Source organism: Buteo buteo, chromosome 17 (genome assembly GCF_964188355.1).
Source record: "Buteo buteo chromosome 17, bButBut1.hap1.1, whole genome shotgun sequence".
NCBI classification, from domain to species: domain Eukaryota; kingdom Metazoa; phylum Chordata; class Aves; order Accipitriformes; family Accipitridae; genus Buteo; species Buteo buteo.
Window position 1 is genome coordinate 10040572 of NC_134187.1, and position 288358 is coordinate 10328929.

Here is a 288358-nt window from a genome sequence, read left to right on the forward strand (position 1 = left end):
CGCTGATAGAAAAATTGGATATGTTGAAATATTTCATTTGTCTTTTGATCATCCAGAGTATTTTTCCAAGTCCTATACATAGCTTGAAAAGCAATTTTATGCTAAACACTGCTGCTTTTTTAATGCAGAGGTAAAACAGAAAACCTGCAAACAGTTTCCTTTCCCCAAAAAATGGTGAAATGGTGTGTTGTCAGAAAATTGCTATTCAGTTGCATTAGGATCTTAGTCATGGAGTTTTATCACTTGAAGACTCATCTCATGGGAAGCACAAGACCCATGTTAGCTGGTGGAACAGAGTATGCTGAGCAGAAACTAGTAATAACATGTCTGTTGATAGGGCAAGTTGCCACCTTGGCCCCTCCAATACTGTTGTGATAAGTGGCAAAAGAAACAAGGTTTGTTTTTTTTCCAGGTTTCTGACTCAACCATGTCCCTCTCCCCTCTGCGTGGACCTGGAGCCTGCAGCCAAATCCATGGTCCCAGGCATTTCAAACACACACAGTTTAGTTTCTACAAAATTATCTGGAGCTACTATTTCATATTGTAAAACACATTTCTTTTTATAACACCATACCTATCACATGGCATGGTCCTAACTACAGTCCTTGTCCTGGCCTAACGCTTATGTATCAGCAAAGTTACATTTTGCTCGATAAGCCTTATTCTGGTGTATCTCACTTGTAATTTTGTTTGCAACACAAAACTCACAACTCCAGTGCTCTACTTATCTGTATTAAGTTACTTGTCCCATTGCTACACAATAAGGAAGTTTGGTATCAGTCAAGTTTAAATGGATTGCTCTACAATTGTAGCAGACCACAAAAAGATTTCTGAATGCTCTGTTTAGAATAACAAACAAGAGTTTTGTTTCCACCCAATATTTTCCATGATGTCTACAAAACACTTAATGCTAGTGAGAATGCTGGAGTGCTGAGATCACTGTCATGATGACCAAAATTATTTTACAGTTTCTCTGTGCTCCCCACTCCCCTATAGCTATCTGTTGTGTCTTGTCTAATAACCAGACTGTAAATTCCTCCAGGTATTTTTTCTTTGTTTTTACAACAGGATCACAAGGATCTCAAAAGTTTCAGTAATACTGTAACTAACAATGAAATCTTTGGTGTTCACTCCAGTGTGTTTTAGTTGCAAATCTGTAAAGATAGGGAAAGAAAAGAATTATCTTTACAGTTCATCTTTTCCACCTCCTTTCAATACTGTTCACACAGTTCACATTACTAGGGTTGTGTTGACTGTGTGGTCAGTTCAGCAGTACAGTTTTCTCAGCACAAAGCTGAGATCAATGGGCATTATTATCAGGAACAACATGGGCTATGGCATCCCCTGCCTCCCTAGTTATGTTTGTACAAAATTTCTTTTTATTTACTTAGTTGAGAATACCCATTCATAATAAATCAACTCAAAGTCATTCCTAAAGATCCTCTTCAATACCAGAAGTGGGAGATTACACCACCTGACCAACAAGAAAGCATCCACTAACCAGAAGCAGATTTCTACATGGCATAGCCACAAGAGAAATTAAATGACTCCCTCTCTTCTACTACAGAGGAAACACCTCACTTCCGAGACATCAAGTGGCCAATGCTTGAGAACAGAGAATCTAGAAAAGTCCTAGGTCACACCCAAGGCATGGATAGCATTTGTGCAATATAACGATGCCACTCCCACTCTCTCACTGTTCATATTAGGCAAAAAAATCACTGGGAAATGTATTTGGCGTGGCTGCTGTGAAGGAAAAGGAGAAGAAAGCAGGGCTGATATAATATTTTGGCAATTGGATGAGGAGGTAAGAATGGATTTTGAAGTCACAACAGAGAAAGAAATGACAATAATCAGAAGATAATTAAACAAATAAAAATAACATCCATTGTGTGAATATAGACATCGGTGAGCAGGTGCTATTGCAGGTGCTGACAGGTGGGAAGGAAAGCAAGTGGTTATGCTTTGGTTGATTCTGCTGTAAGGACGAAATGTTTCCCTGCATGTGTAAAGATCCAAAGTGGGTCAAAGAGAGGGAGATAGCCAAGGAAGAAGGCTCTGCAGTGCCAACCGGAGAGCTAGCAGGCAGAACAAGGGAAGGAAGAGGAGAAGGGGAAAGGGAAAAGGAGAAGACGGGAAGGGAAGGGAAGGGAAGGGAAGGGAAGGGAAGGGAAGGGAAGGGAAGGGAAGGGAAGGGAAGGGAAGGGAAGGGAAGGGAAGGGAAGGGAAGGGAAGGGAAGGGAAGGGAAGGGAAGGAGAAATGCAGAAATCAGAGAGAGAGAGATGGTCAAGCAGCACACCAATCAGTAATATCAGCAGCCTCAGGAACTTGCTATTAAAAATCACTCCTGTAGATGGAAAGAACTGAAGAAAAAGCTCAAAAAGCTTTTCATTTTAGGTTTGCTTCCCTATATTTAAGTCAGATTTTTTTGCTATATTTTTTCCATATGCCCAAAGTGAGTTTCTTAAATTAGGCTGTTTAGAAATAAACACATGGAAACAATAAACATCTAGAACATTAGCTTGCATATTTCCTTAATGTATGCATATTTCCCTCCAATTTTCCACATGAAATGAGGCTAATTCACTTAAATTTCTTGGGATCCACCCTCTGTCAAAGTTTCCATGATTTCAGGGTTAGCTCAGTAGTTGATTAATACCTTTGAGAGGCAATACGTAGAGTTGTGGACTTAAAAATTTTAAGCCAGCTGCTCAGCTTGTGCATAGCAGAGTATTTACAATGAATTCAAGTGACCTCTGTCAATTTACACAGATAAGAAATGGCCTATTATTTCTTTTTCTTATAATGAAAAAATAAGGAGAATATTATGCATATAGAAGTCACTCCTTTTAAAGGAAAACAATCAAGGTTTCTTCAAAGGTTTTTCTACTTTGGGATATTTTGTGCCACATTTTTTATATATTCTTTGAAATTTTGATGTGCTGGTCTGTATGCCACAGTTATTTGCAAATGTAAAATTATTTCACCTCCGTTCATGTTTACAGTCTTCCTCTGAATTAATACTGAAAGCAGTATTTTGTTCAATATGAGCATTCCCTCACTATTTTTTTCTTGCATTCCTGGAGCAAAGAACTTGTCCTCAGACCATCTAACCCTGCTGTCCCCAGCAGTGGCAAAAGGAGATGCACATCACAGCACATGATCATGGCTACATTTTGTAGTACATACTCTTTAAAAACTCCCATATCCCATAGCCATCATATGAGGGATGCCAGAGAATACATACCTGTCTGGTCCTTCTAGTATCTGTTAATGGATTGCTGTCCATTTGACTAATCCTGTTTTGAACCTGCTGACACTGCCTCCACAACATCCTGGGGCAGCACATTTCAGAATTTCATTACCTCTTTTATAAAGAATAACTTTTTCTGGTCTGTTTTCCCTTTTTTTTTTCATTTTTATGCCCTGTGACAGTTCAGATTCTGTATAGATTACTTATGTCAAGTCCTCACTGACTATTGTTATGAATTATCCAACCCAATTCAACCAAGAGAGACTATGGCTTATTTTGCTTTTAATTTTGTAGTGACAACAAATTCCCTGGCTGGAAGGAGAGCCTGGCCCAATCTGCAGGAATAGGTGAAAGGGAGAGGATATAAGCACAGCAGCATGCACTCCAGGCATGATGAACTAAGAGAGCAAGCAGGTCATGGGCAGCTGAGGAGATCTCTTGATGTATTCAATTATTCTCAAGGGCTAGTTTAACGTATGGTTGGGATCAAGAAAAGACAAAAAAATCCTCCTGAATTTGAGAGTCCTTCCCCTGTCACATATATTTTCATAGCGTTCTTGATGTTACCACTAAAGATTTTATGCTGTTCTAACCCAGTGGTCCCCAACCATTACCAGCTCATACGCCCTAACACTGGTGAGAAACAACCTGTGTGTACATCCTCTTTCGGACTTTCTGTCTGATTGATTTCAAATGTCTTAATGTCCTGCAAGCATGAACAATATCAAAAGACAAAGAATCCAAAGCATGGTATTAAGATTTCGTCTGTTGAATAGCACAGGCCAAATACCTTATACCAAGCATTATGGAGCATCAGAGCTTGTTTACCAAGCCCTATAGTTTATCAACTGACAGCTAGAGTTTATTTGTTAGAAAGACTTCCATTACTTATTTATTTTACATGATGTTAAACCCATTACAGCCCTCACTGCATAACACTCACTGTGAATTGCATCACTGTGAAAATCAAGCTGTATACTTCTATTTTTTAACTTGTCTTCAAATTCTGTGGTATTTTATTCTTTCACCCCTATTCTTTGTTACACTGAAGAATGTTGGAATATTAAATATTTTGTTCTCTGTACACAAAATGTGTTTTAATAAATCTGTTAATTTGTATATATCATTGAACTCCTTTATGCTTTGTTTTCCAAATCCTGAACCATTCTTTTGCTTCTTCTTAAATCTTGTAGTTTTATAAAATATGGACATGGGGAATGGACAGAGCATGCCTGAAGTGGCTGTATTAAGTGCAGAAGTTACATAAGTGATAGAAAGACAGAATACTATCCTCACTTCTGCCCACTATTTGCCAGTCTCCATGTCACCTAAGGGTGTGCAACTCTGTACTTGAGTTGTCCCTGGGATAGCTTACTGCTTGTTGCTACGGATTCATCATTATATATATACAACTACTTTAGCACTAATTTTTCATGTAGGAGATTCCCATTGATGTTTATTTTTAGGCATCCAGTTTATTTTCTTATGCTCCGTTTAAACAAGCATTATCTTCATATGATACCTTCTTTTTCTGTGATCAACTGCCAGTGGTCCTCCCGTAGAATCTTATCTCTCTACTCCACCATACCCTTAAAGGTTGTTTCATGTAAAGGCTATAAAAATGTCAACATGGATTACCTACATTCATATTTTTAATTATCCAATCATTTGTGTAGGACCCGCTTTCAACTGAATGGCTCTGCAATTGCTTCATTCCCTTCACTCATTGCTTTTATTAAAACCGACACACTATACAGCCTCTTTGACAGCCACACAGGAATCACACAAACAGAAGACAAGGAGCTGACAGAGTTTCACCCAGGTGTTTTGACATCACCCCATCATATGCACCTCTCTGGAATATAGACTTATGACTTTCAGGCCTACTGCAGCATAATCAAGTCTGTCAGATGATGCTCTTTTTCCTGCTGCTGCTTTTACTCTCATAAATGGAAAAGGGATTTGCTCTATTTGAGATTTACTAAGTGAATTTTAATTTGGGCAGATAATAATTTTCTATAACTGAGCTACAGCTGAACTTATGAGAATGATCCCACTATATTTTTATGAGTTGTATAACTTTTATTTTATATTATTGTTAATATCTCAAAAATTTGTATTTCAAAAGTAGCCAAGTCCCAAAGTCAAAAAGGAACACTTGAAACTTTTAATAGGCAAGCTCTTGTTTGACAACATACCTACCTACACATAAGTATAAACATAAGGCAGAAAATTCAAAGTTAGGAAAAAGTACTCATTTTCAAAAGTATTTACTGGAACAAATTACACAGAAATATGATATCTTTTTTTCCTCTTCGTATCTTTAGATCAAGACTCCCTGCAACTGCAGGTTAGCCTACCACAAGGTATCATACGCAAGAAGGAGTACGTGTTTGAAATTTGCCATATATATATACTGCATAATAAAATTATATTGAATAATATACCATTATTCCAGCCATGAACTCCATGAACTTTACAGGATGTACTTATTGCAGTCTACGATAATAACGATTAATTTATTTTGAAATTCACATGTCATTCTGATGTAGTAAAATGTATTTTAGAAAGGCAAGACCAGTAAATTTTGATCTTCAATTTTTGGGGAAAAAAACCCTTCTACACAAAAATTTGAACTTCTTGACACAGTCCAACGATGTTCTGCCAAGATGTTAAGGTAAAAAACATATTCCAGCTGGGCAGAAGTGCATGAAGCATTCTCAGGAGAAAACTTGCTTCTGTGACAGTAAAAGAATTCATCAGTTCCACATTTTGACCCTTCTATAAAAACAAAACTTTCCCTTTTTTTCCCTAAACTTTCAAAAAGCTACTGAATATAGACTTTTTTTTTTCCCAATCAGATTTATCTATCTGCCCATTTTCCATCCAGCACACTTCTCTGCTCAGGTTGATTAACTAACTGCTCGACTGTTCCTCCAAGAAGCAGGAATGGGAAACCTCAGCTTTCCCTATGGCCTCCAGTGATGTAGTGAGCTGATGGTGTCGTGGTTTAACCCCAGCCAGCAACTAAGCACCAGGCAGCTGCTCACTCAATTCCCCTGGTGGGATGGGGGAGAGAATCAGAAGGGTAAAAGCACTGCTCAGCAACCACTAAAACATCCGTGTGCTATCAACATTATTCTCATCCTAAATCAAAACCACAGTACTATACCAGCTACTTGGAAGAAAAATAACTCTATCCCAGCTGAAATCAGGGCAGATGGATAGGATGTAGGTGGATGTAGAGGGACGGTAAAGGTAGGTCTACTTTACTGGATGGTCAGATGGAAAACAGAACTTCTTTTACTCTTGCAGCATTCATGTTTCTCCTCTTTGCAGGAATAGGTCCTGTTTGCACTCAACAGGTGTGGTGACACAGAAATAGCAATCCCCTCCTGACCTATTAGTGAAGAATTGTGTTCCCAACTCTCATCACATTTTAAGCTCTGCAGACCCCAGGCTGCAGTGAGGTAAGAGACTCATTGCAATTGCTCCTCCTAGGAGCTTTGTTTTCTTTTGTGAGATGCAGCATTTATTTTGTGGATGTCAAGAAGCTGGAGGGGATGTATTGTTAACAGAGACTTACTCTGAGATACGCAAGTTGAATCTCAGCTGAGGAGGAGTGAAGGCTGGAGGCAATAAGGGCTGCATTCTTATGTATGTCTCAAGGGAACTGCAAACAATACTCACAAAGGTCTGATAAATTTCAGAGCAGAGGATCCAGGGCACACACAATGAACGATTTTTTACCACCTTCCTCCAAATGTAAGTATGTCCTGTTCCACAATTACAGACTTGAAACCAAGCCAGACCAGTGGCTGTGAAGGTACATGCAGTAAGACTTGGTCAACTCATATTGTGTGAAAGGTGTATGTGATGTGCCATTATCTTCCCCTCTCAATTCTTGCTGGATGCTTCCTTAATTGTTAGCACATCACTTTTTGTTTTGTTTCTCTTTTGACTATGTTTATTGGGAAAATATTCAGCTATTTCCCCTAAATGGAAGCTAGAAATCAACTTGAGATATGGTGAGGTGAGTGTCTGTTAGCAGATGATCCCTCCCAGCCCTTTCACATACTCAAAGTAAACGCTGGAGTTGGAGTGGAACACTTCAGTACCACAGGTTCAACACAAACCAGATTTTAATCTACAGTTTGTATTTTTGCTGGTAACACAAATTAAGATACTTGATATCTTAATGAGTTGCCATATTCAAAGTACAGAATCAGGAAAAATAGATTTCAGATGGAAGCTAAGCCCCCTCTAAGCATCCTGAAGCACAACAGCTATTCAGACTGTATGTTTTCCCTTTCAGAGAGGCACACATGCAAACAGATCATTTAGGGCCTCCTTCAAGGCAGTACATACCTCAGGAACTTCAGCTGTTCCTCTCTACGGAAAGCATCTTAATGGCCCCATTTACAGCAGTAATGAAAATGAACCATGACTTATTCTCTGCCCAGCTGACACGGCAGGGCTTTCATCCATACAACTGAACTGCCTTACCCTCCAAACCAGGTGGTACCTCCAAACTGTTTTCTGGCAATCACCTCTGGTATATGCCACCCTTCAGTCTCTGTTCAAGTACCACCTGGAAGACAGCTTCTTGGCACAAGTGAAAAACACTCCTGAGACTGTGTGCTGACAAACAATATGGACGATGACGTGGCAATGCCCGGACCTGTGCCAGCACTGATTATTTTATTAGTAGAGATGGACCCAGTGTATCTAGCTCTAATTATTTAATGTCAAATCGTTCAGTAGCCATGAGATCCCAGACTGGGATACCTTCAGTGCTGCTTTTGGGTGCCTTATCTTCTAAGCCTCCGAACAGAGAAACTGCAATGAACACATAAGCAATGTCTAGGACGATGCTCATTTACCAGGATGAATGCCTGGGGCAGCTGCGCTTCCAGGAGTTTTTGTTGTCATAAATTAACTCGGTGGAGCTGTATTGGTCAAACTAACAGACCATCTATCCAGTCTGCTGTAGAGAAAAGAGACTGAGATATCTTTTGTCCCTGGCAGTAATTCTTCCATAGTAATACAATGCAGTTGAACGGGTGCTTTCCAAACACAGTCTACACTATTCTCGCAAGCCTGAAGAGCTTTTATTTATCTGTGTACAATGTTTGTTTTTTAATTGGACATTATGGAAACTCTGACAGTAATGTAAAAGATGATTAGCAATAAAACAAAATATAAACCAATGGCTTCTAAATTTAATAATAGGCTAAATGTCTACATTCAGACATGGTTAATCAAAACCAGTTTGTAAACTTCATTTTATTCAGGTCAGCCAGTCAACAGTACATGTAATGCATACTATAAAACTGATTTAGGGCTTTTGGACACCCAAGCATCTACATAAACCAAGCAAGGATTAACTAGGTCTGTCTACTCATAAATTACAGCACATTGTTTTTAAGTGAACAGGATAAAAAGCAACATGCCGTGAACCATCTACATCATGCTTTTTTCTCCTTTGACCAATTTCCCAGTTACTCTCTCAAATTATCACTCCAGTTCCTTCTTTGTTCATCCCTGTATTGTTTCCATATAACTGTCCAAATCCGCCTGCAAGGCAACTAATCAAAAAAGGCTGAAGCACAAGAACATTGACCACTTGATAGTTTGCCCAGCTTATTAAAAATATGAGTTTGACATCCTGCAGCATGTTTTAACAATTGGTTCGCAAATTACAGCATGGCTAAATACAATTAAATTCATTCCATTGTACACAATAACTATTTAACATATGCTGTGAATCTTGCACAGAGATCAGGACTCTGCAGTGTTAGTCAAGTCTTGTTGCCTTGTGCTACAGACCCATCAGATCTTGTAACATAAACAGGCTTGGGCTGGGTCATAGCTTGGTTGGGATTTTAACAAAACAAAACAAAACAAAAACCCCTCAAAACCCCATTCAGATGGTTTTTAGAAGCAGTGATGGCCTTCCATAAGTGAAGTTCTTCACTTCTCTATACTCACAGAAAATAAGTACTAGGTTCAGTCACTGCTGTGCTTGTAGAGGTGAACTATCCCTAACCACTGGACCAGTGCCTTGACTCCTTATCGCAAATACCTGAACACATGCAGAGCTATAAGCGCCTACTGCTTATTCCAACAGCAGATTTTGCCTAACTTTATAGTACTTTTCCTCCCCTTTCAGAGGTTGAACCTGCAGAGTACGTATTTTATCTAGTACAAGATATATGATAATATATTGGCTCACATGAACTAACATGATATAGTATCTGTACCACAGATATTACATGCCACTCCATATGCACCAGATCTGAGAACCACGTGATACACAACTCTCAGGGGATATGAAACACATGTGGGTCTGATTCGCCACTTTGTTATTCCAACTGTACACTGTTGCAACTCTAACGAAGTTACACCAGTGTAAAACTGTTGTACTGAAGTGGAGGATTAAACCCATATGTCTTTCTATATGAGCCAAATTTATGGGACAAAGTTATTCAAATAAATTCAGTAAACATTCAGACTTCTTCAGAGTCCTATACCTGTTTAGTCCACAGACTGTACTTTTCCTGCTTCAGGAAAAGCTTTACCTTAAAGACAGCAACTGTTATTTGTTAAAAGGACGTCAGTAACAATCTGAGTTATTAAAAAAAAAAACCACAACAAAAAGATTGAGATCTGTGACCTACGAAACATTTAAAACAAGATGGCATTTCCTCAAACTCAGTCAGCCATGATTAAAACCCCTTTTGCCTGCTTATATGCATACCTCTTTGTATAATTAAAAGCACAACCCATCACCATTTGCAAATTCTTATCATTTCACTGTGCAACTTTTCAAGTGTTTTTTCTGGCCTCTTTCCAGACAGTACACCTGTGTATTAATTTAGCAACGTTTTACTGTAATTGAAAATTAACTAATTCTGTTTGATTTGGATTTGTATAAAATCCTGAAACCTTATAAGCTGTATGTTTACATACTAAGTCAAATACACTTATCCACCGAAGATAAAAAGACATTTATAAAACAAATATCAGGCTGATTCTCATAAAGTGTCATTTAGAAACAGGGATCTGTGCTGGTGCTCTGAGGGTACATGATTAATTAATTTAGTTCAATGGACAAACCAAAAAATTCAGATTAACTCCACATATATTTCTTCAGAACATTTCACTGTATTCAAAAAGTTGAAATTTCCTTCTGGCTGAAGAAAAAATATTCAAACAGCCTAAACAATCAGGCTTTCATTTCCTTTTGCAATTTTGATTGCTGCTTTTAATGTTACACAAAAATACTGAGGTAAAACAATACACAAATATTTTTTAAATAATGGTGGTGGTGGTGGTAGTAGTAGTAGTAGTAGCAGTAGTAGTAGTAGTAGTAGTAATACTAGTAAGGCTTTCTTTGGAAGACTTGATAAAAAGAGTAGTAATTTTTTCTACTTTAAAGTTATTTCTAAAATTCACCAAAAATACACTTCCAAGAAGTTTCAGTCACTTAAATTCCACATTTGGAGAAAGAAAAAGCTTTTTCTAAAAAAAATTAAAAAAAAAAAAAAAATCCAGCTCCAGTCCCACTATGTTCAACTCCAGTGCTACTGAACTGAATTTGCTTACTTAATGAGCAATTTTTATGTGATATATGTGGTGACTGCAAGATCAGTTTTTTATATCATCTTCTGGGAAATTCTACTATGAAAAACATTCAGTAATATTGTTCCAGTGTCAACCAAAATCATTCTAAAATAATGATGAAAAAAATTCCTTATGTATTTTAATTTCAAACAATTATAGCTCAATTCTGACTATATGCTATGAGGTCTTTTCCTCCTGGAAGTGTGTTTGATAAAGGCATCAGTTTATTTGTTTTGTGAAGTATTTAAAAACTATTCTATACCTCCTTAGTTATACCTGTAATGTGATTAGATATGGCAATCAATAAATAAACTCTGTGACCACTTTTATATTTAGTTATTATAGTATTATATATTAATATAGTTATTAACATGGTAACCAAGAAACAGTAATGACCTCAGTTATTGAGGACCATAAATAATATCTCATAGAAATACTATTCATTAAGTACGTTAGAACTAGAAGGGCATCTCTAAATACCAAAATTTCTATGATATAAGTATCTTTCTCTTTTTAAAGAATTATGCTTTGACACTTATTTAGGGTGTGATTCCTCTCACCTAATTCTAATACTAATGAACGTTAGGGAGTTGATTCAGTCACTTAACTTTAGGTGTACTTAGGTGAAGGTGCTGAACACCTAGGGTACAGTAGGAGACCCAACGCACCCACAGAGCTGGCAGCTCTGATGTACCATTAACACTCTTCTGGAGCAGCAGCTGGAGGTCAGTCAGGAAACAATTATATTCCCATTATCATCTGAATTTCCAGTTTATGAAGTACAGTCAACTGAAACAGCAATTCAACTCACCTGCAACACTTGGTATGATTCAGTTACTTAAACATAGGCATCTGCTGCCATTGGGAAGCATGAGGGTCCTCTGAGAGTAACATCTATTCATCCCATCCTAATAGATGTGTAAAATAGGACAGAGGAAGTATCCATTCCTCTTCATTGAAAATAGACTTTCATAAAGCTGAATTAGATGATGCCGGGGGTTCCATTCATTTGCCTACATGTAGGTGTCTAGTGTCATTTTGGATTCCCTATTGTGTCTAAGATGACCACATGGTGATGGGCATTCTGCAGCCTTCTTCAGGCTTTCTGCAGCAGCAGCTAGGATGCAACTGAATCAAGGTCTTATGGTGGGATCCAGGCATTAGAAGCCATCTTAGATGCCATTTTAGATATCTGAAACTTCTGCATGGTGCTGACAGGTATTAAACAGGACCTACAGAAAAGCCACATCTTTCACCAACTGAAAGCCAGGTGGGATCTCACATATGATGTCTCATGAATCCCATCATACAGTCTAACACCATTGTTCCATCCCCACTCAGGATTTGATCCGACATCCACTAGCAGGTAGAAATACTTGGACTGTTGGTAGGAGCTCTGCTATATGGGAATTTACTTAACATAATTGCCCAGTGAATCTGTTTCACCTCCTCCTTAGTCTCCCTTATACTCTGTCTGGGATCATTCCTGTTTCTAGCACAGCTCTCCCACAGCTCTCCGGAGGATGACTGGTCACTTCACATGTGCTGCTGTTTCCCAGAACATCAGTCTCACTAGATGACATTTTGCAGCATTGTGTTCTCATGGACAAGATCTTACAACTAATGCTGCTAGTAATACATGAATTTTGTGTAGTTTCACCTCTAAATACTGCAGATAGTGAGTGCAGGATTTGAGGGTTTTTTTCCCTACATTTCTGAGGCTTCAACATTTTTACATGAGATGATTAAGCACCATTCCAAGCCTAAAATATTACAGAAATGGGTAAAGATGCCAAACCTTTGGGCTAAGCCCAGCTAGGAAAACAGAAGGAATTATAATGACACATTTCTCGTATATCTGAATATGTATCTAACATCTGAATTGAAATATTTTCTACTTAAAGGAGAATTACATTACAGGTACTTTTAATAATACTGCATACAGCATGAGACATCACAAAATACAAAAGCCTTTATGATGCTTTGGAAAAGCAACCAGAATTTAGATTATATAAAAACCAGGCATCTTTTAATCTTCTTCAAGTTTTGTCCCTTCTTTTCTTCCTGTTCACATGACTCAGAGGGGCAGATTCTCACCTGATATAAAACAGTCAGTCCAGCTTTATCAAAGTCAAAGAAGCTACAGCAACACCAAATGAAAATCTGGCATGGTGCATCTAAACTGCAGATATAACATTAACTGTGACTAATTGTGAATGTTGTAGATGTTTCCTTCCTATGCATAGTCATGTCTTTACTTGAATATCTTTCAGCTTTTTATTATTAGGCCTAAATAGGACATCAAAGTTTATTTTTTTAAAATCTGCATGGAAAAAATGTCTCTCATTTCCATACGACTCTCTAAACTTCTCCTTCTTACTTTAATTTGCTTCTGAGGACTTCAAAACTTCTTATTGTCCGCAGCAGAAACATCTGTTGAAGTCATACATAGTTTATTGGCTGGAATCAGTGATAAAAGACAGCATAGAGACTCACTAAAATATATCATTGCTATCAACGTAAAACAAAATATTACAAAAAGCAAGCTTTTTTTTTTTTTTTTTTAAATAAGAGAAACATGGGGAAAATTTTGCAAGCCAAATAGACAAGAAAAACTGTGACTTCAATTCATCAAGCCTCACATGACTGGATTTTGTATCCCAGCCAGCTAAGGCCTAACCGCACTACAAAAAATGTGTTTTAATTAGCTAAGAAAGAAACAATTTATGAACAATGGTACTTCTCTCCACAGGATTTCCTGTTTAGAGGAATTGCTTTCCACACTAGAATTATTTTTGCTCTTTCTACCTACTGATCTGTTTTACCACTTGCTTAGTGCAGCATGGTATTAATTACTACCTTTTTTTTTTTTTTTTTGCATAAAACACCAACAAGGCCCCAACACTGCATTTCAGATCTAAGCCAGCCTCCTAAGAGGTGAGGTGGGAAGTATATGCAGTGAAATTAGCACCAGCATATTTTTTCCCTTTTTTATAAGTCTTCTCCAATTCAGCACCTCTCTCCATTAGGCACAGAGAATCTGAGAATGAAGGCCACCTGGCAAGCTTACTGAAACCTGACTGTTACTGGCATGACAATACGCAGGCAAATAATTTGGATAAAGCCTCTGGTAATGAGGAGGAAGAATTGCAAGGTGGTACCTCTGAAACTTAATTTCACAAGTTACACTTCTTGTGTGGGAGCAAGGATGACTGCATCATCAGAAAGGACTGATACTTAGCAAGTGTGGTCCCCTTCAGATATTTTGGCAATTTGATACACTATATTCAATTTCCATCTACTTGCAGGTCTTCAAGTAGGTTCTAGTTCTAGTGCTGTTGCTCAGTTATTCTTTACTCTTGTATTTTGGTATTCCATTTCCTTTTCAATGGTACTCTACCTACTTTTTGCTTTATGTCTTGGGGTTTTTTCTCCCTTGCACCCTAGAAAATTAAAATCTGCTCATTTTCTCATTATCTAGTTTCATCTTTTCTTTTGCAGGTTCCTTCTACTTTCCACCATCTTCCTTACCCTTATGCACAATTCTGTGTCATTTGCCTTCTCTCCCTCCTGATTTCTACTTTTCTTCATTTCCTATTAGCATTATCTATTCCATTTTCTTTTCCTTCATGTTCGTTTTTGTCTAGTTTCTTTTATTTCCCACTTCCTTTTCTGTCTTTTTTTTTTTTTGAGGCTTTCCGTTGTACCTCACTCTCCACTGTACACACACATTAGCATTAGAGAGCATGGAATAAGGCAATAAATGAAATGAAGCCTAATGGTCAAAGCCCTGGGGATCTGGTTGTCTCTTATGCATTTCTTTTCCACATTTCTCTCCAGCTTGATGATCATTTTATTCCTCAATGTCCTTCACACTTTTCCAATTGCATCAGTTGTTTTTTTGCTTGAGGTAAGCACTGTTTACTTAACAAGAAGTGTTTTGCTTCTGCATATACAATTGTGAAAAAGGCGCAACTATTAACTATGGATGAATAGATAGGTTTTGCCTTTTTGTGCCAGATTTCTTAATTCCAAGGTTCAGAGGTTTATGACTTGTTTCTTGTAGTTCCAGATCTGCGGTCAGGATGCCCTAGCATTCAGTTGGAAGGATCTATGTCTTCTTTAAATATTTGTTTTTATTTTGCTATTTCAGACAACTCTAACATTTATGTCAAGCATCAATATTTTAATAAACCCACAGTAGCCATGAGGGTAGTCTTATCTTCTTTATAACCTTTTTTCTAAAGCAGGTAAGCATTCTGTCTCCTCCAAGGAAGCTTCAGAATATCAGAAGGATATTAAATATATTAGGATAAGTCAATGTCAATGATTCAGAGCAGAATCTTTACAAAATGTAGTTTAACAAGGTAAGAAGTAATGTGTTACAGATAACTACGAAGTAAAAAGCAGAATCTGTAGTAAAGAGTCATTGCTACTTGCTCCTACTCAGAAAAGTTTGTTTCTGCACTTGGCTGCTTCTAGAGATGCTAGAAACAGCACAGAGCTGCTCTGTTTCTATACCTGAGTTTCTAATCTCTTCCCAAAGTTATGGAAAAGAAAAAAAAGTCTTAGGATACTACTGGTTTAAACATAACAAGATTATGTTCCTCTGCAAAGATGCACATTTTAATGGATTTGGGTTTTAAGATGCTTATATATACTTCTGGATTATGTGATGAGCAGAAGCTAAGAGATACTATCAAGATTCATGGAGTCAGAGAATGTAGCTGTACTGTAACTTTACAGTGAGATTTTTAATTAGCAGTATACCATATTTTCCAGTGCAACACCTTGTTGAATTTCTGTAGATGAACAACATAGAGCTGTACTAACCAAAATGAGCAGCCATACAATCTTGTTTCTATAACCTTAATCTTGTATATTGTAAGTTCCTGAGAATACAGACCTACTATATTTATGTCTATTATGGTGATTATCAAGCACATAATGAGTAACAGCAAATAGATTTATTGTTATTACAGAATGATGGAGGTGAACTCTCATGGAATTTTCAGTGGGATATACTGCAAATAAAATCATTCAAAAAAAGTAAGATATAACTTCCAGAATTTTCAGACCATTCATCTAACAAGCTCCATACGTATGTCAAAATATGATGAGAAGGTTGGCAAATCATAATACAGCAAGGCACTCTGTTATGTTTTGTTGCATCACACAATGCTTGTTCAGAGAATTAATAGTAACAGTTGCTGTGTTTGATCCAGAGCTGGTAGCCAAAAGGAAGATTTGCTTATGTTATGCTCTTAAGCTAAAGTCTCACCATATTTAAATTGTTTAAATTATTTAAATTATTTAAATTCATAAAACATTGACTCTGCTGGTGTCAGAATTATGTCTTTGTTCATGAGGCTATATTATTGGTGTTTCCTTGATTACTGATGGTTGCTTGCAACAACTGAACCATCACAGGTAGAGTAGTTATTTCTGCATTTAAACAAGTTAACAATTCCAGTGCTTTATACAATACTGCACAACAAATTACCAATATTTGGTTTTTCCGGTAACCACTGAATTCAGAGAAGTCAAAGAATTATAGATATTTTAATTATTTTTGGCTTCTCAGTGGACATATACTTCAAGTTCACATAAGGTACACTAAGTGATAGAGGCTTATCTATCTAAGTGCCTCAATATTCATTAACCTCACAAGTAATCCCTGCAATATTCAGAGCTGAGTAAATGCAGGGCAATACAGGATACATACAATCCACTGAGTTTACCTCTCTGCTTTGGTCAGTCTGGATCGGCTTTAAAGATTACCCTGGACTGATCAGTCATGTTATCAGGATTATTTGCTTTCTGGTAATGTCAAAGAGATCTATGAGGACTGAAACCCGGTTGTGGCAGGCACTGTGCCTCCTTTCCTTTAACAGTTGATCTCTGCAGTAGTGCTTCGAGACTTCAAAGGCAAGATCATCTAACTGTTCTTGTAAAATAGGCCAAAGTCTACCCAGAGAGTGCAAAAACATGTAAAATTGGACACAAACTGACAAGGTCTTCAGATGTACTATATGTAGTGAAAGAACTCTGAAAACATGAAATACCTTACTGAGGCTGGAGCCTGTAAAATTGCTGTGGTTTTGCCAACATAACATTCTCCTACAGACTTGGAAACACACAGAAATTTAAATATTATAGAAAAAAGCTGGGATAAAATGAACCCAAAAATTTAGGATTTTATGCACTTTATGGTGAATTATATTTTTAGGATCAATCCAACTGACAAATTTCCAAGATTTCACAATGAAAGGTTTCCTACTTAATTCAAGTACTTAATTAGCCAATGTGGTGGGTTGACCCTGGCCAGCAGCCAAACACCCACCCACCCACTCACTCACTCCCCTCTCCAGTGGAATGGGGAGAAAGTAGAAGGAAGGTGAGAAGACTTGTGGACTGAGGTAATGGCGTTTTACCAGGGAAAACAAAAGTTACACATGCAAGCAAAGCAAAATAAGGAATTAATTCACTACTTCCCATTGGCCAGCAGATGTCCAGCCTTTTCCTGGGAAGTAAGGCCCCTGCACACATAATGGTTACATGGGAAGACAAACACCATAACTCTGAACATCCCACCTTCCTCCTTATTTCCCCCAGATTTTATTGCTGAGCCGAATGTCATATGGTATGGGATATCCCTTTGGTCAGTGGGGGTCAGCTGTCCCAGCTGTGTCGCCCTGCAACCTCTTGCCCTCCCCCAGCCTACTCACTGGTGGTAAGGAAGGGGGGAGAAAGCCTTGACGCTGTGCAAGGACCGTTCGTCAAGTGTCATCAACACTGTTTCAGCCACAAATCCAAAGTACAGCACCGCACAAGCTGCTGTGATGAAAATTAACTCCATCCCAAGCAGACCCAGTACAGCCAAACCAAGGAGAAGTTAGAACTTCTCTGAGTGACTGGATAGTAAATACATAATAAAGTCTAATTCAAGTATAATATATGGGTTGATGAATTGTGGAAGGAAGAAGAGTCTAGAAGAGTCACCAACTACCAGTAAATAGTCCCATTGTCCAACAAACCACATGCTGCGAGAGCTTCAGTGATGCCACAAGAAGGGAGGGGAGGAGAAAGTAAAGTGTTTCATGAAGGTGAAGGATCTCATCATCATGCAATAATACAGAATTGGAAATTACACCCATTTTATGGGGAGAAAAGAAGGGGGCTGTAATGCAGGAAGGGTAATTAGAAGAAGTCTAATAAACATTTTCTTGAAAACATTACAATGTGAACAGTATGTGTAAATTTTTCCTTCCAATGAAGAGGAATTATCAAGCCAGCAAGTCAGGCACATTATTTCGAAGTTCTTCCAGTTTTGAGCAGTTCCCATAGATCTAGGCACACTCCCTGCTTTTTACACTGTTTTATGAGAGAAAGTGGCGATTTTCTTTACATTAGCATTTCCCACAGACCCAACCACAAGTGAGCTCACTCACCCGCTTGTGCAAATGGAAGTGGGTTTTGAAGCCTGGTGTTTTACGCAAAACAGTTCTGGAACCCTCCCTTGGCCTGGAATCCATTCAAGTGTCACAGAGGACAAAAATTTTGCCATTAAAAAAAAAGAGACAAAAAAAATCATCTTTTCTTTGACGCTCTGTACCTCAGATCGTTCTCTTCAAGAACTTGGTTTACCCTGTTGTCAATGCAGATTAAGTTTGGTCACTGTTTTGGATTTCTTGCTATGCACAAGAAGTTTTCTCACTATTTTTTGTAAACTCTTCCAAGAATTAATCTGGCAGGGTGCTGACCATTCTGGCCTGATCCAGAAAAACACTTAAGCCTGTCTTTAAGCACCAGAGTAGTTCTAACCAGATTGAGCTCATAATACTATTGTTTTACAAGATGGTGAAATATTTGTTTACTCATTAAAGTCTGAATATTAAGATTCAAGATTGCTTGTTATATCCATTACAGATGTTTTCTCCTCATAAATGACAATCAAAATTTCATTTGTTTGATGTTTATATCTTTGTTCAGTTCTCTACTCTACTGGATAACTTGCAGTGAAAAATTCCAGGCTCTTCTTGAACAATTTATTGTTCTTTTCTCTTTCTTCATTATTATTAATGGGAAATTCCAAACTTTTCAGATAAGATTTATATAGTCTTTCAAATGGGTCAGAACAAGAGAATATCAGAAATGTTTAAAAAGCCTGTTTTGCAATTTATAGCTTTATTAAAAAAAACCCCAAAAACAAACAAAAAACAAACCCAAAAGCTTCAACTGCTTTAAAAAGTATAAAATTGCCAAAACCTCTGAGACTGATGCACCACAAAGGAATCTGTCTTGCAAACATTTATGTGCCCAATTAATTTTAAGCACATGAGTAGCACACCACATTGTATACTTTCATTAATGACCTGGATAATAGGAGACAGAACATGACTATTATGCTTTCAGATGACACCATGACAGGAGAATTAACAATGTCATGTCATAAAAAAAAGTTGGGCTTTATATTTGCAGCATAATAATAGATATATTTCAGTTTTTAAAGGGATTTTTCTGCTTTTACTTTTAAAACAAATGTAATTAAATTAGGGACCATAGTGATCTTTCAACATGAAAAACCTCAGATTGAATATTTTTTAAGAGCTCAGCACTGCATTTAGCACAAATCTATTAACCTGAAAAATCTTGTCCAGCTTTAATCTTCAATGACTATCATTACTTGCAGCAAAACAGTTACCTCTACATCCTTATTCACTCTCAGGATCAAAGCCTGTAGGGTTCTGACTGATGCAAGAAATGACAGCAATAAAGTCTTTCTGCCTTTTACAAGACTTTTCTGACAATTTCTCTGAATTCAGGATTATTCCTGTTTATTCATAATTTCTCATCCAGAAATTAAATTGCTGTTTCTTACCGGAAGAACACTTTCAAGTTCAAGTTCCGTGTCATGAAGTCATCTCACACCTTTTCAGGCTTCAGGGCTAGAAGAACACGCTGAGTAACCCCATCTAGTCACTTGGTGACACAGGTTGCATATCACAAATTCCTTCCGTAAACTTTTTAAAATCCATAACAGAAGGGTTAAATTTATTTGCCCCAACTACCTGAAACCTTGCAGGCTGCTCTCTATTTTTGACTCTTGCAAAGGCCATGGGTCTCTTTCTAATGCCCAACATAAGTTAGTTGTGGCTTGTTTCTATCCGTTTGTCCTTACGCTATTCTTTAGTTTAATTAGCTCTTTTCCCTCTTCGGTAGTCACTCTCTTGATACAGCTAGAGATAGAAATTATGTCCTTTTCCAAACAATCTATTTAGATGCTCCTGTAATTGATCATCTTCTCATCTTATTACCATGACTGTGTTCCAGATTGTGCTTATTTTTCCTAAACACATATGACTCAAAACTGCATAGTGTTTCAAGCAAGTCAAGCTTTTTTTCTTGTATAACATTCTGATTCTCCTTGTCTTGGGGATACTTCTCAGCTTTGTGTCAGTGAAATTATTGGAAATGTCCACTTATTTCTTTTGTACTCATGAATATTTTTTGCCTTGGAAAGTCCATTTAATCAAGCGAAAACTCATTCAATCATTTATTTTTTCTGGTTCCTCACTTTTATTTTTGTCTCTAGAAGGAACTGAAGCTCGTAGCTTCTGGATACAAAACCACTGTGACTTTGGTCATTTAAAACTGAGAGATTACCTCTCTTTATTAAGCATTATAACAGTCCATCTTACTTGCATGGGTTGACATTAGAGCATACAGATTAAAACACTAAAGTCTATCAATAGTATGGTATCTTCAGTGATATTTTCCATTCCAGGATTATCTTTTTTTACTCACTTTTGGGACAAGGTATGACTTTTCGTAAGACTTTGCTCAAGATTTTTCCCAAGCTTTTGGCTGTGCCTTTTTGAAAAGATGAGTGTTTGTATTTGAGCAGAAATACAATAATTTTTAATAAGCTTAGTATGTAGAAGTGTGCTGTACAGCTTATAATACTAAAAGCTTACATTCATTAGCTCAAAGAGTTCAAATGGGAAGGAGTGAAAAAGATGGAGCCAGACTCTTCTCAGTGTAACTCAGTGACAGGATGAGAAGCATTGAAACACAAGAAATTCCATTTAAAAAAAAGAAAAAATCTTTTTTTTTTTTACTGTGAAGGTGATCAAACACTGGAACAGGTTGTCCAGAAAACTTGTGGAGTCTCCATCCTTGGAGATGTTCAAAATCCAACAGGGCACAAAGCCCTTTGCAAGTGTGTCTAATTGACCCTACTTTGAGCAGGTGGGTTGGACTAAGCAATCTCCAGAGATCTCTGACAACCTCACCTGCGAGTTGGTGACTCCATGAAACCTGACTCTTCACTGCCAATGTTGAAATACCCAAATAGGGTGTGGACAACTGTCTTCAAAACTACAGCAGTAGAACATTTGGTCATCTTACAAATTGTAGCTGCTCTAACAAGAAAGACTGATAGGAAACCCAACAGCAAAGAGAAAGGAGCATTCTGCTGGGATAGTCGATGCTGACCCTAGGATTGTTTATATGTTTATGTTAGGCAGTCACTGGATAACATAAAACCAGTTTCCATATTACTTAGCAGTGAATACTGAGTAAACTGCTAAGTCAGGCTTCCTCATGCTTCCTCTCCTTCCAGCCACCATAACATCCTCATCCGTAGGTGCACAATGTTTTAGCTTCACCAAGAGGGGTAAGGTATGAACCATCTTACTTCTTCCTTCTCCCTTCAGCTGCCAGACTGCTTGGTGGTTAGCTTACTTTCTTAGACTACAAGACAACTTTCCAGTCCCTTCAATCCTATTCATTAGGTAAACACCTTAACTGTGAAACTGTGAAACTTCTATACAAAAGACATTGCCGCTGCTCCATTGGTTGATGCATAGGGGCTTAAGATACTAAAATCTGAGTGCTGACTGAGGAAGTCTTAATTTGACCATGACTAGATGTTTAATATCATAGCCAAGTGCTCTTGAGCTTTGTTCTGATAAGCATAAAAGCTTATAAATCAGTTAAGTCTGGTTTTTTTTAATTATTCTTTACTAAATGTATATAACACAGCAAAGAAACTAAGAGTTCAAGTACCAGTCATAAGTAAATTATATAGGAAATACGTGTGTATATAATTATAGTTTGTGCCCTGTAAAGATAATCTTTGTTATGGAACAGTGAAAGCAAACACAGAATCAAAACCACAAAAATGGGAAAAAACAGGCAGAGAGGAAAAGATAACAAGTAAGATTAATGTAATCTGCAGTATATTAGTCTGCTATCTGATACTCAACCTGAGAGTGTGTTCTGTAACACTGAACTATGACTCGACTGATCTGACTGGAATAAATGGGTCAGTCAGTCAGTTAGTTTGCAATAACCAAAAAGTGCAGCCATAACTGGTCTTATATATTCAACTTATTTACACTGAGCGGGTATTCTTCTGTACAAAGCTTCTCACTTCTGATAGAAAATGTTAACATTACATCATAAAATAGTTCTTAATAATAATAAAAGGTATTATTTTGATCATATTTGCATCATACGCTTAATATTCTTTACAAATATGAAAGTAAAATAAAAAGAATAATCAATTTCCCAATTTCTATTTTGTAGGTATCACTAATCTTCTTGTAGCATAACATTTCACAGAAAATAATTATCTTTTTCAGTCATTAACTTTTCCTTACTCAAGAATATTTGTCAAAATGTGTCTGGCTAAAGTCACAAGACTTACAAGGATATCAGTTTTCAACAGTGCTGTGCTGTACAGCCCTGTCAGCTTATTTGGAAACAACACAAGAATCTCTAATAGGGCACTGTATAACAACAACAAAAACCTTAACTTAAAAGTGCTATGTCACCTTTGAAAATAGGACTAAACTCACTCGGCTGGTACCACTAGAGCCTCTAGTGGATTTTTTTTTACATTGCAAAACTATAGTGCAGATACCGAATTCTGTGGTTGATAGACCTGTTATTTGACTGGAGAAACACTGAAATTTCATGGCTTCCAAAATAACAGCCTCAATCTAAATAGTATCATCACGACATGCTCTCCTGAGGACCTGAAATATTCTTCTCTGTATGCAAGACTCTTCACCACTTACTTAGAAGTAACCTTTCACACTATGGTCAGGTTTTGACGGAAGACTATGCCTTTGTCTGGAAACTGGAAGTGCTTTGATGACAAAAATATGCATCTTTATTATAAATATAAGGATCTGGATTCAGCTGTGCACACATAAGCTGCTCTTGACAGTTTAGATGAAGCAGGACTTACTGTCTAGCATGTAGATGCTGCTTCAGTAAGGCACTTTTTTCCCCTACACTCTATGTCTCACCTGCCAGCCTAATGTAGATGTCTCAGATATTGTAAAGCATCTCAAATAGCTGTGTATACATCTGTATGACAACTGTATACAGCTGAATGGAGCCCAAGCAATGGGATTCAGATTCAGACAGCTGAACTTAGATGTCTACCATATAAAGTATCTACAAGTGAGCTAGATGTCTAAGCTTCTATTACAGCCAGAGGAGATCTACCCAATATGACTGCAGCCTAGAGTAGTCTCACCTTACAGTAGACACCTAGGTCAGTTGTTTATGTACAGGCTGCATTTACGGTGCCCAGGGTATTCCACCTGGCTCCAGCCACCTCCCCAGAAGGCCAAGGAGATCCCACAGATCCTGCATCACATCTGCCAGTCAGAAGCAGTTGTCTCAAGTGCCCAAGGGCATCTCAAGCGGCAGCTGACACTTAAGTGCGGACAACTGAATTTTGTTTACTTGCCTAGGTCATACATAGATACCTATACTGTAGACATTTCAATTTAGATGCCTGCATCTGAATCTGAATCTAAATCCCGACAGGAATTTTGACTTAACATCTAATATTAAGCACAAATTTCCATAACTGGAAGGAAAGTCTTTTCCAAGCCAGCATATTAACGAGAACTCTGTTACAAAAAGCTTAAAGGAAGTCAGTGGTAAAACCCCTAGATTTTTACTATATACCTAGAACTAGATACTTAGAAGCTTTGCAAAATCCAGTGCTGCATATCTATGCACTTTGGTCCTTCAGTATATTAAGTGATGACATCAAATGACCTAGTATGTGAGAGTCTGCAAGCATAGGACTCAAAAAAATCTGCATTCTTCTGAATAAAATGAATTTTACAGTGAAGTAAATACATTGGCAGGAGTAGATGATTTTGATTTTTTCTGAAATACTTCAGAATTTATAAGCAAGAATATTGACATGATGATTGCACAATATCATTATGATACAGTGCAATTACATGCAAAAGGGCTTTTGTGCATCTCGGTCATTATGTTAAATTGGCACATTTTCTCTTAGACTGATTTAATATATTTTTAAAAATTTGTTAATGCTTTCTTATAGTACATCAAATTATCCCAGAAAATGCATGGTCACATTTGGAAGCATCAAATTTCTTTTGCAAAATTGCTTTCACATTTTAAGAAAAGATTTCATTTTACTTATTGTGTTTTAGAGTAATTAATCGCAATAAGAAGAAAACTGGGATTCTTCTTCACATGTCAGTGGCTGGCCACACTTAGTTTTCAAAGCAGAAAAGCTCTAATCAAGAAACAACTGTGCACTTATAAATGACAGATAAAAGCTAGCAAGAAAACTGAAAAGGCAGCCTAGTGGGTTTTTTTGATTTTTCTCAGCAGATTTCTTTGAGGATTTTTCATTTTGGGAGTTCATCACTTAATCTTTTTTTCATCGTACATACTTTGAGCAAAATCACTATGATTTTCAACAGTCTATTTATTGTGCTACACATCACAATTAGTAATTCAGAAAAATTAACAGTTTCTCTAGAACACATTATCAAAGAGCACATATAATTCTTATTTACCAGAAGGATTTTTTCTCCCACAAAATCCACTGATGCACATCCAAGAAACCCCTGGATAGAGCCTGCTGAAGATCTTTTGCACTTCATGTATAAGACTGCTCAATTCAAATAATGTGTGCAATGCTGAACCTAAAAGGCATTAATGCCAGAAACAACAACTGCACTATATCAAGCCCAGGAAAAAGTAATGGGACTAGAAAGGGAGATTTTCCAAAAATCAGAGTTTTTATTTCATCTGTAATATCGTTGATAAATGGAAACGCTACCATGCAAAATCTCAGCACTTTTTTGGCCGGAAAGGCACTCATGCTAATATAATGAGTCTGGATTACAGAGGTTTGCCAAGCTTAGATCATGTATAGATTAATAATGATGTCTTTTAATGTCTTAATGATCTCTTAATGAAATACATTTATAATGCTACGATTTGGTGAGGACTCACTAAACATTTTTCATATCAGAACATGATGTTCAAAGCTAGGTTCTTAATAATAATTAACACATGTACTGCGCTTTTTCTCTTCAAAGTGCTCTAGGAACATTAGCAATTAGTTAAAAACCCGTGTGCTGAGTGTACGCTATCTGTTTAGGCTCTGAGAGGCCCACAACAATCAAACTGGAGCTAGCCAGGAAAGTCCAAGCAGAAAATAGTAATTTATTCTGTGTTCTGAAGAATTTTAGATCAAGGCAGGAAAGACATGTCACAAGATAAATTAAATGCAGGTGGCGGCCACTTCATACAAATACTATTAGACAAATAATATAAATATAGACTATACTTTAAAAAATTTATCCAGAATATTAAAGCTTAATTAATTTTTTCTAAAAAGAAGTAAAAGAAAAGGCAGCCTCTGAAACAGAAGACTCCCCCAAACCATCTGAAACCTCTTATTTTGCTAATATTTGTTCTCAGCATCCAAAGTGAGGATTTTAGCATAAGCAATCAGAGGCCTGTGGTGCTGATTCAAAACTTGCTAATACTCAGTATCTGCAAGCTATAACAAAACCCTACATAAATCATACTAATTTGCTTCCGTGGCTGATACCTGGCAGCACAGGGGTTAACTGAACAAATAAGAGATTGCAGCTGGCTAAGTTGCTAGGGCTTATCATCTGCCAGACAAGTACAGATAGGAAAAGAAATTAGAGATCAGTTGTAGCCAAGCAAGACTCAGCTTGAGTACCCAGAGAACATGGTAGTTTGGAAAGAGAGGTTTTCCTTCTCAGATTTACAATAATATGTCCCCCAAACCAGGGGAAACCTTATTCTGAGAAATTCCCTTCAGTGCTAGAATAAAAGAATTGTTTCACAGCATTGTAGTGGTTTGGATGGAAGAATTAACTAACTCATGATAACGGGAGTTCAGAGACTTTGTTCTATATCTGGGAATATTACAGTATTTTGATTTTCACAAATAATTCAAATAAATATTTGAAAAACCATGCAAGAAGCTAGCTGTATACAAAAATCTGGGCTTTCTAGTCAGGCTAGATTTTAAGGTTGTTTCAATACCTAATGCAACCAATGTCCTTGTTTTCTAAGTAGAGACAACAGCAATTCCTACATTCACAGGGATACTGTGAAGATAAACATATAAAAGATTCATCAGTAATAGGCTTATGTGCTTAAAATAAATCTGTAGCTAGATTTAGTCAGTTGAAGATGTGAAAGATTTGGTTGCCTGCTCATGATCTCAGTTTCAAAGAGAAAAAAAAAATCCTAAATGTTTATATTTAGTTGAATTTGAATTTCAGCAGTCAAAAAAAGTGTTAATTTTTATCACTTCTAGATTTCTTTGCAATTTTTCAGCAATCTCAGATTTAAAATAAAAAAGAGATACTGCAAGCTTAATTAATATGAAGCCCTATAAAAATATTCTAATATTAAACCCAGTATGTTTTATCAAAACATACATTGTTTTCTATTTTATTTAAGAAAGGAAGAAGTTAGGGGACATGGAGAATTTGGTGATCGAAAGAATGGCATGAGATATTCAAATAATAAAGAACTGGTTGTAAAAAAGGAAACACCTTTAATAAAGGGCAGAAGCTGAAAGTCTGATTGTTTACACATTGCACTCAGTTGGACTTCTTCCAGCCATATACTGGAATATCACTTTATCTTATGTTAATTTTTTGGCAAATGGCAGCATGATGCTTGTGAGGTCTTCAGAAATAAGAACTAGAAAAAGTTGATAGCAAATTCTTGAACACACTTGACGGCACAAGAGAAATACAAGGGAAGGGGAGAATGTTTAAAACTGCAGAGCGAGGCTATGGGATCTCAAGCTGCTGACTTCTGAGTCTGAGGAAAGAAGTGACCAATTTCCATTCTTTTTCTTGGAAGCCACAGCAAGGCCAAGTTTCATGGAGCAAGCCTTGCCCTATAGTAACCACCTCCCTCCTGCCTGCTGAAGCATCAGTCTACCCAGTAAGGCAAGCAATTCCAATAGACCTCTGAAATTTAAGGCAGGAAATTCCTTTCAGCACAGCTTTCAGCAATGAAACGGACTGTCAAAACATCTTCCCAGAGGATTGCAGGGCTCCTGCCCAAGAATTAGCAGAGAAAGTTCGGCACTTGCATTAGTACAATGCCCCCAGCTCCACTTACAGGCGTAAGAAGGGCAGCTTTAACACACATTTATGCTGAGGCTAGTTAACACTTCCAAACTCAGTGCAAGAATGTCACTTTTCTAATATAGGCTATTAAGAACTAATAAAAATACATCAAATATAAGAAAATGCTTCTTGTTGTCTAAAGCACAATCTAGTGCGTGTCCGTCCCAGCTTGTAAATGGAATATGCAGTCTTTTTTATTTCTGTCCCATATCTTACCTAATTTTATTAAAGACCTCTTTATAGCCTTCCCAAAAATCCCAACCCAATGCATATGCAATCACATTCTGCATGTACAGGTGTCAGTGGGCAGAGGAGGTATGCATGTATGCGTCTTCTGCCCTCTTTCAGCCATAGTAGCTTGGTGAACTTATTGGCCAATTTGGAAATGTTGTTAATTCTAGAGGCTTTTTTAATTCCACTGATAACGTGGTGCTCCTCACTGGAATTCACTTAATGATGGCTGACTGCCAGGATAGGATTCAGCTGCATAAACATATGTGAAAGTGCTACCCAAGATGTCCTAGTGTATGTTGCTGTGTCCTGAGATGTTCGGACACCAGCTGCCAGACCAGAAAGTGCCTGATAGGTCCCATCTCATCTGTGCCAGACACCTGCAGATGTCTTAGATGCACAAGAACATCTCACATGGCACTAGATGCCTAAGTTTAGGCAGCTGAATCCAGTTTCCAATGACTTTGCAAGTAGAATGAACAACAGCCACAACAGCAAAAAAGCTGAGCTCAGTAGCTGCAGTAACAGCTGAACCCCACCTCTGTGCTACTTCAAAAAATCATCGTCTTGAGAATAGCAACTACTTGAAATGTACTCCCCCCAAAAAAACCCAACAGGTTCCCCAAGACTGTAATAGAAAATAACCGTAGAACATTACAGAGTATTGCTGAAATGGAATTGTCTGGTTTTATTATCTCAGTATACCTTGCAACTCAACAGGAGTTTGTTGACAGTCATGTGCCAGCAAGCCATAGACTAACATTTGTATCATTGCTGTATTTTTTGTATTTTTAAATAGGTAAGTATCCCAGAGTAACAAGCAAACAAAGACCACAACCACTGGCCTCGTCCCCTCCCATTCTCCAAATTAGATAGTAAATGCACCTGCCTTGGGGATGGCTTCTGTGAGAAGCTCCTAGAAGCTTCCCCCATGTCCAACAGAGCCAATGTCAGTCGGCTACAAGATGGACCCGCTGCTGGCCAAGGCCGAGATCATCAGCAATGGTGGTAGTGCCTCTGGGATAACAGATTTAAGAAGGGGGAAAAAAACCTGCACAACTCCAGCAATTGCAGCCGAAGAAAGGAGTGAGAACATGTGAGAGAAACAACCCCCAGGTCAGTGCAGAAGGAGGGGAGGAGATGCTCCAGGCACCGGAGCAGACATTCCCCTGTAGCCCGTGGGGAAGACCCTGGTGAGGCAGGCTGTCCCCCTGCAGCCCAGGGAGCTCCACGGGGGAGCAGATCTCCACCTGCAGCCCGGGGAGGACCCCACACTGGAGCAGGTGGGTGCCCGAAGGAGGCTGTGACCCTGTAGGAAGCCCACGCTGGAGCAGGTTTTCTGGTAGGACTTGTGACCCCACGGGGGACCCACGCTGGAGCAGTCTGTGCCTGAGGGACTGCAGCCCGTTTAAGGGACCCACACTGGAGCAGTTCATGAAGAACTGCAGCCCATGGGAAGGACTCACATTGGAGAAGTTTGTGGAGACCTGCCTCCTGCGGGAGGGACCCTATGCTGGAGCAGGGGCAGAGTGTGAGGAGTCCTGTCCCTGAAGAGGAAGGAGTGGCAGATACAATGTGTGATAAACTGATCATAACCCCCATTCCCTGTTCCCCTGCGCTGCTTGTGGGGGAGGAGGTAGAGAAAATCAGGAGTGAAGTTGAGCTGGGGAAGAATGGAGGGGTGGGGGGAAGGTGTTTTAAGATTTGGTTTTATTTCTCATTATCCTACTCTGATTTGATTGGTAATAAATTAAACTGATTTCCCGAAGTCAAGTCTGTTTTGCCTGTGACGGTAATTGGTGAGTGATCTCTCCCTGTCCTTATCTTAACCCACGAGCCTTTTTGTTATATTTTCTCTCCCTTGTCCTGCTGAGGACATGAGTGATAGAGCGGCTTTGGTGGACACCTGGCGTCCAGCCAGGGTCAACCCACCACAGCAAGCAAGAGCCACAACTAGCCAGTGGACCAGCTTCTTTCTGAGAACCGGCTGGGAAGTTAAGGAGGACAACTTCGTGATCTCTGCAGAAGAGAGATTCAAATTCAAGGAGCTTTGCTTTAGGAAGGAGAGTCAGATAAGAGATCGCAGACAGGGATCAGAGGGGAGATCAACACAGCAGACATCATAGCAGGAATCTGCCACAGGCTCCCTTGTCGAGAGGACTTCTGTAAAGCTTTTGACACTGTCTCCCATAACATCCTCATAGACAAATTGAAGTACAGGCTAGCTAAAGAGGCAGTAGACTGAAAGCTGGCTGAACTGCTGGGTTCAAAGGGCTGTCATCAGTGGCACGAAGTTCAGTTGAAGGCCAGTCACTAACAGTACAGCCAGGGGTCGATAATGGGACCAATACAGTTTAACCTCAGCATTCACGACCTGGATGACAGGGCAGGCTGCGCCCTCAGCAAAACTGGGACGAGTGGAGGTAGAGGTACTGCCATTCAGAGGAACCTCAATGGGTTGCAGAGATGGACATAGAGGAACCTCATGCAGTTCCACAAAGGCAAGTATGAAGTCCTGCACCAGGAAAAGGAATAACCCCCCACACCCGTGCAGGCTGGGAACCAACTAGCTGGAACGCAGCTTTGCAGAGAAGGACCTGGGAGTCCTAGTGGACAACAAGTTGACTGTAAGCCAGTAACGTGCCCTTGCAGCAAGGAAGGCCAACAGTATCCTGGGGGTGGGTTAGGAAAAGCATCACCAGCAGGTTGAGAGTGGTGATGCTTCTCTTCCATTCAGCAGCAGTGAGGTCAAATCTGGAGTGCTGTGTCCAGTGATGGCCTCCCCAGTGCAAAAGAGACATGGACTTACTTGGGCAAGTCTAGCAAAGGGCCACAAAGATGATTGAGGGATAGAAGCATCTGACCTACAAGGGAAGGCTGAGAGAGCTGGGACTGTTCAGCCTGGAGAAAAGAAATCTCTGGGGGATCTTATCAACAGATGTAACTATCTGATGTGGGGGAGTAAAGAAGATGGAGACAGATTCTTCCCAGTGGTGCCCACTGACATGGCAAGAGGAAATGGGCACAAACAGAAGTACAGGAAATTCAATTTAAAAAACCCAAACCAACTTTTTTACTGTGAGACTGGTCAAACACTGGAAGAGTTTGCCCAGAAAACTTGTGGAGTCTCCATTCTTGGAGAGATTAAAAACCTAACTGGTCACAAAGCCCTGAGCAACCTGCTGCAGCTGACCCTGCTTTAAGCAGCGGGTTTGGTCTAGATGATCTTCAGAGGTCCCTTCCAACATCATCCATCCAGTGAGTCTGTGAATCTGTAAGTGTAGTTTAAAAGTGCAAATGAAAAAGGTGAAAAATAAACATTTTGTTTTGTCCGTCCCATGATTTACTTCAAGAGTAAAATTACATCTATCTACCTACCTAAACTTGTCCATGTACTCTATTCACAATTTGTGCAAGACTCAGGAGCAGGCAGGTTGACCTCTCTTTCTTTTGATGTCTAAACTTCATGTTTGCTTTGGAACTACATCTCTCTCCAAAATTACACAACGAAATAGAAAATCAAAGTCACCTGCTTTGCCATGTAAAGTACTGCACCAATATAATGGTGGCAGGGAAGGGAGAATGAGGATTTGAAAATGTTAAAACTTTCTTTCATGTAACACTGATGTACATTAAGTGAAAATTATAAGACACTACTAAATTAAAAGGCAGTGGTCACAGTATTAGATTGTATTTCACCAAACAGAATACAGTTCTAGAATATGAAAAAATACTGCATTATTATCAAAGATAGAGACACAACATACATAGCTTTTCAGGGGATTTAATGAAGCTGAACTTGTGCAAAAGCTGTTGTAAAAGAGAACAATTTCATACTTTTAAAATGGCTGAAGCAGAAAGAATTTTAATTTACTATCTGCTGAGGGACTAAAAGCAAAACATTACCACAGCAGATCTTTGCTGCATATTGACCTCAAGGGAAAATTAGTTGGTTGCATCAATAACAAGAATGAAAAAGTGTAGAAAGGTATTTGGAAAGTTCACGACTTTCTAGTGGTTTAGATTTCACTGTCTCCCTCTAACTCTGCGTATGGGTCTATGATTGCTTAGTGGGAGACCATGTACAGGTAATCATAAATAACAGTTCAGAATAAAATCCACTATTCTGCAACGGCTAAGCAGAAAAGTGATTCATGGGACTTAGGCAATGGTTAGGCCTAGAGCTGACTTTTTGCAACAGACTAAATGCTATACCTGAGCTGAAACTTGCACCCTCTGAAAGACCAGAAAATCTCTGATGAAGACTCTTGGCCAAACCCTGGTGTGATTTACGACTTACAGTTCTCATGGTCAGTTTTAGATAGCAACAGGGGAAGGCAAAGGAAAAAAAATAATCAAATTATTTGACTGGTTCTCAAATGTACTTATAAATGGAATTTACTTTCATGAAATTCAATGTTTTATTTCATATTACAGTTTGCAGCTATTAAATATGAGGCAGTTGCTGTGTGAGTTGTTCCAGTACACACAGCTGCATTAACAGCTAACTACAAATACATTTTACACTAGTGGGTACTTTCAAGAACCAAATGTCTCTTCAGGAAGTTTTACCAGCAACTTTTTTCATGTATTTATGCAGTTCCAGCTAATTCTGTATGTTACTTTCCACATATATGAGCTTTTTTTCTGTCTCTTCTGCCTGAAAACTAATTTCCACTCATCTGTGGGGCAAGATTAACAAAGACACTACCATCTGTTCCTGGACAGGATTTGCTATCATGTAACTGTTGACATGTAAAAGGTTTTTTATATTTTGATTGGACATTAATTGTGCTTTCTTTGGATTAAGTATTTTAAACTGCTATGAAAATAGCCTTAAATATATAAGTCATAGCAATTATTGTGTTATTTACATTACTAAACAAGTACGCAGCAGATGGCCTCCAGGGCCCTGGCCAGAAGAACCTATCTCTTGCAGATTTATTTGGTGCTTGGAGATACTACCAACTAACTTCTCAAACCCGTTTGAATGCCATTGTGCCTCTCGTTTGTTGCCAGCAAAAATATTCCAGGCTTGTTTGTTTCAACACCAGTATTTCTCAAGGCCTTCCTGGTACCTGGCTATATAAAACGTTCATACTTGGGGCTTGTCAGAGGCCATGCCCCTGCAGTTAAATGAAATAGTACCAGGGACCCTTAACTAGACAAGGGGCCACAGTCTGGCCACATCTACACTTCTTAGTACTTGGCCCGAGTCTCCTTTTGGACCTGGGTGTTACCACTGTGGCCATTAGGCATAATTCTTATATTGAGTAGGATTTTTTTAATTTGTAAGTAAGTGCCTGAAAAATACAAAGACTGTATTGCAGCCCTCCACTGTGATTTCTCCGTTGCACGAAACCTAGGTTGTATGCAGCGTGAGAGAGTATGTGATGGTTGAGAACACAAAGCCTGCTAGGACAGCCTTGGAAGACCATGCGAGGTGGAGAACACCACATTTGGTGCAGTCTTGTCCATCCTGCCTCCTGAGCATGGCTTCTGGTGCAAGCCCATACCCTGAACTGTGCCCAGGATTGTTCACAAGTGTTCATGGGCCCAGAACAGGTTAACACTTAATCAGTCTGGACAATCAGTGGTCCGGCACTGAAGGACACTCACTGGTCCTGGTTTCTGTAGCAGTAAAAACATAACCAGGGAAGTCATGCAAAATACTCAGGAAGATCTGACCTTATAAAGCACTAGCCCAAGCTTTCACGACATAAATTCTTTTTTTTTTTCCTATCCCTGAATTAAACTGGCCCTTAAATGTACTTACTCAATCCCACCCTGATCTAGCAAAATTTTTATGCATGTGAGCCACTTTAAGCTCACTGTTTTCAAGGGGGCTGTTTGTATAAGCAAAGTCTGTGCATGCTCAGAAGCTCTGGGACCACTGCTTTATGTGAGACCATTCACACGCTCAAAGTTTTGTGTTTGCTGTACTCCAACTTTATATACTTAAAAAAAGAATCACATGAGAGCAATACTATATATACGATATATGAAAACATACAACCTCCAATTAACTTCCATTTCCAAATGCTTGCAGTTAGCTTTTTTAGTCTTACAATACAGGAATTCATACTAAAATATTATTGCTGCCATTTATGACATGAACATACTCAAATGCGTACCACAAGGTCTGCATGTGCCCACACATAAGGGCACAATGAGCCAATCAACACTATGTCAAGTCCATTTTTTCTATAGAAACGTGGCATAATAACCTTTTCCTACTTAAAGTTTCCCTTTCTTACATTAACTACCTGTAAAGACAGCTTAGTCCTTGGAAGAACTTTAGTCATTTGCAATCTCTGTTTCAGTTGTTTTGGGAACTGATGATGCAACCACTTTTTGAAACATTTCACTGTCTCTAGGACATCACTTCTAACTCATAATTTTAAAATACATGCATTTCCAACTGCTCTGTAATAAAAAAAAAATGTAATTTGAAAACCACAAATAATTTATTTTACATACTTCTGAAAAATTATCCTCAGACAAAATGAGTATACACACAATAGTTGAATTGTTCAGTGTAAAATCTACTTCCCTGATCAATCTAAATACTTATATGAACCATGTATATTTTTAAATTCTTAATTTTAAGATCTCAGTTATATAGAGGTTTGAAATATTTAATTCTGAGGGAGTGAATAGGTCTACCAAAATTCTATTCAGAATTCAAAGATTGCAATGTATTGGTTGCCTTTCCAGTGCAGTCAAACGTCTCCATTTAGCTAGTGTAGTGTGTGTTCACAGAATAGGAAACATAATTTAAAAAAAACAACCCCAAAACAGGATTATATATAAATAATTGTCATGGAAGCTGGACATAAAGATGCAGAGAAACCCTTTCTTTCTCCCATTAATTAAACAAGTAATTTAAAATATTAGCAACACTGCAGACATATGGACTTCAAATAGAATTATATCAGTGTCCTGTGACAGATCCTATTTATCGTTATTGTAACTCTACATTTAGTAAACTGTCTCAAAAAATACCATGCTTTAGCAACATGAAGACTAATGTTTTAACTGTAAACGCATCACTGAACTCTTTTGTCTTGACTGTAGGCTACCCTTTTGGCATCACCTTTCCTTCTATCACCTTTAATTTATTACATTTATTTCTGTGAGTCCATCAAAGAGGAGCCACACAAACCAGAAACACCTTTCCATTGAATTCAAAGCACCAGAGAACAGAAGAAACAAAGAGCTAGACAGTAAAGGCATTTATATAATTTGGTGAATATTAAAGATCATATTTACAGATAATCTACTGAAAATAATAAATCATTAGGTGTGTCTGGTAGATACATATGTATGTATTCATATATACTGTCCCACTTTACTATTAAACTTATAAATTATACAAAGAGAAATTGGGAACAATTTGTGATTTCCTGAAAATACATTCTCCAGACTGAATGATAATGAATCTTTGAAGAAATCTTTGAACACTGCAAAGATTCAAAATCTTTGATTCCTACATCATACATAGAAATTTAGCTTAAGGACAGTTCAGAAATTGGAGAACTGATGATTTTAAGGGGTTAAGGAGATTTTCCCCCTTATGTGAGGATATAATTGATGAAAACACATATCTAAATATCAGTTATGGAGATGAAAGGAATGACTGCCTAATGTCATAGTCGAGTACACAGTGGCTACACAAGTGATGAGCTCAAATGATGGGATATTAAACAAAACATGTTGCTCTCAAAACACCTGCTTCACATGCTTTATTGACTTACATTCTGCCACTATATTACTGATGCTTTAGCTCAGACACTGGTTTGATTAACCTGTATTTTCATTATTTGTTTACTACATTAAAACACCCAGATTAACTACAGGTCTGTAATCCATAAAGTTAGTTGTTAATTCACAAAGAATACCTACCAAAAAAAGCACATTACAAATATCAAGACAGAAAACAAATCAACAAAGCTTATACTAAACTATTACTGTTATTATTACTACTACTAAAATACTAGTGCATATGAGCAATGTCTTAAGCAATGCAAATGCATCACAGAACCCTGGATCAAAACACACACGAGATGGTTTAAGCCACCCCTCTGTGGTTCATGCCAAGTGAAAGAGTTGTTCATGCAGTCCCTTCCCCAAGGGAAACCACTATGAAAATTCATGCTAATCAGCAATTTTATGGTCTCATTCAAGAAATTAAAAGTCACTGAGAACCTGCCCTCTAAAAAACACATACCAACCACATATAAAAATATGGCTTATACTTCTCCTGTGAGGACAACTAACAATTTTCTCAACTATTAAAGTAAATGTAAGAAAATAAGCCCAGCCAAGTTACATCACAGCCACTGATAAACCGAATGTTGGCATGATCATGCTGGGGTGACCATTCAAACCCCCTCCTCTCACTTTCTGTCATCTGCCCTCATCACAACTAGCAATCAAGTCACAAATGGCTGAGCAAAAGGCTAAGGTTGATCCTCTTGCAGGGAAGGAGGCAGTGCCAGCAACCTTGAAATTTGCATGTAACCATTATGTTTTAGGCTGTTTTTATAAACATTTTTAAGTGGGGAACCTGAATGTCAAAACACTGAAATGATTTCTTCAAGAACAGAAATTAACGTGTAAAATCCAGGACAGAGCTGAGGAATTCTGATTCCTTTGAACGTCCATTAAGAACAGACCAGGGCAAACCGCCTCACTCTTCTACACAGCAAAAGAAAGTATTTTTTGGCCTTCACTGCAGGATATTACCAACTCTAGTTCATATCAAATGTAATACATGTAGTCATTATTTTAATATTCACCCATGAGCCTAACTGCTGCTGACAATCAAGTTTTATAAACAGTTTAATAAAATGGTGTACTCTGATCAACAGTACCTCAAGAACCTAGATGGCCCTTTGATATTTTAAATGCACATTAGATAAACTGAGTTCTGGAATAAGAAATGAACTGCAGGACCTGACATCAACTTCAGAAAAAAGCAATGTTAGTTGCAAATAGCAACATGAAAACTGTATCAGATCAGGCCAACAGTCTGTTCTGTCTTTGACAGCATCCAACAGTAGGTGCCAAGGAAAGGGCAAGCACACTGGGCTACTTCCCTGGTACAACCTCCAGAAGACTGATGGCTCTCGTGGCTTCCTGAACCTTTAAACAGCATCTTCATGTTTAATAGGCCCTGATGGATTTCCCTTCCACAAATCTACCTTATCTTTTTGCAAACCCCTGTAAACTTTTAGGAATATGAGATGTTTCCAGTGAAGTTTAATACTACATTAAAATATTTTTTGTTTTGAAATCGCTGCCTATTAGCTTAATTTGCTTTCCACAGGTTTTGCATTAGAAATTACAATGAGGAATCACTGTCCATCCAACTCAGTTTCACAAACCGTTGTATAGGTGTTTGTCATTATTTCTCCCATCAGCTTGTCTTCGAACTTCCATTTTATTTAGTGCTGTGTGAAAGAATTTCAGACTTGTGAAAAACTTTGTCACACCTTTGTGTATCTTTTGTAGCTTTACTGTGGCCTTTCTGAGAGGTGGGAATTGCTAGACCTGCAGACCCCATCCCAGCAGTGAGCACATCACCATCACAGAGTGAGAATTATGGCATCCATTTCCAAATGGTTACTAAATCTTACTTGATTTTGACCACTGGAAGCACAAAGCACTGAGATTTCATAGAGCATCTGTTGTGACTCCAAGGTCTTGCTCGTGAACAGCAATCATTTGTTAAGAGCCTTTTATTCCATCTAAACACTCAGTTTTATCTCACATGTCAACATGTGTCTATCATTTTACTGTTCTCAGTAGGACTTCAAAGGTCCTTCTGCAACCTGACAATGATTTTTACTGAGTACAACAATATACTGAACAACAGATTTTACTACTCTGCTATCTGACCCCTTTTCCAGACTATTTACGAGTATGTTGAACTGTACTGATCTTCACGCAAATTCCTGTACAACCCTACCTGTTACACCAATCCATTGAAAAAGATGGTAATTGATTCCTACCTTTTCTTTACTATCTTCTCACTGGGTATCCGTCCATCTGAAGGCTGTAACCTTTATCTCATGACCGCTGAGTCTTCTAAGAACTTTTGACAAAAGCTCTTGCCCAAATGCCTTTTGGAAATCCAAGTTCATGGACCCAGCTTGCCTTGGCCAGGTGTGGTCACTCGACTCCTCCAAAGAGTCCAACAGATTTCCGAGGCACGACGTCCCTCCATAGAAAACGATGCTGATGGTTCTCCAGTGCATCGTATTTATTCCTGTTCCACTCACTTGTCTTTGTTATTCTTCCCACTGATTTGATCAACATGCGCATGGACCTAAGGGGCTCCTCTTGGAGCCTTTCAGGTTTCGGCTACAGGCAGCAGTCCCTGGTCCTCCAATGCCGTCTGTAGCATGTGGTTACACGGCACGGTCAGCTGTCCCACTGTTTCATGCCCAAATCCCTCTGTAAGTCCTGGATAAACATCATCCGACCTTGCCAATTTCCTATTATTCAATTTATTTTCTTTCTACCTTCTACCATGACTTCCAACGGGAAACTGCTCCTCCAACACTTTTCTCTAAAAAGGCAGCACTTCAGCATGAAAACCTCCCAAAGGTCCTCTTTGACAAGCATGGGGTTTAGTTTTTTTGTTACAGCCTTATCTTCCCTGAGCTCCTTTCACACCTTATTTAGCGGACATGCAGACTCTGTGGTAGGACCCCGGTGGGCCGAGAAAGGATTTACTGCTACTTTTTAAGTCTTTTGCAAGTCGGTCCCCAAAATCTTTTTTCTGGGGGGCCTGCTGTACTGTGGTGTAACGCTCCAGGTGCCCAGGTCGTTTCCTCATTTAGATGCAACTTCAACCATGTTGGAGGACGAGCCTGTGCTTCTGCTACCCCTTTCCCTGCCTTTTTCTAAGCACCCCAGCTCATCTTCCTCTTTCAAAACTACCTGTTTTTTATTTCTCCCTTGGCCAGAATTCCCAAAGAAACCGTGAGGTTCGGGCAAGCGCGAGTGACAGAACCTGAGGGAAACCCCCGAGACGCGCGTCTCGGGGGAACTGAGCTCTTGCTCCCGCCTTTTCCCAGCGGCAGACAGACGCTGGCCCTCGCCCGGCGCCTCGCCTGGGGCTGGGGCGGCCCCGCCGCCCACCGCCCGCCGCTCCGGCGGCACAAGCCGCCCTCTCGCCGCAGGGGCCACGCCGCCAGGCAGGGGAGGCGCTGCTCAGGACGGCTGCCTCGTCAGGGGCCGCCCTCTTCCCTCAGGGGGCTCGCAGGGCCGCCGCCCTCACGGAGCGGGAGGCGGCGCCGCGCTGCCCTCAGCCCACCCCGCGCGGCCCAGGCGGAAGGAGCGGCCCCGCCGCGCCCGCCCCCTCCCTCCCTGCGCGGCCTCGCCGGCTGCTTCCGCCCGGTTTCGGCAGACGTCGCGGGCGCCGGCCGCTGCCTCGCCGTCCGCCGCCGCTATGCTGGGTATCGGGGAGCCTGCGAAGGGGGAAGGTACGTGCCTCAGCGGCGCGGCGGTCTCTCCGCGGCCCGCCGCCTCGGGGCGCCGTGTGGGGCGGGGGCAGCGCGGAGGGGCTGCGCCCCCGCCGAGGGCGGGCGGTGGGCCGGGGCGGCGGGGCCGGCCGGGCCCTTCCTTCCATCCCTTCCCTCCCTTCCCTCCCCTGGCCCGGCGGGCGGTGTCGGGTCCGAGAGTCGCGCAGCGAGCGGCCCTGCGCCGAGGGCCTCGCCGAGCCGGTTGCCAGACAGCGAACGCTGGTGTGTGGTGCGGCGGGCGGTGACCCGGCGGCGGGAGTGAGGCGGTGCCTGGGTGAGCACTGAAGTGTCCCCGAGCCCTCTTGTAATGGCCGTGCAGAAGTCCGGTTCATAGAACCGTGCTCCGCTAAATGACGCTGGTGATTTCGAGGCGTAAGGTTCAGGATGGAGTAGCACATCGCATGCAGCGAGAGATGCTTTGTAGGCGCTCCCTTGGTTCTTCTTTCCTTGGATGGGGAGGAGACTTCAAGAAATAAGTCCTAAGCAGTGTCTCCTTTTCCAGAAAATAACTGCGGGGATGCTACTTGCGGTGGTTTTTCCTATATGTCAGTACTTGCTCCTGTGAAGCATCTCTTGGAGCTGACTGACGCTTGTTACCTAAGCGGCAAGTTATAAAACGGGTAGGAAGAAAAAGTCTGTGGCCTGAAGGGCCTGTAAGTGAGGAAAATCAGATCATAAATTCTTAGAAATTAAAAGTGAGATGAGATTTTTAAGTGGAAAGACGTGTCTTTTAATAGAAGAAATAATTGGTTTGGAAAAGCAGAGAGTCTAGTGGGTGTACACACCCTCCTTCAGGAACCCTCTGTCTGTCAGCTTTGTTCTTAGTGCTGGTCCCAGAGCATCGTCATTGTTAGTAAATACAGGCTTGAAGGTAGCTGCTACAAAGGAGAAGAAATGCCTGCTCCAGACAGGAGGTGAGCAGCGAGTTCAGGAAGCGGTGTAAATGCTGGCATGGAAATGTACGGTTAGAGAAATTAAGATAATGATGAAGCACTGTTGAGGTATGACAGTTGTCGAGGGCTTTCTCACTGGTAACTTTTTTGTTGTGTTTGCAAAAATGATGAAATGGCTTCTTTTCTTGCAATTTAAGTATAATATTAAAGCCTTATCATCAGAAGACTTGAATGATGCAGACCCTTATTTTTTTAAGGTATAATATACTCCTGGCCCTCTGGGACTTTTATGATGTCCAGTTAAGTTCTAAGAGTACATCCGCATGGACCTGTTGCAGAATCAGGATATGAATTTGTATTCTGTGTGTCTCAGAGACTAGAAGCCTTCAATTATTAATCAGGATTATTGCAGTTCCCTATTTTCTTGTGGCGCTTTCTTATGATGTCAGTGAGGGAAGTGGTCACATTTACAGAACTAGCATTTAATATTTCCTGTCATGAAATTACTGCAAGGATTGTATACAAGCAATTGAAGTCAGTGATTTTTCAAGAATCTTTGACGGTACCCTAAGCAGATGCTTGTGAAAAAGGCAAACACGTATGATTTCTTCTTTTACCTTGTCCAACTCAGTAAGTATCAACTCAGCCTGCAACAAAGTGCAGCCCAGGAACTTTCTGGAACAGATGTACTGAAGACTTGAAGTTCCGCAGTGGATTTCTTCTCTACCAACTAATCCTTGCCTTCAACCCATGTGGAGCTCTAGTGCTCTCAATATCCAGCCTCAAGTGGTTCTGTGGGTCAAATACCCACTAACTCAGGAGGCACCTCTTGGTTTTGAACACGCTTTCTGCTACTTCTGTTTGATATTTCCTCCTTTTTAAATTAGAAGAGAACACTGATGGGTTATTACCTATTTATCTGCTTTGTGTGATTCACAAAGGCAATTACAATAAATTGTATAAGGGTAATGGTAAAACAAAATTTCCAGTATGACTGCCAAGCCAAAGAACTTAACAGTAAATTTGACAAGATTTACTCTAAAGCTTCCTAATAGCACTGATCTTACTGGGGTTTTTCATATTGATAGCTTTGATTTCCTTTAAATTACATTTTTTCTATTAGTGTGATTTATTATCATGTGGGCACCTTGTCTGCAGAAAGGGGTGGCCCTCATTTTGAATAATGTCTAGGTTATATTTACCAAGTATTTGGAGCAGAATTTCAGTGTTTAAGCTTCAGTGGTGTTGTGCATGCATTTGTGCAGACAACATGCATGCAGGATATGAAGGACAGGTAGTTCTTGGGTATTTAAATGGGGCATGCTCTTAACAGTGGTATAACTATGTTTTTTCTGCTCTTGACAAACCACTGTGTAATACTGTGAATTTTCAGTAAAGTCCTTTACTAAATTTGATTCCAGCCTACACTTTGAATTATAATACTTAGATGTCCAGTAAGGTTTGTAAACAGGTTAACTGGGGGAAGTCAGTCATTCTGATAAAAGAATATTCATATTAGGAAACAAATGTGTAATATGAAAGGTCTGAACTTAACAGAGTCTTAAGCTTGAAACAAATCTGGGATTTCACACCAAAATACTAGCTTGAGTACATAGTTGACTAGTAAAATGAATGAGAGAACTGCTTATTTACCTAGCTAGGATTGCACAGCCACCTAATGCAGCTGTGCATTGTGTGGTAAGTGCCTTGTTACCATATGTTAGGTAGTCCTGATGTGTCAGAACGATGTCTAACCAGAGATGCTGCAACTCCAAGTATAGCAGGATTTTTTCCCTCAGTATTCTCCCTTCTTCCTCATGCTGCCAGTAACCATGCTGTTCTTTTGGTTCTCTCCTTTTTCTGCCTCATCTCCTGCTTCTGTTTAGATCCTGTTCCCGTTGTCCTTTGTTTAGACATGTCCTTTACTCAAGTTTCTCATTTAAAAAAAAGTAACTGATACAAACTTTTTGTGGAAATCTGACCCGCCAAATTTTACCTCTCAAAAGAAATGGTAGCACTAACTAAATGTTAGTACTAACTAAAATGGGTATCAGGTGATAACTGGATTATTATTTGCACCTGGGATGAACACAGGCTTTGTTTAGGTATTTGTACCTAGCTATGTGTTGTCAGGGTTTGGCAGGATTGTTTTGATGGGAGGAGCTGGGTCCCTTTGCAAAATAGTGATACTTCAAGGGATACTCTCGATTTGAGGAACAAGCTAGCAGTGTTTCCAGCATGGTGAATTGACTTGGATCCTCTTGTTACTAGAACTGTAGGCCTATATGTCAGAGCACTGGCATGTGCAGGCCTTCCTGCAGCACTGGTTCTGGGAGAAACTTTTTGGCTAATGCACCACTTTCTCCAGCCTGACTGTTCAACTCCCCGTCCCATCCACCTGATCAGCAGAATGGTGAACATCACCGTTGTTTCTTATTGGGAAGGACTTGGACTCCAGGCCTCATGTTAGTAGTATAGACAATTATATTACTGTAGTGACTCAGAAAGGGATCTAATGCTATCTGATATTATTCTTTGTAGTCTCTCCTTTATGTCTCCTGTTCATTGATTCTCCTGTTTGATTTCCCTTGTCATTTGCACAGAGCTGCATACAGCCTATTTGTTTTCATGTCTCTGCTTGCAGTGCCTTTCTAGCCTGTTTAGGTTAGTAAATGAGTATAAGAATGTACAGCTTCTGCAGCAACCGTAAGAAGGAGGTGGTAAGCAGCAAACACAGGTTAAGAGATTACTGGAGAATTCTGTTGTGACTAGTAAGTTGGTCCACTGTAAGTAGACAGTATTTTGACTAATTCTTTTATGTCCTTGTTAGAAAGCAAGAAAACCATCAGTAGCTGGAGAGCTAAGTTGAAGGTGAGATAAACAGTTGATGTAAGAACACATATAAGTTGAAATAATAAAATGAGAAGAAAAGAAAAAAAGTGTTTTGAATTCAGAGCATATGTTAGGCTAAGGAAGAACAACTAACATGGAAATATGGAAGAGACATAAAGAAATAAGGGATAGTTCCATAGGGAGATTCATGCTGAACAGCATGGCGAAGGATGGGGGAAGCCAAATGAAGGACAGCTTGATGCTAATTGGATTGGTTTAAATTTTTTTTTTTATTTGATATCTGCTTCTTGCTAGTATTCATTATGGTCTTTGAGCTTTGCCTTACATAACAACAGTAAAGAAAGAATAGTGCTCTCCATTGAGTAGTGAATCTTATCCTGATAGGAGGTGGAAAAGGAGTTATTTAACAAAAGATGAAATAGCAATTGATTTTTACTGCTTTTGGCTGTCATTACTGCTGCTGAAAGATGGAAGTTTCTTCAAACACTTAACTTCTGGCTGCTGTCGTTTGAATGCATATATAGGTTACCGTTACTTTAAATTCTTGCATTTTTGTGTTTCATTAACTGTTGTCCAGATTACCTGTGTGACTTGAATGGCTGTGCAACAGAAATGTCGGACTTGGTTGGTTTTTTTATGTAGGAGAAAAAATAAGAGTATAGAACATACTGTTGCAGAGCCAAATAGTTCTTTGACTTTTTTTCTTTTGAAAAGGTGCAAAGTTCTTGTTTTCCCTAGAGATAGTAGGAACCAAATGGCAAAGAAGCATCATCTTTGTTTAGCGAGCAAGCATTTTTTCCAAACCCCTTAGGCCTCAAGCAAACCTATTTGCATGTGCATGTTTTCTCTTAATACCATTTTCAGTTTCTTCTTGTGCATGTGTCATTGATTATCTGTTCTTTCACTTTTTTGTAGTATATTCTGCTACTTCTCTCTCTCCTATTGAAGCAATACCCTGTGAAAGGCCGTGCCAACTCTTCTCCCACATAATTCACATACCTGTTCAATTTTGAACGTGCTTCGTTTTGGGTGGTGATATGTGCTGAAGTTTGAAGGCCACTAATGTTTCTTTTCTCTGTATCCAAACATAAGCATGATGGGTTCTCGTTCATGAAGCATAACATTCCCACCTCTAACTTCAGCAAGATTTTAACCCAGTCTGTAATCATGGTGTTATATTTCAGTTTTGCCCAGTGGCTCCCAAAATACTGATGTTCAACATAATCCACATTCAAATAAACAATTGAACAAATTGTGTACTTTGCAGACTTTACTGTATTTGTGACAATTTTCTCATGCTGTCCATTCCAAACTGTGATTTATTTCCCTTTCATTTTCTAATGTAGAATTTTTGCTTTTTGCTTGGTTTTCCTGCAGGCAGCTGGGAAAGTTCATTTATAAGATTCTCTTGACATGAGTCTGCTGTTTCTGTGTAATTTTCTGGTCAGAGGAGACCTGGCATATTTTTCTCCCTAGAAACCTTCTTTACCATGAAGACATTGTACTTCAGCAGCAGCTTTTTACATTCTCTCACATAGAAATTCTATCTTTACTTGAATGAGGTTTTGCTAACATTGCAGTCTAATCTCAGAACATATATTTAAATTATATTTATTATACCTACCTGTTATTCATGCCCACCACCCTCTGTTTATTCTTCTGTGAGATTTCAGTTTTAAACTCCCCAAGATTTTCCTCTGGGTCCAATACTTCAATGCAGTATGTAGAGGAAAAGCTGTCTTTGAAAGTTACTTCATTTGTCCAGTAGATCTCAGTATTTTGTGCAAATGAACAGCTCTTTCTGCCTTTGGGACCAAAAAGTTTCTCATAATCCCATTTTCTGTTCTGGAAAATACCCCATATTACACCAAATCAAATCATCCTATTTGTTTTCATGGAAATGTAGCCATCGTTACTATTCTGAGTGCACTTGTTTCTTTAAGCAATTAATTTCTTGCTCATTTCTCTTTAGGTCATCAATGTTACTAGCTTTATGATCAGGCTTGCATATTAACTGGGAAATCGGGGAGTTGCTAGGAGTATAGCTACCGCTTTCTTGTAATCTGTGGGATTCCGTGCCTTAATTATGCTTGTGAAGTTACTTTAAGAAAAACCGAAACAAAACAAACGTGCACTGTTTTGGGGTCATTTTTATGCTGGTAGCTCTGAACAGTTCACAAACAGTTTGTGATGCTTTAGCCCTTTTGAAGAAGTGAAAGTTACCACCTGGGTATGATTAAATAGTTTGACAGGATATAATATGTAGGACTTCTTCCACTGTATGCTGAAATGTGCTTGATAAAATATATTCCACTTTTAGAATGTCATGTCTCTCTTCTTTTGGGTACATTTATAGTTGCTGGTATTGTATGAAGCCTCAGGGGACTCTCAGCCACACCAAATCCTTCTCAGGATTTGCTTATGCTTGCTATGACTCCAGTGCTACATGTTTCTGAGTGTTAAAAGTTGCAATGGCAAACGGAGGACCTTTTGATCTACCTAGTAACAAGGGACATAGACTCTGCTATTTGAGCACTGGGCAAGCATAACTGGGTTTTTGAGACCTTTGTTAAAGGAGTGTCAGCACAAACAAAAACTGAGGTCTGTGATTGCCAAAGGAGAAAAAGAGACCAGACATAAAACTTAGTGTCTTCATGCCAGAACTGCAATGAAAGGTCAGATCCCCTTGCTGACTGTGTTGAGTGCTGTAGACCAATAGTTGATGCTTTCAAGCTTGTGACTACTTTCATAAAGGTTGCCATTGTGCCTCATTCCCTTGGAAGTCTTTCATTTGCTGTTTCATCTTCTTGAGAATAGTGTGGAAGTCAAGACCGAGAGTGCTGTAATAGTTCTATTATGATGATTAACAAGAGCTCCATTTTTTTGTTGTAGTCATTAGTACATGCTGAACTGTTTAAAGCCAAAACTCTCAGTGAGATGTAAAGATTGGTTAAAAGTTATGGTGGGCCTTCCTAATCCATTTCCCCAGGGTTTTCACCACCCTCTCTGTTGAATAATTTTGCACCAGACCAGTGTAGACCTGTATTATTGTGGGATCTGAAAATGTTTTCTGATTTCTTGATTCCTTACCCCCAAAACGCTTTCAAATTGCTCGTACCAGAGCAAAGCACCTTGTCGGAACAAGGTTGGTGGGGGATCCATCTATGCCTGATTTGAATTCGCAAAATCTGGACCTTTCCAAGCTAACACTTTTTCGATTTGTGAGTCCTACACTGCTTTGCTGAAAGTCTTTCTCAATAACTGGCTTTATAATGTTTGGCACTGACAAGGGACCACTAGTCTGGTATAAAATTGATACCCAGAAGTTATTTTCCCTGCTTCCCTTCCACCAGGACAGTATATACTTTCTTGGTGATTGCTACAAGTTTATTAGCGGTAATGAAATCCAAATTTTGTGATGATACTGGAGGTCCACTTCTTAAAAACAGGTTTCTCCCTACTTAGGTCTCTACACAGTCCCCTTTATGGTGTCTCTGTACAAGGTTCAGAAATGAAAACTGATGCCAGTTTTCATTCTGCACTTCAGCTTTTTATAGTTACAGCTCTAAGCACAAGTAAGGTGTACCCCATTTTCATGCATTTCACAGATATTTTTGCACAGTCATCAGTGAAATTCTCCTGGCTGTTTTACTGCTTGAGGGTGGGGCATGGGGGGAATGACATAGGAACAAAACAAATTGAAGGCATCAGATTGCTAGGTCATGGAGTGATCCCTGAAAATAAGGTCGCCTAGTTACTTCACTCGTTTTAGACAAAAACAGCTTACTGCTCTGAACTGCCTGTATAGATGTTTGGGTTTTATTGAGTTATTTCATATAGCTACATTGCTTCATTTGGTGTGTCTGTAGTGTTAGCTTGTTAGCTTTGCTCGTTTTTACAAGTAACACCTAACTGGTTTTATTCACTAATTCAGAACTAGTGTGAAAGGGACTAGCAGGTCCTTGCCATCATGCGACTTTGACAGAGAATTGTACTGTAAAGTACAAAGAAGAAATGTTTCAGTTTTATGTGGTACAGGCTGCTGCTGCTGCTTTTCTTATACAGAATTGGTCAAGATTTGTGACTGATGTCACAACAGCTTGTAAAGTCTTTGGTCTACGCTTGCTGCTTTTCTGTAGAAAGTTTGTCATCCACTGTTTGTCTGTAGTTTGTCCATAGAAATCGTTGATGAGATCTAGGCATCCTGTGTTCCACTCTCCTCCTCTTTTTCATCTTTGCAGGTTTTCTACTAGATCAGTCAGTCTGTCCCTTCTGCTTCTAGTTCTTGGCTATGAGCATGTTAGTTCCAGTCCGCAAATCAAGGAGCTTACGTCAGGTCTGGGTGATTCGCTTCTGGGGATAATGTTGCAGAATTTTTAGAGCCTTAGCATAGCAGGCAGCTGAAGGAATCTCCCTTTCAATTTTTCCAGGGTTTTTTTTTGCACTGTGATACTGAATTCAATCACATAAGCTCACCAATTAGGGCAGTGTTTCTTTTTTTATTTAAGCTGGTACCACTAATCCATGGAACACATCTACTTCAGTTTCCTATGTTTTTTGGGGGCTGATTTAGTTTAGGTTCCTTTTCTCTAACCTATAGATGTAGTTACTGTCATCTGTATTCATGAAGCCCTCTGCATTTGCTAAGATACTAGAAAAATTGGCTGATGCCCTTGTTGCACCTCACCCTTTGTCTCTTTCTGGTGTTTTAGGGCCATAAGAATTGTAAACTGTTCATTTATAGGAAACTCTGGAGAAAATCTAGTCCATCCTTCTGTTCAGACCATAATTATTTTTTTGTCCAGCTGAGTCTTAAAAACCTCCAACAAAAGAAGTTCCACTGCCTTCCTAGCAATCTTCCTTTGCCTTCCTAGCAAAGGATTTTTTTGTAATGTCTTAAACTGTCAAGACAGAACTTGTGGCTCTTGCCTCTTGTTTTATGATCTGCCATTGCAAAGAAAACTTTGGCTATGCTATCTTTGCAAGTCTTTTTCACATAGCTCTAGGTTGCTATTTAATGACAGCTTATCCTTTTGGCAGACTAAAACAGCACAGTTCATAAAGCTTTTCTTTAGAGATCGTGCGCTCTAGGCTGCTACCCTCTGGGTAGTCATCTACTTGACCCTCCCAAGTTTCCCTACGTCCATCTTGACCTGGTGGGGTGAGCAAAACTGGGCTCAGTGTTGCAGGTATGTCCTCACGACTGTTGAATAGAAGGCAAGAGTAACTTCCCTCAAACTGCTGACCATGCTTCTTGGATTTGAGTCTGATACATGGTTTGTCTTACTGTGTTGAGTGCACGTCGTTGTCTTTCAGTCTGGCATCCATCATGGCAGGCATCTTTTTCAGCAGGGCTGCTACTCAGCCAATTACCTCTGAGCTGCTTCTGAAGCATGGTGTTCTGCTTCAGGTGCAGATCTTTGTGCTTCCCACTGTTGAGCGTGATAAGGGATTTGTTGGCCCAGTCCTTAAGGTTCTGAAGGAAGCAACCCTCTGAATTGAAGCTCTGCTCTGGCTGTATCCACTATCCCAGATGATTTAGCATTGTTTGCATTTTTTGTCTCATCATCCAGGTTTCTGATGAAAATGCTGAGCCTTATAGGCTCCAGTATTGCCCCAAGATTACTTGACTTGTTTGACATTCAGCTGACAGTCAGTAGTTCGCTATCTTTTAAGCTTGTTCAGCTAGTTTTCAAACTATGTGAGTCAGTTTATTCAGCCTGTGTTTCTTTAGCCTGGAAAGGAGAATGCAGTGGGAGATGGTGCCAAAAGTCTTAATAAGGCAATGTGCATTACATCTATGTCTTTCCTCTCATTCTTGTAGCCAGGTATTTTATCATTGAAGGCAATTGCATTGCTGGAGCATGATTTGCCACTGGGAAATTGTTTTCCTATTCTGGATTAATGTCTTTTCCTTTATGTTATTAGAAGAATACATGCTCCTGTGATTTTTCTGAGGACTCAGCTGCGCCAGGTCACCAGATCAGCCTATAGTGCCTTAGGTGCTCCTCCTTACCTTTATTGATTGAAAATGGCTATGATTTTAGATTTTTTTTTTTCTCCTGGCTTCCCCCCCACCCCCAGCCATCAAGAGCTCCTGTGAATTACCATGATTCTTTGATAAGCAGCAGCCTTGCAGTTGCATCAACCAATTATTTTGGCACTTACAGTTGTAGCTAGTCCAGTCTCATGAATTTACATACATCCAACTTCTATAGGTCATCCCTAAGCTGTAGTCCAGGCCCTTTCTCAAGAAGGGCAAAGTAGGTCAGGTTGCTGAAAGCGTTGTCCAGTCAAGCATTGAATATCACCGGGGTTGGAGATTGCACAGCCTCCCTGGGCAACTTCTTCCATTATATAATAATCTTCATTGTGAGTGTGGAGAAACCTCTTTGTCATTGGAATTTCCTTTGTTGCGACTTTTGACTGTTGGTCCTTGTCCTTTGGACATACATCACATGCTTCAGCATCCATATCATCTAATTGAATCTCTACAATGCATTGATGTCTTGCTTGTACTGAGGAGTCCAAAACTGGACGCAGTACTCCAGATGCAGTCTCTCCAGTGCCAAGCAGAGGAAGATAATCATGTCCCAAAATTTGCTGGCTACTCCTGCTAATGCAGCCTTGTATACATTTGGCCTTCATGGTTGTAAGGCCACACTACTGACTGATTTTCAACTTGTTATCCACTAGTGTCTTGCAAAGCCACTTCCTAGCCTTTGAGCCCCCAGCCTGTGGTGCTGCACTGCATTACTGAACTCTAGGTGCAGGACTTTCCATTTGCCCTTGGATTTCATGTGGTTCCTGTTTTTCCAGCCTGTCAAGATCCAGTTGGATAGCAGCCCTCCCCCACAGTGTTTCAGTTGGTGTGTCTTCCTCCCCTCTCAATCTGGTATTGTGCACAAACCTGCTGAGAGTGCATACTGTCCCATTGTCCAGGTATCTAATGAAGACATGGAACGGTATGGGACAAATATTGATCCTTGAAGGATGTTGCTGGTAAGTTAATGGGGTTTTTTTGTGTTGTAGGTTTTTCCTGTGTTTGTTTTGTTTTTTCTTTTTTTGTCATCTTTTTTTCCCCAAGAGCACCTTACAGTTCACTTACTCCACATCTCACTGGTTTAGCTGTAATAATACTATGGGAGGCATTGTAGAAAGCCTTGCTCAAGTTAAGCTGAACAGCAGCTAGTGTTCTCCACTCATCCACTGAGCCATTCATCTCATCATAGAAGGCAATGAGGTTATTCGAGCATGATGTGCCCTCGCCAAGTCTATGCAGGGTGTTCTCCCAGTTGCTTTCATGTGCGTGGGTACAACTTTGGGGGGGATTTCCTTTGACAGCTTTCTGAGAACTGAGATGAGACTGACTTGCCTATAGCTCCATGCACACTCCAGCTGGAACACGTGCATGGTGGTTGCCTTTTTGCAGTTTTCAGGCACCTCCCCCAGTCATTGTGGCATATCAAAAAGGATAGAAAGTGGCCTCATAGTAACCCTGGCCATGGGCACCATGGGATGTTATCTTATGGCTTTGTGGAATTTCATATGTCAAATCTGCTTCAGTGGTTGCTTCTCCTTTACTTTGGTTCCACCACTGTTTTATGAAACTTATCTTTGCCCTTGTGATTACCATTGCATCTCTCACTTCAGCGTCATTCTTCAGATCAGGTGCACCAACCTGTTTGTCCTGTCCTGTGACTGGATAGTTTCTAGGCAAATCTCAATCGATTTACTCTGGTTACATTTTGTGGTGCTAGACTGAGTCTGTGACAATTCTTTCATTAAACACTATTTTGGATGCAGATCACAAATGCTACTACTCCCAAGTTATCTTTCAAATAAAATGTCAAGTCCAAGTAATAGTGTAGGATGGAGCAGTTAATATGTTATCAGGACAGTTGCGTAAATAATTAAGCACAACGTGTCCAAAGGAAACTTAGTTTTACTATTAGCATTTTACTTTGGAGTCAGTTGAACCAAAGATAAATATGAAGAGACTTAGTCATATGGCAGAAGTAATCTGCTCCTTGTAGATAACTCTGTTTCCAGATATTCTTATCTGAAACAATGATAGTAGGTGGAGTCCAGATCAGTAGTAAGACACCTAAATATACGTGTTGGTTTGTAAGTGCAAGTGTGCGTCTAAGTTCTCATTATAGGCTTTCCTAACTAGGGGATGATTTGTCTCAGCCTGAGGTAGAAACCTAGTGGCTGGTCCCATGGTTATTCACTGATTAGTTCATATACTGTCACCCAGATCTTTCTATCCTGTAATAGGAATTTGCTTTCAGGTAGACACCTACGTTAAGGGTGTGTTAATCTAGTGCTAAAGCCCTACCCTGTAATTCAAAGCCCATGTTTATGTGTTCTAGCAGAAGTTTTGTTACTAGATTAAGTACCGTTGACAGAAGCTGCCCTTCTTGTAACGTTTTTCCATTTATCTTTAGAGTTTATGGGCAGGGGTTGGAGAGAAGGAACAAAGTATTGCATGGTATGTAATAAGGCCTGATTTCCTACATAGTTGCCTCTCCTCTTGCTCTGTTACTTTCCTTTGTGATGACTCATGAAACTCCCACCAATGAAGTTTGTGGTTCTGTCTCCTCTTTAGCTTTCTTAGAGCTGCGGTGCAAACTGTGCCCTCTCCACTAGCTGACTGAGCTGGTGGGATTCTCATCTCTTGAGACTGCTGCCCATTAAATGTGTTTGGAAATTGATAGGCCATCTTAAGGTATTTCTAGGGGAAACACAGGCAATTCATGCCAAAGATAGATGCCTATAATGGAAACACTGTTCTTCAAAGCTTCATTTATGAAGAGGGAGGGAGATCCAGAGGTATTTTGGGGTATTACTGATTTCATCTTAAAACAGGTCTGAGTAGTATCCTGGGAGTATATCCACTGTCTTTTCTCTGTTTTTCTCTTTACGTCTGTTTCTATTACTAAAGGCCATAAAGTTACAAATTAAAAACCCAACAATAAATAAATAAAAATCCCTCAGATATTACATCAAGTTAGTATTAGAAAACCTTTTGGGGTTGTCTGAGATGGGCAGTTTTTCAGAAAACCTTTTCTTTTCTAGTGTGCATTCTTGCTTTCAGGTACTGTAATGCTATGCATATTAGAAATTAGAAGTAAATAAGTTAAAAACTGGACCAAAGCTACTACAAGAGTCTGTGTGAACCTGAAAAGCCTACCACTCCAGTCCAAATTGCATTGCTGAGCTACCTTTTTTCATTGCTTAATTTATGACCTTATGGTGCAAATGCTATTTGTGAATGAAGAATTGTCTATGGGAGTTTTTCAGTGAAATCAATTCAAAATGAAACTTTACAACTGATTTTATTGGTTCATGATCAGAAACTTTGTATAAAACCTACTTTCTTGGGTAAGGACTTGTTACTTTTGCTTGTTGGATTGTAAACACCTCAGAAAAGGGATGACAAGCTTAATGTTTACTTTGGTTGTTGATGTAACTGGGTTTCTTTGTCATTTGAACAATAAAGATATGAAAGCAGGAATAATGCATTGAAAAATATACCTTATTACAGTTTGACAAAATTTGCCTCAATTACTTATGTTCCAGTCATTGTAAGTTAAAGACAATAACATGGCGAATAATGAAGTGGTAAAGGTGTCTCCTTTGGCATTAAATGAACTTCTGTTTTTTTTTTTGGGGGGGGGGGAGAAGTAGAGAGGCAGGAAAAAAGTTTTATCTAGAGAATTGTGCTGTAATTGAAAGCTTTAAAACACACTTCCCCCTTCCCTCCAGAAGCATTTTCTGTTTGTATTTTACTCAATTTTTTGAAAGTGGTATTTGTTAATTCAAAATAAAACATTATCTGTCTCTTTTGCATTGCCTGTTTTTTAACTTAAACCTTTCAAAACTTCAGATTAAAGCTGGGGGAAGTAAGGAAATGTTGTTTCTACAAGTGTACTTTTTAAATATAGTCAAGTGTCGTTACTTACAGTTTCATTCAGATCTGTTCCTTTCAAGTTGTGTAGCACTGAGAATTTTCCAGTGACTATTTGTGAAAGTGGTGTCCCCCACCCCATGGTCCTGGAAACTTTGTAGATCTTAGGCTTCAGTTTACATGTGTAAAACTCCACAAACTGACTAGGAAATAGAATTTGGATCCTTGTACTCAAAAATGAATGGTCCTTTTTCCCTAAGCAAAAACACTTGAAAGCCCTAATGTTATTCTTAACTAGATGTTTTTGATGTTTTAAAGACCATGATGGTATGCAACAATATCCAGATTTATTGTAATATTTTTTTTTTGTTGCATCTTATTTGATCATATTCTCACTTTGTTTATTTATCCTAATTCCATGTGCTGATGGATTGATGCTATATAAGTTACACGTGAAATAGTGGCTTTTGAACTCGGAAAAGATCACCTTCTTGAATAACGTGAAAGGTGATTGCACTTTTGTCCGTTAATTTCAAGATGAGACTTACCAAAAAGTTTTAATGCAGTGGTTGTATGTGAAGTCCTTGAGAGTTCCTTTAGAGAATTGCTGGCCTATAATCTTGGGATTTTTGGCTTCTAACTCATTGCACTTTTTTCTTTCTATAACATATTTCAATCATAACATATTTCAGGGTGTACTAGGTAGAGACACTAAAGGCTAATCTTTTAGATTAGTCATTAGACTAAAATATTTTTTTTCATTTGTGTGTGACTTGAATTACAATTTAATTAAATTGAAAACAGTAAAGTTGGACAGCCTTTTCCGTTATAGATGGTCTTGAATAAAGAATGCATAGTCATTCCTGTAATAATTTAACCAAGTTTTTCAAGTCTGTTTAAGCCAGATCTGTTGCTTCAGAAGCCTGAAATGTGGTCCTTATAAGATTGGAAATACTCTGTAGAGCTTAAATAGCCCTTGAAGTTGATACAAACAGCTCTGTGGACTTACCAAGTACTGGTGTGTGTTCCAAGTGATGCACGTGTGTGATCATACTCCAACAAGGGCAGGCTTCTGACTCTGCATTTGGTAACTGCACCTGTAGTTGCAAATGGTAAATGGTTATTTTGGCAGATGCTTGTGTATGTTCTAGTTCGTCTTGATGATCTTTTAATTCATAAGTAGTAATTTGATGAAGTAGCTTTTTTACTGACGGAGAGGTACGGGAGTTTGGTCAATCAGCCAGTTCCAAAGTGGCAGCCTAATAATTTCCTATACGATAAATATATGAACTCATGAACATGCATTGTTTATTTGGCAGCATAGTGTTTTATTTCGCATCCCTGAGTTGAGATAACCAAGTAACTTAAGAAAAGTTATGAAGGTGAGCATAAATGTTTGCCTGAATTGATCAAATCTTGATTAGCTTTAACTGACAAAGATGCCTCCTTTAATCCTTTGAAAATTTGTAGAGAAGTTAGTTATGCTGCACTTAAAATGAGGAGCCCACCTAATACTGGAAGGCAATCTAGTAGTTAGCATGTTCCTTTTGGCCTCTGGTATTTTCTTTTGGGTTTTATTATGGTTGTTTTTTGTTGAGGGATTTTTTGGTGGTTGTTTTTAAGTGATGCTGTGCTCCCGTAGTTGAGGCACACAGAACTTGTGAAGACATTCATACAGTAGTTCTGTTTGTTTGGTATTTTTTCTTTTGTTTGCCTTGGAATACATTTCAGCTGAATCTTTTCAGTGGACAGTGTGAATAAGAAGTTTAAAATTATTTGCCTTTAAGGTAGAATAGATCTTATTGTCCAGTTCATCACCATATATTTCTGTGACAAAAACTAAAAGATGTTTTCTCTCATACAGTATTAACATGTGTCAACTTCTATGACCTATTCAAACATCAAATACTGAATTGAGCCTCTGTTTAGTGGAGATGACAGCTGTTTGGGGAGGGTTGTTTGGGTTTTTTTGCAATTATTCTGTGAGAAGGTATAATAGCAAAGAGCCAGCTATGTAAATATTTGCTGATCTGTTATAACAGTATCTTATTCTGTCTAACAGCAAACATGAGGTCGGTGTCAGAAGAGCCAGTCCCATTACATGAAGAATTTATCTACTGTTGTGGAGCTGCTACCCATGTCTTGAAGTGTGGACCCTGGAAAGACCTCTCAAAAGATGAAAGTAAAAATCTACCCAGGCTCCTATTCATGATTATTCCTGGTAAGGGTCTTTTTTTGTTTAAGTTTAGAAGTGTGATGATTGAAAAGGATATGTTCAATTTCAATTTCAAAAATCTCACTAGATAAGCAGTAGAATTTGGCCTGTGCGTATGGCCAAAAAATCAATAGTATGGCCATGGTGAAATTTCTTTGTTATATTTGATTACTACTGTTATCTGTATTTGTAATGGTGCTGTAAGGTAAAACTGAGAAATTAGGATGTCTCACTCATTTATTTTGTGGTGGTGGTTTCCTGACAGCATTGCAGTTTTTTTTGTTTTGTGTTTGGTTTTTTTTTTTTCCATTGCTCTCCTTCCGTTTATTTCTTGCACATTGAAGTGATACTGCATTGTCAGCTGTGTGCCAGCCAAAAGATGAAAGTTACAATATTTGAGGGACACTTCTGGATCCAGTAGTTTTTTAAAGGTGGTTTTTTTAGTAGTAAATGGTTTTTAACTTAGATTTTTCAACATGCATTTTTATGGTAAGCCTCTTGAACTCAATGAGCATTGTATAGTTCTGAGTTATATTTAAATCTGATCACCTTAAAATGAAAGCTCTAAACTTTCATTTAGCATATGTTAAAATTAATGGAGAAGTCCTAAATTCATTAGTCTGCCAATGAACTGTAGGAGTTCTGCCATTAGCAAAAGTAGAGCTTGAGCCTGCCTGCTCAAGCACAGATGTTGTGACTCTTTCACTGCCTTAGAGTTTGCAGATTTCTGATGCTTCCTGTAGTTTATTTGAAGGTATTGGATACTGTTGTTACATCCCCAAGAATTAGTGGTGCAAATAATGACTCTTCTGATTATCCACATCTTTGGTATACTCTGTTCCTGTTTATGGGCTGGTGCACGGTTTGGTCCTTACTTAGGGGTGAAAGAGAGCACAGGGTCCATTTTTCAGGTTTTTTTGCAAGGTTTTGGAAGCCTTGTGGAATATTTTATGTTAGTTTCTTTGGGCACAATGTTTTTATGCCCTTGCCTCCTGGAGTTGAATAATAGCGTAACTTTTAACCCAGTGACAGTGAAGTTTAAATTCTTTCCTTAACTGAAAAGAAGAAATAAGCCTCCTATGATTACATCTTGCTACTGTTTCGTGGGAACAGCTTTTTAAGCCAGATACTGCATAGTGTAACTCTTTAGTAAAAGACTATCAGTGCGGATCCAAATTGTCAGTTTTCTGTAGGTACAAGCCTGATTTGATACTTTTCAATTGCTGCTTTCTTCCAGTTAAGGCATTTCTGGAAGTCTTAAATAAACAGCTAAGTTAAGTGTTTCTTTTTCCCCCAAGTTCTGGAGCTTTCACCTGTGTTAGGTTGTGATACCCATGTGTTTGGGTTGGTAGTAGAGCCTGTAACTAGGGTAAATCTGTAAAGCTAACATATTGGTAGCATCATTTGTAGGGGAAGAGGGCCAAAGTCAGACGTTAGCTTCCAAGGCAAGGTACCTCTGCAAGGCACCTAAGTTATTCTTTTGAAAATATACCGAGCCACACAGACTTTATGGGCTCTGCATTCATCACAGGAAACTTTTCATGCAAGAAAATGTAGTGGCAGGGCTACATGGAGCTTATTTCCTGCAGAACAATTCTGCGAAGACCCCTTAATAACATCTTACATTAACAAGATAGATATACAGAAATAGACGTCAGTAAAATATTCAGAGTGCTTCTGTTATGGTCTGCAGGCTTTAGCAAGTAGCTGATTTATGGTTTTGCTCTTATTTCAGAATTATGTTGGTAACAAACTAGAAGTTCTGTCACTGAGAAAACAATTAAAAAGCACAGCAACCACAATAATGCTATCTTCATTTGAAATATCCAAATTCAGTAGTGAATCAAGTTACCCAAGCTCCTTGCTGTGGCTGGCAGGGAGCTGACTAGGACCTGGCATAACAATGCTGTTTTGCTTCTCATAAATCAGATGTTTTTTTCCTACTGGTCTATGCCTCATTTCTAGCCTTCAAGGGAAATTCTATCTGCCAACACAAAAAACACAGCCTTAGAAGAGATCCGGACATTTGGGTCATCTGGCAACATGTTCGTGTACCTAAACAGTTAGGATTAGATAGCATTCCCCTTGTGGTTTTGTAACTTCCAAGCATGAAATGTGGAGCCCTTCTGGAGTCCAGCAATTTTCACACTTGAAAAGCATGTATCCCTAGCTGAGATTCTTTATGGAATGAAATAGAGGGGCAAAAGCATAGCTTGGTACAGGTCAAGGAAAGAAATATCCAGACAAGGGCAACTCTCACTCAAAAAGGAGTGTATGCACAGCCAAGTGTTAAGTGATCTGAACTGAACATGGTTAGTCCTACTGCATGTGATACGTTGTTCTGCGTATTAAACTGCTCTGGTACATACTTTTCCAGTCTTAATGAAATTCATGCGTATGATTTGTTTATATGTAATCAAACAAAATGGGGTTGAGGCTGGTTATAGAACAGAAAGATGATAGAATTCTCAGCTTCTGCTAGAATTGAATTGTTGCAAGAGATTTGAGAATAAATCCTGTATGCTTATTTTCTGTTGGTGTTTTAGTCAAATTTCTTCATAATGGGAAGGATTTCTCTTTGGTCTGACTTTTTTTTTTTTTTTTTTTTTAAAAAGGGGAGGAAGGGAGAAAGCTGACTCCAAAACATTTTTCTACTCTGAAATGAATGGCAAAATTCCCATTGACTTTCAATGAGGCAGGATTCTGCCTCCTTAGTACTGATAGCTCACTCTGCTTGAAGCAGTTGGAATACGGAATGTGCAGTGGAGCTCAATCTCATTTAATTACAACAAGCTAATGTTTTTGTTAATGGCAGGCTGTGTAAACTTACAATTTTAGTAAAGTTTTACTATATTAGTTGAAATGTTTAATGTGCACTTTTTTGTTCCGTAATGTTTTTTTCCTTGTGTAAGCAAAACCTCTGTATAGGAGTAATAATGTGCTTACTGAAGTAATTACTGTGTAAAAGGACCAATTTTTCCTCAGTCCAGAATATATGCGTATACTTGTTTGCCTTTCTTAATATGAATTCTTTTCTGTTAAAACCGATGAGATTTACTCATGAGAGTAAAATTAAATGTGTACAGTTGAAGGATCAGGTCCATGGTTTTCTGGAAATGTAGGCGTTATGGAAAGGACAGGAATTACTTTTTTCCTCTTGTGTCATAAAGGTCTGTTTTCCCTTCTCCAGTGTTTGTTTAGTGTAAAATTAGCAGTGAAGTATAAAATCTACTGCAGCAATATTTAACGTTACTTGGGTTCATTGAAAACCAGGATCCGCAAGGTGTAATGGAATATTTTTTTACTGTTTTAAGAGTATCTGTCTATTTGTGTCTGTGTATTTTTGAAACATTTAACTTTGTAAATAAATACAGTACAAATTTTAAAACCACCAGGCTGTTTAGCTCATGAAGTTTTGCTGTTCATCAAGTTTTTCTTGCATTTCATTGCAGGAGTGCATTTTGCAATACCTTCATTCCAGGCTTCATAATTTTTGTTACCATTGCTGTAAACTAGGCAATTTTGTTATTTAGAGTCTTGTACTTGGGAAGCTTAGTTCACGGTTGATAATGTATAATATAAATAACATTTTTTGTGGTAAAGCATGCTATACAAGTTTCGTTCATTAATATACAGAAGTAATTTCAGAATTCAGTTCTTTGGCATGCATGCAGAGTACTCCCTATGCTTGCTAAGTTTCTTGTTCTGCCTGCATGCAGTTGGATTGCTGCTGGGTTATTGGATCATCTTACTGTTTTACCAACTCATGCAGTGACTTGGTGATGTTTAAAGCCTATGAGGACTTAACCAGACACTTTTTTTTTAAAGTATGAAGATTTAATCTCCTGAGCTAATCCTCTGAGTCAGGAGTTGCTTATGGTTTTCTGCACAACAGAAAATGAGGGCTTGGATTCTGATCTTCTCCTAGAAGTACTTACATCAACAAGACTGTTGTCACTTGAAGACTACTTTAACTATTTTTAAGGAGTGAAAACAGTGCAAACAATTTGCCTGGATTATGACAAGTCTTTAATGTGTTCTCCCTTGAAACGAGACTTCCTGTTAGTTTCAAAGTCTTTGAAGTTCTATTTTTGACTGTAATGTAGGGATTCTGAAAAGTTTTCGATATATTATCTGGCTTTGTCTTCACCTGCTGTTTTGATATTTAACAATCATCACCCTCAACATTTACATAAGAAAAGTTATAATAGGAATCACTGTATAATAATACTTTGCACTAAATCTAATTGTATAGCCCTGAAGCTTAGTTCATTCGTATTTTGGTTTTTTTGGCTCCCACTAAACCAGCTTTTTTTTAGGTTGTTAATCATTCACTCTGCTCAGCAGTCACTGGAATGAATAGCTCTCCAGAGGTCTACTGTCACCACTGAGACCAAGGGGTTTACTTAATAATAAAATAATCTATTTCCTCATTCTACAAACTGTGTAAAGCATGTTTACTCCAATTCTCTTCAGTTTGGTTTTAGAATGTGCTTTGATTTATACAAAACTTATGTGATTAAATGTGCTTGTTGGTACGTAATCTGCATGTTAACCATTCATCTACAAGAACCGCATTGGATCTCGTAAGGACTCATAGTATCAACAGATTAGGTTGCAGTGTGTAGCTTCTGGTAACCTTGGCCAGAATGTAAACCAGAATCCTGTATATGAATCTTGGTACTTAATGTTTGGTTAAATAAGTAAAAAGAAGATAGAACTGTTTATGTGAAGCAGAATCTGGTTTTGGAGTAGAGACCTCTGAGTTACTCAAGGAAGGTACTTACATCCTCTCAGATGCTACTTTTTAAGTCAGCCGCCAGTGTCTCCTCTCCCAGTGCACGGTAGTGTTCACCATTTGCCTTTGAAATACAACTGGAAGAAAGGGGAATGCTGCTGGCAATGGACAGCCAGTTTAAGAGGGAAGATGATTTTTTTTCCTCCTGGGCAAGAGGACTTCTGGGTTCTGGGTCATGTTCTGCTCCATATGTTTTGTGCTCACAGTCACTGAATGATCTCCAGCAACAATTCTATGAACAAAGTTGAGAACCTGTTCTCTCTGAATGCATTAGGCAGTAAAAGCTGCTTTTTTCTTCTTTCTGGTTTTGTGGTTTGTTTGGGGTTTTTTTTGACTGAATAATGCCAGAGCATCAGCAGTAGGAAAAATGTGTGTCCAGCCTCACCTCGTCTTCTACCTCTGCAGTTTTGTCACTATCAGCTTGGTTATGGGAGCTCTCCTGTGGTTTGGTTTGGGGCGTGGGGTGTTTGGTTTTGGGGGGTTTTTTTGTTTTGTTTTGTTTGGGGTTTTTTGTTTGTTTTCTTAGTTTTTCTTTGGTTTTCTTGCAGGATCAAGCTGGGTCCGTGTCACCTAGTTCAGAAAGGGACTCTAAGGCCCAATTTCATCCAGCCTAATATTAAACACCTAGTTAAGATGCTAAAGTAAGGAGCATAAATTCCTAGGTACCTTGTATAATCAGTAGCTAGGGATAGGCACTGCCATGAGCATTTCTGCCTCCTGAGAGGTTAGGTTGCCCTGAGATGTTGTGACGTCTCCAGCTGCGGACATAATCAAAACTTGACTGGGTGCATACCTGGGCAACCTACTCTACCTGAGCCTGCATGAGCAGGAGGTGGGTTAGCAGATCTCGGGTGATCCCTTCCAATTTCAGTGATCCTGTAAATGTGACCCAGGGACTTGCCATCCAGGCTCCTTGTCAGGGTGTGGATTCTGATCTGGATTGATTTTGGGGTACCTTCAAAAGATAGTAAAGATAAGTATATGGATAATCTTAGATAAATACTTGATTAGAATTAGCCACTCTTTCAAAAGCAGTAATTTAAGGTACCTTCTCCTTGCCTTCACAGCCATACTGTGTTGTAAGTGCCTTAACACTGAAATTGGGTTTGTTGAGTGTTAGGAACCATACAGAATTAAAAACTGGTAAGGAATAAAGTATGGTACTTAAACATAGTATAGAAAGAGTATGCCAGAAGAGGGAGCTGTTTTAAAGATTAGAAAAAAATATAGTGTTTTTTGGAAAGCTTACTGCTGTAATAGCCAGCTATACCATTTACTAGGAGGTTTCAGGCTCTTATTGGAATGCATAGGTAAGCACTGACTGTTTCTCTACTGTATGTATATCACAAAAAAAATTAGTGATTAATCGGTTATGTTGTTTGCTGAGGATCATAAAAATGCCTTTTACTTGCATTAGGAATGAAATAAAGGAGGTTCAGTTAGAGAGTATAAAGATTGAAGTGCTGGGGTTTCTGTTCCCAGCCTTTCCACTGGGTTGCTTTTCAATAGGTGGCCAGCCATTCTCACAATTTGTGTACCAAACCACCAAACAAATCTTCGTTCACATTTGCAAAATTTATATAATCTATCATCCAAGTCTCTAAGCTAGCATTCAGTTACAATCAGCTAACACTGAGTAAATAAATTAACAATAAAAGCACAGCTGCATAGAGTGAGACAACAAATACTTCCTCTCCTGGAATGTTTAAATCATTGACCAACTCCATGGGCAGCTCTGCTCTTACTGATTGTGTGAAATTCTTGTGCCAGGACGTATATCATCTTCTGATGCACAGCAGTAAATACCCAAAGGACATTAAGGAAAATAACTAATCACACTTAAGTACTTCAGGTCTTTATTAAAGGAATCATTCATTTAACTTTGGATTTTGGTGGTTTAAATTAAGTAATGCTTTTAGATGCAATGAGAATTTTTCAATGAAAGTCAGAGTGTAACTGCACTGGTGCTAATGTTGAAATAAGCTACATAGGACTCCTGTTTACACATTAACTTGCACTTTATTTTGCTTAATCCTGTATCACATAGTTTTGATGACCTAAAGCTGGGGCTGAAAATGTTTCCTGTGGATGTGTATTTTCCATCATATTAATACTGTGCTTTGTGTGTTTATCTTCACTTACCTCTGCTAGTGTAAGATGCAGAAAGTTGCATGGGTTCTATTACCTTTGCTTATTTTGACCATACTTTACCAAGCAGAGCAGTGTTGCTATTGTCCATCCTAAGCCGAAGCAACAGAGTAGAGAAGGCAAATTTAGGTGCTCACAAATGAAGATGATGTTATTTAACACACTTGGTTCAGGGAATCAGCTTAAGAATCTTGTTTGGCTGGAGTCTTGGCTCCCTTGACAAGGCATGTGGAGGATTACACAGCTCAGAATGGCATCTAGTCCAGCTGGCAAACTTGAGTCACATGTGGCTAATCAGCAGGAACCAAAAAAGTCTCAATTTTGCATCTAAAATTCTGTCCTGAGGTAGATGTTTATATCCAAGCAGCTGAGCAGGATCCCCTCTCTGTATGTACACAGATATTCACTCTGTTTATTTAAGAAAGGTTCCTCTTTTATATATTGTCTTAGCAGCAGCATTCATCTCTTCTGTGGTATTTGCAGTGCTTGAAATTAAACTTAGTCCTGAAGATATTATACTTGAAGCAGAGCATTCACTGTAGAACATCATGTCTGACTGTGAGTTAGCCAGGAGAGAATGGCAGTGCATCTGCAGCGCTTTCACGGAGAGAGGAAGAGGAATGCTATGTTCTTTTATCACAGCTTCTCCCGCACAACTACAGCATGGGACGTGAAGCAACCACTTGATGCTTTGAATGTGTTCTTTGCCTGCTGGGGCTGCTCTTCAGACTGGCTCTGGGAAAGCTAGCTGGTGTTCCTAAAATTTTCAAGAGCATCTTTCCCTGTATCTCACCTGTGTTATGACCTTATGTGATCAACATTATGTAATTGGAGTCTTCCTGGAAAGACTCTACCATTCCCTGCTTTATTAGCAGGTGAGACCTACATAATTGAAACTATGTTTGGATTTGGGCAGCCCATAAGGGGACTGGGTAGCAGGACTGGGCTAGAGCTCTTGCCTGCAGGTAGCTTTTAGAACCATCAAGTAAGGTATAAAGCAGACGTTGCTGAGTCTAAAGTACCGTGGAAGTTAGAAACTGTTTGCAGTGTATATTCCCAGGCACTGGAAATCTAAGAGCTTGGTGCTTGGAGCACTTAGAAAACTTCCTAAGGCCGTTATTTCCCAATCCAAAATGTTTGTCAACAATACTGGCATAAGGTATTCCTGTTCCCACCACACTGTGCCACTCCACCCCTCGGTTATGCCAGAACAATAGTTTGAGAGATCATGCTGTGAATTAAATACATACATACATTTATTTCTGGGGTCTTCTTAAAGCTGGAACGGTTCCCTCTTTGGGTTCACAGCACGGCCCCACAGAGTTATGCCAGTGTAATTCAGGGGCTGGTGAGCCATGGTGGGGGGGTGGGAATGACAGTCAAGGGAGAAGGTGGGGGTTCCTTCAGCTGGACTTGCTGCAGAACTTTCTGTTGTTAAATTATGGTGTCAGTCCACAACATGCAGCACATATATGTGGGTTCACACGCTTAGTCTTGAGACTTCTCTGGAGGGAGTTGGTACTCCACCAGTCACACCAGGTGGTAGTGATTTGCTGAGAATGCCTCACCCTTGAGGCTTCTGCTTTTGTTTGCACTGCCACTCCAGATGCAGCTGCCAACTCTTTGCGTTTGACCCCAAGTTCTCAGTTTTTGACATGGAGAATTTGTATTTTACACTGCTTTGAATTTTTTTTTTTTTGCCTGAATAAAAAAATTGACAGTGGAGAAGGAGTTTTCTTGCTCCCCAGTAACTGGTACACGTGATGCAAAAGCAGTCAATGAGGACAAACTATACTGTAGAGTTAAAAGTTTGTGTAGCATAGCAGTCCAGGTAGATGGGTCTACATAGAGCAAGCTAACATGTTTTTTCCTTTCCCTATGACTATAGGTCTTCTTATCAGCGGATGAGGTAGTAAGAGCACAGCTTTCTATTTCAGTGAGACATAAACACAGCAAACCACTTTTGATTCACATGCTTGCATGGGATGTGTATTATACATGACTATATTTTGTAAATTTGCACTTGAACAGGAGTGAAAGTACACAAAAAACCCCCCAACTTAACCCTATCTTCTTGATACTTCCAAAGCCACTTCTTCCAACTTTTCTAGCCATATCTTTATCTCTAGCGTGAATGTTCATGGCTTAATTATGAGATCAGTCTTATTTTCAGCTGACCATGTATTTTCTTAGATGGCCGTGAATGTAAGGTACTGTTAACTGGTGGAGTTCTTAGTGGCTAGTAATGCTTTAATTTTCATGTATAGATTATTTGGTCTGTTTATTTCTCATTTATAAAATGGGAATAATGAAATCTGTCTCAGTCAAGTGCTTGAGGACTTGGCAATGGTATGTGCTGTCTTCACTCACATCAAAGTTCTCTGAGGGCTCTCCCCTTTATTTCACTGAGCTAGTTTGACTTCCTGAGAACATCATTATTCTTGGGAGATAACACTGATTTGTCTGCATCTATTTGTTTTCTACTTTTAACCCCCATAAAACTGTGAATACATTGGTCAATTTTCCCTAAATTCTTCTGAGAGATAGAGGACTCAAAATGATACTAAAAAAAAAAAAAAAAAGAGTTTGGCTAGAAGACATATATGCTGGTAAAGTACCCCCTAAAGGCAAGGTGTAAGTGTGTTCTAACCCATATTATATATCAGAAAATTCAGTTCTCAGGACACTGTTCTCCATTATTTTTGCTGCTTATGGACTACTTGTTTGTGACTAATATTTTAAAATATGATGACAGTTGTGCTTTGTTTACTGGGTCAGCCCACCAGCTTCTATTGTCTTCAGAAAAGAAAAAAAAATATCTTTCATTAAAAATAAAAACTTCCTCATGCAAAGAGGAGCCTGTATGTCAGATCTAGGCTTGAAATATGCCACTTTTGTTGAATTTCCCAGTGCTCCAGAAGTACCTCTGATGGGGGCTTGGCACATTTGAGCTTGTTAAGTTTGAGGAGGCAGAGTAATGACAGGATGGTTGAACATCCAACTGTGCTTGACAGTATTTCCCGCCACTAAATCTGGGTGGCAGATGTGACTTACTGAAGAGACTTACTGAAATTTCTCAATCCGCAGTCTTCTCTTGGTGTCCTCTCCCTGCTAATGAGGCGTTGTTTTCAGCATGGATCCTTCCTGCCTGGCTCCGTGCAGCGTAATCAGGGGAGGAAGCGATCCCTCTCCTGCAGCATGCAGAGGCTTGAGTTGGCCAGAGTTATGGAAAAGTTGTGTTCTAGGGTACTTTTCTTGATTTGACCATTTAAAAAATGATCTGTTTTTCTTTATGTGATGTCTGAGGCAGGAGGGAAGAAGAATTACTTACTAAAGGACCTACCTATGAAGGAAATACAGTGTTTCCATGTGCATCATGTACAAATAATGCAATTAAAATGTTAAAAGCTACAGCACCAGTGTATAATATACTTCTTCCTTCCTGGCAGCTGCTACCAGAAGTACCTGAGCTGATACGGATTTGCCTTGATATTAAATATTTTGATCTAGTTATCTCTGAAAATAATAAAAGATGAATATCTGCTTTCTGATTCTAGTTAACACATCGCCTCATTTTATCCCGATAGTAACTCCTATGGATCACTGAAGCTATATTAGAAATGAATTTGACGCCTTATGTTCAATATCTAGATTATGGAAAACCGTAGAGCCAAAAATTCAGCAAGTCATAGCTCTTGCTCTTTTTTCCCTGTTACGAAAATGATGGAAGATTTTGATCATTGTTCTGATTTCCATTTTTGAAAACAATCCTTGGTTATTCTTGAGGGATTTAAAAACTCCCATAAGAATAAATAAATATGTAGTAATACATACTTACTTACGTACTTTTATACCGCCTTCCACCTTTACATTTTGGATCTTTTATATCTGTTTTCGCAGCCTTGCCTTAAGATGCAGAAGCTCTTCACAATAGGTCTTAAATGGCTAGACATCTGTGCTTGTGAAGCGACTTATGTTTTCAGGAAAGTGTTTGCCTGAATGAAGTGTTTTGGGTGAAGTCTTCATGGAACATCTACTTAGGACCAGTACTAATATCCTAACTATGAAGCCTTTTTCCTCAGAGATACAGTGGTGTCAATGCAAAGAATTTTTTCCTAAAGTTGTGGATTGGTATGCAGAATGGTTTGGTTTTTTGTCTTGCGTTTCTGAAGACTGATAACAAATATAAATGCAAAATTCTTTTGCAAAATCACCTTAAACTGTTTGTTTCAAATATTACATTCTCTTGACAGTCTTGATACACAAAAATTGCAGAAACACGTTTTCAGGCTTTTTTCTGAAATTAACTGTCTTCATGTTTTCCATTGCTATTTGTTTCCCATCTGTCACTTTATTCTAAAAACTGTCTTGAAAACCAAAAACAAACCCCAAAACCTAATAACCCCAAACCCTCCAAAGCTATGCTTTTCTTTTGTGTAACTCTGACCAATGGTACAGCATAGGGAAATCTCTCATACAGATCTGAAAATGTACTTTCTGGTGCCTTTTGAATGTATTGTTTGCTTCTTCCTTGCATATTATTCAAAAGTGATCAAATCTGCAGAGCTGTTTATCTGTACAAAACAAATAATTTGTGGTTATCTTGGTTCTGAATTGTTTATTTTTCTTGTCTTTGTCTTTTTCCTGCTGATGATGTCTCATCAGGGTTGTGTTGTTATTCAGATATTTCATAGGCTTTCTTGTGAACCCATTTGACATTAAGTCTCATGTTGCTCTTTGTGTACTTCCTTTGTTCTCCCCCCTTTATTTCAGAAGGGGGTTTGTTTTCTGCTGGTCCGATTCTGCTTCAAGCCCTGAAGCCATCTGAAAAATTCCCACTGGGAATTCTAGACCCAGTGCAGAGCTCACTGCAGCTTCTCTGCCAGCATCAGCTGTAGGATGGATTGGATCAGACCAACCAACCACATCTAGAGTGTTAAAAGTAGCTGAACCTGTCTTCATCTGCCTAAGCAGATGCTTAAGAGGCTGTGTATGTGTAGGTGTGTACTAGGAGATCTAATTAAATGTGTTAATTTTTCATTTGCTATGGAGAAAATGGAACAAAAATGGAACAAAAATTATTTGTCAGTGCTAGAAAATCCTGGTTTCTACCTTTAAAAAATGTAAAAAATTTGTTATTCCATTATGAACTCAGTATTTTCAGTTTTATATCTCAATCTTCACTCCCTTCCAAGAACCATTAGTTTAGAAACATATTAAAAAAAACCCCGAATAATAAAATCAAGGCTTTTTTTTTATTTACGTACCTATTTGACATGGTTGAGACATTAAAGGTAACTACTGAAATACATCTGTGGAATTTATAACCCTTGCAATCACTCAATCACAAAGTCCAGTAGGTTTGCAGTGGGCAAAATCAGGATTTTGGATTTTGTATCTTATCTGCCTGGATGGCTGTTGTTAATCATTCATATGAGAAAACAGGCGTGTACTGTCATAATTTCTAGCTGGGAATTTTTATTCACAGGCTTCAGGCACAATTGTCACTGGGGCAAAACCGGCTGTGTTAGTTTAATTCAGGTTTATCAGACTGTCCATGGGATTTCTTTAGAGGTAAATGAAACCCACATTTGTCCTAAAGGTGGAAAAGTGTTCAACAACAGCAGACAAGCTTATTTGCTTTGCAAAATGTGTGTAAAGAATGTGTATTATAAAATCCTATATGTAAGTTTTATAGCTGTATCAAACTAAAAACTGTGTGTGTATGTATCTGTATATAGGGAAAAAATGTGAAATGTTCTTGAAAAACCTCTCTAATAAGCTGTGTTACAGGCACCTGGCTGAATCCTTCTGAGATTCCCCATTTTCACAACCCAAGCAAATATATTAAGGTGCTTTCCAGCCAAATTCATGATTCCAGAGTGAGAGAAGATCAGAGTTTTCACATGTGTTTCTGTATAACGTCCTTGTAATTGTTTGCTCTTTGGCTGATGCTGCTCCCCTAGTGTATGGACTATAAACAGAATAGAGGACAAAAAATGCTGGTCCCCTAGACATGCAAACAGGTGAAAGCTTAATTGACATGAGTTTATGATGATCATTCAAATGTTATTTGACATGGTTTATTTGAAATCCCTTGACCCTGCATGTCAGAGAAACCTGTGTGTGTCCTTTTAAGGCCTGATCATCAGCCGCGGTGTCAGTTTCTGCAGTTTTCTCCCAAGTGTGAGAACATCATTGTGTTTTTTACATGCTCCATTTAAATCCTTCTGACATCTGCGTGGGCTGCTTTCCATTCATTAACATAGGGGAGTTGCATCTTCTTCCATGGTGGCTGGTCAGACGCCAAAGGCAGATTAAGTTTCCTTGAGTGAGGAACTTGTCATTTAGGCTCTTTGAGCTGGAGCTGGGAGCTTTGGCAGCTCTGCGAAGAGGCAGTGAGAATCATTGCCACAAAAATGATTTTTGTGTGGTCCTGCTGTGTGCCCCTGGATTTCAAATTTGATTTATGGCTGCTCATTTAAAAAAAAAAAAAAAAAAGGTCTGCATTTGATTTTGTTGCAGGAGATTATCATGTAAATACTGTGGCATACATACTTAATTCTGAAACTGTGGATTATTTCTAAAATTAAACTCATGGTAATTGCTGGCATATTTTCCAGTTCCTCAAAGTTCTCTGTAAACCCACTGTTGGCTGTGTATTTCCCTTCTTCTATTCGTGTAGCTGCCTTTATTCTTTATGGTCCTGCTGAGGTCCCAGAGCAGGCAGAAAGCAACTGCTAGAGAAATTCGTGAAGCACCACAGCTGAATGCCAGCTACTGCTCCCACAGATGGTCAGACTTCTGGAGACAGGACTGAAAACGCTGGGGAACGTCTCACAGGACAGTGCACAGAACCCAAAAGCTTGTTACGGAACAAGGTGCAAGGAACCTTGTCGCTGTTTGGGATGATTTAGCTACATATAAATTTCCTCTCCTTCACTCCCCACCACTCTTGGCATTTACTATAGACTGTTTAAATAAATCCTTTTCAATTTAGATATCCCTTCCAGAACTGCTAAGAATTATTTTCATTTTATGTTTTAGTCTCAATTTCATTTGAGTAAGCTGTATATATTTTCGACATACCCCTTTCTGGTCAGAAGGCTTTTCCTATACGTTTTGGTGTATATCTTTGTTTTTAACCTGAAACATTTTGCTGTTGCGGTTTACATTGTACATGCCTCAGTATGTCTGGGAATTATTTTTGCACAGGGTTATCTAATGCTAGTGTTCTTATAATTATAGTTTACATTTTACATTAATATTTTCTGTTGCAAAAGAATTCAAAATGCTTGACAATTTGTAAGCCACAAAAGCTGTCATTGCTTGTATGGAGTAGTAGCTATGGTCTCTGACTTTTTAAATGAGTGTTATATGTTTGTGTTTTGCATTCAGAATTAAGCTGATTGAATTGCACTGATGGCATACTGTATATAAGTTTAAACTTCCCAAGTCTGAATAACTTCTTTTTGTAAGTGAAGCATCTCAAATATTAGTTTGTATTTCATTTTAAGACAGGCCAAGTTTGACTTTTGACATGTATAGGAAATCATGATAAAAGTTATTTAGCAGTGATATCCTGGGGCAGATATTTAGTTTGTACAAATTGTTCTCTCTCCACTGCTAGCTGTCTCCATAAGAAGGAAGCCAGTTGGCATTTAAAGATCTTGATTTGATGGAAAAAAGCATTAACAAGAACATGTTTGAAAGGCAGGCAAATGCATGTTTATAAGTAATTTTTATGTTTTTAACTATGTGGATAATTAAAGAGTAGTAGTTCCAGTTCTTGAAAGCCTCTATCTGCAGTATATAGAAGTGGAGAATATTTACCTTCTAAGATAGCTCAAAGTGACACCTCTGCACATTCAGTTGTTCTGTACTGTTTTGCTTTAGCTGTGGGTGGAACACATCGGAAAAGTAAGAAGTGGATTCCCGTCTTCAAATTAAAAATGGAAAGACTTTGAGCTTAATGTAGAATAGCTGGATAAAATGTCGTGTATTATGGGGAAGAGGGAAGGTAGCAGGAGTCCTTTGGTTATTGAAACTTAGGAATACACCAAATAAAGTGTCCCCGTGGTGTTCTAATGCACTGTGCAAATTGTCCATTTGACATATTCCTCCCATGAAATGCTTAGAAACCTTTTGCAAATTAAGCTAATATGCAGTTTTGTGTCTCTTTCTGTTACGGTCACCATTTATAGCTATTGTTTACAAGACTTCCTAAACAACATAAACACTGTAGAAAATTAAGCACAGTTGAGAGTAACTGCTTAAGATGTGCTTCTTGGTTCAGATGACTGCAACTTGAGATTTGCTGGCACACATGAATGATTCAGGTGCCCTGAGGTGTTTGAGGATTGATGTGGCACTCACGTAACTGGAGTAACCTTCAAATCATGGAGGTTAACACTGCATTTACTTATGGTTTCCATTTTTTGACACTTAGTTGCTGAGTGAAAGAACATAGGCAGTTTTGGTTTGATGTACTGGGAAATCCTTAAAATGCACAAATGAGCACTGCATTGCCTGGGTGCCTTTGTGGTAAACCTGGTAGTTCTTTTTCTATAAAATAAAATAGTTTAATTGAACAACATTTCAACCGCAGTAGATGAGCCCAAAATATTGTTGGTCACAGACTGCTGTGCATATTAAGCCACAGTTATTTCCATTAGCTGTTACTGTAACTCTATCATATGAAAGAAAAAAAATCTTTATCTGTTCAGGTTTTTTTGTTTGCTCCTCTTAGAGTGTTGTGACAGCAGCTGAAGTAAAAGCACATAACATAACTGACTTTGCAGAGATGTGAGTTTGAGCTATGTTAGGAGATAAACATTCTCTGCTTATAAATATTGTAGATGCAAGCTTTCAAGAGCAGGGACTATTAGTCTGCATTTACTTAAGTCAGTGCAAATCTGGAATGACTTCATTGAAATTGAAAGTTCAATAAGAATAAATTTATAGCTGCTTTACATGTGGTGATTTCTCTATAGAAATCTTGGCTGTTAAAATCTTTGTTGATTTTTCCTTTCCATTTGTGCCAGTGGTTCTCATTCATACCCCTTCAAGGCATTTTGAAGTATCAGTAGCAGTTCTAACAGCTGACCCCTCAGAATGTCTTTTACCATGAGCAGATGCTTATGAAGAGTGGGGAAAGGGGGTTTCTTTTGCATTTATGGATTTTCTCTTTTACCAGCCTAAAATACACATCACACTTATCACAGGATAAAAATCCCCTTTCCCTCAAAAAAGTATTAGAGTGCCTTGAGCTTTGTACAGTATTTGATGCAAAGCATCATTGTTCTTACTTCACTGCTCTTCAGTTGATGACCGAATCCTGAGAATATTTACATCTTGGGTTCACCTGGCTGATGATAGGAAAGAGCACTGAAATGTCTAAGACAGCTGTTGCCATTTCTCTCCCTTTCCTTGTTTTGCATTATTAAAGGAGAGAAAAATGTAAAGAAAAAAGGCTGCTTTTGAGATTAATGTTGTCATTCCTTGATCTCAAAGTCCCTAATTGCATTATATTCCAGGACTAAGCATAGTGCCAAATCGTGATCATTTGTACTACAAAAGATACATTTTCTTTTGGATTGCTGCTACTTTCGTCTTTGACCTTGCTGTAAGACAAGTTTCCTCTATGTAACATCAATCCAAGGAGCTTGACAGATGATGTCTAGATTTGATTTTATTTCTCTGAGCCCTCTATATAATATAATTTTTGGCGTATGAAAATCTGGTGCAATTGTATGGATGTGTGACCCCTGTGAATTTTAAATTGTTTTTCTGGAAATCAGTTTGAAAAAATTTGATCATGCATTCTGGAGTTTTGGTTTTTGTTTTTTTCCAAATCTGTGTACTCCAGTAAAAATAATGTTGTTTTAAGATCAGTCATTTTATTAAGGTTTAAAAACTCTCAGAGACACTTTTTACATGTAAGTGAGGGATGAAGTATGTGTGATGCATTTCCTAGAGTGGAACGCTTCCTTACTTTGCCCATATACCATCAGTGGTGTGAGCCATGGCATCAACTCCTACGCACGTGTCTGTGCTGGAGGTGGCTTCGGGTGCCTGGTGCACTGCTGCTCTGCGGCAAGTAGTTCTGGAAGTCCTGGACTGAGGGAATGCCTCTTGGGAGAGCAATGAACTTACTGTGTGTTACCTGAAGAGCAAAAGGGTTGAAGTAAAAGAAGACAAAATGAAAATGCCCACTATAGAAAGGCAAGAAGTGGAATAAACCTAGTTTTTATCTCCATGCACCGTTTCTGAAAGTACTAATTTGGTTACAGCTCTGATTCTTCTTCTCTGTCACTATCAATACTTATACAGCTCAGCCTCTGTAAGTCCAATCAGAATGATATAAAGCAGTTTACGCGATTTTAGTGAGGTTTGGGGTTTTTTTCTCTCTTATACCCTTTCAGTAATACGTTTGTGTTATTTTGGAATGTCTTTGTCTTAAAAAGTGAATGCCTTTTTACGCAACACTGCTCTTGCCGCCTTTTGCTGTTGATGATATCCAAACTAAGAATTGCCTAGTATGCGAGTGAAAAACATGTAACTGAGCAATCCTAACCATGACAGTGGGCTTTTCTGGAGTCTAAATAATAATAAGAAATCAGTGGGACTACTCTGCAAAATTAATAAACAAATAGAGAGAAATTTTATGTTTTTATGTCTGTGTGGAATTTTTATGCATCCTATGGGAATTGGGGAAAAAAAGTCTGCTTTGTCTTTATACGGATTTACTCTCCAACTTAAGTCACTACTGAAATCCGAAAGAGAAGGAAAAAAAGGAGGAATAGAGATTAGAGTTTTGTTTGGAAATCCTGAAATCCCTACCAGATATGTATTTATCTTTGGGACAGTATTCCAGTTTCCACTTCAGCAGTGGTACCTGACTCTTGATGTTCTCACTGTTAAACAATAGATTTAGAGCAAGGTAGTCTGCTCTCTCAGGGCAAGCTGGATTTGTTCAGATGCCAGCCTCTTCTGGGAAGTTCTCTCTAAAGCTGGTGGGATGCAGGAGGTAGGACAGATTCTCCCCTGGTTCTAGAGCACAACAGTTGAAAAGGAAAGAGCTTCTCAAGCGGCGGGGAAGAGGACAGAGAGGATATGAAGTTACAAGCAGAAAAGGTTAATTTAGTCCAATGAGTTTAAAATGAAATCATCCTCTCTTTTAGGGTTGGTACAGACCTTTGTATTGTCAGGATACCATGTACCAATTTTGAAGTGGTAACACCGAGGTATTTGGATGGCAGATATCTGGATCAAGTGATATCCGCTGTAGTCTTTGTGATATTTTTATAAGATCTGGGGGTTTCTTTGCACAATTTTCACATATCTGTAACTTGATGGGATAGATAAGCAAACAGGTTGACCTCTGATGGAGAAGGAGATTTTCTCTTATGTTGGGCTTCAGTTTTAGGTTCTGCAATTTTAAAGTAATTCTGTAAAATGTTTCTCATGGGTGCCACTGATCAATGGAATTAAACCAGTTCAATAGTGTAGCCCCTGAAATTGGGAAAATAAAAATTGGAAAGGTACTAGAGAAAATAAATTAACAAATTGCTGTATAATGCTGTTTAGTTTGCTTTGAAGCAGATTGCTTGCTGGTGGAAGGTTAATATTGACTGTGCTTGTATGTTTTGTTTTTTGGCAGGTAACCCTGGACTGGCAGGTTATTACAGGACCTTTATACAGGCCTTATATTGTGGACTAAATCAGCAGTATCCTGTTTGGGTTGTGAGCCATGCCGGACATTGTAAGCCTCCTAGTGGTATGGAAATGATAGAAGGTACAATACCGTAACTTGTACATACAAATATTTGTAACCTCCCCAGTTCCTCCAGCAGACTTGCGCCTACTAAAAACAGCATGACATGTTTTTTAAATGTCTCCATTATATTTCCTCAGAGCAGTTACTGAGGAAAAGGGTATTTTTAAGTGAATTAGATTTGCCAGTCAAATAAGTGCTATTAAGAGAATTTGCTGATTGCTGTCTTTAGAGACAAGTTATAGAGAAGAAGATCTAGAATGTGGTTATGTTAAGAGGAGTAGATTAGGAAAGTACATATTTTAATGAAATGTCCACTTCAGAGATTGAGTACTTGAAGAGAGACTTAATTATCTCTGAATTTAAAAACAGTTGTATTAAATTAGTGAATTTCAGGAAGCAAGTAAATCTTTCTGAGGCTGGGGTGTGGGGCGTTTGCGGGGTCAAGGTTGCTTTTTTATCTGTTAAAAGTCTTTTGATATGCAAATTTCCAGCAAGACATGGTAGCCAACTTGAAGTGGATATTGTTAATGTACAGCATTGTAAGATGGGGGAGCCAATAGCAAATCCTGTCCTGAAAGCTGCTTAGTGTCAGAAGACCTCTGGACTTGGTCAAGCTGCAGTGATGTAGTGGTAAATCAGTATGATTCCTTAGGACCACAAGGTTCAGCAATGTAAAGCAACCGGAAAATTTTGAAGAAGAAACTGTTTTAGCTGTTTAGCATAACTTTCTCTCACTAACCTTTGCACCTGAGCTTTTAAGGCTTTTTATTGGTTTTTAATGTCAAGTTTGAAACTGAAACATGAAACCTGTATTTCTTTGGTAAAATTCCTGCCAGTCATTGTGTTCAAGTGTCAAACTACCAAATGCTAGCACTTTTTCCTGATAGGTGAGAAATTCCTAGGTTTATAATTACTGGTATAATGTTAACCATGGGATCCAGGTAGAAGTCTGGCAACTGAATGGAGCTGAGTTTATTGCAGAGAACATTTGCAGGTCTGATAACCTGCCCTGGGGTCATGTCTGTAAGTGTGTAGTTAGTGAGAAGAGCCTTTGATGGTGAGAGATGTGTTCAGTCACTTGAGATGGCTGAGCTAGTTGAAATGGAGAGGTTTTTAAATGGAGCGAGCAGGGATGTTGTACAACTGTCCCACTTCCACTGTGACAGTCCCTGTGCTGCTAAGGACAGTGTAAATCTGGGGGAAGGAGAGCATCCAGTAGGAAAAAGGGAGCTGGTATCTAAGTTGAAACCAAACCTCCAACTGACTTCATTGTGTCCTTTTGCACTGACAATGCTCCTATGAGAGAGGGGTTTTCAGGAATGTGGCAGTGTGTTAGGATGGACAGGTCAGAAATGAAGTACCATAAGGACTGGTGCTGTGTCAAGTTTTATTCAATATATTCACCTGTAACCTGCAGAATGAGAGTAAACAGTGAAACTTCTCAGTTCGTGGATGGTACTTCATAGCGTTTAATTAGTGGGAAGATAGTAGATGTCAGGCAACTACAGAAACATCTTAAAAAATGTAATTAGTGGGCAAAAAGATGGTAGACGAGTGTCAAGGTAGATAAATATGAGTTAATGCATCTGACGAAAAAGATCTCCTTTAGCTGTGCCTGGGCGACCCTGAACTTGGAATTCTTTTGTAAAACTCGGGAAAGATACTGGCGTCATCAGCGACAGTTCTCTAATACCGTCTCTCATTGCACAGCAGCAGACAAAATTTAAGTCAACAAAACATTGGACATAACCAGTGTTACAGACAAGGCAGGAGGCGTTGTTTTATTACTATATATAACTATAGTGGACCTGCATCTTGAGTATTAGTGTGCAGTTCTGTTGGGCATCTCAAAGACAACATTTCAAGTGAAGCTGGTGAGTGTATGGGGAAAGGCAACTAAAACAACAGTTGAGGAAGCAGCTTCCTTGTTATGGGAGATTAAATGGTTCTTTGGTTTGGGGAGCAGAATGCTTCTGAGGAGCACGACTGAGGTTTCCAAAATCGTGATGGTAAATAAGGTAAATGCAAGACCAAATACACCAGATTCAGTAATGGAACTAATAGTCACTTAATAGTACTAGCTGGTTTAAAACAGATAAAAGAAAGTATTTATTTATGCAACAGGTAAAAGATTTAGGGAACTAGTAGCTGAAGCACTGTACTGTGGGCAGATTATATTAGCAGACTTAAAGTGATAAAACAACCTAATGGCCAACTGGTCTGTAAACAGCTGCTGAAGGAGCCAGGTTCTTTGCTGTGCAGGTGTGCTGCCATCCTTGCTTTGGACACTGACCACCTCCGCAGTTCTGTGCTGCTCCTGGTCCCAATGCCATCTTGTGGCAGGGTTGTGAGCCTGAGAGATTCACCGCAAAGGAAAGGGATGCAGAAAGTGGCCAGGCTTGGTTTCTCTCACTAAATAGCATCTACTCTTGCCACAGCTAAGCTTGGAGGTCTTGCTTGCCAGACCCATTAAGGTGTTTTGTGTGTTCTCAATATCATGTACCAGGTCTGTACTTAGTGGTGCACTTACTGTAGCACCATGGAGCTAAGAAAAGCATAGAAAGCCACTGATGGATAGTTTAAAAAATAATGAAAAGACATTTATGAGATGGTTTTCATTTTTTATTTTATTAGGAGCACAGGAGCAGGAAGCTCACGTCCTGTCACTAGTATACATTTAGACAGTATTCCAGAATATTCCATAAGGAGTCTTTTTCAAGCTAGTCATCTAAGGGAACCCTGAAAAGCTTAGTGACCTTTGGAAATAATTATGTTAGTACAGTTGCCATAGGTAATACACTGTGCTTTACAGTAGTTTTGAATGTAACAAAAGGAATATGGTTTATTTTATACAAACTCAAGGGAAGGCACAGAGTGTCTAGAAGGCCTTATATTTTACCATTTTATGACAATGTAGGTTGCCTGCAGTGAGAGAAGAGATTTGGGGTAATTCTCTCTCATCCTTATGACGCAAAAGAAATGAAAAGCAACTTTTGGATATTAGAAGATAGCTATCCCTATCTTTTACTTATTTATTGCCAAAAGTGTAACTTTCACGAATTGACTATAAAGGTGCGATCAAAACCACTAAACTAAAAATTTATCATCTTTGTAGTTTCCCGGGTGACTGAAAGGAATAGGGAATCATGGACTCATTGCTCATGTTCTGCTCCTGCATCCTACAGGAGTTCTTAATTGACATTTTGTGACATTATAGCAAAAAAACCCCAGAACCCCAAGAACCAACAGAAGTACATGTATAGGGACAGATAATTCTGTTCTCTGCAGCTCTTTGTTGCTTTCTAGGTTCTGGATTTCTCAGGCAAAGTTCCCGTAACAAGGACCGCTATGTAGGGTTGTGAAAACCACAGCAGTTATTAATATGCTGCATAAAACCAGAAGGTGATATTTTGGCAAAGAACCAGGCACAAAACTGTTATTGTAAAAATTCCATGTATTCCTTCATGCTTCTGATGGGCATTTCATAATGCTTTATTTAAAATAGCCTCATGCAAATCCTCTGAGAGTGTTCAGTATCTCTTGATAAGAAGGATGGGGGGCATAAATTGACGAAGACAATGTTTGAATCTCTGACACCATTGATTCTTGAAGTTTTTCAGATTGGAATCTAGTAAAACAAAAATGGAAAAAAAAAAGGCGGGGGAGAGGGGAAGCTACTAGGAAAGAAGAATTTGTACTGATGTATTTAGAACAGTGATCTACAAACTTTTTGATCATGCACTAGTATCAGTAAAGAATTTCAGTCAGTAAAAGATTTTTTTGAGCATGCACCCCCAATACGTTTTTTTTAGTATACTATTATATACATGTACTACTGCATTTCTAATATTTTCTTCCAGCACCCTATTGTGCATGCCCCCGACTTTGGAGACCGCTGATTTAGAGTGTGCAAGTGTTTAAATAGTATACTTAACATATAAATGATGCTGCCTGTAAAGTAAGAAAGGGTTTAAAATGAAGCAAATTGTGTTGGAATAATGTGCCTGGTTATATTTAGATCAAATAGTCTTTCTGAGACTTTCAAAATCTAATGCAAGTTTTCCAACAGCGGCCATCAATCACAGACTACTTCCTAATTTACTGGGGGCATGTCACATAGCGATTTGAAAACCGAACAAAGCTACACCCTTCATTTTTACTTCTGTATGATATCCTTCTATTCAGAGAGCTCTTGCAAGCTATGCTCCACAGAGACACACAACATTAATTGAACATTTCATTGCCGAAATTCTGCTCCTAGCAATCAATGCACTGCACAAAAAGATTTGAAACCAATTTTTGCTCAGTGAGTGCAATAAAAAAGTTATGCCTCAATTTCAGCTTATCCTCCTCAGCTTTTATAAAAGCAGTTGTTTTGAACACTGCTGTGACTGTAAAACAGGACAACATCAATCCATAGGTGTAGGCAAAATTACAAAAAGAGCAGCAGTTTTCTAGCTCTCTCTTGTTTAAAACTGGCGTAATCTGTATTGCTTTATAAATGTTCATATAATCTTAAAAGTGTTGCCTTTTTTCATTGCCTGATATTGAGACCTTGACTCATAGTTTTGCTAATGTTTAAGATATTCGTGCCTCTTGAACAGATGCTACCTAGGAACAAGTTCTTTTATAATACCAAAACTCCTGCCTAGTTAGTTACTCCAATTGTTTACCATGCCAAATGTATTATGTTTGTATTGTAAGTCTTTTTAAGGTGCAGGTATTTGCACATCATTTGGTTAATTTCTACCTTATAAAGACACGTTTATAAGAAAGGAAATATGTATACAAATAGATCATAATTAAGATATGGCAAACTTTTCCTTAAAAGTAAAAAAAAAAAAAATAGGCAGGTATACCCACAGTTGATTTATTTTTTTTAAGTTCTGAAGCTTCTTTTTTTGTGTCACTCCATTAAAGAATTTGCAGTACACCTCTTTTGAGATTTCTGAGCTGGTAAGATATTCTGCTACATCCAACCAAGTAACGTATTAGATGTTGTGAGGGTTTATTTAAGCTGCAAGTTATTGTTTCCTATATGAATATGTTAGAAGTACACTATAGCTCAGTGTCAACACTGTCAACACAGGCTACTGCCTGAATGCTAGTATCAGTACGTTAGTATTTTCCTAGAGATTAAATGTGTGGTCTTTTGCCTTAGTTTCAAGACTAAAGGCAGGTCATATTTTCATGGTGTATAGCCATCAATGAATGTTTCATTTTATAGGTAGTGAAATCAGAAGAAAATAAATTGTGTTGAATTTCTCTCTTTTAAACGTATGATTTCCCTTAAACAGGAACAGAAAACAGTTTAAGGAAAGAATGAAAAAGTACTTTGGTGCTTTTTAAAGAAATTAAATCACTAAACAATGTTACTCGTAAATACTTTGTAAACTTGATTTTTAAAAAAAAAGGGGTAAAACTGAAAATTAAGACAAAAAATACTCCATATTTATTCACACTCAAATTATTCTGTCAAAGTGCTGGTATAGCTGCTCAGCTTGTGAGGGTGGGCATTACAATACGTTATGAATTGTGGAGACTGAAGCTCTGAACTTTATATTACAAAATCTAGTTGAACAGAAATGCTGGAGTGCTGCGGAAGGACTAAAGATCCATGTTTAGGAGTAGATCCTCTGGTGGCAATGAATCGTAGCCAGCTGGAAGCTTTTCAACAGCCTTCCAACTTCTTTTGATAGGAAACAAACTGCTAGTTAAAACTAACACATATCAATGAACAAATCCTGAAATTATTCATTGCTAATTTTGTACACATTGCTAATTCAAGTACTGTGTTATGAATATCTCACTTTAAGGACTAAAAGACTCACTCTCGCCCAAAATTTCTTTAAAAGCTGTGGAAAATTGGAGGTTAGATAGGAAACCCTTGACACTCAGTCTCTCCAACACATCCTTCACCCCCCTTTTTTAGCACTCTGGTTGGCTTTTGCCAGTAAAGGCTGTATAGAAAGCAGGTGTACATACATAGCCATGTCTTAAAATGGTCTAATTCTATGGACATCTGCTGTGGTTTGATAAGAAATAAGAAATACAACGTCTCAGACAGAAATTAGAATGGAAGAACAAAGGTTGGTTTTGTTTTTCCTTAGGACCACCAAGATAGTTTTTTTGTAGTGAAGTAAGATTGAGAAATAATGAAAAATGAAGTCGGAAGTAAATGATTTATTGATTTTTGGTAATATTCTGTGTATGCCAAGTGCTATAGAAATACGGAATAGTGTGATTCATATCTTAATTGATTAAAGAGGCACAACTGATGCATTAAAATATCATATACCTAATAAATGGGTAGTCATCAGTCATGTCTTAATGATACAATATTTGGTCACATGATAAATTATATTAAAGATAAATCTCTAGAACTTTCTAAACTGTACAGATGAGTATTGAGCTATACACAATCGCAATACAAATACTTTTTATTGTTTTAGCAAGGCGTGTTTATCCTTTGGAACAGATTGTCTACTAAACTTTCTGTTGTTTTGTTTCTGAATCGGTATTAGGTAGCTTCTGAATGACAGGGAAGTTTAAGTGGCATTCTTAATAGTCAAGTTACAAGATAAAATTCTAGTTTGACCTTTTATGTCCCATGGACTGTAGAAGATAATAGCGTGTCCTTGAAATCTGTTAAACTATCCTTAGTTCATTTTCCATGATAAAAAGAGGCAGGTAAGGATTGATTTGTAGTCCACCGAAAGAGTGTTTCTGTTGCTTTCTCTTTATGCAGGGAAGAGTAGTGCCTTCACACCATTTTGAAAATGAATTATATCCTTAAGAAGCAATATGGGGAAAGAGCATGGAAGTGGTGGAGGGATAATAAATTATCTGTGAAGATATTGATTATGTGATCCCAAAATATTAATGTACCATCAGTGTGAAGTTTTGAAGTGAAATGGAAGTTTTGTATCAAAAAAATAAATTGTAGTGTTACAGGAAATTTTGGAAGCCATGTGCAGCTTGAATTTATTTGAGATATTGCTTCTTAGCTGTTGTTAGAATTCATCTGAATAGAGTTTGCTTTTCCAGCCCTCTGACTTCTGATGAAACTGCAGGATTGACTATTAGTGAGATTCTGCCTCTAGCTGAAAGGATATAAATCTAAAAAAAAAAAAAAAAAAGACTGAAATAATTTGGGTAAAACTGAATTTACACTTCAGGAAGTTAATCATCTCATTGATTGCTAGATAGTTGTCCACCAAATGACAATAAAAGTGTGGGCATGATTAGCAGATATGAGCCTTGAGTTTCTACCATCATGATATGCTGTGCTAGCAGGAAAAAAACTAAAATAGTAGCCTGAGCAAGACAAGGAACATGGTGTTCTATAATAAGAGGGTTATGAGTTATTTAGGACAGTGATTCCCAAACTGTGGTCTGTGGGCCACTGGTGGTTCCCAGGACACTTGCTTGTGGTCCAAGAAGAGCTGGCTGATCAGATGTAGTTGGCTCTCTCACTAGTTTCCGCTTGCTAAGTGGAATTAATGGTAGCTAAGAATACTTTTCCAATAACACTTTTTTTGTGTAACCATTTGCTGCGGTGGCCTTGGAGATGATGGCCACCATGAATGTGTGGTGATGGTGGGGAGTGGGATTGTGGTCTGCACTGCTGCAAACAGGAGAGGAGATCGTGAAAGCTAGGTGTTCCGAGAACTGGGCTCCTAAAAACAGGGACTCATCCTTAGCTAACAGCCTTTGTCCTTGTTGTTGTGTATAACCCCAAAGGAAAGAAGTTACGCAGGCACAGGGAGTCAGTATGCATTTGGTAATTTATCTAGCTTGTGACTCTCATTTATTTTAAGTAGTACAGATGTTTCTAATGATTGCTCATGTTGGAGAATACCTACACTGCTGAATCAGGTGAATCAGAGCTATTGGCAATCTGTTCAGTCAGTACAAAAACACTTCAGAATTAGTGTCTGTAGTGCTTAGAAGGTTTTTGACCAGCAAATCCTTATCTGGGCTTCAGCACTGTTTGGTTAGTAGTAATGGTAGGTATCTGGCCCCACTGAAGTACACAGTGATAGCTGTGTTTAAAAGGCATTTACATCTTGTATTACACAAGTAAAGGGAGAAAAGCAGTAGAAAGGCAGCTGAGCTGTCATCTCACATGCATACTTTAAGCTTATACATACACACATTTAATTCACATTGCAGACATTTAATTCACATTCATTTCTATTTCAACAATATTTTCTGCTTCCTAGGAGTATGAATTAAAATATCTGAGAATCATTGAAAGATGGGTTATCTTTAATGTAAGTTCTTTTGAGATTCAGTCAGTTATGTTTAAATATTATAGAGCTAGAGATCTCTGTAGTCATGTTTGCGTCCCAGAGCACATAGGTACGCAAATAAAATTCTGCTTAATTTTAGTGCAGAATTACATGGCAAGATGTCTCCCAGTCCAATGGTATCACACTGTAGATGCACTAAAAAGAACCACGTTGTAAGTGTGCCATCCAGGTAGAATTAAGCTAGTTTCATAACTAAGTGTTTCATACCGAAGTGTCATTTTTTTGATGTATAGAGAGGAGAAGCTTCCTGTTTACGAAGCTGGTCTCAGCACTGATTAATCGCATTGAGCTCTTCACATGGTATTCATCAACAGCAAGGGATCCTACATCAGGGTGTACACAGAGGAACTGGTTGTTTTCACAGGATGGGACAGGAACTGTCAGCTCAGTGCTGTCCCGCTGCCCCTCCTGATACAGTAATTGCTGCTGCACAGAAAGTTATTCCTTCCTTGTCTTGGAAAAGGCAGCTTAAGGAAGTGTGTGTGCATATGTAAAAGTTACTATGAGGCACTTAAATGTTGAAGTTTTTGTCTTTGCCTGGTAAGATCTGCATTTTACTGTTTGGTTTTAGTGCTAGGTGTCTATTTTAAGGAAACAAATGATCATTTCGTGTTATGAACCCACTGGAATGTTTTAAATCTAAATGTGTGAAACGTAAGCAGCCGTAGGCATGCTGCACTACTCCATTTACTTCCTTCCTTTGAGCCACATTCAGTTAATTATTCATAGAGGTCCCGTAATCATGCCCACAATTATGCAAATAGATCCTTTGAGTGAAATCTTGACATTTGGTGTTGACTTTATCAGTTCTGCTTCATTTTAAGCATGCATTTAAAAATCTTGTTCCATTCAAAACCAAAACTAAGAAAATAAAATTTTGCCATATGTGAGGTATTTCTAAGTTCCTCTATTGTTTTCTTTTCTGGCCAACCAAAATGATAACAATTTTAACTGCTAATAGCATCATACCTTAACAGCCATGTATTTATTTGTAATGATCATGTAAACACTATTAAGCTGATTCTGGTACCACTTAATGCATAGCTCTATATTCCATTGACTTTGATGGAGTAGTGACCAATTTTTGTTGGATGTTATTAAGATGACGACTTTACATTTCTTATAGCTATATGAAAAATAGGTTCTCTATATTCTCTCTTTCTTTCAAGGTTTTCCACTGGGTCTGTCAACATAATACTTGTAGGCATATTATTTAAAAATGGTCATGAATAACTTTCTAATCCATTCTAGTACTTTATTCAAATAATTCCCCTGTTAAAAGAACCAGAATTTTACATCCATATCTACAAATAAGGGTAGTGTAATTCTATTTTTAAAGATATGTTTTAAAGTAACAACTTTTGAAACCTGATACAGTCTTCTGGATCCTTTTCCAGAAAACAAGACTTTAAAAAAAAATAAAAAAATTTGACATTCATGCATTGGAGAGTATAATGTCTTTACTGCATTCCAGGAAACTTTGGATGTAGGTTTTGAGATTGTTTATGGATCATTTTCCGCCTTTCACCCCATGACATAGGTATGTTCTCCAGCTGATACCATCACTTCTAATTAGATGCAGATGGCTGTTAGTGGGGGAAAAAAAAAGTGTTCAAGAATGTGAACCCTATGAAAAGGTAACATTTATATCTTTTCGTGTCTTGACTTTAGAAGGCATGTCACAGTTCACTGAGATGAGGACTGCTGTGATGTTTCAGAGTAACTTGTTTAAATGTTTACCATACTATTGCAGTGAAAGTAAAAAAGTAAAATAATTTAATAAACAAAAAATTGAGATGATTCAGATTATTATCCCCAGGGAGAATGCTTAGGAATCTTTTAATCCAAGTCAGTTTCAAAGATGTATTTGCATCTGCTAACAGAATGAAAACGAACTATCCCCATAACAGAGAATAATCCTTTCTGTCTGAAGGTATAACAGGTCTGGATTTGTTTTGATAGTTGAGTCAAAAAGTTTGTTCACTATATAGGTTAACTGCAGGAAGAAAACTGATCAATACTTTCATTTATTAATAAGAATTTCTACTTTATGATACAGACCTTTGATTTAATTTTGATACCCACAAAGCTTGCAACAAACACTGCAGATCTTGATGGGATCAGTCCATTGTTTAATGGAAGTTTTGTTTTTAATTCACAGTGACCTACATTTGTAATACTGAGGAACCATAAGCAATGCAAAACATAATTCCAGATTCTAAAAATAATCAGGTTTGGAACATGGAGTCTTTCTGTTTGCTTTGGTTTTAGGAGTTTCCCTTTCTTTAAGGAGCAATGTAGGCATTTCAGGGAAATGCAGGAAACTGTAAGGCAGACTACACAGGAAGAAGTAACTGCAAATGGCCTCATTCTTAGATAATGAGCTTCATTAATGAATTACTTTTACCTCCAGTGTATCTACTTAAATCTCTCAGCAAGATCCGAGTAGGGGCTGTGTGCTTAGAGAAATAATAAAGAACAAAATGATACAGTCCTGTGGACTCAGGCTGAATGAGGGGGTCTCATTGCTGCTTGCAGGATGAAGGCGTTTTTCTTTTTTCCTCCTTTTGATACTGCATGGGACTATTCTTCTTCTTTAAGCTAGACATATTCTTACCTTTCTAAATGTTGAATTTTATGGCTTGTGCATTAATACATTTATTAAAATAATCTAATTTACTACAGCTGTCAAATTACTGGTGTGGTCAGATGACTGCTTAGTTGCCAGATTAATCCCTGTTGTGTTAAATGTTATAGCAGACTAGTACAAATCTCTGGGATTGCCATTGTAGTAACATTTTTTTTCAGAACAAAACTGTAGTTTTGAACATACTACCACTGAGTCTTTGCTGTCAGAGACTCCACTGACTTCCGTACTAGTGTTTACATGATTTGGAGGAAGAAATTTTATCCTGCAATTAATCATGAAGAGACCAGTATTTCTGAATGCGCTTTAGTATATATTAAACTCTACATGATCATATTTGGATCTGTTTATGTGTAGAGTGCAGGTCAAATTCAGTTGCTGTCTTTTTATATAAATTATACTGTAAAGCTGCAGGCAGTTTCAAAGAGTTTGTAATGAGCTATGGCTTCGATGTCTGCTAATGTAAATGAATGAGAAGATCAGCCTTTGCCCGACTGTGACCCTAGTGCTGCTTGTGGGTCACAGGTGAATGGGTTTGCTTTCTATGTAGCACATCTCACCTGTGCAAAACAAAGACCAAAAAAAAAATAAAAATCCCTTATTCATCTATAATGACAGATCAGTTTTGTAGTGGTGGCACTTTAATCTCTATTTCAGCTATAAGGTAAAACTCCAAGAAAAATAAAGCCATCACAGTATCTTTCGCCTGTTGCCATACTCGCTATGCTAGGCAGTTCAGCTAGGTGACTAAGAATGAAACCTTCAGCATTTTCTTCAGGAAGGTTAAAAAGGAAACTGTTTCCTTGGTAATAGAGAATAAATCTGGTAATAGAGAATACATAGAGAATTAATTTTTCAGTAGCGTAACAGAACACTAGAGAAGAGAAGATATAAATCAGAATTTAAAGTGGTCAGTTTGACAAAAATGTGTTTTGTCCCCAAAGACTTAAAATTCTCATTGTACAGCACATGCAGATGGTTATTTAAAACATCAGCAATTGATAAAGAAACCTGCTATATTTAAAGAAAGTACAAGGTGAAATTCTATTTCCCCTCCTCAGTTTTGCCACCGATTTTAATAAACTCAAGCTTCTACATATGCTGTTTTGTCCAATTCTCTTTTGCCTTATGCTGTGCAAAGTAATGAACGACAGAGCATGGAGTGCTCCTCGTTCAAAATCGTGGCCTTTTCCGATGATGGCAGAAAGCATAACTCAGTGGAGAGCGTTAGACCAGAGAACTAGATTCTTCCAGCTGCTGGATTCACTTCATGTCGTGCCAGCCAGCAGCAGCCCCCTGTTGCTCTGACATCCAGTGGGGATCAATGCTGGGAGTTACTGAGCCACAGCTGGTTTCCCTTGCCGTCAGCTTGCACTCCTTGTGCAAAGAGGAGCCCAAGCAGAGACTTACAAGGCTTTTCAAGACAGGTAGCAATTAGAAGCATTGATTGAGCACTGTGAGATAGCACTGCATTGCAAAATATTTTGCATATGTTTTGTGCTACGGCCCACAGCACTGGTAGCATGGGGTCACGTTCTCTGCTGGAATAAACTGACATAGCTCTTTGCAGTCAGTGGCGTGGCACTGGTTTACAGCACCAGGGAAACTAAGAAAATAATTCTGAAAACTTATTATAATCCATCAATTTTGAAGGATAGAGATGAAAGATGGAAAAATGTTACGTTTGCCTAAGTGGGTTGTTCACTCCTTAAAATAAAAAGGATGCTGGACAGTGTTGTTAAATAATTTGGATCTGTTTATTACAGGTAGTTATTCTAGATATTAAATTTAACATTTCCATGGACGAATGGAGATAGAAACCTACGTTTTCCTTTATACTTCTGTTAAAATAGTATCATTCAAAATGAATATACACAAGAGTAAAGAAAAAGGACTAAGTTATACTGTATGCCATCCTAATGCCATTATAGTAGTTAGTGAAATAGGAATCCATTAGGTAATTTTAGTTTTACTCTATAAAGTTAAGTGTTATTTTAGTATTATTCTGAAGCGTCATACTTATTTGAACATTTCAGTCTTGGTCTATATCACAGTTCTAAATAAAATACTGGGATGGATTTTCAAAAGAAATCAGGACTGGCCTAACAGGTTAAAAGTTTTAGCTTGGATTCAGTAGGAGGATCGAGCACTTGAGAAAATGTCACCCAGTGATCTGTCCAGTTGCTGTGAAGTACAAATTCTGTATTGTTACTTGTTGCTACTGTATAACTGCCCCTCCAGTTATACTGTCAGCTGCTTGCATTTTCCCCTTTCCCCCTCTTAACATTGTAATGTGCTCCTTGTCATTTTCTCCTACTTTTAAAATAATTCTTTTTATTACCTTTCTGTGGAATAACATGGTTGTCTTCCTTGGCCAGCTGCCTTGCTTTGCTCCAAACTTCAGCTCTCCCTTGGTTGCTCTCAGTCCCTCTTTCTCTATTTGTACCTGTTTAAACTTCCCAAAGTTTTGAAGTGCTGTTTTCAATAGGTGTGACTGTTCAATAGGCTGACTTGCCTACTGCGGCGCAGCACTCATTTATCATGCACCAACTGAATCAATTCCTGTGAAGCGATAGTCAGCCATTTTTGTTCTCTTCAACACTCACACAATTGCCACTGTTCTCTCTTTACCTCCTATGCTATATCTACCCAGTCTTGATGATGTGCAGAACATCATTATTTTGTTTTTCTTTCATTGCTAAACTGTACAAATGCAAGTTGTTAAAGTATGCTATTTGCTGAAATTGCTTTTAGTTGTTTCATTCAGTTCTATGCCTCAGTTTCAATTGGAAGATGTTAGATCTGGCCAAACATGAAAAGGTCTTGATACTGATATGCTTTTCAGTAAAGAATTACCTTAAGAAACAATATACTCTGTGTGCATTATTCCTGGAGAGACTCATATGTTGCATGTCTCAGGCTGATGGTGCAAGATAATTCAAATACCAGTGAAGCACATTTGCCCTTGCAAAACTGAGTGATGCTATTTCAGATCATAGGTGAAATGAGTATTCATAAGGGAAACATGCAAGGTAGACATTTGCAGGCTTTGCCTGCTAGTCAGGCAAAGCAAGGAAAATAGACTTTTTGGAGAGTCAAAGTAGGTTTTGGGGGGGCCTAGACTGATTTTTGCAACCTAGCCTTTTTTTTGTGGTGTAAGCTCAGCAAATCAGCAAGATAATGGAAATTGCAAGATTTTCTGTACGTTGCTTGGACAGACGTTATTGGTACAGTGATCCCATCCAGAGGCTCAGACTGAATGTGGAGTCCTTTCAGGTAGACGTGCGCACCTAGGTGCATGCTTTTTCCTGAAGGTCTTGGGACTTCATTTTCTCAACCACCAGATCTTCGAGTAGAATCATAGAATCATTTAGGTTGGCAAAGACCTTTTAAGATCATTGAGTCCAACCGTTAATTTAACACCACCAAGTCCACCATTAAACCATGTCCCCAAGCACCATGTCTACATGTCTTTTAAATACCTCCAGGGATGGTGACTTAACCACTCCCCTGGGCAGCCTGTTCCAATGCTTGACAACCCTTTTGGTGAAGAAATTTTTCCCAATATCCAGTATAAACCTCCCCTGGTGCAACTTGAAGCCATTTCCTCTCATCTTTATCACTTGTTACTTGGGAGAAGACACTGACACCCACCTCGCTACAACCTCCTTTCAGGTAGTTGAAGAATACATGAACTCTGTTTCCTCTCATTGTTTATGAAGTCTCTGCCAATGCAAGGTTACTTCATTGCTTTCTTCCTAATCCCTCTTTTTATCATTTTTTTTTCCTGCAATGCCAGAGAGGTGTGCACCTGGTATGGGAAGGCTGAGCCTGGTTATGTTGACAACTGCTCTGGTGGCCTGTCTTTGTTGTTACTCTGGAATGACCAGAGACCTCAGCAGCCCAGGAAAGTAACGTGTTCAGGGGTTCCCACTACACTGGTGTTACGGGTTTTGTTTGGTACCTGTTTGCTTGTATGTAGTCTAACTATTTCAGGCTATGTTTAGTGATTCTTCCTTAATAAGCTGTGGTAGAGCTGATTCATTTTGAGGTTACTGGAAGAGGGGAGAATTGCTGGAAGATTTTGAAAGGCTGCCAGTACCAAAATTACTTGTTATTTTGCAAGTGTAGATGTGCACACCTAGGCATGAAATTACTTCGAAACTGGGGAAAAAAAATGGGTAAAGCCTAGATAAAAGCCTAACTTCTGGTAAAGTAAGGGCATACCATTGTTTTCTTCTGCTCTGTGGTTACTTGTCTCATACAGAGTATTCTGCAAAGTAAAACGGTGTGCTGACTGGGATACCTGGTGTGTTAGAATGACCTTACTTGAGTTTTACAACCAACTGAGCTACATAAGCATGGTGTTACAGGTCTTTTTTTTCTTTTTTAGTTTTATACTTTTTATACTCATTCCTGAATTAGTTCTCTTTTGAGTTTTATACTTGTTCCTGTATCAAGATATATTTTATATAGCAGTCAGCCTTAGCAAGGAAGTCCCTTCTAGTTTTGTTTGTGTGGGCAAGTGAAGAAGGAAATTCACAGAGCCTTTCACTTGGCTTCAGCATGTCCAGAAAACAAGAAACATAATAGGAACAATCAGCTTCCCATAGGCTCAGATGTCTGCATCTGCTCCTTGAGGTCACTTTACGATGGAAATTTAGATCTGCTCCTATACAGTGATGGTTCTCTAACCTCTACCTTGCCAAGTTGGGTTTTTTAATTTTGTTTTACTTTTTTTTTAATAATATGATATTGAAAATTCTTATAAATTGCACTTTCTGTGGTTATTCAACTTACTGACTGTAAAACGCAGTCATTCAAATACAGAAAACTTTTCTGTCTATGTTATGTAGAATACCCATATAAGATTTGCATGTTAAAGTGATTCTGGATGCATATGTTGGTGTAGAACTGCATAACAAAACACTGTTTAATGGTGTTTGCCTTGCCAAAATTGGAGACAACCAAAACATTATACTTCAAAGTTTGTACTGTTATCTCATCATACCTTGGTAATAGTTACTTTAATCAGTTAGAGGGAAGCAAGACTGGGAATGCAAAATAAAAAGAAGTGTCTCACAGATATCTTATTTAAGAAGTTCAGTGTGCTTCTGTATGCTTTTAATAAAAATTTGGGGTTTAGTATTTTTCCTGTTTATTAGTTCATTCTGTCAGACTATGCTTCTACTAATTTAATCATAATACAGCTTCCTTTGAAAAACAGATTAAGTGTTAAACAAGTGTCCCAGCAATAGGTATGTAGATAGCAAAGGGAATCAGTAGTTCAATTTGTAAATTAAGGTCTTGTTATTTCTCTAATAAAGAAAATAATACATATGACCACTTCAGTATCTTGAGTAAATGGTAATTTATTTGTGGAGGATACCTTTACAAAAAGTAATTGCTCCAATAAACACTAATGAGTGGTGTGTTTATCTTAAAAGTTGCATGAACAGTTCCTGAGGGTACTAGGGCCAGATTAAGGTCTAAGGGTTAATCTAAACCACAATGCTTTAAGACCTGGTTCCTGGTGTCAGGAGGAGTTCTTCAGTATTTATTGAACATTCTTTCACGGTTTCCATCCCATTTCTTTGGCATTTTATCGCTTGCTGATACAAATTATCCAGGGTTCAATAATCAAATGAAAGATTGGGTGAAGCATTCAGGCTTTAAGCAATGTATCTTTAGGGGATGTATTTTCTAACACTTTTGCCCATACTAGACCCACAAACCTGAAATCTCAGGTTTTAAGCTTACAGTTGTATTCAAACTTTTTCAGATGGCATCAGTCAATTGTAAGGAATTATTGTGTTTTGCTATAAGAACAAAAACAATCAAATGATTATTTAATTTCCAGATTAGACTTCTGACTATGGATGCCAGTTTAACAAGTAATCCTTCTAAGTAATTTAGTTCTGGGGTTGCTTTCTGTCTGTCACTACATGAAGGCAAAGATAAAACTTTCTCCAGATTGCCCCATCTGAACAGTAGTTACTCAGCCACAACTGCTGCTGCTCCTTCCACCAGTGTTTGTATGTATTTGTAGTGGAAAAAGGAGGTGGGGCATAAAGTCTAAAACACTTGGCCCTATATGTTCGCTGCGCTTATGGTATTTGATGGAGATGCAGTGGACTTAATGTGACCCTGACCTAGCTCTCCTGAACTATTTGGTTGGCTGTACTTGATGCTTTGTGCCTTCTCTTTTCATACGCTTTGATATCATCACTGACCTTTCAGTATCTTCTCTCTCTTTGCTTTTCTTTCTCTTGCTACTTTCTGTTACAATAGTGCATTTTCATGTGTTTAAACTTGTTATTTCTCCTCACTGTTAACATTAAGCTGTATGGCAATTTCTCATGCAGCTGAAATGAGCAGCATCTTCAGAGGAAGAGGTGAATCTTTTTCTAGTCCCCTGGTTCAGTCTCCAGATACTTACTTGTACTTATCCTGTAAAAGGTCCAGTTCTGAAAATTCTTGACAAGAGTTTATACAGGTGGTTCATTAGAGTTTGTCCTTAGATATCCTGGTGCTACCTCCTGGAGTAAATGACCCAGGGAAGAAGAAAATACAGTGCAGGTAGGGCAGTGGTTTCTACCTCCCTTTCTTTCATAGCATATGATTACAAGTCACCTTTTTACTCAGTTCCTTACTTGTTCATCATTAATTTGGAGGCCTTGTGTATGAGCAGATGCAGGGACAGACTTTAAAGTCACTCCATGACAAGTGGACAGGAGTCCATATGTACGTACTGAGCTCAAATGTACAGTCATCTGTTGTGACCAGAGTACTTGGGATTTTGGACACGCAAGCATTCCCTTGTGAAATTAGGGAAGTACAAAGGCACGCAGAAATTACATGCACAAATTTGAGGGTAGTGTTGGAAATTCTAGCCTCCAGTATCTTTTTGAATCATCCAGTAAAAAGGAGTCTATGATTTTTGGAGACTTTAATGAAAGGCTAAATTTTATGAATCTCCAGTCTAAAGTCTGTTCATATAACTGATATGCTTTTTTTTTTTCTGCCCAAGAATTTCCCTTGCATACACAGCAGAAAAACAAAACAAACAATTCTCTGTTATTTCCCTGAAAACCAAAGTCCTCTTTCCTAGCAAGATTAACTTGTCAACTAATCTCACAGCAAACACTTTATTTTAATCTATCATTGTTTTCTGACTGTGGGTTTAACAGAGGTCAGAAAAAGAGATTCATTAAAGTGATGGTGCATTTGTTTTTCTGAAAGCACATCAGAAGATGAGTGCTTTGCCAAAGAAAATAAAGAAATACAGTATTTCTTTTAATACACTTCAGCTAAATAAAGTCTTAAAATCACATGCTTTGTCCCAGCTGGGGTGTTCGCAGCATAGTGTACAAGTCGTATAATTTCTACTATCTGAAAACTGCTTAAATGAGCTCTCCTTCAGCCATGCCATTTATTCCACACCTGAAGTGAAGTGACTCTGGTCCCTTCCCTGATGTAGAGCCATTGGAGAGCTGACTGCCAGTGTGTTTGTGCAAGTCTTTCTGCTTATACAAAAAACCCATTTAAGCTTCTCCACCCAAGAAATTAATGTTGATTTTGGATAATCCTGGGCAATTTTATTCTTTAAAATAAATAAATAAATCTTCTAAACCTGTGACGCAGTCCAGCTCTCACATATTTTGGACTATTAGAAATGTAGCATTTGTGTTGGGGAAACGTGAACTGACACGAGGCATGGACAATTTTATATTCGTCTAGAAGTAAAATAGTATGCATATCTCAATATAGGGTTACATGACGTTGGAGTTTCACCTGACAAGAGTGCAGGGTCAGATGGTGATGAGGAGAGTTTTGTGTGTGGATTGCCAGACCCCACACTGCATGCTCATCCTCCAGTGTGGCTTCTCTAGGAGTAGTGCCAATGTGATTTGGTTTGGCAACAAACCAGTATTTCAGAAGAAAAGGAAAAGTTGTATTAAACAGCTGAAACGATTCTCTGGGGTCAGCATTGGCTGTCAGGACTCACTTTCAGTCTAAGAGAGATTGTATGTGTATGTAACATAAGCCAGTAGATGTAGAATCTGAGCATCCTTGCTGTAAGTGGTGCTGAGCAGGGCTGCTCTGAGGATGCTTTGGCCCAGTGCAGCAGAATGCATCTCTACAATCATCATCAATCATAACTAACCCATCTAATTAAAAATTGCTTCTGCAAGCTCTGTTCTCCCCTGCTTCCTTAAGGAAACACTAGTGCACAAGCTTGAGTTGAGTATGCTCAAGCCCTAAACTCAAGTATGGGCAAATGCGAGGAGGAAAAAGCCCTTATTTTCACTCTGCTCTTAATTCCCACCCATATACTTCCTCGGGGTTCTTGCTTTGGCAACAAAACTGGTTCTGAATAGGCACATCTCTGCTGAAATCAATAATAGCTATGAATATGTTGCACTGAATCTCTATGCTGTTATTTACTAGGTAACTAAATATTAAATTAGATATCTAATGTCTTAATAACTAAAATAATTAACTGTATTTGTCTAACATAGTTATCTACCTTAACTTGGAAAATGTTGACACTGGGCTAGACTGTCTTTGCTGTATTGTTTAATTACATTGCAGCAATGTTCAGCATCTCTTGTAGCAGATATTGAATTTGTGTAGTGAAAAGCACCCGTTAACCTCATGAGATTGAACAATATAAATAAAAATTTGTTTTGTTTCCTGCTTGGTTTCTGGGGTCTTGTGAACCATGAGAAGTTCTCTAGAAGATTTATACACCTACTTTATCTCCTTTTCCCTTGCTCTAACCTGGAAATAAGCTGAAATTCTTGTAAAACCACTTATTTTCAAGAATTAAAGCTACAAATGGAATGTCAAACATTAAAGGACAAGCTGATAAATCACTGGAGATGGCAATGCCTGAGTAAAACAGTATGAAAATGATAGCAAATGTTTCCAAGGGAAAACTGACCTGCTTAACCCAACACACAGTAATATACGTATACTCAACATACTCTTTCACTTGGTGTATCCAGTGGGCCGTCATGTTTCTTGTATTCTGGTTTTTCTGTGTGTTATATATATACTTAATTAGACTTGCGACGTAGACAACCCACTCCTGCATGAATTTAAGCTGCTATGTAAATAAATAAAAAGTAGGAAAGGCAGCTTTTGCTAAAAATAGAAACTAAGTTTAAAAACAATGTTTTGGCCTTAGGCCTTTATTTAGGGTTTTGGAAAATAGAACAAGCTCTTTGTTTTCCATCACTTGTAGAAAGCCTGATAAGCAAAATATTACTTCTCTAATTTAATTCCTATCTAATAATTCCTATCTAATTTTGCATTCCTTGAGTGTGTTTTAGTAAACCCCTTTTTCATTTAGAGTAAACTACTATAAATTACAATGGGATATGATCATTAGTAGTTTTAGTAGAAATACTAGTTTAACTAAAGAACTTCTTTGTTGTGACCTCTGTGGTAATAGTTTAAGCTCAGAAAAAAGCCATCAGAACACATTCTTGAACAATTATTTTGCTTTGAAAGGCTATGTTTCATACAGATGATCAAAAAGGCGATATAGTGCCAGCCCACTTAGGCTACCAATTAATACTATCACTGTCAAACCTCCAGTAACTTCACTACTGTAGTGTTAGTAATTTTTAGTATTTGAGGTTACTGACCAATTGCCATCAAATTTACTACATGTGGATTAAAAGACCAATCAGCCTTCATAATTTGATAAGCTATGTTCATGGGTTTTCAATGCATTTCAGTCTTTTTAATCTATGTGTCTTTACAATATCTCTGCCTGCCAGATACTTTGTTTCACATCTATTTTTCACATAGGGAACTGATGCAGAGGACATAAAAGAAACCAAGTGGGAAGTTAAACACCTAATACTTGGTGGGCTGGTTAGGGCTGTGTGTGCACTACCTCTGTTCGCTGCTCCTGAATTGTTAGAGGTGGGTGGCTTTTGCCAGTAACCTATATGCTGTCTGTAGGACCATGGCTCAGTAATGAGCCAGTCCTCATCCTGTATCTGAACCTTGCTGCTGGGAGATTTAGCTTATTTCAGACTAAAGCTGCATTGCAAGTCAACATGTAAGGAGCGTAAAAGATCAGAGTTTTAAACTGGAGTATGAAATTGAGCCCTGAGGTAATAGCGTGGTTTTAAGAGATATTAGTACCAGTACATCTCTTTTAGATAAGCTATAGGCATATGTTCCTTCGTGCTTTCTGCCTCTTTTCTGTCATTCTTTCTTGCAGTATTTCTTCCTACAGCCTTTTCCATGGAGTAGTCCAGCTTCATCGGGAGTGGTGTATCCTTAACATAGCTTTTAGTTTAGTGGAAAGAGCACTTTTCTAGCAGATGAAAGAGCTGTGAATCCCCTTAGATTGGGGAACTTGAGAGCCATATCACCCACCTCATGAGCAGCAGTTAAAGATACCCAAATTGCTGTAAATTCTTACAGGTGCCAGATCATCCTTGTCTTGTTGACTGGCCAGGAAGCAAGTAGCAAAGTCCTCATCTTAAGTGATTGCCCAGGCTCCTTTAGGAGGTCCCTGGCAAAACAGGAATGAAATTGCACAATAGCCTAGAACCATGAAGCTCTAACTTGATCTCACTTTTTGTGGCTGGATCGACAATGATAAGAACCTGCATAAATAGGGGTAGTTTTTTGTAAGTGCTAATGCTCCATGTTGATGCATACGTATTTCATTTTCCTCATTTCATGGGACTTTTTTGTGCATCTTTATCTTAAGACAGGAGCTTTTGAATATCTGAAGGTTCTTAGTGCGTGATAACCTGTGTGATAGTTTGTCTTGAGTGAAGACGAAGTATTGCTATTGTAGGTCCCGATCTCTCAATGTAAAGTTGGATTGATTTATGTGATCCAATGCCTTGAGTTCAGTCTTGTTCTGAATGAACGGCATCACAATGCTAGATGATGCACCGTAAAGCTCCATGTGTTTCCGCATCCTTCCCTGATTCCCCAGCTACACATGAGGCTTCACATTCTGTACATGTGATTAATCAGTCTATATTTACCAGTGGTGGTAACTTAAAATTAAATTTTTTAGTTTGGTGGGTTGGTTGGGGTTTTTTTAATTAATAAGTTTATTTATTTCAGAGTTTTCCAAAGAAGTGAAAAAAAAAAGAAAGATACTTGAAATTTCTATCATTAAAACAAAGGACTTCTTTTCTTTTATGTTTCAGACACAGATATTAAGGAGCTAGAGGATGTTTTTGGACTTAACGGACAAGTAGAGCATAAGCTGAACTTCCTCAAAAAGAATGTATCAAAAGACATAAAGCTGGTACTGATTGCTCATTCTATTGGTTGCTACATCACACTGGAGATGATGAAGCGAGCATCAGAACTTCAGGTACATTAACCTTATAGAATGGGAGTTATATTATTAGCAAAACAGTGCACATGCTTAGCCTATGAGTAATGCCATGTCTTTCCTGTGGAAGCTCTATTCTGCTGTACAAAACCTTTCAATTAAAATGAAATAAAAACATCAACGACTAATCCTAATAACATATGATAAAGCAGTTTGATGTAAAATAAAGTTCTGACTCTGAATTTGGACCTTTAAATGCCCTTGAAATATAAATAATTCATAATGGTGAAAATATATTTAAGACTTTCTTCTTGTCTTCTCATCTTTAATTTATAAACAGATCACTAGATATTTGGCAATTACATTATGTTACTACACTAAATATTAAGACTTATGATTTTCATAGCAGCCTCTTATCTCAAGGCAAGCAGATTGCTGGCTGTACATGGGGAAATGTATGGAAAAGAATAATAATATAAATTGTGATGAGTATTACTGTAAAGGATGTTGGTTTTAAAATTTAATACATTTGCATATGTCATTGCTTCTGCAACTCAGTCGTTGTTTGTGTAACTCAATGAGAGCGAGAGGTGTTGCTGCATGTTCTTGTGTATCTGAACATTTTTCTTTGTCACTGTGAAGCAATAAGAAAGCTGAGGCAGGACCATGTCCTTGCAACTCTGGAAATGGCAAACTGTTAGTGTTCAGTAATAACTCACTCTACTAGCAGATGATGAATGAAGAATACTGAATTTTTATTCTTAAACACTCACTCTTGCTAAATCATTGCCTCTTCCTTTACATTATAAAATCTTCAGTGGAAGGAAGTGCAGTGTTAGCGTAAAGTCTGTGTTTAATATACACATGAGTAGGTTCTTCCACTTCTTCAGAACCATTTCCACTGCATGTCTAACTTTTTTTTTTTCCTTTAAAGGAAACAGCAACTAAAAATGTGAAACATGAGGTTAACCTGATATATTTCCACAGGAATATTTCACTTTATGATTATAAACAAGGGCATTTTTTTGAGGGAGAATTTTTATTACTGTTCTATCTTTTCAGAGGGGAGCGTTCTAGAAAATATCATATGGAGTAATTTGTCCAAAAATATCAACTTTTCTTTGGTCAACATCTGTATAGTCTTTATTACAGAAATAATTTTATCTGGTTTCAATTAAACTATGAATTGCTGAGTAATTTTTTTACACCTGGCTCACGGGATGCTGGCAGCTTGCTATTCATCAGTGTTTTGAAATGTAGGTATCTTTGGGACACTCCTAGACTGCATGGTGTACTGTGCGCATGAAGTTAATATATGACAAGGTACATTTAAGATGCATTTAACAATAGAAAATATTTGTGTAAGCCAGAGTGTTGTGCAACCTTTGTCCCTTTGCCAAAAATAAGTTAACTGTTAGGTTTTATAACATATGAAGTGTGATAATAAGAAACTTGTGTTTCCACCTCTCCCTTTATTTTTACTGGAATATTTGATTCCCACAAGATTTTGAGCACATATGTGTATTTTAGTAGCTAGATCATTTGATTTTATTTTCCTGTAGTTCTTATGTGACATTCATTTATTACATGAGTTTCAGTTTTGGTCTTAAAGCAGAGAATTTAAGAACCTTTGATTGCTTACAGTTTATTATTCTGAGCTAGAAGTTAATGTGTTGTATTTATTGTTCAAATAATTCAGTAAACATTTATTTTTGGAGCGTATATTTAGCAGATATGATTTTTATTATCCATTTTAAAGCCCTTTCATAATCTAACCATATATAAACTAGATTGTCCCTCTCTTATACAATGATGAGGGAACCTGATGAACTTGAGCTAGCATACCTGAAAAGGAGAAAGTACTATCTCCTTATCTCTCCTTGGTTGCTCTTCACCAGTCAGTTTTGAATGCCATTAATTTCTTGGGCCGTTGTGCTCTGCAGGTTAATGGGGTATTATGGGTTTTTTTCTTAAACTTCTGTGAAATAATGCTTTCTTATTTCATTAAAAGAGAAATGAAACAGGAATTGCCAGTTTACTCCAGGATAAATTCAGTTTTGGACCCCATCCCTATTTTCCTACTGACTCTCAGGGAGGCTTCTGTTAACAGTTTCTTCAGGAGACCCCCTAACACAGACGTGGTCTTAGGTTGATGCTTTTAACTAAGTCTGATCAGTAGAGAAGGGCCACACAGGTTACATCCGTACTTGTAACTAAGTGCGCTACTGCATGGATTTGAGTACCGGGCCAGCTATGCAGTGATGTTTTTGGACTAGTCTTTAGAGACTTTTTGGCCCAAAGCAGCCAGCAACTCCCAGACAACACCCTGGCATGGTTCTGGGCTTGGCAGAGGCCCAGGACCATTCCCAGTAGTTAGTTTGGATGCAGACATCCTGTTTTTGAGGCACGGGAAATAGAGCCACGTGGACACAGGCTATCCCATGCCATCCTGTTTAATGGCAGGACCAGGGAATAGTTCCTGGCTGGTCTGTTTGTTGGTGCACATGTAACCTTGAACACTTCTCAGTTGCTGTGGTGGGCATCAAATCTTAACGAGATTTGCCTCTCTTGGGAAGTGGAGCATCCAGAGTTTGTCAGACGGCTAAAAAATTTTGACACTGGGAAGGAAAATGTTAATCAGCCTTACTCCGTGGAGATGGAAAAATGCAATAACGTACAGCTTACTTGATATGTGGTCTTAACCTCATAATCTTCTTCGCTCTTCATTCAGCCAGCAGAACTGAAAAATGAAACTGAGTGACAAAATTATTTTCTCAGTTGTTGGAGCTTGAGCCTAACTCATAAATATGCTACATCCTCCAGGCATTCTCTTCTAAAATACAAATCCTTACTTGGAGGATTTCCTTGTGTTTTGCTGGCGACACTATTGAGTATTTCCTAAAACACTCTGTTTGATTGTTAATTTAATCAAAAGATTGACACATTTCCTTGCTAATGAAATTAAATCTGTTACAGCATTAGTCTTTCATTTGTAATGATGCTTTTGAAATGCCAGTACCTTTGTGGTAATAAATTAACACTTATTAATGAGTGAAACTATCATACAATGTAAGTATTGCTCTTCCTGAGGAGGAAGGGTTTAAAACCTCTGAGTATGTATCAGTTTAAGCAAATAAAATTTCTATAATACATAATTCAAAACCATGCATTGCTACTATGTCTCAGTGGTGCAAGAGAATAGTGGGTATTGCTAGACCTTGGTTGATTTGATAAATAATAGCTAACAAATTGTAAGTTGGAATAGTTGTGTATAGAACAAGTTCATACCTTGGAAACCCTGTCACATCATTTCTGTGCACACATTCGTGTGCATCTGCCTTACCTTTCCTTCACCATGTTCTCTACCAAACAGAAATCTGTTGGTCTGTACTTTCTTTTGAAAATTCTGATAAGTGTAACAAAATAACATAGTTGGCATTTAATGATTCCACAAATTTATACAGTAGCATAACCATATTTTCATGTTTTTTCTTTTTTCCATATACAAATTGCATTCAGGTCTTTCACTTGAGGAGCTACAACTTGTTCAGGATCTGGTAATGTATGTAGCTTAGGTTTCTGCAATGTGTCTTATTCTTCATAAATCAGTACTGACTTTTACCCATCAGGAGGCTGTCCACTAACCAAGCTTTCTTGAGTTAAGCAAACATTTCTTCATTGCTGACTATTCTAAATTATTTTATGATGTGTAAAGTATTGGTGCTATTCATTCCCTTTTATAAATAAATTACACGTGCCTAACAGGAGGTACTGGGCACTTTTTGCTAACCTTTTGGGTTACTGAAATTGGCTATATATCACTGCTGTTCATTTTCTGTCTGTTTAGCCAGTTTCTAATCCATAGAAAAATGTTTCTCTCACCCATTATTAGTATTATTAGTGGTCACAAGGATTGAATGACCTCAATGGGAAGCATTTTGTTGGAGCTTTTTGAATATAGTTATTTTAGATGATGCTCCCATATGTGCCTGGTAGTTTTATTTCTTCTTTTTTTAAGTTTTTCAAAATATTTTGTTAAAGAAGCGAAGGAGCTTTCACCTAGAAAACATTATTGTTGTTGCTTCTAGTGTTAGAAAAAGGCAGAAATATATTTTGTCATTCTTTTTTAAATGTAGCTGATAACAGATTAGTCTTCTGTCATTCCAAAGTTTCTGTTGTTGCATTGTTAGTAATGGGGTCTTTTATTACCCTTGGTGCTCCCCTAAATAACACCTTTAATGTGACATATGTAGTCCTCATTTTGTGGTTTCATACTTGAACCAAAAGGCCACGTTCCATCTGTTGTGAACAGCTTGCTTGGAAACATTGATGGCCTACAGGTACACAACAGAATGACAGATGTCACGACTCTGTTAGCTTTTTTTTTTTCCTATTGTCTGGAAATCTGCTTCTTCCCAATTACCTGCAGCCCTTTGCAGCACATCTTAGTGGGAGCAGACATCTCTGCACATGGCCTTTCTGACAAAGACATTGATTGGGATATGAAATTTCAGAAACGCTCTTCACTTACTGTCTCTTGGCCAGGGAATTTCTTTTTTTCAGTTTGTGTGAGAAATTACCTGTATATGTAGAAGTAGTTTGTTTTAAAAGAAGCTTTACTAAAACAGTGAAAAATGGCAATAGTTTTCATTACAACATGTCTTTGTATGCAACATAAAATGCAATAAATAATTACAGAAGAAATGAAAGAAATCTCTCTCAACAATGTGTGAACATCTATCCATAAATACTTTTTTTTGCAGTAAGACAGAATATGAAGTGTAAAGCAAATCAGCTATTCCTGAATAAGTCGTGTAAAACATTCTGATTCTAAACCAAATGTCTTTTTCGGATATAGCTTAATCTATTTTCAAAATAACTTAAGATAATGGTTTCAAATGTATTTTAGATTCATTCTGGACAAGAGTCTTCACACATGAAGTTATTCAGGACTGTTTCCGTGTTTAGATATTCTTTACTAAGGCTTTAATTTACCAAGCCCGTTGGTCAACATCAGTTTTGTAAGTTATCAAAGCTTTTCCAAAATTTACTGGCAGAGCTAATCCTCTTTTTGAAATGCAGCTTCCCAGAGACAGAAGCTTCAAGTAGATGTCTTTTTTTTTTTTTTTTTTTTTTCCTTTTTTTAAGCTTTTAGTTCTCCCAAGAGCTGAACTGGACAAGGAGAGAATTTTATTTTGCCACTGTTGGCAGATGCATAATTGGCCATCGTAGCAAAAAGATCCCACCTGCTAAATTGAGTTATTTTTCACATCTTTTTGTGTGATGAGAATAGTTACTTATGGGGAGGGCAGAAGGAGATGTAAGTTTTGTAATGGCTTAAAATCTCATTTGGACAAATATTAGATTCTCTCACTGTTGCCTTTCTGCCTTAAATCAAGTTGGTTCTTTTGTCTCTGGTTGACACTTAGTTCCTTTCTGTTGAAGTACTTGGAAAGCTTCCCCTAACTTTAGCGAAAGTAGAGTTAGGCTGTAAGAGAGAGAAACTTCAGAATTCCTCTACTAATTGATTTATTGTGATACAGAATTCAGTGCAATGACCCTTTATGTTAATAGTTTAGTTTCAGTTGTGTTGAAAGCTTGATTATGAATTTGGGAAATGCTTTTGTAATGTTAGGAAAGAGAAAAGTCACCATGTTTTTAAATACGGGTATTTCTACAAGAAAACAAAATTATTTAGAATGTGAAAATCCACAGGGACTACGAGACTGAGATTAAAAGAGGGAGATTTTTTTATCAGTACAGGAACTACTAAGCATGTCTGACCTTTGAGATAATAAGGGGATCTTTTCAGCAGCATGAATGGATGAGGGAAAGACTGTATGAAGGTAATGGCATTTGTTCAGTTTCTGTGTTGCTGAGACAAGAACCTATATATGTAATCCAAGACTGGTGGTGTCATTACAGAAAATATCTTCTGAAAGGACACTAATTTAGCAGGTTCTGACGTCCTTAGAAGTTCTAGTGCGTTTTGGAAGTAGAAGGAAAATAAAAATATAAACACACCTGAGATAAACAGGAATATAAATTTTTATTCCATTTTTGAAATTTTTATTTAACATAATAGCATCTAATTCAAATGTTGATTACCTAAATTAGATGTCACAGTACTTTAAACAAAGTCAGTTTACATAGGTGTTCTGTAGGTAAATTAACTTCTGATGATCTCACTGATGATTATAAAGTTTAAAATATGCTTTGTGAACAAATACATTTTTTATCACCTTGAATGTTCTTTTACAAAACTAAGCTTATCTCGGATCTTTTGAAAAGTACAGTGAGACTGCATAAAATAGAAAAATAGCCAGAAAACTTCTGAAGAGACATGATGTCTTCTCTCATGTAGAGGATTATACTTTGTATACCTGTGTGCCAGGTTGCAGTGTAACCAACAGCACAGTAGAAGCGTGAATAAATGTCCTTGGTTTATGCAGCCTTGTTTTGATTTGTCCTTCCTGAGAACTGTTTGCTCTTGGTTCCTTAATGGTTTGCAGTGATGGATGGAATATGGTTATGTGGTTATGTCTAGCAGTAGGGATCGTGATCTGGAGAAACAGAATGGAGAAACACTATTTTTATATGAATTTCATGTTACTTGCAGGCTTAAATGATAAAGTGCAAAAAATCCCCATAAAAACTAAAATGGGTAAAAGACTTACAGTAACACAAACCCAGTGACAACATTTGCAGAATTATTATGCAGGAAAAAAATAGATGGCTCTATTTAGCAGATCTCACAAGGGAATTGGTACACATTTCAAATAAATGCGTGTCTTGTGAAGAGAGCTGCGAATTTCTAGGCCGTGATATAAAACTAAACTGATTCTGATGTATTTTTCTTCTTCAGTCTATCCATCTGAATAAATGAACTACATATTAAAAAAACCCAAGCAAACAGCGTTGCGCTGATACATACCCACCTTCATTCCCCCTCTAAGTGTTGAGAGAGGGAAAAAAAAGAAAGACTGACACAGTTTTGCACAGATTTAATCATGACTCTGTGTACAGCTGCCTTCAGTGAGATGTGTGTGTTAATTTAACCTTATGGATGTTTTAGGTTTGTCACTGAATCGGACTAGTTCTATTATATATATTTTTATTTTTTTTTGACAGCTCTCTATAAGTTCTTGATAGACAGCAAGTCTGTGGGAGCATATACAAGGAAGCACAGGTGGCCTGAGCCAACAATTAGACTAAAATTTGTTTTAGTTGACGGAATACACATTGCAGAGCCTGCATAATCCACCTTGCAACAGATGACAAAGTTCTGATGAGTATGTTCTCTCAGTGACGCCTCAGGCAATATCAGTAAATCTAGTGGAATAGCCAGTAAACCAAGCAATATGAACTTGGTGCATATGCAAACGTGCAGCGCTCTTATGTGGAAAAAGTGAGAAGGAATGCAGTTGATTTATTAAACCTGACCAAATAAAATAAATAAGATACTGTATCTTTGAAGCATTAAGGAAGTTTCTACAAAGATTTGTAGAGAGATTTTTTTTTTAATGAAAAAATGAAAACAACCTTCATGTGAAAACTAAGACAAACATAAAACCTTCTCTCTTTAGGGTGGGAGGCTGCAAAGCAAGGAGCAATAGTAGGTGAGTTCATGGCAAACAAAGATTTGTTAGAGACATACTGACTTTTGACTGAGACACTCATAGAAGGCTACCGCCTGAATTTAAAAGCTCAACAAAAATTCAGAACGCTGTTGGTGAAAGGCTGATAACTGTGGAATGGGGTTGAGAATGTCAGCTCACCCAAGAGACCACTTGCAACCATTATTTCACTGGCTTGATGACAGACTTTAATCCTAATGGTCCCAGTCATATTCTTTTCTACCCTTCCTGACAAAAAAAAAATCTTTAAAAAATGTAAACTGTAAAGAAAATGCAGCAATCAACAGGCAAACGGGATTTTTTGTATAACCCTCACTGGACACTGCCTTTGTGAATAGGAACAGGCACTGTCTAGATTGCCATGTGCTGCATAGGTCTGCCTGAAATTACTTTTCACAGACAAACAACCCACCTTGTAATATAGAAGACAAAGAATGTGAAATATCTCAAGAATACAAAAAAAAATTCAGGAAACTTAAAAAGTAATGAGAAATAAACTGTTGAAGGTGATGTATCTTCAGGTGTAAAAAGCCTGAGGGCAAATTAAATAAGGAGTTAAATTTTTTGTCTTTTGCTTTCACCAGGGAGAGGCATGCATCTTTCTCCACATTAAGAATATAATTTTTACGACGGAAAATTGTCTTCAAGCAGAAGTGGCATGAACTATCAATTATTGGCAAATAACTAAACCAATCAGGAACTGAAATGTGATCAACAATTTGAGAATAGTCTTCAGTCATGCTGTGAAGATACCTGATTTTTGCTTTGTGTCTGTCTGGTTTTCTGTTTTCTGCTTTCTTGTCTTAAGCAGAGAAATTAGCTTTTAATCATACATTGCATAGTGTGTGACACATGGTGCCACCTTCTGATTCTTAGGTTGACCAAGTATGCTGTGGTCAAAAGTGTATAACTGCCTGCTAGTTAACAGTCCAATTTCCTCTAAAATGAGATAGCAGGATTTGTGCTTTAAAGTTGTTCCCCCCCCAAAAAAAGGAGAGAGATATATTAAAAAAGTAAAAGAGATTTCCAGAGAGCTCTACTTTATATATCTGTCCTGTCTGCAATCCAGACTTGTTCTTACTTGTAACTGTAGAAGTAGGCAGAAAGCAACAGTGAAAGGTGAGACTTAAGTTACCAACATAAGATGATAAAATTCTGGATTTTTTTGGCAACACAAACATTTAGGATTAGGAACGTGTAAAATTTGCAAATGGAATTGAGGAGGATTACCTGTTGAACTATGCCCTTTTCAACATCTTCTGTGTCATTGCTGTTGAGATCTTAAACTTCTAACGCAAAACCTAGTGTTTACCAAGGAAGCATGAATGGAAGGTTGGGATGAGGCTTATGGTACTTGTCAGCCTGCTTGGCCAAAGCTCATGCCTGATTATCTGGTCGAAAGAAAGCTTTTTGAAATTAACCTGGACTTGAATTGCTTTATTTTATTCTGCTGACTAGTATTTTATGCCTTGCTTGTGTTATATTGTATGCCCTGGCTCAGCTCATGTTAGCCACGTGGAAGCTGTAGTTCAACGTATTGTCAACACCTGAAGGGGTGTAGCTGAGTTGTTGATTTGCCTGGCTGGGTTCAGTATCAGACCAAAAAGTGTCAATATAGAAACTCAGTTTAGAAAACAAAAAGCTTGAAGATTGCAGTAGGACAGTCTTAAGAATAGGAAAAAAAGGGATATACATTAAATTAAACTAATTTTTAAATCCACTCTTTTTGTATCTACGAAAATATAGACCAAAGGCTCTACACTGTCAGTTTGTCTCACCGTTTGATTCCTAAATGTCTCTCCTAAAAACAGAGATACCAGAAAGATAAGGTACAGGAAGTATTATTTCTTTTGAAATATATATACATATAAAATTCATTCTTAATACTGGCTTATATGTATTTTGAAAACAAATTATGCATTCTGAACAGTGCTGCCATGTGTATACATAGCATACATTGTGTGGTTTTTGAAGTGGGTGAAGCAGGTAGGTATCGCTTGCTCAGTCCTAGAACTTAATGGGAGTTACTGGATTACATATAGTTCAGTACTCTTCTGAGTCAGGAAAACTTACAGTCTAGAAATGCTGAAGATCAGATGAGACTGGTAAATAGTTGAGGGTTAATTAAAAGCAGAAGTGCAAATTTAATTAAAATTGATGTCTGGTGCAATTAAAAGACAGGCTTGACAAAAGCAGCAGCAGTATATCTGTCAGAGCGTAATTACCGAGCATATGAATACAAGTATCTGTTTTTACATTGATCACATTTTTAAGAGTGAGGATTCAGAGTCAATAATAACATTGCCCTAAGATAGCTTGTTTAGATCGTAAGCCTGTGAGAAGAAGGCCTGAGGAAAAACTAATTCCCAAGACTTTCTGAGGAAAATTGTGTTTTGTTCATAATGTTCACTGAAACTTCAACCTCTGTCACCTTGTTTAATGTATTTGGTTTACTGCTTAGTTGAATAGATAAACAATATGTAAACCAAGATTTTGGTCTGTGATGATTCGAAGTAGGAAAACATGAGAACGATAATTTTGGTTTCAAGGGACTTGATTTTTTTTTAAATAACATTGTGTTTATTTTGCCGCTAATGAAACATCTGATTTCTTTTCAGATGTATGTAGTCAGAATTCAAATAAGGCTATAAAAATTATTTTTTCTAGGAAGTTAGAAGACATTAAAGTAGCCAAATGTACAAACAGAAAAGGAAGAAAAATAAACTGAAAAGTGGAATCTGTGATCATTCATCAAGAATCCAAAGTAAAACATGAGAATGAAGAGGAAATGAAGGAATAAAAATAAAAAGATGGCTAGAATGGTAAATGGCAGAAAAACAGGATTTGTTAAGTACTGTGGATTTTTACAGATTCGTTCATAAAATCTAGTTATTTTGAATCTCCAAAAATTTGGATTCATATTGTAATAAGTGAAATGATTCTATAAAAATGAGAGAATCATAAACTTATAACAAGAAGTGAATTTCAAAAGCAATTAGGATTTATAGCATATGTTTTTCAAAAGAGCTCAACACCCTTTGGAAAGCCAGGTTTCCCAAAGAACTTTTTATGCTGGCTGGTGAGATCTTTTACAATTCTGTCTGCAGATGTGTATGCATAGCACTTGAAAAATCAGAGACTCATCTCTTTGGAGAGTTGGATCAAACAATCAAAATTCACTATCAAGATATGTCGCGCATAGCTTTGTTTTGTTTTGTTCTTCTGCTGCAATTAATATGCTTTTACAGAAGACAATAGAGCCAGAAATCAGCAGTTTTCATGCTAATTTAAAGTTGAGTAAAGGGGAAAGCAGTCAATTAAGGCATTAAAGAATTGTTCCTGAAAGGAGTATGTGAAGGGACATTGTGGAGTTTTTGAACATAGACTTTGCAAATGTAGTTAAACTTTGAGCACGGCTATAACTCTGGTAACCAGTGTCTGTTCCTAGAAGGTCTATATTAAAATGTAATTTCACTGGCAATCCTGAGCTCTCAAAAAAGAAGTTGAACTGCTTCATCAGCTCTTGCCTCTCATTGTATATGATAGTTACTGAAGCAGTGAGGAAGGACTTGGCATGGATCTTCTAGTTAGAAGAGGTTACTTAGAATGGACAGTGTTGTAATTAAAAATGTTTCCTACTCTGCCATATTGTTAATTTGTTCATTCCCCATGGTTTACAGTGAAGTCTAGGGATGCTTCCTTTAGAGCTAGAGTGGAAAAATGTATCCCTCTGCATTAGTTTCTATACTGAGAATGGTGTGTCCTGTTTGAACACTGCAGGAGTGAAAGGAATTGGAAAAAGACACAGATCTCTGAGCTTAGACTGCACGTTCACTGCATTTAGGGCATTTCTAATACACTATTGAATTAAGTTCAGATAACTACTGGCGAATTTTTTTTTTCCCCTGTCTTTTTAATATTTCTTTGATTACTGATTATTTTAGGGGAATTTTTGCCAATGCCACGATGGATCTTTTCAGATACCTGAGTGTGTGTTGACTGACTGTAAACCTGTGTTTAGAGAACTAAATCAAGCCTTAGATTCCTTCTTAAGAATCACCCTCTGTACTCTTGTGACTGAGGTTATCTTCAGAATTAAATGTAATAGAAGTCCACTTCCTTTTCCATTTATTTTGATGTATAAATATTTGAAATGCTTGATTTCTATTGTTTGGATACAAATCTACTTAACTGTGACATTTGGGAAAAAAAATAATTGGATTTTGCCTTTTCATGTGGAATTCAGTGTTAAGTATACATTTAAATGGAAGTCCAGGAACCACAAATATATTTAATAAACTTGTTACCTTTGGAGTCCTGTAAGAAAGTTCAATTAATGTTAATGAAAATATGCTTCTAATAACTTCGTTACAACATTTCTAGTCACTGGGAAATTGTGAGAACATTCCACTCCATTTCAAATTCCAAAACAAAGCATAATTCTGCATAAGGAGTAGAATTCACTGAGTCTTAATTGTTCTTGAAAACATTGATTTTCTGCTACTCTATTTTAAAACAGCAGCATGACTACTGTAAGTGTATTTAACTGAAAGGAAGGGTACCAAACCCAGATCTCAGTAAATATAATTTGAATTGTGACCTTTAATGGTGGCTGGCAGAGTTCAGACTTTTTATCTGGCATTGGCAATTGAAAGGTATTCTTCAAATTCTTTTGCTCAGTCGCACTAAAACCCTTCCTACCCGATGACCAGTTTTATTTGCATGATAAATTAGATATGATAATTTTGCTCTTTTAGCAGATTCCTGCCTACATTCCATTTCTCATAATAATTAAGGCTAGGAGCAGTCTGTAGTATTGCAAAGGAAGGAATATTGTATTTTTCCCTTATTATTTAAAATGCTTACAGTTCTGGGAAAGTCTATGCAAGGATGGAAAAATGAGCTGACTGAGAGAATTCCTTACTCCCTCCTCTCTCTTATTCTCTTCTTCTGTTACCCTGACAAGAGTTTGGGATATAAGTTCTATCTTGAACCTCAAATATTCTTTGCTTCTTTTCTTCCTTTGACAAAATTACAAAGTTCGGCTTTGTGTTCCGTTTCTTCTCGGTATATACGTGCTGGCTCACTCATCCTTCTATTCTTCACTGATCTCACAAGTCAGGACTTGTTCTGCTCTCCTTCCTCCAGCATACATCGTTAAATAAGCCACTTAAAATGGTTAAAATTGTAATAGACTGAACTCCTTCCAACGTCAAATGCCAGGTCAGCTTTCCTTACCTGTCTACTAACCCTTCTAGCCAAGTAGGGCTATGGGCTTGGGTTGACTGGATGCCTTTTTGAGGGCTGACTTCAGTGAGTGGTGAAATATACCCCTTCCAAATGTCTTAAGTGGAGCACTTAAAAATAGAAATCCAAGGATCCCGAGGCTCTGATGGAAAATCATGGCCTTCCCTTTTCATCAGCAAAATCAGATTATAATAGTAAGGCTATTTTCTCATTCACCTTGTTAAGCCACTTTTCCTTAAACTGAATGGATTGTCAATGATATTTATTGGTAGCTATGGCTGTGCATTGATGGCTATGAAAGCAGTTGGTTCAAGACAACAGAAAATCTGATTCTTAATACTTTGTTTTTGTTGAGCCGTCTCTCCACTTTTAAGGGCATTATTACTGGTTCATCGTAAGTGGTAAGTGTCCCAGATCATGTCTACAAGGATCACATTTACCAGTCCATGTACTGTAAGAGTACCTGCAGATGCAATGCGGTAATCTCATGGGAGTGCTACACTGAAAAAAAAAATCCCACCCTGTACTTCCAAAATGAAAACGGAAAGAATTTCTCCTGGAAAGTGGCAGCTGCGTTCTGACATTCATGTAATGGGAGCAACTGAAAGCTTTATGGTGTGTAACTGTGACACTGCATTCCAACATAAGCTTCTCCCTGCCCTTCTTCCAACCAATAAACTATTCTTCCTCTCTTTTCACTCTCACCCCTCCTAATCTTCTTCTGTTTATATGCTTTAATCATAATAGCAACAAATCCATCCCTGCCGGTATTATCACACCGTTGCAAATTTTGGCTGTCTCCTTTGGCACGTCCCTTGTAGATGGAATGATATTGCCCACTTTGATGGGGCTTAATTCTCTATGTAAAATACTGCTCTGTCAATGAATATTTTCTCTATTAAACTATTTTCAGTCCAACAATAAGATACAGATTTTTGGGAGAACAGTTTTCTCATTATTACCTTAACCCATAAAAAGGCTTTTTCTTTTTTTTTCTTTTTTTTTTTTTTTCCAAACATTTTGGGCAAGTCTTCAGTTACCCAAATATTTGTAGTACAGAGTAATTTGCATTTCAGCCCTGTGAGACTTGTAAATGTAATGAACAGTCTGTGTGTTTAATATTTTTTATATTTTTAATAATTCGCAAATAGTTCAGTATGTAGAGCTGACCTGTTGAGAAATAGTTTGTAGTGTCTGTAGAGAACACTCCTGAGTTCTACTCTTTTGTATGTTTAGCAGAATTCTGGGCTTCATCTGGAAAAATTCTAGGAGTACTTCTTATTGGAAAATATTTCAAGTAATGTGAAACAACAGGTAATTTTTTTTCCTTTGCTGTGACCCACTTGTAAGGTGAGGTATGGATGGTCCCTCTCCTGTTGCCATTAAACAGGTTTCGGCATTGGAAGTCACATATTACTGTGGATATTAACAACCTTTTGAAAGGTGTGATTGAAAGCATATTGATATCAAAGGGAATTATCAAAGGTCTCGGTTTACTGTGCAATCCAAGAGGCTATTCTGTAACTACCATAAGTGTTTTACTGCAGCCATGGTCTTCATCTGTCTATCCAAGAATAGAATAAGAGAATCTTGGTCTCTAGAGCTGAGAATATTGTGTCTTTGGTGAGACTGTAGACTTTCATATTTAATAACTGAAAAATAAATCCTTTAATCAGAATTTATTCATGGGGCAGAATTAAGGCCCATTATATTGATGGAAATTTTGCCACTAGTTTCAGCAGGAGCATGATCACACCCCCAGGCATACAGTAGGTGGAATCACAGAGGACCAGAAGCATTCAGTAGGATATTGGACACGCTGCAGTCTCATTAGGGCTCTACCTTTTCGGTTTTTCTGCTTGTGACCACTGTTGGCAAAGGTAATTTCTTACTCTTAGCAGCTGAAGTTAGATACTACCAAGATTTCCATGCCTCTCTCTTTTTTGCTACTGAAAGATATATCCTGAGTTATTTTCATTGCATTTTAGTTCTTCTGTAATTAAACTCTGCAGAGCAAGTTTTAGTATACACCTAATAACATCATGCGAAGTTAATACTGTAGAAGCCTGATTGTTCATATTTTAAAAGGACTCTTCATATGGCTGGTCCAGTGAGTTCGGATGCAGGATTCCAACATACAAGGCTCAGAATCAAATTTGTGCTAAGTCAGTGGAAAGTGGCTTTAAAGTAGACATAAATTTAGTCACACCTCACCTTGGTGCAAATGACCCTCAGGCCTACATACCTAAGGGTGTAATCATTGTTGCTAGCACTGTATTCGTCGTTACGCTAAAAGACTACAGTTTGAAATACAAATACATTAAAAAAAAATGCTGGTCCTTGAGTTTTGTTTCCATCCAAGTGGAACTGCCAGGAAGCACTGGAGGCTTGGGGCATTAAAGATGTACTTCAAATAGAATTGGATAATGTATGTTAAATAAAGAAGGTGCCAGGACGTGGAAAAACCTTGTGATCACTGTAAAGCATTTTAAACAGATGAGAATATTGCCTGCTATTTATATCATCAGGTAGAAGCTGAAAGAAAACAGTAACAAAATAAACCCAAGTTTTCATTCTTTTGAAAAATGTGTGGTATATATATATTTGAACATAGTGGATCAAATTCAGATGTTGAAGGAGGGGTAACTTACATGATAATATTGGATATATTGAGTGTAAGAAACTGTAAGTTAGTATGAGTGATAGATGGACAGACTGGGAGAAAGTATGATGTTTAAAGTGGTGCTGGAACAGGTATATTAACTTTTATTTTCAGGGTATCCTACTAATTGCTTTTTCTGCTAAATTCTTCTCTTCTTTTTACCACATAGAGTAGAAGTCAAGGTGTGCTAGATACACAGTTGAGTTAAGGAGTCTCTGCTGCTGACAAAAATTGGTCATAGTTCTGTTGGTTCACACAAGGGAGTCCTGGCATTTTCCATCACCTGGGAAGTTGAGTTTTTCTGTTTTTCCTGTCTTTGAATAGCATCAGCTAAAAGTTAACATCTACTTATAACTTAAGCTATTCCTGTCTTCTTTTTTCCAGGATAGTCTGTAAAAGTACAGCACAGGTTAACTGCCTACGAGGTGCTTCAGTATATTAGTTTTGCTTCTGCATTTCATTAGTGAGGAACAGAATGGCTATTTGTAGCTGGTGTATGTTACAGCTAAAAGAATGCCTTCAACTAACTTGTCCCAGAAATGGTAACGTACCTCAGGCAGAGAATATACCATAGGCAGAGTATGAAAGGAGGAAATGCTCCTTAAGTTGTTTTTTTTTAATAATATTTCTCTGATTAAGTCATGAAAAATAAGGAAAAGATTTGGCATCGTGAATGAGCCTGTAGAGTGGGGAAAGATAAAAATTCAGTTTATTGTGATCCATTGTATTACATTTGACTACTTCAGAAGGAAGGTACAAGAAAACTGATGGTTGGGAAATTATGAACTAGCATACACAAAAAGGAAGTTTCCCCTTAAATTTCATTAACTGTTGCTTGGCTCACATATATTTGTGTGCCATTTACAGATAGCGACTTTGTCTAATATCGCTGAGAACAGCATTGTCCATACACCTGGTTAATCTTCCCTTTAAAAAAAAATAAATCTTAGTATGACCTTATATTTTGCAACAGTTAACACCACAGTAGAATACTGTGAAGTTGTGAAGATTATGCACAACTTCGCAAGATGAGTATCAGTGTGTCCTGTATCTTTCATTACCCTGTATCTTGAAGGAAGTTCATGCTGTTGAGTTGTTTGGAAACAGTGCATTTCTGAGGTTTTCAGGAAGATTCGTATGTATGTTGTTTCTTAGAGAAACCTTCTGTGGAATGTGGAAGGAAGTATGTATGTATGTATACTGTTCCCTGAAGAACTGATACAGCTGATACTTTCTGTGTATGTCCAAGCAGAAATAGCTAAAAACATTGGATATATGGTTGTTTGAATTTATATTACCCTGAATCCAGCCTGTTGTAGTCTCCAAAGTTCTCTCTTTTGTAATTTGAAGTGATGGAGGCATATCTAAGTTGACCAGCTCCCTTAAGGTCAGTAATAGTCATGAATTTTTATAGAGGTGAGAAGGGGTCTGCATGGGTTGTGCCTGCGGTCACAAAGAAACGAGAGTGGTCTCTCTCTCACACACTTTGATAATTCTCATTTTGCCTGATTTGTTCAAATCCAGAATAAGAATTAACTGAATTGATTATCCCAATCTATTAGACTATGCTATAATTAATTTTAACTAAAACCATGAAGTTAAGTATGGACAAAGGAGAGTACATCAGATGCCAGGAGGCAGAGACAACCCTGCCATCAGACAAAGATAAACAGAAAAAATGGCCCTTGTCACACAGCCAACCTGAGCTCAGGATGTGATGCAACACAATATTGAGGCAATATTGTTTGTTAGAAGTATGTTATGAATTTCTAGTTACTTTGCAGATCTGTAGAGGAGACAGTGATTGGAGCTTGGCTCCACTTCTCCGCTGCCTCAGCTCTTGCTGACTGTGCTCTTGTTTGACCTTGGGGTGACAGTCTGGCCAAGGAACAAGAGTGAGAAGGTTGAGAAGACAAGCACGTCAGCAGAGCACTTGAAGGAGGCAGCCTTGTCTGTTGTACACATATTGTAAGAATTAAAAGTCTGGGTGTGCAGGAGAGGGACTTAAAAATGTTATCTTCATATTCTCTGTACGTAGTTTCTTATACATCTCATGAGTCATATTTGCAGAGATATGGTTTAAGAAAAGCTGGCTTTTCTCGCGGCGTGTGTGGAGTAACAAAGTATACAGGAAAGGGCTAAGGGTCTCCCTCCATCAGTGCTCTTGTGAAGGTGAACGACATATGTTACCATGGAGAGAACTTATGCATTTTAGCTCGGCATAACATGGTTTATAGGACAGAGAAGCATAAGTACTATCATACAAGGCAGGTGTGTTCCAGAACGAGGAATTCAGACTGAAATAAGTAGAGGGAAAGCCTAGGAAGTTAATAAGGAACCTAAATTATGGGAGGAGCTCAGGATATCTTGGCTCATTTAACCTCATTAAACAGAGAATGTGTATATGAGTGCCTTCTATAAACATTACAAGGAGTAAATACAGCGAAAAATAGAATTGTTATGCAATTTTCTATTATGTTATATTAGAATAAAATACTTATATAGGATCAAATAGATAGAAATAAATTCATAAATTTGAAACTGATTTCTGGACACAGAAGTATTGAATCTGAAGTAACCATCCAAATAAGTAACAGGAAGAAAACGGTACTGTTTTTAGTGAATCTGAGTAGTTAATGGACAGGTCTGTAAAAAAAGGTAGGAGGGTACGTTTGTTATGGCTGCTGTAGTTTTTGCACCATGAATAATTATGTAAGTTCATATATTGAAGTTGTATATTGTAAACGTCATTCATATTTATATATGTATGAAATTGTAAATATTAGTATAAAGTATGTCTTCTATTTCAGTACCTAAACTCCTGTTTGTGGACTTTCCCATAGTTATCCAAGAAATATTACTTGCCCTGACTTGAGGTATAGCTTCTGTGGCCCCAGTTGCCTTCCTTGGAAGCAGTAAAGATTGACCACAGGTTGACAAAGGTGGGCCAAAGGTTGACACATTATGTACAGTGTTCTTCATAATACTGAAAACCTTGTAGATGGAAACTGGTGTGTCTTGTTTACATGCTCACAACAAAATTCATCAAAGATTTGAAATTACAAAGCAATTCTCCATCAGCACTGATCTCTGTGGGGTTTTGTGGTAGCATTTTCTGTTGCCTGAAAAAAAAATCCTTTTTTAATTTTAATTAATTAATTTTAATTTAATGAGTTCCATATCAGAAAAGAGGGCCCATGCCAGTGGTAGTGCTGTGAGTCTGCCATCTTCTCATCCTGTGCTGGATCCTTGGTTTTGGGGGTTTGGATCTTTTTCCAAGGCATCATAAAGCATGTCATTGGGTGCTGGAGGATTTCTTATAGTTTCATGGGAAGGAAATGCAGAATGCTTGTGGACTGGGTTTAGTGATCAGTCTTGTGCTGGAGTGTTAACAAGTCTTATTTTGTTAACAGTGTTGTTTGAATAGAATGAAATATTTTTTCTGTAGTGTTCTAAACCTCATGTTTCATTCTGATTTTTTGGAGGAGGGTAAAAACTTTGCAAATAACCTTTAATTGTTTTTTCCCTCCTGAAAGGGTATGTTTCTTTCCTGGGCGTAACTACTCTGCAAAGATTCTGCCAGCTTGCTGTGTAACTGAAACATGCTTTAATTTTATTTCTGTTTTTTTTTTAAACGTGGTAACCATTTAGAAAAAAGAAGGGAAAGAAGGGAAAAAACCCCAAACATTTTAAGTCAATGCATTTATTTTCCATTCTTCCTGGCTTATTAGTTTAGTCAGTGAATGTAATATGCAGTTGTCCTAGGACAATGTAGTTGCATGAGAGAAGTGAATGTATAAAAAACATTATCAGGCCTTATGTTAACTTTTTTACAGCTTCCTGATACAATGTTGTGGTTTTGGAAATTGAGAGTGTCTGTCACATCCATGTAAGGTGACATTTCTCTCTGTTGCACCGTTCCTGTTGGTAACGGTTCTACAGTTGGGAACTGATAGCTTGGTGCAGCATAGATGTTGATGTCAACACAGATTTCTGATACCTGCTTTAACATTTGAATTTTTTAATTTCTTTCCGTCACATCTACTTATGTCACTTGTCCCATCCAAAATATTATTTCGCATCCTTTGCAGTTACAGCCCTTAAAAATTTGTGGAGTTATGGTTCTCCGCCCCGTTGCCTTTTTGCTCCCATTCACTAAGCTAATCATATTCCTCTCTATATATATAAATTCCTTCAGAAATTTTCTCATCCAAGCCCTTCATTAATTTTATGCTGTATTTGTGGCTGGCTTTTGGTTGAAATCTTCCCTTTTAAGATGTACAGCACAGAATGCAATCTGCATTGTTTCCCAAGGAGACAAAGCTTCTTCTGGCATTTGTGGTGTGTTTCCTCACTATACGTAACGTTACCTTGCAGAGCTTCTCTATTGCTTGCTTTCTGCGCCGTATCATATTGCAAACTTGCTTATCATTTGCTGTTCACCATTTCCAATGTGTCCTTTCAGCTCTTTTACTTACCAGGTTTTTTCCCACTTGTTCATGCTTTAGATTATTTTTCCGGGGCATATTTAAACAGTAGTAGCTTCTGAGTTGGTTCTGTGAGCTGAATAATTAAAGTACTAAATTTAACTTAAGAGAACCTCATTATTATACTTCTTTCCAATTTTGGGTTGGTTTGGGGCTTGGTTTTTTGGGTTTTTTTCTGTGCTTCTGCTTGGAAAAATTGCCTTAAGCATCCTGAAGCAGGTACCATGGCTGGATCTCAGAAAGCTGGTTTGGCATGTACTGAAGCACTACATTCATTGGAAACTGCAATCTAGCTACAAAAGAGAGGTAGTGACAGTCATTATGAAATAGCTCTAGCTTCTCTTCTGCTGCTGCCTATCTGTAATTTGAAGACCCGATCTGCAAACATTAACCAAATACATAACAGGTTTCTGATTTCTAAGCAGACAAATGTCAAGGTCCTTTAGTGCAAATGCAGACTTTGCCTGACTAAAAAGTAATAGAAAAGCAGTATACAACTTTTTCTGTATATCAGTGAAAGTTTTGATATAGCTCATCTGCTTCAGTGGCAGAGGAAGTCTAGAACTGAAAGACTGCACAGAGGTGAAAATGAAACACAATGCAATTGCAGACATCATGCACGGATGTTAATGGGGCTGACCTGCATTTATTGTCTTGGCATGCACTTTATAGACACTATGCATGTAGTATGAAGTGATATTTAGTAATTCTGAATCATTCAAGACCAGAACCTGGGAATTACTTCACACCTGCAGCTTTTACAGAAGTAAATACTAAATTCCAGTCCTCATACATTGCAATATTAAGTGGCACCAGCATATTTACAGTGTTTTCAGTGCTGGAAATGGTACACTGCTATGAACGGACCTTTTCAGAGAACACTTACTCAAATACTGTTTTATTAGTAACATTTGCTCCCCTAAAAAGTGCTTATTGAGAAGTATGCTCTGCTGCTTCTGATTAGAAGTCTTAGATCCTCTGTATGGTTAGTGAGAGGTAGAAGACTCTACTAGAAAGTGTTTTCAGTTCATGTGGTGTCTTCTGAGTATCTGTCCATGACTGACTTCAGTTGAGAGTCGTGGGTAATTTAACTCCTAACTTGGGCACCTCAGTTAAGGGCCAGTAGTGAACTTGATGAAACAGCCAAAATGAACTCTGAAAAGGGCAAAGGTTTATTCTCATTCTTTTTCCCACTGTTTCATGGTGCGATTTCAGCAGTTTTCATTAACCTGTATGTATGTAAAGACATACAGAGTTAGTGACTCGTCGTTCTTTCCTTGCTGAGCAGCTGATGAATGATCTCTTGATAACAGAAGGGAGGATCTGTATATAATTGCCAGGGATGACATACAGCGTGCTTAGAAGCTCACTGAGACAAAATCAATTATTAAATCCCTCTGAACAGTTTGAGGTATTTCTGACTAAGAGAGGTAGATACACTAAAACTAGTATTTAAATTATTTTTCTGTATAAAACAAACCAGGGCCCATCTTGTGACTCTTCACAGCAAGTGGCAAAATACAGCTTATATTCCAATAGTGAATCCTCCTCCTTTCCCCCTAGCCCCAAACATGATTGTTTCACACACATCTTCTATTAATAACAGTTCCTGCTCTGCGCTATTTTCTACGCTGTGCCCAGACATCGTCTGGGAACATGCTGGCTGGTTTGGGCCAAAGTCATTCTAGAGGACATAGTGAAAAGTTTTGGTGCTTGAGTCTAGGTCCTAGCCAAGTTTAGTTTACCATTATGGAGGCTATGATGCAAACTGGAAGCAATAAGCATAGGTGATAAAAATTTTTCTACTAGTTTCACCTCTTTCTAGTTACAGAAGGCATACAAGTGAAAAATCACATGGGATAGTCAATAATCAGTGCCTCTGATATGATAAAGCTTAGGTTATTTCTGTACTGATACCATAAAGAAAACTTTGTCATACTCCTGTTCTGGCCATAGCTCAGCTCTGTGCATATGAGCCTACTTCACTGTGTTTAATTATGAATTTGCTCTTTTAGTCTAAGATGTCATTAATATTCATGTAACCAGTGTACTGGATGGCGATCTCTAGGTTTTGCTATATTTATTTAACAAAGAGTTAGAAGCGTGTACCTGGGCGGTACGTGTACGTGTACGCGTGCGTGTGCACACACATGTGTTGGACTTGGCATATGCCTAAGGCAATACCTAGACCTGACGCCTTAGAGGCAACTGCTCAGGAGTTGTCAAGCAAGATTAAATCTGAAATTTATTTGGTAAATGAATCTTACAGACTGCTTGCATGCTTTTATGCTTAGTTCTTAAAAGTACATTTGATATTTACATACTAATGTTTTGTATCTTTGGGACTAATGTTTTCATATATGTCTGTGTAAAAGCAAAAAAAAAAATCCTGACTTTTTAAATAATGTTCAAATAATGTTCATCTTTACCCTGTTGCATTTATGCTGCTGTGGTCTCACCTACATAAAAAAGCTGGCTGGATCGTTGTATGCTTAAAGATGGCATTAAGTAGTTCTGCTCAACTGAACCCTAATTTCTTCAGATACTGTGAGACCAATTCTGCCTGTGAACGTCTGCGCATTCTCCACATGCCTTCACAGCCCTGTGCACGTTGGTTCCCTTAAAGAACTCGATCCCTATCTGGATCCTCAGTATGCCTATGAAAACTCTAGCAGAAAGTCCTGTGATCCAGAGTCTTGATCCAATCTGTTCTCAAATGATGAAAACTCAAATACCCCTTAGTAAATCTGAGCTGGCAGACATTGCCGTGATGCTGTTAGCGGCACTCGAAAAGTTTGCTTCTCCTAGGGGGCAAGAGTTCCTTCAGCCCATCAGAGAAAATTGAAGTGTATTATTTAGAATTTTAACAGCACGTTCACAGAGTTGCATACACTAGCTGTGCTTTTGTTTGGACAACAAATTAAGCTCTGCAGGGAGCAAATTATGCTCCTCATATACAAAGGGTTTTCTTAGAAAATTAAAAAAAAATCCCTCTTTCTGTCACTTAGTCTCATACATTATACGTAACAATGAGAAGTCTGGAATGAAAGGAACATAGAAAATTAAATTAATCTGGTGCCAAAGTGAAAATTTGGGCACTAATAAATAGGAAATGTAGAAAAATTAAGTTGAAAGTGTGAAATCAAGTGCACGTGCCCCTGCCTCACAGCAGTATGTTGGGAGGGGGCTGTAGAAGATGGTAACAGAAGACTCTCTTGAACTAAGCAAGCACTAACGAACTAAGCCTCCATCACGTTCATCGTAAAAAAATGCAAACTTTTCTACAAAGTGTTGGTTGGTGGTTTTTTTCTACCACTTTTTTTACAGAAATAGTTTGGTTACCCAGAAAAGTAAGCTTTGGTTAGACCAGAGGATTGTGAATTACCACACAGTTGTTTTAAGTCTTTCTACTTTCACAATGTGTATGTCAATTTGAAGACCCGAACTGCAAACATTAACCAAATACATAATAGGTTTCTGATTTCTAAGCAGACTAATGTCAGGGTCCTTTAGTGCAAATGCAGACTTTGCCTGACTAAAAAGTAATAGAAATAAGTCATGTAACTTCCTGAATTTCCATTTATTGATCCATAAAATAAGTATGGTAAGACTTCTCTGTGGGACTTAATTCTTATAAAGCACTTTGAAATTTTCAATTATAAGATTTTCTATTAACTGTGTTTGTCTGTTCCCATTTACTATGCCCAAACATTCGTTTAGGATCACAGGAGATCCATAACGTAAAATAGAAGAAAGTGCACGCAGTATCTTCTTACTTCACAGCAGGAGTGAAATAATTTTTTTGTCACTTGAGTTGATTCTTTAGTTCTTTTGCTGTCATGGAATCATGTGGGTTTGTTGATACTGAGCTGTGACAGACAGTTTGCCGATTCATCAAACCAAATGGCATCTTGAACAGTTGAAGAAGAAATTATTCAAGATTTTAAAATATAACTCTATATTATATATATTATATTGTATTGTAGTGTATTACATTATACTATACTACACTATACTGTATTATGTATAATTCATGACTGAGCAAAGTGAACGGGCATGTACAGAAAGTCCCGCTCTGGTGAGAGGAAAGCCCAAGCCAATGCTGTCTGGTTTGTCCTATGTGTTTTCTTGGAAATCTGCTCAGCACAGCTGTGGTAATGAAGCAGGGAATACTTCCCTGACCCTCATTGTTTTGCCTGCAGGTTTCTGCATACCGAGTAAAGAAATTGTGATTAATGTGGCATTCCGTGTCAAGGGTAGACTGTAGATTACCATTAAGTGCATCATTATGTTATCTTTGAAAAATTTACTAGGTTTCACCTGACAGATAATAGCTTTTCCTCTGCCAACACAACAGAGGAATAACAAACTAATATATGGGATGAACTAATATATATCAAAGAAGTGTTACTTTTGACAGAGAAACAGCTTTTCCTTTTTGTAGGGTTTTGAAGGAATTTTAAGTAAAACTTCCGTGCTTGTTTTCTTTCCAGCCGTGTGATTTGAAGTCGTGCACGTAGTGGTGCTGTTGCTGCGGTGCGGGGGTGTTTGGCTGCGGGGTCTGTGGGCGAGCGGCAGAACTGTGCTTGGATGCTCCGTTACTGAGCATCGGGCGTGCGATGGGTCAGTTATAAAACATAATAGATTGCTTCCTTGCTTCTGCACGCTGATTCATCTCTGGAGTTCCTCATGGGCTCCAAGTTGCATAACCGGCATGGGACCTGAGCCTTATCTTCTTTTTGTTGGTGGTTATTATGTTAACTGTTTCTGCCCCCTTGGTGATTAAGAACAGATTATGCAACAGGAGCGAAGAATTTCCAAACCCCTTCCCCGCTGAAAAGTCAACGTGAGCCTCCAGCGACCGCTGCTTCTGTCATTAAAGCAGAGTGAACCAGCGGGTTATTTCTGAGGAAGTTTCACTTTCTGGTATTTTCTTCAGTGGACCAGAGTCTTGTTGGTTTAGAACTTCAGTAGAGAAATCTCAATGTGCCTGTGAGGTGTCGTGGGCAGGGACGTTGAGAGCCAAAGTACAGGACTGAGAAAGCCTGGCTGTAATTAATGAATCCACCTACTTGGGGTCTCTTCTGAAACAGATCTTTAAAATGGCTCCTGCTCCTTTCTGTCAGTCAGCATCTGCCTTTTCATGTCCTGCCAGCTTTTCTCTCCCGTTTTGTTTTTCTTAGCAAAATGTCACTCTGTATTAAGAGCAAGCGGCACAGTGTGACGGCTCCCTCCAGGCCCTCAGCTGCGTGAGCTCAGGACGGTACACACCTGAGGTCCTGAATCTGTAACCAGCATGTCTTGTGCGTAATCAGAACTGCCTAATTTCAAAAGTATTGAGCTCTTCTCATTGGCATCACAGGAGTTAACCGCTCTGAAAATCGAGTCACTTTTTTGAATACTGGTTGTAAGTGGCATCCAGTTTTTAAGCGTGGTGTTACGTCCTCAGTACTGTTGTTTACCAGTCCCTGTAACAAGTAGTATTACCCGCTCAAACTTCGAATTGTAGCTGATGAATATATTTAAACTCTTTCAGTAGAAGGCACTAATGAAAAATATTACTGTGGGGGTTTTTTAGCTTGATCTGATTTCCATACTTTTAGTGTTTTTATAAAGAAACCATTTAAATATTTTACAAAAAATCCTTTGCTGGTGTAGCTGAGACTATTAAATTGTGCAGTGATAAACAACAATTTGTTGTAAATGTAAGCATTTGGCTTTTTGTACTCTGTTCTCATTTTAATCAAAAAAATAAAACTTGCAACTGTTTCTGCAAATCCAAAAAATGTTGACGTAACCATTATCCAGTGAAGACTTGAAGGTGCTCAGTTGTCACCTTGTCATCTTGTTTTAGAAATACTAAAAGCTGAATAGAAAGCCCAGATGTACAGCAATGTATGTGTCCTTTATGTAGGTAGCTTGGAGGAAGCCTTTGTTTTATTCTTTAATATTTATATGAAGCAGTGATCACATGAAGTGAATCATATTCATTTAGGGATCCTGCCTAAACAAAGCTGGGTCAGTGCCATGGTTTTGGGGAATGGGCATTTAATATTCTTTGCTTTGAGGGCTCACTTTTCCTGTGAAATAAGTAGTTTCTCTTCCTTCTGTGTTGTAAAATTTACTGTGCAGGTCATACATACCTGAAGTTGACCGACTGATCACTCTAGATACCAAAGTATATAAAAAGTGACAAAAGTGAAACTCCAGAAGTCCCCACACCTTCCTGCTGTGGTGTGTGTTGAAGGAATAATGGGCAGAACACATTGGGCTTCTCGGGTGGTTTGTCCTCTGGACACGTGCTCAGGCCATGCCCCATTCGTTTTTCAGTGATACATATACCACTTGACTAGGGACTAGGAGCTGCCTTGGCACCCACATCGAATTATGTGAAGAGCTTGCAGATAACGTTAGCTTTTTGTTGTTAACAAGACATAAAACTTCTGAGACACTGCATCATATTACAGTTCCTTGAACCATTCAGGTCTTGAGCCCTATTTAATTGAAAGAGTTAAAAATTAATGATGAAAGTAGAAGCAGCTGAGTGGTGACTAACCCAAAGAACATCTATGCCTTACACGTTAAACTTTAATGTATGCATCATCCTGAGTGTTGAAATCTTGCAATTTAATAGCATGTTAAATAAATAATTGTTAAATAAGTTGAATGACAGTTTTTAAAATACTGTTTATTGTCACAACAATAAACAGTGACAATTCCAGTATGATGTAAGAATATATGTACTATTTTTAGCAGGTTGACGAAAGCACAGCAAGGGTAGGTGATACGACTCACAGCTCTCAGCGACTCCTGGGCACAGAGCGTGTTTGCCTTCAGTAGATTCGCTGGCCAACTTCCAGTAGTCCCCAGACCTGCTTGAGTCTCTGTGACTACTGTCTCTAGCTGCCCAGCTCTCTGCCTTCCCATGTGCTTAACCAATAAAAATCGCTGGACTTTGGGGCTAATTTTAACCAGGTGAATCTGGATTTCTCTCTCTAGTTATGTGTAATATATCACAAGAAACTTCTATCATTAAGTATGAGAAGGGTTTCTATAAATAAAGGGGTCATTAACCTTTACAGACTACTTAATGGTATATACTGTGGCATTCATAGGTGTGACGATACCTGGTGCTTATGATGACTGGTCTTCTAATAATTCTGAAAGTTGTAACTTGAATATAATTCTCTGCCATCTACTTGATTTCAGCTAGTGTAAATTACATATAGATAAGATCATGCCATTTGAAAAGTAAAAAAGTTATATAACTGTTGTTGAGCATTTGAATCTCATTAATTTCCTTCATTTTACCTGTATATTTCTACTTCACTTATTTGAAGACACAAACATAACATGCTTTTTTTATGAGCATGTGTGTCATTAGAATAAAATATGTTAAATCTGTTGAGAATAAAATATGTTAAATCTGTTGTATCTGCAGTTGCGTTGCAAAGAAGTTGAACTACATCTTTAAGCAATTCTGCAGTCAAATGCACATTTCAAAATCCTGGCTCAGGAATCTAGCAGTAAACTAAGAAATAGTTGATAAGTGTTTGAAAAATGTGAATTTTACATTTCTCTATTATTGTCTGCAAAAGATTAAAAAAAGAAAGAAATTAAATAAAATTATCCTCCATCTTACCACCATCTTTTAAATTTGTGTGTCATTAAAAAAATGCAGGAATGCACGGGACATTGTAACAGCTTTCTTGGTTTGTCCTTTTTCCTCCAAGGTTTAGCAACTTCCCCCAGTGGTTAGTACAGCTCTCCAAGCAACTAATCCTGTATCTATAAACTGTAATGTCAAAGGATTAATGTGTGCCTGGGAACGCAGGTCAAATCTGCTTTAGATCACCACAGTTTGAGTTCAGCTCCTAGCTGAAATATCACGAAACTACCATATAATTTAGTACAAGTCTTGCATTCCTATTCTTCAGCTGCTGGTTGCCTTTAATAAAAAGAGGCCCAGGATTGATTTCCGTGCGAATGTATTTTTCTTTGTCTAAAACCAAAGTAGTATCAGCTGGAAAGTAGAAAGATGTCTTAAAATAGTTCTGTATTTGATATAAATAGCACTTTCAAAGTCTGCTTTTAAAATACTGTAGAAAGTACAGCATGGCAAGTTACTGATATTCCTCAATTTCTTCTGTATGCTATGTTACAATGCCCAGATTTTTTAAGCATCTCTTGGTGGCACGCCCTGCCTTCCACTGGATAGCTGCTGAGACCAGTGCTGCTGCACACAGATGCAGTGGCATACATTCGCTGAATCTCATCTGAGAGTAAAGACAATTATTTTTAAATATTTTTTACAAAAATCCGAATCTAATTTGTGCAATACATAGAATGATATATGCAGTAAGCAGACATATATAACTACATGTATTTTATTTACTCTGAGTCACCGACAAAACACAGCAATTTATACCTAATTATCTGCAAATGTAAGATCCAGAATATCTGTTACTTTACTTTCTCGATACTTATGTTAGGTACTGCAGTCGTGTGTTTTTGAGAGTTTTTCCTATATGAATTCTTGCAATATGGTTTTACTTCCAGAAGAAAGTGGCAGGTATCCTTTTAGAATATTCGTTTGATCTTAACATTGAAATGTAATTGAGAGCAGGTATATTAATTTACTTCTGGTTAGTGTGGGTGGCCTTTTAATTAATTTCATTCTCTTTTAAGGCTACAGTGTATTCTATTATCGTAACATAAAATAATTACCAGCTTTAGAATATGTCTATTTCACTATGACATAGAAAAAGCAATATTGTGCACCACTATACACATCTTAGTGAAGGGGCTGCATGCTTAGGCTTTTGTTCTGACCAAGTTTACCTATATTGAACTGCAAATTGAAAATCCCGTGTGTTGTCAAACTGTAAAGTTACTGTCAGAGTGGCTGACATGTTTTTAATTTGGTTGGTTGGTTTACTTAGGGAAAATAGTTTACCAGCTGAAATAAAAAGCAGTGTACTTTTGCTGAAATAAAAAATCTGCCTGGACCAGAGTGACGGTTCCTGCCTGCTGCCCTCTGGTGGGATCGCCGTCCTCCTGGAGCAAGTGGCTGTGCTCGCGCTCCTGGGCACTTGTTTCAAAACTGATAGAACTGAGCATTTCATAACCACGTTCTCTCTTGCTTCGTCTTTTAAAAAATTCAACGTGGGCATGTCACAAAGCCTGCCTACGCGTCTGAGGTGCAACGCGCCTGGAAACCCAACTTCATTTCAAGCAGAGACTCATTTAAAAATTAAGTCTCTTGGGTGGGATGTGGTGCAGTAGGACGTTGCTGACAGTCATTTTCTCATGGCCTGGCAGGTTCTTCGCTCTGTGCTGCTGTTTCCGACGATAGAGCGTATGGCTCAGTCCCCTCAAGGAAAGCTCATGACCCCTTTGCTGTGCAAACTTCGTTACATTCTGTATATGCCCGTCTACCTGCTGTCTTTTCTACCAGAGGGAGTCAAAGCCTCCCTGGTGCGGTTTGCTCTGCGAGGAATGAAGACCTGTGATGAATCTTCCATAACAACCTCCGTAAATCTTTTCAGCGTGGACTGCATTGGTGAGCACCTTCTTTTTTGTTACACCAGCTTTTGTATTGTTCTTGTTTAGTGTTGATGTAGTTTGTGGGCAAAAGCTTAATACTAAAGCATGAATAAGTTTTGAAGAAGGACAGGTCTAATCTTTTCTCAAATTAAGACCATGGGTACAGGAAAACCTCAAATGAGTCAATTAAAATAAAAATCTTAAGAGGAAAATAACAAATAAAATATTTTCCTAAAGAATATATATTTCTTAAGAAAACTGACCTATACTACTAACAGTATCTCGTGATCGAAACACTGTTTTTGTAGTCTGGTTTATGTTACTTATGTCTGCTTACTTTTTGCTTTTCATTCATATTGGATGGTGAAAATAAATCAGTAATCAGTTTCACAAAGGGTTCTTTGCATCTGTTTTTTTCAAAACTATGATTTAACCAGCTGTATAGATTTTGTTACCTGAATTGGAATATTGGTAAATTCAGAAAAGAGCCTTCATCCTACAAAGACACATAGAAGTTACTTTATGCACAGAAGAATTTCAGCACTTTTTTGAGCATATGGAGAAAGGTAGAAGATTAACGTTCCTCCAGTGCATATTGTATGCATATTTTGCACATTCTAGCAAGAGAAACAGCTTTAAGAAAGGGAATAATTTCAGATAAATTATGTTAAGTTTAGAATGAAAACCAGAACATGGATTGTGCTATACTCCAGGTATTTTGGTAAGTTAGGAGTTGAAAACAATTTGGAATAGAATTGACGTGCTAACACAGTAATAATAGCAAGAAGGAAGTTTTGATTGCGTTAATAGTAGTAAAAACACATTCCTACATTTCCAGTTGTGCTCTGTCTTCTATCAGTTAAATTTTACCTACTAATCGTCCAAACAGATGTGCCAGAGTAACTCTGTGGTTGCAGCGAGGTCCTATACCTCTTGCAGATATCTGTGGATGTGTTGGTCTGTATTGGAGGCTATAGCTGTAGGACTGTAGAGAGACTGAAAGCAGGATGGGCAGTGAGGGTTCTTACTGCCAAACCTAGACAGCCCTGTTTATGTTGTACAAACCTGGTATAATGACAGTCACTCCGCCGCACTCCCCTGTGCCTGACAAAATCAGGCTCCCAGTTGATAATGTGAACTTCTGACAGGAGTCCTGTGGTCTGTTGCTTCAGTTCCTACTAATTTATGACACGTTTATGGTGACCCAGGAGAAAGCAAGCATGCAGTCACATGTACACTAGGCTTTCAGGTTTCTTCCTTTGATAATTTAGTCTCAGAGAAAGGTATGTGAAGGTCTGTGGGGTCACATCTCCACAAGCCAGGAACCCTTCTCTGGTCCCCACAGATAAACTTTTACCTCTCAAAACTGGTTATCCACATCCAGTGTTGTATTGGAAATGGTCCTTGGCCTGCATTAACCTCCAAAAAAGCGTGGCCAGCCATTGTTTGTGAGGGCTGTTTGGCCCAGACCACAGCAGTGGCAGGAATAATTTAACAGAACGGTTTTTGTGTGCTGCTGTTGGAGCCTGATGTGCCGAGCTCTTTGGTCCTCAGGTAAATGAGCCTGGTTGGCGTGTGTGTGTGTGTGTGTGTGAGCCTGTTGTAATTTTCTGTGTGCATCAGTGTCTGATCCGTGTCTAAGCTGTAAGGTAAATTGAGGGAAGAAACCAGGCTGAAGGCTCTTGTACTCATAGGATGTGATCTCTGCCTATGTTCAATTTATTGACTGAATTCGTTATACCAGAATGAAAACCCCTGTGAGCCAATGTCTTGTAAAACTTGCATTAATAGGCCTTATTGATGCAACTAGTTCCTTTGGGCTTGTGATATCATCTCTCTTGAGCAGAATTCCCCTTTGGTTTCATCTTTGGAAACTGATGATGTTTTACAGCCCAGTGACTCAGGACCACATGTGTGGATTAATAATCTTAGGGCTTTCCGGATATTGCCTGTTAACCTTCTCTTGGATTGTTTGCGGACAATAGAAAATGTAACCATTCAGCAAAAATTTGCTAAACTGAGCACAACAACTGAGTCTGTCTTATGGGACCACTCATCTGTGAGTTACTGAAGCCTCTGAATTTGTGGTAAACGTTTTTCTGATTGATTTCTTGTCCCTTAATAAACTGCTAGATATGGTTCAGAAACGTTCAGCAAATGAAGTTGTTTCTCCTCTCCAGGAAGGTTGCATGTCAACTCATTAAAAATACACATATTGCCTTTGGCATGTACATCTGTTGCATTACTGTAATTGTAATAAAAGCTGTGATTAAAGGCAGAAAAGATGGTAAAAGTTTCCTTAAAACTAATACGTCCGTTAAAACAAACCAACCTGCCAGGGATTTGTTACCACATCCCAAGCTTAGTCACAACAATGTTTTCTCTCCTCTGAAAGGAAATGAGATTTGAAAACTTAATTATAGCGGAACTCTAAGACCGAGTGCTGCGCCCGTTGACATCAAGAGTGAAAAGCTCCATTCAGTTGCAGCAGAATCAGGCCCTTGGTTGAAGGAGTCAGTGAAGGAAGAATTATATTACATATCTGTCCCACCATTTCAAATTATGTTTGTTCCTGCTTCTTGTCCAAACTCATCTTTCCATTGCCCTAACTTTATAGTTGCTGATACATAGAAGCCCCAGTCACGCAGCAGAAGGCATCGTGATGACACTGTGCAGAAAGGTAACATACCGTCTTGTCCCAAAGGGGAGGTAGTACAGAAACAGGAGGGACAGCAAGGACTGTAAAGAAAACGGATTGTAAGGAAGGATGGGAAGACATGGTGTCGAAGTAGTAAAGGACCTATTAGAAATAAGCAAAGGGGTCTGAAAGAAGTTTGCCTACCTGGATTAAACTTTTAGCAGAAGTTTCTTAGGGCAGAAGAAACTTTACAGTGAACAAACTAGCATTTGGGTACTTGTATTCGTGAAACTCGGAGATGAATAGACAGAAAAATTGGACATGAGTGACCTTGAGTTATCTGAAACATTGTCACTCTGTTTATTCAGGCTAACAAAACAAGGATACCCCTATCTAGCACGGTGGTGGTTGTTCTACAAATCATGTACAGTCCTGCAACGCTGGAATACTTTGGCACTCCAGCGCGTTGAAATTTGTAAACATTTCTTCGGTGACAGATGCCAGTAGCAGACTTACAGTGACAGTAAAGCGTTCTATCTACATGGGACAGGATTTATTGTCCAGCCGTTTGACTGGCAAACTTCCTCCATTTGTTTCTGTAAAATTTCCACAAAAGCACAGACATTACATAATGGGTAAACACTGCAAGGCTTTTTCAAGAGGCGGGCGTGCGGGTCAGGGGTTAACGTCTGGATGACAGTGAAGATACAGATAAGCACAATAGCAAGAAAAACCTCCAACTGGCCCAAACGCAGTGCGTCCTGTGTGATCTTGAACCTGTGACTTCCCCGGAGGAATCTCCCTGTTTGTTTAACCTATCTGGGGAGCGGGGGAGCCCGGGGATCTGGGATGGGAGGAGGTCTGCTTTGTGCAGTTCAGGCAGGTTGGGAAGGAGGGGACTCAGAAACCTGAAATGAGGGTTTCACATGGGTTCAGGCTGTCACACGAACGCAGGCTAGAGACAGTAGATTTCCAGTTTATTTTAAGCCTCCGAGAGATGTTGTAAGAAGACGAGGAACTAAGATTAAACTTCAGAGTTTGGATTCAAATTTTATCTTGTTCCAAGTGTGGAGACATTCAGATTTCATGTGGAGTGTTTACATTTCCCTCATTTTACAGAGAAAAAAGGACTAAGGCATTTTCAGACACTCCACTCTTATGCCAGCAGGACTGCATAGGAAGCAAGAGTCCTGACTGAGGTATTGAGGCTTGTCTCCCAGCAGAAGCTACCTCTCTCTGTTAGCTGTACAGGATAGCAAACTTACAGCCCTGAAGTGCCATAGAGTAAAAAGCTTTATCATAGGTTAGAATTTGCAGAACTGTCGAATAGCATCTGGGAGATAAATTCGTATCGAAAGCCAGTGAAACATAGGCTTCCAGTTGCTATGAAAATGGAACATAAGCTTTTACATTGACTAAGTTATTCTAAAATTTTATCTCCAGGGAGCCAACTGGAAAGTTTCATTCTGGGTTTGAATTATCCCAGCCTTGGGAGTTGTCATGTGCTGAGATCTGTTTCTATTCCAATTCCTTTTTCTTAATCAGAGAGATTTTAAATATGACATTATGGGTGGTCTTTGTCTGACCACTGCAGACATCGTGCTGTCCAAATAGTTGGCATCCAAAGCAGGACAGGTGAAGAGATGACTGTTTCTTTTTACTGACCTCAAAGGGACCCTCTGTCTACTGGATACCTAAAATTGGAGGAGGTAAATCCCACTCTATCTACTGGCTGCTCATTTTGCTGCAGACATCAGAAAACAATGTGATCTGAATTGTCCATGCAGCCTTTACCCTTGCTGCCAGGACAGTCAGGTATCCCATGCTTTGGCTGCACTAGAATTTATAGTTGCTGGTTTCTAGCGGGATTCCTGTTGTTTCTTTCCTACCTTCTTTGAAAACTCATTTTACATCTCCACCTCCATTTCCTGATGAGATGAGAAATTTTTGGAGAGTTCTTTTTTGGGACTAAAATGCTGTAGAAATACCCATCTAACTGAAATACTTGGGTAAGGACAGTGCGTGGTGGTGTATTCGTGGCACTCAATAGTGCCTCCACCTATTCGGCTTATATTTTTCAGAGTTAAAAACCAGTGTTTAAAATATTATGTAAGCACTTGATAAATGAATTCACCTGAAATGGTGAAATAAGAGTGCTTTTCCTCCAAAGAGTATTTTAAAAAGCTATATAACCACATAGCTAAAATATAGTTTACTTTTCTTTCTTTGTTTTTAAAGTAAAATGGTGTTCTTTTCTTGCACTGAAATTAAAATTTAACTCCTAAAAGTAACAGAAGACACGATGCACACCTCTAAATTCAGCACGGAAGGCAGAGCTCTTCTGATTTTGTTTTATGGAACGAAATCGAAAGTGCTCTGCGTTCCAAGCTGAATGGAACTAAAACTCTCCATTGAGCCATGCAAGGCCAAGGGGGAGCTGCACATTATATTCTCATCTAGGTTTTATTATTTCAAACACTGTACTAGCACATTTGAAAAAGAACCTGACATTCAAGACAAGCAATGAGCTATTGCCCAGCATCACTGATTAGCAGCAGAACTGTACATAGACCTACGTCCCAGGGCAACAGCTGATCTACTGAACGTGCTTAACCATTAGTTTAATCTTATAAATATATATACATATGTTAGTCATGAGCAGCTTCCACAAATTACATTGGCTAGACAGGCTGATGTGCATGCAGTGCATTTTAAAATAGAGGCAGAAACTGATACCACAAAGGATTTCAGGTAGCACCTTGCAATCTCACACCTACGTTTTTCATAGTGGGCAGGAGAATAAAAGCTTTCCCTCCCCCCTTGCCACTGGACAACGGTGCAGATCTTTGAATGTAGACCAGTACATTTTCAAGTTGATTTTCCAGGCTGACTGAAATCAAAGCCCTGGTAGTAAAAAGTGATGGCTTTGTTTTTTCTGATGAATGTAAGTTCTAGGTAACTTCTGGCTATAATGCAGAAATAATTTCAAGAATATTTTTCTACTTTTATAATTAAATATGTATAGAATTTCAGACATGATGTATAGCTAGACAAAATTTCACAGAGAACAGAAATTACTTACGTGGTATGTAAATTACATCTACATAAACTAAATAATGTTAAATCTGTACAGTGTAGTGTAGTGTATCACAATTTGGCAAAATGAATGAAGCTCAGGAGGTCTCCTCTCTTCTTCCTGTGTGCATTCTTTGATTCTCAGTGGGGCAGAAAGAGGTCAAAATGATACAGCAGATAATCTCCTTCCCTCTCACTAGTATCTAACTAATTAGGATTCAAGAGAAGTCGTTTTTCCTGAAGTCAGGTAACTCTACAGCTGTCTCTTACAAGATGTTTTTTGCCTGTGTCTGAATTTGCTACTGCCGCATATTGCCAAGGGTCAGAATGCTGCTTTGGGTAGCCCAGCAGTCTCACCCGGCCTGCTAAATACTCTGCTTCTGCAGAGTTTCTCGGTAGGCTCCTGTGTGCTGTCACACTTGAGTCCTATCCACTTCTGACGTTTTAAGTGATGATCGTAATATGTATTTCTGCAAAGTGTTTAAGAGCGTGTTTCCTTACCTGTGGAAACACAGTAATATTTTATCACCTGCTTAGCAGGAAAAGGGGCCAAAGAATAACAGTCTTTAATATTTTCATGTTTCCTCTGCTACTGTTTATTTTCCTGTGTGATGCCTGACTAAAATGTTTGTTTAATGCAGTCGGACAACTCACCTTACCAAGGCAGCACTTAAGCTGACGGAAAAAACTCACATCTGCTTTATTCTTTCTGCAAGTGAACTAAACTTTTCCTTATTTCAGAGTAGGATGCTCATATTAAATTACTGGAGGAAAGCAATGACTTTTATGTATTTATAGTCCTATTTATTTTTTAAAGTCAATCTGTTTCATAATTTACCCCATTTCCAAAAGAAAGATGTTTAACAAGGACTTTTATTACTTGCAAAAGCTTTTACTTTCCTGTGAAAGCCTTGTGAAAATAATAGTAATAATGTGGAAATTTGTCATTCGGTTTATTTCTGTTAATTATTCCTATTTTTCTTCTTGGGGGGGGGGAACCCAACGTAAAAAACTCCCATCATAAATATTACTCAGAAGGCGTGAATGTTTTGATAGTGGAACTGCTGATCATTTCCATGAAATGTGAGGCACAGTTGGGATTTGGTTGAGGAAGGGGAGATTGTTTATTCGCCCCTGGTGGGGTTTCATCCCCAAGGATACGATTTACTCCCACAAATTTGCAGCGAGTCTAATGACGTGTTGCAAATGGCATGAAAAAGGAAGGCGTAACATCAACAAAGCAGAAAGGATGTTGAAAATAAGTATATGCCAGCTAAGTGCTAGCAGCTACAGTTGCTTCGTGTTAGCCAGTGCCAGATAGCCATCTGCAGTTTGGCACTTTATTTTCCCTGGGCCCAATACAAAGCCCCCTGAATTCAGGAGAAGGATTCCCTTCTGCAGTAGGCTCATGCCTTTTGTCTCAGAAGTGTCTGTCTAAATTCTCCTAAGGAATATCTGAAGTAGGGCTCATGGCTCTGTCATAACTTGTGTTTACTGGTTGGGAATTTAGCTTGATTCATTGAACTCTTTTATCGTGCAGTCCCAGCAAAGCACTTAAACACACACAAAGTCCATACCTATGGGTAAACTATAGGCATTTGTGTCTTGGAATAAGTTTTTTTTGGAAAATGACATTTACAAAGCTGCTAACTGATGCAATACCTGTCATTCCATGTGCCTAAAGGGGACGCTGGTCTGGATGTAATTCCTACAGTCAGCTAAAGCAATATTGCAATCTGCTTTGCTGCTGCTTCTTGTCATGAAAATGTCCACCAGCGCTCACCGTCTCCCTTGCCTAATTCTGTACTGTGACAATATTGACAAGGAGAAAATGCCTACAGAGTCTTCATGGATCTGTGAAGGAAATGTGGGCTTATCTTGAGGAAACCCAGTGGTGCAGGGGATTTCTTGCTGGTTTGTGCAATGGTCAGGTGTATTTAAAATGAGCTTTAAAAACAGTTATTTATGTTTAATGAAGAGTGGTGTAAAGTTCACCTTTCATACCAATCAAAGCCACTCCGTCTGAGAGGAAGTTCACCTCATTCAAAGGACGGGTGGTCCAGTTGCTGAATTTCATCAGGGTTCCTGAAGAAAGAGGCAGCATCAGGTCTCAATCCAGAAAAGCACTTAAACTGGCCTCTATATAGCTACTCACAGGCATAAACCTTTGTCTAGTAGAGCATATTAATCCCAGTAGAACTCAGGCAGAAACCACAGTATGGAGATGCTAAACTGCTGCAGAGGGTGTCCATCCTGGGCACTCCCTGTGGGACTGAGCACCACTTACACCAGACCCTTCTATGCCACTCTTGCAGGGTAAGAGAGCAGACACTTTCCACAACCAAAAATTTGGACCCTAGGAGAAATCCTGTCATCATGGCCATCTGCCAGAATATATGCGAGAGCTTAAACTGGAGATGAATTTTTCCAGCTAAGGGATAGTTCTGTCATTTGAAGATGATGGGGGTTGTTCCAGAGTAACTAAGGGCAGGATTAAGTCCATAGACATTTCAGTTTCCATCACACACCCCACTTCACCTGTACATGCTTCAGCATGCAAAGTAAATGAGTGTTTTTCACACTCCTCAACAGAGCATCTATTGGTTGTGAAGCACCTGGGTATAATTTTTTAATAACTTTTTATTTTTGCCTTCAGCCTCTAGTATGCTTTCTCAAGCACAGCTGACTGGTTTTCTTGTATAGTTCTGATCTTCCCGCAAGTATAGTACCAAGCAGATTGGAGAAGTCCATCATAACAATTGCAGCTATTTCTCCCTATTTATGTCGATCATGGTTATATATATACTGGTATGTTTTCATACTAAACAGAAGTGTAAACTTAAGTAGAACCCAAAGTCAATGTTTACATCTTGTAAACCTCCAAACATCAACATTTTATCTAATGTGTGTGTGCATGTGTGGAAGCACATGTTCCTGCATTAGTCATCCTTGATACTAAGCAGTTCCTTCTGTTTGATGTTTTAAACAATAAGTTATATGATATTTCCAAGATTGGTGTTGGCAATAATTACTGGTAGAAAATATGTTTTCCCCATAGGAAATTACACTGCTGTTTGGTATTATTAGTTCTTACCACTGTTTTCTGACTCTTTCTGAGGAATGACAGAGATTGCTTCCTCAAGAGCAAAGGATAAACTGGAAAGGAAACTAGTGTTACAGTCCTCCAAAAAACCTTAGAATAAGATGGGCAACTTACCAGGAAAAAAGCGTGACCAGATAGTAGTACATACCCTGAAGAAACCTATTTTCAAAAGTTCAGTCTACTTTTTGCAGGGTGTTTCGCTTTAGCATGGGAATCCAACCTAGAATTGATTCATCACTTTGCAATTTAAGCAATTTTGCTTTAGCGTTTAGAGGACTGTTGAAACAGTCTTATTACAGCATGTCAAAGTACAGGTGAGCTGTGTTGCACATGAAAATAGTAGTCTTTGGCAATAATAATCCCATTGAATTAAAATTATTTTCTTCTTCCACCTTCTGCTTGTAGCCTCTCAGAAGGACAAGCAAAACTCGGCATTATCTGCAACTCAGTGTTGAACAGTCATGGATTTAGAAATAGACTGTAAAATCCATGGAGCAGAAATGATGTTTTTCCTGATAGTCTGAAGCCGACTCTTGACTGGGACCTTTAGCACTCCCACACGCTGTAACTAACTCTTAGTTACAAAAAAGATCCATCAGGCAGTCAGTCAGTTTGGACTCTTCAGTTTTGCTACACTTACCATCAAATTACCAATTTACTTGTATATTTTCCAGCTTACCTTTACAGAGGCCAGGAATGGGAATTAAAACTTGCCAATGTTTTGCATATTTTAAAATATTCCTCAAGCATTTTGCAATACCAGATTATTGTGAAATTATCCTGCTGCCAGGCAGATTTATTAAGGGAGGCGTCAGTGAAGCCTTCTGGGAGAAGGAGACGAAGAATTTGTGGAGGTTCTGTGGGAGTCCCTTGTGTGACAGAAGAAAGCATCATTTCAGGCTTTCCTATGTGCAGTACTGCCAGTACCTGACAAAATGTGTCCCCAGTCTCTACTGTGGTCCTTAGCCAACACAAACAACAGTCTAAAATAATAGCAATAATAGCAGTTAAATGGCAAATGGTGAAATAGCAGATGCGTTCTGTGAAAAATTTGACAGTAAATGATAGTTTTGCAAGGCAGAGTATCAGAACTGTCCTGGGAAACTGCAATGTCAATGTGGGAATGAAAGATGTATGGAAACAAACTATAGAGAGTGAGAGACTAATGACAGTGTAATGAGTTTGCTTGGTTTTCACAGGGCATAAGACATGGTTATTAAAACCACTGTACTTCCTCTAAAGAATATTTGCAAGTATGCACAGGTGTACAGAGGTTGGAGCACCATTAGTCAGACCGATGTCATGGGGACTTTGGCTTCCTGAACCATGAAAAGGTGATTAACGTTGGAAGATTTAGTAAGGAAGGCTTGAGGATGAGTTTAAGGGGAAACATAAAAAAAACCCTATATTGTTTTGAGCAAAAGTGCACTTGTGAAGGATCTAAAATTATGGTAGGCAAAGAAATTCATAAGAGATCAAAGGAATGCTGGCAGGAAGAGGGCAGATGAGCTAGATGATGTGCAGGTAATTTAATGTAAATTCCAAAAGTATGGAAAATAAAGGAGCATTGCAAGCCTTTATAAATTACCAAAACTATTAGTTAATTTGCTTAACAGACATAAGTGAGATAACTGACAGAAATAGAATATCAATATGAAGGGACAGAACTTGCTCAGGAAAGAACGGCGGGGAGAAAGGAGGGGGATGGATGGACTTCTGATATCCAGGTGTTAAAGACAGGGAGACCTGTTGAGTGTCCACCAAACCATGACAGATGGGATTCAAGAGACTTTTTCTGATAAAATTCCAAGCCATCCAATGTGCCATGATGTAGTGTGCTTGATGTCTGTAGAGGAAGGAATCTGTCAACATATAGACTGTTCAGCTATGTTCTTATAATGTATTGCCTGAGAGAGAGAGAGAGAGAGATGTGAAGCAGAGAAAGCAATTGGCAGAGAATATATGGCAGTTTGATACAGAGAATTTGAAGGTGAGAGGCAGATTGGCTGAATATATTCACAAAAGGGTAACATTTGTGCTAGGACAGAAATACTTAACATGTCTACAACATAGAGCTCTATTCATCCACTAATCCCCTTAAAATCCTGTCATACTCAGTGGAGAGATATAGGTAACACTTGTCTAATATAGGTGACTACTTTGGGATGAGATGAATTGTGTTTTTTCCACTGACTGTGAAGGGGTGAAAAATTAAGCTTTAGATAGCCACATTTAATCAGGTAAATCCCGTGACAGATATCAAGAAATTACAACCTTCAAGGAAAAAAATAAATAAACTAGAGTTGTTTAGACTAAACAAGGGACAACTGAAGGACATGGTAAGAGTTTTCAAGTAAAGGAGAATAATCCACGTGTCCATGGTGGGCAAGGTAATGTGTAATGGAATACATTGCAAAAAGGTGATTCAGATTAGATTTTAGTTAATGATAAGAATGGAATTCTAGACTGGGTTTCTTAGGAAGATAATGAAACTTTCATCATCTGTGCTTCCTAAGGACAGGATGGATAAGTATCTGCTGAAAATGTCGCAATATCATTGATTCTCCTTAAGACAAAAAGACCAATGGAGATGCCTTCCAGCCCTACAATTTCATACACACTAATTAAAGATGAAAGAGTAGCATCCAGAATTTCAGAACTCTAATGAGGGACAATTTACCATAGTAAGAACCAAGCAAAACAGATAACCAGATGCAACACAGAATGTTTGAGGAAACCAAAATACAGGCAAAAAATGTCAGGCATTAGTTAAAAGCCGATCTGAAAGTTCAGAAAATGTCTGACTGAATGTCTGAATGAATCTGCATTCTGCATGTTGAATGCAGGATACAGAAACATAGTAGGACCTGCCAAAGATAGGTAGGTTACCTCTAGAAATCAGCTAAATGAGTATAGAACTCATGGTAGCACTGGAGTAGGATCATCCATACTGTTTATTAATTAATTTTCTGGTATGGTTTTAGCCTTCTCCAACTAGCATTCTCATACTATTCAGGCACGGTTCAGGAGTTAGCAGTGCCATGCACTCTTCCCTATAAGCAGTTTTGGTAGAGGAAAAATTCAATTCTGTGAAAAAAAGCCATTCTATTCCAGTTGGCCTCAGGGCCACAAAATAGTTCCTTGCTCCGTTTAGTACAATAGTGCAGATACAGTGCATATTTATACCTGCAAAAGCAGCAACACTTTGATCGTTGGAAAGCAGTTGTGAGAAAACAGACTGTGGAAATTTGACTTCACAATTGTCAAAGCAGAAGCTGAGAAATTGATAAGTCAAAGGAAAAGGTGGTGCATTTAATGTTTGAAGGTGAATAAGATAGACTAGGAAAGCCTATGCTGCAGGGTCTCAGAATACCCTATAGAAATACAGAGAATACCCATAGACTGCACCACAGTCAGAAGGTGCTCGCTGGGCTCTTACAAACTCCTCCAGTTCTAGCTAAAGAAAGTTTGTTCATTTCTTGGTGAAAAAAGACAATACCTTAGTATATGGTGGCCTTAGTAAGACAGCATAAGAAGTCTCTCCACTCTCTGTATTCATCTGCTCAGGGGGTTGGTTTTTCAAAATATGGTAAGAGTAGTGGCACCAGATTTGCATTTGGGAAGCTTGATGAAGGCAGAGCTGCAGTCTCCTTTTCCTCTGAATTTGTCCACTCTGGAAAATCATATAGTATGTTCTTCCGAGGTTAATGCTGCTGAAATTGTGCTGTCTGGACCATGAAGTAAAATTTGGCTTCATGTTTCTTCCTGTACCCATTCCAGAGCATAGCTCCTACTAACTTACAAAATAGAACAATATTTTGATGTGTGGGACTTAATAAATTTACACCTACAACCACAATCTTGTTGATAGAGTCAACATAATCTGAAGCCAACAGCAGTAGGGAAATGAAGTGAGCTCGGGTAACCCTTTGTAGTCTTATGTTTATTTTAGTCTGATGAACAAGCTATTAAAGAATGTGTGTGTGCATCCATTAAAGTGTCTAGATTGGGGCTATCTTCACAACCACTCATTTTTGTTGGAAAAGGAACTATTCTGATTATTTCCTGAAATTCATTAGCCAATGAAGTTGAAAAGGTTTTTTTTCTTTGTTATTGTCTCTGTTGTTTCACTAGTATGGCATCTCTTTCTGTCTATTCTTTCTATCACAGTAAATTCATCTGCTTAGCCCAGCAAAGAATACAATATTGTTTTTACGTAATTAAGATACTGACTAAAAAGAGCAAAACCACAGAGAAGGAGATCTAGTCATGGCACCACAGCACAGAGTTGATTTTTAAATTAATCAAGGGTATGTGTATCTCTCAAAGTTTATCAGGGTTAACTCAGAAATACTTAACCCTCTGTTATATTTTACAGATATGTGTACCATGTGCAGGTCTTTTTTTTTTTTTAAGAGTTCTTTCCATACAGACATAGTTCGAACTCACCTTGAATTTCCACAGACAACATAATGTGACCTCTCAGTTTCTAGCGTAAATTTACGATTAATCTAGCCCTAATCTAATCTTTTTCTTGCAAATAAGCAAGAAAATGATCTTTGGATGTTCAATAATCAAGCAAGAAGTTTAAAGACTTGAGGAAAAACACATATTTCAGTCCTAGTACAGGAAATCTCGGTATTGCTTCAAGAATCAAGTATAAAGAGAAAGTTCATCTGTCCCAAGTTAGAATCATGTTTCTTCCCTGAAATTAGCACAGCTTTCCAAGTTCCAGCATAGTTATGTTGACATCCATAGAGTCAACTGACAACACATTGGTTTAGGATATAGCTCTAAAATCTTCAGAAAGTAATAATAACACTGCTAGACATGTGTTTCTTCAAAATCGGGAAATCTTCTATTTCATACGTTATTTGCTTGAATGCATTGTGGATATATCAATGTGTTTGAAGTTCAGCTCAATAGATACAGGTATTCATCTAACAACTGGCTAATTGAATTGGTGGTTAAATAACCCTAAGCACTGAAAAGCTTGATTGATTTCAGTCATTATTGTTCGTGAAAACTAATAATTTAGCTGAAGGATATTAAGTCCTCGCTGTGACACTTTGGGTTAAAGAGCTACCAATGATATAAAGCACTCTTTTCTTTTCTGGATCCTTGATTTGAGCCCAATCGGGGTTCCTCTATCACAAAACCCCCACAAATAAATCAAACACATTTTGGCACAGTTTGTCGTCTCTGCTTAGCAAATGTATGAGACTAAACTGACACTGATCCTTAATCACCTTTAATCCATGGAGAGGGAATGATCCTACCAGGGCAGGAAAAAGGTCATTGACAGGATCATGGGGAGAAACTAAGTTGGCAGTTAATTTCATAAGCCTGACCTGGGAATAAATTAAGGGCTTCCATTTTCAAGGTAATCTGTGTCTATAAAAGATCTGCATATAAGCAGTTAGGATATTTTAAGAAGGTATTTATGTGTTAAAAGCATGATAAACACGGCATTTGTCTGTTAAAACTTTGATTTCATTTTTAAGCTGTAAGGCCTTATTGTTTATGATAATTATATAATTAACAATGGATTTTTTCATTGTTAAACTCTGGTGATCTGGTTATGAATTACAAGGGGTACCAGCAACTTGAGATGGAATAGAATGTAATAAAAATACTTTGGGATTCTACAGCTGTCGCCAGGTATGTTGGCCAGTTTCTGTAGGTTTCCAGCCACTTTTTTTCTTTTTTTTTTTTGAGAAGTGCTTTTCCTTTCCTAGTTGATATGTGAAAAACCCACATGAAGGAATATTTACAGAGGCCATGATACTGCAAAGATTCATGTTATATGCTTCACTTTCTGTGCTTTGGATTATCCCACTGACACAGGCAGACTCATAATATATCAGTCCAGCATATATATAAGTACAGATTTGAAGGAATGGAATTAGACCATGAAAATTCAAACAAAAAAAAAAAACTAACCCAAAAACCACTGAAATTGGCTTTAGACTGTTAAACCAGATAAAGAAATTGAATAAGCAAAAATACGTTGGCAGGAAAAGCTAAAGAGCTTCTATACATTCCTTTCCTAGAAATCCTAGGCTGATTCAAGACCAAATCTTTAGAGCCTGTTTCCTAGATGGGAATTGAGAGCGCAGAGGTACTGGGCTTTTACCATGCAGGCAAAGGATGAGAAAAGAATAAGCTTTGTTCCTTTCTTCCAAAGTCTTTTCAGGAAAGGACTGCAGTTCGTGTATCCTCAGTGGATAGAGATGGCTTCTTGAGTCAAATCTCTGTGAGCCGGGATTTAGGATTCAGCTCCAGGCTTGATACTGCAAACCATCCATGCCAAGTAGAGTGCTCTCAAGTCACTGTGCGGGTCTCCAACTGGAGTTCTGAAGTGCTCACATTCATGTCCATGAGAACTCTCTTCTCATTTCAGGACCTGAATATCCAAGTTACCAAAGGAACCGATGTATTTGGTGTTCATCTCATTTACACATCTCATGGCAGTGTTCTTAAAATGCTGAATGTTTTCATGATTTATCACTGGTTAAGTTCCTCCTTCACCAAGCAGGTAGAACTCTCTTGCTTTCAGTAGAAAACTGTATCAACTGCACAACTTCTCATATAGCTCATGCAAACACTGCATATATCTTCATTTTATGACAAGATCAGTTTATTTCAGTTGAACCAAGTATCAGTTAGGGATTGATGGAAGACATACCTATTTCAAACTACAGGACAGGTCCGATCCTTCAAATACTTAACATTATCACTTTAAGCATTTCTGTTAAAAGCAAAGAGGTAGCAGATCATATGCAGAAGTGTATGTTTGTGCAGTATTGTGTCCTCCAAGCCTTTTGTGTTGGCTTCACTAAGCCGGTTTAGAGAGGGATTTGAAGTTCAACAAGTACAGTTTTCTCACAGAGACACGTCTTGGCTTTGGGTACTTACCAGACTAGCCCTTAGCTCTGTTTTTGATGTATTCTTGATCAGATAGCTGTGAAGATTTTGTTATTTGATCACTGTAAAATACAATGTTCAAGGTAGTAGTGGGCAATTCTAAAGGGACATGATCAATTTGGCTCTGTAAATTTCATTATTGTTAAAGAAATATATTTTTCAAGGACTAATTCATAGTCATTATGTTTACACAATGCTTTTCACTTCAACTATTCTTAAGACAATCTACAAAAACCACTTCATTGTCATAGCAGCCTGAAGCATGTTTTTAAAATGAGGAAACTGAGACATACAGATTTTGTAATTTGCACAGGGTCTCAGAGGACTTCAGTGGTAGTTCAGAAAAATTCCAGGCCTCCTGACCTTTCATCCCACATTCAGTCTTATCTTTCACATGTAATGATTTTTCAGAATACTAATTTCAGTCTTACTTTGTCTTTACTAAACTCTAGATATTTCTTTCTTCAGTGAGTAGTGGGATACAGTGGTGAACGCCAAACAGGCTGAAGCTACATGTTCACCCTAATTTTAGCACGGACACCAAGGTCACAACTCTGATATAACTTCCACACAGCCCATTATTGCAATTCCCTATGTTTGCATTTTGAGCCAGGGTCCTGCAGACTCCTGGATGTGCTTCAATTTGTGCAGTGACTCATTCTACAGATTTTGGTGAGACAGCTTCATCACTCAGGAAGTTCAGCACGTGGGCTCTAGGTTGCATTTTATATTGTACTTGAAATCATGACAATCAAAACCAATAAACATTTTTCCAGGGCTCTTGGTAATGATTCTGGGAATCTTTAGATTTTCAGCTAAAGGAAGCATTAGCACAGGTTGGAAGTCTTTCCAGCGACTCTAACACCAGGTAGCAAGCACTGACGAGGTGATCTCACAAGATGACTTTCCTCTGCATAGCCTAGTGAAAGATTTCAGAGGCCATTCATTTTGTATGTCTCAGCTTCTGGTTGTGCCCAGTTCACAGCCTGATTTTCAGAGCTGCTGAAATGCTCATAGTAACAGTCCCTGGGAGCCTTTTGAGATGGCTTTCTAATTACACACAAAAAGCAAGTGAATCCTTCCAAGTTGTTTCCTTTGAAAAAGCAGTTTGGTATTGATGAAATAAGGAAACAGAACAAGGGTTTTTTTAAAAGGAAAGAACTAAATATTCAAAAAATGCCAAGGTTAGCAGAGTATGGCATTAGGAAATAGCAGAGACATTTCTCCCTGAACTTGTGACTTAGCTTTTGAGAAAAATAGCTTTTCTGAAGAAGCCCAGTTTGACATTCCAGAGCAGCAAGAGAGAAGGTTACTGTTCCTGCTCTATGATGGTATCTCTTTCAGTACAGCTTTCCACAGACATTAAACATCTTACAATGTAACATGGATTAGAGGGAAGCAGTAGATTTAGGATATTTTGGCCTTAGTAAAGATTTTTACAGTGTCTCCTGTTACGTTCTTATAACAAAGTTTGGAAAATATGACATACCTGAAACAACAGCTAGTCAGATGTAGGACTGTTTGGAAAATGGGGTTCAGAAGGATTTTTGAATCTGGGAAGATGTAGCTAGTAGGGTTTTGTAACAGTCTTATCTTCATTCCTTTACTATTCAGTAGCTGTGGGATGTGACTGATGGAATACAGTGCGTGTTTACTCATTTTACAGATAGTACCATGCTAGGATATGCTGCAGATACTCTGGAGAGGGAGAGGATCAAAATGACCTTCACAAGCTAGGAGAAGTGATTGGGGGGCAGGGAGAGGAGAATGCTGTCATTCCTTAAAGAGACCAGTTGTTCTGTATGTACATTAAGTACAAGGATGGTAAATCACTGGTTAAACAACAGTTCTGCAGGAAAAAATCCTGGGAATATCATGGGTCACAAGCTGATGTGGGTTAACATGTCACGTTGTAAAGTGAGACATGATTTTCGTACATATGAAGAGGTACATGAGCTGAAAGAGCTACAGCTCTACTGTTGGAGAGAGAGACACTCTCCAGCATGAGCTGAAATACTGCATCAGTAAAATTCGAGAGAGAGATGAGCCACTGGCTGTATCCAGCAGAAACCAAGCAAGAATGGTAGCAGATCTAGAGAACAGTACCTGAAAGGAGAGATTTTTGGAAGTATAAGTTATCTGACCTTTGTAGGTATTTGCCGTAAGATTAATCATATTAACTGTATTTACAATTAGAGGAGCTCAGGGCAGCGTGCTTAGATATGAATGTGGCAAATACGTATGCTTATCAGTTTCCTATGACAGTAAGGTTCATAGTTAATTGCATATGACATTAAAAAAGTAGTTCCTTTTATTGTTTTGCATTGTAATGTATTGTGCTGTAAGAGGGAAAAACAGTATATTATGTAGTATCATGAACATGATGGCAACAACACATCTGTAATTGTACTTCTTTGACTGTTTTTACCACCATTTTCAGTTTTGCAGTGTCCCACAAAGGTCGTGACTGTTAGCATACACAGTTCTTCAGGTGTGGTCATGTTATGCGATTTCTGTAATGGTACTGCAGAATTCTGTCTCATCATCCTCCTACTATTTATGAAACATAATACATGATTTGATTGGAATTTTGATTAAATGTCCACAGTGAACAACAGTCATCTTAGGAGTCTCTGGTTTCTGATTCCATTCTTTACATTAATTTAGAAGCTTGTAAGGGAAGAGAATGTTTTGATTTTTTTTCCTCGTGTATGTTCCTTACCAGTTCTTCAACTTGAATTTCATTTGCTAGTGTGTTAATTTCTTCTGTCTCCTTTTTAGGTCTCTCTCACATTTCTCACTGCCTGATCCTCACAAACTCACTAGCATCGTGTCCTGTACAAATGCTGCCAATAAACTACTTATCCGTTGACTAGATCTTTAAGAAATAAGTTACCCATGGTTTTAATATGAAGCTGGACTAGAATGTTAGGCCAGGATTCATCCCACTTCAGTTCAGGCACTTAATTCAAGTTAAGGTCTAAAGGTCTTATCGCTGAAAAGAGAGTCATCTTGAGAGGTGATTTGACCCACCCCAGAAATGATCAAATCACCAGGTGTGTTCAGTGTTTATTTAGAGATTTCAGTAATGATTACTACTTTTTTTTATATTTGTGGTGAATCTAGACCTTATTCCTTGCTGTGATAACATCTCATCTAATCTAATCCTAATCTTTTTTCTTCACTTCCAGACTATTTCTTCACCCTTTACAACCTTTCCTTTTACAGGTGTTTATTTTCAACCAAAGTTTATTGTGTGAAATGTAACAGAGAGCTTTTAGAAGACCAGTAATTTTTGTCATCTGGTTGTGTTTATTGAAATGCTTAAGAAATTATAGATCAGTAAAATGCTATTTTCCTTTGTAAAATCAGTAGCAATTAGCATTCTCTATTCCCCAAGCCACAGGACAGGGTGGTTCTTACGAAGCAGGATTGTTATCAGCTCAGCAATTCTTTATTTAAAGTTCTTTAAACCTCTTAAATGTACCTTCTAGCCCTGATATATTCTGTGTTCCTCACTGTTGCTACTTCTTGATACCTCACTACACAAAGAGAAATTGTTATTGCCAGAAAAAGAATATAGAGAGAAGAAACCTCCTGAATGCACAGAACAAGAAAGTTGGATGCAAAAAAAAGAAAGTCATTTAGCTTCCAAACAGTGTAATTATCTTCTTTAGCTACTCCCTTAGCCTGTACAAGTTCTGTTGTAGGCCTCTTGTTTCTGATACATCTAAGGAATATTTTATTGTTTATTTTTTAATCTTTTAATGTTTGTTCTTGGAAACCTACTTTTGCTCTTTGCAATTTCCTCTTACTTAACGCCTGCTGAAGTTTAAGTTCCTGTTTATTGGCTTCCCTAGGATCATGTTTCCAAAATTTGAAGGATTTCTGTTTGGTTGAAATAGACTCTTGAACCTTGCCATTCATCCGGTTTAGCTTAATCCTGCCTTCCTGGTTCCCTTTCTTACACAGTACACAAGCCTTCAGAGATGGTTCCTTTTAAATTACTGTCATTATTGCCTTTGCTGTCTTACAGTTTTACCTTTAGGATCTTTATGGCTAATCTAAGTTTAATAAGTGTGTGAATTCCACTTCATTTCTTATTTTTTACTGACAAAAACATAAGAGCAACTCAGAATATGAGCCAGAACCCACCAAGAACAAGAGGTAGACAGAGAAACCAGTAAGATGGGAGAAGGGGAGCACTTACTGTTCCCATTTTTGCTGTATGACTGAACTGGAGGTGGAGACCTGGCTGCAGAATCCCAGTAACGTTGAAGGAACTGGTATGTGTCAAGTTCTGCACTGATGGCCAGCAGTGTTTTCATTCCTGGCTACCATCCACTGCTGATGCTGCAAGGTAATGGCAAAAGTTCTGACTGCAGGTAGGCTATCCACCATGTCCTACTAACAAGAACCTTATTCTGGACTGGAAAATAGAAAGCCCGGCATACTGAAATCCTCATATAATGGGTTGGGTAAAAGTGCTATTGCCACAGATAGCCTGCCAAATCAAGGGTCTTGCACTTAGTGCTTTGTAAAATCTTTTAAATCCATAGTAAGCCACATCCATCACCTGAAGGACCAGCACCTAGGGTAGCAAGGGCTGCTCTCCATTTTCTGCCTTTCCTTCCAACACAGAGCAGTGCTTTTGACAGACAGCTAGCTTCATTTATAGGTAGGCATTTTGAGCATTAAAGTCACATTTGTCACATTAGAAACAGGAATCAGTCTGAAATTAATTAAATACCTATGGAATTCCTCGTTGTCTTTCACACCTCTCACTTAAGGTTTTCCTAGATGATTTTTGAAGGTGCATTGTAACGTGTGTCCTAAAAACAAAGGTGTATAAATGCATTGGTGTTTGGAGCTGAATTGAGAAACAGAAGACCAGTGTCAGGGTATGAACTTAATAATGCTGTAGATGGACAGACTTTTGCCAGCTGTACCACAGGATGCGGTTGCTAGACACAAAACTGCACAGGGGCCCCTTTGCCGAGTAGAATAGGATGGGACCAGCAAATTTGCTGGATTGTCTATATGATGTCACATTTGCAACCCTTTCATCTTGTCTAGGAGAGGAAGAACTTGCACGAGCTGCATTCAATGTTTAATTGAAAAAGACAGAGCTCTGCAGGCATATAACTGAATTGCATCTTCTTTGGCTGGCTCAGAAGTAGATACTACTTTCTAGGATTATTTTTTTTTTTGTCACTTGAGAGCACTGGCTTTGTCTTTTAACATTTGATCTCTGGAGCCATCACTCATCTCTCTGGTGGCGTTCTGTTTCCTTAAGGCACTGCTGGAATTCAGCCAACTCCATGTTTTGGTCACCACCAAAGACCTATGTGCTTGCCATTTCCTCCCCTATCACACATTGTTAGAAAGTATTACTCCTGTGTCAGAGCATTATCAGATCCAACACTGTCCTTAACTGTTTATGCACAAAACTTCATTGGTTCAGATTTTTAAAGTTGTCAAAGTCTTTCCATTTTCTCCTGTTTTTCAGGAGAGGATTTAGTATTTTAGAATACTTTCAGTCATTCTAGGACCTGGAAATTGAAATGCTTTAAGGTAATTTAGCCATTCAGGGTCTTCCATTGGTTTTGCAAACTGGTGAAAAAGGAGAGGAACACTGCCCTTCATTCCCACATATAGTTTATGAATGTCTCTGTGATCCAACAAGCATAGAGGCTTCAGATCATGAGGACAGGAGAGCCTTGGCCATCTTATTAGCACAGTAAGGTGACTGGGCAGAGAAAAAGGATAAAAGAAGTGCTAATTCTTTGGATGGTGATATCTGCACATTTCTTCAGTACAGCACTGATGTCAGAAATGGATAGCCCCTATTAAAACTGGTTAAGTCTGAACATGCTTTGGAGGACCTCTCGCTATCTGCAGACATAATGCAACATTGATGGTCATGTAGCAACTCTTGATTCTGCACTTGAATACATGAGGTTTATTCTAGCAGCAAAACTCATAATCTAACAGATGTGTGCTTGTTCAAAGCCAGGTTTTAGACTGTGAGCTGAAATTTCTTGCCGAACTTCTGTAGGTTTTGTTGTAACAGAAGCCAGGTGTCCTGGTTTTGGCTGAGACAGAGTGAATTTTCTTTCTAGTAGCTGGTATAGTCTTATGGCTTGGATTTAGTATGAGAATAATGTTGATAACACACTGATGTTTTCAGTTGTTGCTAAGTAGTGGTTATAGCAAGTCAAGGATTTTTCAGCTTCTCATGCCCAACCAGCAAGAAGGCTGGAGGGGCACAAGAAGTTGGGAGGGGACACAGCCAGAGCAGCTGACCCAAACTGGCCAACGGGGTATTCCATACCGTGTGACGTCACGTCTAGTATATAAACTGGGGGGAGTGGCCCTGGGAGGGATCACTGCTCAGGAACTAACTGGGCATTGGTAGGTGAGTGGTGAGCAATTGCACTGTGCATCACTTGTTTTGTATATTCCAATCCTCTTATTGTTATTATTGTCATTTTATTACTGTTGTTATTATTATCATCATCATTATTATTTTCTTCCTTTCTGTCCTATTAAACTGTTCTTTTTTTCCTGATTCTCTCCCCCATCCCACTGCGGGGGCGGGGAGTGAGTGAGCGGCTGCGTGGTGCTTAGTTGCTGGCTGGGGTTAAACCATGACACCAGGCTAGGTGGACACAGTGTGATCCTTCTGTGTCAAATTGTTTAAATTTATGAATATTTAGGCATCCAGGCAAAGTGACCCGCTTTTCCAAAGTGCTTAGTTCCCACTGCTGTCTAACATACATGGGATCTGCCAGAACTCAACATCTTATAAAATTAGACAGCTTTTAATTAGATGTCCAAATGTTAGACTCGGTTATTTACGTCTCTGAGACAGTATCTTGCAGATGAACTCACAATAAATTGCACTGAGCCGTTTTTAGTACTTTACATTCCAGAAAGGTAAGGCTTAGACATTTGGTGTCCAGTCCAGTCCAGTCCTGTCTGGGTAAGTACAATCAATATTATGCTGGACTGCAGTTTTCAGTGATACTTATATTTGTCGTTATTTCTATTATTTGTTATGTTGAATATTTGAATGACTTGCATATTGAAATGTCAATAATTTAATAATCTATTGATTAATAATGCCTTTTAATGTATGCTTAGTATTTAAAAGCCCACTCTTGCAAACACTTCATGGGTGATGTATCATGCTTACCTTTACATTTGTAAAAGTATGTAGTGAAAGCTAGACATCAAAGTTCCTTCTGTGATCAGGAGAGAGAAAGTCATCGCCATGGGCTGATTCAGGAGCCTATAAGATAGATGGATAGAGTTATGTTCCAAAGGGGTCTTTCTCTTTCCATTAATCATGGAATGAATTGGGGGGGTGACTTAATTTAGTCTATATGCCCTTTTTAATGATTCACTTAGGTGAGATAAATTCTGCCCTTTCTGTCAGTGGGATTCTTTTTGGTGGGATTGTCAGGGTGGTGACTGCTCTAGTTGCCTTAATTTTGCAGGGTTGGGCCCGTATTGTTTTTTCTAAAAATGTGCTGTGTACTTAAGTTATTGCATGTTTCTTTTTCTGCAGCCAACATCTTGTATATGGCAAGCCAAGAAATGATGAAGGTTGTGGAGAGAGACAGTACAACTATAAAGCAAAATTTAAAGAAGGTAACTATTTAATCCTCAGAGTTTTCTTGGGAAGCCCACATGCATGAGGAAATGTCATATCCAGTTATATTTGTGCAAAACCAGAATTTCAGCAGGCTTGATTCTGCTTTTATATGTTAGTGTCATTCCGTTGACTTTGGAAAAGCCATTAAAGGGGTCACTGATCATTAAAATGTCATCGATCCACACCTTTGTAGATGTAGCATTTACCACTGTCAGATGTAGTATCCCATCTGGTATGTTTTCCTTGGTGCAGGAGAAACAGTCTATGTTCTGGCTAAGCCTAAGATGTGGTTCCCGGTGAGGCCAGTAGTTGCCTGGGTTCTGATCAGACAGGCAGATGGCCAGTCAGGACATGAGTGCAGGCTGATTGACCAAATCCTCTGACTTTGCTGCTGGACAGGTCAAGCAGAACATGTACCATCTGTGTTGTGTGGTGTCAGTTAGTATCCTGGGATTCTGCAGGCTTGATTTTTTCCATGGCATGAATACATAATAGAGAGGAGTCAGCAAAATTATATGGCTCCACAGTTTCAGCCATTCGACTGTAGTGTAAGAGAAAGATACAGAAAGTGCATTCCTTGGGGTCTAGAGCTACTGCTACACAAGTAAATGAAGTAGTTTCGGGGACCTTTCTCCTGCACCGAACTTTCTTGTCTGTACGGATTTATTGTTGAAAGAGATCCTGGTACAATTTTGGTCTGGATTGATAGCATTCTCTCAGTCAATTCCCAGGCACAGTTCAGGGGTTGGCAAAGGCCAGGAACTGTTCCTAATTGGAGTTTCAATGTGGTCACCCTGTTTCGGAGGCAGAGAGAATTTAATAGTGTGGCCATGGTCAGACAATTCCAGGTGGCTTATGAGCCAGAAAACTGTCACATGTAATGAACTACTATTGGTGTAGCCTCTGTGTGAGTAGATAATCAGGATAACATATTATTCTACTGTGTCCCCTTCCTTCCCTCCATTTTTTTGTATCATCCCTGACTTTTTGCTGGAAGAATGATTCCAGCACTTTTCACTGGCAGAGATTTTCCTTGGAGAATGGAATTTTCTGGGACAGAGGTCCTAGATCTCTAAGATTACTTTGTGCCTTGTAAATAGATAGGGTACAAAGTTCACTTCGTAGATCAGTCTTTTTTTGGCTGAAAATTGATTTATTGTTTACTTATCCCATTTGCCTTCTCTGCACTTTGAAAGGTATGTTCAGATAGTTCTACTTTTTTCAAATGAGTTGAAATAGCACACATGAACAAGGAATGCTACGCTGCACTAAGCATGCCTGGGTTTTCACGTTTTTATTGCAGAGCATCTGAAGTTCTGCACTTCAGGGAGAATCTCAGTGAAGAAACTGAAGGGCTGATCTTGCAGGCTGCAAATACTCTCATTGTCTTAAACAAAACTTCCATGGGTTGATCTAAAGCCCAATGAATTCAAGGAAAACGGTTCATTTTACTGACTGAATCACCTCTCCAAATGTCAGGGAGCTGCAGGGTCTGCCTGTTCCCTGCGAGAAAGGGAACTGGGAGCCAAAGGTGACCCCAGCACAGGCAGTGCCCTCACCAAGCAGGGTCCAGTCCCACAGCACCCAAGCAGGGCAAGGTAGCAGAGTCTATCGACTGTCCCAGATGAGGCAAAGCAATGAACCAGGTCCAGTATCCCTTCAGAGAATCCAGTCAGGAGCAAAAGGAGACAGGAATAGAGACAAGGCTACGATGTGGCTCCAAAGTTCATCCAGGAGGGATGGCCAAAGACATGACAGAAGGCAAGCTGCAAGGTGGGATCCATCCAGGCAACAAGTTATGTACAACGTAGGTCCAATGTCAATCTAGGACACAGGGCCAGGGTTAGGGCTGGAGACAGATGCTCCTACAATGCAGCTTGAGAGGCAGAGACTAAAGGCAAGGGACAGAGGTGGAGACCCTTGAACCCACAGGCAAGGAGTGTGGGTCAGAGTCCCTGGTAAGGCCTGTTAGTGCCCTGAAACTGAGGGTAAGACTGCAGGTTATCCTGTTAGTCAGGGTGCAAAAATGAAGAGTTTGCAGGAGCAGGACTTCAGGTGCTTTTGGAAATTTTAATCACAAGCACACCTGCTTGAAGTTAAGTGTAAAAATCTGTTGGATGAGGATGATAGTGGTGACAATCAGCTGCAGCTCCAGTGACTTCAAGTGGTCTACTCAGATGCTTCACATCACAAAAATACTTATTTCTTGTACTGAATGAAGGCCCATAGCCAACGGTAAGAGTTTGCAGGTGTCCTAGTCTGCTTCATCTGTGCTTTTGTTGACTCTGTCAGTCTAAGCATGGCCTTGGCAGGCAGGAGCTTTTTTAAACCTGTGTTAACTTTCTTTTATTGATTCTTCTATGTCCTCATACTTTTAAAGTGGCAAACATGCTCAAGAAAACAAAAAGCGAAGCGAGCTTATAAGCAGTTGGCAAACTGAAGAAAAAGCAGGTCTAAAAATGAAGCTACATGCTTCTCTTTTTTCATCTTCTAGTAATTTCTGGGAATGCAAGAATTAAGGAAAAAAATTGACTTGGCATTATGTTAAATTTGAAGTGTATTGACAATAAAAATGAGCTTAACTTATAAAGGTTGGAAGTTTATAAAAACAGGAATTATAGTCCAAGTCGCTATAGAACTGGCAAGCTGTCACTTCAAAAAATTTATACTGTTTAGTAGTCGCTGTGATCATATGTTAAAAGCCAATCTTAACACCTGACTTTGCCAGCTGCTGTGGAATAGAAAAGTTATTTCTGGATCTTATTTGCATTCTGTGATCTGAAGAAGAAAGAAGAAGAGACACTAAATTATTCCAATCTTTCCATGCCCAGGTTTAACTATAATTATTACTAGTTAGGGACCAGGAGAAATTTTATCTCCAGACCCCAGATTCTTAGTCTAACAGTACTAATTGCTCAGATTTATGTTGAAAGAATGGGAGCTGGAATATTGTTTGGATAATTAAGTGAGGTATTTCACTTATAATCTTCTAAAGACAGAAGTTGTACACATTAAATAGCAGTGGAACTGTATGAGGAGGATGGAGACCTGTCTTCTAACAAAGTAATACATGATAGAGCATTTAAAATATTGGCTCTAAAGCTATTCGTCTGGATCAAGCAGTACATGAATGCAGGCTTCTTACTGCCATGGTACAGGGAGTTATGATAAATCACAAAATCCAAACAAATAAGATAGGGGATACTGATACAAGATTTGCTCAACTTTGATGGTTAATTATCATCAGCTGATTGTGTCTAAGCCAGCTGAGCTACGTTCTTTCACTGTAATAACACCAACTCCCTTTCCTAACAGAAACTGGAGGCAAAGATACTACTGCACTAAAGGAAGTTTATTGTAATTCTTGCACAAAAGGAAGTGGGTGTAATTCCGTATTCTGAAAAGATGGATCAGCATTGAGCATCACAGAGCTTTTACAAATAGAATAAAAGTTTAAAAAGGAAAGAGAAAATGGTTATGTTGGGCATTCGCTAGCGTGCCTGCAATGGACAGTGATATTTCTATATAGAGGCTGTCTACAGCACTTAACTTTTTAAGTCTGCATCATGCCACATTCATTGCTTTATTTTAAGACTTAGTCTTACTGACTCTTTTTCCATCAAGTAAGCTTATAAACCTGTTGTAATCAAGAAGATACTGCATTAAAGGGTAAAACTAGGGTGCTTACAGAGGAAATTTTGTTTAAAAAAATCACCCCTCAGATTTTATATTTACTGAGATATATTTTGTTCATTACTCCATGTGTAATACACAGTAGTCCTATTTTTAAGTGTAGGATCTGTTCCAAAGCCCATCTAAATCAATAGAAGAGCTCCCACAGACTTCAGGAAGTCTTGAATCGGTTTAGCAGTGAACTTTCTATAGTGGTTCATAATTTCTTAAGACCATAAATCATCTCCTTCAGCAACTAAAAATCATGATTCTTTTGGTTAGCATGTTAAACCAAGAAACACTTATATGCTCCTTGAGCTTAGTTTTGCCAGTGGTCTGGTGTAACAGATACATTGATTGTGTAAGGAAAAAGACAGGAAACATCTGAAGCAGAGATACAAAGATGAAAAAAAATCCGTTGTCTGAGAAGAATCATTTTAAATCAAATGGGAAAAAGTATAAACTGGAAGTTTATGGACACATGAACCTATTTTCACTCAGATTGAGGAAGTCTGTATTGTGAGTGGCTTATAATCACCCATATATAGATGGTTAGGTGAGGAAGAAATTCAGTTTTGAAAAAATTAAATGAATGAAGTATATGACTACCACTTACTGCTTATTTCAATGGTGTATTTAGAATTTAAAGTAATACATGTTTATATTACACCAATAATACCATACAAAATGTGTTCTCCAAGAGTATCAGCTAAACAGTGATATGCAGAGATTTAGAGTAAAAATTGCAAAAATGAAGCATTTCCTTTCCACAGAAAAGTGCTAGGTTTGTCTTTTGAAAAATTGTCTTCGATAGAGAAAATTTTTAAAACTGAGCAACCAAGAACTATTTTGGCCCCTGAAGCAGCTGTTCTGATGTTGCCCGGTGCTTTTGTTTGAGTCTCTGTAGACATCCACAGGGGTTTAGTAATTATGCCCAGTGAGAAAAGCATGATCTGAAGATAAGTGGTTAACAGAATACTACAAATACTTTGCCTGCCCACAGCCTGAGTGAGCTGCTTGCCTACATTTGTGAAAAACCTTCCAAACACTCTTTCTGAATAGGTGCAAAGTGCTCTCTTGAGCCAAGAACACCTCTTTTTTGGCTGGTCTCACATCCTTTTTGGCCTGCACTCCCTGGAGGTGCAGAGTTGAAGTTAGGGAAGTTGCACATGTGCTTGGGGATTTTGGTGCCTGTGTCAATTAACCACGAGAACAACCTTCTCTTTGAAGCACCCAGAATGCCTAACTGGGGAACAGCAGTTTCCCTCCTTGATGGAAAAGGATCCCAGTGAGCATTCAAAAAGTTCAATGCATATCTGTGATATTTCACTTTTTCGGTAACTGAGCTCCTGTTACCATCGTTCGTGCTGTGTGGTATTCTAATAAAGAAGCAATTACGTGATTTTCCAGGATTTTGGGGATGGGTATAAGGTGCGTGCTACACACAATGAGCAAAGACAGCAATATTTCCCAGCCTTCTGAAGAATACTGAAGAAGTTACCATCCAACCCTTACTACCCCTTAATCGCTTACCTTCCCTCCCTCTGCCACAGAGCTCATTGCACAGTGGTGAACAAAATTGCCACTTATGGCCAGATGCTGATCCTGCTGTTACAAGAGAGATCTGACTGATTCACCTTAGATAAGTCCCACTGAATGTAGACAGTGTCAGGCTGATAGTCAGAGGGAAATAACTGTTTGCAGTAAATATGGTTGGAAGAATCTAGCCCAGTAACAGTTTTGCTTAAATAGTGGTTTCAGGTCTGTTTGTTTTTATTTTGGTATTTATACAGACTTGACTTCTGAAATATTCATGTTCCTGACACATCTAAATACATACCCTCAAAATGCTTTTAAGTCTTTGAAAGTAACATAGAGAGTATAAATAAGTTATTCGCCCTGGTTTGTTGATAAATCCTGTGCATCCTTTTTTTAAAACACATTTTTACTTTGCATTCAGTTTGACCCTTAATTATCTGTGAGAAAGTGGAAATAGAAGTGGCCTCACTTGATCTCTTGGGTCTACATACAAAGCAGCCAGTAGCATTGCTAACAAACTCCAGCTAAGTTAAAGAGAAGCCCTTTCCCCTTCCTCAGTTTACCAAATTTCCAATTAACACTGACAAAGGCATGAAAACAGGGAGCCCGCACCCTGCCCATTTGGTAGAATACTGTACCTGGCATTGGGGAGAGCAGTGATGCATCTTGAATTACCTGCAAAGTAGCCACTACATCTCATTGTGTCTCAGGGTTTGCATCCTAATTTCTCTGAAAGTAAAATGTTTCTTCACTCCCTTTCCAGACAGGGAAGCTAGTTTTGTTTAATATTTATGTTGGTTTAACAAAACTGGCCACGTTCCTTATGTTAAATAAAATCACCACGAACACTTGAACTACCCATTACACCTTTACTACAACCCCTACAGGTTAGTATTTAAAAATAGCATTGTGTACCCCAGATTGTCAACTGCCTCTTCTCAGAGTGGTCCATCAGAAGAAGTTTGGCTTAGCTCTGCCCTTGGAAAGTTGAGAAATCCCAGTTCTGGTAAAACAAGCTGAGAAGCAAGTTCCAAAGACCTTGCCATCAAACCGGCTGACCTCAACCACGGCAGGATCACAAGGGAAGGGAGATGGTGTCTTGGAGAACCAGATCCCAAAGCATTTAAGGCTTCCTAGGGCAACGCCAGCTCTTTGAATTCTTCCCAGAAACTGATTAGTAAAGCCAAAGTACAACTGAAGCAAGTCCAGAAAAAAAGCACGTCCGAAACCAGTCTGTTCCCATGTCGTTTATACTATTCTTTTGGCAGGATAAGGTGGAGACGCTTTCATAATTCCAGAGAAGCTAAGTCATTTTCTATAAACCTTGTTTGAAACTAAAATTAATTCTGGGCTAATGCCTTTTAAACTAGTTTTCATCCAAGAGCAAATGAAACTATTCATTGGTTACTGTTGATAGATGTCACCCAGAGAGAAGCTGCTGTCTCAACCAGTGAATGCATGTGGGAGTAACACTGGTAAAAAGTTAATGTATCAGAGACAAGGATTTCAGCAAGGACACTGGTACAGTCTTGCTTGTTGCCATTGCACATGTGCCGCTAGTTTATATCCACTGAGATCAGTCCTTCGCTCTTTGCCATCAGCTGGAGTGGTGCCTGCCCATGTAATAAGATCCTAAAGTTGTTATAACGTGTACCAAATTCCAGAGAGATAGAGGAAACTCAATTAATATTTTTTGACTTTTTGGATTTGTTTTTCAGTGTTGACCTATGACAGCTACAGAAGAGGCACAAAAGAAATCTCTCTGTAATTTATACTTCTGTGAACTGTCATACATACTAAAACAAGCACCAATGGAGTCAACTGCAGGAAATCTTTATTATTTTCTTAGAAACTCTTTAAAATGTAAACATCCTGTTGATACAAATCTCAGATTCTTCTGATGTTTACTTAGCAGCTGCCATCATTGTGCAGTGTTTGAGTACACATACCATATTACAGGGTACTAGGATGACAGAGCCCTATTCTGACTTGTGGTTTATTTTACAGAAGCTAAGGCTGAAAATACTTCTGAACAATTTCATGGTAAAACAGCTTATGAGAACTTTGCTGTTATTTTAAAACTATTTGAAACTTAGCAATTGTGTAACTATTTCAAACACAGTATTGAAATGGCTGGCAAAGATAACCCACATCCCCTTTACTCTGCCCTCATCACCAGATCCTGAAAGGACATGGTTTAGTCACTCATAACAAGCAGGGTATTGCATCAGGAATCATGTAAAATCTTTGTCATGTCCAGTGGTAGATGCCATTTCCCTTCTGAGTCAGGAATACCTGGAAGTCTCTGCATTCAATATTGCAAAAGAATAAAAAACAATCCTCTCCCCCACATGGCAGAAAAGTTAAAAATGCAAATATTGAAAAGTTTAAGCCCAGAAGAAAAATAGAAAGAACCTTCTATTTATTGTTTTGTAAATCTGTTTATTTTTAAGCTAGTCTCATTATTTTGGGGGCCTGACTCACCATTTTTGAATGCTTAAGTTGGCAGCAGTTTTCCATTGCTGGTACAGTGGTTGTGCTGACTCAGGATGTCTTTACAGCATGCACAGTCCACAGGAAAATATGGACTTTACAGATCCGTGCAAATCATAAACTGCACACCAGTGTTTCCTACCATTAATGAAGATCCCATGTGCCTCTGGTTACACATGGTTTGTTAGTTATACCTGCCTCCATGCTGCAGTAGCAAAGCTCCTGATGTTAAAATGAAGATGAGAACATATGGATTCTGGAAACTTCTGTTTAAATATGTCTAAAATGAATCTGTCTTAATATATTGGGAAAACAGGTAATATCCTAACATCTGTATATTTTGTGGCTGTGCACGGCATAGGCAAAGAGTACAGACACTTTGTCATTCAAAGGGAGACCCTCAATGCCACAAATGACAGTCAAGTGTCTGTCAGGTTTCATAGGCCCTGTACCACCATCTGGATCACTGAAAATTTACACCTTAATTTCAATCTTGCTTTTAGATTTGATTGCATAATCCATTAATAGGGAAGCATTTTGAAAAGAATTCTGTTGGCAGTTTCTAATTAAAAGACATGTATGTTAAAGTTTTAGATTTGCAGGCATACGCACATAGATGCACAGAACGCACACACCAACATCTGCATACAAAATAAGCAGACAAAATAACTGCAGCATCAAATAAAGTTCCCCAAGTCTTCCTGTTACAAAGCTGCTCTTAGTTGGTTATAACATACCCAAACTTTAATTGCATATATGACACAAGTGTCCGTCCTACCATGACTGATTATTTTTTATTTTGGTCAGAAGGGGTCTACAATGTCTACAAATATGGCTCAGGGGCAAATGCATTGTTTTCTCATGGTAAAAATTCTTGGCCTGGAGAAGGAAGCTATTCATTCCAGTGCAGAGGAGATACGTGCTGAGCTAGCATAGAGGGAACTAGTGAGTGAGGAGTAAACAGAGGAGGAAGAGGGGGCAGGAAGAACCAAAGGCTCTGTTTGTTTGGCCAGAGGTAGGCTTCTGGTGCTATAGGAGGTGGTGGATTTGAGCTACCCAAGGAAGACTGACATAGGAGACAAATGAGCTGCCTGTAGCAGCAGTGGAGACCAAGCAGGTTATGCTAGTGTATCAGTCTAAGCTGCGTGAGATCATAAAATCATTTAGGTTAGAGAAGACCCTTAAGATCTTCGAGTCCAACCGTTAACCTAACAGTAGCAGATATTTATGTATGGGCACCTGAATCATGCTTTATGCATTTACTTGTAGGAATCCACACATGCAGTAGACATTAGAGGTGCCACGACCCCATGAAAGTCAATAGAAATCTATTGAAGAAGTCAAGGTGGAATTTGGCCCTTAAACATGGACACCTGGTTTAATTTGGGGCACTGTGGAATATCCCCATCTGGCCTCCAGCTGTTTTGCCAGACAGTTGTGGGTCTCTTATAAAATCTGTCATACCGTCCTGTCTCCCGTAGGTGCCTCAGATATCTAGAGCATCTCAAATGGCAGTAGGTACCTACACTTAGGCAACTGAGTTCTTAGTGGAGCCTGAAGTGCAGCTTCACCCACCTTGCAGTAGACATCTGCTGTCTACTGTAGCTTTCTAAGCACTGATGACTTTATTGAGTATATCTTTCCTGAGTGTGTGGTGGGAATTTGGATGCCTGGTACACATGTAAACACCACAATACAGTTACCTTTATTTAGATGTTTTCATGCTGAACTGAACCCAACCCTGACACTAGGAACAACTGATAGTCATAGAGACATTTGAGGAGTAGGGCTGGGAACAGAGGTTCCAGACTGAAAAAAAGTGGAGAATTGCTTGGGGCAAAAGCAACTAGGGTTGAAATTGAGACTCAGAATGGGATGCAGAAACAAGGAGACTAAATTTGGACTTGGCAGGGCAAGAATGTGGGACTAGAATAGGAAGCAGAAGTTGTGGAAATTGGAAATGACTAGGTAAGGAGATTAGAGCTGAAACAATGAGTCAAAGCGGGGTAGAGCAGTCCTGAGACCAGAAAGGGACAAGACAGAAGGAGCCATACTTGGAAAGACTGGACAAACAACTGGACAGCAAGGCCAGTAGTTGGTAAATATTTGGCCCTTTTCCACTTGGAAAGGAACCTAAATTTCCAAAATCTTATCGTTCCTGTTGTCAGCAGGTGCCTTTGGCTATGTTTGCCTTAAAAACAGCAGCAGCACAATAAAAGAGAATTTGTAGAGATAAATAGTAAATGGTGAGGACCTGATGTTCCCAATGTAGGCATCTCAGAGGGTTATTACTTCAACCAACAGTTGTCTGCTCCCATGGACTGAATGACCATTAGTGACTGGAGCTCACTAAGTGTGACCCTGAAGAGCATCATTGCCTTAGTTTCAGATGAAAGGAGTTCATACACTCCGAGACTACTCCATGATGTGAACCAAAGCATGGTAAATCTGGACAAACGTGACATTTGCTTCAAAAACACACAATACATCCAAACTGAATCACTAATTTCTGTGCTGGACACACCCAGTGTGACACCCAGCAGGAAGGTGTCCCATGTTCCTCTGGCCAGAAGCTGACAGTGCAACTTCTTTCAATTACACCATTACCTTAAGGGACAGAGGCCTAAAGCAGCAGATCTAGAGGTGCTAAAACCGTTGCCAACACATGCAGGTGCCATGTGTAAAATACCTGGTTTTTGGTTTACCTCCTTGAAGTCTAGCAGACTGTATACACAAGCTCTGCTAAAACCAGTTGATACTGCATTACCAAGGATTTCAAAGTTAGCACTGATCTTATTTCAGATGCCTTTTATGTATGCATTAAGAGGTGGTCTTTCATTAAAACATCACTTTTCCTTTTTTTCTCTTTCATTAACCAAAAGAGCTGTGTAATGAAGGAGACAGCAGGATGCAGAACTCCTACCTCATTTGTGGCAGAAGTGGTAAAAAGCCTGTTGAAAGAAACAGAGAACTATATGAAGTAAAAATGGATAGCTTCATAGTAAAGGCACTTAAACTTCACATCCAAGAACGAGCTGTTGGTGAAGCCATTAATATTTTTCATAGACGATCACAGTTCATCCTCGCTTTTCTGAATATCTCATTTAAGATCTTGAAATTTGTTTTACAGACAGATAGTGTTTTAGAGCACCCACAAATGAAGTCCAAGAGCATAGTCAATACTGTGTAATGCTACACACACTGGAAAACCAGCTCTAGGTGTTTCAGACTACACTACATACTTTCAAATTAATGTATGTAGTGTGACATTAATTTCTGTACTCCCCATCTGCAAAATGGAGATTAAAATGGCCACTTAAGGTGTTGCAAAACTAAATTAACAAATGTGAGCATGCAAATCCTGTAGTGGTGCGTGCCAGAGGAATGCACGTAAGAAAATAAATTCTGTCTGTAAACCATGAAATATGTAGTAAATAAATTCTCAGACCACACACAGAATTTAAAACAAAAAATACTATCAAATTGCAGCTCATCAGCTGAACGTCATTGTGTCAGTGGATTGAATGAGTCAAGGATCCTTTGGATCATGCGATGAAGGATTAAACCGTAATGCAAATATACCAGAGGCAGGCTAAGAATGCACATAAATCTGTGAGTTCTCAAGTTTACAACCCTACCTGGAGAACAGCCCATTTTGCAGTTCATGCAGACTAAGCCAAGTATTTTATCCACCTTTGTAAGTGTAAATGACTTTTCATCTTTTGCTAAATGACCGTGTGATGAGATTCTATGATTAGCCTATTAAAATATCTAATAATTTCAAAGACTGCTCCATTAAACTGGAGTTGCTCCATTTCTTTTTTTGTGTTTCATAATCTTTATTTTTGTATCTGTTGGTAACGGAGCCCAGGGTTAAACATAATTCGGTCAGATGTTTGGCTTTCAAAAGTCCTGAATGCAGCTGGCCATTTTACGTTGGCTTTTTTGAAGAATTTTTGCTAGTGTGGCATCCTGTGATTTATGAGTCGAAGGCAAGATCAAAAGAAATTTTCTGCTAAAGCAAACAACGTGTCTTGTTTCCAGCAATTAGTGAGTGACAAAGGAAACGAATAATGTTTGTTAACATGGGATGGTTTATGTTCTATGTTTTACATATACATAGAAGTATAACTTGGGTTGGTGTCTATGCAACTGAGATACTATATTTTGGATTCGGCCAATAGTCAGTAATGTCCAAGATTTGGGTACACTTCAACAAGAGAAAAGCAAGTTAGATAAAAACTTGTAACATTTTGTGAAATGCAGTCTGGGCTCTTAGCCCACCTCTGCCCCAGTGGGTGCATTTATTTATATTCCACATGGCTACAAAAATGATGGAATTGAAGATTTTTGTGATGAAAGGAAAACTCCTTGTCCCCTAATTTATGTTAGCATTGCTCAATTATTCACTGAAGTACAGAAATGAAATATGAAACAAAGAAGAGTAATGGAATTGGGCCAAGCTGTGTGTGTGATATGTTGAGCAATCAAAATCCTTCTGGTACCTGCATTCAAACATTTTAGTATAAAGAGTCCTCATCATTAATCTTGTTCCTGTATAGTTTTAAATCCATAGGTTTTTATTGTCTCCCAGACAACCACTCTCCCTTCAAATACTTTATAGAAATTAAAAAACATAGCTATAGCATGCCAAGTTGAGATGAAAATGGGGGGAAATGATGACTTGGGAAAGAGTGACATTCAGTGTCTTTAACAGAGAGAAAAGACACTTCATTGAATATGATATTTGCCTGGAATTTATGACTTTTGTGTTTAGGTGGGCCTTGTAGCACCTGCTTCACGTATGTCATTGAACAAGGTTGTTAGGGCAAGATCAGAACAAAATGGACTTTGCTAGAATTTTAGTTCACATTACAACCCAAAAGAAAATTGCTCATTCATCTCCAAGAGGTGCCTGTGCTCTACATGGACAGCACTTCACAAAGATAAGATAGAGAGTTGGGGTTGCTCAGCCTGAAGAAGAGAAGGCTCCGGGGACACCTTATTGCAGCCTTTCAGTACTTAAAGGGGGCTTATAAGAAAGATGGGGACAGACGTTTTAGCAGGGCCTGTTGTGACAGGACAAGGGTTAATGGTTCTAAACTAAAAGAGGGTAGATTCAGACTAGATACAAGGAAGAAACCTCTGATGAGAGTGGTGAAACACTGGCACAAGTTGCCCAGAAAGGTGGCAGATGCCCCATCCCTGGAAACATTCAAGGTCAGGTTGGACAGGGCTCTGAGCAACCTGATCTAGTTGAAGATGTCCCTGCTCATTGCGGGGGGGCTGGACTAGATGACCTTTAAAGGTCCCCTCCAATTCAAACTATTCTATGATTCTAAGATTCTATGATTATAAAATTCTCCAAGCAAAAAAAGTTTTGCTTCTGAGAATCACCATAATTGCTGTTATTCTAACATGGCTGAATGGATCACCTCTAGTTTACATCTAACACCAAGGTTAAGAAAAATAGGTACTCCTCTACCTAAGGCCCCAACCAGGCAGGTGGTTTGAGATCACACCTAACTGATGCTAGTAAGATAGAGCTACTCACAGATGTGGATTAACCTCCTACTTTCTCTTAGTTTATATCCAGAAGAAAGCCATCATGGTTAGCCCCTTCAGCTGGGACATAGCGTCAAGTTTAGTGGTAATTTTGCTATTTGATTAAGTAGCTAGAAAGCTAACATGGAGAACAGCTAATAGCTAGGGAAAACACAGCAGCTTGCCTGGTTAAGGGTGGACTCCATGGACAGCTAGATGTTTTGATCCATAATAACAAATTTCTTAAGAAAGCCAGACTTTCATCAGCAGATCGCTGTTTTTAGAATTAAGACTGTATTGTGTTCCACAGTTTTACAGATGAGGAAACTGAGTCACAGAGTATTTGATTGGCTTCGTCATAATTGCAGACTTAGAAACAACCAAAAACTACCAATTGCTATTCCTCACAGTGTATCTTGGGTCACAAAGCATTGCTTATTTCCAAATAATTCAGTGGTCTTTGTTTGGATATTGGTTGCTTCATCAGTAACTTTTCAAATTAATGATTTGATGTGCTTTGATTTCTAGCTGATTTTTTACTATGGAACTGGAGACAGCTGGTGTCCACAGCACTACTACGATGAGATCAAAATGGATTTTCCAGACGGGGACATTCGACTTTGTGAGAAGGGGCTCCGCCACGCCTTTGTGCTAGATGCCAGCAAGGAGATGGCTGCCATGATTACAGACTGGTTACAGGATGATCTGACCAAATTATAAACACGGATTCAGTGATTAACAAGAAAACGATGTAATTATTTTGTGAACGTGTAATTTTTTGTGAAAGAGTCTGTCCTATTTTTTTCTGTTTATTATAGATTATGGCTTGTTTTCTATTGAGATGTTTTAGAGAAAGTTAAAGAGAGACTGGCTGGTCCAAAGTATAGTTTTATTGATTCAGTGGTGATGTACCTTCATCCTGTGTCTTCAGGACTCTGCAGGACTTGGCAAAGGGTGGAATATTTATTGACTGCTAGCACTCTAGACAACACTGATACTAGATTCACTGGCTACAAGTGTACCCGAATTACTACCACCCCACTCACCTGCTGGAGGACGGTCAGGGATGGGTTTGGGGCAGCCCAGCTGGCCTGCTTTAGAAAGAAATACCAGGCTACTCTGTATGGATAAAAATCCCCCTGTGGATGGATCCTGGCAATGGATCCTGGAATGCTGTGAAAGACCTGGCCCTCTCCACATGTCTCATCCGTCCATGTAACCCAGGTGCATGACAGCCAGAATAGCCCAAGGGCCCAGGACAACCCTGACGTTGTCTCCTCCAGGTCAGATGGGGTTGGTCGTCAATCAGAGGTCGGGATGAGTACAAGGGAGATGCATAGATGAGATGTGCAGTTTCTCCGAGTCTCAGAAGGGGTTTAGGGTGCTGCCAGGACTCCACGGAGTATTAAAAATACCATAAGGTAACTGTGGCTGCTCAGCGAGGGAGTACATGTGGAGCTCTTGTCTGGCACATGGCCAAGTGTTTCATTTTTCGATTGACTGTAGAGAAGGTAAACGATGCTGTTCAAAAGTGCCAATATTAAAAGGTTAAAATGGATTGCAGAATCCATACATAACTACTTATAGGTGGCCTAGCTCTCCTAATGAAGTCCGTGAGAACAGTGCTTGCTCAGCAACTTTAAAGAATTAAACCAGTTTTGATGCATGCCTCAATTTCAATTCTTTGCTCTAAGGACTGAAGTATGAAGTTTTCAGCCAAGCCACAAATTAGGTAAGTCCACCGTGAGAAAATGGCTATTACTCTGCCATGGTTGCACCCATGAAATGGCATGAAATGTTACTATTGAGAACCAGATCCTTGCTGTAACATTGCTGACGAGTACACTGTTCCTCACATTTGTTCATCCTTCTCCTTTACAGATAGCAAAAAACTAGAAAAAAACATCCTACCAGTTGTGATAACAGAAGTTACAGGTGATGACTAGAAATGAAAATAATGTAAGTAAGGGGAAAAGAGCCAAGTGTAATAAGGAAAAGCTTTCTAGCCATGAACCTGCGAAATAGTCTCCCTGTGGAGTTCATAGAGACATTTATAAATAAACAGAACACTACAGAATATAGTCAGGGGAAGTCCTGCACTTGCAAACAAATGAATTTAGATGATGCATTGGGTATCTAACTTAAATGATTTATTAACAGTTTTAATGTGGTACTAGTGAGGATGGTACCGGAGAATGTTCTCCGTGATGCAGAAAGACTGATTAATTCCTTTTCCTACACGATTATATACACACCTTCCACTTCTCTCTAAATCCCCCTTGAATCTTTCACTAATATTTAGAGCAATTTGTAATAGAATTCAGTTTCTGGATATTTTGGACTAGTTTTCAAACCTGCAGACAGACAGTGGGTTTAAGTGACCTTCTTTGCATCAGAAACTGGTTTAGCTTTTGAGACTAGCCAGTGGATTTTCAGATTACACTGCCGCGTAATGAAACAGATACTGATACGCGAGGCAGAAATGTTGAGACCACAGTTACAGCAGCATGGGGAGGAGCCAGATACGTTCAAAGTGAAGGGACTGTGCTCGTGCAACTGATTCTGTTTATTGGAGAGTCATGGGACTTCCCTTCTTTCTACAGGGCCATATTGAGTCACGATCAAAACAATTCTTGTGCTCACTTTAGAAATCCATAGTTGTATGTGTCTCTGTGTGTCTAAACAGCCCCCCGATGCTGGCATGTATTCCTGTTCGATGGCCTTATGGCAGATGCTAAATGCATCTGTTGGCCTAGGTGCTCCCTGGGGCAGAAAGAGGGGGGGATGTTCATATATGTGGAGATATATATATGTACACGTATATATATATATATATACACATATGCACATGTGTGTATGTTAGCAACATAAAAAATACAGTTCACTTGGTTGTTTTGGTTCACATGTTGATCTGGTTGAACAAAACCTTTGCTCTTCAAAGTATATGGAATCAAGTAATTGAGCAAGGACTCAGTTTGTAAAAGTTCAGCTGTTGTAGTGGATCTCCTGAGGACAGAAAAAATCTTGCATTAACCAAAGATGACAAGCAACTATTAAAGCCTGGAAACTGAAGCACCTATGAGAAGCAGTTGTTTACAGTGCATTATTCGTATACTTTGTATGAGGAATTAATTTAGCAATACTTGTACTTGACTTGTGTATGCCTTTTATACAAATGTTAATCCATTATAATAAATCCTACTGACTGCATTAAGACCTAAACTGAGATTAGATCTGGTCAGTGATGACAGAGATCTACTGCAGGATAATGCCTTACGATTTTCTTAAATGAATTTTCGCTAAGATTATCAAAACCATATTGATTCAATTGCTATCTTCCTCCTAGAAGCTGTTACTGTAAGGCTAAGATCTGAAAATTTGCTACTATATTCATAGCAAAAAAAGCACGGGTCTAGTTTCCACAGCTGTATTTCCTAAGAGGAGCTGATCTCACACAATGAGAATCCAGCTCCTCTGAAGCCCGTGGTGTTCACCATGACCCCAGGCAAAGAGTGTCAAAAATGCTTATGGTCCAAATGTGCCAACTTAACATGAAAACACAGTGTGGTCTTGCCTATTTTAGACTATTTTAGAATTCTTGAGAAACCTATCGCAAATGAGCTGACTGTATACAGTAGCACCTAATCTCTGTCATTCACATTTGTGCTTCTCACCACACGAGTAATCTTGCTAGCTTCAATGATTGACTCACGTTCAAGTGTTTTGCTAGATTGATACCTTTTATGAAAAAGTACACAACTCCAATAACAAAAATAAAGACATTTATGGTAAAATGTAACTTGACTATTTGATAACTTGTTTAGTCTCAGTTCACCTTCTTCATTACTTCATGCATACAAAATTTACAAAAATACTTGCCAAACCCCAAATTTCACATGCGATGTAGACATCTGCTAAGTGCAGAGAAAATCAGTGGGTGGTAGGCACCTGACTCACTCGAGCATTTTTATCCAGAGACACTCCAAAATAATCAATCAGTGTTTCCCCTTGCTCCCTCCAGCTCCGTGTTTGCTGCTTTGAATGAACTATAGAGTGTGTGGATTAGCGAGATTTGTCCCTTCAGGAAGCTTGATGAGTGCTTGCCCAGTGTTTATGGTGAAGAATTTGGAGCTGGACTCCAAGCTAAACACCAGTTTCTTGACTCACAGGAGACAGATTGCATACATGAGCCACAACAGATAATCTCTTCTCTGCAGTTGAGGTCATTTACATATTTATTTTAGAGCAAATGGGTTTATACATGCATCCACTTCCCGTCCCTTTCTTTGGTCTAGCTAACTGCCAGCAAGCAAAGACTTTAAACAAGATGTTCAATGTTATCATTAATAAAGTTGCTCAAACTATTACTGCATTGGATAAACTTACTAGACCCAAGAGACTTGTTTTATTCTGTGTCACAGGTCACACTCAGACTCCCAACTACAGTAAGTTTCTGAGGCTCTTCACTTGGAGGCGAATGTTCTCTTCCCTGGCACATTTACAAAATAAGAATCCAGAGAACGTTAGTGAATGACCAGGAACTATTAAAACAGCATATATTTCTGGAACAGCTGATGGGGTTTGAGTACAAGCAGCAGATACAGCAGGAACAGTACAAGCCAGCTGCGAGAAGCGATCGTTGATCTCGGTAGCATCGTGCAGAAGTTACGAAACAGGCTAACACGCATGCTCAGATGCATGGGAGGGACTTCATTAGAGACTGTTTTCAAGTGCTTAAGCTGATAGTAAATGGACTAGGTTTTTCCAGACCACCTACTGCAGGAACATGCTTGCAGGAAGCATTTGTGTTGTGGAAAGTAGTTTGCAGTAGCTAATAAAATGCAGAATGTTGTTTAAAACACCTGCTCTGTATCTGACTGCAGTGTTTGCCAGTCAGACACTCGAAGGAGATTTTTTGCCATCCTATTTGAAGTCATTCACAATGAAAGAGGCAGTGGAGGGTGCCCCCCATTTTCCCAGTTTAAGAACATCTTCAACAAACTTGCTTTAAAGCCTCCAAGCTCTTAAATACACTGTGCTTCATATACTAAGAGAAATCCTTGTGTATGGTGACTTGTAATTGGGGAAAAAAGGCTTTCCCAGGGTCAGGACTCAACTACTCCTTTTCCCTAACAGGCACCCTTAAAATTTGATAAGGATCCCGTTGTTCCAGTCTAACTTCTTAGAAACAGGCATACCATTTACAGAATATAAAGTTTTTGAAGCATTGATGTCATCTGCTTTTGTTGTGCAGGAGGTACTGCAAGTTGTCAGTGCTTATTAGGAAGGAACCTGTATTTTTACCCACAAAAAACCCCTAGCTTTTTAAGCATCCAGAGTGAACTGGAGTGTGTAACTCCAATTACAGCCCCAGTACAGCCTCAGTAAAGTCAACAGGATTGCACACAGGCTTAGAGAGACCCAAGTGATGGATTGACTGAGACTAGGACAACAGAGGTGATGTGACATGAACAAAGAGCTTCAGTACAAAAGTATTACCTGCTAGACAGGAGTTTCCTTTTATCCTTTTTATTCCTACTAACGTGCACCAAAATAGGACAGGGCAACATAGCAGGATTCCTGTGGAACTAACACTTTGTGATAATGAGGATTTAAGTTTTCACAGTAATGAAAACATGCCCGCCTAGTATCAGGTACTGAAAATAAGATAAAATTCTCATACTAGAATACTTTGGGACTGCAGTTTTGCTTCACAGCAAACACATCCCAGTGATATCCCCAAGCATCTCCTGAATTGGTCTGCATCACAGAAGACCACATGGGATGCTACCTGAGAGGCTTCAGGCAAGTCTCGAGCAGATGCTAAAGCCTGGTCCAAAACCTACTGAAGTTAACGTGTACATTAACTTCACTGGACTTTGGATTAGGTGCTAAGAGGAAAACTGGCGCTCCAAGCACGATAGACCTGGCTCACTTAACTTGCCCCCAGTTCATAAAGCGGTGCTCCCAAAACAGATGTCTAAATTCCCTGTCTTGTCTAACTTAGATATGTCTATGTAGGGGTACCAGATCTCCCTCTGGAGCTCCTGGCAGGCACCAACTATTTTTTTTTTTCTACATAAGAGACTTAGGCATTTGCTTCAGGGCTAAGTCACTAGGTATCCAAGTCAGACTATGTCCTGTTTTAGCAGTGCTCTGCACTTTCTTCCATTGTATCAGTGTGTGACCTTGCTGTGCCTCTGATTTCTTTCAAATATAAACTGACCATGACAATGCTTGGCTTTCAGAATATATATAAGGATTAACTAGTTTATGTTGTAAATCACATGAGTAGTCTGAAGTGCTGTGTTAGTACTATGGACTAAAAACCTGTCTCCACTGAAAGCAAACCCACCACTCACACTGATTTCAGTGCAGACGGCAGATCTTCTGCATGCCTAGCTGGAGAACTTGTGCCAAAAGACCCCCTCAGCCAACGAGACTGTAAATGAGCATGTGAGGATGCAGGATACTGCCCGAAGGGTGGCTCATGCTTGGTATGTCACTCCATGTGCCCCGGGAATAGATATCACCATGCCTCACTTCAGCAGAGCCACGTGTTTGTGGGTGTGCTTAAGGTGAAGGGACAGCTTAGAAAATACCGGTATTGTAAGAATTCATTTTTAAGTCCTTCAGGCAAACCTCTTGTCAGTTCTCCATGTGTTTCTCCTGGGTCTCGAAATCTGAGGTTGCTCTGCTGTGACTGAAACACATACCTGATGCCTTGAAGACTTCTTCTGTGCTTCCAAATGTGCCCTACTCCACACCGGCATGTTCACAGTATTGTTAGTAGGGATGTAGCAGAGGCAGCCTTAACCCTATTACCTTCACTCGCTGTCTCCAAGGCACTTTGGTGATGTCCACTGCAGGAGCACATGCTAAAGCAACTCACTCTCCCTGAAACTTCTGATTCTGCCACTATAATGTCCCACTGAAAGCAGATAACAAACACTTACATAGCTATTTGACAGCCCTCCCCAAATGATTAAGCTAATCTTACAGATTCTCTGCTTTCTGGATGACCCATAACTTTTAAAGATCACCTACTAGGAATGCAAAAGGGTTTCATGTCCCAGGGTGGTTCATTTAGCTATTAAAAAAAGTTAAAAAAGACTTCAAAAGAGGGAGGAATGGAAGAATAAAAACCAATATTCAATTAAAAGCAATCTTTGGCAAAAATTTTGCAGCAGTACTAATAGCTTAATCTCTTAAGTGCTAGGCGATGTATCACATATACCAGTGGTACCTAACAGGAACGAAACTACCGGACCAGATTTGGGGGCAAATAACTCTCTACTGCATTTTCCCAGGTATTTTTTCATTTCCCAAATTTTGAAATACCTAATTTCTTCCACATTCCCAAAGGAGATGTTTTCACCAGACCTAACCAAACCAAATAGAGTTCCACCCACACCCCTCTGGAAAGCCATTGCCTTGGGCTGCTTTTGCAGGGAGCACAGGGAGCCGGGCACCTTCAGGGGCAGAGTCCTGTGCTCAAGTCAAACCCATCAGGCCAAGCACAATGTGAGCAGGGGATATTTTTCGAGCTCTCATGTTTACCCCTTCAATTTAATGTTTCTGGGCCTCTAAAGCTTTCTGTTCAAGTCAATGGAGAGAATCCTCTTTGGCTGGGTGGAGCTGGGTAGCTACTGTCAAGGCAGGTAAACTGTATTCAAAAACACAGGAAAGAAAAGGGATGTACATTTTGATGATAAATCCATCGCAAACACTCACTGTTCTGTGGTTTTTTCTTGGAAAGTACCTGAGGTTGCCAAGGAAGGCAGTGTAAAATGAACAGCTTTTTCATTTTTGGTTTTAACATCTTAGGTAGCCCCGCAATTAAAGGTGACTTATGAAGGTTGCTGTGACATGAGCCATCTGGTTTTGGGACACAGGCACAAGTCTTCAAAAGAAAAAAATCTTGCACAGATCTATTTATCAATAAAATATTTAATAAACTTATCTGTACAAAATATTAAAAAGGTTATTGAAGAGTATACAAGAATACTTATTTAACAAATATATACTGCTATATAATATATTCAAGAAAATATAGATTGCTGTTTACAGTTCATTTACAATCCCATATGTACAATCTATTCAAACTTTAGAATACATACAAACAATGCATTTACACCATCACTTACAGAGCTATCTTCTTTAGAGAGATTTCACACACTCAGACCTGAAAAAGCTGAACAAATACATGGATAGTTTAGAGGCACACACAGGGATATGAGTATTGCTTCAAAAATTATAACTACTAGAGATACAGCTATTGGAAATGTGAGTCCTTTTTCATTTTTTTGATATTTTCCTTTCTAATCAAAGAAAAGAACATATAAATAAAACCACGACTGACCAGCAGAGAGGCTTGTTTTGTCAAAGGAGCTCCAGATAGTGTCGACTTGACTTCAGAAAAAGACCAAGCGGTGATGGGATACGTAGTGATTTAGCAAACTGGATCAACGAGCAGGGCTGATGTTGCTCCCGCCTGCATCTAAAGTGGGGAGCACCAAGAGCGGAGCAGGTCTTTCCTGCGCAGACATGCCTTCAGTTCTTGTGAGCAGCATCTCCACCAGCTTTTCCAGCAAAGAGCCGCAGCACGAAACAGAGCCGGTGACTCCAGGTGGGCAAAGCCCCCAACTGCTCCTCAGGTTGTAAGAGCTTGATTGGCAAAGGCACTTTGCAAATGTGGCTTCGACTGAAGCGCGTGGGAACACTGGATGCTCAGCACCTCAGAAACTCAAGACCCTTCCTTTTGGGCACTATTTAAAAGGTTAATTACTCGCAGCACATGGGCTGAATACAACCAATGTGATCACCCCCTTCCCTGGCCAAGGAAGGAACGAGCTGCCCCTACAAAATGCCCCATCCCCAGCTATCACCGCCCACACAACTACTTAACTTTGGCACCTCTTTGAGGACTAAAGCCTGGCCCCTCCATGCACAACCATCCCTTTTCCTGGCCTGTGGATGTTATTTCATGCTCTGCTGCTGACGGCTGAGCTCCTGTGAGCCCCTTGGCACAGAGCTCCCTGCGATGACCAGCTTGGGAGCAAGGGAACCCTAAACTTTGCCTCTTTTTTTTTTTCCCTCCTGCTGCCCTCCTCTCTCTTTGCCAAGGCAGGATGGAGGAAATCAATGTAACACCACGGGGAACACTGCTGTCTCCCCCAAAACTGGGGAGACACAGGTCCCGGGGAGGCTGGGCTTGACCCAGCCTCTGAGTCTCGTTCGTCTGATGGTGGAGACCTGGGTGCCGCCAGCGTAGGTTAACACCGTGGCAAAGTGGAGGGGAAGGGAGACCCAAACACTTCCCACCTTCCATCAGAAAAGCACCTGAGCGTGTGACCCAGGTCCTCTCCTCCCACCGGCTTCAACCCTGCCAGACCCGTCCCCTCACTGTCCCCCGCTCGAGGGCACAGACTGCGCCCCGGCCTCCCGCAGCTGGGACTCAGCCTTTCCTTCCCCACTCTCCCCTCGCCCACCAAACACCACAGCAAGTCTCCATACTCCCCACCCTGAAAACCCAAAGTATGAGCACAAGCATCAAGGCAGAAAAAAAGAGCTCACAAAATGTACGAATGAACTAGTAAGTGGTGATGACGGAAAAATGAAGAGCAAAACCTGAAAAACCACTGAAAAAATGGCTGGGTTTCATTTTCAGCCATTTCTGGGAATGGATCAAGCTTCAGTTTAAGATTTTTCAATACTGATCTCCATGAAAACGTTCTGCTGCTTCCTATCCTGGTCTGCTCAGCCAAAAGTTAAACACGGTGCATCACCCAGCCTGCCGGTGTGCTCCTTCCCACCACCCTGCAAATCAGGCTGCTCTCCAGTGCAGTAAATCAGGGGGCTGCTCAAATGCTGGTGCCAGTAAAAGGAAAAAGCTGCCCCATGGGCTACACATGTCTTGAGGTGCAAGGCTGCAAAACATCCTTTGAGATATAGGGTGGGGTCCTTGGGCAGGGGGTTACACCAGCGGGAGTTCCAAATTTTGGTCATTTTTTGAAGGTCCAGAACGCTTGCTGATAGGGCATATCTGATTTTCAGAGACGTCTTTGCACTTCTATGTACCTCACAACATGCTGTACTAGGAATAAAAAGCTTTAAAAGACTGAATGCACCCCGTTTTACCATGGAAGACACAAACCAGCTTAGGACAAAATGCAAGGTGTCACATACACCAGCCTGGTGGAACATCTCGCTCTTTTACCAGCCATTAATTCAAAGACAGGAAAGGCAGAAAAATTCTCCCCGCACCACACAAGATCACAGGCTCCTGGCCATCAGCAACACCCCATCCATGGGACAGTTACTCCCCAGCTCCTCTCCCTGATGTGTTTTCATGGAGGACACACTTCTGGCGTTGAGCACGCTGCTGCACTCTGCTCCTGCTGCCCAGCATCCCCATTTGGACCCCACATAGCCGTAAAGGGATCCCCGATGCCGGGGAGGCTGCTTTGATGCCAGTGGGACACACATGGTATCTCCATCTGCTGGTCATGGTGACCCAAAAGAAGGATGACGATGCTTTCAAAGACCAGAGCTCGGTTTTGCTCACACAGGTTTTTCTGCCCACTCACCTCCCCAGAGGGTGATGTGAAGAGTGAAAAATTCACACTGCAACTCTGGTTTCACCCAGGACAGGAGACACAGCAAGCAATTTGGTGGAACTGCCCAACCAAGGTCCATGTGATTGATGATAGCCATTCCGTCTGACCATCTTTCAAATCCAGTGGCACAGCCCCATTTCAGTGACAACCCCTGGGCAATACCCAGACTCTCATTGCCATTGCCCCACGCAGGTTTTTTTTCTCCCTGACACATGGCCGTGCTGCCTCAATGCAGACAAAAGACAAAGCGTTCGTATTTCAGGACTTGGTACATGCTCAGCAGGAAACCATAACACTCCCACCAGGTTTACTCCAGCATATGAGCTGTCAGTGGATTGGTATTCATGATGTATCTGTCACACCAATGTATGTCATGTCTTTTTTGAAGTGAATAACGAGATACTGCTATTGCAGACAAGCACATCAGGCCGAATCTCATGGCAAAACTCCTGTTAAGTCTGGAGAGCAAAGCCAAAGGCATCCCCTCAGCACCCCAAGGTGCTCTGCTCCGTTTGCCCAGATGTAGCCCCATGGCACCCACATCCCCAGGGCGTCCGAAGCGATGCCCCAGCCTCTCTCACCTCTTCCCTGCAAGAGGCAGCACTGCAAACAGCGGTGCACGTGTCTGCTGTTACGTGGGGGCCAGCACGGGTGACTCTCCCTAAACACACACTTTTGGGTTTGTGGGATAAGGGCTTAAAACTGCCAACAGTAAAAGGAACTGCTTGTTTTGCAATGGGAGCGTGACCGATAAATCACTGGCCTGCCCAATTTTGTCCAGTAGCGAAAGCTGTGTAATCAAGTCATGAGTTAAAATCCATTTGGTGCAAATATACACAGAAGTCACTGGCATTCAGATTTGCGCAGCAGGCTCAAGGCTTGGGGTTTGCTTTTAATCAGAAGCAGTGCCTTTCCAGTCTTTTCCTTACGGCTATGCCAAGCATCAGCAAGCAGCCAAAGAGGACATGGCTCCGTCTGCCAGTGCTGACCAGAAGTAAGGCCTCTGGGATCAATGCAGCTACACCAGGGTGAAGCTGCTGCAAGCCTGAATCAAGTCCTTTTCCATATGAACATCCTTCTCCCTGCCAAAGGATACTCATTTCCCTTCTACCATTGGATTTGAAGTAGGATGTAAAAAAAAGGGGGTGCTTGGGTGTTAGACAATCCCCTTAAGAGAATTCAAAACCAATTACTCCTTAAAAAAAAAAAAAAAAAAAGGATAAAATTTCTGTTTTCTGGGAATTATTTCTAGGCCAGAAGGACCCCTGGTCATCAGGCAGTTAAACTGGGCATAAAGCCATTTTGCTTCTGACTGTCCCTGCTATGGGACTCCACCAGAAGGAGGGAGGGGGGGGTCAGGACACAGTGCAGGCAGCGGCTTAAGCACAGGCCTTAGTTTTACAGAGCTCAAGGAGCCCCAAGACAAGGCACATGCACCAGTCCCATCCCGATCGTGCGTGCTTCCCCGAATCGCAGCCCCAGCGCTTCCAAGTCAAATGGGATCGCTCTGCGAGTTTCCCTGCTCCTGCGCAATTGCGTTCCCACGTAAGAGGGGAGGGAGCCAGTTAAGCGTAGATGCATAGTCCTTTTCAAATGCTTAATATTTCTAGCGTCACTGTAATTATATCCTGCAGATAAAAATGGTGCTGAAGGTCAAACAAATCCTCCAGGAGAATATACTCTGCATGGAAACTATGGGGTTTTTAACTGGAAAGGTTGTATAAATACTGCAGATTGAGAACCTATAATTATCCGTTAAAATCACTCTGAGTCTACTGAATTCACATTTGTCCATGTTCAACCTCTACTCTCCTATTTATAATGCTCAGATGTGCCCAAAAATCAGCTCAGGCAAGAGGCGACTGATCAGAACTACATTTTTCCTGGACAGTTTCTATGGTTTCAGAGGGTGATGCTCTGCGGGGGACCAGCTCTGGGGTGGGGTGCTGGGCTAGTGCTGTCCTGCAGCCGATGCCCCGCTTACCTGCCTCCAAAGGCAGGATTTACTCCTCCGTGCCCTTTGCAGACACATCCCCACGTTGCTCCCCAACTCAGCAGGGCTGCCGCACCTCAGCCACAGGAACCTCCCTGCCCTGGGAAAGGCTTCTGCATCCCTCTGGGATCTCAGCACCTCCGTTTGCAATGACTCCAATAACTGCATCCCCAGCCTAATCCCACTGTTTGGGTGGAATCTCTGAATCTGCAGGGGGATGGACAGGCAGTCCTTGCTGCCAGCACATGGGGATGCAAGTCCACCCTCGCAAGGAAGGGCTGGTGGCTTTTGTTCTGGAAATATTCCTCCGGGAGCAGCGAGCAATGTGACCGCCAAGTGCTGTGGCCGATACACTTGCCCGGGGGGAGCGGCAGAGTTACCCACCGAAAACCCCGGCCCCGCTCCCCTCCAGCCTTGCCTTGCTCATACGCATCTCCCCGGAGCAGCCCCAGGGAAGGAACTGCCCTTCCCTGTCCCCATAGGCAAGGAGAAAGAGGGTACCACGCCATCCTTCACCCTCCTGTTGTCCTCCACAGGCTGTTTGCCCAGGAAAGGAAGAGATGCTCTTTTAATAGAGCAGCTGGCATGGTGCTGCCACTATGGGTGTGAATGCAAAGGGACACAGAGCCGCTGGGGATGAAGTTTGCTCTCCCACCAAACATGCCTGTTTAGGGAGAGATACCTGCAGCCGGGAGAGCCAGGACTGGTTCCCACATGGGCAAAACCACGGATGGCATCGCTGCCAGCAGCGGCCTCTGCACTCTTCCCGAATCTTCCCTTCCCCGTTTATCGTAGCGATCCACGCTACGGAACTGCAGCGACTGAGCCACGGCTTTTCTCACCAGGGCCAGCGAAGCAATCGTGGGGTTCAGGACAGAGCCCCAGCAGCGCACAGCACCCCAGCACTGGGGTCGGGGTAAAGCATCGCGAGACCCAACCCGTCACCCTGCTCTCCGTCGGCCACCTCCAGACCTGAGGTGGGTGACGTCTGTCTGTCTGTCCACTCCCCGCAGCTGTGGCTGAAAAGGAGCCACAAGAACCGGGGTCTCTGGCATCAGCACCCCCTCGGACACGGTCCCACAGGAACAGGTCTCAGGCCACCCATTCGGCCGAGGCTCACAAGAGCCACCAGCCAGCGGGAGCTGCCAGGAGCTATATATATCTTGCCTGGATTTGAACTGCCCACAAACCTCCACCACAAATATTTGGAGGAAGGGGAGGGGGTAAAAGAAGCGAAAACATTTTAAAAAATTGCCTCAGCAGTGAGAAAAACTATCAAGCAACCAACAGCGATTGAAAAATTAGGTACTTTGAAAGCTTGGTAACTTTATAAATGACGCAGTGTTTCCAGAGCAAGCAGCTCCAGCGCTGCTCGTGCCAACCTCCTTCCCCTAACCGCCTGTGCTAAAGCCGAAGGTCAGAGGAAAACCGTGAGCCCTCCTGCCGACCCCTCCTCACCCACTAGTTCCATCTCACCCCCCCGCAAATGCTGACAGCGAGAAAACCCACTGGCATGGACCTGATTCTTCCTCTCCCCCACTAACCTCCACCTCTGAACATCCCTCTGGGAATGGGTACACCACGCTTAATATATATTTACATTCACGCTGAGGTAGGGAGCCGGATTTTCCTCTCGGATACGTGGATGTAAAGCCAGAGGAGCTCTGTGGGTGTCAAGGAGGTTACACGAGACTTACGGGTACCACACTCGCTCCCCTGAGTTGCCACCGGCCACAGCTTGGGGATGCAGAGCAGACCTCAGTGGGGCGAGGATGGAGGGAGGCTGGGGGGGTTTAGCCCAGCGGACATATCGCCGTTATTGATGTGCACGGTTTACTCCCTGCTGATGTACTGTTTTCTTGGGGGGAGGAGGCTGTCGGACCCTCACTGAGGCTGTCCTGACCTTTGAGATCATTTGGATCTCGGTAGAGCTCATTGAGGTGACCCCCTCTCTGCCCCGGCTCAGCTCAGCCCTCCCTAGCAGAACACCCCTGCGATGGTGGACAACTGGCTTTATAGAGGAAAAAAACATGTTTTCCAGCACGGATTTATCTCTCCCAAAAGCAAACTACCGCCGCTAATGATCACTGATGTTTACACGCCAACACCTTTACCGCCAGTAAAAAACAAACCATCAAAAGCAAAATCTGTGCAAATACATCCCTGGTCTAAGCCAACCCAGCCATGAAGCCAAAGTTCAGTACCTAAAGCCACCGAGGAGCAGCAGAAACGCTTGCCAGCATCCAAAACACGCCTTGGCACGGATGCAAGCCTCCTCTGATTTAAAGGCATAATTTATACTCAGCTCCTGAGTTACTAAAATCCTGTAGCCCTTTCAGCATGGCTCAAAGCACCCCGCTTTACGTAGCAGTCTCCGAGGGTGGAGTTCAGCCGTTTGCATGGGAAATGTCCATTCCCGGCGGATCCGGGCTCCCTTAATGGAGCGGGGAAAGGCAGGCGCTCCGGGGCGGGATGGAGCTCACTGGGAAATCGGTGCCGAAGGAAGGTAGGGTGGAGCTTAGCACTTTTATAGAGACTATTTGCAACAAGAACCTAAGCGAAATGGCTCTTCCCCGGGGATCTTGGGAACTCTGCTTCTGTCTAGACACACTGAGGACGGCTGTGTGACTCGTGGGCCTGATGCCGGGTGCCCAGTCTGCCTTGAAAATGGGGTTTTGTGCAGGAAAGGGAGGGCACCCACCAGCCGGTACCTCCCGCAGGACATCGGCAAGAGGGCCAGTGCTTCGGACCACCCGGAGCCAGGGCATCCCCAGCTAACACCGCCCAGGGCCGTTCCCATCTCTGTTGAGAGCACGAGCTCTACTTCAGACCTGACTCTCGCTTTAGCCTCCAGTTTCGGGGACCTTCTGTCCTGTCCCCAACAGCAGACTCACAAATCTCTCCCCACTGCAAACAGGCCTGGACCAAATGATTTCAACCCCCCACGGCCATAGGTTCTCCACCCCCCGCCTTCCCCCGAGGATCCCTCGTTTTTTCCCTGGCAAACCCAGGGCAGCGATTTGAAGGCAGTCAGAAAAACTCCTTTAACTCAAAGAAAAGAGCCTTCCCACCTCCCCTCCACCCCGCTGCTGCAGCCGGAGGATGATGCTGGCCCGAACCCTCTGCCGCAGCCACCACTCTGTTCCCCTCCCCAGGATACCTCCCCCCAAGACAATTTTGGCTAGACATTTTCCAAAACCTTTGGGAAAGAAGGTGTCAGCTCAGCTTGGGCAAACCAAGCGGATCAGGCAGAGCTTGGTGGCTGAGCGGGCACCCCCAGGGGCTCTGCCAGGCTGTGTGCCCCCCTCCCTGGGGGGGGAGCGGGCAAGGCATGGAGATAGGGGCAGCTCTGAGGGGGGAGCCCAGCCTCCCACTGCAGCGCATCACCCTTGGCTGAGCCCCGGGAAACGTGGTGTGGGTGGTGGGCATCGCTCGTTCTTTGAGAGGGTCTGGGGGGGGGGCAATCTACAGCCTCGCTGCCTGGCGGGGGCATGTCCCATCCCTCCCGGGCTCATGGCCAGGGTGGCCCCGGGAAGGCGGGGGACACCTGCTCCGAGCTTGGTTTTTGGAAAGGCACACATCAAAATGTGTATGTATATATATATATTTTATATATATATATATTTTTTTATATTTATATTTATATATATAAAATGGGGCTGGAGAGGGCAGGGCAGGGTGGGGAGGGGGAGAGCTGCAGAAATTGCTACCTGCAGCCGCACGTCTCCACGACCATGTCCTCGTACTGTTTGTAAACCACATTGTTCCCGGAGTCTATGTAGAGGATGCTGATGGGGCTGAGCTTGGAGGGCACGCAGCAGCTGGGGGGGGTGGACTCCGGGTCCATGGAGTTCATCAGGGTCTGGATGATGGCGTGGTTGGTGGGCTCCAGGTGCGAGCGCAGGGGAAAGTCGCAGACCCCCTCGCAGTGATACGCCTCGTAATCCAGGGGGGCGATTATCCAGTCGTCCCAGCCCAGCTCCTTGAAGTTCACGTGCAGGGGCTTCCTGCTGCAGCGGGTCTTCGCCTTCTTCCCATGGCCTCTGCCCCCAGAGCGGGCGGCGATGGTGGTCCGTCTCTTCCTCCGCTTGGAGTACGCCTCCTGGCCGGGATCGGGGGGCTCCAGGAAGGGGGGGCTGCCCAGGGCCTTGATCTTATCCCGGATCTCCTTGAAGAGGTTCTCCTTCCTCTGGGTGCGGGAGAAGGCCACGAGCAGGGCTCGCTCGTGGGGCTGCGGCCGGGGTTTGCTGAACCCCAGCTGCCGGGGGGGCAGGAGCCGCCCCGACTGATCCGAGACGATCCTCAGCAGAAAGCACAGCAGCTTGCCTGAGAGAGACCTCTCCCTCCGATCCCGCAGGGCTTCCCAGACATCAAACGCCTCCCATCTGGAGGAGCCCGCGTCCAAAATGTCTGCAGCCCTGGAGTCCAGCAGCCGGGGTTCTTCGCCGTCCCGGTTTGGGCAGGTGAAGAGGAGGAGGTGGTGGAAGGTGCCTTCGGGGGACAGGGCCAAGCTCCGGTTTTCGGGGAGGGCACGAAGGACCCGCAGCTCCGCGCCCGTCACCTCCTCTGCCTCGGGCAGGCTGGAGATGTCGAAGAGGTATCGCTGCTCGGGGGCAGACGGGGAGGCATCTGGAAGAGATAAAACAAAAAATAAAAAAAAAAAAAGGGAAAAAAATATAAAACCCCAGCAAACTGAAGCCAAGCTCTTGTTACAGAGGTGCAAGGGACACAGAGCTAACAGGGGAGACCATCGCCTTGCAGCAAGGCTCTCTGAGCATCCCAGCAGGGACACAGCCTGTGTGCCCTCCATCCGGGAGCGTCACCCTGGCTGGAGGCACTGAAAAAAAATGGGGAGGAGAAGGCAGAAAGGGAGGGAAGAATCAATTCAAACAAGTGGCTTCTCATCAGTGCTCTTCCTCGGGACCCGAGGTGGCTTCTCTGCCTTCTCCCGAGTGTTTCAGTGCCTCCAGCTGCATCCCTATCCTGTTTTGGCACAGAAGCCCCATCTGAACCCGCACAGCACAGTCCCATCCCCGATCAGCAGGTTGTCACTGATTTCTTCCGCCCTAAGTGTCACACATTCCCCCAGCTCCAGCCATACCAAGTAAAATGCTGTGAAAAAATCTCATTTTCCCTCACAGGCAGGCACAGGCACACACGTCGGGGACGCAGACGCTGTGCCTCGGGGTGTCTGATAGAGGGACTCCCAGAAGCTGAAAGTGAGCCCAGCTTGAATTTGTCACTATTTTTGGTGGATCCAAAGCCCAAACACAGACTGATTAAATACACTCCATGTGAATTAAAGGGAAAAAAAACCCCCAACAAACAACCCAAAGGAGGTGAGCTTGGGGAAAAGAGATGAATGAGTCCTGGGAGGGTTGGGTTTTCTTTTTCCCCTCTCTAACAAGAAACCTGAGCTGAGCATGCTGCAAACGTTGGTGCTGTGCCCGAGCCCCCCGACCCGCTGCCGGCAGAGCCCTGTGCCGCCGGGCTGCAGCCTGCACTGCCCTCCGGGGGGGAAAGATGTTTCTCCCCGACATTTGCTATTATTATTGTTATTGTTATTATTGTTGTTATTATTGTTGTTGTTGCTGTTGTTGCTGTTATCGTTATTACTACTACTACTATTATTTTTATTTTAAAAGCAGATCTAAAATTCCGGCAAGGAGCAGCTAAGGAGATCCCTTTGAAGAGTTCATCTGGTTTCGTTTTGCGCTGAAACTTCCCAGGACCTGTGCGCAGTTTTCCCCCGGCTCTCCCCAGCCGGGCACTGCCCACCCTCCCACCGGAGCATCCTCCCCCCCCCCCTCCCCGTCCCACCGCGCTTCCCCGCCGTTTCCCCACCAGCTTTCAGCAAAAACCTCCCTGCAAAGGCTGCCGGTAGGATACGGCCCCTGCTGGGTTTGGGGATGGGTTTGGGGGCTCTGGGGGGGTCCGCACCACCAGCCACCGCTCTCCCACCCCCGGGGGCAGCCGGCGACAGGTACCGGGAGAGGCTGGGGCTGCTTTTCAGTTTGTCTTTTCATTTTATTCGATCGGGATCTTATTTCTATTTTTTTTTTTCCCCAGCCGAGCAAGCTTCGCCGGCAGGGCGCAATGTATATACGTATATACATATATATGTTTAAAAAAAAATTAAGTACGTGTATGTGTTTATTTGATTATTATCATTAGATCCGCGGGTCTGAAGGGGGCAAAAGGCGGGAGGGGGAGAGGGAGAAGGGCACCACGCTGCCGAGCTCCGCCGGCTCCGGCAGCCTCCCACGGGGCACCGCGACGGGCCGGGACGGGGAGGGAGCGCGGCCGCGCTCCCTCCCCGTCCCGGCCCGTCGCGGTGCCCCAGGGAGTTTTTCGGGCTGCACCGTCCACCCCGGCCCCGGCTGGGCTGCACCTCGTCGTCCCCCCGCTCCTCCCCGAGCGCATCCCCAGCCCCGAGCGCCATCCTTGACCCCGGCTGCATGTGCCACCCCCGAGGCCAGGCTCACGCACAGCCCCGTGCTTATCTCCATCGGCATCCCCTTTTTTCCCCCATCCCAACCTCATGCCCACGCACGGCCTCGTTCCCACCCCTGTTCCCAGCCCCATTCCCGTGCTCAAACCGGTGCCCGGCTCCGTTCCCGTCAAACGACTGACGCGCAGCCCCTACCCCGGGAAGCTCCATCCGCATCCCCCCCCCCGCGCTCCCCACCCCGTCCCACGCAACCAACCCCGCGCTCAAACCCACGCACAACCCCGTTCCCCAGCCAACCCACGAGCCCCATCCCAGGCACGACCCCCGCCCCCAGACCAACGGCGCAAGCTCCAATGTCCGTCTGCAACCCCGGGCCCCAAACCCGGGCTCGAAGGGACGCGCAACCCTGTCTCCCCAAACCCACGCACAAGCCCGATCCCCGCACCCACGCGCGAGCTGCAGCCCCATCCCCACACCCGCACACAGCACCATCTCCATTCCCAAACCCCTTCCCAAGCCCCATCCTCATCCCCAAGCCCCTTCCCAAGCCCCATCCTCATCCCCAAGCCCCATCCTCAAGCCCAAGCCCCTTCCCAAGCCCCTTCCCAAGCCCTGTCTCCATCCCCAAGCCCCTTCCCAAGCCCCGTCTCCATCCCCAAGCCCCTTCCCAAGCCCCATCCTCAAGCCCAAGCCCCTTCCCAAGCCCCATCCTCATCTCCAAGCCCCTTCCCAAGCCCCTTCCCAAGCCCTGTCTCCATCCCCAAGCCCCTTCCCAAGCCCCTTCCCAAGCCCTGTCTCCATCCCCAAGCCCCTTCCCAAGCCCCTTCCCAAGCCCTGTCTCCATCCCCAAGCCCCTTCCCAAGCCCCATCCTCATCTCCAAGCCCCTTCCCAAGCCCTGTCTCCATCCCCAAGCCCCTTCCCAAGCCCCATCCTCAAGCCCAAGCCCCTTCCCAAGCCCCATCCTCATCTCCAAGCCCCTTCCCAAGCCCTGTCTCCATCCCCAAGCCCCTTCCCAAGCCCCGTCTCCATCCCCAAGCCCCTTCCCAAGCCCCATCCTCATCTCCAAGCCCCTTCCCAAGCCCCATCCTCATCTCCAAGCCCCTTCCCAAGCCCCTTCCCAAGCCCCATCCTCATCCCCAAGCCCCAGCCCGTCCGCATCCCTCCCGCCCGACGGCGGGGACCCGGCCGGGGCAGCCCGTCCCGGCTCCCCTCCCTGCCTTGCGCTGCGCTGCGCTGCGCTGCGCTGCGCGGGGGGACGCGCGCCCCGCACTCACCGCTGCGCGCCCGCTCCGCGAAGCCGGTCACCGTGTCGGCGCGGCGGGCGGGGGCGCGGCGGGCGGCCAGGCGCTGGTAGAGGGCCACCATGTAGTGGTGCGGCACCACGGTGCCGTTGCGGAGAGCCCCGTCCCTCCGCGGCGGGGAGGAGAAGGGGGAGGCGGCGGCGGAGGAGGAGGAGGAGGAGGCGGAGGAAGGCGCGGCTGCCGAGGGTCGCCGGGGAGCGGCCGCCGACGGGCCGCGCACGGCGGCGGCCTCCAGCCCGCGGCGGAGGCGGCAGGCGCCCAGCAGGCAGAGGCAGAGGGCGGCGGCGGCGCGGAGGCGCATGGCGGCGGCCCGGTGCTCGGCGCTGTGCTGCTGCCGCCGCCGCTCCCCGCCCGCTTTTGAACATCGTCTTCGCCCGCCGCCGCCGCCGCCGCCGCCGCCGCCGCCGCCCGCCGCCCCGCCGCCCGCCGCCGAAGCGCCCCCTGCCGGCCGCCCCCCGAAGCGCCGGCCCCCGCCCCGCCTCCGCCTGCAGGTGAGACACCCCCCGCCCCGCCGGCCCCGCCTTCTGGGGGCCACATTTCGGAGAGGGGAGACACCCCCCCGCGCCCCGGGGAGCCTTCACCCACCCGGGCAGCCCCGGGTGTCTTTCGGGCGGAGGAGCCGCCGCACCCCCCGTTTTGGAGGGGAACCCCCGCTCCGTCCCGGAGGGGGACACCCCACCGCCCCCATTTCGGAAGGGGGACCCCCCCGCCGCGGTGGTGGAGACCCCCGCCCGGGCTCCGCGCCGCTCCGCGCCTCCATCAGCCCCGGTAACGCCGCCTCGGGAGGCCGGTACCGGAGCAAAACAAAGCCCCGGCCGGGCTGCGGGCTAATGTTTTCCCTTGGACGGAGGGTTTCCTTGGTAAAATTCAGATGTTTCCTTGGGTCTCGATTAAAATAACAAAGTGGGGTATTGACTAGGATGTTATTTCAAGTCTCTTAAGTCCCTGGTTATGTCTGTTGCGATTTCTCCGCAAATACAAAAACAAGCGCTGCGATGATTTATTTGAAGGAATGTAGGTGTTTCGCCAAAACAAACACGGCTTTTTTTCCCCTCTCCCCCACCAGCCCCCCCCCCCCCAAGAATCGCTTCTCACGAGCGTTTGTCACTGCAGCCTCTCAGCTTTCCTTCTGCTGTCATTTCACAGGTGCTTTGTCACACTGTCGCGAGCGGGTTTCTCATGCCGAGCTGCGGATTTGCTCGGTACATACATTCGCACAGTGGAAGCGACGGAGGCGGCTCCCGTGACGACATCCCAAGAAACCCCCGTCCCACGCGGCGCGGGATGGCCTGGCCCGAAGCCTCGCGCGGCACCTTGCGTGGCGTCCACGCGGTTCACGTGGGGCTCGCGCAGCCTTTGCACGGCGTTTGCACGGCGTTCGCACGCTTTGTGCGTCCCCTTGCACGGTTTCACCACCCGCCCAGCAGTTGGTCACCACTGGGAGCCCTAACCCAGCCTGGGCAGGAGGCAGAGGAAGGGTCGGCAGAGGAAGGCTTCATTAGCTGTTTTTCTTCTGTCAGTCCCTTATTAAATCCAGCCTGATGCTGTTCAGACACTAAAGGTGACTTTAAAAAAGCATCCGACAAGACCTTCCACCCCCTGATGCCTCCGTCCCCCCTGGGCAGGGTGCTGGGACCCCGGTTGGGTGCCCTCGCAGGCAGCGGAGCTGAGTGCTCAGGGCAGCCCTTCCCGGAGATGGGAAGGCTGAAGAACACGGTCCTGCCCTGCACCTCTCAATCCCACCTCCACCGGCAGCCCCAGACCCACAAAACTGGGCTCCTGATGCCCCCGCCGCAGGGTAGGGCAGCACTCCCTTCCCACTGCTGCCCAGGGAAGGGACCGAAAGGGTCAGCAGAAGGATGGAAGGATGATGTGACGAGAAGGACTGCCGAGCTTTAGAAAATGGGCAGACAAGTCTATCCATAAAACTCTGGGCTTCTTGCAATGGTTTCTGGAGCCTCCTGCCTGGAATCCTTTCACGCAGCCGGTTTCATGGGATAACAGTGAAAGGTACAAAAATGGTGAGTGCGGGCTGTGCCCTGGGCCACCCGAGACTGCACCTCCTCCCGCGTATCGGGGAGTGTGTACCTGCCGCACGTGAGGAACCCCAGGCTTCGCTGAATTCCCAGGGGCTGGAACTGTCACTGCTTTTTTTTTCTGTGTATCTTTTAAAAATTAAAATTACATTGGTGCAACAGACAGCCAGGCTGTGCCCGCTGGTTTTTCTTTCCCCCCAACTTCTTCACCCCCAGACCAGTCCTGTTCTCAGCCCCCAAAGTGGGCAGCAGGGCCAAATCCCAGCTTGGTGCAAGCTGGCAGAGCTGAGCAACAGGTTCCTCCGTGGCAGTTCGCACCACACCATCTTCATCCCTGTGCACAGCCGTCCCTGTGGCGGAGCCCTGTGCTGCTGGGTGATGAGAGCCAAATCCCTGTCCTCACCGCCTGTACAGAGACCCAAACACAGGCACGCACATACCCACACAACCCCAAGCGACATATACACACACGTCTGCACGCACTAGGCACACATGCCTGCACCAGCTGGCTCGCGCGCGCACACACACACACACGGGTACACAGACCCAAGAAGCAAATCCTGCCCGGCTGTGCCGGAGGAGAGACGTGAAATCCCGCAGCCCGTCCTCGCAACCGCACAGCGTTTATCGAGGTGCACCGAGTTTCCCATCTGTTCTCCATTGCAGCTTCATCTAAACCCTTTTGGGCTTTCTTGAATTTCCATCAGCCCAGCCCAGCCCAGCTGCAGGACCTTCCCAAGCCGCCCCAGCCCTGCGCAGCGGCACAGCAGCTCCTGCCCTCAGCCTTTCCCTGCTCCGAGGACAGGCTCCCTTCTCTCCCAGTGCAAACCTTTTGCGCATAATTTCACGCTGGCGAAGAGCCACCTTCTACCAGCCCCCTTCCAAAACCAAATTAGCACGCTGCTGCAGCAGCAGAAATTGGAGAGGAAAGGCTGCAGTTTTATTTTACAACTCAATTAGCAAGTTTATACAGAAAAAACACCCATATAACCAAAGGAGATTTTCTGTCCGTTCGGCTTCACCAGCAAATAGACTCATTCCTCTTGAGGGCACTCCCCATCGCTGCGGGTACAGCGATGTGCCCCTGCCCACAGTGGCCCTCAACCAACGGAGTGACACTGGCTCTGGCCCTGCTCACTTGCTCCATCTCTCTTTGCTCTTACACTTACAAATCCTCTGGGTGCCTCCAGCATGGACTGAAAAACAGTTCTGAGACTCTCCCGTCACCCTGTTCACTAAGTATTAAACCAGAAGTCTGCCAGAACCTAAGATGAAGAGAAAGGGCCACATTTGCCTCTAATTTTTCCCTAAGAACCTGTCCCAAATAACACGAAGCCAATGGCTGTATGCCCAGGAGGGTCCTGACTCCCGTACCTTAACAGCTCACACTGTGTCCCACCCCGGTCTCTCCCTCCCTTCACCAATAGGCCCTTCTGAGCAGGTTTTTGGAAAGAAGGAGGCAGTCAGCTCACTAAGCCTGTTTTTTTACTGGCAACATTTTTGGGACACTGATTCCTCCAGGATCAGGAAGGAATCTTTCCTGCCTGGCTGACACTTGGGCTTGTCCCCTCCGCTGCAGTCTCCCTCCCTCCGCTCCCTCTCTTGGTCCCCAGCACTGCCCTGCTTGCCCTCCTGCGCTGTCCATGGCGGTTGGGGACCTTTGCGCGTGGAGCATGGCTTCATGTCCGTGCGCGAGGTTGAGTCCTGGGCAGGGTGGACTCTCCTACCACAGCTGCATCCTCTTTGCAAAACTGTGGGCAAGGTCCCAGCCTGGGACTCTTGCCTGCCGGAGAGGGGCTGCCCTACAGATGCTCTTCAGCAAAGGAAAGAAGGAGGTATTTGATTTAACCAGAACCCCACCAGCTGTGGAAGACCACTTCTCAAAGGAGGAAACTGAGGCAGAAAGGAAATCCTCGAGCAATAACTGTGTACCTGGTGTCATAGCCATGTTCCCACAACCCTATACCCCCACAGATGTTCTCCTTTCCTGTCATCAGCACATTTTGATGGAATAAAAATAAACTGCAGTGACAAACCCCCTCCACGCTGCAAAACTGGAGATGTTTGTGGCTGTTTCCATTAGCTAAGCCAGCGGGCCTCAACCAAATTCGCAAGTCTTGAGCAAGTTCAGAGCGGTCAGAGTATTGATGCTAGTGGTTATTTGGAAGAATATGTTTTCATGTAGTGACCACACAAGAAGCCTCTTGTGGCTTCACTTAACAAATGCCTTCTAGAGAGATGGCTACAAGTGACGGCAAGGCCAGCTGAGCAAGTAACCAAGCAACAGCATCATTTTCTTTCCAAATCTTCCAGTAACTCCTTCCAAAACCTACTTAAACTGAAGCCAAGCTGAATTCTTCCTGATTGTCTGCATGGGGATAGCCAAGGAAGATAAGACAAATCAAGGTAAAAAGTCCATGCATGAAACATCAGGTGGATTCAAAGAACCCATAGGGCTGCTTTCCTTCAGGCCCAGAGACCTTACGTCACCGCAATCTGGATGTCTAAAGCTATGCTTGTCTCGTATCACTTTCTATTTGAACACTGTACTCTAGCTAGGGCACAGGAGACTTACGGAAATGCTTTGCTAAGAGTTCAATCCTTCTGGAAACATAAAAGCTTCTTGGATTAGACTTTCCATTCCCCTCGGGGAACATTGTCCTATTCAGCATCTGGTCAACAGGGTCTGGCATAAGCCTCCTGAAGATAGCAAGTCAAAACACTGTTGAGCGCTCAGTCAATTTAAAAAAAAAAGACCATTTGCCTTTTGAAAAGTGCAGAATCAGCAGGTAATTTGTCTATGCATCAAGCCACAGATGCCAAATCGGGACAATGACTCATCCCAAGTGTCTTTACGGAGGTAGTCTAGGCTAGTGTCTGGTCAGAAGAGGTGGGCTACACCTTGATTCATTTTAGCTTCTTTCTCAGTCTAGCTAATCACCTTCTTCCCATCAACAGTTACTGGAGGGAGAGCCATACCTCCAGAAAGTGATTCCTCCAGCATTAACCAAAGAGCCCAGCTGAGAGAGCTGTTACAGAAGTTTTGATCTGCCCGTGCAGAAAGACCTCAGCTGCCTCCCCAGCCCTGGCTGTCCATGTGAGATGTCACCAGGGGAAGTGCTCTCTCACAGCTCTCCCCAAGCTCTGCTCCGTGCTTCCTTGTTTTTACATATTTCACCCTTTGACCTCTATTCGGTCCCTTTTTCTCTCATCTGTCTCCCAGATTATAGCATTTCTCCCCAACTTCTCATCCTCCAGTTCCCAGCGCCTTTGTGAAGAAGGCTCCTCAGCCCCAGGGATATCAGCCAGCCCCGAAGGGGAGACCTGGCTGGGAGAGTGTCTGCCAGCACGCACCCAAGGGAGCATAAGAAAGGGACCATCGCACACAGTATTTCACCCCGATCTTTCCAGTTCCCAGCTATTCCCAGCAGACCCCTTCTCTGCCCCCTCCAGCCAGCACTGCTCATGGCTTTTGTGTCATTCTTATTTCTCTGTACCAAAACCAAGTCCTTTGCTCTCTATCCCAATGCAAAGTCTGACCAAGAACCTCAGTTCTGGCTCACTCCTAACTTTCTGGACATAGGTGATCACTACTATGAACACGGGTGGAAGGTGGGGGTTATTTTTTCCCCTTTAGGTTATCTTCCCATCCTTTGGGATTGTTTATTCCTTGTCAGACCGCTACTTTTGCTCTGTCATTCACTTCAATGCTCTTAATCCCATGCTTTTATTTTCTGCCGTAGACCAGCCAAATGGAGCTAAAGTCTTAAGTCCTTAAGGTCAGCTCAAGTTCTCCAGAGTGACAGGGGTCTGGCAAAGAAAGTCCTGTCCCCAAGAACTGATTCCCTCCCTTTTGGGAACATCACCTTGAGCAGGAATCAACAGGTAGATCCATCCTACCTAAGTGCAGCTAACAACACGAGGTACCTCGTTGGAGGTATCGGCTTTGGTTTCCTTGACAGTTACTCTGGGAACGCCACCGAGCCGTAGGGTCAGCTGAGCCGTGCAGAGGGCCAGAGCAGACCCGCCACCCCCTCTGCTTCACCCGTCCTCCTCCCCTCACTCCTCTGGGCCTGCTGCTGTCCTGGGCTTCGAGGAGGAGGAGGAGGTGTGGAGGAAGGTGGGTCCAAAGTCCTGTTTGACTGCAGCTTTGCATGGCCTGGATCACTTTTCTCAAAGACTATGTCTCGCTGACCTTCTTGCCAGGGCAGTATGTCCTTCCACGATGGAGGGGACGCGGGTGATTTGGGGTGGGCACCTGGCAGTTAGGAGAGATTCCCCTCACCTAAAAGGCTCCACAGAGACCAGCACAGACCATGGGGCAAACCGAACAGCTCATAAACTACTTTTTACCACCAGCGTATCTTCTGTCCTCTCGTCCAACTTGCATTTTAACCCCACAATTTCTGCTTTCCTTTCCCATCTTTCCTTTTCCAACTATTCTTGTAGACATTTCATGCCCTGGACCTCTTTCTCCTTCAGCTGTTGAGTAGCATGAGAAGCTCAGAGGAGAAGAAACCGTCCCACAGGACCACCCGGACCCCCCCTCAGCAGAGGGGCTGGGTGGCTGCGGTGGGACCGAGCATCAGCAGAAAGCTGAGTCCCGGGGAGGGCCCGGGCTTGCCGGGACGGATCACTCCCTGGGCAGGAGCACCATCTCCCGGTGAAGGAATTTATAGCAGCTAAGCCTCCTTGCAAGGTGTTTTTCCGATGCACAGATGAAATATGAAAAGCACTATCTGTCTGGAAGACACTCACTCCGGTTTCTCTCCCCTCAGGCTGTGAAACTTATGTAAAGCAGCCCAGTAGAGATGGGAATTTGGCTGTGGACAGGAATACATTATGTGGGCACATCCCTTTTTCTTCGTGCCATGCTGTCATGGGGACTTCTGAGTGTGTAAGAGCTGCAGGATCAGCTGTTACAGAGCTTTTGGTGAAGCTCCATATTATTTTGCATCGCTCCAACTCTGTCTCAAAGAGCCCCCAAGTTAATAAAATGAGCAAATCACATCTCATTTAAGGGTTCTTTGCATAGTTTTACTATATAGGTCAAAACAAGATTTTGCCCACATATCTTTGCCTAGATAGATGTATTAAAAGGAGGTATGTGCAATGTATTAAATTCTGCAGTCCCTATGCATTTATTTAGTGCTCCCACCAAAGTTAAAGACAGGCCTCTGGGCAGCGACAGCTGCGTGGACGAAGCCACAGATACATGTTACTAGATGGGATGTCAAATGCCCTGTTAGCAATAATCTTGCTTTCCTAACACGTTACAGTGGCACATGTTCACAACTGCCATTCTACAGCTCTTTGCAACTCTTTGCAAGTTGGTGTGGGCTGTGCTGGCATCAGTATCCAGGTAACCGATGTTTCTGCCTTTAATATTTGATGCAGGCAACACACTGGCTTTGCCTTGCCCGCCTGCCTGTTCCTACCCACCCAAACACTCATGTGCAGGTTCAGGCACCTGAGACCACCTCAGATACTTAAATGTGAGCATCTGGTGCCACCTGAGACATCTGGGCCTCCAGTTGCTACCTCAGAACAGAGTGGGGATGTCCTAACACCTTCTGCTCATCTACCAGCACCATGAGGATGTCTTGGGTGCCCTGCAGCCTGCAGAATGACCCCAGGTGCCTATTTTAGCACCTGCACAAAGCAGATTTCCTTATGAGAAGATCATCAGAATTTAGTAGAAAAAAACCATACAAGATGGGACTTTCTGATATTGAAGAAATTCTTGAAGAGCAGCACATCATTGCACGTGGGTGACTTCAGCAGTGTACGGGGAGCTCTGGCTATTTCTGTGGTTCACGCATTGATCCCACCAGGTTAGTAAGTCAAAATATGCCATTTTGGGGTCCTCACTCTGTGTCCAGAAAGAAAGTGCAGCTGAAAATTATTTACGTGATTGACTCTTTTATGAAATGAAATGATTGTCCAGCAGGCAGCTGCCTGTTTGCTAACAAGCACTTGGCACTTGGAACAAGGAGGTGTTATATTCTTTCTGCAGGGCCTCACCCTGCAGCAGGGATTAAGTCTGGGCTGACAGTTTTAATAAGAGCCAAAGGCACAAGGACAGTTAAAGGTCTTCCTGGGCCTTGATGATTTAGTGATGTGGAAACTGCAGGTGAACTCAGCTCTGAATCTTCTCCGTAGTTTTTCCTCTATATAGTGATAGCTTGTGGATACAGTATGTGTAAAACAGGTTATAAATGTAAAGACTTGTTCCATGAGCTCTCCAGGTGGACATAATCGTGCAAGTAGAGCTAGTCACTTAGACTACATCTATACAGGTAAATTAAATGTTTGCAGGACCACTCTTTGGCAGCAAGGTCAATTGTGGTGGGGAGTTTTTCCCTCTTTGTAGTAAAGAGTTCCTGCCTGCTCTTGCAGGCATCTTGGGCAAAGGATTAAGGAAATACTGTAGGTGAATTTCCAACCTTGCACAGGGTTGGTATGGGCCTTTCTGATGGAGTCTTGGGAAGGAAAAGCAGCTTCCATGCAATCAGCTTTCCATGATTCCTGGGTCTCCTTTTGTACTCCCCAGTTCAGCACAGCCCAGACCAATTCCCCTGATTGTGTAGTGCTTGGGTAGCATTTATCATTCTGGTTTTGTAATTGTAGCTTTGAACACCTGAGCGACTGAGTTCAGCAGAGGCTCCAGTCATATGAAGAAGGAATGGATACAGCTGGTTGTAGGACCAGCTAGAACAATGTGGTCTCTCAAGGAGACTTCATTTCCATTCTCCTCAGTCTGATTGTTTCTCTCACCAGATGGCAGTTGCTTCTCCTTGCATTATGGAAAGCTGAAAACTTGACTCATGAGAGAAACATCCAAAGTGTGTCCTATGCCATTGTACCATAAATGGCTACATCTGTCTCTAGAGCTGCTATTTTCCTCTGTCTTTCTGAAGGACAATCATCCATTTCTATAAAATCTCCAACACCCGCATAGTATCATTTTAGTAGTTACTGTTTTGGAGGAGTGTGATAAGGAAGGATTTAGGGTGAATTCATTTCACTTCATCTACAATGTAAATGTGAGATTTGCTAGACATGCATCAGCTGTATCACTCTTTTAGCTCCAGAGACCATAGTGACTTTATTTTCAATTGGTGTAATAAGTGCGCATATATATATAATGCACTTGAGGGCTCCAACACGGTGACACCTACTTCTAAGGTCATGAATTTCAACCATTTAGGCCTCATTCTGTTGCCTACCCATAGACACTGTAACCTGAGGTATACCAGAGATGCAAGACATCTGCCTGGAGATGCAGACATAGCACAAGACCGAGTTATCTTGACTTGAAAACAGAGCAGCAGAACTAACGTAACTCAGGTTACAACAAATCTGTATTGTACTTGCCTTGTACTTCCCTCCCACACTGGAGGTACACAACAAGCGACTGGCCTGCTGGCAAGCCAAATCAAACAGGTATCTGCTGAGTTTATGCTTCAGTCTTTCCCTTAGAGAGACGCAAATGCCAGCCTCTCACCTATTGAGCTGCCAGGTCTTTACAATAGTTGGAGGAGCTGAAAGTTGTTCAGCCATCTCCTCTTCTGCTGTATTTGGTTAAAATTGCCCATCGGGTTATTACAATGGTATTAGGTGGGGAGCAGACAGTTAGACTGGCAGACACATGGAGTGACAGAGCAATTGCATACAGCTTTTTTTTAGGAAGACATGCTGAAGAATAACACACTAACACCTTTTCGCCTCCCACCCCCTTCTCTTTTTCTTGCTAATTCAGAAAGTTGACATTTTTCCATTTGGGAGAATTTCAGTCAGGTCCAGAATCACTCATAAAATGGAGGAATTGTTCCAACAATATCTGTGAAAAGTTTCCTAATTTTAAAAAGAAATCCAGGAACAAAATCTGGCCAGATCTAACCTGACTGGCTCGAACTGTGCTGCGATGGGTAGTTCAGCAGAGGAGCCTGGGTCTCCATGAACCTCAGAATCCCTGCAAGGACTCCTTTTCTTACTCCTGCAGGCAGGATCTTCATAAAGGGAATCATCTCCACATTTCATGCAGGTAATGAGCAACCAGGAGTCAGCACCAAAGCCAAGCAGACCTTGGGCTTTTGTTTATCTCCAGCCCAATAAATTAGCATGGACATAAACACCTCCAGAGCTTATTTGGTGGGAGTGAGGGAAACCAAGATAAAGTCCTTGAGCAACAGCTCAAGGTGTGTGGTGAAGATGTACTTGAAAAACTTGGCAACATTATTTGGGAGTCTACCTGGAAACTTGTGCAATTACTGACAGTTCCTTCACCTTTCCTCGATCTGGGGAATTACACTTTTTATTGCACCTATGTAAAGAATCAGCTATCCTTTCTTTGGGGGAAAAAAAAGTCTACTGTATCTATTTACTGTAGATGTGGGTTTTGAACAGCATAGACAATTTTCTGTGTTATAAGGCTTGGTTTTATCAAACCTGGGTAAACCAGGAAATCCCAACTTTTCTTCCTCACTGGCTACTATGAAATTTATCCATGATTTACCTAGGACCCCCAAACTTCAGAAAGGTGGAATTTTAATTCCAAGGTTGCAGCAGGTCAAGAGCCAGGTTTAGCTTTCAGCAGGGATTACCTATGGTTTCTACTAGATTATTCCTGACATGTGGCTCATCATATTACAGGTTAACTATTTAAAGGGCAAGGGGGAGCATGAGGCATAATGAAGAATAGCTATATAACTCTCCTCCTTTCTCCCCAGAATAAATTTATCCTGAGTTTAGGAGGTGTGTAGATTAAAAGGCTGCCTTGACAGGCTATCAACAACCTTAACACATCATATAACAAGAGTGAACTTTAAATCTACCATTTTGGCTACCTTTGAAACTCACAGAGAAGCCCAGTCCTAATATAAAATCTCCTAGTGGTTCACATCTGGGTTTTGTAATTGTCATCTGAAAACAAGTAGTGGTAGGAGTGATAAAGTGACTGGTCATCTCACTGGAATCCTATTACTCTACTGCAGCCTTTTTCAGTAATTAAATAATATTGTATTTCTCCCAGTATGAATCAAGGCTGAAAAAAGTTTCATGTTCGGTTTTTAAACTGTGTTTTCATAGCCAATTTATCTTGGTTTTAAATATATTCCTCTGCCCTTGCTTTCCCCCCCCCCACTTTATTTACTATACCCTAAGCAAGGCTCTGATTTCTCCTCATCCTGCCATGATTACAGGCAGACTGCTCTGTCAGGGAGTCAAATATTGGTGGACAATTCCCCCTGCACTTATAATCTCACTGTTGTTTGCCTGCTGTCTTAGGGGAGATGAAAAGCAAATCCACGAGCTGCCAAGAATCACACCCAGGCAGGGATGCAGTGCTGCGGGAGCTGGTCCCTGCTCAGCGTACAGGGGACAGACGTGACCCTGGGATGAGTTCGTGGGGTCACACCTTGGCCCTGACGGAGACCCCCAGCCCCCCGTGCCCTCATGGGGAACAGAGAGGGATTAAACTGTAGGGCTGCAGCCTCTTTGCATCAACTGAACGAACAGACCATAGCCACGTATCGCTCTATTTTTACAGACTTTGGGAGGTTTTTCTTCCTCGCTTTAACCCTTTGTGGGAACTCAGGACCTGCAGAAGATGGCTGGTGGGCAGGCCTCCAGCACAGATGGTGAAAGGCTACCTGGTGCAAACCTGCCTTGTCCATGTCCCAGTCAGGGCTGAAGGGACAGGGACGACCGTCTCCTTCACTTCTCACGCCTGGGGTCTCTGCTACAGCTGCCCTCCAGTGCAGTCCTCGCTGCCCAGGGTTCCCATTGCCTGCTCACCAAACGGGTCCCTGATTCAGCACCAAACTGGTCCCCAAGGAGTCCAGGACCTGGCTGTCGGTTCTCTCACAGGCATCGGACCATAAGCTCTGCAGAGGACCTGGCTATCTCACAGGTGTCAGGCCATAAGCTCTGCAGCTGCCTGCCAGCCCCTGAGCCATCTGAGCTTGCCCGAGTCCTTGCAAAAATCTATTTCACGTGGTTTTTAGGTTGCCACAGCCCCTCCAAGGGGAGAGCTCTTGAGTCATGTCTGGCAAGGGACAGCAAACCTGTTTGTGCCCCTTTCTGAGCACTGGGGAGGGAGATGGTTGCTGCATCTCCATCATTTCTCTGCATTTCCTTGCCTGCTCTGCTCCAGCCCGGTGGATGGAGAATGATCTATTCTCTGGCAGAAAAGCCCTGTGCTAATACAGGGAGAGATCATGGAGAACAGGAGCTGTAGCCTGCTGGTTTCTAACCTTTAACATTTCTTTTTTCTCCCCCTTTTTCATCCCACTCCTACTTAGAATAGAATCATAGAATCATTTAGGTTGGATAAGACCCTTAAGATCATTGAGTCCAACTGTAAACCTAACACTTGGTCCCCAAAAACCCTCTTCATTTTGAGGCAGGTGACTGAGAAAACTCCTCTGGTTATGAGTCAGTGAAAGGCTCTTAGTTTAGGTATTGGGGGTAAAACTGTGTATAGAAAGTAAATACAAACATCAGCCCTAGCTGTAAATGTGGTCATATCACTGACTGGCTTCAGCTCTGTAGAAAATCCCAGTGTAACTGGTCCCAGAGTCAAGTTTTGAGCATGTGCTGAGGGTTAGACTGGTGTCAGTGGGATTGACTGTGCAAGAAAACGGTGCTGGACAGGACCCCCCAAAGGGTGAGACACAGCTGGGGATTGCAATTAGCACCAGCAACCCACCCCTGGTCCATAGGTTGTATTTGAGTGCTCTCTAGTGGGCAGAAAAATTAGTCCCGAGGCAAACACAGCTGATGCTTACGCTCCCTGAGCTGAAGTCACCCTCCCCTGGGTGTCTGAGGCTTTGGGTCCGTAATACCTACACACCATGGGCCTGTGCTGCGTGGCTGGGAGCAGGGTTTGGGAGGGCGGTTCAAAGCAGGGTCTTCTTGATGCGTGACCCTGCGGGGCAGAGGTTTGATGCGGGAGCAGTGCAGGGTTGCAGGGGATGCATGTCTTGTCGGATAAGAGCTCACACATGGAGGGCAAAGCAACATCCCAACTCCTTCCCCATTACGTGGCCTTTCAGTGCTTCTCCTTGTGTTGAAGGAAAACACCTGCAGGACCTGCTCCTGCACACTCAGTCAGCAGGTAGAAGAGCAGATAAGTACTGTGGAAGGAGAATAGAAATATTTTATGGTTATGAAAGGGATTTCATGAAGAGGTGGGGAAAAATGATGATATCGATTCATTTACCAGCCATTGCTGAGCCTCCAGGAGCCCTCTGCTCCAAGAGCCCCACTAGTGCTGGACATAGCTGCTCCGAGGGAAGATAGTTCTTGTTTCATAGCACAAAATGATAACCCACTAGATGTAGAGGAAACTTAGACTACTTCATTGTGACAAGAAGGTTTTTATGGAAGTCAGCTGAGGATGCAGGCCATAAAGTGGTTATGTAGTAGATGCTCCTGGATCAGCAGGACTGTATTACTGAACCCAAATGTTCAAAGGTGTCCCAAAATAATGAGATTTATAAGGATACTGTATTGCAATTGGGATTTACCTACATTAGGTACCTGAGGTTTGAGTTCTGAGAATAACTCATTGCATTCTTCTTTTATTTCTGTGTGAAATAACAGCTAAAAGATTTTTTATGATGATGATGATGGTAAAAACTGAAACAGCCACTTGACTCATGAAACAGCTACACCAGCAATAGAGGTTATATGCATCTCAAATTCTTTGTTTAAAACCTGGCTTCTCCATTATCCCTGTGTCGTGGGGACTACTCTTTTAGGTTTTCAGGATGATACCACCTGTCAGCAAGAGCTCCTCTTGGAGCTTCCCAATCCTCAAACAACTTGAACACAAACGAAGCTCCTTCAGCTTCCTACTGAGCTTAATTACTTGTCTCCCATTCATTCTTTTCCTTCACTTTCTAGATGCCTTTGACTGAAATCAGACTGGCCTCTTTTTCTTTGAGCATCTTCTACTTGGAGCAGTCATCTTTGACCTTGCCTCATCTAGTCAGAAACCACTGAGGCTCTAACACAGTACCACACATACCTGCAGTAAAAAAATACAGGATTGTATATGGGCAGTTAGTCTATGCAAATTCATTCATAGTTTTGTTACAGGGATGCTGCAGCTATGCATAATTTAGGCTACTGAATACTGACTGCATGAATATGTTGATTAAATTTGCTGATGGTCCAGAAAGGAAGGGGAAAAAAAAAAAAGAATGGCTAAAAATAAATCAAGCAACCTACCAAACGAGTCAGCACTGGAGAGTTAAGAGGCAGGAAAAAAGCCAGCAGTCCCAAAGCAAAGAGCCCTGAAACTTCAGAGAGTTTCTTCATCTTTCCTTTGCTCATACACAACTGAACTGAGGCAAGGGAGAACCATGAAGATGAGAGGAGCAGCTGAGGGGAACCCAAATATCAGTAGGAAATCATAACTTTATTAGTGATGACTGTTACTGGTATTGGTTCTCAGGTTCACTGCACATTCTGCCATAGGCCTTCCCCTGCAGGTTTCCAGTTACACTAATGTTACACTAACGTTACACTCGTTACACTAACGAGTCCCAGTGCCACTGTGCCTGATGTCCTGGGTGCGGGGTCTGGCCACCACTCATCCATGTGCTCTTTTCTGCCAGAAAAAAAAAGAAAAGAAATGGGTCAAATGGAAGAAATTTTCTATGTAGCATCCAAAGCAATATGGGAATCAAACTCCAATTATTCAGGGATATTGCTTCAGAAAAAGGCAAGACTGTTGATCAGCTCCAGCTGAAAGCTCTATAAGCATACTGTAGTTTTCTTCTGTCAGATTTGATTTTTGTGCAACTTTTATGCCGAGATTCACTCTTCACAGTCACCACCTGATGAAAGACCCTACCCTAACCTCATGGGTAAGTCAGCTGGTTCTTTCCACAACTTCAGAGATTAGCAACACTGAGGCATTTGTTTTATTTTCCAACTACATGATGCTTTTGATAATACGGGCTGTGGAGTTATAAAAATGCCACATATGATGAGCCTTGCTAAGAAATTAGATAAATAGGTAGCGCTTGGACTTCTTCATGAGCATACCGACATAGTGCACACAACCTCTCCAGGTCAAAGACAGACCCCAGCAACGTACTGGGGCCAAGCAGACCCTTCTGTCTGAGGAGAAAAGACCCTGGTTTTGAAGTGTCTTCACAGGCACTCAGTGACGTTTGGATGGACACTGCTCAGAGAGTGTGACAAGCACTGCCTCAGCAGGGGCTTGTGGCTCAGGTCCTGCCCTATTTTTGCTGTCTTAGGCGGCCAACTGCCAGCTGCTTACTCCTTATTACAATCTGAATAAACTGAATAAAATTATCCAGGAAGCCAACCAGGGATAAAAATGCCATTAGAGAAGTAACTCATTTAGACATATAGCTATTCAGGATATACTTATGCTTTCAGGAACTCCAGCCCAGAGCTTTTTAACCCTTCAGAGGTCACATGAGAAAGATTCATGTTTCGAAAGCATTTTCCAGTGGCTTGCAGCACTTCTGACAAAAGCAACTCCTGTGCCAGGAAGGCTGCAGCCATGTGGTGGTGTTTACACTCTGCTTAACAAAAGGTTTCCAGTGGCAAAAGCCAGGGGGAGAAAACAACCAGGATTTAGGAAGGAACTCCACTTATGAAGTCTCCCTTTTCTGTTTGCTTTGATTCACGAGTTTCATGCTCCAGACTTCACCAGAAGCAGCAAAAGATTGTTCCACATCTGCCAACGTTGGAAGTCTCGTGATTTTTACAGACTTCCCTCGCATCCCCAGCTCCTCCAGCTGTTTCTTCCCGGGATGAAAAGCCCTAATCCACTCACCAGGTCCCCTTTGAGGGGCTGCTCCTCTCTGGGGGCACCCCTGGACCCCGCTGCGTACCCCCTCGGGGTGCGGAGCCTGTTTGGGGGGGCGGCTGCACTGATGCAGCGGCAGCGCCTGGTTTCTGTCACTTTTCTGATATTGCCCAGCATCTCCTTAGGTTTCTGCTGTGATACCGAGGCGTGAGCAGCAGACAGCAGAAAACCGTGCCTAGCGTGAAGCTTTGTGTTTCTCTGTGCTTCCCTGCAGAAACTCTGCACGCCCGTGCGGAGAAGCACCGGCAAAAAAAAAAAAAAAAAAAAAAAAAAAAAAAAAGCACCCAGGTGTACGAAACCGAAGCCGGGCTCCGCAGGGCAGCTGTGGGTGCCGGTGAGGGGCAGCAGGGGGAGCAGCTGCTTGCCGCTTTCTGTCCAAAACAGCGAAGAGCGGCTCCGAGCAGCCCTGTGGCCGGGGCCGCGGGGTTTGCAGCGCCCGGCGGTGCTCTGGGTTGTTTTAAGGCAGGGAGATGCGTGCGAGCCGTCCCCGCGTCGGAGGGAGGGAGGGAGGGAGGGAGGGAGGGAGGGAAACACACGGTGCCGCCGGGGCCGCTTCGGCCCCGGCAGGAGGAGGAGGAGGAGGAGGGCGGGTGAGTGAGTGGAGCTCTCGTGCCAGAAGAGCTGCCCGTCGGTGTAGTCGTGGCCGAGTGGTTAAGGCGATGGACTAGAAATCCATTGGGGTCTCCCCGCGCAGGTTCGAATCCTGCCGACTACGACCCGGGGCCGCTCTTTTTTTCTTCTCCCCCCGGCCCCGGACGTTTTCCTCCACCCGCCCTTCCCAGCCACCGTTTTGCACCGAAGCCGCCCGCCGGCGAACATCCGGCAGGGCGGCCGCTGCCAGCCCCAGGGAAGGAAGGCGGGACCCCGTGACGGCCGGACGCGGCCTCTCCTCCCGGGCCGGCTCCGATCCCCCGCGCCATGCAGCACAGCCCGGCGCCCGCCGTGCTGGTCACCACCAGGTACCGGGAGACGGGGCGGTGGGGGGGAGGCAGAGAGCAGCGAACCTCGCCGCCCGCCTCAACTTGGCCAGCCGCTGTGGGCGCTGCCGCCGCGGAGCCGCCCGCCGCGGCCTTCCCTTCGCGGGGCGAGGCCCGCGCAGCCGTCCCCGCAGCGCGGGAAGGGACGCGGCGAGCGGCGCCTCACGGAGACCCCGGGGCGGCCGCTGAGGGAGGCGGCGGAGCTGAGGCGAGGCCGAGGGGGGCGGCGGGCGGCTGGTGCGTGGGTTTGCCCCCGGGACGCTTCGGATGTGTGCGGTTCCTCGAGTTTTTTGGCATTTCACAGCCGGGAGACATCACTGTTGTCTGGCGCGTCCTGTGTAACACCGGCGGCTGTTCGGCCCTTTCCTCCTGTGGTAACTTAGGGTCCTTTCCCTTCCACATTGGCGCTGCTGGGGACACAGTGTGTGCTCTCACCCTCCAGAAACATCTTGTCCTTGTCAGTATTTCGAGGTGGGTCAGAAGGAATTAAAATTTGTCCCGAAGCGTACACCGGCGTCTTTGGGGTCGTCAGTGCTTTTGGCTGACGCCCGCTCCCTGCTGCCCTGCCCCACGCCCCATCCCTCGTGTCCACCAGGCCACAGGGAACCCGTCTGGCCTGAAGTTAGGCCAGTGATGGGCAAAATAAGTTTATTCTGTTTTCCCACCTTCTTGAAACCATGACCTGGGTGGGTGCAGAGGCGCTGTTTTCACTTGTGTTAAATTTTTAAAACTTGTATTTTTCCAGATGTGGTGAATGAACCCTCAAGAAGAAAATGCTTGTGGCAATCTTTATAGAGCAATGATAGCGATATCACTCTCTTTTTTTTTTTTTTTACCCCCCACAAGATATTTGAGACCACATGAAAGCAGTTCCCTATCAGATGTGACATGAGAAACAGAAGTGTTGATTCAGCAAGGTCCTGACTCTCGCACCCTACCTCCTAGGACATAAGTAGGAACTATTTCAATCACATTAACATCAAAGCCATTATTTTAATCCTTAAATATTTGGCTGTATCAGGGCCTGACTTCCTTTGGAGCAGTGGCCTTGAACCTTCAAACGTATCTGACTTAACTCACATACACATTTTGTAGGTCGGACTTTGTATTAGCTTTAGCCTTGGAAATGGAAATCTGAACACCTGGACTTATTTTACAGTCAATAGACTTTACCACTTGCAAATTGTCCCACTGATACTGGAATGCTTTCAGTGATAATATTGGATATATATGTATGTGTGGGATTAAGGCTTTAGCAAGTGAATATATTTTTTAGCTTATGAGATAGCTGTATAGCTGTGACCTTTTTCACTCTATACATAGTGGTTTGGGGAATGGGATTCCTAGTTGCTATGGTAATATAAATAAATAGTAATCTGCATACTTGTAGTTGGACTATGCAGAGAAATAAAAATGTTTGCTGGCTAATTTGTGTCTGATGCTTTGCCTTCACTTAATGAATAAACTAGTTGTACAAGTTTTTTCTCCTTGTACTATGACCTGGGTCATCGCAGTTTGGTTGCCTTTGGGCAGAGGTTGTTGGAGCAGGGTGCTGCTGGTAGGGCTGACTTTATCAAGGCAGAAAGTGCAGAGTCTGCTCTCCTGGCCACACAGACACTGGAATAAAGTTTCTCAGGTCACAGCGCTTAATATCCCTTACTTTGCTTTCTTGCTTGCAATAGCTGCTTTCCCCCGTCCCATCTTGGCCTTTCAGCACAGAAAGCAGACTAATTAAAGTACAAAGCCTCTACATTATAGCAAATCAAAAGACAGGAATGAAAAATTGTGGCTCGTCAGTGAACTGTGGAAACTGCTCTGTTCTGACCTTTATATAGCCTCCCCTTCCTCCGTCCCGTGCTGATCCTGCATGATCTGATTGTGCAAGCACAGTGTTGCTGGTCTGAATGGTCTCGTTGTATTCAGGTGAAGCGATTCACATTAGGTAAGTTAACTGTGTGCCCACATCTCCCCTGAACTGTCTGTATTGTAGACAAAAGCATAACTTAGAGATACACAAGCTAGATTTAAGTGAAGAGTAGAAGCAATAAATGTGTCCAATTTAAACAAGCAGCCTTCTCCTTTTGCTTCTTTTTTAAAGCTACTAGTGTAAAAATAATTGTTTGATGTGACAAATCTGTCTTGGGATTTGTAGGTGCTGCTTCTGTCTGAGTAACAACAATAACAGTATCAAATGAATTAAAACACTGGGGCTGCTTATTTTGAAGCTAAGGCATTACAAGAACTACTGTGCGCTTTGGATATTACGCTCTATCTCTTGGCCTCCATGCTGATTTCTGTTCATTTAGAATAATTTTTATATTTAAAAAAACACACAATCCTGTTGCTATGGAAGAGATAATAGGGGTAGGTTTCCTGTAAGAGATGATAATGAAAGTGATCACAAGGCCTAAAGCAAAGAAACAAAAATGTAGCTGTTCCCCCTACCTCTAATCACTTTCCATTACAGTCATTTTAGCTCAGACTTTTAACTTTAAAAGAAAAACCCTGGGTGTAGATAAGGTACTTACTAACTTCATGACATTTTTAGAACTCTTTAATGCAGCAGCTCTTACAGTGAAGTTGTTGTGTCTTCTCAGAACACCTGTACGTGGTTGGTGTTTTAAGCTAAATAAGACCGTTCAGGAAGGATGGTTTACTGGTGGTTTTTACTTTTATTTACATCAGAGGTGAGAAGCAGGTTAATTTGTCATTTATACTCTGTGGCTGTGTTAACAGAAGTCACTCCTGAGTACTGACAGACTATTTTGCTGTTATAGCTGCAGTCACGACTTCTGAGTGACTACACATCTGGAGAGCATTTCCTCTGCTGCAGGTGTATTTTAAAAAACCCAGATCCAGCTGATTTTACTGGCAGGTGTCCTTTGAGTCAGCATTTTGGCTGCCACTTAAGGAGACATTTCAAATAATGGCTGTTTGTTACGGGCTCAACAGACTGCTGTGTAAAAGCCAGGCACCTATGTATTTATACGTAAGCACTATTGATTCTGTGTTTACAGCCTGACAACGTGTAACTGAGAACAAAATTTTGCCTGTTAGTGTAAACTCAAGTCCTTGGCTGGCAGAAAATGAAACGGAATCAGAGCAAACAGAGTGGCATTAAGGTACCTAGTACAAAATCTTGGTGATGGTAGAGCTGTTGTTAAAGCCCTAATGTTTTAAACATGGCTTGCAAAGAGGATTAGGTAGAAAATTGGGCCTGTGCCCTTGTTTGTTGCTATCCAATTTATAGAGAGCTCTCAAGATACTCCCTTTAAAAAGCTTTTTATTCACTTTTGCGTTAGAGATTCACAGGTTGCCTTCTTGGGAAAACTCAAGTTTCAAAAGAGCTGGTCAAGTTTTGACATGATGAGAGGACTCTTTTGAAACTTTGTTTGAAACTAGATTGTTTAAACCTCTTTAAAGTGTATTTTAAGTTTGTACGCCTCATGTATCCTTAGGTGAAGGGCACCTGTGTTAATGAATCTAAGCTTCCTAAAGAAAAAGGCAAGAATTCCACAAGACACCTCTGCAATCCACAGGAAGTCCAGGGAAGATGGGACTTGACATTTCCCATACAGCTAAGGTTAAAAAAACAAAAGGCAGAAAAAATGTTTAATGAAAATAAAATTGCTGGGTTTTTTTTTTGTTTTTTTTTTTTAAACAGTCCCTTCTGATTTCATTAAAAAACATTCACTCACACATAGGAAGGATGCACTTGGAGATGTGTTCAGAGGGTATTCAATGCTCTGGATGGTAAACTTCTTTCTGATTCTGGCAGAGTGCTTGGTTCCAGCGACAGCAGTAGTGAGTGTGCTGTGTCTTGGCATAGGGGTAGCTTTGGGGAAAGGATCGCTGATCAGTTTTGGTTTCCAGTCTATTGAAACAGACTGTTTATTTCATTAAACATACCGTTCTCTTGTGCCCTAACAGCAGCTGCTCGGTCTTACTCTTGATGCATGAGCACTATAATATGATCCTGGCATTCCTCTTGCAAAAATGTCATAAATAATTCCTTGGATGGGAATCCAGGGAGATGATGATGCCACGGTTCAGTGGATCTGAAGCTGGCAGGAGAAGAAATTGCATCGAGTAAACTGCACCAGCAGCTCCCTTGTTGCATTTTCTTCCAAGAGGGACCATGGGTGGTTGTGACTGTTGGCAACTCGCAGAGGTTGATGCTGTGATTCTTTGTCTACTTTAACTAGTTATGAAAGGACAGGTGGTCTTGTTTCCAGTGGGATTTTCTGTGGGAAAACTGCAGTACTTTAGGTAGTGTACCCTTTCTGCTGTTTGGGAACAAGACTGTCAATCAGTCAAGACCAGAAGGCAGCTCCAAGAGATCATGAACTCCTTTAACTTGCTCAGTCCTGATAGGTGTTTGTCTAATTTTTCCTCAAGGACCTCCACAGATGGAAACTGTGTGGTTGGCCCAGCAGTCTGCTCCAGCAACTTCTCTTTGTGTTTCAGGCTTTAAGCTAGTTCCCTGGTTGGCTCTTACAAATGCCAAGTTGTCCCTGCACTCAAGCAAGCTCCTTCTTCCTTTCGCGGCCCCTTTCAGCTATTGTCTCTGCCATTCCTGGGGATGTTCTAAGACAAAGGAGAGGTGGATAGGGCTTGGTGTGAATTGTAGTGAACAGACCTTTGCTTCAAAGCAAGCCGTAATGAGAGATCATGGGATCTTCTCATCTGCCCTGCTGTGTAGGACAACAGCTTCAACTCCTGTGAGCGAAGTCCTGTTCTGAATGAATCCCCATCTTCTGTTCCCAGAAATGCTATGTTCCTGGCATTTTGTCTGCAGTAGCCAGTGTCCAGTGCTTTGGGATAGAATATAGGAAGCAGGCCATGTCCAAATTTGTATTGTTGCAGAGTAGCAACAGTGTTAGGGTGGTGTCTGACTGGTGTCCTGTTGAAATGGGAGTCTTTGCACTGACTTTCTTGAGCTTTGGACTGGATCGTTGGAAACGGTCACTTAAAAGTCTTTGTGCCAACGCCTGAACTCTGTGTGTGTTTTCTTCCCCAGGCAAATTCAGAATACGCACACGGGGCTGGATTTGTCAGTGCCGGAATACCAAGAAATCCATGGGAAGATGATGTCTGGCCATGTAGAGTATCACATTGTCGTTGTTACCCGACTGGCTGCCTTCAAATCAGCAAAGCACAAGCCTGAAGATGTAGTTCAATTTATGGTAAATGTTTAATCAGTGCTGTGTTAGTGATCAGGTTTTTTTCTTAATCAGCTTTGATTATTTTGGTCCTGATGTAGCAGATAATTTGTCATCACAGCCTCCAGAGGTCAAGGTCCCTGGTAGGACAACACAGTCTGTACCATTCCTGCAATAGGAATATTATAATGTATTAATTGAAATTTTTATTCCAGGATCTCAAAGCAACATTGACTGTTTCTTGTTGCCTTTAAGGCATTTTGCATTATGAGTCAACAAATAGAAACCAGTTAAGCTTTTTATAAGTCCTGCTACAAAATTAGCTTCCCTGATATATGGATCAGTACTGGGACTTGGTACATAAACATGAAATAAATATATAATAGTTTACTTGAATGGAGAGGGAATCATGTGGGGCAATAAGAGGAATTAATCTTGCAGTAGGTTAGCCTTGACCTATTAGCCTTGATTTGTTAGCCTCGACATGGTTTTTAAAATCCTTAGCAAGAGAGTTTTACAAGGAAGCATCCGTATAAAATGTTACTGAGTTAGATTGTCTTTTTCATACCTGCAGAGTGAAGGTTTGAAAACATAGCACAAGATTCATTTCACCTGTTTTAAGTCATCTATAGCATGCACATGTCCACTTGAGCTGTCTTACATGGTACTATCTATTGAGTCGACGGAAAAAGGTGCATTTAGGGTACATTTCATTAGAACTGCTCACTCCCAAGAAGTGCGTTTCCCTGTCCATTGACTAAAAAGGGACTCTAAGGGGGTGCACCATGTTGCATGCTGTGAACATCTCCCCTCTTCAGATGTTTTGGGGATAACTGTAATGTCAGAGTGATGTGAGTGTGCGGTTTCCTGGTAGACCACTAGCCCTAGTGTAACTCACAATTCGTAGAAGATAGCTGATAAATGGATATTTACACAGTGTGATTTGCAGATAAAGCCACATCTGCCAATGTTGTGAAGAGGTGCATGGTGAGGGTATCTCATACATTTATTGCACTCCTTATGCTATATATAACTTTATGGTAAAAGCAGCAACGCTGGCATAGGAGTCTGTTCTGTTCTCTCTCCTTGTCCCTGACTGCTTGTTCTTGCTCCTGCAGCGTTTCCTTCTGTGTGCCAGTGTCATGTGTCTATTCTGTAATGTCAGCTGAGGAACTGCTCCTGGCTAAAAATGGGTATTTGTGGGTTTGTTATTTAGTACTAACTTACACCTGTTTCTTGAGCTTGTGAGTTGCACAGCCCCATTAAAGTTTGTTTTAGGACAGGGGAAGGGCTAGACATGGGCAGATAAGAGAGGGGATGTAGAATCACTTTTTTTCTGCAGCAATGCCTGCCTATATTATGTAATATTTCCATGCAGCTCTGTGCAAGAAAGAACCTGACTAAAGCTGAGGTGTTAAACTCAGCTATTGTCATCTAACATTTTGCTTAGCTTAAGAAAAAGTAGATAAAATCAGCTTGTTTATAAAGAGGAGAAAAAGACTTCCTACTGTGGCCCCCCTGCTTGCTGAGATTGTCTGTTTGCATGTCCATTCTCTCTAGGAGGATTTTCAGCACTTAGTTGCTCTTCTCAAGTGAAATGAACCTTTCTGACTTCTCTGCTCAGACCTCCTGACATTTCATTCTTCATGAAGAAGAAAACTGGTGTAGTCTGACGGGAATAACAGTTATCTCATCAGATACATTTTTTTTCAGCTGACTAAGTCTGATATATTTTATAGTTTGGTGTGAGAGTAATTTAAAACTGTGAGCTGGGAGGTTGGAGGATAGATGCTTTGCATCAATTCATTCCGATGAATCTTATCTGTATGTATTACTGGAAGGAACAGAGGGATTCACCTGTCCTAACTTACCTCTCTGTAAATTGGATATTTTAATATGAGTCTGTTCTTGCTTTTATAGTCAATGGGGAGAAGGGGAATGAGGTGTCTTACCCTCTGGAAATGCCCCTCTTCTTTGACTGTAAAGGGAGAGCATTCTGCATCTTAGGCAGCTGGGGTGGGGGGCTTCAGCTCCAGGCTAAAATGCTTAAGGCTCAGTTGAGTTGCACGCAACTCACTGTCTATACCACCAGCGGTGCCCTGGGATTTTCCACCTAGCCTTCAGAAGGATGTGAGTCTCTCATAGGTCCTCTGTGATATTTGCCTGCCCCACACAAGCCCCTTGGATACCCCAAAGCATCTCAGATGGCATGAGATGCCTGTCTTTAGGCAGAACAATCTGCTCTGTATGATTGAATGTCTGCATTTGCTATGGATTTCTAAGCTCTCATCCCAGTCAGTGCAGTACTGTTGAGAAGAATGTAGCTGAGCATCTACATGTGGGGGGAATCCACTTTGCATGACATACACAGCTGGTACAATTTGAGAAACCCTGAGTTATCCTCGGTGTCTCCACAGGGCTGACAGATGTGACAGGACATAAAGGCATTGGCACCACTCTGAAACAGCATGAGGTGAGATACAGTACGCCATCCAAGGTACCACTATCCAAGGTACCACTAGCTGCCTGTGTTCAGATGAGTTGAGTTTCAGTCACATCTTGCCAAAATGTAGTGACTATATCTGACTGTCATGAGAGCTGAGATACCTCCTGCATGTAGGCAGTTGTCTTAACCTGGAGGCAAGTCCCAACCCTGTGGCTGCCAGGTGAGGTTGAGTTGCACCCATATTGTCTGTGTAGTGCCCTGTCCTGCTGCATGCTGTACCAGCACAAACAAGAGCCATGACCCTTCCCAAGAGAGTTTGCAGGTGAAGTGTAAGAGAACCAGGTGGCTGGGGAACAGCAGAGAAGTATGAGATGACAAGTAGGTTTGAGAAAGCAGGTAGGCGTGGTAGGATTTTCATTGGCTCTGAATACATTAATCCAATTTTAGCTACCTCAGGAGCCAGGTCTGTGTTTTGAGACCCTTTGTCTTTCTTTTTCTTCTTCTCCTTCCCCTCTTTCTCTCCCTCCAATATTAGCTAAATTGATTTTGCTTGTCTAGCTGTTCTTCCACCTGCTTCCAGTTGAAGTGACTGCCCGACACACTCTTGTGCCCTAGGTGGCAGCAACGACACTGGCTTTCTGTGCATTAGGCTGTGAGCAACTGCAGGCAGGGATGTGACTGAGCAGCTTTTATTGCTAAAATAGCTTCTCTGTATCCCCTGGAAAAAGATGGTGTGCAGGACAGAAGCATCCTCTAAGCTAGCTGTGATCTCTGGGCTGTGTTTAGATCACGCTGGATGGAGAAATGTTAAGGGCCTATGACCAAAACCAGATGAATGTCAAAAAGATTTTACATCTGACCTGTTGAGTTACTACCCTTTACTGTGGGTCTAAACAATCCAGAGTTCTCTGTTCTGCGGTCTTAATGGGACTATGCAAAATCAGTATCATTGCGTTTCTAACTGAAACGTTTGTGAAGCATTAACACAAGAAGAAATTCACTTCTGTGACAACTTTCAGATCTAAATTCTAAGAAACTGGAGGGGTTTTTTAATTAAAGAACTGCCATTTGTAAAATAGGGCAAATGGGTTGTAGAACTGCTTAACCTTGAGGTTGTATTTCATAATTGAAGGAAAAATCAGCTGCAGAATACTCTTGCCCTATTGAAAGAGTGAAATTGATTTTATCTTTGGTACTGCATCAGAGGTACTGCTGCAAAGGCGATATTTATTTATTGCCTGTAGATCTGCCATTTTCTGTGAGAAGAAAAGTCTTTGTTTTTCTTAAATGCATTTCTTCTAGCCACACCTTACCTTTTTTAGGAATTCACTTCTGTCTTCCCAGCCTTATTAAAAATCTGCCCAACCTATAGTGCCTTCTCTTTCTATCTGCTCCCAGTTTAATTGCTTCTTTTTTACAAGTTACATTTGTTAGTCAAGTTCTTTCTTTTTCAAAGCTGAACAAATAACTACTGGTGTTTGACAGGCACAGCACATTTTTGGGAGGAATTTACTATAGAACTGTCTTCCTCTCATAAAATGAGGGACTGTAAGTATGTGGGTGTGTATTTGTCTATGTTTTCATCATTGTCAGTTTGCATATGTTGGCCTTCTTTCTGTGGGCCTCAAAATCTGTGCGTTAGAGTTGCTATTTCCTGACCATACAGGTGTGCTGTGAAGATAAATTCCTTCATGTTATAACCTCTGTGATGTGAGAGGGTGAAAAAATATTCCTGCTCGGTGTAGCAATAGGTTCAGGAGCCATTAAGAATTCATGTTGATTAAAAAGAAATATTAGAGTGCTTGCTCTTCTGCTGGGCAAAACAGATGGGGAGAACAGCATGTGGTCATGTAATTAAAATCTACCATAATGCATACCCATGAGGTCACCAAGCAACATTAATTCTGGTGTGGCTTGAATGGGGAGTGTACAAGTGAAAGCTTGGTCTGTGCTGTCTGCGAGAAGTGATGCTTTTGACTCCTGTATCCAAAGCTAGTGGTTGTTTTAAAGGACAGTGCTGCTGTATCTCCATTTTCTGACAGTGTTAAGAAGTGGGCTTTGTAAAATGAAAGTCACACTAGCCATATGAAGTACTATAAAAGTACTTTTCATGAAGTACTATAAAATCAAGAGTGTTCTTCACTAGTGTGCATTGGCTGGACAAAGGGCTTGAATTAGCTCCAAGATCTCCATTTTGCTGAAATTCTTGCAGTAGATACAAAGCTTATGAAGACAAGTTTGAGGTCAGAAATAGGGCATTAAAAGGAGCATTAAAGGGAAAGGAGGCATTAAATCCCATTAATATTGAGTGGGATCAAATTCTCCTATGCACATTTGAGAGTCCCAGGCTTGTATCCTAGTCTACACCTATTCTGGTGTGTGTACTTTCATGCATGAGGTTCTCGTGAAGCAGGGAACAAGGCACATGCATGAGATTTGAGGGATTAGCAGCAAATTTCAGGCTTTCACTTTGAACTTCCCGGTGGTTTTCTTAACTTTCTAGCTATTTTTGATCATATTCAACTTACTTATTTGTTCCTGGTGCAAAAAATATTCAACCCATCCCTGTCTCTCTTTAAGTTCTATGTTGGATGTTAATTGTTACAGGCAAATAGGGTCTTGACCTGGCAAATATGCACATGCTTTGCCGTATTTGCATGATTAACTCTTTTGAAGTGAAGTAGATTGAGCCTTTGATATTGTGACTTGACAGAACTCCTTGAAGTGCGTGCACTCAGGCTGACTTACAGGTGGTGGGGGTTTAGCTCCACAGTATGCACAGAGTTCAGTTAGAGGCATGGAGGGGGAGAGGATAATTGTGGGATCAAGACCTAGAGGAATTACAGGCAGCAGAAGAAAAATATTTGAATATTAATCAAATGCGACTTTGTTTACTTAATAGGATTGATCAAATGGGGTTTAGAGCAGCATTTATTTTTTATCCTGACATTTTGGGCCATAGGATCCATCAACTGCTTTCAAAAGGTTCTGAGTGGTAACCAGGAAAAGCAAGATTTAATTTTGTTACATGCTAATACGTCTTTCTTCTGGAAAATTGTCAGAGGATGTCAAATTGAAAAGGTCCAATATTGTCATGGCAGAGCAGTGCCTTCTGACTGGAAAGGTGTGAGAATGCTCTGTATGATGTGTGGGACTCGACCTGGGAAAATACACTCTGCGAGATCTGGCTGGTACTTTGTAAGGCTGCTGCGTTGCCTCTGTGATGCTGCATCCAGCTCTGGGGTCCCTAGTACAAGAAAGACATGGACCTGTTGGAGCGGGTCCAGAGGAGCGGCACGAAAATGGTTCAGAGGGCTGGAGTACCTCTCTTGTGAAGAAAGGCTAAGAGAGTTGCAGTTCAGCCTGGAGAAGAGAAGGCTCAGGGGAGACCTTGTTGTGGCCTTTCAGTGTACAAAGGGGGCTTATAAGAAAGATGGGGAGAGGCTTTTTAATAGGGCCTGTAGTGACAGGACACGGGGCAATGGTTTTAAACTGAAAGAAGGTAAATTTAGATAAGACATAAGGAAGAAATTTTTTGCCATGAGGGTGGTGAGGCACTGGAACAGGTTGCCCAGAGAAGTTGTGGCTGCCCCATCCCTGGCAGTGTTCAAGGCCAGGTTGGATGGGGCTTTGAGCAACCTGGTCTAGTGGAAGGTGTCCCTGCCCATGGCAGGGGGGTTGGATCTTTAAAGGTCCCTTCCAACCCAAACCATTCTATGATTCTGTGATTCTAAATGCTTCAGTCTGAGGTTGTTGGATTCAGCCAGTCTTACTGCTGCATTTCCGGCACCAAAACCAAGGTAAAGATGGCAGTAGTGTTGAGCGAAGAAGCAGAGGAGCCAGCAGCAGCCAGGATTTAAGGCAGAGGGAGTGCAGGCGAAGAGTCTCAGCTGCCAGGGGCTTGCAGGGGCCAGCACTGGGCTTAGGTAAGTGGGGAATGGTTTAGGCTAGAGGTTTAACATCTTGCCTGTGTGGTACGTTATCCCAGCAGAGGGCATCCCCGCACTGTTGGATATTAGCTTGCATGGTGTGCTGCAGGCTTTTGGCTAGCATATTAGCATGCTTTGGATATAGTGTTATCGCACTTTGTATGCTGTGTCGTGTGTTATGGTTGGTGTTGTTGTTCAAAACCCACGCAGATTCACAAAGGCTCAATTAGCGATAGGATATGAGGGTGTGCATGTACTTTAGGTTCAATGGTGTAATTAGACATAAATTGAGATTTATGAATAATTTACAGAGTTTGATAAAGAAGGATGAAAATTAAGTGGGGAAAGAAACAAGTTTGTATGTCTCATTTCGGTGTTACTTTTTGAGTATTTTAAAGCTGTTTTGGCATAGTCTTGTTGATTGGCTGCTGTCTTGTAATGCTTTCAGACATTAATTTGTTATTTATCATTGAAATTAATTAGATGTTAAACATTCTTCACAAATCAGACTCGATTTTTTTTTCCTGGGTGGAGGGTAATACTGTTTATTCTTTTGAAAAAGTACCAGTGAATTCCTCACTGCCCTTACATTTGTGCTTACACAGTATTTTTGGGAGGGGTTCTGGTATCATAGCCATGTTCAGAGTGCTACTGGGACCTAGCAAACTAGAAATGCACAGCAAATCAAAAATTCCAGAATTGCTTTCCTCTCTCTTTTTGGGGTATCTTTCAAAGGGAGGATTGTCTTATTCTGGGAACATCTCTTTATTGCCATCAGTTTAGGGCTTGGCTGCTGACTTGCATGTCAGGTCCTGCATGTGGAGCACAGTGTTCCTCACAGTTACCTGTGTTGCTTACAGGAGTCAAGTCTAAAATTCTTGTTTTTTGTTCCCCTGTCGACTCAGGTTTGGTTTTGTGCTTCAGATCTTTCTTATAGAGCTGCTTGCCTTTTGTGACTGGACACTGAACCCGTAGTGACCACTGTACAGCTGAAATGCAAATATTTTTCAAATCAGCTAGCTTGGTTGATAATTACTGCAAAAGGCAGGGAAGCATGAAAGCTAAGGTTGTTATTGCTCTTTATGCCTACGTCTAATTTAGTAAACTAGTCAAGGTGTGTCTATTAATGTCAGGACCTGTTCTCTGGCCTGGAGGGCAGCTAGCACAGTCTGCCTGCATCCATAGTACGAAACTTTATTACCACCTGCAATGGGCATTGGTACGCAAACTGGCTAGTGCGTGGTCTCTGCACCAGGCTAAATCTTGGGCTGAAAAATTATCTGGGGGAGTGCTACCTGCCTAGAGTCAAAACTGTGCTGGACATTGTCAGGTTCCAGTAGACACTACAAGGTTCCTAATAGACACTCTTAGGTTCCAGTGACTGGGAATATGCCTGATACTGTTTAGTTTGCTAGGACAGATGCACTTTATGGATTCTGTGTTAATCTATAACTCATTTCCCTTCTACTTCTGTGCTTTTTGTTGGGTTGACTTACTTTTATCACTGTGTTGGTGGAAGAACTCTGCCTTCTTCCAATCCCAAGATGTGGTGCTTGAGTCTCTCCATCTTTTATGTTGCAGTATTAATTAGGATTCACTCCACTAGAGTTCACCAACGTGTGTTATGGGAGGATAAGAGCTGGACCCTAGCAGAGGATCTGTGCCATATGTACTCCACTAGCAGTAGTTTTTTTGATTTTTTTTTTTAATCTAACTCCGTATTCATTGAAACACATTCATAGATTATGGTGCCATAGAGGACCATGATGAATACATTGTCTGTATAATACCTTGACAGTCACTCTCCATTGCTCCTGTAACATCACTTAGTGTTTTGTTTGTGTGTTGATTTTTTTAAGGTACTGAATTCAAAACTTAATGTGGCATAGAAGCCACACCATTTCTAACCAGCATTCCCATGGTTATTGCTTTCCTTGTAATATCTTGGGCCTTATTTCTCCTCAGGCTTCCTGTCTTTGTCTGCAGAAGAATGACTCCATTCACTGCTGGCATCTTCTTGCTGTACGAGAACCTGTAGGCCATGGCCAAGTTGTTGGTTTTTATTTTCTCATGGATAAACTGAATAGTCAGGGGTCAACTGAGGTCTCTGCCCTTTGGTTTCTGTAGTAGGTGCTCTGCAGGGCAGCAAACATTCCAGTTTTTTAGGCCTTAACAGCCAGAAGGGCACTGAAGCCCACCAGGGCTGAGAAATGGGTCTTCTGGCTCAATGGTGAAAAGGTTCAGGCTGCTTTCTCTATCACATGCCTACCTGGCTGAGCTTCTCTTCCCTCTAGTCTCTCACAGCTGGGCATTGTGTAGCTCATTTTTAGTGGGCAAGGATTTTTGCTGTCAGAGAAAAGTATCTGGAGCAGTGATTGACCTTCCCAGTATTTCATTAGTTGATGAGTCAGACAAATGGATGCTGGGTATCTGGCAATGAACTTCAGTTCCATTAGGGAGCATATTTTAATAACAGAATTAGAAGACCAACAACAATGCTTGGGGTTTCACTGTGTAGATAACAGGCTTTTACTAGGCTATATGTAAAGCTCCTTGGTAATACATGTTTTTCCACTTCAGTTTCCAGGGTTAATGCTTCACAGCACTTAAACTGCTGCTTTGATGCTCATGTCTCCCCTGTAACTGCTTCTTTGCTGCTCATGTCTCCCCTGTAAAGAAACTTACTCAGGCAGCATGTTTCATTGCAGGTTTCCAAGAAGTACAGCGAGATAGAGGAGCTCTACCAGAGACTGGCGGCACGATATCCACAGGCTTCTCTTCCGCTCTTGCCTAGAAAAGTTCTCTTCGTGGGGGAATCTGACATCTGTGAACGAAGAGCTATGTTCAATGATATAATGAAATTCATCTCAAAAGATGAGGATCTAGCAACAAGTCCTGAGTTACTGGAATTTTTAGGTAACTAAAAGATGTGAGTGTCCCCTCTCCCATGAATGTGCTAAGTTCTTGACTCAGGTAGTCAAAAACTAGAGAATGCCAGAATAAAGGCTGTCACTGAAAATACCCTCTTGTGCATCTACAGTGCTACATAGTCATGTTTGCTAGTGTTTTCCCCTCCTCTCAGAGGACACACACCTCATTCAGAAGTGTTGATACCACAATGCTTGCTTTGAAGGTATCTATCCCACCATCTCTGATTTCCCTTAGGCATATACCTAAGCTGTGATTCAGAACATATAAGTTTAGAAGGCTAAATAATCATATGTTGTCAGTGGAGAGATGGACCCTAAAGAGACAGTGCAGGGTCTCCCTTTGTGATAAACTGTTCCATGTTTTGTGTTTTTCATTCCTAATAAAATTGTTAGGCCTTGCAGAACAGGATTCTAAAGCAAATTACTCACCCTGAGAAAGATCTGAATAAACGACAAATTCTTTTTTAGTTAAACCCATCCTCTGGCCTTTTTTTTTTTTTTTTTTTTTTTTTAATTTTCCTTAGCCTCATGTCCAGCTCTTGTTGCCTCTTCCAGTGATTTTTACAGTTCCTTTCTTATGTTCCTTGGGCATAGCAAGGAGTCACTGAATGAATGGAACAGATGGGCTCTCTGCTCTTAATTCAGCTGAGAGCTGCTGAGCAGGGAATACTCCAGCCTGGTGTTGTGCAGGATTCTCAGTGTAGTGTTAGTTTTAAGGAAGTGAAGTTGCAAGGTGCTAGCAAGTCACCATGTGTGAACAGCCGATTTTGCAAGTGTCAAGTGTGGCCAGATTAGAAGTACTGTGAGACTGGCAGCTTCCTAAAGTCAAGGGGGGCAAAACTGCATAATAATTGGCAAAATCCTTTTGCTAATAAGGTTTTGGAGTGGGTTTTTGTTTTGGGTTTTTTTGGTGTTTTTTTTTTTTTCTTTTTTCCTTGGCAGTGTTAAGTAGACCTCTTGCACAGAGAATTCAGAATTCATGTTGATGAACCTTTGCATGTTGATTAACCTAACTATGGTGCACATGTCTACAGCTGAATTAGTCTGGACTGTCTTTATACTGTGGACAGATTGGGTGCAAGTAATGTGATCTGTTCATCAAAATCTGCCTTAGAATAATGTAAGTCTCACCCTACCAAACCAGGTGGAATTCAGTACTTACGCTGCAGATCTTCAAGCTAGTTGAGTACACTTTCCTCACAGGTGTCGGAGACATAGCTGATATATACAGGGGTGTTTAGGGAGAATCAACATGGTAAAACACAGATGACTGTGGGGATAAGGTAAGCAGCATCCTAACATTCACTGCCTACCCCAACCAGCACTCTTTTGCCTCCAAGGGGAGCATAAGACCACTTGCTCAGTGTAGACACCCACGTTTAGTCAATGAAGTCTGCCCTGGGTGATTTGGCAGATGCAAGCTTGAAAAGCTGGGTGAGAGAGTCTCCCATGCCATGCTACTTTAACAGTCAAAAGGAGCAAACCACAAATTCTATCCATCATGTTTTTCACTAGCCTATTTCTAGCTAGTCTCATTATTTTAAATTGCTTTCCTGAACATCCAGAGACTCCACAGCAAGGAATAGTTCTCTTGTCATTCCCCTGGGCTTTGCACATAACAAGTATGGTGAGAAGACTTGGTCAAAGCACATGTTTCAGTTTGCTGAATTTGCTCAGTTGGATGGATCTTGCACACTGAAAGGAGTTAGAACTTCAGGCTTCATTTTTGAGTGTAAATTGAAGAGCTCCTGTGGAAACTTTTATGCTGTTCAATGCTCTAATTTTAGCCTAAATGAATTAAATTAGTAACAAAAAGTGGACTTTATCTCACCTAGCTATGTGAAAGTTAGCTACCTACATCTAAGCAGAGTATTTACAGTCTCTCAGTAGCCAGCAGAGAGAAATAGGCACTTTAGAGGGAAACTCCTTCTCAGACAACTTTATTTGGATGGGATGAATCATGGAAATTCTGTTGTTTCTGTTGACTGCAGAAGGAGCATAAATAAGCAGATTAGACATGTACTGATATGTCTCAGATAAAGTTCATTTCCTCTGTCTTTCTCAACTACTTTAAATCAGTAAACAGATCAGACACGTAGTGACACATCAGTGGTTAGAAGGGACAGTCGGGAATCGCAGAATCATAGAATGGTTTGGGTTGGAAGGGACCTTAAAGATCATCTAGTTCCAACCCCCCTGCCATGGACAGGGACACCTTCCACTAGGCCAGGTTGCTCAAAGCCCCATCCAACCTGGCCTTGGACACTGCCAGGGATGGGGCAGCCACAGCTTCTCTGGGCAACCTGTTCCTGTGCCTCACCGCCCTCATAGTAAAGAATTTCTTCCTGACATCTAATCTAAATCTACCCTCTTTCAGTTTAAAGCCATTACCCCTTGTCCTGTTACTACATGGCCTTGTAAAAAGTCCCTCTCCAGCCTTCTTGTAGGCCCCTTTTAGGTACTGGAAGGCTGCTGTAAGGTCCCCGCGGAGCCTTCTCTTCTGCAGGCTGAACCACCCCAAGTGTCTCAGCCTGTCTTCATAGGAGAGGTGCTTCAGCGCTCTGGTCATCTTCCTGGCCCTCTGGACTTGCTCCAACAGGTCCATGTCCTTATTATGTTGGGGCCCCCAAAGCTGAACGCAGTACTCCAGGTAGGGTCTCATGAGAGCGGAGTAGAGGGGGAGAATCACCTCCCTTGACCTGCTGGTTATGCTTCTTTTGATGCAGCCCAGGATACAGTTGACTTTCTGGGCTGCAAATGCACATCACCAGGTCATGTTGAGCTTCTCGTCAGCCAGCACCCCCAAGTCCTTCTCTGCAGGGCTGCTCTCAGTCCCTTCTCTGCCCAGCCTGTATTTGTGCTTGGGAATGCCCTGACACATGTGCATGTTGGACTGTTTTTGTATTTTGCAGGAACAAAATCTACTAGTGCCATTGACTTCAAGGGAAAAAACACTCCTGATGACAAGGAGAAAGAAGATGAAGAAAATGAGGGACTGGATTTTTTCAAAGAGGAGAAGACACCTGACTTAATCTCACAGCTGTCATCAGTGGAAAATGCCAAAAAAGGGGAGAAAAAAGAAGAGGAGGAGGAGGAAGAAGAGTTAGACCCTCTTGGTATAATGAGGTATGGCTGGTAGTACCTTTGTTATTTAGATTTTAGCCTAGTTTTCTAAACAAATAAGGCTGTTCGGTGTCACTGTCCCCTCATCCTGACATTTTTGAACATTGACTACTTTCAGCTGAATTTCACAGAGGAGGAGAGGCCTCTGCAGTTCGTGAAGAAGGTGCCTCAGTAGAGGGAAGAGGCTTTGTAGTGCCTCTTTAGTGCATTCCTCAGGAAATCCAAGTGACAGAGGGACATTGTGAATGCCTTGATAACAGTCTCGGCTACAGTAGGCACTTTACTGGACACTGCAGGGTCCCACCGCAAAACATAAAGCCACCAGGGTCCATTGGATGTGCTGTTCTGGAGTACATTGGTGCTTACAGTGTCTGGAACTGCTTTTGAGCTCACTTGTGCCTACAAGGAGGTACAGTTATAGCAGCGTAAAGACCAAAAGAGCCAACATTCCAATCATGATGTTCACAAATAGGGTTTTCTTTCCTTCTTCCCTTATCTGAAGGTGTCACATGCTAAATGCCGCTAAGGCATAAACAATAACAGCTTGAGAAACAATAATTGAATCAAAGCTTGCCAATGTTAGTATCTGGGTTTGCTTACCTGTCCAATAACTTTCAGGCAGTTATTTTCTTCACTTCAAGATGAAATGTCTCAATTCCCAAAAACATTTCCAACTACTGAAGCCTGGAAGCAAATTTAGTTTCTCAGTTGCTGGGATCATGAGTAGTGACTACTTTTTTTAGGGTGTCTTAGGCTTTCGATGCCCAAGTAGAAAAGGCTTAGCTGTTCTTGATCTTCAGTAAGCACTGACTGACCACCCACAGTCACTAGCGACTATTGAATGTTCGTTGTCTTGGACCCAGATGGTGCTTTCAAAATGCTTCTTCATAGCAATAGGCAGTAACTGATAGCAACAAGCCAGAGCCCTCTTTTGTTGTTTCCCAATTACCTTGAATTATTTCCAATGGGATCATTCACTCCTGGCTCTAAGCTAGAGTCTCCCACACTAAGTTGGGTCAGCTACAATGATTAATACTGGAAGCGCCATTTGGACTTTGCTCCTGCTATTATAATCATATGTAATTGTCGATGTCCAGATATTGTCCTTTTTACTTGAAGTCTTTAATTCTTTACATGTCACCAGAAAACTTTAAGTATTATTCTTTTGACAAAGCACGTGCTTAGTTACTCAGCATCAAAATTATTCTTTTGTTGAAGAAGAGTTTAAAAAAGTTAAATAACTATTTACAATGAGAAGTTAGATAAAGCAGTACTTCCCACAAAATGGTCCTTAGTTGGTAAGTTTACAACAGAAGCTGTCCTTTTTTGGATAGGAAAATGATCTATTGGGTTAGCAAATGCAATGTTGTATTTTCCAACTTACAACAAGTAGAAGCTGTAAAGATCTTGCTGTGCCAAAACAAGCAAGGAATTTGCTTTTCTGCTCTGCACAGTTTGACATAGCATTTGAAAGTCTTGACTATTTTGGTCTTTTAATGCATTGAAGGATGAAAAGATCTGGTATTTAATCCTCATTTAGTTTATTGGTTCCATTCCTTTTGAGGACAGAATTCTTACTGAATCAGAATAACTTCCTTTATATAAGAAGTGTAGTCTTTACTGGTACAGAGCTGCAGCATGACATGTTATGCAGTCAGATGTTTTTCACTCTAAACCAGTGGTTGGCTATCTATAAAACCAAAAATTCTCCATATGTATTTATTATTATTTTTGTAAATCTCACATGTACACTGTCGAGGCAGAAACATGAAAGTGGAAATGAGAATCCTGCATCTGATTTTATATTGTCTCTATTCTCCTGTAACTCACCTTGCTTCCGTGGAAGGTATTTTCAATTCACACCAATGGAGATCAGATCAGACATAAGCATCGTATCCCAGCTTTATGCCACCTAGTAATAGGTGTCTAGGTAAGAGGCCAAAGGCAGGACCTTGGCTGTCAGTGGATGGGCATTTCTTGGGTGGCCATTTTAGGGTGTCTTCCATTTTAGGGTGTCTTCTATGCCCATTACAATGTTAGGTGCTTAACATGCTTTAAAGAGGGAGCTTGCAGGCCTCACAGCTTTAGTGCTTCAGATGTGCTTGAAGTTACTTTGGGATGGGTAAGAATAAAAAAAGGAGGTGATGCAGACTGGATAAATATGTTTAGTAGTAAACTGCTCCCTAATGCCTAGTAAATTCAGGTTAAAAAAAAAAAATCCACGATCCTTTCCCCTGTGAAAAACCTTTGAAAAGATGTAAAGCCAGCACTGAAACAAGCCAGTCCGTTCCAAGCAGTATCGGTGGCCAGGGTGCCTTGAGCAGCAGAGCTGTGACCTAAATTGAATCATGTGTTTGGCATAATCTTACAGGTTTTTTTCTTTCTGGATGAGGATGAAACTGCTCCAGTAGCACAGGCCTCCATATGTTGTCAGCACGCTTCATTTGGTAACAACTTTTCCTCCTGGGCCAGAAGACTGTGACTTGGATTTGGCCCAGCACTGCTGCTGTGCTGCTGAACCACCAGATATCCAGTTAAATATACTGGCCTTAGGGGTAAAATGCTAAACTAGGGTCTTTTTTTCTGGTTTTGTATTGCTGCTGATCGTCCAGGTGGAAGCTCATAATGGTCTGGTTCCTTTTGCCTGGAGGAGACATCCCAGTTGTGCTGATTCTCTTCCTTACATTCACGGCTGTGTCTGAGTTGCTCTTTCATGTCTGGTGGGCAACTCACTTGCCAGTTCTGCTCTTCAGCTTTCACGGGTATAAAGGATGGTCTACAAACTTTGTGTTTCTCTGCTGTATGATTCTTATGCTCAAAAGTTTTCTTTCTGTGTTAGCAGGGTGATCTTGGGCCATGTCTGGGATCCTTAACAACAGAAAGACTGTTTTTTTTCTCATCCAGATCGTGGACATTTAAAAAATTACAATACATATTTCTGATTAAGTTTTCAGCTTTTAACACGCCTCCTCCTTTATTTTTTTTTTTCCCCAGGCCTGGTTCTTCCTAAAATAAAACGTGCTCAAAATTGGGTTACATTTGTGGGGTGCAGTGTTGAAATTCATTTGAAATATGTTTTCAAGGAGTGTACTTTCTCCTCTTCACCCACCGCCCTTTTTGATAGTTTAGAGTATTGTTATTCCAGTGTATTGTCACCAGTTAGTCTGCAAATTTTCCTGGACATTTGTAGAAGTCTTTTCAGCTTTGGACAGAATATACAGGTCCTGTAAGAACAAGCAGTCCTAATACAGAGTAAGATGGTCCTTTGGCATCAGCTGTACAGCGGGGAATGAATATAGTGTACTCACTTTTGTAGCAGTGGCACATTTCTAGATCTATTTCATTTTTCTTGGCAGTGTAAGTGTACAGTGATTTGTAAGTTGCAAGGCTCTCATAGCCAAACTATTTTTTTTAAAGTTAGCATCTCCTTTTTTTCTTTTTCTTTTTTTCTGGTAAGCCATGATCATTAGAATATCCCTTTGTTAAAATGTCTTAATTCCTCTATACGTGGGAAATCAGATATGTATGTTACTCCACATTATAGGGACAATGTTAGGTATATTGACTTATCTTTGTCTCTATTGTTATCCTTAAAGTGAGCACAATACTGCTTTTTATCACCCTTCTCTAAATCCATCTGTCTTATCATTCGCAGATACATATTTTTAAGTGCTTAATAGACTACCATGGCATTTTGACAATATACCTGGGTTTTTAGAGGTGCGGTATCTTTCAACACTGCTGCCTTTTAAAGGACTTTCTTTGTAAATTGCAAAATAGTACTGTGTGGCTAGTCACAATTGCAGGGGTTTCTCCAACTGGAATGCCTTCAGGAATGAGAGAAGCAAGAATACTAGGTCCAAAAGAGGCTAATCCTCTGAAGGGAAAGGTATGGAAGATGGCCACAAGGTGGAGGAGCCATCTACCCACAGCTAGGATATTCTTGATGATACTGCTGAAAATTCTGCAATGGAAAAAGGTGTAATTTTCCAGTGGTTTGAGAGAAGATTTTCACGGAGTGAAGAGAGGAATCCGGAGCAGCATCAATGCTAGTCAGCTCAGCTGTGCTAGGGCACATTGGCTGAGGCTGACTGGGCAGTATCTGACCATGTCTATACCTTTACATTCTCCTGTCCTCCAGAGTAGGTTTGCTACATCCAGATACCCACTGGAAATGGTTGCTGGCCTGTGCTGTCTCCTGGGCTGTCATTAGGATGATTTAGGAGAAGGCAGGCTGTCCCATGCCAGGGGAGTACCAGGGACTGTCCTAACAGCTGAACTGTTAAACCGAGTTTCTGTGCTCAGGCCCTGGGTGTGTGACAGAATTACTGAAAAAAATAGTATGGCCCTGAGCTCCTCTGCCCACAGGGGTTAGCTTTCTGCCTGCCGCCATGTTTACTCCCAGTCTGCCTGAGGGTTCCCTAGGATTTTGCTTTCTGTAGGGAATTCAGGCAACCAGTTGTGGATTTTTTTACTTGATCCAAGCAAGATCAAGTTAGGCATTTCTAGCTCTGAATCTTAAAACAATATAAAAACCACATCACAATAACTGAATTGGGTTTTGTCTTCTCCCTCAGTGGATGAACTATGCAGGTTTATTGTTTGTAGGTTGAAGCCAAGAACTTTAGCTTCTCTCTACTCTCACTTTGTAGTTAAAATAACTGAATTTAGTATTTGTATTCAGTTTACTCCAATAAATCTGAGATAGCAGCTGATTAAAATGACTCAGAACCGGATCCTCTGAATAAAGCAGCAACAATTTTGCAAAGGGAGTGCGGCTGCTGCATGGGTTAAAGCATGCAGAAGCCCTTTCAGTGCATGCATCTCTTCAGCTGCAATTAACTTATGAGGTAATACTTGTTCACCAGCTTGGAAGAAACCATCTTTTCCTGTGCTTTCCTTTCCTGTCTTCATCAGTTCTCTGCAGCCCTCACAGGAGCCGCTCCTCCACACACGGTTCCCTCCCTTCCATCCTTTTTCCTTTGCCTTCCTAAATCTTTCAGTGACAGCATATCATCCCTCAGCCCTAGGCTTTTCCTGGCAGACTGCACAGAGCCCAGAGGTGGGTATTCCCCAGACAAGGGCTCTTCTGTCTCCTCATGGGTCCCGGAGAGTTCCTGTCTCCACTCTCTACCTTTGCTATTGTTTCAAAGGATTTCCCCTCGTGGCTTCTCATCTGAATTTGTGCCTTTGCAGAGGAATAAAGACATGTGCATAGGTGGAAGTTTTGCATCTCTTGTGTTTAAATGCAGATACAGCTATTCCTAGACAATAGCTAGGAAGGGATGGGGCTGGTGAGGGCTGACCTTTTGGGGGCATGCTGCCAAAAGTTTTTAAAAGCCTTGTAGCTAGTTGTTGCTGGGGTCAAGCTCAACCACCCCTGGTGCCAGAGGTTTGCCGTGGCTGGGTTTAGTTGGTAAGGAGATTACTAAAGGACCCAGGGCCTTTTCTGGCTGCAGATGAAATGGGTGATGGCTTCGAGCAACAGATTGGCAGGGAAGGAGCAGCCAGGCAGCCAGCCCTGGCCTTGCCAGAGCCCGCAGAGTCAGGCTGGCTGCAGGAGGACGTAGGTTGTCACACAAGCCAGCAGTTGTTTCTGGGTTGCATCCTACACCTTCAGGTCTCCCAGCCCCCTGATGGCAGCCAGGCTAGAGTTTGACTCCTGAACTGTTCATCCCAGTGCTCCCTTTCTTTTGCTTTTCTTCCTTGTCGTGGCAAAAGAGCCTAGGATGGCCTCAGCCTTTTGTCTTTGTGGGAGAAATGAGTGGCAACGTTTGATCTTGCTTCCTCTGCCAGAAACCTTGGGCTGCTGAGAACGGCTGACGAAGAGGCAGAAATCAGCTTAAGTCTTTCCAAGTGATTTTATTGATAGAATGCCCAGAGCTGAAACAGGTGAAGGCAGTGTGCTTGCCAGTGGATTTTCACTTTCAAGGAAGAGGATTTCTGCAGGCTGGAGTGGTGTCGTGGCACAGCTGCTGTCTGCTGGACAGATGGTCTGGACCAAACTTGTCAAAATGTGTGTTCAGCTGCTGTGCCTTCTGGTCCTTGGTTGGCAGGGTTGTACTCCTGCCACTCCTCAAGATGCCACTCCTCAGGCATCCTCCTACTCCTCAGTCACTCATAAATTTGCAACTGCCTTTTGGTCTAGCCAGGTACGTGCATGACTTCCCCTCTGAATCCCGTAGGATTCATACACAGCAGTAGAAACACTTGTCTGTCTGTCCCGATCAACTGAAAGAGGGTGAAGGTGTCAAAACATCAAAGAAGAGAGAAGATACAGGTTATTTTTTCTTTAATGAAATTCAGATAGTTAAAACAATGAACAAGAAAAGAAGGAAAGAGCCTTGTTTTCCTAGCAGTGTGTGTATCTGTGCTCACAGCTGTGAAGCCTTCAGAGATTTAAACAGGCAGATCTTTATTTTCTGTCAGTTGTTGAGTCACAAGCTTAGGTTGCAAGGCATGCTCGACCGTCACTTTGCCAAGTGACACGAGTATTTGTCGCAATTCCAATCCAGCTGCTGTCAGATTGCCGACTTGCAAAATCCCAGTAAACAACCCCGTTGGTCTTCTGCTGAAACATTCCTGACAGTTGAAATTTTTCTGGAAACCAAGGACATAGTCTGGTATAGTGTTCTTCCCCATCAAAAAGAGGAAAAAGAAGAAAAGGCAACAAAAAGTCTGTGTTACCCATCCAGTTAAAAGATAAGCCTCACTTTTCATAAATTCATAAAAATAAATTCATAATTTCATAAATTGTCTGCTCTCAACTCTTTTTAGGGGCAACCTTATAGCCTCTCCTTGGCACATTTTAACCACGTTGGCTAGGGAGTAAAGCAGGATGGCGGGGATGCTCTCCTTGCAGGAATTCAGTCCCTCCAGTTTGTCTGTCCTGAACTTTTTTTATGTTTATAGGTACTTTGTGAGTGTTGTTTTCCCACACAGTGGGCTTTCCTTTCTCTTCTGCCTCCAATCCCATCTCCTGAGCACAGCTTCCCACGTATTTCTTTTCTGCAAATCTTGCTGTCCCACCACAGATGGAAGGGTGAGGGTGACTGAAAGAAAACAGTGGAAAATGAAACGATGTTTAGCTATTGAATCTCACAGAATCATCCATATTCTTTCTGTGTTGTGTCTTCTGAGTGGAAGAAACATATTCTCTTGGAATGTGTTTTCCTTGGGAGAGCTCTACCAAGGCCTGTGTGGCTCCAAGTGGTGGACTGAGAACCTTTTCTAGCTGTACTTTCCATCCAGGGGAATAGAGTTGTACGTGTGAAGGACTCAGCACTCTTCCCTCATTGCTGCTCTGTGGTAGTGCTAACTGAATGTAAGTGCACTCGGGAAAACTGAGATTTTCTGGTACTTCTGGGCTTGTAGTTGGCATATATTACATCCATAAGTACTCCTTCAGGAGAGCATATTTGACAGGTGATTGCAAAAACCCTGCTGCTATATCCACTTCTGGAAATCAGAAAGAACTGTACCTTGGGATCTGAGCTAGGGCACTCAAACTGTCAGAGAGATTTGGAGAAGAGTGGATGCATAACTTACAGATCTAAAGTTGGCTGCTCTGTGTTTTCTTTTATTCTGGAACTAGTCACTTCCCTGACCTAAGGAAAACTTGTGTGAGTCCTCCCATGTACCAGCATTGTCCTTATCTGCATTCATATTTCCTGGTCTAGTGTTGGATTTTTGGTTTCATAAGATTATGCAGTCATCATTTCCCCAGGTTTTATGTTGCATGTTGAAGCAATTGCCTTGGTTAAACTTCAGTCGTGAGTTTCTGTCATGGCTAGCTTGAGTGATTCCAGTACATACACAGCTGGAGCATGAGGATCCTTTGGGAAGGAGTTTAAGTAATTATTTTAATGTGCTTCATTTTCTTTTTGATTAGAACATTGAATATACTTTAATGGGTTTTATAAATAGTAAATTTCTGTTTATACCATCGTCCTAAACCCAAAGGACTGCAAATAATTCTGTAGTCTGTGTAGTGTTACAGGTGTGTATGCCATCCAGCAGTGTTTTCAAGCAGAACACAAATGTAACTACACCTGAGCTAAAATGCAGCAAGGACTTAATAGCTTAGTGCAATACTTCACTGCTGCATCAGACAGTAAGTGAAGAACACATAATTCAACTGAAAATGCGGGGGGAATTGCACTGAAGTAGATGTAAATACCCACCTTGGAATTTGACCAACTTGCTGAAGTAGATATGTCTGCTTTTAAGGAAGATGTCATGGGATTTTTAATGAACCCGGTTCATTGTTTACAATATATTAAAGCAGTAAAACTTACCACACACTTTTCTGTATATAGAAGAACTGTAGAGCCAAGTAGTCAGGGAACTGGAATGAAATACCATTGCCACTAGCTGGCACCAGCTTTCAAATAATTCCCATAGTCCTCTGAGTGAACTCTCAGCTTTTGATTTTCCCATCCTGTTTAATAGCAATGTGTGGTCATTTGTAGCAGAGCAGAACTAAACGGTGATGAAGGCGTGCAGAAGGTGCCGTGAGCCATTCTGCAGGCGTATTAAGCAAGTCCTTACTTAACTGAGACAGGTTCGTAGCAGGCAGGAGATCCTTTAGAAGGGGAACAGGATAGGTTTACAACTACACAGAATCAAAAGTGTCTTTTTTTTACTTTGCTTTGGAAGAGGATTGAACATGATGTAATTGGGCAGATTTAAACATGTTTTGTTTCATGAACTTTACAATAATAGGATGACTCAAGTCCTTAATTAGAATAAAAAAGCATTACATCATCGATTAGCCTGCTCCTTTCACCAAGGCACGGGAAATCTTTAATCGACAGATGCAGGGAACTGCTTGTAGATGGGACAGACTGCTAATGAGGGATAGATTCAGAGCTGCCCTGTTGCTTTTCTGTTCACCAAGTATAACAGAATTGTTTGCTCTAGAAGAAGCTGTCTATGGGGTGAATGTGTGCTCAGTTTAAATTGAGATGGGAGACTTGCTTTTCCTTTCATCTGATGCTGTCAAGTTCCTAATTCAGCAGACTTAATAAAACCATTGTTCCCTTTTCCCCATGGATCTGCTGGAGAATTTTCTGTCTTGGTTTCAAAGGATTGAAGAACTGGCTTTTGGAAAACAATTTGTGGAAGCTATCTGCAAAACTTTACCAAAAATGCATGAATTAGCCATTATAACTGTGGCCTGGTACTAATTAGCACACCTGGGGATCACATCTCTTGCTACTGCCCCTTGCAGCAGTTGGCCAGATCTGGAATCATCTGAAGTGCCAGCGAAAGGAGGAATGTCCTTAAGGACAGACACACATTTTGGACTCAGCAGCTCTTCATTCTGCACTTGAATTTCTCAGGTCGCATCACAGTATGTAAAAGTTAGATCTCTCCATTATCCTTTTGATAAAAGGAATAAAACTGATTTTATAGGTCTGCCTGGGAAAAGTTTCCCTTTGCACAGAAATGTGGCATTCAGATCGTTGTTAATGACAATTATCTTTGAAGTGAAAGAAATGCTTTCTATTGCCTTCCATAAAGGATAAGACTCAAAACTTTTCTTTCCATATTGCCTGAGATGCCCAGTCATGTCCAAATCATAAGGGGGATTAAGACTTACCAGCACAGTGAAATACACAGCTGTGGTAGGTGGTTTGACTGTGGCTAAACTAGTAAATAAAAGCAGACAGGAACTGTAATCTTGCTCTGTGCCAACTAGGATGAAGTAACTTCTGTCCGACAGCTAAATCCTTCCGCTCCCCAGAGAAAGCTGGCCACGTCCAAAACAGGAAGGGCCCTGAGCTTGTACTGGTCCCTAAATTATGTCCAGGCATCATTTGGGAAAGCAATAATTAGCCTGGGCCAAATTCATGCCCATAAGCATGCTAAAAACTCACAAGACAGATACTGTGTACTGTTATCTCAGCCCAAGCCCTGACCACGTTTATTTGCTAGTGTAGATGTTGCCTTTTTGTTGTCAACAAGGCAGCCTGAAGAAGGTGCGCATTTAGGAGTCAGGACTGGAGCTGTTGGGGCCCTGTGATGAGACTTTTCTTGGTGCAGGCGGTGTTGAGTGTGTGTCTGACACTTAATGATGCTCTGTGATCATAAAACACCAAGGGCATTTTGCAGCAAGTATGTAGCTGGCTGCTGTGGCTCCTATCAGCTAGTACTCCTTTGGGTGATGGTGGGCACAGCTCAGGAGCTAGCCCAGGACTGGGCGGGTGCAGCCAGCCGGTTTTGGAATATAACAGAGTTCAGCTGTGTGGGTGTGAGCCGTGGTGTGTCAGTTGGCTAGGAAAAGGTCTTGACTTGGGTTTTTGCTAATATAGACTATTTTCTGAGGTCTGCTCTCTGAACCATGATTTTCTGTAATAACTGCTACTTATTTGGCACGATACACAAACTGGTCAGAGTGGCTCGGATGGAGGATTTCCAAGAGTCTCTCTCCCTTGCTTTATTGCTTTTTGTCTGTAATAGCATCCAAGGCGTTCTTGAAGGCATCATTAAACACAAAACATGGTGTCATGCCCTCAAAACCACCTTACAACATTATCTAAACCATTTGCTGAAGACGTCTTATTTTTCATCTGTGTGATGGGTTATCTGCCACCATAGGCTATTGCTGTGTGTAACAGTCTTGCCCTGAAAACTTGTTCCCAAGTCATCCGTCTTTCTCGTCTTGGCTATGAGTGACAGAGCCATGGCCCCAGCTGTTCCTGTAATATGAAAAAAAGCAAATGCGTTCTTAAGAGGCTCCTGAGGGCTAACCCTTACTTCCTCCCTCAGGGGCTGTTACAGGAAACCCTGACCTCACTGGAGTTGTTTTTATTTGTTCAGTGGTGCTGCCAAGAAACAAAGGCAGTGCCACACAATGCGGGATGCTCAAATGGGAAGGAGAAGCATGTGGTTCAGAGCTGCTGGCCAACTTCTTAGGGGAATTAGTTTCAATTCTTCATTTCAAATGCATCCTGTTTAGGCTTCTGACAGCTCACTTCTGGTTTTCAGGACCATGTTTCATTCTCAGTCTGTAAGAGTGCTGGCATGCCCTGCCACATAGAGGTGCAGAGAGCGAATTCTGAAAGGTGGTGAGGTGTTTGGGGGCTATCCAAATGTTGCAGTCTGTTGGCAATAAGCATTGTTTTACTTGCCCTTGGGAGGTGGTTAGAGATGTAACCCAGCCTGTCGTATCCCTTACTCTCATGGAGAAACTTGCTTGATCTGCCAGTCGTTTGCCAGCTGTTGGCAGCACTGCACCATTGGGCAGCACAGCACCATTGCTCGCGGGATGGGAGCCATCATGGTGCTGTTGTGCGCTACAAGATGGATGCTACTGATGGATATTATGAAGGATGCCAAGGTATCCTTAAACCCTACAGACAAATGGGCAACATGGCAAAGGACAGTCTCCTTTCTGCTCTCTGCTTATCTGTTCTTCCTGGGAGGGTCTGGTACCCAGGACCCCTCGCAGGGACCATTTCCAAAAGGTACATGGAGAAGACTGCATCAAGTTTGTCTCCATACACAGTCCTCTGGCAGTATCTCATCAAGCTGTGCTCCTTTGAACACCCCCACATGCCTTTGTTCTGTGCCCAACATGTCATAAGCACCCTCCATTTCAGGCTATGACTTTGCAGAGCTCTAGCACAAACCTCACATTTTTTCAAGCACTTTGAACTGAAAATCAGATGCAGAATAAATAATAATTCCAGGACACCACACAGAGCAAGGGAAGACCAAGGCCAAGTGTTTTATAGTATGGATACAGTCCTGTCCCAGCCCTCTTGTTCAGCAGGGCAGGTGTGAGTGCTGCCTCCTGTCCTTATGGCACCTCTGCTGTGGAATTCTGCCAGTCATGGGAAGGTAGGCAGCCTCAAAACACTTCCGTTCCTTGGAGACACCACAGGCAGATGTGGTGGGTTGACCCTGGCTGGACGCCAGCTGCCCACCAGAGCCGCTCTAACACTCCCCTCCTCAGCTGGACAGGGGAGAGAAAATATAATGAAAGGCTCGTGGGTTGGGATAAGGACAGGGAGAGATCACACACCAATTACCGTCACTGGCAAAATGGACTTGACTTGGGGTAAATTAATTTAATTTATTACCAATCAAATCAGAGTAGGATAATGAGAAATAAAACCTAAATCTTAAAAGACTTTCCCCCTACCCCTCGCTTCTTCCCAGGCTTAACTTCACTCCTGATTTTCTCTACCTCCTCCCTACTGAGCAGCAGAGGGGGACGGGGAATGGGGGTTGCGGTCAGTTCATCACATGTTTTTTCTGTTGCTCCTTCTTCCTCAGGAGGAGGACTCCTCACTCTTCCCCTGCTCCAGTGTGGGTCCCTTCCCACAGGCTGTAGTTCTTCAGGCACAGACTGCTCCAGCGTGGGTCCCCCGCTGGGTCACCAATCCAGCCAGCAAACCTGCTCCAGCGTGGGCTCCTCTCTCCACGGGGCCACAGGTCCTGCCAGGAGCCTGCTCCAGTGTGGAGTTCCCATGGGGTCACAGCCTCCTTTGGGCATCCCCCTGCCCCGACGTGGGGTCATCCCCAGGCTGCAGGTGGAGATCTGCTCCACCGTGGACCTCCCTGGGCTGCAGGGGGACAGCCTGCCTCACCATGGTCTTCCCCACAGGCTGCAGGGGAATCTCTGCTCCGGCACCTGGAGCATCTCCTCCCCTCCTTCTGCACGGACCTGGGTGTCTGCAGGGCTGGTGCTCTCACATACTCTCACTCCTCTCTCCCAGCTGCAGTTGCTGTTCCGCAGGGTTTTTTTTCCCCTTCTTAAACCTGTTATCCCAGGGTTGCTACCACCGTCACTGATGGGCTCAGCCTTGGCCAGCGGCGGGTCCATCTTGTAGCCGGCTGGCATTGGCTCTGTCGGACATGGGGGAAACTTCTAGCAGCTTCTCACAGAAGCCACCCCTGCAGCTCCCCTGCTACCAAAACCTTGCCACGCAAACCCAATACAGCAGGTAGCAGTGTCCTCCTTTGGGGGTACAAAGAAAGATGAACAGAGACAGGAGTGAGACCAGGAGCTGCAGACTGGAGCTGGGTGGGCAGCATGGAGGGGCTCGGTGAGGGCACAAGGCAGCCCCATGAATCAGCACCTGGCATTTTGGCCATGCTCGATGTACTATATGTTTACAGCCACACTGATCCTGTGGTGTTGGTTCTCTGTGCTAGCCATGTGGCAAGTGAAAGGTCTGCTGTAGCATTTCTCCTTATGGATCCAGATCCTGAAAGGTCCTGGGTCTGTGTTTTCTGTCTGAAATCATCATTCTTTCCTCCAACATTGCCACAGCCACTGTAACACCGGGGAGTAGAAGCTTAAAACATTGTGCAGTTATTTGTAATTGCTACTCCCCTGCTGTCATCAGCATCATTTCATCACTTTTCCACTAGTTCCTCCTACTGACACAGATTAGTGATATAATTTCTGCTCCCCCTGTGTGTTCAACAAAAGATCCCCTTACCAAACCTCAGTTAATTTCTCACATCTCTCCAACTTACTAGATGGCTTAGTTGCACAAGATTCTCCGCCGATGTAAAATGGCGTAACTGCAATGTACTTTGAGTCTATTTAGGATTTTTGAGTCAGCAAACTGGCCCAAGGGATCAAGTTACTTGCCCAAGCTCACACCATGAGTCAACAGCAGGTAATCTTGAAAAGAGCTCTCCTTGGGCTAATACAGCACTATACGCTTGCCGCTTTTTGTGCCCACACAAGCCTGAGGTCTCACGTTGTGTGGGATTTGAGAGCCTGAGATATTTACCAGCATTTCTACCCACAGTCTGTGTTCCCTGATGCATTTTCCCTGCTGCATCCCTTGCAGCATGTGAATCTTCAGCGTTTCTAATCCAGCCAGCCCCAAGGGGGACAGCTGGCAGTAGCAGATCATCAGGTAGCTAAGTAGGAGCAAGGAGCAGGGTCAGCAATGAATCAGTTGGGTGGATCCGCAGGTTCATGTCGCTTGTGTCAAGTCATAATTCCCTGAGGATATGAGAAGCTAGTTGGAGGCCTTGCTGAGATCATCCATCTGCCATCTCTGAAGAGTGCTGTGGGAATAGCAAGTGTCGCTCTGGATGAGCTGAGCTCTTGAGAGATTTTTTTGCCAATAGGAGGGGAATGATTTTTGTTATGATTTTAGAATATTATCATGGATGTTAAATAACGCCAGCACTAAGCTGGATCTCATGCGCGAGCCAGAACACTTGTAAAGACTACTTAGTTCTTCTTGTTTTAGTCATGTGTTTGTGGATTGCTTGCCTTTATCAGGTTTCTGCAATTCAGTGCCCGGCCTCCCTGTGCTCCACAAAGGGCTCGCAGTGCTTCCCCAGCTGAACCCGTCCATTCAGCATGACAGCCAGCTGTTGTGCGCGCTGAGATCAGTGCCCAGCCCCTGGAATTACTTATGTTGCAAAAGCTTGTGTGCTGAGAAGTCAGGCCGGTTAGCGACAAAAACATAAATAGGAATCCAATTAAAAAAATGCAGAACTCTGTCAGCTATTTTTTTGCTTGCAGGAGAAAGAAGCCCCTTGGCAGCTGCCACTGCAGAGCCTCAGTGTCTTGCTTAGGAGGGAGTTTTGTGTCTCTGGTGCTCCTGGTGTGACTTCCTACGGTCTGACCTCCAGCAGCGTCTGCAACATCAGAGGTGGAAGTGCTTCATGCAATAGCTGTATCCGTGGCCTGGGGAATATTTCACCCAGAGCAATTTTATCTTACCTCTGTTAAAAAAAAAAACAACACAAGAAACCTCTAGGCAGGAAAGCTGCATTTTCTTTTTATGGAAGAGGTTTTGATCCCGTGATCAGCAGGAGAGGCAGCAGCTGGAGCACAGGGCTGTGTCTGCAACAGCGGTATCATTTAGCTCTGACAATGTCTCACTGTGTCCTTCTCTATTTTATTTCCTGTGGAGCCATCTCTGTGTTGCAGTAAGAGGTTTATTTAATCCACAGCGCAGGCAAGACAAAAAAGTGACCTCTGTGAACAGCAAGATGGGAGGGAGGGAGGGCAGTGGGGAACCAGTCTCGGCCCCATCTTCCCTTCTCGGGCCGTGTCATGGAGCAGTCGAGACCTTGTGCGTTTGAAGCAGTCTGCTGCTGAGTGCAAGTCCTGCTTGGCTACTGCTGGAATCTGCTCACTGCCTTGGTAACCAGCCCTTCTCTGGCTTTTCATAAGCTCTCTAGGTGTGGTGTGACAGGTATGTCGGGCAAAATTTTAGACTAGAACATTATTTGCAGTTTGCTAGAGGTTATCTGTAGGTTAGGGCTGGGTCTGCGCAGGTACCAGGCGAAAAAAAGAAGGCACCCTTTAGACAGAGTTTTACACGGAGCCTCTGGTGTTAGAGAGGCCAGAGGTTGTTTGATGCAAACATCCTCTTTTGTTACATTATCTGTCTGAGGCTTTTCTGTTCACAGGCAGATAAAAACTAGAGTTGTGCCCCCAGTCTGCATTCTTGTACCCATTCTGCTTTTGGATGTGGTGAGGAGGGAATTCACGTGAGGCAGCAGCACAGGTGAAGTGGTCTTCTGAGGAGCACAATGTGAGACCCGGAGGTTGTCAAATGTAGGTGTCAGGAGATGCCGCTGGATATGATGGCATTCTGTTTGCGAGGAGGTAGAGATTAGATAACACAAAATTAAACCTTTGTAAAGCAGATGTAGAATGGTCAGGCTGCCTGTCCTTGGGAGGAGGCACCAAGCAGTTGCAGGTCCTGCTGATTCAACTTTACCAAGGCCTGTAGTGAAAGGACAACTTTAAAACTTTCAGTTTTAAACTGAAAGAGGGTAGGTTTAGATTGGACATAAGGGAGAAATTTTTTACGATAAGGGTGGTGAGACACTTAAACAGGTTGCCCAGGGAAGTTACGGGTGCCCCATCATTGGAAATGTTCAAGGTCAGGTTGGACAGGGCTTTGAGCAACCTGGTCTAGTGAAAGATGTCCCTGCCCATGGGGGAGTGGGTTGGACTAGGTGATCTTCAAAGGTCTCTTCCAACCCAAACCATTCTGTAATTTAGAAGTGTGAGTGCCCAACACTTCTGGAAATGAGGCATCAGCTATTCACATATATTCACATCACATATTCACAGCTTGTGAATAGCTATTCACAAGCTATTCAGTGCTTTTTCAGAAATTACTCAAATACATCTAAGAAGAAGCTACAGTGGTTTGTTCATGTGCATGTTTGGCTTTTTTCACCATTTCAGTGTTGAAGAAACCAGTCACTCCTCCAAAATGGTTGCCGTTTGCATTTGTTGCTTTTACTTGATAGTTTTAAGAATTCTTACCACAACATTGGATATTTTCAGTACCATCAGTTCCCTGTTTGTGAGGCCGCCTTTTTTTGTGTTTGCTCCTGAATCTTGTTGAGCAGGTGGCAGATAACATGCTTACTAGCTAGTTTTTTTCACACCCTGTTTGTTTCAGCTTGGTTGACTTTGATTGTGAAGCTGCTCAGGACATTTTGTGAAGAATGTCTCATAAAGGGACAATGTTGGCAGGTTGATTTCATTACAGTTGTCATATTTATATTCTTGTCATGTCGCACATTTTATTGTTGAGTTATACTGCATGTAGACATCACTTCACAGGCATGCAACACAATACTTGCCCCCAAATTTGTTGTCTTAGGAGCTACAGACCTGTAACAATAATTAATTAGTGTAAAAGAATGGAATTTTTTCTGAGAGTGTAATTTTTATAGGGTCAAAACATAAAGCTAGGGCCTATTCCTGAAACTAACTCCATTACCTTGAATAGTGACCTTAAAGGAAATAAATCAAGGAATAATGTCTGGCAGAGTTTGTTAAGTCCAAACTGTTTGTCCTAATTTTTTCCTGATAAAGCTTCCTTTCTCCAGAAAGCTTTTGCATGTATTTAAGATTTAACATGAATTTTATGTTTTATTGAAAAGTGACTGGTAAACATCCCTGTTTATTTTTGGTGGTCAGCAGTCATAGCAGTCATAGGTTATCATTTGTGATCAGCTTCAACCTCTTCCCTTTCTCTTGCTTTGCTAACTTGTCTACTGTTACCTCTGCTTAATTTCATCCTTTTTTTTCCTTACCTCCCTTCTGCATTTTCACACTTTCCCATTGCATCTTCCTGTTTCTCCTTCAGTTACAGCCTGTGGTCTTTTTCAAAAGCGTAATTTGGCCAACAGTAGTAATCTTTCCAGTTAAAGCAGAAAAAGAAGAGTCCAGAATAGATGTCTGGAAGGTAAAAGGTACATGATGTGGATGGCAGGAGAAGATGGCTGAAAATGACAAGGAGGCCTAATTGTCAGTCTAGAGGCAATACTGCAGATTCTGGAGGTGGAGCAAGAAAGTGTCTGATACTGGCCAGAAATTTGGGGAAATGGATTGAGGAGGGATGAAAAATGGGAATGAGGGATAAGGAGGGAAATAGGATGATATTGGGCAGAAATTGCAAGGGCTAGGCACAGGGACAATAGAAGGTGCTCCAGAAGAGGGCAGCAGAGCAAAAAATCAATGTTTCTCTCCTTTTATCAATTTGAAATCAGCTCCTATCAAATGTACAAATAGGGAAGGAGAATTAAGGGTATAATAAAGGCTGGTATACACCAAGCCCTGATGCTGCCATCATCATGTTTGCCTCGTAGCTCTTTTACTAGTTCATAGACTGAACAGCAGGACATAATATTCTCTCCTCCTTGTCCCATCAAAGTCATGGAGAAGAACCAAAAAGAGAGCGTTCTGGTTTTGTCTCTCCTTGCCTGAGGTGTCTGAGTGCCTAAGGTAATGCAGAGATAGCTCAGGCTCTCTCTACAGAGAAGCAGATACCTGCAATGCTGCACTGAGGACCCTGTCCACAGGAGCTGGTGGATAGGAGTTTCCATTTTCCTGGTCCTGCTTTGGAAGAAAACGGTGGCAAGTCTCAGGACTGCTATGTCAATCCTTGGATAAGATACCATTATTAACCAAGCCTATAGGCTCCTAAAAAGAAAACAGCAGCATGATTCTGGCAAGACTTTAGTAATGAATGCTCTTTTAATTACTTACTGATTATATCTGATTGTCTGCCTTTCTTTAACTTTACCAAGCATCAAGGCAATGCTCACCAGCTCATGTTTCTTTGTGTTGAACACTTCTAACTTTTCTAATTTTTAAAATAGCTTTATTTTTAGCCCTCTGCAACCTCCCTGAAGTTCTAAAATGCATTGAGTAGTTACATCCAGGGTGCAGAAAGATGCCTGGCCAATTTTTTCCAAAACACGTTAGTGCATGTTATCTGGTATTGCATATTTGAAAATCTGCATCATTAACTTGAGTATTAGGGTACAAACTATTTCACTGTTGTCAGAAACTCTGAAAGTACCATTCTGCTGCTTTGCAGATGGAACCAAAAATACTAGTGAGTATTTTTGGCTTTTTCACATCATTATTGGCAACTTTATTATGCCTGTCTTGTTCTGTCCTTGCTGTGGTTTAATTTAGACATGATTGTATTTTGAAACTTGGCTTTTGTTGTCCTTCATTTATTTCAGCAAGTCTCACATTCTGGTTTAGTCTAGAAAATCAAAGGAAAATGATAAAGAAATTTCCTTTATGTTAATTTTCTTTCTTTGCAATCTACTCTGGAACCCTTGTTCCCTTGCCAGGCATATGAATGTGCTTATTAGTTAGTTATTTAGTTGAAAACTTCTTAGGAAATGTTTCTGTATTATGATTATTGCTAATGAGCTGTATACTAAACAAAAGTTGTCTGCCTGTGGTCTTGTTGTCTGTTCTCAAATTATATTGAAAAATGATATAATCAGAAAGGACAGATTATAAAAACAGCTTGGCTTCTGTTAGGAAGAACAGGTACTCCTGAGTGCTGAGCCCTTCAGAAAAATGTCTCCACAAAAGCAGGTCCCTAGATGGGAGATGAACTCTTGAAAATCTATTCCTTCAGGCTTTCTTTCCATCTGTTGCTCTGCTAGAACAATAGTCCAAGGCTGGCCTGATCTGGGGGCTGCAGCAGGAGAAACTTTGCCTGCAATTAAATGCTCTTCTTCCAAATGATTTCTAATAGGAGATTTATTCCATCTATTATGCATTATCTTATTTTGGGACATGCCAGGGCCATTTAAAACACTCTAAGTTACTGTGATGTCCACAAGAAAAAGATTACTGTGTGAGGTAAAATATCCCTGCGGCCAGCACTTGTCATGGTTGCTTAATGCTTAGCAGTCAGGCTGTGTTGAGCTGACAGGCTTAGAATTTCTATTCGGCATCCCTTGCCCAAAGCAGATGAGAATGACCCCTTTTGTCCTGTCTGTTATTATCAGGCAGCTTTGGAAAATGAGCACTGTTGAATAAAAAGAAAGAGGCAGATGACATTTTGTTTTCTGTATGAACTAGTGTATAGGTTCTTTGTTTTTCGGAAATGGTTTTCAAGAAGATGTGCTAATATTGCTGATATTTTAGCAGTAGTTCTTTTGTTCAAGCCTGAATATAGATTTGTGGGAGTTGGGGTGTCCATTTATATTAGCAACCTCTTTCCTTGTAAAATCCCATGGATACCTAAAATATGAGTATGTATATTCAGAGTAATTTTTAATATTACTGTATCATTCCTTTCCTGGAGCATAATCTTATTTCTATAAAAAAAGAGATGGTCATATTTTCAGAATAAGAAGTTCTGAAAATTTTTGTCTGTGTGCTGAGATTATACTTACTCTGAATAATGACACACACTTACTCTGAATAATTACACTCACTATTTTAACCCAGTAGTGAGCATGGGTTGGGGACTCCTGTCTGTATTGAGCACAATAGACATGCACTTTGATTTAAGCTATGTGTCACCAAGCGTTAGGTCTGAAGATCCACTATTTCAAAACACAGCTATCACACATACAGGTCTGGAAATCTTCTGACTTCGGAGTGTTTCAGTCATCCTCATTGCTGTTTTCTATAGCTGACCAGAAAGCTTTTCTGCATTATTGATGTGCCAGTGAGACATGGAGGCTGCCAAACAAGTGACCTACATTGTGTCAGTAAACAATAATATGAGAATTGTGCTCACAAAATGGGTTAGGTTTTAAAGTGAGTGTCTTCTGCATGCAGGGTTTTGTTGACATTGTTGTGGGTGATTTGAGAATCATTTGGGAGCCAGGAGTCTCAACTGGATTTTCAAGTGTGCCAGCAGCCTGACTAAGTAGATTCATATACCCAAAGTTTTGATCACCCAGTTTTGGTCTATGTCAGTTAGGAGACTAGTCTTTATCTACAGTCACTTCTGAGGCAGTTTGGCTCCTTTTGGACTCAAGAGCAGAAGACAGTAGTGTTATTTGAGTCATTCTCACAGTGCTTTGTGTATAGAAGTCAGTGAGCTCAACTGGGTAAATAGGTTCAGCTGAACAGAGGATGCATCATCTTTAGGACTGGGTTAGTTCTTGTTAAGATTTTTAAAATTCACTAGAATGATGTTCCAAAGTTCACTTGTTTCAGCAACAAAGAAATAGCAATGACACAGGTCATCTTCTGCCAGCTGGATGCAGGTAGTTTCAAAATGTCAGATGCCAAGGTTGTGAGTGTGATGGATGAAGAAGGTGCTAATGACGTGCAAGGCTTGAGTACAGTAATACTTTGGGAGACTAAATGTTCCTTCATTTCTGTCTTCCCAAAAGCCTCTGCATCCCTGCACCAGTTTACTGCACCCTGGCACATCATGATCATCGAATTAACTATCCCTGCAGCTTCTCCTGTGCATGCCCACCAGCATGTGGCTTCACAGTCAGCTCGGTTCCGGTTAGGTCCCTGGTCTCCTGCTTATGGGGAGGTAGCAGGAATGTATAGAGGGGGACGAGTAGGCAGGCAGACACACACTCAGGCCAGATGAAGCTTATCGTGAAACCAGAACCTCAGACAGGCTCCGAAACTTCTTACACACCCTTTCCCTTCCATTAACCTCTACTTAGCAGTGCACAGCCTGGACTGGCACAGCTAAATACAGAACCGTGGGAATCCTGTTTCCCAGTTAGAGACTGACCTCAACAGAGTCCCTGTATGGATATGCTGGAATTACTTGGCAGTCCAACTGTGGCTTCCTTAGAAGGGTAGTGCGGGGAAACAACTTGAAGGCAGAAAAACAACTTCCTCGTGTTCCTACTGGTAGCAGTCAAGCCCTGGGGGTTTGGCCCTGTTCCCTGTAACTGCCAATGGAGTCCCCTGGCGAAACAGAAAGCGAGCCAGTGTAAGTGGGCTGGTTTGATGGCTAGACTAAACAGAGGGTTATTACCAGGACCTTTCAGTTCAATTAATTTTGTTTTACATACTGTTCTTTATGACACTCTTTATGGTTGTCTTCCCATTCTTCAGTATGTCCCACCACTCTGGTACTCATTGCGGCAAATACTTTAGCTAACTATTAGTAAACTCCGTGTTAACTTCACTGGGGTGGAGACCTGTTGCTTGGAAATGTATTGGCTCATGTTTATAAGTACCTGTGTCATAACAGGCTCTTATGCATCAGGAGAGCTGCTGTAACTCTCTGAATGGACAAGGGAGTTCTTGTCAAAGGCTTTTTGGCATTCTGTAGATTGGCAAATCCTCATCTATATTGTCATTTACTTCTCAAAGAATACTTTGCAAGGCATGAATCATGCAAACAAAGGTTGCTTCTTCCCCAGTAGATTGCACTTATTTGTGTCTACTAATTCCATTTTTAATCAATTTGTCAGCTCTGAAAGACTCAGTCTTACTGTTCTTCTGATTTTGTTGTTAAATATAATAGCTCTCATTTTTTACCTTTTCCTTTAATACTGAGGTTCATTTGAGTGATAGATTTCTTACCACAGTTAATAAAGCAATGAATCTGAGTTTGTGTAGAAATCCTGGGTGAAAGCTGTCTGGCTTGTGCATATTATAACTTTAGACTTTGTCAGGTTTTGGAAGGAGGCTCTTTTACAAATGCTTCAGTTTGAGGCAGTTCCTTGGAGCTGACCTTTCAAAAGTAGCTCAAATTCAGAAGTCACTCAAGGCATATCCATAATGAATATAAGTGTGAAAAAAAGAAAGTCATGGAATTTTCTCCTGCTTTAAAAAGAAGGTTTGTATAATAAATAGTTCAGCAAATTAGTCGCTGACAACTGCAGATGCCTTTAGTATATTGAAAAGGATATATTTCCAAATAAGGCCATATTTAAGTTCGGCATGGGGCTTGCTCTTAGGGCTTTAAAGTGCAGCATTTCCCATTGCTAAGAGACAAAGTGGTGGTAGCAAGGTAATATCATCCCTGAGTTCTATGTTGTTGATAATAAACTTGTGAAAATAACTGGAAGTAACTGGACTCCACTCTTCTGTGTGCAGCTGTAATCGGAAGAGGATTTTACAAGATTCTTTAATGTAGTTGGAATGTATGTGTAATCTTTTGACCTTGTTCTTAGTTTTTTATGACTATGGCATGTTAAGTGCTGATAATTGGGTTTGCTCTAGGCTGAAACCTGACCTGCTCTCTGCAAAGGAGAAGATCAGATCTTCTATTGTAAGAGGCACTCAAAGGGGCTACCTTAGAAATTGCAAGGCCGTGACTGCTAAGAGTAAGGATCTTTGAAATATGGCAATTTCTTAGGAAGGACATGCTGTCCTAAGGAATTCTTCTCTTTCAGCTTAGTTTGAATTGGACTTTTCACCCAAGGTTTTTGTCCTGTTATCTAAATTTTCTTTTTTTTGCCTCATAACTCAAGCAGCCCTACTGTGAAAGCTGCTTTGTAGCTTCAGCTAGCAGAGTGTGACTCCTAGGTATGAGAGCAAGAGGTACATGCTTTTCACTCTGTTCTCGGAAGGGAATTCAGCTCTCCTTGTTTAAGCCACGTGCAAATGAGGTCTCTAATCCAAACTAGTTTTTAGCTTCTCCAGCCAGTGGGGAGAGGAAGAGATCTTCAGAGATTTATTTCATCCAGATACCAGTGTTCAAAATAGATGGGATTAATTGTCCTATGGAAATGTGTGTCTCTTTCCACTGAGTAGAGGAGAAGCCTAAAAATTACCTTTGTCTCACTGTCAAATTTTTAGAAGACTAAATTTAGAGGAAGTTAATCCTGTCCTTTGTTCAAGAAAGTACTGAGTGACATTTGTAAATTCTGCAAATAGCAGTCTGTCTAACCAAGTATCTTCCAGTCCCTGCTTGCTTCAACTTAAAGGTGATGTAGTCTTCACATCTTCTCTCTTCTGGGAAAGATGAGAGGAGTGTCTAACACCTTTATGAAAGGCGTATGCAGCAGTCAAAAACAGCAGCAGGCACTGGCAAGGAAATGGAGCCAAAGAGATTTTTAAAAACCTGTCCAAAGGGATCAGTGTAATGGTCCAACCTGCACTTTGTTTTTCAAGCCATCCCTTTTCTGTCTGTCTATGACAGTGTTGCTGGTCTGGTCTTCTTTCTTATTTTAAGTTTTCTGTGTGAGAGGAGTAAAACTGCTTAAAACAAATGTGATTGAGTGGTAGTTTGCACAGTACAGCATTGTTAGCCCTGCTCTTCCAGTTCCCATTGGGTTCCTTGATAGTTCTTAAGAATACAAAACATGAGTACAGGTAGAGTATGTCAGACCAACAGTCCCTCCAGCTCAATATCCCGTTCCTGCCAGCAGTGCCTATGTACCTTTCTCTAATCCCTTCCCAGCCTCCATCTATTTTCAGCTTATGAGACTTTCTAGCCATAAATCTTTCTTGTTAAATGAAGAATTGCAGCTGACTTTCTTGTCTCTTATGTTTTAGAACTAAAAAACCAAAGAAGGCATCTGCTCCTCCAACAAAGCAAGAGAAACCCAGATTAACCATTTTTGAAGAGGAACTAGATCCAGATGAAGGACTCTTTGGCCCAGAAAAAGATTTCTCATCAATTGGTCCCAGGAAGAAGATGAAAGAGAGTAAATCTGTTCTATATTTGTATATACACAGATTGTTTTATCTAAAGCATGTGTATAACTGAGCTTTTAAAATGTAGTGATACAGAGTATACAGGCTAAATAATGACTTCGGAATGTTAAGGCAAATCTTCAGCTGGGGCAGAATCATCTAGAATCATTCAGAAAGAATAAATAAGACCTGTAGTTCCCATAGCTGTTCACTGTTGACATTTTGGGCGGGGATGTTATAGGTCTGTGGGAGCTGGCTGTCCCACAGTCACTCATGCCACACTAACAAGAGTAATGTGACCTACTTTTGAGTGCAAGAAGAAAGCAGATTTACCAAGTCCTGAGAGTGCAGAGTATTACTGCACTTTGTGGATTGGAAGTCCTTGTAAAAAAAGAATTGTCTACGTGATCTTTTTTTTTCAGCCCAGTAGCCAGGTTTACTAGCTAGTGTTAATGCAGGTATTGTATTACGTAGCATGATTTAACTACAGCATTTTCTGGTTCCTCTTTCTAGATCTGAAGTTATTTGAAGATCCAGACCTTGGTGGGGTGGTAAGACTGGGTGACTCACTGCTGCTGCCAGCTGCCTGTAAGAATAGGGAGTATGTGCTGAATACAGATCCTGAGGAGGACACTGAAGAACTGCTGAGGTACATATCTCAAAACTGTCGTGTAGGTTGAAGGTGATCTGAGGAGTTATTTAGACCTCAAAAGAGATGAATTTGAGGGCAAAGGTTAAATACTTTGAATGCTAACTGTGAATCAATACTTGTACTTACAAGTAAAATGTAAGATATGTGTCATTGAGCTTGGAAATCAAACATATGAAAAAGTAAATTAGGAAGACCCTTTGAGAAAGGTAGGGTGCAAGGTATTATCCTGTGACTCCAAAGGAAGGGTCTTGAAGGCCCAAGGCATGCCATCTAGTCCTTGTTTTCTAACATGACACTTCTGCTTTCTGCAAGCAATGCACAGGGGGTGAAAACTGACCTCCATTATGAAAAGTGAGAAACAAAGCCCAGAAACAAAGAGGAATTCAGCTTCAGTGAGCTGAAATCAGGGGCTCTTGCCACAAGAGGAATGATTTTCTACTGATGGCTCACAGATCTCCATGCACACTTCCAGGAGTAATCCTCTGGACACCTCCACAGCTGGAAAGTACTCTCATTAAAATCTCTGTCACCCTGCATTTAATTTTTAATGTAGTGGAAAGAAGGGCTGGAGCTCAGAGTTACGGGAGGGAATAATGTACTTGCTCGTACACTTACCTGCCCCCTTGATAGTGTAGCACTGGAACATATCATCACATAATGTGTTTTATTCCTCACATCTCTCTCACAAGGCTAGTTTGCCTGCACTGATAATCCTCAAGAGATCAAGCAGGGAGCCAATGCTCAGAGGGACCAGCATCGCCAGGGAATCTGTGCTGCAGTAAAGAGTCAAGTTCATGCCTTCTAGATCTCAGGCTGGCATCTGAATGATGAGGCCAACCTGCTTCCAGTGCTAATTCTTGCCAGCCAGCTCCTGTTAGGATGTATGATTTCCACAGCAGTTACTAAACCCAGGAGAGAGAATCTGTGTGTGGTTTTAAACCTCTCCTGAAGCAGGTAGTTTTGTAGCTATTGCTTTCTATGCATGCAAAACTGCTAGCTATCTCAGTGGTAATGCCTGACTTAATTTAAACAAACGTTAAACTGGGTTGGGTGCCATCTTGCATTACATCCTGACATCCCACCTGATGTTTATGGAAGCTGATGAGGCAGGACATGACCCGATTTAGTCCTGTGGTATATTGGGAGCAAACATGTATGTGCTTGCAATATTTTCATGTTTGCTTTCTCCTCTGCTAGCAATCTCAGCATATAGCGCTTGATCCAGATTGTTCATACAGCTAGAAGTGCCTGTTTCAGTGCAGTCCTTACATTATTATCCTCTAGGGGAGAGAGCTTCTCCATCTGTCATGTTAATGTCCTTTGGATTATATGTTTTCTCTTCTTCTGTGGCAGAGAAAGGTCTCTGAAGTCTGCTCCGAGACCAATAGACCATGCTTTTAAATCAGTTTGGGGTCATCAATGTTAGCAGCATGCCCAGATGGTTATGGAAACCCATGGGAAAAAAGATTCCATTTCTTTTAAATTCCAGTAGTTTTCATTTATTCTTGAATTGTCCCAGCGCTTTCAGTAGTTGACAAACCATCAGGATCCAGTTGGAAATGAATACATGTAATGAAGCAGAAAATCATGCCAGTGGTCCAATGGGAAAGTTGGCAACTCCTGGGTGTGCAAGAGGTATAGGCAGATAGGTCAGGATCTGTTGACCTCTTCATGTGCCTAACACCCTCTGAAATCCCCCTGATAAACCTAGTTCACATTGTTCTTTTCACATCATAGAGAGGTGGTAGACTGAATGCAAGGCAGTTGGGGATGAAGGAGAAGCTGTTAAAGCAGGGAAGAGGAGTGGCAGTTCTGTTGTAACCTAGTAGAATCCTTCACCTTGCCTCTATGTAAATTCATTGCAGTCACTTGAAATCCTGTAGCTGAACTTTCTCAAGTGGTTATGCACAATGCACTTTGTTTTCTGTTCAGCTAGAAGCCTTAGCAGAACTGTCAGGTCTCATAAATGTAGAGGCAGCATTTGAATAATCCTCCACCTTCCCTTATCACCAGACTGGTGTTACCTGTTCTTGCAGGGCAGCACCCCAGTCTCTTTTCTAGGCAGTGACCCTTTGTGGTGAGGGGAAATGTTCAATGTGGGCTGAACCCTGCAATCTTTCTGGCATGGGGGCTTGAGCATATTTTGAGGCCTAAAAATAAATCTTGCCTTTGCCCTGTAGATGTTGACAATCCCTCTCCTTTCCCAAAGGGGACTGAAGAAATCTCTCCCCAGCCCTCAGATCAAAGCAGGAGCTGTGACAACCCGTTCCTTTAGTGGACTACAGCTGGCTAAGCTACTAGAGGAAAACTGGCAAATGTCTTGGTCTGTTGGACATACTCTGTTATACCATACAGAAAATCTGCCTGGACACATTTTGTCAAGACCTAAGACTATCCTGAGTTATGATGCACCAGCAGGTCTGTAGTAGGTCCAGAATCCTAGACATGTTCACTGTACACAGATGGATTAACTGAATAATGCAGATGTGGTAGCCCTTGATTTAGGTAGTATAAATTTGCATGTACCATGTGGTCTGCTCACATGCATGTGGTAGATCTGAGAAATGTCTGACTTACTGGAAAATGTACTTTCCAGTGAATCATGGGTAGAGATAGGAGAGCACTGCCTAAGGCAGGGGAAGGCAGAACTTTCTTCTTCCAAAGGGGAGATGGGAAAAAGATGATGTTCAGAGCAGAACACAGGAGCAACCAAGTCCTTTGTGATCTTTATGGTACCTGGGTGGTTGTAGCAGCAGTAGCACCACAGCACTGTCAGCACAGCAGTGAATCCCCAGCAGTGACTTGTAACTCTTGAGGAAGAGACTGTTATGGAGACAAATGAGTCTGCAAAATGTGCGTAGGATGAGCTTGTCACAACATGAGGGAGAAGAGAATATGATAAACATTCTCATTGCAAACTGAAGACTGTGCTCTCTGTGGATACCTGCTCAAATGAAATGAGAATTACTATTTTAAATAGAATCACCTACTTTACATTACGAAGTGTTGAGCTTTGAGAAGAACCAATTTGCTTTGCAATTTGCATTGCAATGAAAGATTTCTTTTTATGGCAAAATACCAATATCCATTCAAACAAATATCTTCCCTCTTCCTGTCCATTTACCAGCCTTTTACTGGTTACTAATTTCTTGGCCTACCAAAAATATTAAGTGATGGTGATGGAGAAACTGGGTGAGCTACCACACTAACCACTGGCATTGTAGATGCAGGCACTCTTTCCTACCACTAGGTCTGCCATAATACGTTAATGAGGTGCCTGTAGAGCGCTGTACTTGAATGTCCTTCCAGAACTTGTGGAAAAGAGATAATAGTGGTAGGAACCAGCAAGGTCAAGTCCCTTCATGTTGCCTTCAGGAAAAAAGGAGCACGTCATACTCTTCCTTCATGGGATGTACTTTGAGAAAGGGAGGGATAGGTAACCAAGTCTTTTTGGCTTATCTTTTTACCACAGGGATACAGAGGAACCCAGGCTCTTCCAAGAAGTCCGGGTCCCAATGCTTTTGATTCTTCCAGGGTGCAAGGTGACCAACTGCAGTGAGATGAAAGGGTAGCTGATCAACCCTTTCCCAGATGTTAAAAGAATTATCCTTGGGAATGGATTTAGGACCAGACTTCTCTTTTCACCTGTCATTTTCCTGGGTCACGTCATACCATATAATGATTCCTTCTGGATGCATTCAGCCATTTATCTCCACTCTCAAAGCTCCTTCTCAGGTCTGATTTCCATTTCAGCTAGAGACAGAAGTCAACTGCTGCAGAAATCAGTATCCTGCAAACTCTCCCATCATGGATTCTCATGCCATCTTATTTTCTCATCTCTGTCCACCCAGAGGCCACAGATATGCAAATTAAGTTTTCATGCAGCAAGACTGCAGTCGACCTCTTCTGCCTCATTAATCTAAATTGTGCCTGCCTGGTGTGATGGATCAGGTTTTTGTGGAAAACCAATGCTAGAATTGATCCTGTGAATGTTGCAGCAGCTCTGTGGGCCCACAGAATTACATAAATTATCACACATCCTAGCCTGAAATAATTACCACAGTTGTCTGAGCCGCTTTTCAGGAGAGATTTAATTAACTTCACCTTTGATAATGAATAGGGAGTTGAACTGGAAGGAAGCAGCTGTCAGCATAACATTTGTCTTTTTCCAGCGCTGAGAAAAGTGTCAGCAGCGGGATCCCAGTTCTGCTGCCCTGTGATGGCAGACCTGGTGTATTCTTTCTTAGGATTACGCTGATCTAAGACTGCTGGTGTTGAAAGGGACAATCCAGCTCTTACCTTTGTGCTACAGCTGCATCATCCTGCCTGTGCCCTTAAAAGACGAGTTTTGTCTGTATTTACAGGTTGATCTGTTTCTACAGCTGCGAGCTGTGGCATCAGTGATGCAAGTGATGACCCTTTGAGGAGCATTATATTGTTAGAGGCTGAAGCTGTTTGTGAAATGGCATCCTAACAATGGCCATTTCTAAACAACGTTCAGTCCATACAGCTTCTTGAGCAGGTTTGTTAGCTTCCGGTTTGCCAAGGAACTGTTGCCACCCTTGAAGCAGAAAAAGTTTGTATGTTCTTCATTCAGCAGGCCATTAGCAGATGCTGAATTCAGAAAGCAACACTTCCATCTTCAGACTAGCCAGGAGTCATATGTGACACCACTTGCAGCACCCTATGATGAGAAATGCTTTCTCGCTGTCCTGAGGATATGAGAGCAGCACCATCGTTGGGAGAACAGCTTTGAGAAACTGCAGAGGGTTTAAATCTAGATCCTTTGGGCAGAGGGTTGTTAGGGTGATGGGCAGGTGGTAGAGGAGGTTGCAATCACTGAGTCAGAAATTTCCTGACCACTCCAGGGCACTTTCCCTTGCTTGCTGTGACCTGATTGTGGGGAAAGAACCTTGATTTGGCTGCAGTAGCTTTCAGTAAACAAATAAATTCTTCTTTTCCTACCAGTTTTTGGTGGGTTTTCTCTGCTGCCCAAAAGCACTTTCTGTGATGATTTTCAAGCATTTTTTTTTTTTCATTTTTCCTATGATGTATAGAGATGCTACTTACAAGCACTGGAAGAGCTACAAAGTAAACTCAGCCAACAGAATAAAAAGGCTTTTGCCAGACAGGAAACATTAATTATTGCCCCAACCCCAGGAACACGTATCACGTATGTGTTGTATAGAATAATGCAAAGAGGTGACCTAGAGTCCTAGTCTCTCCTGGTGTAGCAAGAGCTGCTTTTGCTAGGCTTGAGAGTCACCAGATTTCAACCATCTTGCCCCAGGTTACTTGCATTTTTGACAGACATCTTCAGCTGGGGGGTGAAAGCTGCCTACTCTCCCCTGCCCCAGCTATGCCTTTGCCTGGTGATTGGGGAACTTTCTAGAGAAGCAGGAGACAGAGTTTTGAACTTCTTCAGTGCTGGGGAAAAATTGAACCAGCTCTCTGGTTCAAATTGTAAAAATTTAATTTCCTCATTTCCTGGATGAGTGATCTAACCAGTAGGCTGTTTTCCTCAGAGGGCTCTTGTGGCCATATGCATGTAGGACTTACCTGTACTAATGAGCCTATTCTCTGGCCCTTGGCCAGACAGCACCACTGGGCTGCATCCATGCCATTAGACTCTCTCCAGCTGCAGAACAAGGTGACTGTACGCAGCCGCCTGCTGGGAATGGTCCCTATCCCGCGCCAGCTCCAAGTTGTGCCTGGGAGTTTTTTGGAGGAGGGCTAATCTGTCCCAGACCAAAGCTGTGCCAGTGGTTCTTCTAGCATTTCAACAGTACAGACTCTCGTGTTCCAGTGTCCAGACATATTTCCTGGCACTGGTTAAAGTACCAGTATGAATTTACCTGTAATGGATTGCAGGGAAAAGCAGGAGCAGGAGGGGAGATACCTCCTACACAGCTTTGCACTCCTGTGGTTAACTCCAGCCTGTATAATTTCCATGGGCCTTGTTAGACATCACACTGTCTCTACTGACCATAGCAGAAGTGATGGTCAACAGATACTTCGAAGCCTCCTGCCTATTTTGGGGCACAAGTCTTTTCCCAAGTCATGTACTTGATATTACACCTCTCCCCAAGGTTTCACTAAGGTATCTCTCGTACTTGGAATTAACACCAGACAAAATAAAGACACCGATAATAAGATAGGGGAAGATAAAAGTCTATTCTGCAAGAACTGCCGTGAGTTGCATAACCCAGCTTCACACATGATCCTTTTCGATACTTTAGCGAATTATGGGAGTCTTCGTCTCTTGCTTTCATTACTGATTCTCCTCATTAGAGCATTCCGAGCAAGCAGAGGTCACTGTCCCCATCACGCTAGATGCTGTACACGCATATAGTCATTCTGGTCCCAGAGATCTTGCCCGGGTAGACAGGACAGCGTTCAGAGAAGTGGCATCTAAAATGTTGATGTTCTGATGGCAGCTGCGTCTGTCTCCAAGTCAGAACTCGTTTACTGTCTTGAGGTCCACATGCTAGCAGTCATATATAGGCCTTTGTGACAGCCTTTCTTCAGTAAGGGTTTTGATTGCTTTCTGTGTCTGGAAACAAAGAGAATTTCCACCAATAGAGTCTGTGAATCAGCACAACAGTATGGCAGGAATTTTAAACAATGTGGCGCTGCTTTTCCATTACAGAAAAAGAAAGAGACTAATTAGAGAATGATTAATTACATGGATTCTGTGCCTGATTGTCTATAAAAAGATGGGGGTGGGAAGGTTCTTCCTTTAATCTTGTTATTTCAGAATAGTTGCTTGATTTTTTTCTTCCTCCTCCTGGCCTGGAGTTAAATATGGTGGTAGTTATGCACTGTAACAATTCATTTGCTTCTCAAGAAATAGAAGTCCTTGTTTCTATCTCTGCCTGAGGCATTTTGCATTTTACCTCTTTAGTTTTCCAAAGACAGTTGTGTCACACATGATCAAACAGCAGTGGATCAAACAGTTTGCCTAGCACTGCAGCACTGAAAAGCAGGTTTTGAGACAAAGACCACATATTATCTCCTGTGTTCTCTGTAAAAGACTTCTGTCTAACCAAGGTCTTGAAAAAATCCAGTATAAAAAAAAGGAGATTTACATGATTAGCTTCCAGACTTTGAAAAATCACCTCCTGCAGAATTTTTGGCATAAAAGCACACTACCAAAAAAAACCCCCACCCCCCAAAAAAAACCCCACAGACTACTGGACTGCATCTTTTGGGGGTATTTTATGACTGTGCTGAGTGGTTTTGTTGCTGTGGTTAGCACAGAAATTAATATAGACCCACACAGGAATAGAGAATTCAGGAAGCTGTTCCATCTGATCAGGTCAATGAGTTGTATTTACTGCTGGCCCTTCTGGGCAGTGCAGCTAGTTCTCAGGCAGTGCACCTAGTTCAAAATCATGCTTCCTCCATGTAGCTATATGTATATGTATATATTGTTCATCTGGTTATTATGGTTTCTGATATTTATGACCAAAACTTTATGACATGGACACTGATTCATTCAGTATTTGTTTATGCCAAGAAAGGAGGCATCAGATCAGCTGAAGAAAGCTAGTCTTCAGAAATACCAGCCCTAACATGTTTTGTTTATTACACAGCAAAGACAGCAAGAACATGTCTTGGCAATGTGATCACAGGTGTGGTATCTCTTGGATATCAGAGTTTGCAGCAAACAAAAATGCCTGGGCTTAAATTAAATTAATTTCTTCTATGTAGATGAGGAATTCAGGAAGAAGAAATACACTGACAAGGTGTTCTCTAAGTTAGGTGGGATATGTCACCCACAGGGAATCATGGAAACTAAAAGACATCAGAAATCTTGTCTAAATAAAAGAGAATATAATCTCCAGAATTACTGGGAGGGTGAAATTTGAGGAGCTGCCTGCCGGAATACAAGTCCACAAGGTAGAGATCAAGGTTCAGAGCTGTGGGACAGTGGCCCTGCTCTGTCCATCAGTTGGTCTGTTTAGGTATTTTCTAGTTTTATATATCAATGTTCAGGCAGTTGATTTTACAAGATTAGCCTTGGTTAAAACTGATCCTTTTTAGATTCCCTTTGGGAGTCACAAAAAGATCTGACTTCAAGAATGGTTTTACCTTAAAGAGTTCTGACCATCTATACAGCAGAAAATTCAGGCTAATCCTTGTTTACTTTATGGCCCATTCATGGTGAGTGTAGTTTGTCTCAGCCTGGGCAGTACAGTCGTAAGTTCCTCAGAGCTTTTAATAAAGGTGAACATAAAAAAGAAACCCTCGAAATCATGCAGGTCTTTCTCAGTAATAGTGGGACCCTTAGCTGATGGTGCTGGAGCTCTTGAAGTACCTGTGATTTTAACATTCAAACAATGTGCACTAGGGATGGAGTAATAAAGTGTCTCAGAGACGTTGATTCTTCTGTTCCCCATGGTCCTGCCCTGTTACCCTAATCAGTTGCTTCCCAAATTATGGAAGAGCTCAGCTTTGCTTTAACTGCCTACTTTAACTGCAGAAGGCCCCACCAATTGTTCTGCCATGTGGTAGAGGCATTTACAGTATCTCTCCTAAGGCTACCAGTGAACAAAGAAAGGGAGAAATCACAGTCCCATTTAGTCAACAGAAGTTATCCCAGTGGCTTCGCAGGGGTCTGGATAACCCTGCCAAGACAGCCTCATTGCCTGGCAGTGAGGAAGATAGGAATTAAAAAAGACAAATGAGTGGAAGGACCAAAAAATACCTGACATGAAATAAAGTGAAACTGATCGATGCTCCAGGGACTGCCTACCTATGGGGCTTGTAGAAACTAAAAAGGCACCTTCCTTAGACTCCCTGTATGGTGTCCTGTTCCAGTGAGCATCCAGCCCATCCTCCTGGATGGAGGGACTGTGCCACCTCTTGACGTAGTGCTCTAGCAGAGACAGAGGGAGACGATGGGCTGCACATGTGCTGCCAACTCCTTCCTTGTTTAAGAATCACTTGACCAGACTTTCTTACCTCACAAGTTTTCTAAGAGTGAACTAAGTAAAACTATTTGAAGGGAATTTTGGCACTGAAGAAAATACCCATCCCTTTGGAATAACTCCTGCACCTTAATTTCGTCTCCTATTCATGTAGCTTCCCTGTCAGGCTACCCTTTGGCTGAGGCAGAGGGAGTTTTACTGCTGGCACTGTTACAGCCTATGGGCTGATGGAGTTGATACTGAAGTTTGGTAAAAACAGCTTATAACAGTGCTTGTAAACAATTAAATCGTTAAGTCATTTCACTGCCTAAGACAATATGGTTGTAGGGTAAGCGTATCACACTAGAACTGGGGTCTGGCAAGGAGATACCCACATATTACGAACCTACTGTTCCTCTTGATCTTTGGCTCCTGGTCCATCATGTAAAGTTTTTGCTTGCTCTTCTTATGCTTTAGCTTTCTTGATTTTGTATGCTACAGTTAGAGGTGGAGCCTTTTGCAAGTCGGGTATTTTGTAAGCATATATGAGGTATGCATTTTATCAGAGGCTTCACTTTTGTAGCTGGTCATTACACAGCTGACTGTCTGCATGGATTGGTGGTTGGGTTTTGACTGCTTAACAATTATTTATCAATCAAGCCTCTGGGAAATTAACAACTGTGTTTATGCCTTATAGTGTTTTGTTTGAGCACTGTGCTCAGAGGACCAAAACAAGAGGCTATTTTGATTCAGAGCAGAAATTACTGTGACCTGTAAAGACTTCTCTAGCTATGCTAATTTTTACTTTACCATCTCTGCTCTATCTTTTAGAGATGTGATGTGTCACAACCTTCTTTCCCTTTCCTCCACATATTCACTTTCCAAAGGCAGACACCTCTTGGAGTCACAAGACAATGTTATAAGGGCGCTCTCAAAATCTTTAACAGCTCCTGTGGGAACAGAGTTGGGCATGCACAGCATGCTGTGTCTCTTGATAAGGTCAAACAATGCAGGTAGAAAACATCCTTAACTATTTCAGGTGTTTTGGGTTATTTCACTAAGTAATAGGGGGAAATGGTCACCAAAAGAGTTGTTATATATGGTCACAGATTGTAAAACTTCTTCAGTTTCTTGGAAACAAATGTGAACACAGTATTTTTAAAGCCATTAGTTTTTCCAGTTTCTCATGATTGAGCATGGGGGATGCTCAATCTCAGTCTTGGGGGATGAAGAGGAAGCAGAGCTGAATGTGAAAAATTATACTATCCCATTAAAATTTCTGGGAAGCAAATCATCCCCTCACAAATCGAAAGCATTTTTTTCCCAAGCTAAAATCAAGTTCTTTTTCTTTTAATAATTGCTTTTAATTTAGACATTTGAAAACATGCTGTAAAATTAATTAACTTGTACGGTGAACTGAAAAGCCACATTATAAAAACACAGTTCTTATTTTGGCAACATTGAAACTTTCATGGAAAGCTCTTCCTAAAAGAAAATTCATCAACATTGATCCTTTCTTGCAGAAAGCTTTTATCGTGCAAGATTGCATTTTCTTACAAAACAAAAAGCAGTTCAGAAATTCCTAAGATGTTACTGATGTTTTCTTTTCATTCAGAGTTGAAGATGATTTAGAGCAAGTCTTGAAAGTAACCTCCAAACCGAAACCTAAAGTACCATCAAAACCACCACTGCCTCAGAAGCCAGCAGTTGCCCCCAGGAGCAGTAATTCTCCACTGGCAAAGCCAAAGGAAAACAGGATTCAGACAATGAATGAAGTGGACATTCTCAAGTATATCCAGGAAAATGAATCTATCAACAACCAAGATACAAGTCTTTTTTGAACATACGTATTTACCAAACTCCCGGTGAGCTCAAGTGATGGTAGCAAGAGTTGACCAGATGTCTTTACCGTCACAGTGCTCATTTGTGTACCATGATATAGAGAGCAGCAAGTTTGAATAGCAGAGGCTCGACATCATGTTTTCAAAACAGTGCAGTTGTGGTATAATGTTGCCTTAGATTTTCAGGATTTTACAGGGAATGTGGATAAGGACCTAGCACTACAGATTGTCTACTACTATTTTAGTATCAACATAGTACAGTTTCAGCCAGTTAGTCCTGATTGAAAATGGTAAGCTTGTTGCACACATGGCAACTGTGAATAGTGTCCAACAAATGGTCTGAGGCAGGACAGGATGCTGTTCCTGTCATTTTAGGCAGTCTATTTCAGCCCACTGGAAAGGTCACTTTCCTTTTATCCTGTGCATTTTTATAGCAGCCCTTTCCTCCCTGACTGGTATTTCAGTAATTTATAACCAGGAACTGTTAAGTATAGGTAACGGTTCCTCTATAGTTCAGAGAAACACTGAAATCCCAGCTAAGCCTGACAATCTGCTGCCTTTGTTGTTGCACAAATGCCAACTTGTAAGAGAACTTGTAGGACTGCAAACACTAGACGCTATGCATCTCTGGCCCCTGGGGAGAATAGGAAATGACTGAAGATGGCTAAGAGTTCAGCTCCAGGCATATGCGGAGGTTGCAGTGTGTAGGAGGTTTGGATGCTGTAGGACTCTTGTGAACCCACTCAAGATTAACAAGGGCTAATTTTTTCCAGCCAAGTCTCCCTGGGCTTCCACTAGTTAGTGGAGAGAAAGAGATTTCTCCAGGAGGTGATTCAGTGCAGGTGTCCTAATGGAGGAACTCTGAATTGCTCTCTGGCATCACTAACTCTCTCTCTCTCCTTCCCTTTTCCCAGAACTTAAAGCAGCAGCCACGGTGATTAATTCCACTAAGCTAAAATGAGGTTTTTTGATAAAACAGTGGTCTGTTCATTACTATGGCAATGGTTAAAACAAGGGAGGACAAACTTGGGATTATCCAGAGGAAAAAATAAGAAGAAAATATTCTGAAGAAATTTTAATACGCAGGAAAAGAAAAACGTGGTAGAACAGGCATCCCAGACTACCCTTCTTCTTCCTTAGCTCAGGCACTCTGGTTAAACATGCTGAATTTACATCTAATGTGGCTAGATACCTGCTGTCATGTAGAAAGAGATTCCTGAATTCATTCCACAAGTGTTCTGTCCAGATGTGAAGACAAGCTCCCCAGAGGGAAAATATTAATATATTTAAGCCATATCACTATCCCCAAATTTGCCTTTCTAATATAGAACAAAATAAATAGAAAGCATTTTATATAAATATATATATTTAATAATGAAATTATTAGTATTTCCTTTTTAAGCCAATGGAAAATATAATAAAGGTATTTTGGTGTGATGGGACACATAAAACTTAAGCATTGGCTCTCATCTCATGTTTCAGTATAATAAAACATTTTGCTAACCTGCAGGTGTTATTGTTATTGTTGTTTTGTAGGTTGTACAGTAGCAGCAAATCGGAGTTAAAGGATGGATTCCATTTAAGACATGAGGAGTGTTACATGGTGTTAAAGTGCATGCTCTGCTAAAACCCTGTGTAAATAAGTATGAAACCAAGAATGTAGCTGCACTCATATTTCCTTTGAGAGCAGCTAAAGGTAAAACTATATACGGGCAAAGGTAGTACCTGATCCTGTCTGTTCTCACAGTGTCCTGGTGCAATTAGGAAGCTTGTTTATCCCATCCTGCAAAAGGGGATCAAAAAAACTGAGGAGAAAATAAATGACTTGCCAGAGAGCAGGCAGAGAATAGCAGGCAGAAGAATAATTGAGGACAGCCTTCCTGTTTGCACTACCTGGTGTCATGAACAACCACTGTATATTTAACTGAGGGTTGAGGGATCTTGATCTCCTCTTTGTTCAGCACTGTCCGGGGAGACTGCTTGCATTACTGTGGTTTTGGCCTGCAGCCCATCACATGGCCTGAACCCTGCTAAAACTACCATATTGAGGGCCATGGATTTAATGATCAGTAGGCTGAAAGCAGATCCACCCTTAGCAGGGGATCAACACAGGAAAAGGATTAAGATTTCTTGAAGTAAATTAGAGAAATCATAGAAGAACAGAGCTGGCAGCAGCCTGGGAAGACCAGTTTGTCCACTGTGCTGCCCTAAGCAGAAACATCTGGCCTGTGGCAGTTCTTACTAGCCAGGACAAGGTGGTGCTGATGTGAGGCTGCAACTGGAAGAGTAGGCAGATGCCAGAGCGGGACATGGTGGCTGAACACAGTTAGGCTGGAGAGATAGCTGAGCATGGGCACTGAATTATTCTTGCAGTAATTATGCCTGTGTTATCTCTCATAGACATTTTTCTAACCTGTCTTTAAAGGTTTGGCTGGAGAGCAGCACTGGAGATGTCATAGCCTTCCTGGGTGTACCATTACAATTCTTTGCCATCCTATTAGAAATGTTTTCCTACTGTTTGACATAACTGTTCCTTCCTGCAACTTAAGCTCATTACTTCTAATTCTCATCACCACAGAAAGAGAACAAAGTACATTTCTTTCGGTCTCTTTCCTAGACTGAACAACTCTGCCCAGTGAGGGTGGCAGCAAGACAGGTCAGGACATCACTACAGTACCAGCTCCTCATGACTTGGTGTGCCCTGGATGAATGTTGTCAGCTTGCACTGGATTTCTCCCCTGTTTTTAGAAGAATTGCTACATATCTACATACCAATTTACCAGGGGCAATAAAGGATGCCAGCATCCCACACCCTTTCATTAACACCACTTGGTGCAGTGACACAATGTGCAGCCCTTGTTCCAGCTGGGACTGTGTTTTTCTTTCACCGTTCCTCATAGCAATGTCATCTGCCTGCCCTCCACCACCTCTAAGAGCTCCACTCAGAAATGGCTCATGCTTTTGTAAAGCAGTGGGAGGGTAGGTATTATATGTTACCATCATAACCATGGGAACGTTCCCAGTAATACTGATGTAAAAACAGTATAGCTGTATCCCTTTCGAATGGCCAAGGAATACTTCACCGCTCAGCCCTCCCCAAAATGGTCAAATTACCTAAACAACACAGGGAAGGAACAGCTGTTAATTGTTTCCTGTGCTAGATTTTTAAGATGATTTTAAGGTCAATGTTTTACTTCAGAAAAAAATCTATCTTTCCTGTCAAGGAACTAACGTAAAAGAATTCTTTATAAATCCCAGTGTTACACATTTGTTTTACAATGCAAATGTCTAGCTGCAGTAATATTTATAGGCACTTAAGAGGTGAGTTACAGTCCTTGAATAAATTATAGATAATGAATCATTATTATATAAGAGAAGAATGTCAGACAAATGTAGCCCAGAAAAATTGAACATATTATTTGAAATGACATAGTGAAACCACACAATATACTTTGCATCCTGCCAGACCAGAACTTACTTTTTTTTTTCTTCATACATCACTTCTAGTAGCAGCTATTTTATTAGCCTGCTCTTGACAACTCTTGAAATTCAATTGTGGACTCTAATGTAGTTCTTGGCTGACAAGCATCACCTTTCGACATTAGTAATAGCTAGCTCATCAGAAGATTTGAAAAGCAAGAGAGTTATATTTAAACCTTTACAAAAGATGTTTTCTTTAGTGATTAGAACTCATAATAGGTATCTCTGTTGCTTTAGAAGCTGCTGCTTGTTTTGCATAACCTTCTGCTTGTTACGTGGTACAGCACCAATTAAGAAATAACACTATATACTTCATTATTTGGGTCAGAGCTAAAATACTGATTTCACCAAGCTTAGTATTTCACAGATGACCTGTGGGTCATCTGCTCAGTTCTGTTTCGTTGCTGAATTTTTAGCAAAGCTAATTCCCATGTAGCATTTAAGGCCTAGTTCTGTCAGTGACAATTTGTGTTGGGTCTAAAAAAAATACACTAATTGAAACTGGTATTTCTGTTAATCTTTGCCCAGATGTTAGCTTCTGCAAAGAAGCTGAGCTTGCTACAGCAGAATACACAAGTCAGCCTGTGATTTAAGGTCATGAAAATCCAGCACGCTCATGGGGCCCTAAGGCATTAGCTAATGAAAGGAGACCGTAAATGACCAATCCCTGTGGTTGTTAGATTTAATATAGAGTACAAGAAAGAACTGATATTTCACTTAAAAATGTGACTGTCACTAATGTCACCAAGGATTATTGAATCTGTGTGTGTGTGCATCACCATGTTTCTTATTGATTGATGTGATCACACATTCGTGACAGTTTAAACCTCTGTAAGTCAAGGAAAGGAGGTTTATTGTGAGGTTTTATCTATATTCTTACTATTCATCTCAACTTCAACAACAGGACTGATAAAGTCACTCAGTTGCTTTCTGTATTGCACCCATTCCTTCCCTGATTCATCTTTAAACCCTTCTGATCCAATTTTTTCAGCCCTCACCATATCACTGATCTTCCTTTATAGCCTTCCGCATACTACTGGTATTTATGTCATCCATTGAACCTAATGAAGAATTCAAGTGAAGGGAAATCATGTGCTTGTGGTACTAGAGAACCATCTGTAGGGTACACTGCTTTGCGTAAAAATATTAGCAGTGAAAGGTGATGATGGTAAATTAAATTAATAGTCAAATTAAGTGCTGCTGTGGGAGTTCAGAAGTCAATGAAGCTGCTTAAAGCATTGATTAGTCATAGATATTTAGGGACTAAGTTTTATTCATACCAGGATGTTATGGATGCTAAAAATTTATATGGGGTCAAGGAGACACTGGTTAGACTCGTGGAAGAGAAATCTATCAAGGGTTATTAAAGATGCCACTTAGAGCTTGGGAAGTTCTTGAGCTACAAGTTGCTGGAAATGAGAATATTCAACAAGCAAATATTTTCATATTTTGCTATAATCATCTGGTTTTGGCTGTTGTGAAGAATACTATATTGGGCTAAGCCAAAATTCACACTGAATGAGTCACTTAGGATTTGGTAACTGAAAGAGCAGAACATCCTCAGTTCTTTATCATCCTGCTTCCCAGCACCCTCAGTAAGATCCGTCCACTGGCCTTACAACAACAGAGTCATTTCTCCTATTTACTCAGGAAAGATTCCTCAAGTGAGTGGAAATTTTGATTTGCAATATATACTTTTTCAAAAGCCACTTTTGACATGTATGTGTTATATTTGCAGTGAGCAGGAAAGGTCTTACTGATATCAGAGGAAAATTTCAACCATTCTAGAATGCTCCTCCAGATCCCACCCTTAATGGTAATATTAGTAGATTCTATGATTTGCCTAGGAAGTCAAATGTAAGAGATTTGCCGAGGGTAACTAGGCAACAAATGGCATCATCACAACACCCAGCAAATTTCAGTGGAATAACCCCTAAATAGACCATCTGATGTTATGTTATGCTTTTTTTCAGTGAGGTGCTCAGGAACCTCAGAGTTTGAAGTCATCACCAAACACAAAAAGACCTAACAGCCCACTGGCCCCTGCTGCATTAACAGCCACCATGGTTTGTTACCCTCAGGTATATTGTTTTTATTATCCAGTACCTAGGAATCATCGTAACAGATTTGGAGGTTTGGAGCTGTTAAAGCCATGGGGAAGCATTGTGGTCATGGTGCCATCTTAATGTGGGAGTTTCAGTCACCCAGTCAAATCAGGATGATCAGGACCAATCATTTTGTTGGGTTTTGGTAAAAAATTACAAACCAGTCTCTCCTTGAACTCATTAAATACTCTGTGAATGCGATTCAGCCATTTGCTGCCAAAGGCAATGTTTCTATGCCATTTATGTCGTCAAAGGGTTGCTTCCTGTGACTGCTGGGAGAGTCATACAGTCAATCTAAACTGTCAAAATCCCATGCAGATCATTAGAAGCTTGGTGATGCTGATGCTTGAGAGAGGAGGTAAAGGAATGGGATGTGACACCACTGTCAAGCCTGATCAAGTTGGAGAGCACCACTGAGAATGGGAGACACAGGACGGAATGAAAGAAGGCATCTGCCTGATTTATACACAGAGCTCCAGAGCCTTTCACTTCCCTTGAAAGATTGGGGCTGTAGGGCTGAAATGAGCAATTCATTTAATGGTTCTTCGGTGAGACGGGCACCGTGGTTTTTCTAATGAACATAAAAGCAAACAAAATAAAATTACAAAATTCCTGGGGTATTTACTGAGTGCTTTTCTTACTTCTCTGCTAATTTCTCTGTTTTTTAAGTTCATCCAGGGAATTTGTGCTTATCATTGCAAACTTGTCAGGTTATTTTGTTGGTAATAATAATTTAAGGCCACTGATTTCACCTCAGAGGAGCTTATAGAAATGGTTTAGTCTGATAATGTCTGGGTATGTTAACAAGTTCTTACTGTGAACAAAAATAATCATTTCTTTACCTTGAATGCTGAGAATCAAAGCTACCTAGTGCTTCTCCCCCTGCCTTATGCAATCAAGTCTGCAGGCTACTATGTCTTGTTTTCCTTCTTATGCCTTCCTGTGTCTTGACCTTTAATAGCTTACATACTTAATCTTGTGTACAGTCCCCGAAAGGAATTTTTTGTGTCCAGAACTGCTGTCTAATTATAGTTGCAATCCCTTACCTAAAAAGAAAACTTAATTTTACATGGAATGATGTTGAAAATTCATCTTTTTCATGAGGACTGAAAAAGAAATCGGGGGCTGTCTTCATCAGTGGTTTAGTTTAGCTCAAGAGAGCACTTTCACAGCAAATCCCCTGATTGGCGCCACTTACCATAGGCTGGTTCCCATCACAGAGCTGCCGTGGAGCAAACCGGACACTTGGCTCCAGCGGACCCGACTAGAAGTAGCAGTAAGTTCCCCCAGATGTGTACATGTGGGCAGTGGGTACTTACCACCAGCTGCTTCACTTTGCAAATCCTCTCCCGTCATGCCGCCACACTTGCTGATGTCATCAGTGCATGTTTGGTGGTAAATTGAGCCCAAAATCCAGCTGACGTCAGCCTGTTTCCTTCCACCTTTGCAGTAAGGGGTTGTACTGAGGGAGCAAAGGGAGGACGGGGCAAAATCACAGGGAGGTTCAGGCATCCCCTGGTCTGCAGATGCTGGAGTGGATTTCACAATACCCAGTCAGGTGTCCTTAATGTAGCAGCTTAGTCTCTGCTCATCTGTCTCTGCTCTCTACGCTGCTAGCGAGTTCTCCATTGAGCAAAGATTGGCTGAAGTAAAGGAACGATGTTGTATTGTGTGGGAGGGGCAGGGGCAGAAAACAAACTCCCGCATCTCCTGCTCCCAAGTAGATGTCCTTATTACTCGCTATAAAATCCCTGTTTCTTCTTCTAGGAATAATATTTCTTTCCAGCTTCAGCAGGGAAGGTAAAGCATGATTTTGGCACTGCCTTGCTTCATGTTTGCTGGAGAAATGGGAGATGGAGATTCAAAAGTCCCTGAGGCAGAGGAAGGCAAAAAGCCCGCATTTCTGCCCTCCTGGGTGAATACTTTAAGCAGTGTACCAGAAAAAAATCTAGAAGAAATAAAAATTTCCTTAAGCAACAAGACAAGAGACCGTCTGTCCCAAGGCTGGCTCAAAAAACAGTGGCTGGGGGTCACTAGGAGACACTGTCGCTTCCTCCCGTTTCCACGCTGGCACCCCACAAACCAGGCTGGATTGGCGGCAGGGTGTTGGTGTGGCTGCGCTCCACGCTCCAGGCTGTGCCCGGAGGAGTGCTTTCGGCTAAGCCTGACAAGCAACCAGGCTAGTCTGAATGGTGTTGCACTTGCTAAATTTGCAAGTTCCAGTTTTCCCATATTTGCAAGTCTGTGCATAAACGACTCTTTTGCAGAGTAGTCATGAGCTGACCCATTTCCTATTAATGCAGTAATTACCAGATTGACTGCCTTCCCCTTCAAGGTACTGACCTACAGTGGCTCATCCAGTAATTACTGTGGATGAAATCTGTAATGTCTGCATTTACCACAGCTTTTTAAATCCATTGCTGTTGCTGTTTCTTTTTTTTCTTTTTCCTTTTTTTTTTTCTTTTTTTCCCACCTGACCTGCAGATTTACCAGCTTTGTGAAAGAAAATTATGGGGTTTTTTTGCTCAGCAATATGGTAAGAACAGAAAAATTGGGAGTTTAGTGGAAAAAATAAAACTGTTTCCCTACAACCATGTTTGAGTAACAAATCTCATTTATTTCTGCCAGAGATCCACACAGGGAGTTACACAGGGCACCATTAGAAACCAGTAAGAGATCCCCGGAGAGCAGGTATCGTTGTTGTCTGCTGTCTCGCCTTGCTGTGAAGACTGTGCCAATTGGCAGGGACACTGCAAAATGTGCTGGTTAAGAGTGACAAACTGAGCACAGCACCGTGTCCCTGCCCAGGGGCTGGGGTGGTCACCTGTGTGCAACTGTCGGGGACCTGCTGCCTCCCTTTCCTTTCCCTGTAGCTATTTTAATAATAGTCATTTCATGAAAACGATGTTCAGTTATTTTAGACACTTGAGTAGAGACTGGGTTTTAAGACTTTGGAGTCATTATAGGCTCTGCATTTCTCTCTGTCTGATAATATGTGTGTATATAGCACATATGAGAACATGGAAAAAACAGAAAGGCTTATTAATCTTCCCACAGTTGAACAGTGACTCTGTAGCAGAGCCAGCAAAAGATTTGTCTGCTTTCCTATATTGGTCATGAACCTCAAGGCTAAATTAAAAAATACAAACAAAACAATCATCTTGTGGGTTAAGGGATTTTCTGATTTGTTTTCACTTTTTCGTGTTGTGCATAACGATGACCTGAAATATTCTCCCTCTGAAAAATTTTTGCCTGCCTTTTCTCTGTTTTGTTAGAAGGTCAAGAAAATGCTTTGACTGCTGGACAGCCAGGGAACTGGTGACATTGCAACAGATGAAAGGGAGGGAAAACTAGCAAAAGGACAGGATATTTGGTATTACAAGTTTTAATTTCTTTTCCAGTTGAATTCCTGTTTCATTTTAAAATGTCTAACAATGTTTGTGAGAAAAACAATGTTTGTTAGGATCGCTAATGAGTTTTCCCAATACTAAGGGTGTGAGAATCTGGGTTTCCTCCTATTTTTTCCCAATAAAATATAAGAAGGAAATGAATGACCTTTAAAAATAAAAGAGGAAAAGCTTAACTGTTTTCTTTATTGCCAGCAAAACAGGCCCAAACTGCAAATTCCTTTAAAAGTCACCTTTTTCTTCCCCATCCAGTCTCTGTTCAGCCACTACAGACTCCTCAGAACCGGTGTGAATAAAGCATTTGCCGGATTTGTGTCAGAACACTGCAAGACAGAATCTTTTAAAGGGAAACTTTTTTTGAAATCGTAGTTAATTTGTCACAGCAAAACCCACGGATGCCTTCAGAGGCATAAAAACTAGAAAGCCGTCTGGGTGGCTTCCTCCAGGATTAAGCACTAGGACTATAGCCTTTGTGGTTTCCTAAAAAAATAGGTACCGGATACAGATACGGGATAGGCCCCCCTTTTTTTTTGAGGTTTTGCACAGCTTCCCAGAACCAGGGCTGCTCTCTGAACAGAACAGAAAAACGCTGCTGCCCTTTCAGCATGGGCAGGGGTGTAACCAGGCCTGAAATGGAAATGGTATCGGCCGCCGTGGAGGCTGAGCTCAGTATTCTCTTGTTGCAGTCTGAAAGCAATGTACTGATGGCAGTCCTGATTCTTAGAAACACAGTTATGGAAATACTTAAAGCGTGATGAAATGCTGACTAACGAGCAGTTGCGCAGGAGCATGAGTGTGCACTTTACAAGAAGGGAAAGCAAGGTCATTTAATGTTAATCAAAGTGATTTAACGCAGAAGCTTACGGGTCACCGAAGCACGGTGGGCTGATGGCAACGGGGCTTTCTGCCATCACGGCACCTTGTTACGTGTGTGTGTAGGGCAGGGAACTTGCAGGGAGAGCAAGAAGTGAGATTTTGGAGTATGAGTAAAAGCAGAGTTTGCTGGGATCTGAGTTGTTTCTGGAGGCTTCCTGTTATTCTTTCCTTATTGATTACATGTTGCAAATGAGATAATAATCCCATTTGGCACCTGATTAAACCAATTGGAACATGATCGTTATTAGTATTAAGTGGCAAGTTATTCCTGCTGCAGATAAATATGTCTAGCCATTTCCTTTATAGGACACTGGTTTTAGTTCCTTAAACTTTGCCAGATTTTAATTGTTCAGGGTAACATTTCACATGCTTGGTTATTTGGCTCCACTTGAGGTATTAAGAAAGCTTCAGCTCAAACAGTTCAGCAGTCTTCAGATGAAGTTGTAGAACGTTCTTTGAGTGCTCATATTTTTTCTTAAAACTGTGTGGATGAGAAGGATTTATAGTCCCATGCCTTGAAAGAAGGGTTTGGGCATCGGCATAGAAATCACTTGGATGTCAGAGTTGTGCCTTTTGCCTTAGTAATTAGAAGCAGATAAATAAAGCCTAAATCTTCCCAAATTCATCTGTATGATGAAAAGAAGGAAAAAAAAGAAAAAAAGGAAAAAAGAAAAGGAAAAAAAGAGTAATCTATTGTGGGCAATTCTGTAAATTTTCCTGTGACTGTGGTCTCCCCTGACAGTGCCCATCTGCAGCCAGCCGGTGGACACAACATCTCTCCTCCATAAGCCCAGTGTAGGAGGAGGCTGAGCAAGACTCGCCCTGCACGCACGTCTCTCAGCCGCCAAGGTCCAGCTCCGAAGGGGCTGTGGCACCCAGCAAGTGATCGGCCTGGGGCTGGGGGGGGACCTACGAGAAAGACTTTTGGGGGCCAGCAGCTGCAGGCCAAGCAGATACTAGACACCTGTGTTTAGGCAAAGGAACCAAACCTCAAGGGTGGTGTTTCCTATCTCAGAGCTGGCAGCTGAGAACCCTTTTTTAGTCAATGAAAACAACTGGTGTTTCCAGGCTGCTTCATCTGACCTTCATCTAACCTGGGGTGAGATGACATACCCTCTGGAAGTGCCTGTTCTCCTCTAAAAGGGACCTTGGCCAACTTGCTCAGCTGCAGACTGTAGGCATCTAAACTTAGGTGAAATGGATCCTGCCCGCGGAGGCTTTCTCCCCAAAAGTCGTGCTGGGTCTCCCCTGAGCTGTAAGCGGAGGAGGTGGCCGCAGCCACCCGCCAGCTGCCGGGAGGCTATTCCAGGCTGGGACCCATCGGCTGGAGCCGTGCCACGAGCATTATTTTGGGCTTGTTCCCGCACATATGCTTTGGGTCATTTGTTAGCAGACGAGCCAGCCAAAAAAATGTACTGGCAGTGGGTACGCGAGGAGGTTCATGTCAGCCGGCACAGGGAAAATGGAGAGACGGTGCTTTGTCCCAGGTGGGACTTGTCTCCTCTTAAGCCGTGATGGGCCATCTCCTGTGGGTAAGCAGAGGTCTGTCCCTCTCTGCCATGCGCTCGCCTAGCAGCAAAAGTGCATTTTCACAGGGAGTCTTTAAAAAATTCATTCATACGTGTTAATCCTGGGAGAGCTGTAGCGGGAGGTGTTGGGGTGGTTGATCTATTCATAGGGAAATCTGAAGGTTTCAGAAAACATCTCAGTTTCAGATCACCACAGAGAGACAGAATCTCAAACAGACAAACAAAACCTCCTAACCAAAACCATAAAAGAAAGCACTGACCAGAAACAATGGAAGTAGGTTTTCATTTGGAATATCACTTTTCCCCTAAAACTATAAAATTATAATTTTATTTTAAATTTGAACCAAAAGCCAGGGATGAGATAGGTGAACAATTTTGAGACCTTTTCTAAAGAAAATAAAAATTTTGAAAACCAGAAGTTCATTCAGAAAGACACTGCCCTGTTTCAATTCTGTTTCAATAAAGTTTCATTTTGAGGTGTTAAAATTGAAGCAATTTTCTGCCCTGCTACAGACCTCAGCTGTGCTGTGCCACTGCATCCTTGGAGGGATATGACTGTTAACCTGTGACGGATGCACTCGACCCCTTAACCAAACTGCTGGTAGCTTGGTACAGGCTCCAAAGGAGGTAAAGGCCTGAGCCGTAAACGGGCCAAGAACTTCTCTAGTTTCAATCTGTTCTCTGAAACCCCACAAAGGGGCAGAGTGACACAGTGAGCATCGATGCATAGGAGCTTGAACACTGATCATGCGATTAACACATGAATAGCGGGTGGCTTTTCCAAGACTTATTTACCAAGGAACAAAGCAAGCTGTGGATACAAGGAGTCTCATGCATACCTTTCACATCACATGTAATTTGACGACGAGCCAACCACTTCATTTCATAAATATGACAGCCTAAGTGAGCCTTCTTTGAGCTCTCCCAGCTAAGCAGCCTGGCTGCATGGCAGTCATCTCCCCTTGAGCTGGGACACCTCTCAACTTTGCTCCTTGAGTCAGAGAGACCTTTCACCAACAGCGGATTTTTGGTGAGCGACCGATACCATGCGTAACCTTGTAGTATGGTAACTTTGATTTTGTCTCGGAAACTTTGATTTATGGCTTGGTAGTTTTAAATCATTGTTCAAATGATTGTGCTGTACAGTAATAGAGTGAACCTTGCCATGAAACTTTGTTAAGTTGCACTTTTACAACATCATATTAAAACTACTTTTGCTAATACCTTTGATGGTGATTCTTTAAGCAACCTAAATCACCCATTCGCAACGTAACTCCATTTCAGCAGGAGGAAGGGAGCCGAGTGTCATGTCCTTGAGACTGACAGCTCATGTGAAGAGCTGCCTCCCTAAGCAGAAGAACAGAGGGCTCTGAGACCTCTCGTCAGTGGAAAAAAAAGTACATTCTCTAGCTGTGAAGCCATTAAATATTTACAGCATCAGGTGGCAGGCCGCGGCTGTGGCCTGATGTCGATGGATTACTTGCCCTTCATGAAGGTGGTGTGCTAGGGATGAATCCAAACCCAGGCGGGTTGCCTCGTGTGCCGTTTAACCCCACCAGTGTCTCCTTATCACCGTGACCCGGTAGGGAGAACAAGATGCCGATGCCAGGAGCAGGCGAGGGGAGAGGGTGTCTGCGTGTCTAGAAGCAGAGATGGGATAAGACAGGGGAGGCACAGCCGAGTTGTGTGGTGGAAATCTCATCGCTCTGCAGTTTTTCAGGCTTGCATGAAGGTGATGGGAAAAATCTTTGCAAAGAGTTTCCACTGTGCTCTTGCGCAGACTTCATATTCACTCCAAGTTCCCTTCAAGCCTGAAGTGAAGAATGTTTTAAAACCCACAAGGGGGGACACTTGAGGAGAAAAATACCTTTTGCTCTCCTGCAATCAGTTGGATTAGTGGTGTATTTTGGAAAGCCTGGGTGATAAATAAAGCAATAATGAAAGGGAACTGTACCTGCAGCTGGCCTGTGGGATTTTAATGAGACAAGCTCTCTGATTTGCACTGCAGCATTTGCACCCAAAAAACAAGGACCAACCTGACTTCCTTGTGCCAACAGGGGCTGGAGAGTGGTGCCCCCAGCTCTTTCATTTCCCTAAAGGGCTCTTTTTCCTGATTTTGCAAAAGGTGCATTTGGTGTCAGCCTTTCCAGACAAAGATTAGAGCTGCTTATTTCATGCAATGATGGAACAATATTTCATTGACAAGTTATCCAAAGGGCCACGCACCTACATAAAACCTTGTATGTGTGAAATTAAGATTGTGCCTTTCCTCCGTGTGTCCTGTTACAGAAGATCCAGGTTCTTTGCACACAGTAATTAAACTCAGTTTGTCAAAAGGAGCACAAGGCACAAATAGCCCTTCATGCCTCCTGTCACACAAAAATTATTCTAACCTGATGTGGGCACGTGCTTCTTTTTAAAATAAAACCTCCGAGCCCCCTTAGAGAAATGCAAGGAAACCAGAGAGTGCTGTGGTGTGCTCTGACCTCCTTCGGGTGCTCCATGGATTGCCTCCAAAGTTACCTGGGGATGATCTCTCAGCGGTGGTGCTGGACTGAGGGGCTAAACCAAATCACACACGTGTGCCCAAACCCAGGCTCTGCTAGTCCTGCTTGCTAAGGTGGCACAGCAGAAGTTATGCCCGGCGGTGGGCACTGAGGCAGCCCTTGACCCGTTACTCCATTTTTCATGTGCGTGCAAAGAAACTCAACCCAACCCCATCCTGAGACGCTGCCTTGAGCAACCGACTCAAATACAACACGCTCGTGGCAAGGGGCTCGGGGGGGCCCTGCCTTCACAAACAGTCACGGGAGGCTGGAAATCAATTAGCGGGGTTTCTTCAGACAGCAGCTAACGAGCAGCCCCGCTTCTCTTGCCAGCTCCTTCCGGAGCCCGGGGTGTTGCCGCGATCCAGCACACCCAACCCTGCGGCCGTGTCGTCTCCTGCTGCCGCAGACGGGGTGGGAGAGGAGCTTGGAAATAGAGCTCTGCAAATCTGCATCGTGTGACGAGGAGGGGGAAACGTGGGGGGGAGGTGGGAGAAAGACGGGGCGGCGTGGGGCAGGGGGAGCAGGGTGGGCTGGTGAAAGCCAATGCTCACTCCGCAGGGCTGGGGGCTACCTTGAGCTACCCCTCGCAGGTCCTGTGGAGCAAGGGCCCTTCAGGAGTGTGCTCCAGGGCTGCAACACCCAGTCATTTCATCTGAAGGATTCGTTCTTTGCTCCGGGACTTTTCCTCGATGTGAACTGAAGCAGTAGGTGGGGAGGAAAGGGAGAGTCTCTTCAAAAGTTCACGCTTGATCCAAGGCAAAACACTCAGGTAGATGCACCCAGGTTTCCTTTGCTGGTTCCAGTGGGGAGGCTCGTATGGGTACAGACTTGCAGGACTGGGTGTTGTCTTTGTACATGGGATGCAACAGATAATTTTTTGATGATTGAAAGTGCCTGTTGCTGTTATCACCCACACAGTGCCACCAGGGGAGAGACAGAGATGGAAAACAGCAGTGCTCATTTTTTCTATAAAAAGGCTAAAACACTGTTAGCAAAAACCCAAGCACATCCCTCACTGTTGGGGTGACCCTGCTTCTCACAGCTTTTAGGACTAGGAAGCCATAGATGCTGTTTTGGCAGTTTGCTTTGTTGCAGCAATCACTAGTTCCTTATTTATTTGCCTGTTTTTAATGATTGCCACTGTTGCTACCTGCCTGGGGACAGCCTGCTCGTGAGCGTGGTGATGGGGGACAGTTTGTCCTGAGCAAATCTGCAGCCCAGGGACTCTGTGGCCATCTTGAAAAAGCAGAAATAAGTGCTTGCGAAAGTCACAGAGTGGCTAAAACATTAGGCTAACACAGGCAGAGCATTTGAGGGGGCAAGGCAGGGTGCACAGGGGTGGGACAGGGGCTGGAACCACTGCAAGAATTGCAGCCTGGCACTGAGACACCTCCCTTGTGAGTGTCTGCTCTGGTTCGTGAGCAGGCGTCCCGACAGGCCTGAATTTTGCAGATGAGAAGAGTTAGCTGCAATGTTGTTCCAGCTGTAGCGATCTAAGGACGCAAGCAAGGTGAGATTTGTAGGGACAGCCTGTATTTTTCAGTAGTCCAACTGATGTAAAACTGGGGGGAAAAATTGGATCTGCTTTTGAGCATGTGATCCAAGTCTCACCTGTTGGAGGAAATTCATACACAAAAGCAAATTCCTCAAGGAACAGATAGACCTAAGCCCTTAACCCTTCCCTCTCCTCCTCTCTTTCTCCTCTCTCCCCTTGCATTCCCACAGCAGGGCTGGAAGAGGCACTATCAGTTACTGCTTGGCTAGTCAGACGTCTCCAGACATGGGAGACCATAGTTCACTTCTCGCCTCTCTCTGAATTTATTTTAAACTAATTCGCTATGTTAAAAAGTGTTCTGGGGTTTCATGTTATCCTAAACATAAACATTATTTCATGGTTTTGCATGCATAGGAAAAGTGAATGTTCTTTAGCCCATCAAGTGCATGTAAATAAGTATGTCTCCATAGTAAAGCTGTGAGGGTATGTATCTGATTTTGGTTTCTCCCTAAGATGAATGGAAGGATGCATATTTTTACACTAGCTATCCCCTGAAGTGGAGGTTGATAGCATGTCTCCCTACTCCCAGGTGGTACCCAGAATTCACACCCTTTTTGTCCCAATGAATACAAAATAAAACACCTTTCACAAGAAAAACTTCCTGTATCCCTGCCCAGAGTCTGTGCTGGCCAGACACTTAAAACATCTGCCCGTTAGGAAGGAGGCACAGGTTCATCTCCCCTAAGGGAGGCAGGGCTGTGCCCATTTCCCCTGGCAGCTCTCTAACCACTGACCTAGAACATAAAACGGGTCTTGCCACATCCTCCCCAGATGTGTTTTGAACACTATTTAATCCTACTCAGCAAAGGAAAAGACTGAGCATTTCTGGGTGTGCCCAGAAACGTGCCTAAAACTGTGACATTCAGTTTTACCAATTTTCAAACCGCAGGGTGGATGTCCACCTCTGTATGACGAGAATAAGCCTGACAGCAGACCTGGATTTCAGCAACCGCTCTGAAGTTTGAAGACCTAGACATCAGCTCACAGATGCTGTGACCCATGGATGGAAAATCACTGACGTGGAGGACCTAAATGTCAGTGTCTGAGGTGTTTTCAGACACTAGATGCTCCAGGACTAGGCAGCTGTTGAGTTTTCAAAGGTTGAACTCTGAAGCTACATCCTTCAAATGGCATTTGGGAAGCCCAAGAGTCACATGAGTCTTTTCGTGCATCATAGTCAACTAAAAACATGCAAGTGTTACTGATGTGTTAGAAACCACAGAAGCACCTGAGAAGGGTCACACAGGAATTAGGACTTCTCCCCCCAAAAAGGTGGTGGGATCAATAGCCCAACTGAAGTGCACCTACACCAATCCACACAGCACGGGCAACAAACAGGAGGAGCTGGAAGCCATTGTGCAGCAGGAAAACTATGATAGAGTTGCCATCATGGAAACCTGGTGGGATGACTTGCACAACTGGAGTGCTGCAATGGACGGCTATAAACTCTTCAGAAGGGATAGGCAAGGAAGGAGAGGTGGTGGGGTAGCCCTGTATCTTAGGGAGAGTTTTGATTGTCTAGAGCTTAATGATGGTGATGATAAGGTTGAGTGTTTATGGGTAAGAATCAGGGGCAAGGCCCACAAGGCAGATACCATGGTGGGAGTCTGTTACAGACCACCCAGCCAGGATGAAGAGGCAGATGAAATACTCTATAAGCAACTGGGAGAAGCTTCACAATTGCTAGCCCTTGTGCTCATGGGGAACTTCAACCTACCAGATGTCTGCTGGAAATAAAATACAGTGGAGAAGAAGCGGTCTAGGAGGTTCCTGGAGCGTGTGGAAGAGAGAACTTTCTGACACAGCTGGTGAGGGAGCCAACTAGGGAAGGTGATCCACTGGACCTGTTGTTTGCGAACAGAGAAGGACTTGTGGGTGGTGTGATGGTTGGAGGCTGTCTTGGGCAGAGCGATCATGAAATGATCGAGTTTTTGATTCTTGGAGAAGCAATGAGGGGGGTCAGTACCTGCCACCTTGGACTTCTGGATGGCCACCTTTGGCCTATTTAGGGGTCTGGTTGACAGAGTCCCTTGGTATACACTCCTGAAGGACAAAGGAGTCCAGGGAGACTGGACATTCTTCAAGAAGGAAATCTCAAAGGCGCAGGAACAGGCCATCCCCATGTGCCGAAAGACAAGCCAACAGGGAGATGGACCTGGCTGAACAGAGAACTTTGGCTGGAAGTCAGGAAAAAAAAGTGAATTTATGACCTTCAGAAGAAGGAGGAGGCAACTCAGGAGGACTACAAGGGTGTAGTGAGGTTATACAGGGAGAAAATTAGGACCAAAGCCCACCTAGACCTTAATCTGGCTACTGCTGTAAAAGACAATAAAAAATGGATTTATTTGTACATAACCTCAACAAACACTGAGAGTAGAGTGGTGCAACTGAAAAAAGCAGGGGATGCCACTGACTGTCTTGTGTGAAAAGGCCTCTCTGCACAGCAATGTCATCCTCGCAGTGACACTGTGTCCTCACCTGGGCCAGATTTTTAATTTATTACAGGCTAGTCAAGCTGGGAGACTTCCAGAGCTTTTTCAGCCAGTTTGATGAATCCCCTGCAGGGCAGGATGGCTTCTGAAGTGCTGTTGCATTGGTCTATCCATCTTGAATGACTCTGGATCCAAATGCTGATGTTCTGGGATGGGTTCCTTGGTGGTATATCTTAGGTCCATGCAGGCATGCTCAGCTCTGCACCAGCCAGCAATGTGGAGGTGGGACTGAGGGTCATGCTGCTGGTTTCCTGAAATTGAACTTGTTTGGCCGTAAGATGCCTTTGCAGAGGGCTGGGCATATCTCTTGCTGGTAGGCACCTTGTTCTCGCACATTCTCTTGCTGGAATGGCAGCGATGTCAGGCTCTTCTTTTCCTTTTAGAAATGCTGCGTGAAAGAGTTCCCCTAGAGAAGACAGGCAGTTAAAAACAACCCTGTGGGAAGTACTGATTAATGTGCTCAAAGATGCAGAGCTGTCTCCCCCTCCCTCTGTTGCCGATGGTCATGTATGTCTCCTGTATGTGTCTGTGGTCTGCAACCTCAGTGGGGGCTGCAAAGTGAGTGATGGATTTACATTCACTGGGAGAACATCCGTTACCAGCGATGTGCTGGGGTTTAAGGTCTTCATGTCACTACCTTCATAACTGCTATAATCTGGTGGTAAAATTGCCTAGTTTCTAGCAAACACCCTGCTTGAAGGCTGTGGTAGCCATTGTCTTATGGTGCCATCTGGTCCTGAGTTTGGCCCCACAAATGAGAGAGCCATTTGCTGAAGAGTGATTTGTACATGCAATAGGAAAGAAAACTCCGTGTCCTTTTTCAGACACACTTTTTCACGGCCATGTGCTTCAGCAGGTCTGGTTGCCCTCTCCTGGGGAACACCGTTTCAACAATACATCCCCCAGGACTCCCACCCGGGATGGCAAAATCTCAGCCTCTGTCGAGGAAAGTTTGACACAGCATTTTAAGGCTCAGACGTGGCGTGAGCAGGTACCTCCTGCCATGAGAGTGATGCGCTCTCTCAGCCCCCAGCAGTGCTGCCAAACCTCTTCTCGCTGCAGGCTGTGCTGCTCCCATCCATTCTCTGCTGGCCCGGGACATGCCCAGGATGGTGAGCTGGGCTCAGGCGTAGGTCTCAGCATGCAAAACCAGCCCTGCCTGATGAGACATGTGCACCCTGAGACACTTACTCCAGGTATACACAGCCATGGCTGCCCCCTCCAAAACCATTGACTGGTTTATGCTAGAAGAGCAAATTGCTTTAGCTCCGGGGTGCTTTGTCCTGCCCCGGGGCAGCCCAGCCATAGACACAGAGCAGCTTCATGTGCAGCCAATGCAGGGGTCACACAGCAGAGATGGTCCTGTGCTCTTCTGACCAGAGTCTGGTCAGGCACAGCACAAAGCAGAGCTGCTGCTAGTCCTCTTCCCCCTGCACAGCTCGGTGTTTGAAGAAACCATCCAGGACTATTCGCACTTTAGAATAAGCTGTGACATGTGAGCAATTTCAGTTGGCCTGCATCTGCCGTACGAAGCAGGCTGTGCTCTTCTCTTGAGGACAGACTTCTTTAGGCCCGGTCTTTCAAGGACAGATTGCTCCACTGCTGCTAGGAAAGTGTTTGGCTGAGAGACAACGGCTTTCTCTTTGCAACACGGCAAGCACATCTGCCGTGCCGGAGCCTTTCTCTCCTGTGCCTCCACCTGGGCACTGAAACACCTGGGTTTTAGTAAGAAAACCTCCAGCACTGAAACCCAGGACATGGAGGAGATCAGTTTTCAGGACTGCAAAGTTCTTGGGAAGGAAAGGAAACAAGAGGAGGTGGGTTGGCAAATGACCTGATCATAGTCTACTAATATTTACAGGAGGAGCCCATACCTGCTAATGAGCAGCTTCTGAGTCTGCCTCTTTGGGGAGCAGATACATCATTCCAGACAGAGAGGTAGGCACAAGACTATTCAGGTGTTTATTAAAAAGCACCTTACAACCCTGCTGGTAGATGATCCCAAGCAGAACCTCCAGTCCTGAGACCAGTTGGCACAAGGGGACCATACTACTGTAGGAGTGGTCCATGGTGTGAGCTGGCTCCCAGACCTGGGGAGACCATCAGGGCCAGACGTCTGCCAGGGACCACCAACCACCTCAGCATCATAGGCAAAGTCCTTCTGATGCCTGGCCCCCAGGGCTGGTACAGGTTGCCTTTCCCCAAGGCTCCGACCCAAGCGCTGGGACTGCAACTTTGCTGAGGCATTTGCTGGAAGTCACAATATGAAACAAAGGCACAGCAGTTCTTGTAACTGCCTTTTTTCTCGCTATGCTACATGAGCTTTTTGCATTGACTCAGTCCCAAGGAAGATGTTTTCGAAATAAAAAAAATCCCAAGCTGACCATGACTTCCCAAAGGATGTTAATAAATAAAAAAATGCACTCGCCATGACGAAAGATGACTGGCAAGGACACGTGGAAGATAGTACAACTATTTAGTGGCATGTGAGCTCAGAAGGAAAGATCTGTTTCCTATTACACAGCCTATTTCTCATAAATCTTAGCTTGAAGTAGTTACTTCAATGAGTGTCAGCCAGGCTTTCATTTTTTTTCTGTAGTTTTGAATAACATGTGACTAACGGGCATAGCCCAACTGATAAGTGCGCAGAAGGCTCATTGCTGATGCTTTGCACTGGTGTCATTGACTTTTATGGAGTTGCTCCTGATTTGCACTCGTTAAGAGGCTCCGAAACATGACTGCAGGTTGGCAAGTTATCACACAGCACCTCAGCAGCAGCAAGTGCCCAAGCATGATCTGAGCGTCTGGCAGCGGAGGTTAGGTTTGACATCATTTAGCTTTCAGTGAGAGAGGATACAGCTACACCGAATTGCCTCATATCTCCTGAAGGCTGAAATGTCGGTCCAGACACTACCCATGGGAACGAGCGCGTCTGACCTTCTGCCACGCAGAATATGCCTCCCATTCCTCAGGATGCTCTCCGTGCCCTTGTCATTGCCCCTGGCTATTTTAGGATGTCTCCACTCACATCCAGCCATGCTGGCTCCACCCAAGCTACACGTCCTGCCACAGACACACCACGTGCTGGAGCCTTACACTGGCCAGTGCTCACCAAGGTCTCACGGCCATTTAGCTTTGTCAGCAAATCCATGCCTGCTGAGGATGGCTGGTCTCCAACCGTTGCAGCTGGGAAGAGCTAGCTGGCACGTGGGCTGGCACGTGGGATCGCTGCGCACTGTTTGGTGGCACTGCCTCCTCAGAGATGTCCACCACCAGAAGCTTCATCCAACCCCGGCTGTGAATAAGGAACGAGATGTCCCTGCTGAAACCCAAGGGGCCCTGCAGTAGCAAAGGGCAATTTGGGGAGGTGAGACCAAAACCACAGATGAGCAGAAAGAAGAAAGCACTTGTGCCTGCCTGTTTGAAGTCAGTGAGAAATCAGCCTGCCGATGGGCTCTGCTGCCCTGTGGGCTTAGCCCATGACTGGGACTCCGTAAAACCTGCTTCCCATTAACTGACCCAGCCCCTAGTGACCTCTGCCCAGTGCCTCACCATGCATGTTGGGGTTGCAGACCACAGAAATGCACTGGTGGTGTGCTGGCCTGCCAGGGACCTTCGACATTAAGCAAGTACTCTGTCCTGTTTCAAGAAACAGCCCTTCTTTGTTGAGCTGTAAGCTAGAGCAAAGGTGTATTTAGTGCTTTTTTTCACCTAGATCAGGCAGTGGGTGCTGCAAGCTTGGACGCAAAGAGGAAACAGAAGAAGCAGCAAGGATGGCGTGGAGGGAGTTGGTTAAGCTCCTTGCAAGCAAGGGAATGGTTGGTAGAGAAAGAGAAACATTGAACTTTTGAATGTTACTGGTAATTAATAGTTCAAAACCTCCAGCAAAATAAAACATTTTAAAATATTGTATGTTTCATGAGGATTTTATACATGGCATTTTTTCCAACAATCCCAAGTGTTTAATAAATTGTATTTATCTCTCCTTTAATCTGCCCTTTTGTTCATGAACTAGCTAAGTGAGGTCAGAGAGAAAGAGTGAAAGAGCATTTTTGGCAAAGGGAAGCTTTCAGTATGTCACATTTAATAGAAGTAATAAGTACACAAAATCCCAGGATCTATAAAGGGCTTTGTACAGAGAGGTTAATTTGCATCTCTATGGGATATCTTTCCCTAATTATCTTTTTGTTGTTGTTGTTCTTACTTCGTTTACTGTGTGGATGAGTATCAAGGCATTTCTTCTGCCAAGTGGGGAATGGTTGACACAGTTCACTGCAGAGCTGGGACCCTTGAGCACAGACCAGTCATCAAGAGTGCTGCAAGCTCCATGTCACGCCAGAAGTGAATTGTTAGGCAGAGACACCCACAGGGACTTCAACTTCTTTTTCCGTGTCTGTCTTTGCACCCACAACGTTTCATAGCCCGCAAGATCGCCTGAGCAGAGGCATGCCAGATGTTATTTGTGAATCCATGGATGGAGTTGAAACACAGAAGGCTGGCGTCAAAATAATCCTCTTCCTGGTTTCTGAGGCACCCTTTATCGCTGAAGTGTTTGCAAATATTGAAGCCTGTTCTGTGCCAGCAAGGCCAGGCCAGAAAAACCCACTCTTACATGCCGTCTTTTCAGCGATGATGCTGTTTTACCGCATCTTTTAAGGACTGGCATCTTTTCCCATAAAATAGGAGTAAGTGCCCAAAGAGTGGAGAAAAGCAAATGTTGCTCCTATCTTCAAGAAGGACAGGGAGAGGACCCAAAGAACTACAGGCTGATCAGCCTCAACTTCATCCCTGGAAACCATTTCCAGGTACACAAATGACAAGAACATCACCAGGATTAGTTAGCACGGTTTCACTAAGGGGAAGTCATGCTTGCCAAACTTGTATGATGAAGTGACTGGCCTGGTAGATGAGAGGAGAGGAGTGGATAGTGTCTACCTGGACTTCTGTGAGGATTTCGACACTTTCTCACATTAGATCCTCCTAGACAAGCTGTTGATGTGTGGGTTAGTTGAGCAGACAGTGAGGTGGATTGAAAACTGGCTGAATGGCTGGGCCCAGAGGGTGGTGACCAGTGGCACAAAGTCTAGTTGGAGACCAGTGACTAGCAGTGTACCCCAGGGGTCTATACTGGGTCCAGTCCTGTTTGACACCTTCATTAATGATCTGGGTGAGGGAGAAGAGTGTACCCTCAGCAAGTTTGCAGATGACACAAAACTGTGAGGAGTGGCTGATATGTCAGAGGGTCGTGCTGCCATCCAGAGACCTCAACAGGCTGGAGAAATGGGCCAACAGGAACCTCATGAAGTTCAACAAGGCAAAGTGCCAAGTCCTGCACCTGGGAAGGAACGACCCCATGCACCAGTATGTGCTGGTGCCCACCCCACTGGAAAGCAGCTTGCCAGAAAAGGATCTAGGGGTCCTGGTGGGCATCAAGTTGAACATGAGCCAGCAGTGTGTCCTTGTGGCAGAGAAGGCAAATGGTATCCTGGGCTGCATTAGACAAAGCATTGCCAGCAAGTCAAGGGAGGTGATCCTTCCCCTCTACTCAGCACTTTTGTGAGGTCACAACTGGAGTGCTGGGTCCAGTTCTGGGCTTCCCAGTACAAAAGAGACATGGACATGCTGGAGAGAGTCCAATGAAGGGTAGTGAAGATGGTTAAGGGTCTGGGGCATCTCTCCTGTGAGGAAAGGTTGAGAGAGGTGGGAATTTTCAGTGTGGAGAAGAGAAGGCTGAAGGGAGGATGCAAAGAAGATGGAGCCAGGCTCTTTTCAGTGGTGCTCAGTGACAGGACAAGAGGCAAGGGGCACAAACTGAAACACAGGAGGTTCCCTCTGAACGTCAGGAAACACTTTTTCACTGTGAGGGTGACTGAGCACTGGCACAGGTTGCCCAGGGAGGTTATGGTGTCTCCACCCTTGGAGATATTCAAAAGCTGTCTAGACAGTCCTGGGCAACCAGCTTTAGGTGGCCCTGGTGGAGCAGGGGGCTTGGACTAGATGACTTCTGGAGGTCCCTTCCTACCCCAACCATTCTGTGATTCTGCAATGGCCCACAACAGCAGGAAAGTCACATATTGAGGTATTTTGGTGGCCTCTGTTGAAGGTGGTGACTCTGGAGGTCACTAGCTCTTACCAACCCAGCTTCAGAGCTGGACGAAGAATGGTGAGTTGCCACAAGACTCAGTGCCTACCAGCCCCCCCGGGACAGCCCTCCCTTGACTTTGCAGCCCAGCTCACTGACGACACCCACTCCCACATGCTGGGGGGGTCTCCCTCACCTGCCACCCCCCCTTGCAGGACCTATGGCAGCACCCTGCCAGCTCCCCACAGAGCATGTCTGTGGCAGTCAAAGAGGACTGAGGGCAGGATAGGAGCTGGGGTTTACACGTAATTTTGGCCATTGCGGGTCCCCACAGGGGAGCGTTACCCGTGCCTTCATTCTAGATGGAGAAGCTGCCTGTTGTCACAGGCCTCTTCGCTTAAGCTACCATGTTTTGCCTGCCAACCTGCGCTCAAATCCCATGCTGTTTATCAGTGTACTTATTTTCTCTGGAGGAAGGTGAGCAATTTAATTAATGCTGAATTTCAGCTTGTAAGAAAGCAGGCTGTCTCACTAACAGATGAAGATTAATGCAGATCTTTTCCCTTCCTCAAGACTTTATACTTGGCTGGTCTGACTCCTTGCATAGATGCAGCCTGCATGTTTGAACAAGGAGCAACTGTTTTTCAGGCATCTTTGGCTCCTGCTGTGCTGAGATCTCCTTTGTTTTCTGCAGCACAGTGGTGATTGATATATCTTGCACCCATGCCAGTGCCTGAAGCTCAAAAGCTGAGGATGCTGGGCAGGCTGGAGCTGGTAAACTGCAGGGACACCAATGAGCTGCTCTTTAGCACCCTCCAGCCACCTAAATTAGGAAAAGGAAGAAGCACAAAAATGGACTTTTTTCTGAAATACTGAGACAAACATTTTAAATGCTAGCTGTTTCTCAGCAGCAGACTCCACACTGTAGCTTGAACAAACTCACAACCCCCCTCTGGCTCCTAATATTATGCCCACATGGAGACCAGCCCAGACTGAGCCATGAGCTAGAGCTGACATTTGGTGCTGTCTAAATGGGGAAAGCCTGAACCCTGGCCACCCGGGAGCACTGATTCATGATCATCCCTGCCTGCAACTGGCAGGGGGTGGCTGTGCTGTTCTCACCCAGGCTGCCACCTGCTTTCTTACTTGTTCTTGCAGCAACATGGTGCAGTCAAGGTTGGGCAGGTAAAATGACCATGAGGTCCTCCCAGGGGGACATACTTGGGCAGCTGGGGTTTATAGGCCACTTTTTGTTGGATTGCCTTTATAACACCATAGACTGGTCTTATTTCCACTTTGCCCATCCAAAACTGGGAGGACAAATCCTGTTACCTGATGTGACTCCTTCAGATGTTGTAGGTGTATAGTCAAGAAGAGGAAATGAAGGGCCATAGAATCATAGAATCATTTACATTGGAAGGGACCTTTAAAGGCCATCTATCCCAATGCCCCTGCAATGAGCAGGGACACCTTCCACTAGACCAGGTTGCTCAGAGCCCTGTCCAACCTGACCTTGAATGTTTCCAGGGATGGGGCATCTGCCACCTCTCTGAGCAACCTGTTCCAGTGTTTCACCATCCTCATCGGAGATTTCTTCCTTATGTCTAGTCTAAATCTACCCTCTTTTAGTTTAAAACCATTAAGCCTCGCCCTATTGCTACGGGCCCTGCTAAAAAAGTCTGTCCCCATCTTTCTTACAAGCCCCCCTTATATAGTGAAAGGCCGCAATAAGTTCTCCCCTGAACCTTCTCTTCTCCAGGCTGAACAACCCCAACTTTCTCAGTCTGCCTTCGTAGGAGAGGTGCTCCAGCCCTCTGATCCTCTTCGTGGCCCTCCTATGGACTCACTCCAACAGGTCTGTGTCCTTCTTATGTTGGGGTCCCCAGAGCTGAATGCAATACTGCAGGTGGGGTCTCACAGGACTGGAGTAGAGGAGCAGAATCACCTCCCCTGACCTGCTGGTCAGGCTTCTTTTGATGCAGCTCAGGATACGGATGGCTTTCTGGGCTTCGAGCGCACATTGCTGGCTCACGTTTGGTTTTTCATCCACCAGTACCCCAAATCCTTCTCTGCAGGGCTGTTCTCAATCCCTTCATCCCCCAGCCTACCTTCATCCCCCAAATGATGGGAGTTGCCCTGTCCCAGGTGCAGGACCTTGCGCTTGGCCTTGTTGAACCTCATGAGGTTCAAATGGGCCCACTTCTTGAGCTTGGCCAGGTCCTTTTGAATGGCATCCCATCCCTCAGGCGTGTCAACCTCACCACTAAGCTTGGTGTCATCTGCAAATTTGCTGAGGGTGCACTCGATCCCACTATGTCACTGATGAAGATATTAAACAGTACTGGTCCCAATACGGACCCCTGAGGGATACCACTCACCACTGATCTTCCTCTGGACATTGAGCCATTGACCACTACCCTCTGTATGCAACCATCTAACCAATTCCTTATCCACCGAACAGTCCATCCATCAAACCCTTATCTCTCCAATTTAGAGAGAAGGATCTTATGGGGGACCATGTCAAAGGCCTTACAGAAGTCCAGATAGATGACATCAGGATCTCTTCCTTGGTCCACTGTTGTAGTGACTCCATCATAGAAGGCCACTAGGTTGGTCAGGCAAGATATGCCCTTGGTGAAGCCATGCTAGCTGTCTCGAATCACCTCCCTGTCCTCTTTGTGCCTTAGCATAGCTTCTAGGAAGATCTGTTCCATGATCTTCCCAGGCACAGAGGTGAGTCTAACAGGTCAGTAGTTCCCAGGGTCCTCCTTTCTACTCTTTTAAAAAATAAGTGTAATGTTCACCTTTTTCCAGTCATTGGGGACTTCACCTGACTGCCATGACTTTCTAAATGTCATGGGAGGGTGGCTTGGCAACTACCTCAGCCAATTCCCTCAGGACTCTGGGATGCATCTCATCAAGTCCCATAGAGTTATATATGTTCAGGTTCCTCAGGTGGTCACCATCTAGGGGAAGAGCTGTCATCAGTGTGAACATTGTGTGCCTTGAATCAGAGGTCTCCACCACTCCTCCCAGGGATCTTTCCTCCCCCTGTGCCTGCTGCATCTCTGTCCAGACCTTTTGAGAAGAAGCTCTGGTGGAGGCAGGTGTTGCTCTGCAGGGGCAGGAGCAGTTATGAACCTCCCACTGATGCCAAAGGACTCAAAATTGAATGTCAACGCAGGTTTCGCCCTTCCCTTTGAGCCCCCGCTTATTCAGGCTGGTTGTTGAGTGGCGTAGTGCAAAGGCATCCCTCCCTCATTGCAACTGCATGTCCCTCAGGCCATGATATCCCCTTATGGGAAAGGTCAAAACCTGATCATCAGAAAGGCCACAGAGATAAGGAAACTTTTGTACTTCTCATGTGTCTGCTCTATGAAAAGAAGGCAGCCCTCATTCCACTATTCTGGCAATGAAGAATTAGAGGTGGGTTGGGGAAAGATGCAGAAACTGAAAGGAGAATAAGAGGAAGCTTATGTAAACCCGCCAAGGCTGCTGTCACTCAAAGCATCAGCAAGGACCTCTGAGGACCATCAGGCCAGAGGAGCAGCTGTGAGGACACAGCTCCTGCAAGACACCTGACATTGCTGCTGCTGGCCCTTTGCCTGCTATTTTCCTCCTCCATCCCTGGAGGGAGGAGGCCAGTGGAAGAATATTTGCAAGTTATTTAGCATCTATCCATGCAAAATTTGTGCGTCCAGAACACTTTTCTGAATCTGCAGGGTCCCAGAGTGGTGCCAGCAACAGTTGGCTGCAACTTTTGCTCTTGCACGTTTCTTTCTGTTTCCCTCTTTGCATGTTTTTGCTTCTGCTCCTCCCTCCCTTTCAGCTTTCCACTTGATCTTGAAGCCAGCAACCCTGCAGTGAAGGGGGGGAAATTTGATTCAGCTGGCTACTGGAGAGATCCTAGACCAAAAAAATGACCCACAGCAATGAGGTCTGATAGTGGGTGACTCACTTTCATGATACTGACCCCCTTAACTCCTTTCTCTCCTCCCCACAAAAAGAAAAATAGGTAGATAGGTACATAATATAGATCCTGATGCCACCAGGTACTGCTGTGTACTGTGGCTGGATTCACCTGCAGGGTTTGGGGGCATGTCAAAGATGTCTCAGTGATCTCCCCGTCATTAGCACCACCTCGACAGCCAGTCTGACTGGGGCATCGCTCCTGGTGGAGGCTGCAGAGGAGGAGGGTGCTGGAGCCTTCCTCCCCCTCTGCAGCATCACACCCCTCTTGGGGAATTGCCGAGGCTGGGGAGGGAGCTGGACTTCCCAGCATTTGCAGAACTGTGTAGAGCCAGGCCCAGGAGCTGAAGGAGCAGCCTGATCACCCAGCGCTTTTGGTAGCTCTTCACATTGTGTTGTAGATATGTGGAAACACAATGCTACTGCACCACGGGGTGTCACCCATCTGAAGATAATGTGCAGCAGACCTGTAGCAGGCATGCACCCACAGTCACCCCGGTGCCCTGTAGCCTGAGAAGCTCCGCGAAGCTGCAGTCCCCCCTTTCCTCTGCTCCATCCCTCCCGCTTCTCTGAAAGAGTAAGCCAAGTCCCATTCCTACCTGAAAGCAAGTAAGAGCTTACTTTGCAACCAACTTGAAATGCAGTGACAGAAATAACCCTTCTCTAGTCCTGCTTCTCCAAGAGGGACTGAATCTCCTCTTTTCAGCAGGGAGACTGCAGTTTGACTGCCTCTGCCTTGCCTAACCCTCTACTTCAACATGCCATATGCTCTATTTTGATTCCTTTTCCTCTTCACCTCCTACAAGTTTCTGCTGTTCCCATGACTTTTCAAATATGCCTACCTGCCTTCAAATGGGCCTCATTTCCACTTCTTGAACTGTTTAAACTTTCAGTAATGACCTGTTAAGCCAAGCTTTTACTAACATCACACAGTGACGGAACTAAGAGACAGTCTTGCGCTCAGCACATCACTATCAGACCCTCTGGCTTCAAGAGGGCGATGAGCAATTGACACTTATATGCTCAGAGAGAAGCAGTCCTGACACACTGGGTGCTAAAAATAAATATACAGTCGTAGTTGGTTACCTGAGCGCTCAGACTCTCTGTATAATCCATAGGGAGAGATGAGAACCTCCAGAGAATAATTCAACCTCCTTAAGACATACATTGTTTTCTGTTTGTCTCCATTTTCTCAATCTCATCTTACCTACCTTCCTAAACATTTCTGCAGAATTTAAATTTTGTTCAAGGTGGCATTTAAGGTAAAATATCCATGCAAATTAGATTAGTTCTGGATCATTAGATCCCTTCTCAATTTCTGAGCAAACACTGCCAACCATTTTCAGAAGTGCCAACACCCAATGAACAAACCACTATTATCCTTGCCATTGCAGACTTGTCTCCTGAGATGTAAGCAAACAGCCGGCGTTATTCTACACCAGTTAAACAACATCATTTCACAGATAATTTACACTAAGGGAAAGCATATCAACAGGTGCTTTAGTACCTGGGAATATAATTTCCAATTTGGGGAAGAGACAACTCTGCGAAGTGGCATAAGCAAAACACCGCTAATACAGCTAAAGTGCCGTTTACGCTGAGATTTGGGCTTAAATTCATAGAATAATCAAATCTGGGCACCAGACCACTTTTCCAGGTGCCACATTATACCCAGCCTGCTGACATTACATGTCTTCCCGCATTCAAGGCCTCAGCAGCTTCTACCTGGGCATGCTGGGCACAAGTGTCCTGCTGTCAGCAGTGTTTTAGCATAGCGCGATGTCTGCATTCAGGAACGTACTAGCAAAGCTGCTCTGCGTCTTCTGCATGACGGCGGTCAGAGCTTTCACCTTGGGGAAAATCCTGTTTTCTTGACTTCCTTTGCCCCCTGTTTCCCCAAAACTGCACCCACAGCTCTTGTATGCAGGAACGCTTTAACCTGCTACAATTTGAGGATATTTCAGGTGAAAAACCTCCCCATGGGGACTATAAGGTGGGGACACAAGGCTCAAGGCTTGGGATTGTGAATGATGGAGGCTTTCAACCCCCTGAGTTTGGAGAGAGACAGATGAGAAAACGCCTGCCTTGGCAGGGCTGTGGGGGTAAGAGCCTTTCCCTGTCACCTTAGTGGGTTGTGCTGTCCCTCTGTGGTCCACGGGGATAAGGACGGGGTGGCCAACAGCAGGGAAGTCTCTCCTGGTAAGGCAATTTGCAGTATATTTTCAGTTGTCTCAGGTGAAAAGGGAACGTGTTCCAGGAGGGCACAGCCTTGCCTACCTAATTGATTACTGTTTGGGGATGTGCTTCAGGCAGCTTCATATAATGTACAACAGGCAGTTTCATATAGCTAAATCGAAGCTAAATCAGTGACCAAAATCCCACTGTCAGAGTCTGCAAAGATCCAGCTGCCACGTCTGTACGCAGAGAGTCGTTGCAGTATTGCCTTTCAATGTCCCAGGGGACACGGAAACATTGGCCACGGATAGAAGATCTCAGGACACGAGGTCACATAAATCTGAGCGGCACAAAGAAAGCCCATCAGCTGAGCCAGACTGCTGCAACGAACCTACAGTTCCTGACATTTACTATTCTGGGACAAAGCAGCCCTAAATGCTCCATCTAAACTCTGGCTTTGAAAAGCTCCTATTTAAATCCAGACGGACGCTGCCGAAGCCAACACGAGTGACACAAAGGCACATGGGTGCCTGGCATTTTCCCATGTGGCGCTCCAGTTACCCCCTCAGAACATGTGAAACCCAGTGTCCCGTTTACCAGAAATGGTCTGGAAGGGCAGAATTGCCCATGACTATTTGTGGAAAAGGCCTCTCAACGCAAAACATCCTCCCAAAACCCAGCACACGGAAACCCGCTCATCCCCAAAACGGTGCTAATGAATGCAGCTGGCAGAGTTGCGTCTCACCCTGCTAAATTGCCAGTGAACACAGACATTTTACTTTCTGGACTCAGGGAGACACAGGAGGAAGGTGTGACATCTCTCGTGCCGAGAAGGACCCCTGTGCCCCCCCTCGCTCGGCGAGCGCCTGCGGGGAGCAGAGCTTGAGGTGCTGGGAAGCTGCTGCATTAGCCCTTGTCATGGGGACTGGACTGGATCCCACAACGGCAACACAGTTCCTGCCTCGAGGTTTGCAGAACAATAGTCCTTTCAATTAGTGATTAAACCGGTATCTTTGCAAACTCCGGTTATTTCTGGTTTGTGATTGGCATGGATAACAGTTTGTTGCCCTTTTTCTTATAAGCTGGTTTTTAGACTAAGTGTTTTCATCTTACTGAGCTCTTTTTAATGAAATACTTTGTTCTTATTGAATGGATGCCCTAGCTTGTCTGAAAGCAGTTTGATTTCTATTCAGTTATTAATGTGCCTAACTAAGTCTTGCAAACAAAGGGAAGATGGGTAAAGGCACTTCCAAATCGGTGAATTGATTGTGGTCTCATTCCACCTTCAATCTTCAGCTGTTACAGCACAAAAACTAATCTTCCCTAATTGAAACAACAGAATCTAATGTTATTTATGAGATTGTTATCCTCAAAAATGAGGAGGTGATGACCGAAGTCAAAAGAAGCACAGGCTCTCCCTCTTATCCCAGCAGGACACAACTCAGACATGAGGAGGAGGAAAGGATCACTGCTGAACTTTAAAGCCTAAAAATAACTAAGTCAGAGAAAGGCCTGGAAATCTTTTGGCCCTTAAAGAGCTCAAGCCTTGCAGTAAGAGAGAACAAAATTAAAGGGCAGTAGGTACTGGACAAACCCTGCTGAGCATGGTCGGAGCAGAGAGGCAGTGGAATTCCCACTGCCGACGCTGGGAGCAGCGGGGATTTTCAGCCTCCCCAAGGCGGCTGTGCTCGCAGGGACAGGGACACGAGGGATGGCTGGGACAGGGCGAGCACCAGGCTCTCTCCTGCATGGGCTCTACCTTCTCCCTTCGCACTGCAGCACTGAGCAGGAGCAAGTCCCAGTAACATCCTGGAGACTGATGTTAGGGAGTGCCACATACCCGCTTGTCTGCAGTGGGAGCTGATGTCTCGGCAGCCAGCTGACTTTTGAAAATAGTGTGAAGGGGAAGAGAGAGGCAGGTCTCTCTGGCTTTCACACTGGTCCTTCAGCTGCAGGCTCAGGAGAGAGTGATTCAGGCTGAACTGGGTCTTCTGTCCAGTGAAAGAAGAGCAGGCTATCAAGATGAGATCCAGGGCTTTGTGCTGTAGAAGTAAACCAAATGAAGGTAAAGTCATTGCTGAGATTCAAAAGATGTTCCTGGACTGAAGTAGGCTCTTTTTGTGTAATGAAAATGGGAAGAAAAGGAAAGTGGGGGTTTAAGATCCTTGGTAGCACTATTTTCCGTTCCTGGAAGGCTCTTGTCTGTGAGAGTGCTGTTTCCCAGGAGCGGCTGTGTGCAGAAAGGCACAGAAAGGCTTTCAGGGCCATTCAGTACAACACCATAGATCTCACAGACTCAGAAGGAAACCTGTACACAGAAGAGCCCATAGCTATTGACTGCTAAAGGTAAATGCACAGGAGAAAACTACTGAGTAAAGGGCTTTTCATGAGATGAGCAACTGGGCTGGGGTGGCAAGCATCCCACCAGCTGGGAAGTGCTAGGTCCTGGTGCCAAAACCCACCGACACCTCTGGTCTCTGAGCAATGCCTGGACCCCACCAGCAAACATCCCAGTGCCTGTGCATCCCAGTGATACACTCCCACCACTCCCCAGAAGCCCCTTTTTAAATATTTAACCTCCTTAGCCAAGAAAACAGCTGGGTAAGAAGTCATGTTTCTGAGCAGCCCAGCTTGGGAGGTGTCCTGTCCCCCAGGCCGTTGGCACTGCAGATTGTCCCAAATGCCTCCCTGTGGGAAGGATTAGCGTACACTGACCCAGAGTAGGCAGCAGCCAGGACAGCAATGTCCCTGCAGCAGATTCTTAGTGTTTTCAAAGCCATTAAGCTTTGATTGAACTTAGCCAGTACCAAACTTTGATGGGACCACAATGGCATCCTGCTGGTGATGGCAATTAGCCTATAAATGGTTTTTTTGCACCCCGAAAAGTGCAAAATACTGTATGAACACAAGGTCTTGTTATTAAAACCAATCTGGTCCACATTTCTCCCACATAGCCAACTTTTTTTCCCAAAAGTATTTAGACCTCAGCTTGCTATTACCACAAAACAGGAAAGTTTAACAGTGGTTAGAATAAGCTTCCCTGGTTTACTTACAGCCAACGTGGCTGTAGCCTTCTTGTAATAGACAACATGATTTAAATTACCAAGAAGAAGACATAAACATGAGTTTGATTTTCTTCTGAAAGGCTGTGTGCATTCCAAACAACTTTTAAAAGCGCTTCCAATGCAAGCTTTTAAGAGAAACTTTATCACACTGAGATTAAAGGATTAGAAGTTAAAAAGAGTTCCTATACAAGCCTGAAAATTTACAAAAAAGGAAGAAACATGTTAGAAGGAGAAAAGATCCATTGCGAACACAGCAGCATCTGCTTCTAAAAATTGTAGAAGAGAGTGATGTTCTCCACAACCTGATAAGATGCTTCTACCTTTATCCATTATGGTTTGAGAAACGGAAACTATCCAAAATGAATTTCATCTGGCTGGATTAAATGGGCTCCGCAGGAAGTTCTGTTTTCAGTCACTTAACAGCAGGGATTACACAGCGTGCGTGTTCCCAGCAGATCCTTTTGCATAAGCCTTGATTACCTTACAGCGGGAAAGCCTGCTCACTCCAGCAGTCGCTCTGCCCAGGGGGCATGGTGCACTTACAAAAATGCATAATAATAAGCAATTACAGCATCATGATACAGAATTCTTGATAGCTGAATCTGTGGTTTATTGATGGGATCAGATTAGAGGCTTAGAGCCTGCCTAGGTGAAAGAGGGTTTTGCTAATGAAACTCCAGGTAGATCCAGCAAGGGCCTCAGGAAGCCTTCAGGCAAATTTGACTCTGCTTCTGGCACTACTCTTCTCCCGCTGGGCCCTGTTCAGCGAAGTACATAAGTACATAAATATATACCCAAAGCTAAGCGGGTAGCTAATGATAGCTCTGAAAATGAACGGGGGAGGGTTGTGCTTTTCTGAGGTATCAGTCTTGCTTGTGCCCAGGATTGACGGTGTCCTGCAAGTGCCAGAGCAGAGCTGTGAGGAGGTGTGCGAGGCACAGACGCTCTTCGACAGTGCAGCCGGGGAGTTTGCATCAAGAAGATTTCACCAGGGCGAGCCTGTGAACCTGAGCTGTTAAAACATGCTCCTGGTACCTCTCCTGCTTCCAGATCTGTTCTCCTGACATCTGAGTGATGGAGAAGAAAGCCTCCATTGAGTATGAAGAAAACTTCCAAACAGGAGAGGAGAACATCATCCAGCTGCATCTTCCCACAGTCTACGTGTTGGTGACCTTCCATGCATGCACCATCAACACAGGTGACAGTAACAGCACTTGACTCCTCTCAGCCAGTTTCAAGGCAGGAACAAGCATATCTAGACCATCCCTGGTGAAGACTTGTCTAACCTGCTCACCAGTGGAAGAGGTTCAGGAACTCCCCAGGCCACTCCTTCCACTGTTTCACCACTTTACAGTTAGAAATATTTTCCTACTATCTCATCCAAATATTGTTTGCGGCAGCTTCAGTCAAGTATGTTTTGCCTAGTGCTACCAGACAGACAGAAAAAGCCACTTGCTGTCCTCCCTACCACATTCAGAGTCACTGCTGCCCACTCCTCTCCCCTCAGTCCTCTCTTTTCCAGAGTAATTTGTCTGCCATTCCTCCTGACTCAAATTTCTTAAACCTCTGCCACAGCTGCCCATCCTGGATGGTAGCCAACCTTTCTTAAACTGGATTTAGCACACAAACCCAAGAGTGATCAACGAAGAGCAGAGTAAAACAACAGCCTGTGATGTTCTTACCAATACAACCCAGAATACATTTTCCCTTTTATTTCATATTTTATCTATTATAAATGCATGATTGGGGATGTCTTGTTTGGTTGGTTTGGTTTGGGGGCAGGGGGGGACATATGCTGTTTTGCTGCCTCCTTTATATTTGCACATTTGATCCCCCTTCCTAAATTCAACTTTTTACTGCATTTGACTTTGTTGGTTGTGCTTTTCCCCTGACTTACAGATTACTGAGTCCTGCTGCATCCCTCAAGTAGGTTTGCAGACTTCCCTCCAGGGACTTCATCTCTCCACAAATGAAAGTGTATGCTCTATTCCATTATCTGAACTCAAAGTGCAAAACAAATTGATTAAAGTCTCTGCAAACTTTTGTAAAGAAAAATTCATTAGAGAGTGAACTATTGACAGCTTGCCTTTGGGTGCTGTACGCCAAGCAGTTCAGCACCTACCTTGTTATGATTTAATCTCTCACGTTCTCTTAGATTGTATATAAGAACATCATCTGGCCATGACAAAAGCATTTCTGAAGTCATGATGCGACATATCAGCTACTTTTCCCCTGTTCACAGGACCAGTTATCCCGTTAAAGAAGGGAGTCAAACTGGACTCCTGTGACTTGTTTTTGAAAAATCTGCTTCTGACATATTTGCATTTTATCCTGCTGATGCTTATGAAGTTGTGAATAATTCATGCACAATCCTTCCGGGTACCAAAGTGAGTCTGACTGGTCTGTCTTCTCTCCATCCACATCCTTCTCCCTCTCCTTCTGTTGTTTGCTCTTCTCCAGCCTGCTGGGATCTCTTCTGCCACCCTCACTGAGCACTCAAAGATAATTGCTAATGTTTCAAGGAGTGCTTCAGCCAGTCCCTCACTTACCCTAGGGTGATTGTCATCTGTCCCTCCTGGTTTATCTAATTTCTCTAATTTATGCCTTACATTTAGAACATTTAACTGATCTAAACATTTCGACACTGAGGAAATTACAGGGAAATACCAAATAATGGTTATTATGCATTGATTTATCAGTCTGCTGACTCAGGAGAAGTAATGGATCTTTTATGTCCCATTACTCTCAAAGA

General features: G+C 41.8%; 3 protein-coding genes and 1 non-coding gene across 4 annotated transcripts; 3 read left to right on the forward strand and 1 right to left on the reverse strand.

The window, feature by feature from the left end:
• Positions 1 to 38963: 38963 nt before the first annotated feature.
• LDAH (lipid droplet associated hydrolase) lies at positions 38964 to 166045 on the forward strand. Its single transcript, XM_075049049.1, has 7 exons — positions 38964 to 39090; positions 54851 to 55009; positions 73612 to 73746; positions 95886 to 96055; positions 125371 to 125611; positions 148912 to 148994; positions 162775 to 166045. The coding sequence occupies exons 1-7, from the start codon at positions 39057 to 39059 to the stop codon at positions 162964 to 162966; spliced, it is 1014 nt and encodes a 337-aa protein (XP_074905150.1). The 5' UTR covers positions 38964 to 39056; the 3' UTR covers positions 162967 to 166045.
• A 12519-nt stretch (positions 166046 to 178564) lies between these two features.
• Positions 178565 to 182912, reverse strand: GDF7 (growth differentiation factor 7). The gene is made up of 2 exons (XM_075049835.1): positions 182585 to 182912; positions 178565 to 179487 (listed from the first exon to the last, which is right to left on the reverse strand). The coding sequence occupies exons 1-2, from the start codon at positions 182910 to 182912 to the stop codon at positions 178565 to 178567; spliced, it is 1251 nt and encodes a 416-aa protein (XP_074905936.1).
• A 16223-nt stretch (positions 182913 to 199135) lies between these two features.
• On the forward strand, positions 199136 to 199217 carry TRNAS-AGA (transfer RNA serine (anticodon AGA)). The gene has a single exon. It is a non-coding gene; the product is annotated as a tRNA-Ser (tRNA).
• Positions 199218 to 199301: 84 nt separating this feature from the next.
• Positions 199302 to 253850, forward strand: HS1BP3 (HCLS1 binding protein 3). The gene is made up of 7 exons (XM_075049050.1): positions 199302 to 199461; positions 204500 to 204665; positions 213725 to 213932; positions 216859 to 217072; positions 240777 to 240928; positions 241431 to 241566; positions 252097 to 253850. Exons 1-7 carry the CDS (start codon positions 199421 to 199423, stop codon positions 252320 to 252322), a joined length of 1143 nt encoding a protein of 380 aa, XP_074905151.1. The 5' UTR covers positions 199302 to 199420; the 3' UTR covers positions 252323 to 253850.
• Positions 253851 to 288358: the final 34508 nt, after the last annotated feature.

Excerpts from the sequence above, each read along its gene's own strand:
- LDAH (XM_075049049.1), top strand. The coding sequence starts at position 39,057 with ATGCTGGGTATCGGGGAGCCTGCGAAGGGGGAAG. Across the intron at positions 73,747-95,885 it reads TGGTATGGAAATGATAGAAG|ACACAGATATTAAGGAGCTA; the intron begins GTACAATACCGT and ends TTTATGTTTCAG. Across the intron at positions 125,612-148,911 it reads TTTCAGCGTGGACTGCATTG|CCAACATCTTGTATATGGCA; the intron begins GTGAGCACCTTC and ends CTTTTTCTGCAG.
- GDF7 (XM_075049835.1), bottom strand. The coding sequence starts at position 182,912 with ATGCGCCTCCGCGCCGCCGCCGCCCTCTGCCTCTGCCTGCTGGGCGCC. Across the intron at positions 179,488-182,584 it reads CGCGGAGCGGGCGCGCAGCG|ATGCCTCCCCGTCTGCCCCC; the intron begins GTGAGTGCGGGG and ends TATCTCTTCCAG.
- HS1BP3 (XM_075049050.1), top strand. The coding sequence starts at position 199,421 with ATGCAGCACAGCCCGGCGCCCGCCGTGCTGGTCACCACCAG. Across the intron at positions 199,462-204,499 it reads GCCGTGCTGGTCACCACCAG|GCAAATTCAGAATACGCACA; the intron begins GTACCGGGAGAC and ends TTTCTTCCCCAG. Across the intron at positions 241,567-252,096 it reads GACACTGAAGAACTGCTGAG|AGTTGAAGATGATTTAGAGC; the intron begins GTACATATCTCA and ends CTTTTCATTCAG.